At 42.8% G+C, this 246,188-nt stretch overlaps 5 protein-coding genes and 3 long non-coding RNA genes across 20 annotated transcripts; 3 read left to right on the top strand and 5 right to left on the bottom strand.

The window, feature by feature from the left end:
- Nucleotides 1-16,058: 16,058 nt before the first annotated feature.
- Nucleotides 16,059-19,663, bottom strand: LOC132659411 (uncharacterized). The gene is made up of 2 exons (XR_009599842.1): nucleotides 19,445-19,663; nucleotides 16,059-18,543 (listed from the first exon to the last, which is right to left on the bottom strand). It is a non-coding gene; the product is annotated as an uncharacterized LOC132659411 (long non-coding RNA).
- An 18,381-nt stretch (nucleotides 19,664-38,044) lies between these two features.
- LOC132659410 (uncharacterized) lies at nucleotides 38,045-75,181 on the bottom strand. Its single transcript, XR_009599841.1, has 2 exons — nucleotides 74,864-75,181; nucleotides 38,045-38,513 (listed from the first exon to the last, which is right to left on the bottom strand). It is a non-coding gene; the product is annotated as an uncharacterized LOC132659410 (long non-coding RNA).
- A 2,937-nt stretch (nucleotides 75,182-78,118) lies between these two features.
- ATP6V1E2 (ATPase H+ transporting V1 subunit E2) lies at nucleotides 78,119-153,765 on the bottom strand. 8 transcript variants are annotated; one of them, XR_006059205.2, is made up of 5 exons: nucleotides 153,583-153,765; nucleotides 152,397-152,583; nucleotides 87,676-87,766; nucleotides 86,593-86,800; nucleotides 78,119-78,280 (listed from the first exon to the last, which is right to left on the bottom strand). XR_006059205.2 is itself a non-coding variant. In XM_060412208.1 (3 exons), the coding sequence occupies exon 3, from the start codon at nucleotides 130,218-130,220 to the stop codon at nucleotides 129,540-129,542; it is 681 nt and encodes a 226-aa protein (XP_060268191.1). In that variant the 5' UTR covers nucleotides 130,221-142,952; nucleotides 152,397-152,583; nucleotides 153,583-153,765; the 3' UTR covers nucleotides 127,820-129,539. The 8 variants fall into 8 exon arrangements, 5 of the variants coding, with proteins under 5 accessions (XP_060268191.1, XP_042102154.1, XP_042102155.1 ...); XR_009599840.1 differs by lacking the exons at nucleotides 86,593-86,800; nucleotides 87,676-87,766; XM_060412208.1 differs by lacking the exons at nucleotides 78,119-78,280; nucleotides 86,593-86,800; nucleotides 87,676-87,766 and adding an exon at nucleotides 127,820-142,952.
- TMEM247 (transmembrane protein 247) lies at nucleotides 90,991-98,117 on the top strand. Its single transcript, XM_015094402.4, has 3 exons — nucleotides 90,991-91,124; nucleotides 92,027-92,380; nucleotides 95,167-98,117. The coding sequence occupies exons 1-3, from the start codon at nucleotides 91,008-91,010 to the stop codon at nucleotides 95,470-95,472; spliced, it is 777 nt and encodes a 258-aa protein (XP_014949888.3). The 5' UTR covers nucleotides 90,991-91,007; the 3' UTR covers nucleotides 95,473-98,117.
- A 123-nt stretch (nucleotides 153,766-153,888) lies between the features above and the next one.
- RHOQ (ras homolog family member Q) lies at nucleotides 153,889-195,129 on the top strand. 5 transcript variants are annotated; one of them, XM_042246223.2, is made up of 6 exons: nucleotides 153,889-154,347; nucleotides 154,917-154,975; nucleotides 187,311-187,475; nucleotides 187,780-187,875; nucleotides 188,942-189,022; nucleotides 191,836-191,950. In XM_042246223.2, exons 1-5 carry the CDS (start codon nucleotides 154,206-154,208, stop codon nucleotides 189,011-189,013), a joined length of 534 nt encoding a protein of 177 aa, XP_042102157.1. In that variant the 5' UTR covers nucleotides 153,889-154,205; the 3' UTR covers nucleotides 189,014-189,022; nucleotides 191,836-191,950. The 5 variants fall into 5 exon arrangements, with proteins under 5 accessions (XP_042102157.1, XP_014949885.2, XP_027822678.1 ...); XM_042246224.2 differs by lacking the exon at nucleotides 188,942-189,022 and adding an exon at nucleotides 160,093-160,189 and having other exon boundaries at nucleotides 154,171-154,347; nucleotides 191,836-195,129; XM_060412209.1 differs by lacking the exon at nucleotides 188,942-189,022 and adding an exon at nucleotides 160,093-160,189 and having other exon boundaries at nucleotides 154,224-154,347; nucleotides 191,840-195,129.
- Nucleotides 169,611-184,668, bottom strand: LOC121819056 (uncharacterized). The gene is made up of 3 exons (XR_006059207.2): nucleotides 179,263-184,668; nucleotides 176,396-176,481; nucleotides 169,611-176,169 (listed from the first exon to the last, which is right to left on the bottom strand). It is a non-coding gene; the product is annotated as an uncharacterized LOC121819056 (long non-coding RNA).
- PIGF (phosphatidylinositol glycan anchor biosynthesis class F) lies at nucleotides 192,198-222,228 on the bottom strand. 2 transcript variants are annotated; one of them, XM_012159160.4, is made up of 7 exons: nucleotides 222,137-222,228; nucleotides 219,470-219,718; nucleotides 218,248-218,339; nucleotides 216,616-216,732; nucleotides 215,112-215,192; nucleotides 203,460-203,568; nucleotides 192,198-192,505 (listed from the first exon to the last, which is right to left on the bottom strand). In XM_012159160.4, exons 2-7 carry the CDS (start codon nucleotides 219,695-219,697, stop codon nucleotides 192,392-192,394), a joined length of 741 nt encoding a protein of 246 aa, XP_012014550.2. In that variant the 5' UTR covers nucleotides 219,698-219,718; nucleotides 222,137-222,228; the 3' UTR covers nucleotides 192,198-192,391.
- Nucleotides 222,229-222,409: 181 nt separating this feature from the next.
- On the top strand, nucleotides 222,410-236,920 carry CRIPT (CXXC repeat containing interactor of PDZ3 domain). The gene is made up of 5 exons (XM_004005974.6): nucleotides 222,410-222,489; nucleotides 224,730-224,795; nucleotides 228,475-228,529; nucleotides 232,313-232,416; nucleotides 232,746-236,920. The coding sequence occupies exons 1-5, from the start codon at nucleotides 222,474-222,476 to the stop codon at nucleotides 232,808-232,810; spliced, it is 306 nt and encodes a 101-aa protein (XP_004006023.1). The 5' UTR covers nucleotides 222,410-222,473; the 3' UTR covers nucleotides 232,811-236,920.
- The last annotated feature ends 9,268 nt before the right edge of the window (nucleotides 236,921-246,188 follow it).

The raw sequence follows: 246,188 nt of genomic DNA, 5'->3' as shown, positions 1-246,188 counted from the left end.
GTAAAGAGGAACTAAAGAGCCTCTTGATGAAGAAGAAAAAGGAGAGTGAAAAAGCTGGCTAAAACTCAACATTCAGAAATGAAGATCATGGCATCTAGTCCTATCACTTCATGGGAAATAGAATAGGGAAACAATGGAAACAGTGACAGACTATTTTCTTGGGCTCCAAAATTACTGCAGATGGTGACGACAGTCAAAAAATTAAAAGATGCTTGCTCCTTGGGAAAAAAGCTACGACAAACCTAGACAGTATTAAAAAGCAGAGACAGTACTTTGCCAACAAATGTCCATATAGTCAACACTATGGTTTTTCCATTAGTCATCTATGAATGTGAGAGTTGGACCATAAAGAAGGCTGAGTGCCGAAAAACTGATGCTTTTGAACTGTGGTGTTGGAGAAGACTCTTGAGAGTCCATTGGACTGAAAGAAGATCAAACCAATCAATCCTAAAGGAAACCAATCCTGAATATTCATTAGAAGGACTGATGCTGACACTGAAGCTCCAATACTCTGGCCACCTGATATGAATAGCTGGCTCATTGGACAAGATTCTGATGCTGAGAAAGACTGAGGGCAGGAGGAGAAGGGGACGACAGAGGACGAGATGGTTGGATGGCATCACTGATTCAATGGACAGGAGTTTGAGCAAGCGGCTGGGAGATGGTGAAGAACAGGGAAGCCTGGCATGCTGCAGTCCATAGGGTTGCAAAAAAGTCGGACACTACTGAGCGAGTGAACAACAACTGGTGCTCAGTGGTAACGAATCTGCCTGCCAGTGCAGGACACACCAGTTCAGTCCCTGGGGCGGGAAGATCCCACATGCTGCAGAGCAACTAAGCCCATGCTCCACGACTATTGAGTCTGTGCTCTGCAGCCTGGGAGCCAGAACTACTAAGCCCATATGTTTCTATTTAGCTGCTCGATCATGTCCGAATCTTTGTGACCCAATGGCCTGTAGCCTGCCAGGCTCCTCTGTCCATGGAATTCTCCAGGCAAGAGTACTGGAGTGAGTAGCCATTCCCTTCTCCAGGGGATCATCTCAATCCAGGAAGTGAACCCAGATCTCCTGCATTGCAGGGAGATTCTTCGCTGACTGCGCCCAAGCGCCATGACTACTGAAGCCTGCTCACTCTAGAAGCCCCTGCTCTACAACAAGAGCAGTCCCCATGAGGAGAAGCCTGTGCAGTACAACTAGAGAGTGACCTCCACTCCCCACAACTAGAGAAGAGCTCATGCTGCGACTAAGTACCAGCACAGCCCAAATAAATCAACAGATGAATAAAATTATTAAAAAATAAAGAAATAAAAGTTAAGAGGATTAGGAAGAAAAAACAGAAGAAAACCTTATAACTCTTTACCATCTACATGACTGTATAAATAAAAATGCAAACAGATCTTTAGATAAACCATGGTTTATTAGTGAACTCAGCAAGATTATGGAATTCAACAGTATATGTACAAAAATCAACTATTCTTATTTATCAACAAATAACTGGAAAATTATATTTTTAAATGTTAATATGAGCTAAATCAATTAAAAACAAAATGTCCATGAATAGATATAAAAGATGTACATGAGTGCTAAATATAAAACTTCAAAAAATATTGAAAAAAATAAAATAAATAAAGGGTTATCTCATGTTCATAGATTGGAAGAGTCAATATATCTAAGATGTCAATTTTCATCAAATTTAGTTATATATCAAATGCAATCCCAATGAAAATACGAGAATTTAGTTTGTGTGTGTATGTGTTTGTAGTCTAAAAAACATATTTTGAAATTTATGTGGAAATGCTAAGACCAAGAGTACCCAAAAGCAATACTGAGGAACAAAATTGGAAGACTTATACTATCCAATATAAAAATTTATTTTAAAATCACAAAAAATTATGACAGTATGGTATGATGTAAGGACATACAAATAGGCCAATAAAACAGAAAAGACAGTCCAGAAATTGACTCACTCATATCTAGACACTCACTCCATGATGAAAGTTAACACTGCAGAGCAAAGAGGAAATAACAGTCTTTTCAACAAATGGACCAAGTTAATAAGATATCCATAGGGGCACAGGGGAGTTACATTCTTAACTCCTACTTCATACCAAATTTAAAATTTTCATAGAATATAGATTTAAATGTAGAAGATAAAGCTTCTAGAAGGTAATATAGGAGAATATCTTTACGACCTCAAAGTAGGCAAGACATCTTGTCCATGAAAAGGCCATCCACAGGGTGGGAGCCAATATCTGCAATATTTACATCTGACCCGAACACTCATGTCTTGGATACAGAAAGAATTCCTCAGATCAATTTTGCAAACAATAAAAAAGTGAACGAAAGACTTGGATAGATACTTCACAAATGTTTTCATGGCCAATGAAAATATAAAATGGAGCTCAAATTCAGGAAAATGAAATAAAAACCCTAATGAGAAACCACTTACACACCCACCACAATAGCTAAAGTTGAAAAAAGCTGTCAACACTAAGCTCTGGAGAGGACATGAAGCAACATTCTCATACAATACTGGTGTAAGTAAATAAACTGGAGTATAATTTTAAAAAAATAGTATATTTAAATTTCTGTTATGTTTTAAGGCATAAGCTAGGTGCTAACAAGATTAAAAGGTCTGCCTTTACCAGCAATTCCCCCAAATCTCAGCATAACTAAGTTGGAAAGACATACTGCTTTGCCCAGCTGAGCTGAAGCCCCAGATGGCTCTCTTGGCTGACTGTTGGTAAATTGATACAGCCACTTAGGGGAGCTGAATGTAAGTATACTCTTCAACTGTTCTCATAGAATTACCCAGGAGAAATAAGTTCATTTGTCCTGCAAGACAGGTTTAAGAATATACATAGCAGCATGATTTCCCATGGCCCCAGACTAAAATAACCCAAATATCATTCCCAAATATAAGAAAGAGCAAATAAGTTGTAGTAAGGGGCTTCCCTGGTAGCTTAGCTGGTAAAGAATCTCCTGCAATGCAGGAGACTCTGGTTCGATTCCTGGGTCAGGAAGATCCCCTGGAGAAAGGATAGGCTACCCACTTCAGGATTCTTGGGCTTCCCTGGTGGCTAAATCGGTAAAGAAGCTGCCTGCAATGTGGGAGACCTGGGTTTGATCCCTGAGTTGGGAAGATCCCCTGGAGATAAGAATGGCAACCCACTCCAGTATTCTTGCCTGGAGAATCCCATAGAGAGAGGAGCCTGGCGGGCTGCCGTCCATGGGGTCACAAAGAGTCGGACACGACTGAGCAACTAAGCACAATATATTTTAAAGATGGAATATGGTACAGCAATGAAATGAACTACCACCACATGCAGGAACATGGATGAGTTTCACAAATGCTGGGTGTTAGAAACCAGAAGGAACAGATTACAAAGCATATGATTCCAAGCAAAAGTTTGGTAAAGGTAAAACTAACCTATGGTATTGAAAGTTAGATATTGATCACCTTTGGGCAGAAGACTAATGAACCAAAAGGCACAAGAGCAGGGCTTTCTGGGATGCCACTAATGTTCTGTTTCTGACCTTGAAAGCAGTTTCACTTTGGGATAATTAACTATACAGTTATAATTTGTGTGCTTTTCTACATTAACTTTATACCTCAATAAAATTTTATCAGCTGGATATTGGGTAAATATTATTGGCACGGGCATGTGGGAAGATGAGCACTCTGTACTGTAGATGGAAGTTGTAAATATCTTTGAAAGGTAATCTAGTCATATCTATACACAGTGAAATGCCATATTTATCTTTTGAACCAATAATTCTACTTTTAGTGTTTTTACAGTTATAATTCCACTTGTGCACAAAGATAAATGCACAAGGATATTTACTGCAGCAATATTTTCAGACCTACAGATCAGGGGTTGGAAAATGTTTGGATAAATTATGAGGCATCTAAATAGTAGCATTTCAGCATTAGAAACAAATGAATGCCAACCCAACACAGCCCACATCCTCAGGCCTCATTCTAGATTTATGTATGCTGGAATGTCCCTTGAAGACACGTGAAGAACTGGCAGGGGTGGTCACCTCTGTGACCCGGCACGACGAGACAGAACCACGGGGGTGGGAGGAAAACTCCCCTATTGTACCATCTGAATTTTATATCAGGTCAGAATGCAAACTCAATCCAAATGAATGTGGCACAGGCCTCATGATGGCTTCCAGGAGTAACAGCACCATAGCATGCCTCAAAGGGCAGGCTTTCAGAGGCCATCAGGTCCACTTCCATGTCATGCAGATGAGGAGAACAAGACACTCGTGGTCTGCATTCCTTCAGAATGGAAAATACATGCTCCGGGAGGCCACGTCACCCTTCCACCTGTGTGCAGATGAAGCTGTCAGATAGCAGCTAAGGCCTCAGGAAATACATACAGGAAAAGCAGGTTTTCTGGGGCAGGGTGCAAGTGACAAGGCAGGGAGGGAAGGCCATCACCAAGGGTCCTGCGTGGCACCCTAGGCAGAGCAGAGGCAGGGGACACAGGAGAGAACTACTGATAATGTTTTGCTTTGAAATAGGCTTGATATAGAAGAGCTGGTTGTATGCCCAGTCACTTCTTTTAACTGAATCTTAGTTTTCATAGCCATTCATTCAACCATCAGTCCAACAATCAATCTTGTTGCATGCCTACTAGGCACACTGCTCTGGGCTAGGCATGAGGGATACAAGCATAAGCCCAGTTCTGCACTGATTATGAGTTAAGCACACAATAGCCCAGCTCACAGATAAACTGTGATGTTCTATTGAGTTGACCCCTGACAAAGCCTTTTTTTTTTTTTAATATTGTTGTAGTTCAATGAAATGTGAAAGTAGCATTAAAGTATATTTTCCTCCTTTGTGCTCATTTAAGATAATTTTATTGTATCAGTGAAGTGCAATAAACTGCACATATTTAAAGTACACAAGTGAATTGGTTTTGACATACGCCTACAAACCATCACCACAATCAAGACCGTGAAAGTTTCTATCACCCCAAAATTTCCTTGTGCCGTTTATAAGCCCTCCCCTCTTAGGGAGTTTGGGATGGACATGTACACACTGCTATATTTAAAGTGGATAACCAAACGTATACCACATGGAACTCAGCTCAATGTTATGCTGAGTCCCTTCACTGTTCATCTGAAACTATTACAGCATTGTTCACTGGCTATACACAGTACAAAATAAAAAGCTTTTAATATATATATATAATCCCTCCCTTCTTCCATCCCTGTTCCCAGGCAACACCACTGTTGTAGAGAAAGTCCTTCTGGAAATACGAAACACAGTTATTACTCTTCTATGTTCTCAGGCCAGTCCTGTTAGGTCTGGGGTGAAGGAGGATGAATACTAGGAAGTGGGCGTAAGTGCGCAGGTAACACAGGTCAATGGCATTATGAGACCTGAAGGGCAAACAGCTGCAGCAACGTATTGGTATTTAGCCCTCGCAGCAAACTTAAGGGACAGGTGTCATCACTCTCCTTTATGAACGAGGACACAAGCCCCAGTATGGTTGAGGAGCTGGTCCAAGGTCCTCCAGGCAGTAAGGGGCAAAGCTGGGGCTCAGTGGCCTGGGTGCAAAGCCCGCATGGCTCACTGAGTGCTTTCCCTCCAGCTACCACCAGAAATGGCTGAACTTGCCCCGAGGGCCCCACTGGGGCCCCAGGGGTGGCCTGTCTGCCTGTGCACGGAGCCTTCCTCTGTGTCCTCCGGGTTTCTTGGCACCGCTCCCACCCTTCTCATTGTCAGCTAGGGAGCCAGCAGGCCCAGGGGCTGAGAACACTGACTTCCCAGCGAACCCGTGGCCAAGCCTGATCTCTGATCAGGCCCAGCTGTGACCAGAGAGCCCCTCCATCTATAAGGACACCTCCAGGGAAATCTCCAAGGTTCAAGACTCTGGAAGAGAGCCTTGTTAGGGACATTTTAGTAACACCTAAAACCAATACAGCAACATGAACCTAAACTTTTTGCATTTGAAAAAATAGAAAGTAATGTGCAAATGCTCTATTCTCTCCCTGACCCCTTACAGGATCCTCTGAGATCTGAGAGTCAAGCAGGGGCTGAGGGATGCTGAGAAAGTCAGGGAAGGGGTGGGGATCAAGGTACAGGGAGGACAGATGAGGTACAAACAGAGGGAGAGATGACTGAGAGAGGGACATATTATTTGGTAACTTAAAAACAACCAGTGGCTTCACATTTGGACACGGCCATTTGGATGCATCCACAACCTATTGCTCCCCAGCTGGTGCTAGTGGTAAAAAATAAATAACCCACCTGCCAATGCAGGAGAAGTAAGAGACGTGGGTTCGATCCCTGGTCAGGAAGATTCCCCTGGAGGAGGGCAGAGCAACCCACTCCAGTATTCTTGCCTGGAGAATGATATGGACAGAGGAACCTGGCAGGCTACTGTCCATGGGGTTGCAAAGCGTCAGACATGACTGAAGTGACTTAGCACACATGTACAACCAAAATGAGTCTATTTAGGTAGCCAAGAGAGCATTCAAGCCTTCTCTGAGCTTCAGCTTCCACAGGAAGCATGGGGTAGAGGCTGCAGGGAGCATCTGAGAAAAAACAGATGTTTAAGGATGGGAGGCTTCCTGGAGGAAGGGCCGAAGCTCACAGAGCTCATTTCCTCCCAGGAGCTGAGAGACAAAGGGCAAGGTGGGCATTCCACTGACAGAACAAACTGAAGCGATGTGTCTAAAATCTTGAATGATTGGCGTCCAAGCCACCAGATTTCGTGGGTAATGGATACCTGGGGTGGGCAAACCAACTGTTGATTCAGTTTCCGCCTTGCACACAGGGCATGAGTCGGCTCCTAGAGTCTCGGTGAGGATGGCATGGGACTAATTAGTGTGAAGGGTGCCCAGCCCAGTGCCTGGCACACAGGAGGAACTTGTTCAGTCTCAGCGCCATGTTGTCAGCACCCCAGAAACACAGACTCTCAGGCTGACAGAAGCTTCTGGGTGCTGTGGGAACTTTACGTTGGCTTCCAAATGCCTGGCCTGGGCCCTGACGCACAGTTTTGGTTTCAGAATGAATACTTTGCAAGAAAGACATTTCCGTTATTCTGTATATGGATTCCTTGATTACAGCCATGTGGGAGCAGGCTGGCCCCCCTAACTTCTGCGTGGAGTCCTTACTACTCTGTCATTTGAACTGGGGAGAAGGCGGCTGCGGCAGCAGAGGGACGCCCTTACAGGACCCACCGCTGCTCTGCGTCTCCTGCCCCCAGCCCCCATCTCCACTCTGTCCCGCTTCCACGTCCGCCAAGCTGCCTTCTCCCAAAACAGAGAGAACCAGGGCTTCCCGCAAGTCTGCTGGCCCCCTGTGGCCCCTGGGCCATCAGCAGACCTGACTGAGAGCTGAGCACACACACCAGGGCCTTGGACAGGGGAGGGGACACTCTGAGCAAAAGGAGAGAGGGAAAGTGGGTGAGGAGGCAAGTCCCCAACAAGTCTTAGAAAGCAAGGGCCAAACTTGGTGAAAACGAGAAGGCATCTCATCAAAATCCCGAAGGTGGTACTTTACCTATGGCTCTTCAGTGTTTATTTAATAATATGTAGTGGGCACCCACCAAGTGCCCAGGGCGGTGGGCAACGGGGATGTGGAACTGAGCAGAGCATGGTCCTTGCTCTTCAGAGGTTCACAGGAAAGCACTGTGAATGATGCTGTGGCAAAGGAACAGTAGTTGCCTAACCAAGCCCGGAGAGGCCGGCGGGGGTGGGGCTCCCACAGACGGCAGTGCCCTGAGGATCGCCAAGGTGGTACAGCGGTCAGGCCCAGGTTCCAGGGCTGGCTGCATGGGATTACCCCCAGCTTCTCACAGTCACTAGTTCTGTGAGCTCAGGCAATTTATTAACCTCTCTCTGACTCAGTTTCCTCATTCTGGAAATGGCATTTACTTCATAAGGCTGTTGAAAAGATGAAAAGAATTAATACATGTAAAGCATGTTTAGAACAGTACCTACTATTAGGTTCTATAAGTGTATTTATTAATATGATTGTGAAAAAGCAGGCATTCTGCAGATGAGGAAGGGCATGGGGAGCTGCTCCAGGCAGCGGGACCCACAGGAAGAGGCAGAGATGCGGAAGCACGGGCGGGGGTGGCATGCCTGCTACCGGGGCGCATGTGCTGAAATGAAGCCAGGAAGGTGGGACAGGGCCAGAAGCTGCCAGGCTGTGCACACCTTGGAGGGTGGACTTGGCCTTGGAGCTGACAGAGACTGACTGGGGGTTGTGTCACGAGGCCACGAGACTGGAAGAAGTGAGATTGGAGGTAAGAGGCCCAGCTGGCAGCCTAGCAGGAGGAAGGAGAGGTGAAGAGGCCTGAAACCAAGATGGCAGCAGCAGGGACAGAGGGGAGGTGAGTCACCGGGACCTGGAGGTGACTAGGTGCAGGAGGACAGGCTGAGGCAGGGATGCCTTGGGGAACCTGGAGCCAGCCATCAGGACGAGGAAGACAGGAGCAAGGTAGACAGGAGAAACAACAATAAGAGGTGCTAGGAAGTGAACTGGGAGCTGTGGATGGATTACTTCATTTAATCCTCACATGGACACTTTGAGGAAGTACTGTTATCACCTCATTTACAGCTGAGAAAACCGAGGCACAGAGCGACTGAAAACTTGTTTCAGAGCCATGGTGTGTCCCTCAGGGTCTGCAGTCCTACTCCTCGGCTCCGTGCTGACCTTGAGACACTGGCTATATGTCCACTGCTTAGCAGGGAGGCATGGGTTGGGAGCTAGGCATCATCAGAGCTGCTGGGGGACGAGATGGTCTAGAGTGAATGAGAATGAAGGAGAAGAGGGGCATAGGCTGAATGTGGGGAGAGGGGCCTCTGACATGCCAGGGGTCCTGGGGGAATCAGTTGAGCCCAGAAGCTTCTCAGGAGGAGCCAGCAAGCATCCTCCTCTCCCTTCACCCCAGCCCACAGGAAGGGAATCCAGCCCGAGGACTGGGCCTCTTGCCCTGCCATCTTCGCCACAACCCACAGAGAACATGGGCGGGCCTGGCCCTCTCCCGGTGCCTGGAGTGGGTTGCATAACCACCCTGAGCCCGGTGAGGCCAGGACAGCACTACCTTCCTCCCTGAGAGGCACTGGGAGCAGAAAGCTGAAAGGATCAGGCTCCACTTTTAGAGACAAAACTGAGTCTTCTAAGTGGAAGTACGCCAGCCCTCTCTGGGCTTCTGCAAGCAGAAGGGCTGCAGACATGCAGACAAGACTGAGGCTCTGTTGACAAAAGCATCTCAAAATGTTTATATTTAAAAAAAAAATGTTTACCTCAGCCCCAATAGCTGCTGGCCCTGGTCCTGTCTGGGTGTGTATGGACCCAGGTGAGGTCACACACATACACACCCTACTCCCTCCCCAGAAGCCAGTTCCCTGAGTCATCTCAACCCCAGCCAAATTCACCTGAAGCACCTGGCATTTCTCTCCACGGCACAACAGGTTATCTAGCTAAGAGCTGTCCATTAAGAAGAGTCTCGCCTGGTTCAAAAATTCACATAATGAGCTTCTAATATTACCTAGGGGTGCTCCAAGTTCTGATATTCCTGCAGCACTTTCCCCTTGGGGAAAAGGAGACGGTAAGAAAGAAAGAAGAACTATCCCACACCTGTCAGAACGGCTATCATCAAAAAAGACAAGTAACCAACAAATACAGACTGTTGGCAAGCATGCAGAGAAAAGGGAGGCCTGCACACTGTTGGCTGGGAATGTAAACTGGTGCAGCCACTATGGAAAACAGTATGGAGGTTCCTCAAAAAGTTAGTACTAGAACTATCAGAGGACCCAGCAATTTCACTTCTTGGTATTTACCCAAAGAAAAACAAACACACTGATTCAAAGAGACACACACATCCCAATGTTCAGTGCAGCATTATTTACAATAGTTAAAATCTGGAAGCAACATAAGGGTCTAATGATAGATGAATGAATAAAAAATGTGATATTTATACACAATGGAGCACTACCCATAAAAAGTGAAACTTTGCCATTTACAACAGCATGAATGAATATACAGTGTATTATGCTAAGTGAAGTAAGTCAGAGAAAGACAAATACCACACTTCACTTATATATGGAGTCTTAAAAAACAAAATGAAACAGACTCATAGATTCAGAGAGCAAACAGGTGGCTGGGGATGGCAGGTGGGAAGGATGCGAGATAGGTAAATGGAATTAACAGGTACAAACCTCCAGTTATAAAATAAATAAGCCACGGACAAATAATATACAGTCTAAGGACTATCTGGAGGAAGAAATGGCAACCCACTCCAGTACTCTTGCCCAGAATCCCATAGACAGAGGAGCCTGGCGGGCTACAGTCCATAGGGTCACAAAGAGTTGGACACGACTGAAACGACTTAGCACACACACGTAAGGGCTACGGTAAACAATATGGTAACTGTGTATGGGGACAGATGGTTCCTAGACCTATAGTGGTGTCATTTCATGATGTATGCAAATGTCAAACCACTATGTAATATACCTGAAACCAACATAACACTGGACACCAACTATTCAATATATTTCAATGTTTAGAAAAAGAGAGAGGAAAGGAGAAAGAGCGAGAGTCAAAAGGCAATTGCTCCAATTGCCCCCACCCTCCATTGCCACCCTTTCCCTATTTCCACTCACATACAGCACCAATGTGTGGCCCCCAAAGTGGTGACAGCAAAGAGAGAAAAAAACAGAGAAGTGGAGATCACAGCACACAGAATACGTGTCTTCAAAGGGACCTGATACACCATTCGTTCATTCCACCCGCTTGTTTTGCAGATGAGGAAACTATGTGTCCCATGACAAGCTAGGCACAGGAGCCAGGGCCTTCAGTGTCCACTCAGCGTTCTCGTCCCTGCAGCACACAGGCTCCAGACAAGGGCTGGGAGGGGCTTCGACAGCCCTGAGCCTAACCCCACGTCTGCTTCCAGATCTGTCCCAGGTCCACATCCACCCTTCTCCCCTGTTCTCCACGGGCCTCACAGCACTGCCTGTGCCCTTGTTTCCCTCATCTCCAAGTTTTAGGGGTCACGGTCAGCCCCACATGTCATCAGCAGCCACTGACTGTCAGAGAACTGGAAAACTCTGGACCGGCCCAGGTTGCCACAGCTGGCTGGACACTGAAGCTACTGCACTGTCTAGACAGAGTACACGCCTCCCTGTCCCGACGAGCACCTGGACAGCCCCTGAATGTCCTGGGAGCACCTGCTTTGTGACCAGTGCGGCAGACCAAGAGATCATACATTTGGGCAGCTAATTTCTCCAAGTTATTCTTTCTGCCAAGCACACAAATGAATAGCCCAAAATGGGCAGGAAGAAATAAAGCCCAGAGTTCTCATGCTCCTGACTGAAAACATAAAAATAAAACAAATATACCCACTGTGCATATAACAAATAGACCAACCCTTACTCGCCAGCCAAATATTGATATTTCCTTTAAGTTTTTGGCTCAAACAGCCACAACTTGGGTAGGGAGAGACTTGTGGTTATTGGCCAAAAGCTGTTCGAAGTCATATATGGCCATTAAAATTAGGATTTTCAAACAGAAGTTACAAATTTAGAATGACTTTCTGAGCCCAAAAGTTATTTTGACATTTCATAAAATAAATCATCGGACCAACACGTCACCGCATTACGTTGACGACAGTGTCCAAAATAGCTTTACTATCTTTAGTATTTTGTTGTTATTTTTGTTTGATTCGTAACTACGTAATTTATATATAATTCAAAAAATTCAATTATTTATTTATACATATATAAATATTTATATTTTATTAGAATTTTTAATATTTATTTATTAACGGCTGTGCTGGGTCTTCATTGCTACACACGGGCTTTCTCTAGCTGCCACAAGCAGGGGCTACTCTTCATCAAAGTGCCCGGACTTATTGTGGTGGCTTCTCTTGTTGCGGAGCCCAGGCTCTAGGCACATGGGCTTCAGCAGTTGTGGCCTGCAGGCTCAGCAATCACGGCATACAGGCTTACTTGCCCTAAGGCATGTGGAACCTCCCCAGATCAGGGATCGAATCCATGTTCCCTGCACTGGCAGGCAGATTCTCAACCCCTGGACCACCAGGGAAGTTCCTATATTTAGGATTTTTAAACAGCTGGTATAAACAGATAAGAATGGACCAGCTGTAGTCATATAAATGGCAGGCAATACAAATATACTTCTAGAATTCTCTTTTAACTGCATGTTAACAGGATTCATCTCTCAAGAAGCTTAGTCTGAATTGGGTATACTAAGCAAAATAAAAGCTAATATATTTGTCTGCCAATGGACATCTAGGTTACATCCATTGGCAGACAAATGGATAAGAAAGTTGTGCTACATATACACAATGGAATATCACTCAGCTATTAAAAAGAATGCATTTGAGTCAGTTCTAATGAAACTGGAGCCTATTATACAGAGTGAAGTAAATCAGAAAGAAAAATACCAATACAGTATATTAATGCATATATATGGAATTTAGAAAGATGATAATGACGACCCTATATGCAAGACGGCAAAAGAGACACAGATATAAAGAACAGACTTTTGGACTCTGTGGGAGAAGGCGAGGGTTGGATGATTTGAGAGAATAGCATTGAAACATGTGTATTACCTTATGTGAAACAGATGGCTAGTCCAAGTTCAAGGCATGAAACAGGGGCCTCAAAGCCAGTGCACTGGGACAACCCAGAGGGGTGGGTTGGGGAAGGAGGTGGGAGGGGGTTCAGGAGGGGGGGACACATGTACACCCCTGGCTGATTCATGTCAACGTATGGCCAAAACCACCGCAATATTGTAAAGTAATTAGCCTTCAATTAATGTGAATTAATTAAAGAAATTTTTAAGTAAGCAACCAAAAAAGAAAAAAGAAAGCTAATATAGCACAGGCCCAATAGCTTTAAAGTTGCCAGCTCAATAACTCAGACAGATCTTTTTTCAGTCATGGCTAGCAGCTCAGCCCAATCCCGTAACTGATTTCTGTCCAGAATCAAATGCCAACAGTCCCTTTTTTTTTTTTTTTTTTAACACTCTGAACTGACCTCCCCGCAAGGTGTGGTAATCCAGGTCTAAAATGAAAAAGCTATACCTGCCACCTGCCTGCATCTCTTCCGCCTGCCTGCATCTGCTGTAAATGTTGAACAGAGAAGCCCCAGTTTATAATTCATGGCACAAAAAAACTGGCATTTGTTTTAATGCTCAGTCAGCTGGTTTGTATGAGCTGAGGTAGAGAGTTGCAGTTTCCAACACGGACGCAGCAGCACCAGATAGAACTGCCTGCAGAGACATACAGGCAAAGAGAGACTGGAGCAGCCCTGAGATGACTTGTGTAGAGAATTTCCTGGACAGAGAAGCCTGGCAGGCTACAGTCCATGCGGCCGCAAAGAGTAAGACACAACTGAGCAACTAACACACAACACATGATTACATCCACCACTCTCTCACTAGAGTGTAAGCTTCAGGAAGGCGAGAAGTCTCATATGGCTTGCTCACTGCTGTATTCCCAGAGCCTAGAACAGGGCCTGCCTCACAGTAGGCAACAAGTCAACACTGAAGAATCGAAAGACACATTAAGAAGCCCGATTGGGTCTTTCGCACCTACAGTCTTAGAACCAAAGAGAACTGGACTCCCTTGGCAGTCCAGTGGTTAAGACCCCGTGCCTCCACTGCAGGGGGCACGGTGCAATCCCAGATCAGGGAGCTAAGATCCCACGTGCCACGTGGTGGGGCCAGATAAATAAAACAGGCTTTAGCTCAAACTACCGTGTGTCTTTTAGAGTACTGGGCTAAGTTTGGGACAGTTTACTGTAGGAAGTAGAAAGGCAATATCCACTGAGTTCAAAAGAGTGTGGTTAGTGTTTTTGAGGCCTCAAAATCCAGTTGAGCTGTTTCTGGCCAAGATGGAGTAATACAAACTAAATATACTCTCCCAACTTCCACAACAACAATAACAACAAAAAAAAAAAAACTGGGGAAAAACAACAACGACAATTTTTAGACACTGGATACCAGACAGTGCAGGGCAGGGATCCCTGGGAGACGGGAAACAAAGTGAATCCCATTACCGCCTAAAGCACATTTTCAAGCCACAGCGTGGGGTGGGAAACCCAGGCAGAGTCTGGTAGATTTTCTGAGAATCTGAGGAGACAGAGCTGGGAATCTGGGAAGCCTAAGACAGCTAGAGTTCACAAGGCAGAGGAGAGAGCTATATGGAGGCTGGGGAGATAGCTAAAGATCTGCAGAGGGCACCCCCTGAGTCTTCAGCGGGGAACAAATCCATGCATTCATACTGAGGCTAAAGAAAGGACTACTCAAAAAATAGAAGGAAAATAATCACTTGAGCTTGCTGCTGCTGCTGCTGCTGCTAAGTCGCTTCAGTCGTGTCCAACTCTGTGTGACCCCATAGACGGCAGCCCACCAGGCTCCCCCGTCCCTGGGATTCTCCAGGCAAGAACACTGGACTGGGTTGCCATTTCCTTCTCCAATGCATGAAAGTGAAAAGTGAAAGTTAAGTCATTCAGTCGTGTCCGACTCTTCGCGACCCCATAAACTACAGCCCACCAGGCTCCTCGGTCCATGGGATTTTCCAGGCAAGAGTACTGGAGTGTGGTGCCATTGCCTTCTCCCACTTGAGCTTACACAGGGCTAAGAGTATTTTGTATTCCTATCAGCTAGAATAAAAACCTTATAATGTACAATATATAAGGTAGTAGACTCAGAACGGTTTTTGTTTTTTAGTTGCTGTTTAGTTGTTTTTAGTTGTCTGACTCTTTCGCAACCCCATAGACGGTAGCCTACCAGGCTCCTCTGTCCATATGATTTCCCAGGCAAGAATACTGGAGTAGGTTGCCATTTTCTTCTCCAGGGGATCTTCCCAACCAAGGAATCAAACTTAAGTCTCCTGCATTGGCAGGCAAATTCTTTACCACTGAGCCACCAGGGAATCCCCACTCAGAAGGGTATTGCCTCAGTAATGTACATTTAGTTTAGCCTAGACTAAAGATTATGATATTGCCACCTCTCTCAAAGCAAGCTTAAGTGGTATTGAACTCTTTCCAAATAGTTTAATTACATTCTAGAACAATATTCAAGAATACTGGTTGGAATACAAGAATATCCAGCACCCATAAAGCAAAATTCATAATGCCTGAGATCCAATTTTTAAAAAGTAGCAGGTATGCAAAGAAACAGGAAAGTATGACTCATAAAGGGGGAAATATCAGTAAAAACATATGACTATAACAAAAATTAAGGTTAGTAGACAAAAACAGTAACATAGCTAGTATAACTATGTATCATATGTCCAAGAAGGTAGAGGAAAGATTGGGTATGATAAGCAGAGACATGGAAAATGTACAAAAAAAAAATCAAACTTGAAACATGAAAAATTCAAAGTCTGAAATAAAAATAAACACCGGATAGACTTAACAGAATAAACTACACATTGCCAAAGAAAAGATTTGTGAACTTAAAGACAGAGCAACAGAAAGTATCCAAAATGAAACAGAAGAAAAGACTGGGAGAAAACAAAATATAGAGGCTCAGTGAACTGAGTGAAGAGAACACACGTAACTGGAGAGGCAGAGGGAGATGCCATCTGAAAACCAATGGCCAAGGCTCCCCAAACCAACGCAAACCACAGACCCAGAGACTCAGATTCAACGAACCCCGAACAAAAGAAAAATGAGCACTACACCAAGAATATAATAATTAAACTACTGAAAGCCAGCTAAAGAGAACATCTGAAAATCAGGCAGACAAAAAACAGATACACTATATAAACAGTAACAAAGATAGAGGCCACAGAGAAGTTTCATCGGAAACAATGGCAGCTAGCAATCAGTGGAATACTGATGGGAAAAAAAAATATCAACCTAGCAATCTAGACCCAATGAAAATCTTTTAAAAACCAACACACACACACACACACACACATAAGACTTTTTCAGAAATATAACAGCTGAAATAATTATTGAGCACTAAATCTTCATAATGAAAAAAATGTTAAAGGAAGTACTTTAGGCAGAAGAAAAATGACACCAAATAAAGAAATAAAGAAAGGAGTAATATGTAAGTAAACATTTAAAATTTTATTTTCTTAGAGTATTTAAAACATAAATAAAAATTAAAACAAAAATAATAACAATGTCTTATGAGGTTTACAACACACGTAGAATTAAAATGTATAACAATAGTACAAAGGTCAGGAGGAGAGAAATGTAAATGTGGTAAGTTTTTTATACTATCCATAAAGCAGTGTAATATAACTTGAAGGAATACTGCAATACGTATATACACTATAAACCTTAAAACCACAAAATAAACAAAACAAAAAATTATAACTATAATCCAACAAAGAAAACAGAATAAAAAATAGGCAATAAATCTAAAAGATGGTAGAAAAGGAGGAAAAGGAAGACAGAACAAATGGAGCAGAGAGAAACAAATAACAAGAGAGCCAAACTATATTATTGATAACATTAAAAGTAAATAGTCTACATATGATCCAGTAATCCCACTTCTGGGCATATATCCAGCATGCTCAGTGATGTCTGACTCTTTGCGACCCCATGGAGACTGTAGCCTGCAAGACTCCTCTGTCCATGGAATTTTCCAGGCAAGAATACTGGAATGGGTTGCCATTTCCTACTCCAGGGAATCTTCTGGACCCAGAGGATCAAAATCATGTCTCCTGTGTCTCCTGTACTGGCAGGCAGATTCTTTACCACCGAGCCACCTGAGAAACCCATATATCCAGATATATATATACACACACACACACAAAGAGAACCATAAATTGAAAGATATATGCACCCTAATATTCATTGCAGCACTATTTCCAATACCAAAGACATGGAAGCAACCTAAATGTCGATCAACAGAGGAATGGATAAAGAAAATACTGTGCATATTATACAACGGAATGTTACTCAGCCATAAAAAAGGATGAAATAATGCCATTTGCAGCAACACGGATGGGCCCAGAGATTGTCCTACTGAGTGAATGAAGCAAGTCATACAGAGAGAGGAAAACATCATATGATATCACTTTTATGTGGACCCTAAAAAAAAAGGCTGCAAATGAACTTATCTACAAAACAGAAATAGAGTTACAGATGTAAAAAATAAACTTGTGGTTACCATGGGCATAAATGTGGAAGAGGGATAAACTGGAAGATGGATTAACACATATACACTACTATATAAAGATATACATAATAAGGACGTACTGTAAAAAAAAACAGGGAACCCTACTCAATACTCTGTAATGGCCTATATGGGGAAAGAATCTAAAAAAGAGTAAATATAAGTATATGAATATCAGATTCATTTTGCTGTACACCTGAAACTGATACAACATTGTAAATCAACTATAGTCCAATAAAAATTTTTATTTTTTCATACATGCATATTTTATTTTTTATATAATTTATTTTAATTGAAGGTTAATTACTTCACATACTGTATTGGTTCTGCCATACATCAACATGAATCCACCACAGGTATACACGTGTTCCCCATCCTGAAACCCTCTCCCTCCTGCCTACCCGTACCACCCCTCTGGGTCGTCCCAGTGTACCAGCCCCAAGCATCCAGTATCATACATCGAACCTGGTTTTAAAAGTAAATGGTCTAAAATTTCCAATTAAATGACTGAAAATGTCAGACTGGATAAAGAAGCAAGGTCTAACTATATCCAACCTGCAAGAAATTCATTTTATGTATAAAGACAATAATAGGTTTAAAATAAAAGGATATATATACCATGGTAACAATAACCACAGGAAAGAATAATACCAAGGATAAACAGGGACATTTCATAATAAGAAAGGAGTCAGTTTATCAAGAGGACATAATCCTAAATGTATATAGAGCTAATAACAGAGTTGAAATACATAAAGTATAAATTCATAAAAGTATAAGAGTAAATAGAAAAATCCAAATTATAGTCAGAAACATCAACACCCTTTTCTCAATAATTGATAGAACAAGAAGATAGAACAGGGACACAGAATATTTGAAAAACACTTTTAAGAAACTTGACAAAACAGCAACTATAACTGATGTTTACAAAACAGTTCATTCAACAATAGCAGAATAGAAATACTATTTATTCTAAGATGCATATAGAATATTCACTAAGAACATATTCTAGGCTATAAGACCAGTCTGAATATTAAATGGCTTCAAGTAATATAAAGCATGTTTTCTGACTACAGTGGAATTATGTCAGAAAACAACAGAAAAATATTTAGAAAATTCCCCAATATTCAAAACATGGATCAAAGAAGAAATTAAAAAGGAAATGAGGCATTTTTAACTGAAGAAAATGAAAACACACATTTTAAAATTAAAAAAATTAAAAAATAAAATAAGATAAAAAATAAAAAATGCATAAAGAGAAAAAAAAAGAAAATGAAAACACAAAATATCAAGCCACTAATTGGGACATATCAGTGTTTATGAGTACAGTGAACAGTGCTTTAAGAAAAGATCATAGTACTGAAATGTCTTTATTAGAAAACAGGATATGGCTGAACTTGGTGATCACACCTAAAAAAAAAAAGAGAGAGAGAAAATTAAACCAAATTAAGTTAAAAAAAGAAAGAAAGAAAGAAAGAAAGAGCAGAAATCAATGAAATAAGTAAAAGAGAAAACAAAAGAGAAAAACCAATGAAACCAAAAGCAAGTTCTTAGAAGAGCAATAAAATTTGTAAGCTCTTAGCCAAATAAATCAGGAGTAAAAGAGAGAAGATGAGATTGCCAATATCAGGAATGAGAGAGGTGATATCACTACAAATTCTACAGATATGAAGAAGATAATAAGTGAATATTATGAGCAGTTTTATGCCAAGAAGTTCAAAAACTTAGATGAAGTGGACAAATTCCTTGAAAGACAAAATACAGAGCTCACTCAAAGAGAAATAAATAACTGGTACAGCTTCATATATTTCAAAGTAGCTCCCAGCTCCAATAGCTTTATTAATGAATTCTGCCAAACACAAGGATAAATACTATCCATTCTACACAAACTTCTCAACAAGTGAAGACAAGGGACTACTTCCCAAATTATTATTTGAATCCAGCATTATTCTTATACAAAACCTGATAGATACTCAAGTAAACAAAATCATAAATCAGTATCTCAACAGCACCCCACTCTAGTACTCTTGCCTGGCAAATCCCATGGACGGAGGAGCCTGATGGGCTGCAGTCCATGGAGTCGCGAAGAATCAGACCCCACTGAGCGACTTCACTTCCACTTTTCACTTTCATGCACTGGAGAAGGAAATGACAACCCACTCCAGTGTTCTTGCCTGGAGAATCCCAGGGACGGGGGAGCCTGGTGGGCTGCCATCTATGAGATCGCACAGAGTCGGACATGACTGAAGTGACTTAGCAGCAGCAGCAGCAGCTCATAAATAAAGGTACAAACATTCTTTTAAAAACTTACAGCAAACTGAGTCCAATGGTGCATATAAAGGGTAACCCATGATGACCAAAGAATCAGCTGATTTAACACACTGAAAAGAATAACCATAATATAAGTAAGACAGAAAAAGCGTTTGGTAAAATTAAACATACATTCCCAATTTTAAAACTCTAAGCAAACTAGTAGTAGAAGAGATCTTTAAACTGACAAAGGGCATCTACATCTTAAAAAAAGGAAAAAAAAAAAAAACACACAGCTAACATCTTTTTAAAATTGAAGAACAATTGCTTTACAATGTTATTGCTTTACAGTGTTAGTTTCTGCTGTACAACAACATGAATCAGCTATAAGCATGCATGTGTGTATATATATATATCCTCTCCCTCTTGAACCTTCCTCCCACAACCCTCATCCCACCCCTCTGGGTCGTCACATAGCACCAAGCTAAGCTCCCTGTGTTACGCAGTAGCTTCCCAGTAGCTATCAGTTTTATACATGGTCGTGTATATATGTCAATGCTATTTGCTCAATTCGTCCCTTTTCTTTCCCCAGCCATGCCCACAAGTCCATTCTGTGCATCTGTATCTCCATTCCTGCCCTGCAAATAGGTTCACAAGCACCCTTTTTCTAAAGTCTATATATATGCTTTAATATATGATATTTGTTTTTCTCTTTCTCACTTATTTCATTCTGTATAGCAGACTCTAGGTTCAGCCACATCACTACGAATGGCCCAGTTTTGTTCCTTTTCAATGACTGAGTAATATTCCATAGTATATATGTACCACACCTTCTTTATCTGCTCATCTGTTGAGAGACTTAGGTTGCTTTCACGTCCTGGATATTGTCAATAGTGTTGCAATGAACAGTGGTGTACATGTGTCTTTTTGAATTATGGTTCTCTCAGGGTATATCCCTTGTGGTTCAGCTGGTAAAGAATCTGCCTGCAATGAGGGAGACCTGGGTTTGATTCCTGGGTTGGGAAGATTCCCTGGGGAAGGAAAAGGCTACCCACTCCAGTATTCTGGCCTGGAGAATACTAGGGTCACAAAAAGTCAGACATGACTGAGTGACTTTCACTTTCAGGGTATATGCCCAGCAGTGGGATTTCTGGGTCATATGGTAGTTTTATTCCTAGTTTCTTAAGAATTCTCCATACTGTTCTCCATAGTGGCTGTATCAATTTACATTCCCACCAACAGTGCAGTACAATCCTCCTGCAAGAAACAAGAAAAATCTCAAATCAACAACCTAACCTTACACCTAAAGCAATTAGAGGAAGAACAACCACCACCAAAAACACCTCCAAAGTGAGTAGAAGGAAAGAAATCATAAAGAGCAGAGCAGGAATAAATGGAAAAGAAATGAAGAAAACAATAGCAAAAATCAATAAAACTAAAAGCTGGTTCTCTGAGAAGATAACGAAAATTGATAAACATTTAGCCAGACTCAAGAAAAAAAGGGAAAGGACTCAAATCAGTAAAATCAGAAGTGAAAAAGGGGAACTTAAAACTGACACCACAGAAATACAAAGAATCCCAAGATACTACTATCAGAAACTATATGCCAAGAGAGTAGACAACCTGAAAGAAATGGACAAATTCTTGGAAAAGTACAACCTTCCAAGACTGAACCAGGAGGAGATCGAAAATGGTAACAAACCAGTCACAAACACTAAAATCAAAACTGTGATAAAAGATCTTCCAACAAACAAAAGCCCAGGGCCAGATGGTTTCACAGGCAAATTTTATCCAACATTTAGAGAAGAGCTAATGCCTATCCTTCTCAAACTCTTTCAAAAAATTGCAGAGGGAGGAACACTCCCAAATTCATTGTACAAGGCCACCATCTCAAATTCATTGTACAAGGCCACCATCTCAAATTCATTGTACAAGGCCACCATCACCCTGATACCAAAACCAGACAAAGATATCACAAAAAAAGGAAAATTACAGGCCAATACGACTGACATACATAGATACAAAAATTATAGCAAACAGAATCCAACACATTAAAAGGATCATACACCATGATCAAGCGGAGTTTATCCTAGGGATGCAAGGATTCTTCAGTACATGCAAATCAATCATTACAATACACCATATTAACAAACTGAAGGATAAAAACCATATGATAATCTCAATAAATTCAGGAAAAGCTTTCCACAAAATTCAACATACATTTATGATAAAAAACTGTACAGAAAGTGGGCAAAGATGGAACTACCTCAACATAATAAAGGCCATATTTGACAGATCCACGGCAAACATGACTCTCAATGGTGGAAAACTGAAAGCATTTCCTTCAAGATCAGGAATAAGACAAGGTGCCCACTCTCACCACTATCATTCAACATAGTTCTGAAAGTCCTGGCCACAATAATCACAGCTAACATCTTAATAGCAAAACACTGAATACTTTCCCCCTAAGGTCCATCTAGTCAAGGCTATGGTTTTCCCAGTGGTCATGTATGGATGTGAGAGTTGGACTGTGAAGAAAGCTGAGCATCGAAGAATTGATGCTTTTGAACTGTGGTGTTGGAGAAGAGTCTTGAGAGTCCCTTGGACTGCAAGGAGATCCAACCAGTCCATTCTGAAGGAGATCAGCCCTGGGTATTCTTTGGAAGGAATGATGCTAAAGCTGAAACTCCAGTACTTTGGCCACCTCATGCGAAGAGTTGACTCATTGGAAAAGATTCTGATGCTGGGAGGGATTGGGGGCAGGAGGAGAAGGGGACGACAGAGGATGAGATGGCTGGATGGCATCACCGACTTGATGGACGTGAGTTTGAGTGAACTCCGGGAGTTGGTGATAGACGGGGAGGCCTGGCGTGCTGCGATCCATGGGGTTGCAAAGAGTCGGGCACGACTGAGCAACTGAACTGAAGAATATAAGTAATGCAAAAAGCAGTGTTCTCACCACTTCTAATCAATGTTTTACTAGACTTTGAGCCACTGTAATAAGGCAACAACAATCACAACAACAATAGAAAAAAGTTTCCAAAGTGCAAAGGAGGACATAAAACTATCTTTATTCACAGATAACATAATTATCTATGTAGGAAATCCTTCAAAGTCAACCAAAAAGCTAGTAGTACTAGCAAATGAATTTAGCAAGATTGTAGGAAAGAAATCAGTTGTATTATACTTTTATGTATTAAGATATAAATAATTATAAAATTTTTTAAATATTTTAATACATCAAAAATATGAAATACTTAGAAAGATATTTGACAAAAGATGCTTATGACCTATACCCTAAAGACTAAGGAATATGTTGACATGCTGAAAGAAAAATAGAGAAAACCTAAATAAACAGGTATGTTCATAAATAGAAGATTCACTATTGGTTAGATGCCATTTCTCCCAAATTGGTATGTAGAGTCAATGCAATTCCAAAAATCCCAGCTTGCTTTATTTTTTTTTTTATAGAATTTGATTCTAAAAATCAAATGGTGATACAAATGACCTTGAAAACTAGGAACAAAGTTGGAAGAACTACATGAGATGGTTTTAGGACATCATTAAGCTACAGCAGTAAAGAAGTTATAAAAAAAAAGTAATAATAATCAAGATAGTGTAAACATAGAAAAATAGACCAGTGGGACAAAATAAGAGTCCATAAATGGATCCATACAGATATGGTCAGTTGACTTTTGACAAAAATGCAAAGGTAGTTTAGTCGAGAAAGGATAGCTTCAACAAATGGTGCTGTAACAATTGGCTATCCATATGCAGAAAAAGCAAATCTCCACCCAACACATGCACACACAATTTATTAAAGAGTGCATGGTCACTTCTGCCACTTAGGATCTGCTGCTTCGCACCAACACTATGCATAATTTAAACATCCGCTGTCGTGACTAACATCATTCAGGCTCTCAGAGAATTCCTTCCACCCATCAGATGACCAGGAAGACTTATAGGCTTTGCCACTGCCAATATCAAAGATGCATACTCCTTTACAGTGAAAGGAAGATTTAAGTAACAAAGCACTTAGGCTAAAGGAAACACAAATTAATTAACTTGTAAACCCTAACTCTCAGGATGAATTCAATGGATTCTTGCATTAAATTTATTAATATTATCTTCCAGTAGCACTGAGTGTACATCTTCTTGCTTCTTCTATATTCCGACTAGCAGTTCTGGAGGTACTCACAAATTACTTAAGACTTCACAAGAGGTAATCACAATGGCTGAGGAGCATTTTACAATTGTAAGCCATTCATATTATTCTCAAATGTGTATATATGTGGGGCTAGATGCTATATGCACAAAATGTAATTCTGAGTTTTCCTTTGAGCAACTAGATCAACATCACATATTAGAAATGTACATAGCTTAATAAAAATTTAATGTCCTAAACAAACTGTAAAATACTTCAATATGTCAGATGTAAACAATTTTTAAATCATTTAAAATGTAAAATATTGATAGTTCAATTATTCTCTGTATTTTACTTTTTATCTTTAATAAAGAATTTAGCATAGTTCAGAAAAAATAAGTACCTTTTTAAACACATATATGAAAGGTAATTTTAATTTTTAATATTAGCTATAATTTTTGGTGGAATATATTCAATTTTATATATATATGGACACATATTTCATTTAAATGCATTAAATTTTTATGTTTTAAATCTTTGAGAATGTGTAGAAATGGAGATCATGCTAAAAATAGAAACTAGAACTCAGAAAGGAAAAAAAACTGAAAAGAAAAAAGTCATAGGAAAATAGTCAAAGTGATGGTCTGCTTACGGTTCTAAATTACAGAAGCAATGAAACTAAACAAACATCTGTCAAATGTGATCCAAAACAGAATGAGAAAAAGACATTAGAATTTACTTAATGAAGTCTTGCATTTTTTATCAAGATAGTAAAAATGAGCAAGAAAATGATTCTTCTCAAATCTACAATCTAAACACATCAGATGAGCCTTTTGCAACAGAAAAAAGATTTGATTGCTGTTCAAAACAATGACAATGAAAAGCACTGATCAGAATTCACAAACTCAGAAGCAACAAATTAAACTCTAGCCTTACCAACTAAAAGGGAAAAAGTTGCATTCATAAATTTGGGATATTAGCTGTGAAAGAAGAACCCTCTATAGCTTTACTGTACTTACTGGACAATGATTCTAGGAAATGGTACTCATCTTCTCACAGCAACAGAATACTTCTCACAAAGCACAACCTGATATAAACTGAGGTCTACAGTTTCCCACTGGAAAAACATGGTAGAAGATTAACTTTTTAAAAATTATTTTTAAAAAACCAAAATGATTTCAAGTAAACTATAGACAAAAAATTATATAACTACCATTTTACAATCAATATTCAAGGTCAGATTGATTATAAAAGTACTTGTGACTGGAAAGACTTAGGTTCTTGGTTAATAGAAAATAAAATTTATTTTGTACACAAAATGTACAATTACTGCAAATTGCTTAAATTACTCAAATTACTTAAAACTTTTTAAAAGGCTGAATAAACAACAAACTAAGGAAAATTTTTTTAAGTTTAGCATAAACGACTTTGAAACTTGCTACTAGAGTGACTCTTAGAGTAGAGATAGTCCATGGAATTATCCGGGCCAGAATACTGGAGTGGGTAGCTTTTCCCTTCTCCAGGGGATCTTTCCAACCCAGGGATTGAACCCAGGTCTCCAGCATTGTGGACAGATTCTTTACCAGCTGAGCCACAAGGGAAACTCACTGGAGAAGGGAATGGCAAACCACTTCACTATTCTTGCCTTGAGAACCCCATGAACAGCATGAAAAGGCAAAAGATAGGACACTGAAAGATGAACTTCCCAGGTCGGTACATGCCCAATATGCTACTGCTGATCAGTGGAGAAATAACTCCAGAAAGAATGAAGGGATGGAGCCAAAGCAAAAACAGCACCAAGTTGTGGATGGGACTGGTGATAGAAACAAGGTTCGACATTGTACAAAGCAATATTGCAAAGGAAGCTGGAATGTTAGCTCCATGAATCAAGGCAAATTGGAAGTGGTCATACAGGAGATGGCAAGAGTAAACATCAACATTGTAGGAATCAGTGAACTAAGATGGACTGGAATGGGTGAATTGAACTCAGATGACTGTTATATCTACTACTGTGGGCAGGAATCCCTTAGAAGAAATGGAGTAGCCATCATGGTCGACAAGAGAGTCCAGAATGCAATACTTGGATGCAATCTCAAAAACAACAGAATGATCTCTGTTTGTTTACAAGGCAAACCATTCAATATCACAGTAATCCAAGTCTATGCCCCGATCAGTAACACTGAAGAAGCTGAAGTTGAACATTTCCATGAAGACCTACAAGACCTTCTAGAACTAAAACCCAAAAAATATGTCCTTTTCATTATAGGGGACTGGAATACAAAAGTAGGAAGTCAAGAAACACCTGGAGTAACAGGCAAATTTGGCCTTGGAATATGGAATGAAGCAAGGCAAAGGCTAATAGAGTTCTACCAAGAGAACACACTGGTTATAGCAAACACCCTCTTCCAACAACACAAGAGAAGACTCTACACATGGACATCTCCAGATGGTCAACACCAAAATCAGATTGATTATATTCTTTGCAGCCAAAGATGGAGAAGCTTTATACAGTCAACAATAATAAGACTGGGAGATGACTGTAGCTCATATCATGAACTCTTATTGCCAAATTCAGACTGAAATTTAAGAAAGTGGGGAAAACCACTAGACCATTCAGGTATAACCTAAATCAAATGCCATATGACTATACAGTGGAAGTGAGAAATAGATTTAAGGGACTAGATCTGACAGACAGAGTGACTGATGAACTATGGACAGAGGTTCGTGACATTGTACAGGAGACAGGAATCAAGACCATACCCAAGAAAAAGAAATTCAAAAAAGCAAAATGGCTGTCTGAAGGGGCCTTACAAATAGCTGTGAAAAGAAGAGAAGTGAAAAGCAAAGGAGAAAAGGAAAGATATAAGCATCTGAATGCAGAGTTCCAAAGAATAGCAGGGAGAGAGAAGAAAGCCTTCCTCAGTGATCAATGCAAAGAAATAGAGGAAAACAATAGAATGGGAAAGACTAGAGATCTCTTCAAGAAAATTAGAGATACCAAGGCAACTTTTCATGCAAAGATGGGCTCAATAAAGGACAGAAACTATATGGACCTAACAGAGGCAGAAGATATTAAGAAGAGGTAGAAAGAATACACAGAAGAACAAAAAAGATCTTCATGACCCGGATAATCACAATGGTGTGATCACTCACCTAGAGCCAGACATCCTGGAATGTGAAGTCAAGTGGGCCTTAGGAAGCATCACTACGAACAAAGCTAGTGGAGGTGATGGCATTCCAGTTGAGCTATTTCAAATCCTGAAAGATGATGCTGTGAAAGTGTTGCACTCAATATGTCAACAAATTTGGAAAATGCAGCAGTGAACACAGGACTGGAATAGGTCAGCTTTCATTCCAATCCCAAAGAAAGGCAATGCCAAAGAATGCTCAAACTACCACACAACTGCACTCATCTTACACATTAGTAAAGTAATGCTCAAAATTCTCCAAGCCAGGCTTCTGGTAGGCTGCAGTCCATGGAGTCTCTAAGAGTCGGACACAACTGAGCGACTCACTTTCACTTTTCACTTGAATGCATTGGAGAAGGAAATGGCAACCCACTCCAGTATTCTTGCCTGGAGAATCCCAGGGACGGGGGAGCCTGGTGGGCTGCGGTCTATGGGGTCGCACAGAGTCGGACATGACTGAAGCGACTTAGCAGCAGCAGCAGCAGCAGCAGCAGCAGCAGCAGCAGCAGGCTTCAGCAATACGTGAACCATGAATTTCCAGATGTTCAAGATGGTTTTAGAAAATGTAAAGGAACCAGAGATCAAATTGACAACATCCACTGGATCATCGAAAAAGCAAGAGAGTTCCAGAAAAACATCTATTTCTGCTTTATTGACTATGCCAAAGCCTTGATTGTGTGGATCACAATAAACTGTGGAAAATTCTTCAAGAGATGGGCATACCAGACCACCAGACCTGCCTCAAGAAACCTGTATGCAGGTCAGGAAGCAAGAGTCAGAACTGGACATGGAACAACAGACTGGTTCCAAATAGGAAAAGAAGTATGTCAAGGCTGTATATTGTCACTTTGCTTATTTAACTTGTATCCAGAGTACATCATGAGAAACGCTGGGCTGGAGGAAGCACAGCTGGAATCAAGATGGCCAGGAGAAATATCAATCACCTCAGATATGCAGATGACACCACCCTTATGGCAGAAAGTGAAGAACAACTAAAGAGCCACTTGATGAAAGTAAAAAAGGAGAGTGAAAAACTTGGCTTAAAGCTCAACATTCAGAAACGAAGATCATGGCATCTGGTCCCATCACTTCATGGGAAATAGATGGGAAACAGTGGAAACAGTGTCAGACTTTATTTTTGGGGGCTCCAAAATCACTGCAGATGGTGACTGCAGCCATGAAATTAAAAGACGCTTACTCCTTGGAAGGAAAGTTATGACCAACCTAGATAGCATATTTAAAGCAGAGACATTACTTTGCCAACAAAGGTCCATCTAGTCAAGGCTACGTTTTTTCCGGTGGTCATATATGGATGTGAGAGTTGGACAATAAAGAAAGCTGAGCGCCGAAGAATTGATACTTTTGAACTGTGGTGTTGGAGAAGACTCTTGAGAGTGCCTTGGACTGCAAGGAGCTCCAACCAGTCCATTTTGAAAGAGATCAGCCCTGGGTGTTCATTGGTAGGTTTGACTTTGAAGCTGCAGCTCAATACTTTGGCCACCTGATGTGAAGAGCTGACTCATTTGAAAAGACCCTGATGCTGGCAAAGATTGAGGGCAGGAGGAGAAGGGTATGATAAAGGATGAGATGGTTGGATGGCATCACCAACTCAATGGACATGGGTTTGGGTGAACTCCGGGAGTTAGTGATGGACAGGGAGGCCTGGTGTGCTGCGGTTCATAGGGTCACAAAGAGTCGGACATGACTGAGTGACTGAACTGAACTAGAGTGACAGGATATATGAGAGATTTTTAAAAGAAATGATCACTAAGATGAAGAAATCAAAATAAGATGATGATTATGTTAATAAAGTTTTTTATACATAAAAGAAATGCATATAATAAAACTGAGGCTTACTTTACTCAACTAGACTATAACAAAGACAAAAGTTACATTTAACAATCTTTAATTTATATAGTTGAGCTAACAGAAGAAAGAAACCAAAAATGAGTTTTCACCTATCAGGAAAAGTATAGATTTTGCCTCAGGGGAAAGAACTACAGAAATTGCTTTCAATGAAGGAACCGAATTAAAAGAACATTAGAGGCAAGCCAATGACAATGGCACTAGTGTGACTGGTCAATAGAAAGACATATAAGCCAGAATTTTGGTTTAAAACCTAGAAGCGGTCTTTGTGCTAACATAGAGTATATGGTTGGAACTTGTTTCTAGGAGAAACAGGTCCAACTGTGCCAATAAATAATGATACTTTTTGGTAAAATCCAAAGACTATACACAGCATTATACATGGAGAGTCTTGATAAAACACAGATCAAATTTGATGTCGTGGTAACAATAGGACATGTGATGGAAACACAAACTAAACTTTCTTAGAAGGTGCTGTTCTGGGCTTAGTTACTCAGTCATGCCCAACTCTTTGCAACGCTATGGACTGTAGCCCACCAGGCTCCTCTGTCCATGGGGATTCTCCAGGCAAGAATACTAGAGTGGGTTGCCATGCCCTCCTCCAGGGGATCTTCCCAACCCAGGGATCAAATCCAGGTCTCCTGCATTGCAGGCGGATTATTTACTATCTGAGCCACCAAGGAAACCCAAGAATACTGGAGTGGGTAGTCTGTCCCTTCTCCAGGGGATCTTTCCAACTCAGGAATTGAACTGGGGTCTCCTGCATTGCAGGCGGATTCTTTACCAGCTGAGCTACCAGGGAAGCCCGTTCTTAGAATAAATATAGTTAATTTAGACAAGATAATAAATACACTAGGTGAGTTAAGTAAAACAATACAAGACCCTCAAATAAAGAGTACATTGTGGGCTCTGATAGAAGATGATTTTAATTTGCAAATCCACAGTTAGTTGGCATAAACTTTAACTTGCTATTAATACTGTAGGTAAACTTACCAAAAAACCAGGCAGACCAACATTTGCCTGATTTACTTTTAAAAAGAAAGGATTAAAAACTCTTAAAAATTTGTAGTGAAAATGATTTTTCAGTCAAAAGAAACATGAGAATATGCAAAAATGTGATATTCCAATAAGTTATGAGAAATTTAAATAGTTAAACTATTTGCATGAATATGAGGAAAAGCATTCACATACAAATATGCTCCCAAATAATTTTTACAATTTATCTTCTGACAATTACAGCTCAAAATATAATCTTGATTGAAAGAAATTTGAAAAAAATGAGCAACCAATGCTGCTTTCAGGTTTTTTTGGTAATGTCTAACTAAGCATTGAAAAGTGTGAGAAAAGATGAACTTACATACAGTAGGGATTCAGATATTGCTTTAGTTTATAATTATAAGGATTTACTTAATGAAATAAAAATATATCGCTATATTTCTGCAGTAACAAGTTATGTTAAACAACCTCATTACAACGATTATACTTATATGTAAATTTTTATTCATTCCAAATTGAATTAATGCTATACGTAGCTTATTGAAAATTTCAGTTGCTTCTGCCTCAGCAGAGAGAAGTTTCTCCAATTAAAATTAATTTTAAAGATTGAGAACTATAAAGGTTCAAGAAAGGATGTCTAATTTGGCATTACTGTCAAACACAAATTATGTGAAAGCCTTGCCTATAACTCCATAATTACTAATTTTATTTAAAATAAGAAAAATGCTTAATCAAAACATTATTAGAACACCCAGATATATCTAATAAAAACTAAATTCAATTGTCTTTGATCTTTTACCAACTCAAACCCTAAAAGCCACAGCTTTCACATAGTTTTCAATTTTATTGTTGTACCGTTTTACTTGTTAAGGAGCAATATATGGTATTATTTTAAATATATACTGTAAACGTTTGCAATGTAAGCCTTCATTTGTGCTCTTGCCCTAGACTCCACAAATGCTTGGGATGGGTATTTGCAACAGAAAAGATAAATATAACCAAAAGCTGAGTCTTTGAAAATACTAATAAAACTGATAAATCCTGGTGACATTACTGAAGTAAAAAAAGAAATTTCAAACACCTAACATTATGAATAAAAAAGGGGCATTAAAAGGGGGGCATCACCACTGATTCTGTATGCACTCTAAAGATTATAAAAGATACTCGGAACAACTTAAACCAAGAAATTTGAAGATCTGGATGAAATGGACAAATTCCTAGAAAAATAAGAAACTGACAAAACTGATACCAAAACTGACAAAAAAATAGAAAATCTAATGAGTCATTTTACTATTAAAAAACATAATCTATAAACCACCTCACAAGGAGATTATAAGCCTAAATGCTTACAAGTGACTTCTACCAAACATTTAATGAAGATGTACACAAACTCTTTCATAGACCCAAAAGAGAGGGCAAGCTTCAAAACTGATGCTATAAGATCAGCATCACCTTGATACCAAAACCTGACTAGGATGTTTTAAGGAAGGAAAATTATAGGCCAACCTCACTATGAATATAGATGAAAATTTCCTATATAAAATATTAGGAGAGTTCCCTGGTGGTCCAGTGGTGAACAGGCCACCTGCCCAATGCAGGGACCCAATCCCTGGTCCAAAAAGATTCCTCATGCTGCGGGGCAACTAACCCTGTACACCACAACTACTGATCCCGTGTACCAGAACTACTGAAGCCTGTGTACTCTAGAGCCTGTGCTTCACAATAAAGACAAGCCATTGCAATGAGACGCCTGCACTGCAACTAGAAAGTAGGCCCTGCTCGCCACAACTTGAGAAAGCCCACTGGCATCAAAGACCCAGCACAGGCAAAAATACAAATAAACAAAAATTTTAAAAATATGTATTAATAAACTGAATCTAGAATCCAGTGGTATACAAAAAGATAAATTATAAGCAAATTGATTTTGTTTCAGGACTATGAAGTTGATTAATATAAACTGTCACTTTAATAATAGAAAAGGAGAAAAATAATATGACTGTATCAGTAGATACTATCATGAAAAAGCATTTGATAAAAATTTAACATCAATTCCTACATGATTGAAAAAAAAAACACCTTCTAAGTGACCAAGAATAGAAGAGAACTTCTCTAATCTGAGAGAGGTTATCTGAAAAAACTAAAAATAAAAATCTATAGCGAACACTATAATTAATAGGGAAACATTTAAAGCTTTCCCTGTAACATCAGAAATGAGACAAGTTTTCACATTATTGCTACTTCTATCCATTATAGTATTGGAGGCACTAAACAAGTACATAAGCCAGTCAGAACTGGAAAGCAAGAAATACATGTCATTTGCAGATGACACAGGGTTTCCCTGGTGCCTCAGCGGTAAAGAATCCGCCTGGAATACAGGAGACGCAGGTTCAATCCCTGGGTCAGGAAGATCCCCTGGAGGAGGGCACGGCAACCCACTCCAGTGTTCTTGCCTGGAGAATCCCATGGACGGATGAGCCTGGTGGGCTGCAGTCCATGGGGTCGCTAAGAGTCAGGCACGACTGAGCGACTTCATTTTCACTTTTCACTTTCATGCATTGGAGAAGGAAATGGCGACCCACTCCAGTATTCTTGCCTGGAGAATCCCAGGGACAGAGGAGCCTAGTGGGCTCCCATCTGTGGGGTCACACAGAGTCGGATACGACTGAAGCGACTTAGCAACAGCAGCAGCAGTCTAACAGAAGTTCTGCAAGACCTTCACGTAGAATAACATAAAACATTACTGACAAAAAGCAAAGATGAAAACAAATGAAAGACTTTACCATGTTCAGGGATAGGAAGACAATATTTTAAAGATATCACATTTCTCCCAATATTGATCTATAGAGTTAATACAATTCCAATCAAAATCCCAACAGCCTTATAGCAAATACAGACAACTCTTTCTAGAAGTCTGTATAGAGAGATTAAAAAATAGGGTGATAGCTGGGAAAGGCCATGGGATCAAGAAAGGATATTTTTTTAGGATGGGAGAAACTTAAAAATGAGAAATGGTTGGTTGGTGCAAGGGATGAGACCCAAGCCAGGTGGAAAGAATGGCTTTAGAAAGAAAAGCGAGCATCTCATCTATAAAAATGTGTAGACTGAAGGAACAGGTGGGTATAAACATATGTTGGTTTATAGATTTTATATAGGAATCGAAGAGAGTTCCCAAATGACAACATCAATTTTCTTAGCAACATAGGAGATATTGAGAAGTGCAATGGATTTAAATTATCCTTGGAGAATGTGAAAAGAACAGTTGACAAGAGAGACATGGTATAATTGCTGACCAGTCCCAAGTATGCATTTGATATTGGAAAGCATGAACATACAAAGATAGCTGACGGTAAAACTAAGGTGGGATGGGGTTTTAAGATACTAGCAAGAGTGATCCTGAAATGGCAGAAAGTGGTATCTAAGCTGGATAAGGTAGGACAGGAAGAATGGAGGTGGCTAAGGAGCTGGGAGATAGGAAAGGGATTGGTGGAAAGTGCATGTCCCAAGGAAAACCTTCTCTTCATCTTTCTCATCTAATTCTGTACCTTTCTATAGCTTGTCTCACTCAGAGGCAGTGGGGATCTTGAAGTGATGTGATAGACTCACCCAGGGACACCAGTCAGAAGTAGAAATGCCTCAAGAAAGCTGCTCCTATCAATCAGGATATTTTCAGCTCCAAGCAACAGGAACCTTGACGAATAACGCCTTATAATAAGATCCAAACACAGAGCAGACTGCAAGATTGGCATGCTCAGAGGCTTAGCAATTTCTGCTCTCTTGTTCTCAGAGGACCTCTCCTTGTGGCACCAAGTGACCGTGTGTCTTGGTCAACTTTAATTTTACAGTGCCTGATACAAACAAAGCAGGTTCTCTAAGTGTCCTTGCAAAATGAATGAATGGGTTTATTTCCTGGTTTTTCATAAACATACAAGTCCAATCAGCCTGACAATGTAAGGATTTTAATACTGGACTTGACTCATATCCTTGGGAGTATCTGTATGCTAAGATGACCAACTCTGAGAGCTGTCTAAACCTGGACAAACCACTGTTCTGTGGTTCTGGGTCACAATGAAGCTTGGGAGGATGACAAATTAGTTGCTTCAAAGAGTTCTCCATGCCTTACATTCAAGCCTACTAGCTGGGAGTCTACTTCAAGCACCAGCCCCAGCCCCCAGCCCCCCGGGATCTCTCCTCCTCTCATGTTATGAAGCATACATATTGCAACGTCCTGTTCTGTTTTTATGCCTTGTCTACCCACTGATAATGTAGGTCATCTGAACAAAGGGGTTGTGGCTTGTACATCACTTCATATTTTACACACCTTATTAACTTTTGCATTTGAGTGTGGACTCTCCAACTATCTCCCCTGGTCACCTTAAACAAAGTCACTACACACCCCTTCATGGATCATAGCCTTGCCATGGTGGAAGGGCTTGTGTAACTCAATGAAGCTAGGAGCCATGCCAGGCAGGGCCACCCAAGACAGACAGGTCATAGTGAAGAGTTCTGGCAAAACATGGTCCACTGGAGAAAGAAATGGCAACCCACTCCAGTATTTTTGCCTGGAGAACAGTATGAAAAGGCAAAAAGATATGAAGCCTGTAGATGAGACCCACAAGTCAGAAGGTGTCCAACATGCTCCTTGGGGAAAAGCGAAAGGCAATTACTAATAGCTCCAGTAAGAATGAAGCAGCTGAGACAAAGTGGGAACAACACTCAGTTGTAGATGTGTCTGGTAGTGAAAGTAAAGTCTGATGCTGTAAAGAATAATTTTGTATAGGAATCTGGAATGTTAGTTCCACGAATCAGGGTAAACGGCACATAGTTAAGCAGGAGATGGTAACATTGAACATTGACATTTTAGGAATCAGTGAACTAAAATGGACAGGAATGAGAAAATTTAATTCAGATGACCATTATATCTACTACTGTGGGCAAGAATCCCTTAGAAGAAATGGAGTAGCCTTCATAATCAGCAAAAGAGTCTGAAATGCAGTACTTGGGTACAGTTTCAAAAAAAAAAAAAAAAACAGAATAATCTCAGTCTGATTCCAAAGAAAACCATTCAACATCACAGTAATGCAAGTCTATGCTCCAACAACTGGTGCTGAAGAAGCTGAAATTGATTGGCTCCATGAAGACCTACAACACTTTCTAGAACTATCACACAAAAAAAGATGTCCATTCATCATAGGGGATTGGAATGCAAAAGTAGAAAGTCAAGAGATATACCTAGAATAAAAGGTAAGTTTGGCCTTGGAGGACAAAACGAAGCAAGGAGAAGTTTAACAGAATTTTGTCAAGAGAACACACTTGTCATAGAAAACACTCTTTTCCAGCAACACAAGAGATGGTTCTATACATGGACATCACCAGATGGTCAATACCAAAATCAGATTGATAGGTTCTTTGCAGCCAAAAATGGAGAAGCTCTATACAGTCAGCAGAAACAAGACCTGGAGCTGACTGTGGCTCAGATCATGAGCTCCTTATTGCAAAATTCAGGCTTAAATTGAAGAAAGTAGGGAAAACCACTAGACCATTCAGATATGACCTAAATCAAATCCCTTATGATTATACACTGGAAGTGAGAAATAGATTCAGGGATTAAATCTGGTAGACAAAGTGCCTGAAAAACTTGAACAGAGGTTTGTAACATTGTATAGGAGGCAGTGAACAAAACCATCCCAAAGAAAATGAAATGCAAGAAGGCAAAGTGGTTCCTGAGAAAAGGAGAGAAGCAAAAGGCAAGGGATAAAGGGAAAGATATACCCAAATGAATGCAGAGTACCAGAGAGTAGCAAGAAGAGATAAGAAGATTTTCTTAAATGAGCGGTGAGAAGAAATCGAGGGAAAGAATAGAATGGGGAAAACTAGAGATCTCTTCAAAAAAAATTGGAGATTATCAAGTAAAGATTTCATGCAAGGATGGGCTCGATAAAGGATAGACATGGTAGTGATCCAACAGAAGCAGGAGAGATTAAGAACAGGTGGCAAGAACACACAGAAGAACTATACAAGAAAGATCTTAATGACCTGGATAACCACGATGGTGTGGTCACCCATCTAGAGTCAGACATCCTAGAGGGTAAAGCCGAGTGGGCCTTAGGAAGCATCACTACAAACAAAGATAGTGGAGGTGATGGAATTCTACCTAAGCTATTTCAAATCTTAAAAGATGATGCTGTGAAAGTGCTACACTCAATATGTCAGCAAATTTGGAAAACTCAACAGTGGCCACAGGACTGAAAAGATCAGTTTTCATCCCAATCCCTAAGAAGGGCAATGCCAAAGAATGTTCAAAACCACCATACAATTACACTCATTTCACATGCTAGCAAGGTAATGCTCAAAATTCTTCAAGCTAGGTTTTAGTAGTATGTGAACTGAGAATTTCCAGATGTACCAGCTGGGTTTCAAAAAGACAGAAGAACCAGACATCAAATTACCAACATCTGTTGGATCATGGAGAAAGCAAGGAAGTTCCAGGAAAACATCTCCTTCTGCTTCATTGACTACCTAAAGCCCTTAACTGTGTGGATCACAACAAACTGTGGAAAATTCTTAAAGAGATGGGAATACCAGACCACCTTACCTGTCTCTTAAGAAACCTGTATGTCAGAACCAGACATGGAACAACTGACTGGTTCAAAATTGGGAAAGGAGTATGACAAGGCTAAATCATATGAAATGTCAGGCTGGATGAATCAGGAGCTGGAATCAAGACTGCTGGAAGAAATATCAACAACCTCAGATATGCAGATGACACCACTCTAATGGCAGAAAGTGAAGAGAAACCAGAGAGTCTCTTGATGAGGGTAAAAGAGGAGCACGAAAAAGCTGGCTTGAAACTCAACATTAGCAAAACTAAAATCATGGCATCCAGTCCCATCACTTCATGGCAAACAGAATGGGAAAAAGTGGAAACAGGGACAGATTTTACTTTCCTGGGCTCCAAAATCACTGAGGACAGTGACTGCAGCCATGAAACTAAAAGACACTTGCTCCTTGGAAGAAAAGCTATGACCAACCTAGACAGCATGTTAAAAAGCAGAGACATTACCTTGCCGACAAAGGTCCATCTAGTCAAAGCTATGGTTTTTCCAGTATTCATGTATGGATGTGAGAGTTGGACCATAAACAAAGCTGAGCACCAAAGAACTGATGCTTTTGAACTGTAGTGTTAGAGAAGACTCTTGAGAGTGCCTTGGACTGCAAGGAGATCAAACCAGTCAATCCTAAAAGAAATCAACCCTGAATATTCACTGGAAGGACTGTTGCTGAAGCTCCAATACTTTGGCCACCTGATGACAGAGTCGACTCACTGGAAAAGACCCTGATGCTGGAAAAAAAATAAAGATCCAAAGAGAAGGAGGTGGCAAAGAATGAGATGTTTAGCATCACCAACTCAATGGACATGAATTTGAGCAAACTCTGGGAGATAATGGAGGACAGAGAAACTGAGTGTGCTATAGTTCACGGAATCGCAAAGAATTGGACACGACTTAGCAGATGAACAATGACAACAACACACAGCAATTTACAAAATATTCTCTAAGGTTCCATCTGGCTCTCAACAACTCTTTGACTGTTTCTGAAATGTTTTTGTGGCTCTTAGAAAAGATATAATGAAAAAAAATTGTTTTTGCCAAACAGCACAGTTTCAATTGTGGACAGAAAAGATTACAGCAAACTCAAGGAGAAAATAATGATAAACTAATCATTGCAAAAGACTCTGATGCTGGGAGGGACTGGGGGCAGGAGGAGAAGGGGACGACAGAGGATGAAATGGCTGGATGGCATCGCCGATTCAATGGATGTGAGTTTGAGTAATCTCCAGAAGTTGGTGATGGACAGGGAGGCCTGGCGTGCTGCAATTCATGGGGTCGCAAAGAGTAGGACACGATTGAGCAACTGAACTGAACTGAACTGAATGGCAAAGAAGGGAGGGAAAAAAACAGAAGCAGGGAGAGTTCTCAAACCATGGTAATAATGTCATTAACTTGGCAACTCCATGGGATGTTGTCTGCAGAAATGGGAAACAGTGAGGGTCACTAAACATTCCTGGAACAGAAACTCCAAGAATAGGACTACCAAATTGTGTGGGCTAGTGGGGAACACATCACTGCAAAGTGAACTGCCCTTTGTCCAATAGAAATTTAATATGACCCACACACAATTTTAAATTTTCTAATAACCACATTACACAAAATATAAACAGGTGAAATTAATTTTAATGTTTTAGTTCATCCAATATACAAAAATATTATTTAAACATGTAGTAAAATTTTTAAACTACCGATGAATGGATAAATAAGATGTGGTATACATACAAATGTAATATTACTTAGCCATAAAAAAGAATGAAATACTATCATCTTCTGCAATATAGAAGGACCTAGAGATTATCATATAAAGTGAAGCAAGTCAGACAGAAAAAGACAAATACATGATTTGCTTGTATGTGGAATTTTTTTTAAGTACAAATGAATTTATTTCCAAAACAGAAATAGACTCACAGACATAGAAAACAAAGTTAAGAGTTACCAAAGGGGAGGGGGAGAGAGGGATACATTAGGAGTTTGGGATTAAAATATACACACTACTATGTATAAAAAAAGATAACCAACAAAGACCTACTGTATAGCACAGGAAACTATACTCAATGTCTTGTAATAACCTATAACGGAAAAGAATCTGAAAAAGTGTATGTGTGTGTGTGTGTGCTCTGTTACTCAGACATGTCCAACTCTTTGCAGCCCCATGAACTGTAGCTCACTAGGCTCCTCTGTCCATGGAATTTTCCAGGCAAGAATACTGGCGTAGTTCACCACTTCCTGCTCCAGGGGATCTTCCCAGTCTAAGGTTCAAACCCATGTCTCCTGCATCTCTCGCATCGGCAGGTGGATTCTTTACCACTGTCCCACCTGGGAAGCCACCTGGGAAGTAATTCATATATAACTGAATTACTTTGCTGTACACTTGAAACACAACTTCGTAAATTACTTCAATTAAGAAAAATTTAGAAAAATTAAGAAAAATACTATTAAAATGGTATTTTCCATTTATTTTTTTATACTAAATCTTTAAAACATCAGTGTGTATTTTATGCTTACAACGCATCTCAGTTTGGATTAGCCCTATATAAAGTGCTCAACAGCCGTATGAATAACCCAGGTCAAAATGACATGGATACTGGGATCCAAGGGTTCCATTGTACTTTAAATTTCAGAAACTGTTCTCAAAGGTCCCTTTTCTCATGGAATTGACATTCTTTTTTTAATATAAATTTATTTATTTTAATTGGAGGTTAATTACTTTACAATATTGTATTGGTTTTGCCATACATCAACATGAATCCGCCACAGGTATACACATGTTCCCCATCCTAAACCCCCCTCCCTCCTCCCTCCCGGTGGCTTCTTTTAAGTTTCAGATGGTGACAAGTGCTGTGAAAAGAGGAAAATAAGATGACTTTCTAGAAAGCAACTGGGAAGAAAACTGTGGAGACAACTTAAAAAAAAAATGATCAGAGGGTTAGAAGGACTTTCTGAGAAGGTGAAATTTGAGCAGAGATCTGAAACGCAAGGAGGAGCCAATCAAGAGAAGACTCAAGGGTTAGACATTCCAGGTTAAGTGCCCTGGGGTCAGGATGAGCTTCTCTGGGCTTGAGAAACTGAAAGAGGGCCAATGTGGCAAGTGTGGGAATGAAGGGGATAGCGACAAAGAAGAATTCAGAAAGGCAGGCAGCTATGAGACCACATAAAGCAGCAGTTCTCAACTCTGGCTACAAAGATACAATCAGTTCCACAGCGTCTAGAAAATACTCCTGCCCAGGCCTTCATCTTCCCACTCTGCTTCAATTGGTGTGTGGAGAGCTGGGGCATCAGTAGGTTTAAACACACTCCAGGTGATTCAAAAGCTTAAGCAGAGTTGACAGCCACCGAGGTACAGAGCTGCAGACCCCAGTCCACGGTCTGACTTAATTCTAAATGCTGGGGAGGCATTGAAGGGTCTGGGGAAAGGTGCAGCGTGATTCAATTATCTTTTACGGCTGATGTTTTGCGAAACGTGGACTGTGGGGAGGGTGACAGCAGAAAAAAGGGGTGCTGGCAGGGAGCCCACCGGACAACGATGGCACAGGAGAGCAGGATGCACACAGGGAGGAAAATGGCTCATCCTAATAACTTAGCTGGGAGGCAAGTGCTAGAAGGAGGAGCTCCTCAGAAAGGTGGCGCTTACTTTGAACATTCCTAATACATTTGTGAAGTGGGCTTATTTGGCAAACTTTTTATGTTCCCTTGAAATCTAACCTGTGTTTGGGCCCCAGAGTTGGTCTTACCCCAGCATTGTTGGTGCCTCCTGTTCACCACCCCCTGCAGGCTTTTATGGCCCTCTCTCCGCTGCATTTGAATGACTCAGGAGTAAGCGGATGATGGATGTTGGGTCAATAAGGAAACATTGCCACAGAGAAGGAGAGACAGGGAGGCCGCCATGCTCAGGCATCTTGGTGCCATCAACTGCCGCATTCCCTGCACAAAGGGTGAGAGCCCGCCACGGATGCATGGAAAGCAGCACAGGGAAGCCTCCTAGTGGCCTTGCAGTCCCTGTTTCTGGCTGTTTCTAAGGACCAGACATGTGCCTGTCCTTTCTAAAGCTGTGGGAGTGACCCTTTAGGAGGTGACATTCACACAACGTAGAACTAACCACTATAAAGTACGTGTTTTAGTGGCATTATTCACAATGTTGTGTAAACAGAATCATGCAACATGCGACTTTTGTCTCTGGCTTCTTTCACGTAGCATGAAGTCTTCAAGGTTCATCCACATAGTGTGTATCAGAGTCTCTCCTTGTGGTTGAACAACATTCCATTATATGTATATACCACATTTGGTTTGTCCATTCATCCTTTAATGGACATCTGAGTTATTTCCACCTTGCGGCTACTGTGAGTAGTGTTACTATAAACATGTACATACAAGTTTTTGTCTGAGCCTGTTCTCCATTTTAAGGGCCACACACCAAAGAGTCAAATTGCTGGGTCACAGGGCAATTTTTTCCAACTTCAAGGAACTACGAATAGTAGTATTTTCTTTTTGCTTAAGGTTTTACACGTTGGCTGCTGCTGCCGCTGCTAAATCACTTCAGTCGTGTCCGACTCTGTGCGACCCCATAGACGGCAGCCCACCAGGCTCCCCCGTCCCTGGGATTCTCCAGGCAAGAACACTGGAGTGGGTTGCCATTTCCTTCTCCAATGCATGAAAGTGAACAGTGAAAGTGAAGTCGCTCAGTCGTGTCCGACTCTCCATGACCCCATGGACTTTACACATTGGAGGTGGGCACAAATTAGGAGTTTAAGATTAACAGATACATACCACTATATATAAAAATGGGCTCCCCTGGTGGTTCAGTCAGTAAAGAATCTGTCTGCAATGGAGAAGACCCAGGTTTGATCCCTGGGTTGAAAAGATGCCCTGGAGAAGGAAAGGGCAACCCATTCCAGTATTCTAGCCTGGGAAATCCCATGCACAGAGGAGCCTGGTGGGCTACAGTTCATAGCAAGAGTAGGACACTACTTAGCAACTAAACCACATATATAAAATAGATAACATCAAGGACCTCCTGCATAGCACAGGAACTATATTCAATCTCTTATAATGACCCAAAATGGAAAATAACCTAAAAAGTAACTGAATTACTCGATGGATGTGAGTCTGAGTGAACTCCAGGAGTTGGTGATGGACAGGGAGGCCTGGCGTGCTACGATTCATGGGCTCGCAGAGAGTCAGACACGACTGAGCGGCTGAACTGAAGTGCATGTGTGCGTGCTAAGTCGCGTCGGTCGTGTCAGACTCTGTGACCCTGTGGACTGCAGCCTACCAGGCTCCTCTGTCCAGAGAACTTCCCTGGCAAGAATATTGGAGTGGGTTTGCCATGCTCTCCTCCAGGGGAATCTTCCAGACCCAGGGATCGAACCCGCATCTCTTGACGCGTCATGTGTTGGCAGGCAGATTCTGTGCCACTAGTGCCACCCGAGAAGCCACTTTCTTGCACAACTGAAGCACTGAAAATCAACTACACTCCAATTTGGGGAAAAGTTGTACACGTTGTATTTCTGTCGCCTCCATCAGGAATACTGCTGTGGACTTCCCTGGCGGTCCAGTTAGAAATCTGCCTGTCGGTGCTGGGGACACAAGTTCAATCCCTGGTCTGGGAATTAAGATCCCACATGCCGCATGGCAACTACTGAACCCATGTGCTTCAAAGCCATACACCTAGAGCCTGTGCTCCACAAGAAAAGCCACTGCAATGAGAAGCCCACACACGAGTAGTCCTCGCTTGCTGCAACTAGAGAAAGCCCCCATGCATCAGTGAACACCCGGTACAGCCAAAAAATAGGTAACTTTTTAATTATGCAGAGGAACACAGCTTAAAAAATAATAATACTGCTATTATGTGCTCAAATCAGATTTCTGGTCCCTGCAGCCGCCCATCAATGCCTTTACAAATGCTTAGTCCAAACACCCCCAGCAACATCAGGACAGGATGCAGGGCTAGTCCTGTCACCGAGTCCTGACTCTTCCTGTGCTCCACCCTCCCTGCCCTCCTTCAGCCCCTCACTGCTTGCTCCTCAGCACCCTCCTGCTACCCTCAGTGCTGGCTTGGGCTCCTCATTCGTCCTGGCTCCTCCTTGTCCCCATTAACCGACACGCTTATTAACCACAAGCCTCCTTGTCTTCCCCTCTACCTCCAGAGCGCTCACCTGCAGTCATCCTAAGTCCCTATAAAGCTTTCTACCCCTAACTCTATGGGCCCCGGGACTCCCATTCTCCTGGGTACACCCACAGCACCCACAGCCTTTATTATAGGTATCCACCCAGCTCAGCCATCAGTCTTGTCGTTTCTGCCTACCACTCCTATAATTTCAGGTATCAGACAGTAATCTCTGCCACCCCTTTCTCTGACGGCCCCCTCAGCCTCCAGGTGCAGGCACTGGGGAAGCAGATACAGATGGTCAAAATGAAGCAACCACCTCTCTGATGCAATGAACCTCCACCTCTGTGGGAAGCACAGATCTCCTTTGTGATCCCGGTACATTCCTTCCCCTCTCCAGCCTTCATAAAACAAGATTGATACTTTCCAGTAACTACTTCATAGGGAGAGATATTCTGAGCATCCAAGGCGATAATAGACAATGACAGTTAATAGTTTCTTTTGAACATAACAACCCTGCAAGGTATGGATTGTTATACTGATTTTACAAAGAGGCCATCAGGGCCAAGAGATTGAGAAACTCACTGAGGTCAACGTGCAATCAGTGCTAATGTTGGGTTTTGATCCAGACCAGTTTGTCTGCAAATTCTAGATTCCTTTCTTCACGTGAAGCTGAAATTGCATTGAAATTACAACATATTAGACTATGTATTAGCAAGAGGTCAGGGAAACGATCACATTCATTCATTGTACCTCAGAGGGGAGATTGGTGGGATTCTTTAGAAAAGCAACTTGGTAATAAGTTTCAAAGTCCTAAAAGTGTTACCCCCTCCTGACCTTGATGAATTTATTCTCAGGAAAAAATTTTTATAAAATAAGATACAGTATAAAGTATTTATTTCTGCATTATTTGTATCACGAATAAATTGGGAGTAATCTAAATGTCCAAACATAAAAGTTAAGAAAATTACCATTTCGAACTTCCCTGGTGGTCCAGTAGTTAAGAATCTGCCTGCTAATGCAGGGAACGTGGGTTCGATCCCTGGTCCAAGAAGATCCCACATGCCACAGGACAACTAAGCCCACGCTGGACAAGAGAGGTCACCGCAATCAGAAGCCTGAGCAGTGTAACTAGAGAGCAGCCCCCGTTCGGGCTTCCCAGGTAGCTCAGCTGGTAAAGAATCGCCTGCAATGCAGGAGACCCCAGGTCAACTCCTGGGTCAGGGAGATCCCCTGGAGGAGGGCGTGGCAACCCACTCCAGTATTCTTGCCTGGAGAATCCCCATGGACAGAGGAGCCTGGCGTGCTATAGTCCACGGGGTCGCAAAGAGTTGGACATGACTGAGTGAAAAGCACAGCACAGTATAACCCCATAGCTCACAACCTCTCGCTTATCATAACTAGAACAAGCCCACACGCAGCAGCAAAGATCCAGCACAGTCAAAATCAAATTTAAAAAAAATTACAGTGTTAAGTCAAGGAGGCTTACACAGCAATAGATCTCAAGTGGAGACAATTTCGCCCCTGCAAATAACATTTGGCAGTGTCTGAAGACATTTTCTGTTGTCTGAGCTGGGGATGGAGGATGAATTCCATGCGCTCTAATGAGAAGAGGCCAGAGATCCTGCTAAACGTGCTATGACGAATAACACAGGCCCCAAAATGTCAATCGTGCTGAGAAACAGAAACTTAATGTTATGAATATGAAGACCTTACAATTTCATGTTAGGAGCAAAAGCAGAATTCTAAATTTGAGCTACACTATGATTATGACCATGGAAAACTATCCTGCATATTAAAGGAACACTAGGTGAAAACAAAACAGGAAAAATACATTGTTAAAGAGTTTTTGAAGAGAAACCCAGTGTAATATTTTTTTTACACTAAACAAAAATGGGAAAAACTTGAAGGACAACTTGCTTCAGATAATGAGCTACAATTGTTATTTCCAGATCTAACATTGTACCTGGCACATTTTTTCTGCTCAATAAATACTTTTAGAAAGAAAGGAATTTTTTTTAAAAAAAAACAAAAGCTATGTTAACAGATCTGGAGCAGAAGTGGCATTTTTAGAAAATCATCCAAATGTCATATCCACCACAAAGATCAGGACTCCTGACAAAAGGGACAGAAATCAAACTGAAACTACTTATTCCAGAAAAGGAGCATGTTGGGGAAAAAGTGGTGAACCAGGCATTAGGTCAGACGGATTCAAGAGCTCAAACAGTGCTGCCTTCAAGCTGGTATGTACTGTACTCTCTCTGACTCTCAAACTACCACCACACACTCACTCTCTGAAGGTGACCCTTATTCCCTACTGCACACAGCCCCCTCAGGCAGATGGGTGACAGAAAGAGACACCGGTGGCTCCAGACTCAACACCATTTCATGCCAGAAAACTACTACACCTGCAGATGGACGCACATTGTCTTATGTGATGCTCCCAGCAGAACCAAGTACCTAGCAGCAATCGGTGGTAAAAGGTGTCATTGCTTCCAACTCTCAGCTCCCTTTCTTGAAACACGATCACACATCTCACCATTGCCATATGGCTTAAGAGCTTCCCTACAGGTGGGGTTCACATCGCCACCTATGCCAGGGTGTCCTGCGTCACTTTCTTGAGTCAATGGGATGTGAATGGAAATGACAGAAGAAAAGCTTTAGGGATGACAAGGGTTTCTCCCAGTTCCCCTGCTCTTTCTTTCAGCCACAGTTCATCTCAAATGAGGGCTTTGCCTCTGGCTGGGGTCCCCGACGAGGAGGCCAAGGGAGCAGCAGAGCCATAGCTGACCTGGAGCGGTCATGACAGGGAAACAAGTCTGTTTTCTAAGCCACTGAGGTTTGGAGGTTACTTGTTACCACCACAAAACTGATCAAAACAGAGCCCCACAAATGGAAGGAACAGCAGGAGGAACAGGAAGTGTAGAACAGGAGAGAAGGAAGAGAAACTTTTGAGTATCCAGTGGTGCTCAGAATCATGTGAATGTGAGAGATGAAAGACCAAGGCGAGGAGGTCTGGGCCAAGCGTGCTCCAGGCCTAAGGCTGCCGTAATTCCAGGTGTGAAGCGGCAACTGTTAGTGGTGTGGACAGAATGCCAAGGACTCAGGCGAGCCCTGAAGGATGGACAGCACTCGGGGGAGACTGCTATTGGCTGAGAAAAGGGCGCAGAGCACGAGGAGTGAGGGCACATCGAGAGGACAGGCCACAGCTGAGGAAGACATTCTCGGCTCGAGCAGTCCCTGACTTCTCCTAGGGGCCATCCCCGGTACATCCCCAACTCTCATCAAGATGTTACAGAGCTCGCTGGCCCTCCTATCTCTTTGTGGGTGAAACAGAGATCTGTAAATCAGATACAAGCAGGGCCCCAGAGGCACACGGAGCCCCGGAGGCTGCGGCATGCTGTGGGGGGAGGGGAGCGGGTGGTGAGCGGTGTTCGATCAGCTGCTGGTCTTCTAAGAGGTGAGACAGACTGGAAACGTAGGGTCTTGACAAAAGAGGTGTTTGGCTTTGTTTGTGACCACAATCTCCACCCAGTATGACTGCATTTCTGGTCAACGAGCCCCATCTTCCATTTCTGGAACATCTGCCATGATGTCCTAAGAAAACTAAACCTTGCGGCTGGAAGGTATTGCATGTAGCCAGTAAGAGAGGAGAGTTCTGCAGAATTAAGATGCAGAGGCTGACCTTTGTTCTCTAAGGAGAATACCTCCCCTTTGCTTTTTCCTCCGGAATTTTCCACATACCATGCTGACCTTCATCAAGGGAGAGGAGGCTTTTACAAATTTAGACCTGCCCTGATCTGCTTATAAAGGGATTTGTGCCAGTTACATATATCCATATGGTATAACTAGAGTTTTGTTTCAATGAGAAGACTGAATTGAAGAGAACATAAAGCAGACAAATGAGAGAAAAGCAGGGAGTGAGACAGAATGCTTGAGCAAAGTCCAGGAGATAGTGAAAGACAGGGAAACTTGGCATGTTGCAGTCCATGGGGTCGCAAAGAGTCGGGCACGACTTAGCAACTGAACAACAAGGCACAATGCCAAGCAGAGAGACACAAATTTGACAATATGCTTCCCAGGGCAAATACTCAGAGGGTAATACTGGTTACAAGTCTGCTGGTCTCTAAAAGGTAAAACAGGTCCCCAGATGAAGCACAGCTTGCATTGATACTAAAACCAGGGAGTATTTTCTTCGGGCCCCAATGTAGTGCGTTGGAAAGAATTCCACCTGCAACAATGACCCACAGTGAATACAATAGCAGGTTTCAAGGGGCCCTTCTTCAGTACAGACTAATATGTGTGTGCTAAGTCACTTCAGTCGTGTCCAACTCTTTGCAACTCTCTGGAATACAGCCCACCAGGCTCCTCTGTCCATGGGATTCTCCAGGCAAGAATGCTGGAGTAGATTGCCATGCCCTCCTCCAGGGATCTTTCCAACCCAGGGATTGAACCCACGTCTCATTACATTTCTTGTGTTGGCAGGTGGGTTCTTGACCACTAGCGCCACCTGAGAAGCCCACAGACTAACGGCCCAAATGGATGAGTAGACACATTTCAACTCCTCAAAATTACTTGAAAGACCAAGACAACGCAGTCCAAGTCTGCCCCCATCGGAGGATATCCTTTGGCTCTAGGATAATATTTAGAATATAGAGAAACAGATGAATGGCTTATCCTTGAAGTCATCCTCCTTGAACATTATTTCTTTAAAATGAGCTTCTGATAAGAACAGAGCTGCAGTTTGAAGTTATCAGGCAAAAGTCTGAGGTTTAAGATAATCCATTGTTCCCATTAAGGGAAGACTGAATATGCTTTGGCCACAAACCAAGTGGAAGGTGGGGCCAATGTCCTCTTTTGCCAAGTTAAGGAGCCTAATCAAGACTGGAGCCAGCATGAAAATCCACTGAACCTCCACCTAGAAGGGGGCCAAGACGACCAGCGAAGTTTCCCACGGGAGTTAGTTCTACACCTACTCCAACCTGTGGCAAAGTCCCAAGAGCTGTACATCATAGCAATCAGCCATTGGCATGTTAGCCTAGAAAATGTTCAAAGCAGCCATTACCTACTGTCCATTAAGTCTGCAAAATATTTAATAAAATGCCCAGGGTGCTTAGAATCTTAATACCAGTTCACAGCTTAAAAACACTGCACTGACCCAACCAAAATGAGTTACATACTGTTATCTTTACAAGTCACAAAATGAAAGTGTTAGCGTGAGAAAGAGGGACAAGAGTATACCAATGTTAAAAGAGAAAGAAAGAAAAGGTTTGGATATCACTGTGAATTATTGTCTTTGAAAATAGATACTTGTCCCCACAAAGTCTTCTGATGATGTGAAAAGAAAGTTCTAAGGAATTCCAATTTGTTTTACCCACTCCTGCCCACTGTCCACAGCTCACTCAGCTCACACAGTAAACCCTGAGGGTCTGTTTCACTTTTTCCTTCCCACACAAGCATCACACTGACAGTCTGGCCTTTCCAAACCACCACTGAAAATTTCAACTGAATTGATCATATATCAGGCCAGTCTTGATGCCAGAAAACTGTGACATTGTCCCCGCCAGGAATGACAACCCTTATCTGCCAAGCTGGACTTATTGCCTGGGCAAGTGAAGGGACAAAATTTTCACTTCACTCCATCTGGAGCAACAAATTCAGGACACAACTGAAACTAGCCTTAAGCGTCTTAAGAGGGAAGGATTAGTTTATACACTTCATGATACCTAGTATTGTGTACACAGTGGGAGCTCAATAATTGCTCATTCAATGAATACTTAATTTATTCCAGGTGCTGTGCTTGAAGCTTTACATAATTTATTTCAAGCAAACACTTTGTCATTCATTTTAACAATTCTCCTAGAAAGATATCATTGTCCTCATTTTAAAGATGGGGAAACAGAGGCTTTGACAAATCCACTGACTCATCCAAGACAGTACAGTTAATGAGTAGCAGAGTGGACTTTGATCCCAAGACTGCCAAAACCTAAAGCCTAAGATCTTTCCACTCCACCATGAAGCCTGCCTAAAAGCATATCATGAAAGCTACAAGCTTCTCCAATGACTGCTAAGCCCATAGTGGAAGTCAGAGGTAGGCAAAACTTGGGTAAGTATCACATAAACCTAACAGTTACAAAATCCAGCAACAGGATAGGTCATGAGATAGTGAATGCTTCATCACAGAAACAACTTTCTTTCTGAGATAATATAGAGGGAATTGAAACTCTGTTTGAAAAGCTGGACTAGATGATCTCAATATATGGGGGGCGGGGTGGGGAGGAACAAAACAAAACAAAGACTGACAGTGTGATTCTGAGAAATGAGGTCAAAGTTAAATTGCAGGTCCTTTCATAAGTACCTTATAAATGAGACATTCTGTTTCAAGAGAGAGAGATGAAAAAGACAATCCTCAGTATGGAAAAAAGGTTACCATTTGAGCTGGGTATCAGAAGAAAAACTGAATTTCAGAAAATGGGACTGGAGGAAAGTTGAATATTATGCCTAGTTCCAAATGAAGAGAACAGAATGTTCAAACACAAGATGTGAGAAAGTATAGAGCATGTTTTGGGAAATAGAGGGTACGTCAAGAAAGTAGTGGGAGAGAGGCACAGAAAGGTAACACGAGGCCAGATAATAGAAGGCTTCAAATGACTAAGAAATGTGTATTTTAGTTGACTGCACTTGAGAGCCATTGACGCTTTTGAACAAGGGAGTGATTTATTCATGGCTGTGACTTAAACAGTTTAATCTCCCTTGTCCCTTCACTTGCCCAGGCAATGAGTCCAGCTTGGCAGATGAGGGTTGTCATTCCTGGCAGGGACAATGTCACAGTTTTCTGGCATCAAGACTGGCCTGATATATGATCAATTCAGTTGAAGTTTTCAGTGGTGGTTTGGAAAGGCCAGACTGTCAGTGTGATGCTTGTGTGGGAAGGAAAAAGTGAAACAGACCCTCAGGGTTTACTGTGTGAGCTGAGTGAGCTGTGGACAGTGGGCAGGAGTGGGTAAAACAACACTCAACAAAATATGAGCAAATAGAATCCAACAACATATAAAAAAAAAAACAGTATAACCCACAACATCAATAGGCTAAAAAAGAAAAACATACGATCATATTGATTGATTCATAAAAAGCTTTTGACAAAATCTAAGATCCATCCATGGTAAGAACCCTCAGCAAACTAGGAAAAGAAGGGAATTTCATCTGCATGATAAAGAACACCTACAAATAACTACAGCTAACATATTTAATGATGAGAAGTGGGTGGTTTTTTCCCCTAAGATCAGGAACAAGGCAAAGATGTCTACTCTCAACATTCTTCTTCACAAGCATACTGGAAGTCCTAGCTACTGCAGTAAGACAAGAAAAGGAAATAAAATGTATAGTGATGAGAAACGAAGGAATGAAACTCTTTGTTCATACATGGCATCATTACCTATGTAAACAGATTGATCTGGCACCCAGTATAGGAAGGATCCTACTTTGGTGGAATAATTTTGAATCAAGAAAGTAGGACTAATGTCTTTCTTTTTTTTGACTTGGGCAAAATGTTTATTATAACATTCTTTACAAAGGCTAACAGCAAGGGGAGAAATAGCCAACCCTTAAGGGCTGAATCACACAGATGGTATATCAAACAGTGGAATAGGATATAGCCATTTAGAGTCGATAAGGTAAAGACATTTTTCTCTGTCTCCATATTTTTAACTTTTTCTACAACTGAAATGCATTATTTTTTGCAAAACATGTAACACATAAATAATAAAAATTAGGATAAAATAAATTGGGGGTGTTTCAAAAATTAAACTCCTTTAGAAGAAAAGATCTACTGTTTATGTACTGTTCTGTAACAAACAAAATTAGAATTTTAATGCATTTATTTTGCTTCTTTTCACATAGATAACCTTTTCACATAAAGAAGAGCTCTTATTTTTTTATTAATTTTTATTTCATATTGGAATATAGTTGATTTACAATGTTGTACCAGTTCCAGGTTTAAAAAAGTGATTCAGTTATACATATATCCATTTTTTTTTCAGGTTCTTTTCCCATATAGGTCATTACAGAATATTGAGTAGAGTTACATGTGCTACATAGCAGGCCCTTGTTGATAATCTGTCTTATATATCAGTTCAGTTGCTCAGTTGTGTCCAACTCTTTGTGACCCCATGAACTGTAGCACTCCAGGCCTCCCCGTCCATCACCAACTCCCGGAGTTCACTCAGACTCATGTTTATTGAGTCGGTGATGCCATCCAGCCATCTCATCCTCTGTCATCCCCTTCTCCTCCTGTCCCCATCCCTCCCAGCATCAGGGACTTTTCCAATGAGCCAACTCTTAGCATGAGGTGGCCAAAGTACTGGAGTTTCAGCTTTAGCATCAGTCCTTCCAAAGAACACCCAGGACTGATTTCCTTTAGGATGGACTGGTTGGATCTCCTTGCAGTGCAAGGGACCCTCAAGAGTCTTCTCCAACACCACAGTTCAAAAGCATCAATTCTTTGGTGCTCAGCTTTCTTCACAGTCCAGCTCTCACATCCATACATGACCACTGGAAAAACCATAGCCTTGACTAGACAGACCTTTGTTGGCAAAGTAATGCCTCTGCTTTTGAATATGCTGTCTAGCTTGGTCATAACTTTCCTTCCAAGGAGTAAGCGTCTTTGAATTTCATGGCTTCAATCACCATCTGCAATGATTTTGGAGCCCCCTAAAATAAAGTCTGACACTGTTTCCACTGTTTCCCCATCTAGTTCCCATGAAGTGATGGGACCAGATGCCATGATCTTCGTTTTCTGAATGTTGAGCTTTAAGCCAACCTTTTCACTCTCCTCTTTCACTTTCATCAAGAGGCTTTTAGTTCCTCTTCACTTTCTGCCATAAGGGTGTGTCATGTGCATATCTGAGGTTATTGATATTTCTCCCGGAAATCTTGATTCCAGCTTGTGCTTCTTCCAGCCCAGCGTTTCTCATGATGTACTCTGCATAGAAGTTAAATAAGTAGGGTGACAATATACAGCCTTGACATACTCCTTTTCTTATTTGGAACCAGTCTGTTGTTCCATGTCCAGTTCTGACTCTTGCTTCCTGACCTGAATACAGGTTTCTCAAGAGGCAGGTCAGGTGGTCTGGTATTCCCATCTCTTTCAGAATTTTCCACAGTTTATTGTGATCCACACAGTCAAAGGCTTTGGCATAGTCAATAAAGCAGAAATAGATGTTTTCCTGGAACTCTCTTGCTTTATCCATGATCCAGCAGATGTTGGCAATTTGATCTCTGGTTCCTCTGCCTTTTCTAAAACCAGCTTGAACATCTGGAAGTTCACAGTTTACGTATTGCTAAAGCCTGGCTTGGAGAATTTTCAACATTACTTTACTAGCGTGTGAGATGAGTGCAATTGTGCGGTAGTTTGAGCATTCTTTGGCATTGCCTTTCTTTGGGATTGGAATGAAAACTGACCTTTTCCAGTCCTGTGGCCACTGCTGAGTCTTCCAAATTTGCTGGCATATTGAGTGCAGCACTTTCACAGCATCATCTTTCAGGATTTGAAATAGCTCAACTGGAATTCCATCACCTCCACTAGCTTTGTTCGTAGTGATGCTTTCTAAGGCCCACTTGACTTCACATTCCAGGATGTCTGGCTCTAGGTGAGTGATCACACCATCCTGGTTATCTGGGTCATGAAGCTCTTTTTTGTACAGTTCTTCTGTGTATTCTTGCCTCCTCCTCTTAATATCTTCTGCTTCTGTTAGGTCCATACCATTTCTGTCCTTTATCGAGCCCATCTTTGCATGAAATATTCCCTGGGTATCTCTAATTTTCTTGAAGAGATCTCTAGTCTTTCCCATTCTGTTGTTTTCCTCTATTTCTTTGCATTGATTGCTAAGGAAGACTTTCTTATCTCTCCTTGCTATTCTTTGGAACTCTGCATTCAAATGGGAATATGTTTCCTTTTCTCCTTTGCTTTCGCTTCTCTTCTTTTCACAGCTATTTGTAAGGCCTGCTCAGACAGCCATTTTGCTTTTTTGCATTTCTTTTCCACAGGGATGGTCTTGACCCCTGTTTTCTGTACAGTGTCATGAACCTCCATCCATAGTTCATCAGGCACTCTATCAGATCTAGTCCCTTAAATCTATTTCTCACTTCCACTGTATAATCATAAGGGATTTGATTTAGGTCATACCTGAATGGACTAGTGGTTTTCCCTATTTTTTTCAATTTAAGTCTGAATTTGGCAATGAGGAGTTCATGATCTGAGCCACAGTCAGCTCCTGGTCTTGTTTTTGCTGACTGTATAAAGCTTCTCCATCTTTATATATAGTAGTATGTATATGTTAATCCCAAATTCCTAATTCTGCCCCGTCACCTTTCCCCTTTGAAAACCATAAATTTGTTTTTGAAATCTATGAGCCTGTTTGTTTTGTAAATAAGTTCATTTTATCATTTTTTAGATTAGAGTGGAACTAATTTCTTAAACTCATGCTGGAGTAGAGACTTGCCAGAGGCCACATTAAAAACAAGCAAATACCACCAAATTCCCAATTTAAATAGCAAACTTGAACTGCATTAATATTGGTGCTAAGGCACCTAGAAATTTCACTAAATGCCACATGTCAAGTCATCTGTCTGTTTAGGCCAGCTCAGTAGGACTGTCCCTCTCCTCCTTTACCCTGGAAATAAACTTCTTATTCTGGAGGGTAAGGCATGATGCAATAGCTGTATAGTATACTAATAAGCTGCTTTATAAGGGTAGTGTATTAAAATCTATCTCATCTTTTTTCTCCATCTCCTTCCAGGTTCAACCCAAGCAATTAGAATAACATTAGAAACAAAAATGGCCACAATACAATCCAAAATTTCCATATTTCTGTGATGGCTTCCAAGTGACTATGTCTTTCTGTAACTATCAAACTGGACAGAAAACTTGAGAACAATTAAATCAATGAGAATGTCGTTGACAATGTGTACAATTCAATACAGTATAAAAGGAAATTTAAGTATAAAGTGGTGAAAGAGAAAAAGCAGGAGATTCAGAGTCAGATGGGCAAACCAGACTTTTTGAGTTTTGCACTGCTACCACCAGCTGTGTGACAAGCAAGTCTCTTTTTTTAAAAAACTTTTTACTTTATATTGGCATATAGCCAATTACCAACGTTGTGATAGTTCCAGGTAGATGGCAAAGGGACTCAGCCGTACATACACATGTACCCATTCTCCCCCAAACTCCCCCCCCATCCAGGCTGCCACCTGACGCTGAACAGTTCCCTGTGCCATACAGTAGAACCTTCTTGGTTAAAGTTTCTTAATCTGTCTGAGGCCTCAGTTTTCTCCCTTTTGCAATGAGAATGATAATACCAACCTAACGTTATAAGAATGAAACGTGAAAATACACATAAATTTGATTGACAGCAAATGGCTAACCAAATGTTTAAATACATAGCCAAACCAGTTGTTTATCCAACTGGTAAGGCAGAGCCTATCCACTGAGAGCATTGTGTGCAAAGCAGATGATGGGAATAGGCAGTTCCAAGAGCAGTGGGCTAGGATGGACAACAAGGCATCCTGAAGGATGTGTGATTCCGGTTGAATCCTAATGGAATCAGAGAAGAATTCACATAGGTAGGGAGAGCTGCTGGCATAACAGGAGCTCAAAAATAATTATTGAGTGAATGACTGAATGGAAAGTATAGAGAAACAAAAGAACGAGCTGGAATGTCCATGACACATCCTAGAGATAGTGAGAGGCCTGAGGTTAAAAATTAAAGACGGCCCTTGACTCTGCAGAACTTTTCTTTCAAGGAGTTTTCTCTACAAGTGCCCACAAGAACACTATGGAATTTTCTGGAGATGGGCATTACTGTTCCTCTCACCCTAGAGAGGTCACATGTCTATGAAAGCACACTGGGGCTGGTCTGGCCCCTGGGGCCTGGGCTGTCCCTCTGACCTACCTGTGACCTGCATATTCGGGTGAACACACTTCCTGTAGCCTCAGTGGTACAAGACAGCTCTTGTACCTGCTGACATATTTAGACACATACATTATCTCAACGGCCACTGCTCTCTCTTGATAACCGCCACACCACCTAGATCACTGAAGTCAGCTTCCTTCACAAACCACAGCACAAAATATTCTCATGGGAAAAAAAAGTGCCAAGGCATCTTCTGACTCGGGGTTTGAGTTTTCAAAATGAAGCTTTCAGGTAAGAGTAATGGTCAGAGCGACAGAGGTTTCGTGGCCTGAGGGGGGAAGTACAGGGGTTGGGTCTGAAAACATCAGAGGAGAGACAGAGAGGCAGCAGAAATTAATAGAAAGAACCCTAGCGACTCGGTCTCTAGGTTAGGGCCTGTTGTTAAATCTCTCTGTGATCTTGGGCAAGTCCCTTAAGCTCTCTGGGCGTTCGTTTTGTCATATGACAATCAGTTGTTTGATGGAAGTAACCTCCAAGAATCTTGCAACGCTCACATTCTAGGACTGCAAATGAAAGAGACCCTATTTTCTGTCTGGGCAGAGGTAAGTTAGGCCCAACTCTTCTTTTCTGATGCTCCTTTATCCATTCTCCCCCTCACAACACTTACTGACCTGGGAAAGCAACCAGCCACGTTATTTAGCCAGCCAGTGAATAAAGTGAGGTGGAATAGTAGGTCTGCTTTTTTCTGTTTGTTACTCTCACTGTCCCACAGAGAAGAAAAAGTCACTGTGAGGAGGTTTTCCCTCCCCACTGAGGCTTTAAGTAGGATTGCTTGTCAAGCCCTAGTCACCAAAACACCATCACGAGCCTCACTTTTTTCTAGGTATTGACAGACTGACCTTTGCCAGTGGGACACAAAATAGGATGGCAAGGGTCTGGGCACCTTGTCTAATGAACAAGCAGGAATTGAGGGCACTTAGGCTGAACGAGAGCAGACTCGAGAGAAGCACAATGATGACCACAAGCAGTTGAAAGGTAGGTTTGCTTGCTGTCGCTCCACAGGGCAGAATCGACGGCCACCACAGGAAGCTCCGAGGGAGACAGATGACATCGCCATTGGAAGAAGGGCTCGCCCACAGTAAGATCAGCCAAAGGCATCTCACAGGGGTAGTGACTTCCCTGACTCAGGAAATGTTCTTGACCCAAAGGCTTTTGCCCATCTGCCAGAAGACCTCATACACTCAGCAGGGCAAGGGATCAAGGCCGACATTCTGAAGTTCTACCTTAGAACTGACACTGAAGCTCTGCAAATGCTGTTTGCCTTACTTTCTAGCTGTTTCGTGTGTGTGCGTGTGTTTTTAACTTGCCTGAGTTCAAACCACAGTTGAATCTTGTGCTTTGACTGTGCTTATTGCTTTTTCCATCGAGAGGGCAGGGACTTGCAAGCTTTTGCTTTAAAGTTTCCCCTAATTTTCATCTCCTCTCCCAATCAGAAGTCTTTACGGGTAGTTAAAGGTTTTGCAAAGTCAACTATCCTTTTACAAAGTAGAAAAATACCATTGCTAGTTTCTGTTTCTCTGATCAGGCTATTATAGAGAGGGGCCCACCCTTCTTGTGCTGTACAGAGAAGAATAAAATGCAGTCACTGCAAGTACGTAGCAGCTGGGTGGACATCACACAGGGCAGTGGCAGGGGCTCAGAACAAACTCCAGAGCATCCTGGAAGACAGGACAGCTGACTGCAGATGTTCTTACTCTGGTTTCCAGTTTTTGTGCCCAATTACAGAGTCCATGGCTCAGATTTCCTTTCTTAAGTTGTTCTCTAATTTGCACCTAAGACATTCCTCTTCAAGAAATCATTACATTTGACATGGCCATACTGTGTATAAACAGTAACAACCCAGCTCTCCAATCCAAGGGCACTATTAATATCTTGTTAAAGTTTGAACTGTTCATGCATTGCAATGTTATGCAGCCTGAAAAAAGAATTATTTGAAATCCATGAAGAAACGTGTGCTGGAAACTCAGGCTCTCTGGACCCCATCCCTGTCTTCTGGTAACCTCAATTCTTACAAAAGAGCATACAACCAAAGAATTCAAAACAGGACCCTCTCCCCACAGTGTTCCTGAGTTATCACCTAACATTCCCCACAATCTGACAGTTGAAGAGATCTCTCCCACCTTTGAGGAAAGCTGAAGAACTTTTACTGATAACCTCAACGTTGCAGACCAAAGCCAAAGCACCCCCCACTCCCATCTCCCTGCAGAAAACAGTGCCTAGAAATACATGTGCAGGGGCCCTGGACCACTCACATCCCCCCACTGGGCCTGATGCCCACCCCCCATACAGTGATCCTAAGGGGTCTTCCCAGAAGGAGCCACATAGGCATTTCTAGTCCCTTAAATCCTAAACCCCTAGACACTAACTTTTATTCACTTGGTTGATTAATCACATTAATTTCATTGGAGTTGTTGAACATTTCATAACAGGGGAAAGTCATCGTATGGTGGCCAAACGGACCATGGAGCCCAATGTTTGCCCTCTGGTATCCATCCTGCCTCCACTTGGCTTAGGATCCGTCCTTTCCCAAACTCCAGTTAACGCTGGCCCTGCCTCTGCGAGTCATACTCTGCCAATCTTGTCTTTGATCCGGCTCTCATTTGCCCCATTTCCTTCACTGGACAGAAAGCTCCCGCTGGCAGGGCCTGGAACCCAGGCCCAGGGAATCTAGCACAGGCTGGGGACCCATAGTGTGTGCTCCCCAGGGACTTGTGGAATTAAACTCCAAACAGAGGCATTCCCAAACAGCCTAAGTAGCCCTTAATAATCCAATAGGAATGCCATTCATAAGCTTATCTGTAACACACAAATCAAGTAATTTGTCATACAAATCCTTCAAGGTATTAGCTTCTAGAATGTGGCTGGCAGCCATAGCCCCCTTTGCCAGAATCATCTATGAATAACTGAATAAATCCTCTAACCACAGAGGAATGTTAAAGGTTTAAGTAACAGAGGATAACATGCATCACGTGTGTCAGAAAGCACCAAGGCATCACGGGCCCCTCCTCTTCTCTCCCCAGCGCCTGGACACTCATGAACCCAGAGGCACAGCCCTCCTGAAGCCCACTCTGTGTACCCAGCTCACTCCAGCGTATCCAGTCCTGCTTCTCTCACTGAGTCTCCCTCAGTCCCCTTCCTCCAATGGTCCTATTTGGTTTATTTTTTCTGTTTATGCATTTCTCAGACAATAGGGGTGAGCCTTTCCCAGTCACCTAACTTCCAGCCAGTGACCCTCTAAAGAGGAGGCACTACACTTAGTCTGCACTAATTAAAGCGGGACAGTCTAAGATGTCCTAAATTCAGGTTGTCCAGGACTCCAGGGAAAGCACCCCATCTTACACTGGAGCCTCAGCCTCAGCTCTGAAAGCCCGTTCTTGGGGCAGGAGCAAAGCCCCAGGAAACACAGGAGTTCCCAGTCACCCAGCTGACTCAGTGTGCTGACTCTGCCCCTCCCACGTGTCTTGCAGGAGCCCTTCCAACACAAAGCACTTGTGAATTCCCACAGCCGAGAGCCTGCGATAGCGCTCTCTTAATCCCTGCACACACTCAGAAGCTTGGAGTCCAAAACAGGAAGGGAACTCCAGTGGTTTCAAGTTTTATATATCCATACACTCAGTCCTTGGGGAGGATAGACCTTTCCCCTCAAGCACTTGGCATTCATGGAAAGGAAGCTTCCTTTTCATAAAACTTTTAAAATATTTTAATTATAGAAAACATGTGCAAAATTTCTCACAGGCACACACACAGGCACATGAACACAGAAGCGTGCATGCCTGCTTGAAAAACAGGAAAGAAAGTCAGCCTAGTGAAAATCAGTATGTGGTAAAAAACATGATTCTAACCTAGTTAGAGCACATTTAAATTCAGTTTAGTACTTGAATTATTCATTTGAGTCAAAAGAAGATACTTTGTATCTTTCAAAGAATTTTTTCCATTTCATCTAAATTGTCAATTTACTGACATAAAGTGTTTATAATATTTCCTTAGTACTCTTCAAAGTGACATCACCTCTCATTCCCAACATTGGAATCATCTGTACTATTTTTCCTGATAAGCCTGACAAGGGGTTTATCATTTCTCGTGATCTTCTCACAGAACCAGCTTTTGATATTTTTACATTTATGGAGTCTGAGTATATTTACTTTTTCACTGATTTCTTCCTTGGTCTCTACAACTCCCCTTTTCTGCCTACATTTTGGGTTTTATTTGCCCTTCTTATTCTGCTTTCTTAATGTGAAAGTCCTCTGTGCTATCACTGTCGTACATTTTAATTCTACAAGCTACAAAACACATCATTATTTTTGCTTTAAAATTCTACTATCTTTTAAAGATATTTAAATAATAAGGAAAAAAGCCTATACATTTACCCACATAGTTACTACTATCTCTGGTGCTCTTTATTTCTCACATTGATCCAGGATAATGTCTAATATAATCTTCCTTCTACTTAAGAACTTCCTTTAACATTTCTTGTCGTGCAGGTCTGCTGGTAATGAATTTTTTTAGGCTTTTTTAGGTCTGATAAAATATTTCACAGTGAAGGATATATCACTGGGTAAAGAATTCTAGGTCAGTATTTTTTTTTTAATTTCAGAACTTTAAAGATATTGTTCCACTGTCATCTCACTTACATTGTTTCCAGTGAAAATCCTGTTGTCACTCTTACCTTTGTTCCTCTGTCCTTTTCCCCTGGTTGCTCGGGTGGTTTTCTCTTTGCTGTAGGTAGTAAGCAATTTGATTACCATGTGCATTGATTTACTGTTCATGTTTTTTTGCACTATACTAAGTGCATGTATAACTCACTCTTGAAGTTGTCCCACAGTTCACTGATTCTCTCCTTTTCTCCTTTCCAGTCTTTTGGCCCTCTGTTTCATTTTGAAGTTTCCATTATTGTCTCAAGTTCATTCATTTTTTTCATCAACAATTTATAACCTGCCATTAATTCCATCCAGTGTATTTTTCGCCTTAGACATTACAGTTTTTACCTCTAGTAGTTCAATCCAAGTCTTTTCTGATTATTTTCCATGTGTCTACTTAGTATGTTCCACCTTTTATGTAGCTTTTTAACATACTGGATATTGTTACAGTAAATGTTTTAACTTTTGTTCACAAGGTCTATCATCCGTATCATTTTTTGTCAGTTTCAATTGATTGATCTTACCAGTTATGCGCTGTATTTTCACTTGTCTCCTTTGCACACCTAGAAAATTTTGATTGGATGCCAGGCATTGTGAATACTATCTTGCTGGGTACTGAATATTTTGTATTCTTACAAAAATTTTCAAGCTTTGTTCTAAGATGGAGTTACTTGGAAACATTTGTTCATTCAGGCCTTTCTAGTTGGCCACCAGGACTAAGCACTATGCTCGACTACATGTGATGTCTGTGACTATCTGATCCTCTAAACCTTCAGGTGGTTCTTTCCCAGGCCTCAGGGAGTTTCCTCACATGCATGCATTGATCAATACTCAGCATATTTGAGGGGGACCCTCTATAGATCTCTGGAACTGTGTGCAGTTGTCTTCTGGTTACTGTTCCGAAAAGTCTAGCCATCTTGGCCTCCCTAGACTTCAGTTCTATCTCAACTCAAGACTGGCAGTTTCTAGGTTCCCCTTCCATAATCCACAGCCTGAAATTTTTCCCCAGGCAGTAAGCTGAAGAAATTATAGGATTTACTCATTTATCAGTCCTTCAAGGATTACTGTTCTTTGTTGCCTGATATCCAAAGTCTTGAGAGGTATAGTTTCGTGTATTTTGTCTGGGTTTTTTGTTTCTTTGTTTTTTCAGGAATTTCAGTCAGGAGGATCAATCTAGTTCCTGTTATTCCATATTGGGCAGAAGTGGCAGTCAGGACTGTGGGTCATTTTACTCTCTGCTCTAGTGGAAGCCATGCCAGAGTGAAAAATGCAGGGGATAAAAAGGAGGTTTATTGGCTCATAAATCAGATGATAAAATTCAAAGAGGTTATAAAATTATTTTGCAAGGGCATAAAGAGCCAGGAGCAAAATTCATTCAAACATGTCAAGTAAGTCTAAAAATGCAAACTTTAACAGAATGACTGGCAGAGTTTGCTGTAACCTTGGCAAAGTAATAAACTGTCACAAAAATTAGGCAATGTGTAACTTGCTACTAGATGTAGAGGTATGGGCTTACAGTGCCCAGCTGGAAGTCAGGGAACAGAATTGTGTTCCAGGATTATGGGCAAGAATCAAGCCCCGTGGCCTGGCCAGGGTTTTCTCTGATTGATGAGAAACTTGTGTCAGAAGCCCTGAATCACTCAAATTAAAATAATACAACAATAATACTATTGGATAAGTGCCTTTCCAACACTGTGTGTGCTTAGTCACTCAGTCATGTCCAACTCTTTGCAACCCCATGGCCTGTAGCCCTCCAGGCCCCTCTGTATTCAAAAGAATACTGGAGTAAGTTGCCATGCCCTCCTCCAAGGGATCTTCCCAACCCTAACATTAGGAGATTAAAAATTAAGTATAGGGACTTCCCTGATAGTCCTGTGGTTAAGACTCTGCGATTCCACTGCATGGGGCACGGGTTCAATCCCTAGTTGGGGAATTAAGATCCTGCAAGCTGTGAAGCACAGCCAAAAAATAATAATTTTTTTAAATAAATAAATGCACGGTTTTACTGAAATCCTAGCTCATTTCAAATTTATAATAATAGTACTCTTAGAAAGCAGGTAGTGCGTATAACCCCCATTTAGGAATGGAAAACATACAAGAGGTTAAATTACCTTCCTAGGTCACACAAGTCAGAAAAGATCTAGAACAGTCTCTCAGTCCTAGAGGTTTCTGAGAGGTCCTCTGAACCTCCTGTGGAGGCCGGCTTTGCCAGGGACACAGAAGTCAAAGGTGGCCCTCGGGGCATTTACAATCTGTTTGGCAAGACAAAGGGTAAGAAATATGGAAAGCTTGTGGTCATCCCCTAACACTAATTTTGGAGGCAAAGGAATTCAAGTGGGTGAAAGTTTGTCCCTTTCCAAAATAAACACATCCTCTGCCTGGGCCCAGAAGATCTGACTCCAGGAGAATTAAGTGACATCATTCCCCTTGTAACATTTGGATCCATACAGGTGATCCAGAATCTCAAGGCTTGGGTTGATCTGAATGTGGAAAATGGTTCAAATGTGCACAAGTAGATGGCCTGGGAAAGAATCGACTTTCGTGGTCATCTCAGACTCCTTGCTGCCAGGGTGCTCTGGTCACCAGGATTTCTCAAGGTCCAAAGCTGGCCAGCAGCTGCCATGACCACAGCAGCACCATGTGTGCCCAGGTCCCATCATAGGTTCAAACCCTGGCCAGGGAATTAAGATCCCACATGCCGAGTGGCATAGCCAAAAAAAAAAAATTTTAATAATTAAATATGCACTGTGTTTCAGTCAGTTCAATCACTCAGTCATGTACAACTGTTTGAGACCCTATGAATTGTAGCACGCCAGGCCTCCCTGTCCATCACCAACTCCCGGAGTTCACTCAAACTCACTTCCATCGAGTCAGTGATGCCATCCAGCCATCTCATCCTCTGTCGTCCCCTTCTCCTCCTGCCCCCAATCCCTCCCAGCATCAGAGTCTTTTCCAATGAGTCAACTCTTCGCATGAGGTGGCCAAAGTACTGGAGTTTCAGCTTTAGCATCAGTCCTTCCAAAGAACACCCAGGACCAATCTCCTTTAGAATGGACTGGTTGGATCTCCTTGCAGTCCAAGGCACTCTCAAGAGTCTTCTCCAACACCACAGTTCAAAAGCATCAATTCTTCGGTGTTCAGCTTTCTTCACAGTCCAACTCTGACATCCATACATGACCACAGGAAAAACCATAGCCTTGACTAGACGGACCTTTGTTGGCAAAGTAATGTCTCTGCTTTTGAATATGCTATCTAGGTTGGTCATAACTTTCCTTCTAAGGAGTAAAGTTGCACCCAATTCTTTGAGACCCCATGGAGGTCTCACCAGAGGAGAGACCCCACCAGGCTCCTCTGTCCATGGAACTCTCCAGGCAAGAATACTAGAGTGGGTTGCCATGCCCTCCTCCGGGGACCTTCCCAACCCAGGGATGGAACCCAGGTCTCCCACACTGCAGGTGGATTCTTTACCATCTGAGCCCCCTGGGAAGCCCAAAAATATAGGAGTGGGTAGCCTATCCCTTCTCCAGGGGAACTTCCCAACCCAGGAATTGAACCAGGGTCTCTGGCATTGCAGTTGGATTCTTTAAGGTAACATACAAGCCCAAGAATACTGGAGTAGGTAGTCTATCCCTTCTCCAGGGAAATTTCCAACCTAGGAATCAAACTGGGGTACCCTGCATTGCAGGTGGATTCTTTACCAGCTGAGCTACCAGGGAAACTCAAAATTAAGTAAGTATAGAAATAAATAAATCGATACTAAAGGTAAAATGTTACATTGAGAAAAAAGATGTATTAGTCTAAGTCCATATAATGTTTAAGCCCATATATTCAAGTCCATATAATGTTTAAGAGGATTTACATATTACAGTATCTAGCAAATTAGACTTGTGATTCTAATTTATAATGTGTATTACTTTTAGACTAATGATTTTAATTTGAAAATTCTAAAATGCATTAGGTTTATAAAGAATATCAGGAATTTTTTTTAAAATAATATCAGAAATGACCTTATTTATATGTTTAATTTCACATATTTTAAAAATTACAAAATACCTTAGAAGATAGTGTTGATTAGTTGGATAGTTGAAGCACTTAATAGAATTTGAATTTTCAAGGCAGTTTGAATATTTTAGAGGATGTTATATGGGCCCCCTTCAACATGATTCTAAATATCTGCTAGACTAATTATGAAATTTGCAGGTTAAACTTAAAAGCCCAGGGGAAAACTAGTGTTTTCGGTCTAAACTGTAAATGTAAATTTTGAAATGAAAGTAAACCCTGAAGAATCTTGTGTGTTAATGCTCCCTCCTTCCTCCAGAATAACAAAAAACAGATACCACAAACCCCAGCCCTCCTAAAGCACAGTGTGAAAACTCTTGCTGCAAGCTGGGGGCAGACACTGAAGGGTTTTCATAAGGCTAAAGACAACTGACCCTTATTGGACACTAACTCTGTACTAGGTACTGCTCTTTAACTGATCTGCTCACTGAACTGTCACCATAACCCTCTGAAGTAGGGATTATTTTTAGTCCTAGTTTTACCAGTGAGGCAACTAAGGTTCACAGCCAGGAAGTGGTACAGCTGGGGTTCAAATCAGGCCTCTTAATACAGCGACTGTGCCTTCCAGAACTGTGCCAAGTGCAGTAGGATCCCGTTAGGTTTGGTTTTATTTGCCTCTTGTTTTCAAAGAGTATTCCAGCAATAATACAGAGGATGGGCCAGCAGGAAGACAGTCTGGGACACCAGCTGAGAAACGGCTGCCCCCATCCAACTGATGGGTAACAAATACCTGAGTTATGGCTGTATTCCTGGAGTTGGAGAAGAGAGGACAGAATTAAAGCAAAGTTGGGAGAGGTACGCTGAGCTTGAGAAAGAACCAACAGGCTAGGCTACTGCAAGGAGCTGGGCAGGGGAACTGGGGAGGGGAGCAGGAGACAGGGTAGAGAGGAGGAGAGAAGGATTGAATCTAAGTGTCTGTGGAACAGTCAGGAAACTGCTGGGCATGTGGGTCCAAAGGTTGTTAGGACAAAGACAGGGGCTAAAACTTGAGGAGGCCAAACATCCGTTAGTATGCATAGCGATATGAAAAGAATATGGCAAATCTAACTCAACTCATAACTAGTTTTTGGCGAAAGTTATGGTTTTGTTTGCTAATTTAATCAAATGAAATTATTATGCATCATTTTATTGCCCCCTTGAATGGAGTCACTCAACTTGCTTTTCCTGGCGGACATGAAAACCCAAGTCGCTAAGGGCTATCGTGGTGGGAAATAAAACTGCCTTTTACAACCATTCTAAGGAGAAAACTAGGTATCCAACTGCATCAGAAAAACAGCAAAACAGCATTCCCCAAACCGACTATGGCCATTGTCTGTGCCAAGGGTAAAAGGATACTAGAGTATTAAGCATGGGTACCTGCCTTCAGGGGGCAACCAAACTCCTCTGCCCCCAGAATTCAAACACATGCTACCACTAGGGAGCTAAGTGGGTCAGTCCAATACTTAATGCATCTGTAGTATCTTTCACAATTTAGGATCTGGTCTTGCCTTAAAGTTGCCAGGTTCTAGAAACTTTGTTATTTCTTTTATTCACTTGGATCATCAAAGGGGTAAAACACCTAATCATTTTTCCATTGTTTGAGCAGAACCCATTACGGTCGCAGGGAAGTGGTAATCGAGTTTATCAAATGAAATTACCTCCACTCAGCCCACCTCCTCTTCAGCTTGCCTTTCTCAATCAGGAATAACCAACACCACCTTTCACACAGGACACTTGCATATTTGAATGGCTTCCCAGGAGTCTTTGAGTGGCATATAATTACACTTAATTTAATTTTTTTGTCATTAGTCCTAGAGGCTTTGATCCAGTCTGTATTATTCTGATATAAGGAAAATAAAGCCCCACCTTAAATTAAATATTTTCCTTTGAGTAGTTTGCTGTTCATTGTACAGCTGATCTTCTGGTAGAGTTTTCAGTTTCCAGCAGCCACTTCTGGGCTTGGCATCTTTTCCAGTTCCTTGTGTTTCCCCATCAGTTGTCAGGTCACCAGGAGCCTGAGCACACTTGGGTTTCAGAGACACTTCCAGACACAAGGTCCCAGGAGGTGACGCACACGGGAATCTCGTATCTCTTGTATCTTCCACGTGAGGCCAGCCATCCTGACCTTGAGTTTAGGGCATGGGGTTTTTGTGTTGAAAACACACTGATGGACAGAAAATGAAGCATTTTCGGATTTGTTTCAAGTAACACAAACAACACCAGTCACAATCTGGCCAATTTTCCATTTCTAAATGAACATTTAAGTACCTCCAATATGAGAATACATCATACCTTCCCTCAAGGGTCTAACACCATTGAAAAAGAAGAAGACTGAAAAAGGTCAGCAGTAGGAGGCAGCCAAATGAAGTACAGGCTATCACAGAGGTACAAAAAATATACAGAGGACTCTCAGAAAGAGGAGTGAACTTACCAGGCCATTCTCGTTCAGCTTTTGGGAAAAATCTCCCTTCTTTGCGGCTAAGCCAACCGTCTCATTGTCCCCAACTGCCTATTATCATGATTCTCTAGGAGCTGCCTGAATTCTCCCCAACTTAGACTGACTGTGTGGATCACAATAAACTGTGGAAAATTCTGAAAGAGATGGGAATACCAGACCACCTGACCTGCCTCTTGAGAAATCTATATGCAGGTCAGGAAGCAACAGTTAAAACTGGACATGGAACAACAGACTGGTTCCAAATAGGAAAAGGAATACGTCAAGGCTGTATATTGTCACCCTACTTATTTAACTTATATGCAGAGTACATCATGAGAAACGCTGGGCTGGAGGAAGTACAAGCGGGAATCAAGATGGCTGGGAGAAATATCAATAACCTCAGATATGCAGATGACACTACCATTATGGCAGAAAGTGAAGAGGAACTAAAAAGAGGAGACTGAAAAAGTTGGCTTAAAGCTCAACATTCAGAAAACTAAGATCATGACATCTGGTCCCATCACTTCATGGGAAATAGATGGGGAAACAGTGGAAACAGTGGCAGACTTTATTTTTAGGGGCTCCAAAATCACTGCAGATGGTGATTGCAGCCATGAAATTAAAAGACGCTTACTCCTTGGATGGAAAGTTATGACCAACCTAGATAGCATATTGAAGAGCAGAGACATTACTTTGCCAACAAAGGTCCATCTAGTCAAGGCTATGGTTTTTCCAGTGGTCATGTATGGATGTGAGAGTTGGACTGTGAAGAAAGCTGAGCACCAAAGAATTGATGCTTTTGAACTGTGGTGTTGGAGAAGACTCTTGAGAGTGCCTTGGACTGCAAGGAGATCCAACCAGTCCATTCTAAAGGAGATTGGTCCTGGGTGTTCTTTGGAAGGAATGATGCTAAAGCTGAAACTCCAGTACTTTGGCCACCTCATGGGAAGAGTTGACTCATTGGAAAAGACTCTGATGCTGGGAGGGATTGGGGGCAGAAGGAGAAGGGGACGACAGAGGATGAGATGGCTGGATGGCATCACGGACTCGATGGACGTGAGTTTGAGTGAACTGCAGGAAGTGGTGATGGACAGGGAGGCCTGGCGTGCTGCAATTCATGGGGTCGCAAAGAGTCGGACATGACTGAGTGACTGAACTGAGATCGAGAAGTTGCTCATCCAGACCCACTGATCTCCTTTTCACCTTAATTCCTGGCATCATCTTGGGAATTTTGCATCCACGCAAATAGCTAGCAACCCAGTCTCCAGGTCCTTCACATTCTCAGCTCCAGGGACCTTCACCTCCTTTCCATACTGGGCTGCCCATCCCCTTGGTCCCACCTCCTATATTACAACCACCCAAAACCACTTCATCCTTACAGTCTTAACCTTAATAATCCACTCTCACCTCTTTGATTTCTCTAGCTCTCACTCAGGTCCTCCCACTACACCTACTGTCTGACCTCATCTTGACCTCTGAGCTCCTAACTCTACCTGGCTCTCCACTTCTGTCAGCAGCTCCTGACCTCCCTTCCTTCCCCATCTACATAGTTTTGCTTCCATTGTTCTCTCACTCCAGCGCTATCATCTGCTTGTCTTTCTATCACATAAACTCCTAAACCTGGGTTAACCTATATCTCTGCCTTCTTTACCATGGCTACTTTCAGGACTGCTAGAGAGGAGCTCACTGCAATGAAGAACTGTGCTCCACAGATTCCCAGCATCAGCTGCACCCTCACCACTTGCAGCCACTCAACTTCTCCCACTCCCCTCAGGGTTTCTGTGTTTTTCCTCAGCTTCCATCCTCAGTTCCCTTCTCTTTTCAGTTTTTAGTCACTCAGTCGTGTCCGACTCTTTGTGACCCCATGAATCACAGCATGCCAGGCCTCCCTGTCCATCACCAATTCCAGGAGTTCACCCAAACTCATGTCCATTGAGTCAGTGATGCCATTCAGCCATCTCATCCTCTGTCATCCCCTTCTCCTCCTGCATCCAATCCCTCACAGCATCAGAGTCTTTTCCAATGAGTCAACTCTTCCCATGAGGTGGCCAAAGTACTGGAGTTTCAGCTTCAGCATCATTCCCTCCAAAGAAATCCCAGGGCTGATCTCTTTTAGAATGGACTGGTTGGATCTCCTTGCAGTCCAAGGCACTCTCAAGAGTCTTCTCCAACACCACAGTTCAAAAGCATCAATTCTTTGGCGCTCAGCTTTCTTCACAGTCCAACTCTCACATCCATACATGACCAGTGGAAAAACCATAGCCTTGACTAGACAGACCTTTGTTGGCAAAGAAGCCAGGCTTCAGCAATACGTGAACCGTGAACTTCCAGATGTTCCAGCTGGTTTTAGAAAAAGCAGAGGAACCAGAGATCAAATTGCCAGCATCTGCTGGATCATCAAAAAAGCAAGAGAGTTCCAGAAAAACATCTATTTCTGCTTTATTGACTATGCCAAAGCCTTTGACTATGTGGGTCACAATAAACTGTGGAAAATTCTTAAAGAGATGGGAATACAGACCACCTGACCTGCCTTTGAGAAACCTATATGCAGGTCAGGAAGCAACGGTTAGAACTGGACATCAAACAACAGACTGGTTCCAAACAGGAAAAGGAGTACATCAAAGCTGTATATTGTCACCCTGCTTATTTAACTTATATGCAGAATACATCATGAGAAACGCTGGGCTGGAAGAAGCACAAGCTGGAATCAAGATTGCCGGGAGAAATATCAAAAACCTCAGATATGCAGAACCTTCTCTTTTAGTTGACCCTAATTCTTATCTCAGAGAGATATAAATTGAAATCTCTCAACTTTTTGCCCCTCCCCTGCCACTACCCAGAAAACTGTCTAGGTCTACCTTTCACATGGCCCTTCCTCAGAAAACAAGACATTCAGGATGTTCAGATGTATCCATTATCATCGACTTCCTCAAGGACTTGGCTCCATGAGGAACAATTTCCCTTCTGTACTTGGCAGCCTATGAATTCCTTGTTTTTTCTTCTGTAAACTAGCTCATGCTTGTCCTTTGAAAAAAAAAATTCTCCCAATCGATCCCTTCCCTCTCACTTTCACTATGAAGTCTACAGTATACCTTTCTTCCAAGCTTATAGCACAGTCTCCACTTTCTCACTTCCAATCCACTCCTCAGTACGGACAATCTGGAGTCCACCTCTCCCACACCCCTGAAAATATCTAGTCAATATCTACACTCAGGTACCTCGTGGACAGCTCAAACTCAACATGTCCAAAACCAGACTTCTCATATCTGAACCCAAACCTTCTTCACTCACAATCCTCACCAGCTCAGCTGAGGGTAATGCCATCCTTCCAGTTGCTCAAGCTAAGAAACTCAGAACACTCCTCTTCTCCTTTCTCTCATACCCTACATCCCAATCTATCAGGAATTCTGTAGTGTGTTTCTTCAAAACAGATCCAAATCGGATATATTCCAACACAAAATAAAAAGTTTAGAGTCTGAAGGGACTAAAAAGGGGGAAAAAAACATACAGAAAACAAAACACATCCATAATTTGACACTTCTGACAATCTCCACCATCCTAACTCAAGATATCACCTCCTCTTGCCTGGATTACTCCAATAGCAGGTCTTCCTGCAGCTCCCCACCCCCACCTATAGTCGATCTTCAATGCAGTAGCCAGAATAATCTTTATTTTTATAGCATAAGTTATACCATATCATCAGAGAAGGCAATGGCAACCCACTCCAGTATTCTTGCCTGGAAACTTCCATGGATGGAGGAGCCTGGTAGGCTGCAGTCCATGGGGTCGCAAAGAGTCAAACACGACTGAGAGACTTCACTTTCACTTCACTTTCATGCATTGGAGAAGGAAATGGCAACCCACTCCAGTGTTCTGGCCTGGAGAATCCCAGGGACAGCGGAGCCTGGTGGGCTGCCATCTATGGGGTCGCACAGAGTTGGACACGACTGAAGCGACGCAGAAGCAGCAGCAGCAGCAACATACCATATCATTTCTTGCCTCAAAACATTCCATTGCTACCCAGAGTCAAAGTCCTTCCAAGGGTCTGCCAAGCTGTAGAAGGGCTGCCTCCACTCCACCCCTTACCTCCTTGATGTTATCTCCTACTGTTTTCTCTCCTCCACTCACCTCTAGTCATGCTGGCTTCCTTGCTATTCCAGGCAGATTCCACCCTGAGGCCCTGTCACTGGCTATGCTTTTTGCCTGACAAGTTTTTGCTCAGATATTCATGTGGTCCCATCACTGTCAAGTCTTTGCTCACATGTAACCACCAGATTAAAAATCACAACCCCTACCCAACATTCCTGGTTTTCCTCTTAATATGTCTGACTTTTTTATCTATAGCACTTACACACCCTTCTAGCATGCTCTAAAAATACTTGTTCATTCTTTATTAGCTGTCTCCCCTCACTAGAATGGAATTATTTGCTGAAAAATCCCACATTCTAGGAATAGTATAGTAAGTATTCAATATATATTTGTTGACACTGAACTGAATTACCATGTTCACCAGTTGATCTAAAGGAAACATTCCGAGTTCCACCTGTGTAGATACCCCTGTAATTCTAACACTGTGCCCCCATTCATCTCCCCGAACCTCTCTCTCCTCCTTTAATTCTCCTTCTATATCTTCCTCTACTCCTGTTTCCACGTTTCTCTTTCTTTAAGCAGTGATGGTCCTCAATCTTCCTTTCTCCCCAGTCTTCACATTCTCCCTAAACAAGCTCATCTACTTGAGGTTTCAACCACCACTTGAACGTGATCTAAAACTTATCCCTCCAGACAGACCTCTCTCCAGCCTCACATCCATGTAAAGCATCTGGTTACCAGATAATCTGAAACTCAGGAAGTCCAAACCTGCTCCTCTTCCCAAGCTCCCTTTCTCAGTGAGCACCACTCATCCAGGCAACCAAACCAGAGACCCAGGAGTCATCCTAGGTCACTCCCTCTCCCTCTCACCCTCCACCATCCAATACCCTGTTCCCACCCCCAGCACCATCTCTGGTCACCTCTTCCTTGAACTGCCATCATAGGCTGCTCACTCTTTCTGCTTCTAAACTCGCCTCTCCAGCCCTTTCCAGCATCAGTATAATCATTCAGGTTGCTTCCTGCCCCTTGGCCATCTAAAGGAGAAAACAAACTCCCGCAGGCAGGAGTCCCAGTCCCTATCATGTCACAGCCCTCCCACTGTCCACTCAAACCGTCGTAAACTCACGCTTGCATCCTCCTCTGAACATACACATCTGTGCAGGCTTCCAAGCCTGTGCACATGCTTTTCCCTCACCCTGCCTTTCTCTCTTTAGACATCACGTTCTTCACATTTCAGCTGCCGTGTCCTCCTAAAGCCTTGTCCAAATCCTCCAAGCAACCCAGAGCATTCCACTCATTCTGCAGCCACATTATGTACATGACTCCACCATGTCAATTACCCTGTGGGCTTGTATTGATGATTATAATAAACCCTCCCTTTGACCTCCCATGGTACTTGTAAGAGTCAAGTCATAAAAGGAGAAAGGGCTTGGTAAGCTGTAAAACCTCAAACAGCCCTTAGTCATGGAGGGAGGCAGGAGTCAATGGTGAGAGATACATGGAAACAATTACGATACAAATAAAAAGATTATTACTACCAAGGAGCTTCAGATATGAAAGCTGAGGTTCAAAGACCCTTCAGTCTTCAACAGGAAGCAACAAAACTTGACTCTAAGCATCCTGACACCCATGGGACATTAGACAGGGTTCAAGTACAGGAAACAGAAATCACTCTTGCTTGTTAAGGAAACATGTTGTAACACAGGGGATTCAGTGCTTACAGAATGGATCGTGCAAAGAGTGTGAGAAGAGAGCTCTAGGCTAGGCCATCAGAAATAGCGATCAGAACCGGCCCACCAGGGAAGCTACCACCTCTGCCATAATCAGGATGGCAGAGAATTCTCAACACAGAGAATCATTGAAATCAAGAACACACTGCCATGACTCCAGTTTCAAAATCTGGGCGGCACTGCCAGCCCACCAACACCCATGGAGCTAGTGACCTGACATGAGGTCATGACTGCAGGAACACCCACGCCCAGAATCACCCAGGTCACCAGCAAGAGCCAGCGCAGCATGAAAATGACCTCCCTTCACTTCTGCCTCCACATCCTACATTAGGCCATCTAGTGGTGGCAATAAGCGTGACTCTGGACTCCTAGGAGCAGGGGGACCTGGGCAATGGTGTCTCTCACTTTACAGCCTCTCAGGCACAGGAAGACACATACGAGCTTGAGACGGACACCAAGCGGCAACACAGAGCATCTACCACACAGCTCAAAGGAAATCACACATCGTGTTACGGGATACACATCTTACTATGGAAGAGTTCCTCTCAGGAGAGACAGTGTTTGCTCATTGGTCAGCTGTTTGTTTTCCAACAAAGACCCAACGGGCATTTTAGTTCCTAGGAAAAGAAAGTTTTTCCTCATACAGACTGAGGAGGGAAATTTCTCACATGGGAGCATTCCGTGGAGGACACCGCATGAACCAGTGTCTTTGCCAGAAACCTCACAGCAGACACAGAGGCGGCTTTCACGTGCTGGTCCTTAAGTTACCTTTGCTAAAATCAAAGGTATGACATGGACATGGAGTCAGGGGCCTCACTTGTCTGCATAGCTGTCATTGGACTGTCTGACCCTCAGGCTGGTCACTTTCAAACTGTGCTCCAGAGCCTGCAGGTTCACAGAGGAGCCTGAGGACTCTGAGGCCCCTCTCCCAGAATAGCCCAAGTTTTATCTGTCCTATCTCAAGTCCACATAAAATTCCCTTTGAAGAAAAGGGTTTAATTGCTTTTGAAATTTTCTGAAAATTAATCTTTGCTCATCTCTCATAAAAGTTACTTCCTACAACCAGTTTGTGATAGGAGCCAAACTGCAGACGATGTGGAAATCGACACTGGCCCACTCAAGACCAGAACTCTGCTCAGCTGGCCAAGACGGGCTCAAAAGCTTTCGAGAGGCCCACAAGGGCCAGTTCTGAGGGCCTTTTCCAGATGCCAAAGTCTGGGTGTTTTTCTTCACCAGTGCCCGCAGAACCCAGGTCCAGGCTAGGACCGTGACACAAAATAAACTGTAGAATCTCCGGGCACAGAAGGAACTTGGAGGTCCTCCAGCCCAATACCCTCACTTGACAGGTGAGAAAACTGAAGTCTAGAAGGAGGAAGGGGCTGGTGAGCCACAGAGCCGGGTGCTCCCTCCCCTACCCAGCTCCTTTTTGTGGGCACTTACACCTATCTGCTCCTGCCAGTTCTATATTTAATCAATGTCCTGCCTGCATCTGCAACTCCATTAGAATGAAAACGCACACCTCACAATGCTAGCAGTGTTCTCCTGCAGGGCGCTGAGCATTTGCTAGAGATTAGCGATTCTGAGAAAACTGCACAAATAAACATCTCCATCAATCATAGGAGCAGCTGTCTGAATGACTCTGAATTGAGGGATAAAACACCTCCGGCTACTTTTTGCCCTTCCAGAAAAGGATCTACCGCCTTTGTTTCTCTCCCCTCTTCTTAGGCAGAACTCCTAGTCTCTATTCCCAAAACAGAGCCTACCAGATGAGGTTCAGCTGTCAACCTATCCAGCAAAAACAGCTGAATCTGGTTCAGCAGGAAGAGGAACAGCAGCCCCCGGTGAAGCGAAACCCAGGTACAGCCTGGATCTTTCCATTTAGGCCAAGATCTGCCTCCCATTTCTTCAGCTGACTGGTAGCTAGAGGCCAAGTCAGGATGTAGGTACAGGGTGGAACGCACTTTCTGAAAGGCCCAGGAGACCAGAAGAGTGAGGAGAGCCTGCTCGAGAGGTCTCATCAGTTGAGGGCTTTCACGCTCCTTCTCACCGGTTACGGCTTATATTTGGCCAAACGAAATCAGTCACTTTGGATGGAGTGCCTTTGAAGTGGAACTGTTCTCCCCTCACCAGGCTTTCTTCTCTAGCCTTGCTGGTTTCTTCCACAGTCCCAGCAGCCTCCCGTCTCAGAGGCCTAACCTCAGTCAAGTCCTGTTGACCCTTCCTACACTATGGTTTTCATGTATGTCCCCTGGGGTGCATCCTGGTCTCCCACACCATCCTCTCCGGCCTGGAACTTACAGGGGCCTCCAAAATGGGTTCCTCCAGTTGATCTCGTGAACCCTCTCTCACACAAATGGCCACATCCTCTTCCTCACACTCTTCTGCATGTGATCCTTGCTCATCAACTTGCAATGTTGCCCAAGGTAATGAGCTGCGACTTCAAGGCCCCCTGTAACTGGGCTGCCAACCAAATTTCCAGAATCGTGTCCCCGTTATGAGCACACTTGCACGGGTGTGTATATACACACATACACATTCACAGAGCTTTTGATTAAGCCAGAATGACGTCCCCACTGTTCCTAGGAAATGTTCCATGGATTCCTGCCATTGTGCCCACCACTTCCCCAACCTGGCACTCCTTCCCCCATAATGCGAACTAAGTCCCTCTCACCCTTTCCACCTTCCCTCCTCCTTCCACCTTCCAGGTCCGCAGAGAGCGGTGCCGGTCCTGACTGCACACCCCGTTTGTCCTGTGCACCAGCCTGCAAACAACTGGCAAGTTAGAGCATATTTCATTACTGCCGTTTAGCAGGAGCAGAGCCTGCACACGAAGAGCTGAAGGAGCCATCTCCCCAAGTCCGCACAGCAGTGGGCAGTTGCAGCACAGCTCGCCTGGTCTCCAGCCCACTCCAGCCCTCTGCTGGGACCCCTGCAAAGCCAGAGGCAGAGGAGCTGGGGAGAGGAGGAGGAGGTAGGGGGAGGGGAGGACGGACCATGGTTGTGGAGGGTGGGGGAGAAGCAGTGAGTAATGGTCGGCTCCCCCAGTCAGCCAGAAAAAAATAGGGCAAGCTCAGCTTGCGGAAGCACCCAGCACAGCACCCGCCACGTGATTAGCCAGAGGCGGAGACCGCGCAGGGGGCCTTTTCCTATAAACAAGCCCACTGCCTTGTGGTAAAAACACGAGGGGGCAGTGTTTCTGGTTTCCTGGAAGGCAGCCTAGAGGCCACTGCCATTTTTGCATCTTTTCGCGTTATCACATTGACTTGGGGGAGTTGGACACAGTTTGCTGGGCTCTATAGGAAAACACAGTAGCCAAGCCTTCCAAACAGGGCGCTTTTGTCCACAGCTGACACCCTGGCCGGGAGCCCAGCTCAGCCTCAGGGAAGATTTAGGTCAGAAGGAAAATGGGGGCGGGGGTGGCCGCAGCCTTAATATCTGGCCTAGCAAGATAGAGACGGCTCCCACGGTCTCACCTGTGCCCCTCTGGCAGGCTCATGGGGCGGCTGGCCTTTCCTCCGCCAGCCCTGCGGACTCTAGGAGGAGATGTGGGTAGGCCTCATCAGCCCTGCAAGAGCTATTTGGCAAATTCCCATTGTGCTGGAAATTCCCCATTTTGCCATTTCGTTCAGTTGTCACCACTTCCCACTTAGCTCAAGTCAGAAGCTCTTCCCTTACCTGTTTGGAGTGTGCAGACCTGTGAGAAGGAAGGATTGTGACCTAAGAGAAGCTTCCAGTCAGCTGCGGAGGTGGCCAGGGAGCCGGAACCGTTTCCAAAGCAAGTAAGCTTCAAGAGGCAAAAAAGCACGTTGTCCTGAGTCACGGAGACTTTGAGGGCTGTCCCTGCTTTATAGGAAGTTCACGTTCCACAGTGTTTTCCCCACTCAAAGGAGAGTTTTAGAGGACCTGCCCTTTAACCACTTGCTGCCATGTTCCCCCTGAAACACCCTTTCAAGAAGGCTCCTTTTCACGGGGATCAGCCTGAGAACCTATCCCGAAGTTCTTGTCGCCCATGCGCATTTATGGGGTTGGCAAATAGGCTTCAGGTGCCCGCATCTTTTGTTCAAAAAGGGTCACCTGCCCAGGCCTGGCGCCTGGCTGCCTTGCGAAGCTCGCTTGCCGGCCTCGCCCGCCATCTTCTGGACGAAGGTAGAACTGCTGCCAGCGAAAGGCTATTTGGACAGAAGATGCTTCTGTCGATGCTTCAAGCCTCCTAGCGGAGGCTTCCAGGGCAAACTTGAAAACCAACCAAGGAGGGCCCATGAAAAAGAACTACTCTTAAATTCCCAGAAAACTGTCACGGATTTCATTTTCAGCAGCAAAGATTCGTGTAAAGATACATCTCTTTATTTTTTTATAATCATTCCCAGTGTGTCTTGCCTCACTTATCACCAAACAAGCATGCATTTGAACCCCAGCTATGAGCCAGAGGCCACGCTAGGTGCTGGGGGCAGATGAATCACACAGTCCCTGTTTTAAAAGAAAGCCTGGAGTATTTTCATAGGAACCTAAAACTTCTCCTTAAAATTCAATTTAGAAAATAAAAAGTCTGGAGTCTCTTTGGACAAACCAAAAATTTCTCTATAACATTAACTTTTTAAAAAATAATTTAAAAAAACACCTAAAAGTCGAATGGGTAACAACAGAAATGGTGTTGGAACAGTGGGAATCAGCAATGGGAAGCTTTGAGATGTTGTTTTAAGTCTGCCTGAAGTTGGGGACAGTTGAAGATGGTTGGCTGATCAAGATGACATTCAGTAACCCTTCAGAACTAGATGAACTAATGAGTGAAGAAGCATAGAAGGGGTGAAATAAAACTACTTTAGTTGTCTTAAATTAGTGGTGGATAGATATTTAAAAGCAACTTTTAGCAAAGAAACTACTTGTAATAATGTTTCCTGAAAATACCTCTTACCTTTCTAATGACTTCAGATAAACATGGTGCATCTTTTCCACAGCATCCTGTGATTTTTAGGCTAGGCTCCAGTTATAATATTCAGAATTATGTAATTCAAGGATAACATGGTTATCTTAAACCTTATATGACACTGTAACTTGCTATCCTTTGGGTCAAGGTTGTATAGTGTCCAGTGAAGAATATTACTATCTTAATTTTGCAATATACTGTGTTTGCTGGTGCTATTTTTATACAGTGAAGTAACAGCCTTGCACAAGAATAAACAATTTAGGTCCAGAAACCTGTGAGCCAAGGGTAACATTGCAATGTGATCAGTGCCACGAGGGGGTGTCCCACGTGCCATCAGGCCTGGGAAGGAGGAAGTCTGCCTGGGTCAGAAAGGGGAATTGTCCAAGGGGAACAGAGAAGGTGACATTTGACTGGTGGTGAGCAGCCAGTCCATTCTAAAGGAGATCAGCCCTGGGTGTTCTTTGGAAGGAATGATGCTAAAGCTGAAACTCCAGTACTTTGGCCACCTCGTGCGAAGAGTTGACTCATTGGAAAAGACTCTGATGCTGGGAGGGATTGGGAGCAGGAGGAGAAGGGGACGACATGGCTGGAGGATGAGATGGCTGGATGGCATCACGGACTCGATGGACATGAGTTTGAGTGAACTCCAGGAGTTGGTGATGGACAGGGAGGCCTGGCGTGCTGCAATTCATGGGGTCGCAAAGAGTCAGACACGACTGAGCGACTGAACTGAACTGAGCAGCCAAAAAGGGAGGGCAGGGAAGGCTCAAGTTAGTCTCATAGAGTCAGGGCCACTCCTCCCCCTTCCTCCCCTTTCCATAGTGGCCAGCAACATTGTTAGCAGATGGGAACATTGTTAGCAACTGGTCACTGGGAAACTTGGAGGTTGTTGGACTTGGGTGGGAACCTTGGAGTCTAGAGAAGGTGGAGAGGTGAAAGGTTATGGGATCTTTTTGAAGATGATTTGGGGGACTGGGGTGCTGCAGAGCCGCTGGTTCAGCCCACAGGTGTGGGACAGACAGTAAATGCTGTGGCCAAGAGGAAGTAAAACAACAGACTTTGGAGTAAAAGGAAACTGGGTTTGGATCTCAACTTGGCTGCATCACAGCTGTGTGACGTGGACAAACCACTTAACTTCTCTGAGCTGCGGTTTCTTCATGCATAAACAGGAGTGATGATAAGAGTCTGTGCTGAGGGGAGTTAAATGAGGCAATGCCTGTGCAGCCCTAGCCCGAGGCCTATCAGTGACTGGCTATGGAGGCCTCAGGGAATGATACTGAGGACACAGTTTGGGTCTTCTGCAGAGCTGTGTCCACGTGTTCCCAGAGGCACCCACACCTCTCATGCATCTTCCAGACAGGGCTGGCACACCTCACGAGATATACTTATGCTAAAACACGATTACTTGTTTAGCTTTGTTGTCGTTCAGTTGCTAAGATATGCCCATCTCTTTGTGACCCCATGCGCTGCAGCAGCACACCCGGCTCCTCTGTCCTTCACTATCTCCTGGAGTTTGCTCAAACTCATGTCCAGTGAGTCAATGATTTTATTTAACCATCTCATCCTCTGCCACCGCTTTCTCCTCCTGCCCTCAGTCTTTCCCAGCATCAGGGTATTTTCCAATGAGTTGGCTCTTCGCATCAGGTGGCCAAAGTATTGGAGCTTTGCCATCAGTCCCAGCTGGTCCTCCTGTATTTTTAGTGGTTAAATCTGGCAATCCCCCTGGGGGATGACCCAAGGTAGTAGCCAAGATAGATAATGGAAGTAGTTTGACACTGCTATGGAAACCCCTGGAAGCTGCTGGGAACTCAGGTACACCGGAGTCAGAGACTTTCAGACAGCTTCTGCAGGTCGAAGCTCATTCCAGCCCACCCTCTAATAATGAGCCAGCATCCCTAAGGTGGGGTCCCTTGAGTTTTGCAGGCAGTTCTAAGAGCAGGAAACACGGAGCACACAAGGCAGAGTGAGTGCAGAGCAAATAAATTTGCAGGCTAAACAGGTTCCTTCATGGCTAGACCTTTATTATGCTGATGTGAACTGGGAGTTTCTGGAAGGGGAGGGGGAGAAGGTTTGCAGTGCTTCCCAGATCCCATCTGATCCTGGGAACTTGCTCTTCACATGCATCCCTTAGTCTTGGCTTTCCAGGAAATGCTGCTCAAAGATGACACCTGAAAGCAAAAATTACATCAAAAACGCCTGTAAACCACAGGTGAGACACAGGTGCGAGGCAGTCCCTGTCAGAGTGAACCGTTTTTGATCCTGCCAGCAATGCAAGCGGCTGCTCACCAGCAGAGACGCCATAGCCATGGCCCACGTGTGGGTTTTTAGGGAGGCTCCCACTGTGCATGCTGGGATTTTAAGCTGATGGGGTTTTTGTCATCTTGTGGCACAGCGTGGAATTTTCAGGGGCCTTCCCCAAACTCCCAGCCATGTCTTCCATTATTCTGCTTCTGCACCTAAAATTCCACCATCGGCGTGTGGAGGCCTTGACATTAGTTCGAGTGCAGATATGTCTGGGAGATGCTTCTGAGCCTCCGTCAGCCACCACCACAAGGTGTGAGTCAGTAGATGTGACCCCTCTCAAGTGACAGGCGGCACCTTTGTTTTCTGGGCTGGGAAGTTACTCTGAGGCTCAGAGCAGGTATTCAAGCTGGAGGTGCGGGGGCCGGGGGGAGCTGACCTGAGCTGTCAGAGGGGAGCTAGGGCCCTGCTAGGGCCAGCAGAGAAGAAACACAATCTAAGCTCCTTCAGAATTTGCCAGGCCCACAGCTTACCTGCAACCCTGTAAAAATCTAAAAACTGGCATAGAATGATTACATCTCCTCACTCACAGCAAGAGGCCCCTAATCCTTTCCCACAGGTTTGACTCCCCTCTGGAGACTTCTGTCTATCCAGAGGCCTCTAGTCCCTGTGAGATGACATAGCATTTATAGGCACAGGTCACACTCAGGTCCAGGCCTGCTCTAACCTAGCCCCCAGCTCTGGAAACCCAGCCACCTGCTACCCCAGGTCCAAGACCTGAGTGCTTTGGTCCTGCCCCGTCACCTTATTTGGTCCTCTGCCCCGTCAGAAGTTGATTCGCTGCCACATTCACCCCTCCTGGTATCTTAATTTTCTGCCTGTCATTCCACTTTGGGGCCTGCAGCCCTGTGGCCCTTCACCCTCCCAAGGATTGGGGCTTGTACCCCAGGGCCCAGGACAAAGCCAGACGCTGCTATAACAGTTCTCCTATGCCTCCTCCTACTGGATGGCTCCCGACTCCTTCCTGCTAGAGGTCCCCATGAACAAAGACCCACCCCCTCAGTGGCTCCTTCCTTTGCTGGTCTCATTCCCACGGTTCTGTTTATAATCAGTTGATGAGTATTTCTGAGCATGACATGTTCCGCACACCTTACTCTCCCCCCTGGAACACAGACTCCACAGCCAGTTCTGGAGATCCGGGTTGCCATCAGGAGTTCTTTCGAGCTGGATTGCCTCCCAGGGGCCTTGTGGATTTAGCTTTTCTGGGGTGACCTGAGAATTCTGCAAATGACCAGGAGCAAGAACCTCCAGAAAAACTCCTAGGCTGAAAGCGGTCCCATAAGGACAAGCTGGACCACAAGCGGGCAATGTCGGCCAACGGTGCTTCACTGAATTAAGGTCGCCTTCCTCTTGTAGCTTTGAGGGAAGGATGGAACGTTCTTTACGGGAATAAGTTTATGTTAAGTTACATGAAATGAAAAAGGAGTGTCTGATGAAACATTCAAGGCTTTTGGGGGGACTACTTCAGCATTAGCATAGGGGAGACGTTCCATATCTCATTCAGGACATTCTAGAATACCAGCTCAGGGCAAGCGTAATAGCAGCTATACCATCTAGCTCCTAGCTCACCTGTGGTAATGTGGGGACAAGGATAACAGGCCTATAAGAAGCAGGGCAGGTTTCATGGTTCCAGTGCTTATGTGCAGAAACTGCATTCTCGGAGGGTTCCAATAACTTGCCAGGGTCTTGACTTAGTCAATGGCAGAGCTCGACCCAGGACCCCAGGACCTCAATCCCTGGGTCAGAACATTTTCCAGTGCTCCACTGGGCCCTTCCTGCCACCCCAGAGGAGTTATTCAGAAATTGGTTGAATTTTCAGCCTCAGGGCTGAAAGCCCCTGAGGCCCAAGCTGGAGGGTCTCCACACCCCATTTCCAGCTCTGAACAATCCTAGTCCAGAATTTCATCCTTATGCCAACTCTTCATCGGAGTAGGCCTCCCATCAGGAGCTTCCACCTCGTTAGAGCATAAGGGCACCTGTATTCAGGCTTCACCACTGGCTTACTGCTTCAGTAAGCCCAGTATGTAAAGCCGTTGGATTTATAGAAATTAGAGATTGGGAGGGAAGCAGCTTTGTGAAATGATACATATAATTCTTTTAGATAGCAAGGTTCCCACACCCATCACTGTACTTCCCAGGCGTTTAATTTATATCCACTTTTGTGGGGATTCATCTGCTGCTAATTTACTCATACCACAGTAGAGAGATCAAACAAGGAAAGTGGTCAGAAGTAAGGCCTCTGGTTCTGCTTGGAGGCTGTAAGGATGAAAAGGAGAAAATGTAGCTCCTTGACCCTCTGCCACTCTGGCCTACCTACCTCCCACTCACTAGCCAGAAGGGAGCTACAGCTTGATCAGGGCCATCGGCTACACTGACCCTTGACTGCCTCTGCTGTGAGACAGCATGTCCTGCCCTCATCCTGCTCTAGAGGGAAAATGAGACAAGCACCAGGTCACTTAACACAAGACAGCTAGAGATGCACAAAGGACAGTTTCACAGGTGGCAGTAGCTGGGATAGCCCTTGAAGTCTGGAGGGACTTTCCTAGGTAGAGATAAAGGGGAGAGGGGTTTGTAGGCTGAGAAAACTGCCAGCAAAAAGTCAGGAAGGCATGTGAGCTTGAGTGTGCCTAGAGAATGTCGAGAAGCATTGTCCCTCTCCAATCAGATCACATGCTCCACAAAGGTGAGAAGTGCATATGATGAGCCTCGGGATCCAGCACAGGGTCATGAACCTGGAAGGGGCTTGTGAAGTATCGTTCTGGGTGAACTTCTCAAAAGGCAGCACCGTCCCCTGGGGTACTGAGGCAGCTGTGTTGACAGCGAACTGAATTCCTAGCACCTACATGCTATGTCAGTTATCAATTTATTGCCTGTCAACTGTAAATCCACCCTTCATTGCCCAGCTCCTGATCCTGAAGCAAAGCCCTGTAAGCATCTCTCTTGCCAGCTCCTGATATTAAGCTTTGTCAGCAGAGGGCGCTAAAGAGACATTGTACTGTTCATGGGGTTCTCAAGGCAAGAAAACTGAAGTGGTTGGCCATTCCCTTCTCCAGTGGACCACATTTTGCCAGAACTCTCCACCATGACCTGTCCGTCTTGGGTGGCCCTACACGGCATGGCTCAGTTTCCTTGAGTTAGGCAAGGCTGTAGTCCATGTGATCAGATTGGCTTGTTTTCTGTGATTGTGGTTTTCAGTCTGTCTGCCCTCTGATGGAGAAGGATAAGAGGCTTACGGAAGCTTCCTGATGGGAGAGACTGACAGATGGATTATATTCTTTCCAGCCAAAGATGGAGAAGCTGTATACAGTCAGCAAAAACAAGACCAGGAGCTGACTGTGGCTTAGATCATGAACTAAGTGAAGTCGCTCAGTCGTGTCCAACTCTTAGCGACCCCATGGACTGTAGCCTACCATGCTCCTCTGTCCATGGGATTTTCCAGGCAAGAATACTGGAGTGGGCTGCCATTTCCTTCACCATAGGACCTTCTCAACCCAGGGATCGAACCTGGGTCTCCCGCATTGTAGGCAGACGCTTTTACCATCTGAGCCACCAGGGAAGTCCCTATATCAAATCCCTTACAATTATACAGTGGAAGTGAGAGATCGATTTAAGGGACTAGGTCTGATAGACAGAGTGCCTGATGAACTATGGATGGAGATTCATGACACTGTACAGGAGACAGGGATCAAGACAATCTCCAAGAAAAAGAAATGCAAAAAAGCAAAATGGCTGCATGAGGAAGCCTTACAAATAGCTGTGAATAGAAGAGAAGCAAAAAGCAAAGGAGAAAAGGAAAGATATACCCATATGAATGCAGAGTTCCAAAGAATAGCAAGGAGAGATAAGAAAGCCTCCCTCAGTAATCAGTGCAAAAAAATAGAGGAAAACAATGGGATGGGAAAGTTGAGAGATCTTTTCAAGAAAATTAGAGATACCCAGGGGACATTTCATGCAAAGATGGGCACAATAAAGGACAGATGGTACGGACCTAACAGAAGCAGAAGATATTAAGAAGAGGTGGCAAGAATACACAGAACTGTACAAAAAAGATCTTCACGACCCAGATAATCACCATGGTGTGATTACTCACCTAGAGCCAGACATCCTGGAATGTGAAGTCAAGTGGGCCTTAGGAAGCATCACTACAAACAAAGCTAGTGGAGGTGATGGAATTCCAGTTGAGCTATTTCAAATCCTGAAAGATGATGCTGTGAAAGTGCTGCACTCAATATGCCAGCAAATTTGGAAAACTCAGGAGTATTCACAGGACTGGAAAAGTCACTTTTCATTCCAGTCCCTAAGAAAAGCAATGCCAAAGAATGCTCAAACTACCACACAATTGCACTCATCTCACACGCTAGTAAAGTAATGCTCAAAATTCTCCAAACCAGGCTTCAGCAGTACGTGAACCGTAAACTTCCAGGTGTTCAAGCTGATTTTAGAACAGGCAGAGGAACCAGAGATCGAATTGCCAACATCTGCTGGATCATCGAAAAAGCAAGAGAGTTCCAGAAAAAAAAAATCTATTTCTGCTTTATTGACTATGCCAAAGCCTTTGATTGTGTGGATCGCAATAAACTGGAAAATTCTGAAGGAGATGGGAATACCAGATCACCTAACCTGCCTCTTGAGAAACCTGTATGCAGGTCAGGAAGCAACAGTTAGAACTGGACATGGAACAACAGACTTGCTCCAAATAGGAAAAGGAGTACATCAAGGCTGTATCTTGAAACCCTGCTTATTTAACTTATCTGCAGAGTACATCACGAGAAACGCTGGGCTGGATGAAGCACAAGCTGGAATCAAGATTGCTGGGAGAAATATCAATAACCTCAGATATGCAGATGATACCACCCTTATGGCAGAAAGTGAAGAACTAAAGAGCTTCTTGATGAAAGTGAAAGAGGAGAGTGAAAAAGTTGGCTTAAAGCTCAACATTCAGAAAACTAAGATCATGGCATCTGGCCCCATCACTTCATGGCAAATAGATGGAGAAACAGTGGAAACAGTGACAGACTTTATTTGGGGGGGGGGGGCTCCAAAATCACTGCAGATGATGATTGCAGCCATGAAATTAAAAGACACTTGTGCCTTGAAGGAAAGTTATGATCAACCGAGACAGCATATTAAAAAGCAGAGACATTACTTTGCTAACAAAGGTCCATCTAGTCAAGGCTATGGTTTTTCCACTGGTCATGTATGGATGTGAGAGTTGGACTGTGAAGAAAGCTGAGTGCCAAAGAATTGATGCTTTTGGAGAAGACTCTAGAGAGTCCCTTGGACTGCAAGGAGATCCAACCAGTCCATTCTGAAGGAGATCAGCCCTGGGATTTCTTTGGAGGGAATGATGCTGAAGCTGAAACTCCAGTACTTTGGCCACCTCATGGGAAGAGTTGACTCCTTGGAAAAGACTCTGATGCTGGGAGGGATTGCGGGCAGGAGGAGAAGGGGACAACAGAGGATGAGATGGCTGGATGGCATCACTGACTCAATGGATGTGAGTCTGAGTGAACTCCGGGAGTTGGTGATGGACAGGGAAGCCTGGCGTGCTGCCATTCATAGGGTCGCAAAGAGTCGGACATGACTGAGCAACTGAACTGAACTGAACTGAACTGATGCTGGGAAAGATTGAAGGCAGGAGGAAAAAGGGAGGACAGAAGATGAGATGGTTGGATGGCATCACTGACTCAATGGACATGGGTTTGGGTAAACTCTGGGAGTTGGTGATAGATAGGGAGTTGTGCTTCAGTCCATGGGATCGCAAAGAGTCGGACACAACTGAGTGACTGAACTGAACTGAACTGAAGAGACATTAGAGGAAGAAAGGGCTCCTCTCCTGGCTCTGGTGCTCTCTGCTTTCTTCTTCCTCTCTCAGTGCTGGGTGTGGTACTCATCTCCAGAGAGTCTCAGGGGCATCTTAGGAGAAGCTTGTCCCAACAGGTTTCCTAGCTAAGGTTCTCCAATGACTTCCTGGAAAGTTTAACACCAGCTTCTAGGCACCTTCCAGGTGAGATTGGTTGGCACCCCATGGTCAGTTTCCAGCTTGACCTTGACCTCAGTGAACAAGGCTCTATGACTCAGCCACATCCTCTCCAGCAAGATCGGAATCTTAGCCTCTGAGAGGCACCGCTCCCAAATTCATTCCTGTATTATTTAGAGTTGTCTTTACTCCTGAGTAGCCAATTTCCTGTCACTAGTTAATAATTCTTTACATTCTGCCTTCCCTGTTAGAATTTCTGTGTGGCTTCTGTCTTCTGATGAGGCCCTGACTGATCAAATGCTCATATGGATGCTGTGGGGCTACACTCCTCAGGCCTGCAAGTCTTGTTATGGCCCAGTCTGCAGGCCAAAGAAAGAGCCTGGAAACAGAGACAGAGCTGTTAATATCAATGGTTTGTTGGGTAGGGGATCTTACACACCTGAAGTGAGGGAGGCTACCATTTATAGGTGGAATTGATGTCAGGTTGGTTCATCAGTTACCAGGGAAATCAGCTGCTGGGGTACAGCCCTCACAGCCCCTTTCATTAACAAGCATCACAAGGGTGGACATTTCCCTGTAATAAACTAGCGGGTGGACCTGTTCTGGACTAAGGATTAGAACAGTCACTAGCTTGGGCAAGGGGCAAACACGTAGGCAGTTAGCGGTGAAGTTCCCTGATTAGGAGGTTTGGATAGTCAGGTAAGGAGGGTGCAGGGAAAGTGGGGACTGGTGGGCAAGGGGACATGCAGAGAGCAAGCCATACGCATGCCTTCATGTACATCCTGGCACACACCCTGGGGGCATGTGTCCTTACGTCAGACACACCCAGCAAATCCTCTGAGCATTTAGGTCTCCTCTTCCCCTTGCATACTCACTGTATATCAGCCAGGGTTCAGTCAGGAAAATAGAAACTGCTCTTTATTTCCACCAGGAAGGGTTTTAATACAGGGACTCTGGTGCTTAAGTCCAGGCCTCACCTGATCCTACCTGCAGGCGACTAAGCCTTTCTGAAACTCAGTTACTACTTCTGTGAAGACAGAGATAATCATAGCACCTAACTCATAGGATTTCTCTGAAAAATTACACAAAATGATCCATGAAAAGTTCCCAGTACCTGGTGGCTGGTTAGCGCCTGATCATTGTAAACTATTGTTGGTGTTACTATTCAGTTCAGTTCAGCTGCTCAGTCGTGTCCGACTCTTTGTGACCGCATGGACTGCAGCATGCCAGGCTTCCCTGTCCATCATCAACTCCTGTAGCTTACTCAAACTCATACAATCCTCTAAATGTAGCACACCCGAGCTGAAATGTCTCAGAATCCCAGCAGTCTGCAGCTGAGGCAGCCAGAAAGGGAAGAGGACATGTTGGCAGTTGAACATCTGTGGCCAGTGGAAGTGAAGGCAACCCCAGATGGGAGAGGGGGCACAGAGGGAGGGGATGGCATGTAGGATGGGCATGACCCAGTGTCTTAAAGATGCCTACCTGTCTTCAACTAGAACAGATTACACAGCCTAAACTTCCTTTCACCCGTATTGAGCAAACCTCTCTCTTCCAGACACTTTTAATTTTTTTAATATAAATTTATTTATTTTAATTGGAGGTTAATTACTTTACAATATTGTATTGGTTTTGCCATACATCAATATGAATCTGCCACAGGTATACATTGTTCCCCATCCTGAACCCCCCTCCCTCCAAAAATTTTAACTGAAAACATGTTATATGCACATTGCTTTTTTTAAAAAAAAAAAAAAGCTTACGAATACAAAACGCTATACAGTTAGGAATATCTCTGTCCTATCCCAAATTCTCAATCCCTCCATCCTCCCACCTCAGGCACAGCCATCAGGAACCAGTTTCTTTTATGGCTTTACAGGCATAGTCTAGGCATATACCAGTATAATACGTTTTCCTATTTTTAATATACAGGAAAAGCACTGCTTTTGCTTTTCCACTGAGTAATATATCTTAGAGAGCATTCCATAATTGTGCTAATGCATCTACTTTATTTGTTATTTTTTTCTTTAGTCTTATTCTTTTAAAAATCTGCATAGTATTCTTGGTATGGATACAGCACTAACCAGATTGCTTCTAGTGGAAATTTAACTTTTTTCCAGTCTTTCGCTATTATAAGCAATGTTGTAATACACATCCGTGTACACCCGTCTTTCTTTTATGTGAAGTAGAAAATCATCTTACCTCTTAGAGTTGGAGCCTGAAAGACCATCCTATGGTCTAGTATAAACACATCAGGGAAGGAGACGGGAAGCCCGCATTCCCGTCGTAGCTCAACCACTAACGTCCTCTGCACTCAGACACTGATCACTTCATCTTTCTGTGTGACTCAGGTTCCTTGCTCATCAGGAAGCAATAATTACACCTGCTTTAAATGGCCTCATCAGGCATTCTGAGAATCAAATGAGATAATGGGCACGGAAGTCTGTGAGTGCCATACTAATATACATACACATCTCTCATTGGGTTAATTTGCCAAAACAATTGACACTTTACTATATGAATCTGTCCATCAACTTTCAACATGGTGCCTGCTGCACCCAAGGGACCTTCTAAGGGAAACTGACCCCCCACACACCCTCAGCTGCTGCTTAGGAGCCACCCAAGGCTCCTGGCCACTGTTCTGTATGGCCCTGCCTCCCCATCCCTCCACTTTTCCACTGCCCGCCCAGCTGGGCTGGACATCTTTCCAATCTACGGCTGCCCAGCAGCTAGAATGAGACGCTCTGCCCACATAGAGACGAAGCAGGTCATTCTGATTCCTGCTTTTGGGAAAGTCAACTAGGAAATCATGATGACTAGGACAGTTAAGACAAACACAACACTGACTGCATAGAGAGAGGCCAGGCAGTCAGGGCTGTGAAGGGTTATGAGAAGCTCAAGTTACAATATGCTGAAATTGAGAGGAAGCAGAAACCTTACATACATTAAAGCTATGAGATAAGGGGAAAAGTGAGAAAGGATGTTGATTAAAGTGAGAGGACACAGAGAAGCAGAAACATCAGAGCCAGCCAAGCAACAATGACAAAGCACGTGAAGGCACACCAGTGCTGGCTGCTGAAGGCAGCACAGTCCCGGGGGGCTCCCATGCGATCCTATCTCCTTGTTCCCTCAAGAGGCTTTACTATAGCCTCCCTTCCCTCCGCTCAGCGGAGGAGGGGAGATTCTTTTCGTGGTGAAGAAGTGCCAAACCAACCCAAAGCTCATGACAGCTATCTCCTCAGCTTCCTATAAAGTCCCCTAAGGACAGGTATGTGCAGTTCTTACCTTGGGACAGGGGAAATGAGAGTACATCTTGCTTGCTTGGAATATACTGCTTTGCTTAATGAATTCATGCAGTTTCTTGGAGGACAACCTCCTAGGGAAAGGGCAAGATGCAGAAGGGCAGAGAGCAGAAATGGAAAGACAAATGGATAATAATTATCAGCCAAGACTTTGCTCATGCTGATCCTCTTGCCCAAATCCTACCTGCCCTTCATGTCACCTCTTCCACCAAACCTTCCCCCAGCTGCTCCAATCAGAGCAGCACCAACCTTCTTGACTACAACAGGAGATTGTTTTATGGGCCCCAACTCTTCTTACTGCCTCATATCGACACTTTTAACACTATGTCTTCACAGTTCTTCCCACTAAAAGGATGGAGTACATTTCCCCATCATCTGACTTTGAGTTTGGTCAAAGCCAAAGCCAATAGCATAAGATAGAAGTAATGGTATGCCAATTCAAAGACCTCTTGTACTTCTCCCATTGCCATGAAAAGAGCATGTCAAGGCCAGCCCACCAGCCCCAAGAAGAGGAAGAAGCTGCCTTGACCAAGCCCCCAGAGGAGCCTAGCCTAGATCAGTCAACTCTCAGATGTCTGAGTTAAATAAATGTTTATTGTTGTTACATCACTGAGATTTTATGGTTGTTTGATATACAATTGATACAACTACACTTACCACTTATTATACACTTGAGTACCCGGTGATTTTTAATAGCAGCTCGTTAGTCATATATAATTGTTTCTCTGGGCAGGTCTCTCCTAGTTAAGACCATCAGATTTAGCAAATGAAAACACAGGATCCCCAGTTACAATAAATTTGAATTTCAGATAAATGACAAAGAATTCTTTAATATAAACATGTCCCATGCAAATTTCAGAACCTATTTATACTAAAAATTATTCATCTAAAATTCAAATTTAACTGGACACCCTTAAATAGATTTATCTGGCAATCCTACTCCTAGTGCTTGACTCAGGGTCAACATCTAACACAATAACTGTGAGATAGTTCCCATGGTCACCATCATAAGGAAAGGCCATGGTTCAGATAAAGATTTGCAACGGGGAGTTCCCTGGTGGCCTAGAGGTTAGTATTTTGAGCTTTCATTGTTGTGGCCTGTGTTCAATCCCTGGTTGGGGAACTAAGATACTGCAAGCTGCCTGGCATGGCCAAAAACCACCTTTCAAGAAGGTAGAAGTTGAACACTTTCTTCTCTCCAGTGACAAACCATCTTGTAATGGAGATGGTGTGGTTATCATTTTCATAGCCCCTGTATAGGAGGTACTGGGCAAAGACAGTAGCTTAGTTTCACATCAATGCTACAGCGCAGCATAGCGCTTGGGCACTCAGTGGTGTCCGTGTCTGACTCTTGCAACCCCATGGACTGAAGCCTACCAGGCTCCTCTCTCCATGGGATTTTTCAGGCAAGAGTACTGGAGTGGGTTGCCATTTCCTCCTCCAGGGGATCTTCCTGACCCAGGAATCGAACCCACGTCTCCTGTGTCTCCTACATATAGGCAGGTTCTCTGCCTGCTGAGTCACTGGGAAAGCCACAAGGCAGGGGAGTGGGCAAATCCTTATCCCTCCACAAATGAGCACACGGAACCCCAGAGATGTGAAATAACTTTCCCTTGGACATCCAGCTAGACACCAGTAGCAAAGCTAGAATTCAAATGCAGCCCTTTCTCTCTCCATACGCAACCCTGCCTCCAACTACCAACAATGTTTTTCATCATCTCCATAAAACTGAAGACAACAAATATTCCCCAGCACCCAATCTCTTTACTGTTCCCACTCAATGTGTTCGAGGAATAATCGAGGCTGTATCAGTTTGCTAAGACTGCCATAGCAAAGCACCTTAGACTGGGTGGCTTAAATGACAGTGGTTTATCTTCTCACAGTTCTGGAAGCTAGATGTCCAAGGTCAAGGTGTCAGCACAGTTGGTTTCAGCTAAAGGTTGTGAGGGAAGGATCTGTCCCAGGCTTTTGATGGCTAATTTTCTGTATCACCTTGACTAGGCCCTGCGAAGAAGGCAATGGCACCCCACTCCAGTACTCTTGCCTGGAAAATCCCATGGTGGGCTGCAGTCCATGAGGTTGCTAAGAGTCGGACACGACTGAGCGACTTCACTTTCAATTTTCACTTTCCACTTTCATGCATTGGAGAAGGAAATGGCAACCCACTCCAGTGTTCTGGCCTGCAGAATCCCAGGGACGGGGGAGCCTGGTGGGCTGCCGTCTATGGGGTCGCACAGAGTTGGACACAACTGAAGTGACTTAGCAGCAGCAGTAGCAGCAGGCCCTGGGATGCCCAATATCTGGTTAGACATTATTTCTGAGTATGTCTGTGAGGATGCTTCTGGAAGAGATCAGTATTTGAATTGGTAGACTGGATAGATTAAGTAGCCTGTTTCAGTGTGGATGGGCATCATCTCATCCTTTGAAGGCCTGAATGGAGAAAAAAGGCAAAGGAAAGCTGAACTGATTCTCTCTGCCTGAGATATCAGTCTTGGACCAGGACTTATATCAGCAGCACTCCTGGTTACTAGGCCTTCAGACTCAGGCTGGAAGTTATACAACAGCTTTCAGGAGTCTCCCACTTTCTGACAGCAGATCGTGCCACTTCTCAGCTTCCATAATCACCTGCTCCCCTTCTTAATAAGTTCTATTTGAACGTATAAGGTGGGGCTCCTGTTGGTTCTCTAGAGAGCTCTAATATGAGACCTCTCTCTTTGGTCTTTAGACGACCATCTTCTCCCTCATCTTCACACCATCTCCTCAGGTGCACATCTGTGTTTACGTTTCCTCAGTCATACTGGATAAGACATCAGTCATACTGGATAAGGACCCACCCTAATGACCTCATTTTAACATAATCACCTCTGTAAAGGCCCTTATCTCTTCATGAAGTCACATTCTAAGGTACTGGGGGCTAGGACTTCAACATATGAGTGTGGGGGGCGGGCGTGAGAGGACAAAATCAGGCCCATAACAAGGTTTGTGGAGCTAATTATGACTCCTCTCAATACAGCCTGCATTTAAAAGAGGAACTTCAAGAGAAGAGACTTCAAATGATGGAATTCTGGATTTCAAGTGGGGGAATTCTAGTTTTTAAAGTGGTCCCTAGGGGTGCTGAAGGCCCACCCTGTAGTTCTTCATAAAAGGCACCTCAAAGTTATCTCTGCCACAGGGGCCCTAGCAACTGGTGGAATGTGGGTTATTATGAGGACAGGCGATTGTGATGGCGGCTGGGCTGTGGAATCTTGTGAGGCCAAATGTTAATGCCTCAAAAAATGTCCTTTGGCCCCAACTGGCAGTGCTGTGGTTTTCTGGATGGCAGCGGAGGATAGGGAAATGATGGAAGGACGAGGGGCAGGAGAAAGTTGCCCAACCTTCCCTAAGATGGCGCCTGATGACCCCATGTCTGAAGGAAAGCCAAGGACGGCGTTGGTAAGGAGGATGCCTCTTCCCACTGCCCCAGCCCATCCCAGTGAGGGGAGGAAGAGCACAATGGGGACACCACAGGCTAGGGGCTGAGAGCTAGAAGATTCCAGAGAGCTGCTAAGAGGGGGTGACATGCACCCTGTCCCCACACTGGCACCTGGCTGCATCCAGGGACCAGGCAGCCTTCACAACATCGTGAAGTCACGTGAAGTTGGCTTTGATCTCCCCCACCTACCTCTTCACTTCCCAGGTGGCTCATCTGGTAAAGAATCCGGCCCCAATGCGGGAGACCTGGGTTCGATCCCTGGGTTGGGAAGATCCCCTGGAGAAGGGAAAGGCTACCCACTCCAGTATTCTGGCCTGGAGAATTCCATGGACTCTATAGTCCATGGGGTCCCAAAGAGTCAGACTCGACTTTCACACACACACACATCTACCTCTCCATGGGTGGGGGGCGAGAGTGGCTTTCTTCCTCCTACAGATGGGGATCGGGGTCCTCGTATACAGAGGTACTCAATGCAAAGCCTAGGTTTCTTCCTCCCTCTGTACCCTCTAGACGACTGGGTATCTAACTGATCTCAAACTAGTTGCGGGGATGGGGTGAGCCACCTGCAAGCAGCGATTTGAAGATCACCAGGAAGACAGACTTCTACTCAATTCCCCCACCACACCCAATTGCAAATTTAGGGCGCCATTCCTCTGTCAGTTTGCCCTCTCCTTCTCAACTCGCAAGGTCCTGATAACTCTGTGTAAGTTTCTCCTAAGAATTCAGTCTAGATGCTTACAGTTAACAACGCACTTTCAAGCATCCCCAGGGCACTGGGCCTGGGGCTGCGGGTGCACAGTAGGTTGGGAGGCGGGGTCGCCCCATACTGACTCCTCCCATCCCCTTATTTCCTTCTCCCCAGCCCCAGGAAGCAGACACCCTGAAGCCAGACTCCTCCTACGACTACCTGGAGGAGACGGAAACTTGTGAGGACAGAGGCTGCCCGGGGCCACCGAAGTCACTGTCCTCCAAGGCCGGCCCCGCTGCCACTAAAGGACAGGCGGGGGATGGACCCGACCCCGCAGAGCTGCCCTCGGTGCCAGCCACGGCGGCGCCGGGGAGCCCAGCGAGCGAGCGCAGCGCCGAGATGGAGCTGGAGAAGGTGCGCATGGAGTTTGAGCTCACGCGGCTCAAGTACCTGCACGAGGAGAACGAGCGCCAGCGGCAGCACGAGCAGGTGATGGAGCAGCTGCAGCAGCAGGCGACGCCCCGCCTGGTAGGTGACAGGCCCCACCCGGAGGCCAAGCGTGCGGGACGCTGGCGGCGAGGGGGGCCGCCGCTGACCTGCACAGGAAGCCTACTGTACCCATTTGGTGGCTGCGTCCCACCCTACCTCCGCTCACAGCTTTAGAGCTTCCACGTTCATTAAACTCAGACCCAACTCTTCAAGGAAGGTTGGCCCCAGAACTACCTTGTCCACGGTTTTCCTCCTCAGGGAAAACTCAACATTTCTTCTCCGGCTGGATTCCCACCTCTCTCCTCTCTTCTCGGCATCTCTTAAACAGGATGCCTGGGCCTAGACTGCAGACACCCCCACCACCCCCCACCCTCCACGCCCCCCACCAGGTCCCCTCCAACGCTCCCCCACCCGCAGCCCTGACCCCCGCCACTGCAGCCCGGCTGGTGGACTTTGATAAAACCATCCCCCGCCCCACCACATACAGACACACACGTCCCCTGATCAGGGCTGCATTTTTTCTATTGGGTCACACTGCCTTGCTGTCAATTAAAACTTAGATATCTTTTGGCAAGAAATGGGCCCCTCTCCCCTAACCTAAACGGGGATAAGAAAGCCTGTGTGTGATTAAATGGGATGTGGCTAACACTGTGGCTGGACCATCATAAGCACTAAATAATGAAAGATGTTATTGTTTAAAGCAGCACTGTCTGAGCTTTAAAATCAGACAGTTCTAGGTTAAAATCCTGGCTCTGAAACATGAATTGCATGACACTGGGCAAATTACTGATCCTCTTTGAACCTTGGTCTGCTCATCTATAATAAGGCAATACCTACTTCATAGGGTTGTGGGGAGGATTAAATGAAAGAATACATGTGAGGCACCCTGAAATAAGCCTGGCACATTGAGTTCATTTTTATGTACTCATGCAATTCACTTCTTGACCCAAATGCAACAACCTACGTTCATCACTTTTTAATTTTATTGGGATGTAATGTATTAGCTATGCTTCCCAGTTCTGAGTTCTGAATCATCCTCAGTTCTGAGAAACGTGCCTTCTGGCTTTATCCAAGTCACTGCTATAATTGTTGAGGAGGATATGACCTAAGTCATACCACTAAATACCACTAAAAGAGCTCCCTACAGGTTAGCAATGTTCCATTAATCAGCACCCTTGAGTTACATTTTCTCCAGCTCACATTTCTCTACCTTGTCCAGAAAACTGTACTGATACACACAGTCAAATGGTTTCCCAGAATTAAGATATTACATGATAGCATTTCCCCAACTGACTGGTCCATGTTCTTTTTAAAGAAAATTAAGTTGGCTTTGCATGATTTGCTCTCAATGAACACACACTGGCTTCTTAACAATTATCTTTTGTTTTTCTTGCTCATGAAATTACTTGCTTTTTAGTTTGAAAATCTTTCTCCTTGCTGGAGGAGATGGAGATCTTTATAATCCTATCTGCTCTCTGTCTTCCACTTAAAAAAAGAGACCATTGGAAGTGTTTTGAAAAGTCTGAAAGGTTCCACAAATGCACAGTTTGTTATCAAAATCACTAATGTCAGTCATTAGCGTGCAGACCACCAACAGTGGCAGAGTCCATGGACACAGAGCCGCACTGGGTCTGCAGAGAAACACAGTATCTGTCCAGCCCTCCACTCCTAGCCCAGAATACCGGGTTTCTTCCTCTGGTCTTCTGCCTTCCTTGCCATTCCTTATAGAAGCAGCTTTACTGGAGTTATTTTCTGCCCTGCTCAGTTTTATTTAGTTGCCTTCACATTTTATGGAGTTGTTTCAACAGGATTGTGTCCAAAACCCCACCTTTAACAATATTTTACAAAAGCGTTTTACTTCCTGTGCATTTCCTTGGAGAGTTGAATTTATTTTTAAATTCCCAACTCTCTTTTTCTGGGTGGGTAGGTGAGTAGGTAGACAGTTGTTATTGTATTGGAAAATACCTCTGAATATGTTTCTAGTGAATTAGAGCATCACCAACCCTGCTTACAAAAAATGTGGCATGCATTGAAAAGATATTTTAAAGAATGAGCCATAGATGCAGTGCCTTCTTAACTACAGATCGTAACAGTTACATCAGCTTTTACTCCACTTCTGTGCTAATGCCTTCTACAGTTTAAATGGGGATCTGTTTACCTTAATCATACAGATCCTGGAAAAGAGCAACACACAGGCAGAATCAGCCAGACAGCTCAAACTGACCCTCCCCCACACCCAAGACCCTGAGGGTTTAGGGAGGCCCCATCCCCTGTCTACTGCCTGTCCACAGGAGAGACACACCCTGGGCTGAAGGACCACAGCCTGTCCCGATGTGACACGCGCCAGCACCCAGAAAATCAGATACAGTCATTTGTGCCCAAGGGATGCTCTCTCATTGGGCCACCATCCAGCAAAAAGGGTGGGGCGTCAGGGGAGACCATCCAGGGAGCTAGCCCAAGACCCAGTGTCCAGATCTGGGGATCTCTGAGTAGGAGAGAGACTGGCCACGCTGTGGGACCCACAGGCTGCATGGAGGTACAGAGCAAGAAGGGCGGCGGCCTGACTCGGGAGGGCTAAGGCCAGGCTCAAGAAGTGAAAGCTGATGAGTCCCCTCTGTGCCAATAGCCTTGCCTGGAGTTTTTCACTCTTGTCTCACTCTTCCTCCTCACCACCTTGTGAGGTGGGCACAATTACCCTCACCTTGGGTGAGGAAGACAGCCTGCCTAAGGTCACATTCGGGAAGGGACAAGAGCAGGAAGGAAGCCCAGGTCTGCCTGGTGCCCAGGCCCCGGCTGGTTGTTTCCACTCTCTTCTTTCCCCACAGTTCTCGGGAGGCCTCCAGGACCTCCTGCTTCCCCAGAACCAGTTCGCCATGTTCCTGTACTGCTTCATCTTCATACACATAATCTATGTCACCAAGGAGATGATCTTCTTTCTCTTCTCCAAGCACTACCTGTTCTGCATTGCGGCCATTTTGCTCTGTTTGATTAAAACTTTATGGTCATACTTCCAAGTGCCTTCGCTCTCTCTCCATCACTGGGCACCTCCTTGCCTCACCAGTGCCCCCCTCCCCCAGTCAGAACTTGCTGGTAGGAAAGGTTTGCTGTCAAACATTTACACCTTAGCGTGAAGAAACGTGTTTAGGCCTTGTACTAAGCCTGAGTTCTCACTGTGGGTGAAGACGCTTTGTTTCCCAAGAGGAGGATTTCAGAAGGTAGTGGGTTAAGGAGGCATCTGCATGGAGAAAGGGTTTAGAAAGCCTTTCCAGAACCACAGAAATTATACTGTGACTGGGCTGACTTGGGATCCACAGAATCTGCTCATTTAGACAGATCTTGTCTGAGGTGTGGGGAGCTGAGGGAGGCTTGGAGGTAGGGCCCCCAAAGAGATCCACATCCCAGTTCCCATATGTTACCTTATGTGATTTAAAAAAAAAAAAAAAAGACTTTGGGATTAAATTAAGGCCTTGAAGTGAAGAAGTGATCCTGGATTATCCAGATAAGCACAGTGTAATCAAAAGGGTTCTTATAAGAGGGACGCAGGAGGGTGGGAGGCAGAGACCATGAGGCCGTGGGAGCAGAGCGGGGAGTGATGTGGGACCATGAGCCAAGAAATGCAGGCAGCCTGTAGAAGTCAGAAAAGGCAGGAGCATGGGCTTTTCCCCAGAGTCACCAGAAAGGATGCAGCCCTGCCAAAGCCATTTTAAATTTCTGACCTCCAGAACTGTAAGAGAATAAATGAGTTGCTTTAAGCCACTACACTTGTAATAATTTATGACAGCAGCAAAACTAACACAGGAAACTAACACAAGAGCCAAAACTCTGTAAGCTCCTTCCAGCTCTGCAGACATGTCAAGATGGCATCGTCACCATGCCATTGGCAACAGTCCATTTAACCCTGGCCTGAGCAGGACTGCACACAGTCCATCACACAGGCTCAGAACCTGCCCTCAGTTCAGTTCAGTTCAGTCACTCAGTCGTGTCTGACTCTGCGACCCCATGAATCACAGCACGCCAGGCCTCCCTGTCCATCACCAACTCCCAGAGTCCACCCAAACTCACGTCCATCGAGTTGGTGATGCCATCCAGCCATCTCATCCTCTGTCGTCCCCTTCTCCTCCTGCCCCCAATCCCTCCCAGCATCAGTCTTTTCCAATGAGTCAACTCTTCCCATGAGGTGGCCAAAGTATTGGAGTTTCAGCTTTAGCATCAGTCCTTCCAATGAACACCCAGGACTGATCTCCTTTAGGATGGACTGGTTGGATCTCCTTGCAGTCCAAGGGACTCTCAAGAGTCTTCTCCAACACCACAGTTCAAAAGCATCAATTCTTCGGTGCTCAGCTTTCTTCACAGTATGAACAGTATGAGCCTGCCCTCAGCAACATGCAATTCAAGAATAGAGATGCTGAAGCTCCAGGGAGCCCCAGGATGGGCCTATCAGGTATCCTAATCATTGAGCAGTGCAGGCCTGGGTGAGGTGCGGGCAAAATCAGGGCATACTTCGAGGGGCCTTGGGGAGGAGGCACTGATGTCTGATTAGAACCACAATAAGTCAGCAATGCTGCTCTTGTGGGAAAGTAGAAGGAGGGGGGACAAAACCAAACAGGCCACACAGCCCAACCCTCAAATCACACACATGCACACACACTGCTAATAGCTGTCTACAATAGACAGGTACACAGATAAGCAGGCAGCAACGACTAAAAGGAACAGACTTTGGGCACTAGAGGGCTCACAGAGGGCACACACACACACATACACACACACACACACACACACACACACACACACACAGAGCAGGTTGTCAGCTACCCAACCCCGCCAGCCCCATCTGAGAATGATGGCCAGTGGAGGAGACTTCAAGAATAATGCAGCAAACTGAATGGACACAGCTGTGCAGTCAAATCTTTTTTTTTTTTTTTTTGACCCCTCCTCTTCCTGGGCATGAGGCTCTGCTTTAAGAGGAATGAAAGAATACATTTCTGTCCTGTTGGGCTCTCTGAGTGATGCTGAGTGAACGTATATGAAAAGAGAAACCACCCTGGGATTCAGTGTCAGGACACATCATCATGCACTTCAGTCCACAGTGACTTCTTGTTTCCACCCAGTTCAATGCGTCCATTCCCATTTGTAGCTGCATGTGGCAGGTATTTACTTGAAGGTAATAAAACTGTCATTTCTCATTCAAGTTTCAATAGAATTTTTTTGCTATGGGTCATTTCTCACAATCTCTTAATTTGATCTGGGTTTCTGGGGGCAAGGATTGAAGCAAAAGAAAGAGAAGATCTTGCTTTATTGACTACACCAAAGCCTTTGACTGTGTGGATCACAATAAACTGTAGAAAATTCTGAAAGAGATGGGAATACCAGACCATGTTACCTGCCTCCTGAGAAATCTGTATGCAGGTCAAGAAGCAACTGTTAGAACCAGACATGGAACAGCAGACTGGTTGCAGATAGGAAAAGGAGTACGTCAAGGCTGTATATTGTCACCCTGCTTATTTAACTTATATGCAGAGTACATCATGAGAAATGCCGGGCTGTATGAAGCACAAGCTGGAATCAAGATTGCTGGGAGAAATCTCAATAACCTCAGATATGCAGATGATACCACCCTTATGACAGAAAACGAAGAACTAAAGAGCCTCTTGATGAAGGTGAAAGAGGAGAGTGAAAAAGCTGGCTTAAAACTCAACATTCAAAAACCTAAGATCATGGCATCCGATCCCATCACTTCATGGCACATAGATGAGGAAACAATGTAAACAGTGACAGACTTTATTTTGGGGGGCTCCAAAATCACTGCAGATGGTGACTGCAGCCATGAAATTCAAAAACACTTGCTCCTTGGAAGAAAAGCTATGACAAACCAAGATAGCATATTAAAAAGCAGAGACATTACTTTGCCAACAAAGGCCCATCTAGTCAAAGCTATGGTTTTTCCAGTAGTCATGTATGGATGTGAGAGTTGGACTACAAGACAGCTGAGCACCAAAGAACTGATGCTTTTGAACTGTGATGTTGAAGACTCTTGAGAGTCCCTTGGACTGTCAATCCTAAAGGGAATCAGTCCTGTATATTCATTGGAAGGACTGATGTTGAAGCTGAAACTCCAATACTTTGGCCAGCTGATGTGAAGAACTGACTCACTGAAAAGACCCTTATGCTGAGAAAGATTGAAGGCAGGAGGAAAAGGGGATGACAGAGGATGGGATGGTTGGATGGCATCATTGACTCAAGGGACATGAGTTTGAGCAAGCTTGGGGAGATGGTGAAGGACAGAGAAGCCTGGTGTGCTGCGGTCCATGGGGTCACAAAGAGTAGGACATGACTGAGTGACTGAACTGAACTGAAGGAGGAGATCAGGATATCAAAAAGATCAAGGTCCAGATGTTTAATCTGCTAGAGCAAATAGAATTGAGAGTTTGAAAAAAAACAAGTGCTATAATACCATTTATTTAATCAGCCTGTTGCCAGAAAAACTAGATTAAATGCACCCATTTTCCTTTTAAACCTTTTAAGAAAAACTGAATAAACTTTCAGCTGTTAGCATCTCTTCTCACCCCCTTAGCAATGGGCATGAAATCTCCCTTCTGTCCCTCCTCCTAGTCTGATAGAAGACTGGAGCCAGTAAGAGAAGATGTGCCCTGAGTAAAAATGAGAGAAACTCATGGTCACTCCCCAAACTTGGTATAGGCCTCCCAGTTCAATTGCAAAGCAGGAAACCAGAAGGAAAGGAGAGAGAAAAACAAAGAGAGATGCAAAGGATAGGAAGAAGGCACAGCCTAGAGTTATCAAGCAGGCAACAAGTCAACGCACAAGCCCTTCCAGAGCATCTCCAATGTGCCTGGTACTTGGTTTCATGCTTTATGGAGACCTGGGAGGTAGACATGTATATCATCCCCCACTTCACAGACAAGGATACTGAGGCTCAGAGAGGTTAAGTGATGCACCCAAAACCATCTTAGATCTCAAGTGTGACTCCAACACACATGATCTTTATACACTTACACATTCCTAAAATCCTGCCTCAGAGGATTGCACAGCCTTGCTGGGGAGATGCAGCTGATACACACTAAAGTGTAAAGAAACTAGCAGGCGCATAGACCTCAGTGATGAAGGAGAGTAAACGAGAGGGCCCCGGAGCACAGGGTGATCAGAAGTCTCAAAAGAGCAGCTCACAGGGGCCGGTAAGCCTGGGACAGGGAGAAAAGAGCAGGGAGAACTCACCTGAATTCAGACCAGTGTGGGATCTTAATTCAAAGAGAGGAGTAGGCTCATCCTCGCTCTGGTGAATAGTAACAGACCTGGAAAGTGATTTGGAACCAAACTTTATAGTGTTAAATGTTGGTCTGAGGAACGTGAACTTAATCTCTTAGGAAATAAGGAATGTTCAAACTACTGTGCTATCACACTTATTTCAAGTGCTCAAAATCCTTCAATCCAGGCTTCGGCAGTACACGAATCGAAGACTTCCAGATGTGCAAGCTGGATTTGGAAAGGCAGAGAAACTGGAGGTCAAATTGCCAACATTCACTGGATCATGGGGAAAGCGAGGGAATTCTAGAAAAACATTTACTTCTTCACTGACTATGTTAAAGCCTTTGACTGTGTGGATCACAATGAACTGTGGAAAATTCTTAAAGAAACGGGAGTACCATACCACCTTACCTGTCTCCTGAGAAATCTGTATGCCGGTCAAGAAGTAAAAGTTAGAACCAGACATGGAACGATAGACTGTTTCAAAATTGGGAAAGGCTGTATATTATCACCCTGCTTATTTAACTTATATGCAGAATACATCATGTGACATGCCGGGCAGGATGAATCACAAGCTGGAATCAAGTTTGCTGGGAGAAATATCAACACCCTCAGATATGCAGATAATAGCACTCTAAAGGCAGAAAGTGAAGAACCAAAGAGCGTCTTGATGAGGGTGAAAGAGGAGAGTGAAAAAAGCTGGCTTGAAACTCAGCACTAAAAAAGTGAGATCATGGCATTTGGTCCCATCACTTCATGGCAAATAGAAGGGCAAAAAGTTGAAGCAGTGACAGATTTTATTTTCTTGGGCTCCAAAACCACTGTGGACAATGACTGCAGCCATGAAATTAAAAGATGCTTGCTCCTTGGAAGTAAGCTATGACAAACCTAGACAGTGTATTGAAAAGCAGAGACTTCACTTTGCCAACAAAGATCTGTATAGTCAAAGTTATGATTTATCCAATAGTCATGTACGGATGTAAGAGTTGGACTATAAGGAAGGCTGAGCGCTGAAGAATTGATGCTTTCAAATTGTAGTGCTGGAGAAGATTCTTAAGAGTCCCTTGGACTGTAAAGAGATCAAATCAATCAATCCTAAAGGAAATCAACCCTGAATATTCATTGGAAGGACTGCCACTGAAGCTCCAATACTTTGGCCACCTGATGAGAAGAATCACCTCAGTGGAAAAGACTGATGCTGTGAAAGATTGAAGGCAAAAGGAGAAGTGGGTGGCCGAGGATGAGATGGTTAGATAGCATCACTGACTCAATGGACATGAATTTGAGTAAACTCCAGGAGATAGTAGAGGGTAGAGGAGCTTGGCATGCTACAGTCCATGGGATCACAAAGAGTCAGATACAAACTAGTGGTTGAATAACAACAATAGTGACCCTTCCCAAAAAGGGGGAAATTCTTCACCCATCCTCTCTCCTGGGGACCATGTTCTTGCCTTGACCCTCTCTTTCCATTTCCAGTCTAGGAACATTCGTTCTAACGTCCCCGTGTGAAGATTGCATTTAGCTGTAAAAGGAACCCAGTCACAGTGGCTTAACAAAGTAGGAGTTTACATGTCTCACACACTAAGAAATCCCTGGTAAGGCAGTCCGTGATGGTGAAATTTCTCAGGAAGTCCTAGAGAGCCCAGTCGTAAAGGACCCTTCTCTTCGCTCCTCCATCCTTAGCATATGGCTTTTATCCTGCTCACTTCATGGCTTTTAGCCTCGTAATCTCAATATGGCTGCCGTGGCTCCAGGCATCAACTCCTGGTCAGCAAAGGAGGAAAAGAAATGACGCCACCTCTTAAATCCTTTCCAGAAAGATCCACTTAGAGACTTCTGCTTGCATCTCATGGTTCAGACTGGTCATGTTGCTGCTCCTAGCTTCAGGACATCTTTAGTATAGTAAGTTTTTTGCCTGGACACTGTTGCAGCCTTGAACAAAATTAAGATTCTGATAGTATGGGGAGGAGGGGAAAGAGAGAGGTGGGTATTGAATAAGCAAATAACTGTGTCTACAGTACCTTGCTGCTTTCTTAAGCCCAGCTCCCACTCCCTGCCTCAGTGCTGAGCCAGCATCACAGTCCTGTCCAGGTTGAGACAATTGGGTGGAGCACAGCTGTGGCCAAGCTTGGTCTGGTCAACGACTGCACCCTCACTCACATACCACAGCAAGAAGGTCACAGTTTTCTCTCAATAAAGGACTGGAACAGCTCTGCCTTCATCCTCTTGACCTCTGCCTGAGGTCCCAGGATCTTACACAACAAGGGCCTCCGCCTTGCCTAGGGGCACACCCCTCGGTGCTAGGTTGCAGGAGGAGGCCCTTCTGCCCCTAGAGTCCCTCCCCTTGCTGAGTCCCAGATCCCGCAGAACAGAGCCCAGTGCCCCCAAAGTCTGTCCTGTCATCCCACTCACACGGTGTTGCTGAAGACTAAGAGCATAACAGATCCTACACAGTACACTCCACTATAGCCCAAGCAGCTAAGCACTAATAGTAAAGTTTCAAGTGGTCTTAGGAAGACAAAGATAGAAGAATCTTGCCTGCTGTCCCAGTGGAATCACATAGGTTACAACCCTGAGCCCAGGGACAGGCTAGGATCCTGGAAATGCTCAGATCTGCAAGGAGGGAAGGAGGAGCAGGCTTGGCTTCCAACTTCCCTGCCATCTCCGTTTCTAATCCCACTTCAACATGCGATGGCAAGCAAGTTGGTTAAGCTTTCTAGGCTTCATTTGGGTGATCTACCAATTACCTAGGCTCTCAGTTTTTTTTAAAAAAAAAGAAAATAAAAAGGTGGGGGTGGAGAGAATGGGACCAAAGAGCCTTGGGTCTGATTTCAGAAATTCCAATTTAATTGATCTGAGATTGTGTCCAGAGAGTTTGGTAACTTGAACACTGCCCCAGTTGATTGTAACATTTTCAGCTTCATTACAAACTAAATCCTTGTGACTCAACACATGATCTGAGGACCAGCAGCCCCAGGTATCTTAGAAATGCAGCATCCCAGGCCCCACTCTGGACCCACTGACCATCTGCATTTTTGACAATATTCTCAATGACTCTTGTACACGTGGACGTCACAAAAGCGCTGCTCTAGGTGAAGTGATTCAACCTTTGTTCAGTTGCAAAGATAGTGCTCTTGGCCTGGAGGGTCTTGGGCTGGGGGCGGGGGGAGAGTTGGGGGAGCGGCAGTGTGGAGGCAAGACAGTAAGGAGAGAGAGAGGATAACTGAGCGTGCAGCCCCTAGGAGGGCTATGGGTGCCCCCCTCACAGCTGGCAGGCACAGACTGAGTGGCCGTACTTTCACCCTTCCCCTCCACGCTCTTCAGCAGTCCTTGCTCTGGGCTTCTGAGCAACCAAATAATTGCTCCCAGCACTCCGCAATTCACCAGAAACTTCCGGAATCCCCCCAGGCCTGTCTCTGCCTCTGTCCCTTTTGTGATCTGGCTCTGTTGTAGCTTGGGGAAAAATCTTGCTAATATACATTCATTCATTATTTAAAGGTTGCCACTGTTCTTTCAGGGAGGTTAAGCATGATTAAAAGACGGGATTTTTTTTTTCCACAGGGCACAGCAGAAAAGCTAGGACTCCCGCATTTTTAAGCTGTTTTGGCCGAGCCTTGTTGCATAATTTAAAGTCCGGGACTCATTTAGATTTAATTAGCCAAAGGAGCAGCAGCTGCAGGTTCATTAGTTGGTATTTATTAAGCACCCTCAGAGGGCTAGGTCTTCTGCTCTTTAAGAGCTTCGGACTTGCAAATTTCCTATACTTTAAGAAAGAGAGGATCACAGAGAGGGTTAGGAGTCAAGCATTTTGGTTCCTCAAGAACAAAGGGGTGGCATCAAAGCGCCTGGGGTCAGGAGATAAATCCCCTAAAAGCCTCTGCCAAGAGTCAGTGATTTAGGGACTCAAGGTGACAATGTGATAACAGGGTGCAGGCTCAGCTCTACAAATGAGGTGTTAGTAAGAGAAAGGCAGACAATGTAGGGGTCAGAGACCTGACTTTAAGAACCGGGAGAAGTGAAGCGATCAGAACTCAGCTCCAGGATCTTCAGGGCCCAATGCAGAAGGACACTGAGGGTCCCTTGTTCAAGAACCACTGAGGATTTCAAGGTGGGGACAGAGGATCCTGGAACCAACTGTGGGGTCTGGCTAAGTGCAGGCCATCTCCCCCACCAAGCATAGAGCCCGGGGGCAGTGCTGTGGTGGTCCACCCATGAGGCTGGCCCAGTGAGTGTGGGAGACCTCCTGGGATAGGGGGCTTTTGTGGATCCTCTGAAATCCCCCTCTGGTCCCTGACACCCCATCAGCCAGAGGAAGGGGAACAAGTGCTATGCATTTTGAAAGGGGGTAGGGACGACGGGAGCAGGCCCAACTGCTGAGGATGCTGAGTCTGGTGGTCTAGGGGGAGGAAAGGTCCCCATGCAGGCAATGTCGGGGGGCGGGGCTCATACCCGCACCAGCTCTGGAAGTAGAGTCTGGCTGAGTGGGAGACACCTCTTGGTGTGCAGGTCACGCCCCGGGCTTGCAGCTGCTAATCTCAGGGCTAACACAAGCACTGAGTTCCCCAGTTCTTGGCATTTCCTCTCCCTCCTGGCTTCCTCCCCAGCCCCATTCAGCAGCTAGCTTTTCTCTGGGCTAGAAAAGCCCCAAATAAGAGAATAAAGCTACACTTCTTACCCTCATGAGCCTCATTTGTATTAAATGACACAGTCACTTTCCCTCAAACTTTGCATCAAAGGAGCCTTTGTAGGGTCCTGGGGCAGAAAGCAGGTCTTGGAAGAAAGCCACCGGAAAGCCAGGCAGAAAGTGCTGAGCAAGGCAACCCTTGGTTGAGAAGATGGGGGTCAGCGGGAGCGAGGTGGGGGGTGTCCTTGGGAGCTTCCCCCTCCCCTAGGTAGGGCATATGCCAGGCATTCTCTACCACGGAGCCACTCTCCTCCCAGCTGGAGCGGCTCATCGTGTGCTGCAGAGACCACCCTACTGCCGGGGCCTCAGCCAATGCTTGAGGACCAAATGGATGAACAAGTCGATGAACAAAAGGGTGCAGGAGACAGCCTGAGGGAAGACTCTGAGCTCAAGCCTTCTGTGGAGATGGCCTGGAGAGGAGGGAAGGGCTCACGCCCTTACCCAGTAGCTACTGTATATTTTGCCCCGTCCAACACACTTCATGTCAACTCATCTCGTCCCACGGCCAGCACTATAACCATCCTCACCCTGCCAATGAGAATGAGACTCAGACAGGTTCAGGAGTTGCCTGAGCTTCCTGAGCTGGAAGCCTGGCAGGGACCAAGTATAGCACAGAGTTGAAAGTTGCTTTAAAGAATGTTGAGAAATCTATCTCGTCTGTTTGGATGTCAATGAGATTCAGAGCTGCTTTGATAATAAATGTGAAGAGTGGTGTTACTGTATTTCAAATGCTATTGTGAGGTCCCCTGTATCTCTCTATATTGTGCACACCTAGGGGTAGAGGCTTCAAAGGTACTCGACTGAAAAATCTTCCCTTTTATTCCGCCCATTCTCTCCCTTCCTCCCACTAAAGGTTGTGGAGGGAAATATCTCTGAGAGGGGACAAGCATGTCAGTCCTCACTCACTGGCTCTGGTGGGGCAGGTGAAAGAGGGGAGCTGGCCAGCTGGAGCTAACAAGAAAGGAAGAATCAGTGCAAAAGAGGCAGCCCCCCCACTCCCACCCTCCTGCCCATTTTCACCCTGTGTCTAGTTCAAGGGCAGCCAGGAATCCAGTCTTTTTAAGTGATACCTGCTGATTTTTAACTGTTGATTCTATCTTTTTAGGCACTCTATGGACCTAACAAAAGTCTGCAGGCCCACAAACTCGCAACCTTTGAACTTGAGATGTGATTTCCCTTATGATACAGTCTTCTGTTTCACTCAGAGATGTGCTGGGGGAATTCTTTAAACAGAAAATACTCCTAGTTACAAAAATAGAATGTGATTCACTCTAGCCCTGCATTAAGCAGAGAAGCAGCAGTAAAGGATGTTTCTTCCCTTCACAAATTGCCTCACCTTGAGGTGTTTCAAGAGACAGATCTCTTTGTGCATTTCAAATCAAGTTAGAATGGGAAAAATCTAATTTTCATACAACTTGAAGGAAAATGGGAATTTGACTCAAGCCTGGATCAGGATTAAAGAAGGGGCAAGGCAGGAGCCTGGGGTGGAGAAATGAGGCAAGAGAGTGCATTGCAGGCAGAGGGCAAAGCTGGGTGCCCTCACTTAGGGATGTGGAGAGAGACTAGCAACAGCCCTGTGAGAGTGGTGAGACAGAGAGATGGAGCCGGGGGACCGGATTCAGAGAGGGAAAGAGGATGAGGGCACATCATCAGTTGCCATGGCAACAAAGGAATAAGGAAAAGGGAGGGGAGAAAAGGAGGGAGGGGGGAATCTCAGAGAAGAGCTATATTGTGCTGCTACAGCCAGGTCTCTCCTCTCCATCCAGGCACCTGTCTATAGCTCCCAGGCCCTCTACCACCTTCCCCACCTGACTCCACTCAACCTTGGCGTGGATAAAATACTATGAAATGAAAATACTATGAACTGATGTCAAAGACATTCAGATCCTATATGTGTAACTATAGGATATGTAACTACTTACTTCGCATCAGTCTCTAGAAGACCTCTCTTTAAAAAAAATTTTTTTAATTTAATTTTTTAAAATTTTACTTTACAATACTGTACTGGTTTTGCCATACATCAACATGAATCGGCCACGGGTGTACACGTGTTCCCAATCCTGAACCCCCTTCCCACCTCCCTCCCCACCTCTTTTTAAAAATTTAAAAATATATATTTATTTGGCTGCACTAGGTCTTAGTTGCAACATGTGGTGTCTTTAGTCGTGGCATGAGAACTCTTAATTGCAGCATGTGGGATCTAATTCCCTTACCAGGAATTGACCCAGGCCCGACATTGGGAGCATGGCGTCTGAGCCACTGGACCAACAGAGAGGTCCCTCCAAAAGGCCTCTTGAATTAAAAAATATTTTCTCCACTGTCTTGCTATGAAAGCCTGTAATTCAACTATCAGGGCCAAAATTCTTGGACTAAGGATTTGTTCATATTCAGTTACAAACCCTCCTTAAGAACAGTAATACCTTGGATAGTAACTTCTAGAATCTCATAAATTAATTTATCGCATGTAGCAGGGGTCTTGGCTTCAGTCTACTACTAGGATTCAGGCATATCTAAACATGTATGATAAGTTAACAGGCTAGATCCCAGGCAGATCAGTTTATAGCATGATTCCAGTGACATTTGCTATGTGTACCCAGTGTTCATTCCCCATTGATTTTCTTTTGGGGAGCTCCCTGTTCATCAGTCTTTGTAAATTTCCAGTGGGCTGGCTTCCAATTGAGGGTGGGCCCCAGACCCAGACCTGGCCAATCAGAGCATTCCATCTTTTGGCCAAATGGTAGGTTCTGGTGTGGACACATGACCCAAGCCTGACCAATGAGTCTCAGACTTAGGACTTTTACTGGAACTCCTGGGAAAGATAAACTCTCCTTTGGGTACTAATTAGGCAGAATAAATATCCAGAGCGATTGGTGGCTGTCTTGTTCCACTTGGGAAAGCCTAACCTGAGCATACAGCTTACAGGGAGAAAAGCAGAGCCAAGAAGGGATGAGAAGACTCAGGGAAAGAGAGGGAGGGAGGAGAAGGAGAGAGAGTGAGACCTTGTTGGCATGATTTGAGCTCCTGGATCCACCTGAAATAAGAGACATCCCTAAGCGTTTCAGTTGCTGTTAACTTTTATTTAAATTGGGTTTCTGTCAGTTGGAACCAAGAGTTCTGAAGCATGCAAGGGCTTTCCCATTTGGCTAAGGCGAAGAGAATTACATGAGTTGGAACATGAGCTCAGCGATAGCTAGTGGAGGAAACTTGGCATCTGTTTCCAGCCTGTCTTATAGCGAAAGTCACGCAGATGAACCTAAACAAGGGAGTTTGACAGACACGGGGAGAAGTGGCACTCTTAGGGGACACACACGAGAACTCATGTGGGAAGGGAGTCATTACTCCACTTCTGGAGGGAAAACAGCCCTGCTCTGGCACCATGAGGGACTGAGGTATTGATGTGTCTGCCAATGGAAATGGTGGCAGGGCATCGCTAAGAGGGGAACCATAGACAAGCATAGTCTGTACAATCACAAAGACTCCATGATAAGGCCATGAACAGTCTGGAAGCAACCCAAGTGTCCATCAACTGATGTGTTGATAATCACCATGTGGGATAGCCATGCCATGGATTATTATTTGGCAGTAAAAAAGGATAAAGCATTGATCCATGCTACCTCATGGTTGAACCTTGAAAACATCATGCTAAGTGAAAGAAGCCAAACATAAAAGACTACAAATGCTATAATTCCATTTGCATAAAATGTCCAGAATGTGCAAATCTCTAGAGAGACAAAGTAGACTAGTAGTTGCTTAGGACCAGGGGAACAGAGGGACTAGGAGATGAGAGCTATGGGTACAGTTTCCTTCAGGGTGATGAAATGTTCTAAAATTAACTGCGGGGATGGTTGCAAAACCTGAAATGCTAAAAGTCATCTAATTGCACACTTTAACTGGGAAACTGTACAGTATATGAATTATATCTCAATAAAGTTCTTATCCTCCAAAATGGCTCTTAAGTGCTGAGTCTGCGTGTCAGGGGGATAAAGGTGAAAGGTTAGCCTCCAGGAGACTCCAGGTGACTCAGGGCACTTGATGAAGCTGCTGCGACTTTGGGAGGGACTCTGCCCTTAGATCTGACAAGAGAGACCTCGCTCTGGGCCAGCACTGTAAGAAGGCTCCCCGCTGACTCTTATCTGGTCTCACCCCTCCCCACAGGGTAGAAAGTCTGTAGGGCCAAGTAGATGTGCCCACCACACTCCACCTCCTGAGAACATATCATAGGCATACAGGACCCAGGAACTCCTTGCCCAAAAGGTCCCAAACCTGTTTCTCGAGCCTGCAGTCCTCTTCCCCAGGTTCGTCCTCCACAGGGTAGACTGAATTTGGGGGGTGGCACATACAAGAGATGTGACCGGAACTTGGATATGCAAGCTGGTTGCCCACACCAGGCCCGTCGAAGAATGAGGCAAAGCTGGGGGGTGAAGGATAAAGGGACAGGCCATGGGCCATGAGTGCAGGGCAGGGAGGTGGGGGGCGGCGGGAGGCGGTGCCTGGGGCCCACTCTCCCCACAGTCACCAAGTATTCCAGCAAGTGATCAGAGAAATATGAACATTCTCAATTCAAACTTGACCTTCCAGGTCATCGTGAAGATGTCTTTTTCAAGACAGAAAGCGGGAACATTTAACAATTTGTTAGCCTGCTTTCTAGCTGTAAGATACGTAAACGCATGGCTTGTGGACCTCCATTTGTCTTCATGCTCTGGATCCCCGCAAACACAAGAGATCTGATGCTGAGAGATGCTCCACTTGAGAGAAATCTATCAGAGCTCTTCTTTCTACAGAATCCTGCTAAGGGATTTCCCAGGCTGTGTTTAAGGATTTAGGAAACAGTTCATGGATTCTTTGCTCCAGGCTATAGAGAAAGCTGATATATAGCTGCCCACAACCTGAAGTTTAATGATTTCTGTCAATGTCTTATCAGCTGAGCCCACAGCTTAGGCACATAGTGGGGTGCAGGCTGGAGACTCAGTGGTTCTCAGAGCCCTACTAAGGACTCGGTGCCTGTCGCTCCCTTGCCTTTTGGTTTTGCTGTTGTTGCTTTTAAGGTATCATGTAGTAAGAGTCCAGCTGGCAAAGAATCCTAGCAGAAGCTCATGGGAAATGTCTGAGAGCAGGACTGAGGCAGGCCAGGGAGTACCCAGGCATCCTTCCTCTACATCTTCCTGTCGGCCCAAAACTCAGGAATCGCGTGCTGGTGCCCTTGCAGGAGGGACCTTCACGACACATGGTCTCTGTCCTCCAAGAACTTATCATCTGGCTGCAAAGTAACACTGATGCGGATCATTAAAACACAATGATCCTTGGTGGTCCAGTGGTTAAAAATCACCTTCCAGTGTAGGGGACCCTGATTCCATCCCTGGCCAGGGAACTAAGATCTCACATGATGAGGCAACTAAGTCCAAGCCTCAACTAGAGAGCCTGTTTGCTCTAGAGCCCAGATGCTACAGCTAAAGAGAAGCCAGCACACCAAACACAGCCAAACAAATAAAAATAAATATTAAAAAAAGAAAGAAAAGATGATCAACATTTAAAAAAAAAACACACAATATAAAACCCCCACGATATAACAGAGTGTGACATAAAGGATTTTCAAGACTAGAGATTATCTCATCCAGAGTTTCTCCTAGGCACAGCTGCCCCTTTGGACAACATTACCCTTTGCTTGGGCTTCCCTGATAGTTCAGTTGGTAAAGAATCCACCTGCAATGCAGGAAACCCTGGTTCAATTCCTGGATCAGGAAGATCCCCTGGAGAGGGGACAGGCTACCCACTCCAGTATTCTTGGGCTTTCCTGGTGGCTCAGCTGGTAAAGAATCCACCTGCAATGCGGGAGACCTGGGTTCAATCCCTGGGTTGGGAAGATCCCCTGGAGAAGGGAAAGGGTACCCACTTCAATATTGTGGCCTGGAGAATTCTGTGGATTGTATAGTCCATGGGGTCTCAAAGATTTGGACACAGTGACTCTCACCACCACTGCCCTTTGCTTGGAAAGAGGGGGAGCTGTCCTGTGCATTGCAGGATGTTAACAGCATCCCTGCCCTCTAACCCACTAGATGCCAGTAACAGGCTCCCTGCCCCAGTTGTAAGAACAAAAAGTATCTCCAGACACTGCCAAATGTCCCATGGGGGTGAAAACTGCCCCTAGCTGAGAACTGTTGCCCTAGTATAAACACCTCCCCATCATTTCCAGTATAATTAATGTTTATAGACAGATAATTACAGGAAGCCAGGTGAGGGGGTCAGTTTTCATTATGATCCCAATGAAAAGGCAATGCCAAAGAATGTTCAAAGTGAAAATGAAAGTTGCTCTTTGCGACCCCATGGACTATAAAGTCCATGGAATTCTCCAGGCCAGAATACTGGAGTGGGTAGCCTTTCCTTCTCCAGGGGATCTTCCCAACCCAGGGATCGAACCCAAGTCTCCCGCACTGCAGGTGGTTTCTTTACCAGCTGAGCCACCAGGGGAGAATGTTTAAACTACCGCACAATTGCACTCATTTTACATGCTGGCAAGGTAATGCTCAAAATCCTCCAAGGTAGGCTTCAACAGAACATGAACCAAGAACTTCCACATGTTCAAGCTGACTTTAGTAAAGGCAGAGGAACCAGAGATCAAATTGCCAACATCCACTGGATCATAGAAAAAGCAAGGGAATTCCAGAAAAACATCTACTTCTGCTTCATTGACTATGCCAAAGCCTTTGACTGTGTGGATCACAACAAACTGTGGAAAATTCTCAAAGAGATGGGAATACCAGACCACACTACCTTCCTTCTGAGAAACCTTTATGCAGGTCAAGAAGCAACAGTTAGAACTGGACATGGAACAACAGACTGGTTCCAAATTGGGAAAGGAATACGTCAAGACTGTATATTGTCACCTTGCTTAGTTAACTTATATGGAGAGTACATCATGAGAAATGCCAGGCTGGATGAAGATCAAGCTGGAATCAAGACTGCCAGGAGAAATATCAATAACCTCAGATATGCAGAGGACACCACCTTAATGGCAGAAAGTGAAGAGGAACTAAAGAGCCTCTTGATGAAGTTGAAAGAAGAGAGTGAAAAAGCTGGCTTAAAACTCAACATTCAAAAAACTAAGATCATGGCATCCGATCCCATCACGTCATGGTAAATAGATGGGGAAACAATGGAAACTGTAACAGATTTTATTTTCTTGTGCTCCAAAATCACTGTGGATGGTGAGTGCAGCCAAAAAATCGCTTGCTCCTTGGAAGAAAAGCTATGACAAACAAAGAGAGTGTACCACAAAGCAGAGACATCACTTTGCTGGCAAAGGTCCGTCTAGTCAAAGCTATGGTTTTTCCAGTAGTCATGTATGGATGTGAGGGTTGGACCATAGTGAAGGCTGAGCGCTGAAGAATTGCTGCTTTTGAACTGGTGCTGGAGAAGACTCTTTGAGAGTCCCTTGGACAGTGAGGAGACCAAACCAATCAATCCTAAATGAAATCAACCTTGAATAATCATTGGAAGGACTGATGCTGAAGCTGAAGCTCCAATACTTTGGCCACCTGATGAGAAGAGCCGATTCATTGGAAAAGAACTTGACACTCAGAAAGATTGAAGGTAGGAGGAGAAGGGGATGACAGAGGATGAGATGGTTGGATGGCATCACTGATTCAATGGACATGAGTTTGAGCAAACTCTGGGAGATCGTGAAAGACAGGAAAGCCTGGCATGCTGCTGTCCATGGGGTCACAAAGAGTCAGACATGACTGAGCGACTGAACAACAGCAGACGAGGGGGAGATGATTGTGGGTGGGAAGAGCTGGTTCTTGAAGGAAGTGGCACCAGAACTGGGCCTCAAAGGCTGAGTAGGACCTGATGAATCTGGCTGGAAGGACAGCCCCGCAAGATGGGGGAGGGTGTGCTCAGAACAAGCAGCATGACCCACGTGCTTTATGAGGTTGTGCAATGTCAAAAGGTGCCCAGCCGAGGGGACAGGCATGACTGAAACACAGCTTCCCCTCTCCTGGCCAAGCCATGCCTCTTGGCACTGGGCTGTGTCAGTCTGGAGGAGAGACTGCTGTTCATACAAAGGTGTCTTGTGCTCCCCACCTCATATGCTCATGGTGCTGTATCTGCCCAAAGAAGGCCATTTCCTAGCGACAAAGGCCCCAAGGGCCAGCCAGGAATGAGCATGCCCTGGGATGGAGAGGAGAGAGCCAGCCCTCCATCAGGGTCCGATGGGGACTGCAGCACCTCAAGCCTCTTGTTGGCCCTGCTAAGCTCCTCTCTTCTCTGACTGGTCTGTGGGGACACCTTCACTCCTCCCGCAGAGGCCCTTCATGGAAGAATGAGAAGGAAGGTCTTTCAAGAGTTCAAGGTAGATTGAACCAAAAGGAGAAGGAAAGCTCTAAGAAAAGAGTCTGGATCTGAGACACACAGCAGCCAGTGCGCCTGGACTCAAGTTATTGTTGCTTCTGTCCCTTCCTCAGAGAGACCCTACAGAGAGGTAGTCACCCGTCAGGGATGTCTCCTATGCCCAGAGCATCTTTCCTCCTACGAAGAAACCTTAAGACCCTGAAGGGACCCCTCATCCCATCACCTTCCCTTTCTTTGCTCATCCATCCAGCAATCACTTCAGTTCAGTTCAGTCACTCAATCGTGTCCAACTCTTTGCGACCCCATGAATCCCAGCACGCCAGGCCTCCCTGTCCATCACCAACTCCGGGAGTTCACCCAAACCCATGTCCATCGAGTTAGTGATGCCATCCAACCATCTCATCCTCTGTCATCCCCTTCTCCTCCTGCCCAATCCTTCCCAGCATCAGGGTCTTTTTCAATGATGGACCAGCAAAAACTAAGGTACTGGTGCTCCTGGGCATACACGAAGAATCTCCCAAGGGCATTTTGGCATGGGCCATTTTAAGAGCCTCACATGACAAGTCCTCACCTTTCACAAGCACTGTGTTAAACAGCTGTCCCATCTGAGTACACATGTGAGGGAGGCAGCTGGTTCTCCCTCCTGCTTCCCTTACACCCCAAAGAGCAGCATGCTTCTTACCCATCCCGAATCTTCCCACAGTGCACTGGCCTGAGGGAACATGTATGGCAAAACGAAGTGAGAGTCTCAATTCCTGTATCCATGTGGAGAAGAATCGTGGCTAAATGACTGGGCAAATCAACTAGCTTCCGGTTCTCTGCTTTCATTCAAAGTGAAGGAGAATCTATTCTAGTTATCTGTCAATTGAGAGGTTTTTAATGATTACCCATATGATTTTTGACATATAACTCAAAAAGTTTATAAAACTGAGTGACACTGCTATAACAAAACTCCTTACATTCTTTAGTATTTACGTATGTGAAAAGGTTTCTGAGCTCAGCTCTTGCATCTATTTTTTAAAATACAAATAATACTGAAACTTGACCCCTCCTAGCAATGAGTAATATTCCTCTATGGATATATGATCTAATTGGGGTGGGGAAAAAAGCACTTCATCCTCATTAAGAGATACATTTTCAATTAAGCTTTATTTTTTATGCTTCCTTAAGTAGCTATTACTGTGATATTGAATGGTTTGCCTTGGAAACGAACAGAGATCATTCTGTCGTTTTTGAGATTGCATCTAAGTACTGCATTTCGGACTCTTCTGTTGACCATGATGACTACTCCATTTCTTCTAAGGGATTCCTGCCCACAGTAGTAGATATGATGGTCATCTGAGTTAAATTCACCCATTCCAGTCCATTTTAGTTCACTGATTCCTAGAATGTCGATGTTCACTCTTGCCATCTCTTGTTTGACCACTTCCAATTTGCCTTGATTCATGGACCTGACATTCCAGGTTCCTATGCAATATTGCTCTTTATAGCATCGGACCTTGCTTCTATCTCCAGTCCCATCCACAACTGGGCATTGCTTTTGCTTTGGCTCCATCCCTTCATTCTTTCTGGAGTTATTTCTGCATTGATCTCCAGTAGCATACTGGGCACCTACCAACATGGGGAGTTCCTCTTTCAGTATCTTATCATTTTGTCTTTTCATACTGTTCATGGGGTTCTCAAGGCAATACTGAAGTGGTTTGCCATTCCCTTCTCCAGTGGACCACATTCTGTCAGACCTCTCCACCATGACCTGCCAGTCTTGGGGGTCCCCACACGGCATGGCTTAATTTCATTGAGTTAGACAAGGCTGTGGTCCATGTGATCAGATTGACTAGTTTTCTGTGATTTCTGTGTTTCAGTGTGTCTGCCCTCCGATGCCCTCTTGCAACACCTACCGTCTTACTTGGGTTTCTCTTACCTTGGACGTGGGGTATCTCTTCAAGGCTGCTCCAGCAAAGTGCAGCTGCTGCTCCTTACCTTGCATGAGGGGTATCTCCTCACTGCTGCCTCTCCTGACTTTGAACGTGGAGTAGCTCCTCTCGGCCCTCCTGCACCCACGCAGCCACCGCTCCTTGGACGTGGGGTAGCTCCTCTCGGCTGCCACCAAAGAATGCTCAAACTACCACACAACTGCACTCATCTCACATGCTAGTAAAGTAATGCTCAAAATTCTCTAAGCCAGGATTCAAAAATACATGAACCGTGAACTTCCAGACGTTCAAGCTGGTTTTAGAAAAGGCAGAGGAACCAGAGATCAAATTGCCAACATCCGCTGGATCATCGAAAAAGCAAGAGAGTTCCAGAAAATCATCTATTTCTGCTTTATTGACTATGCCAAAGCCTTTGACTGTGTGGATCATAATAAACTGTGGAAAATTCTGAAAGAGATGGGAATACCAGACCACCTGACCTGCCTCTTGAGAAACCTATATGCAGGTCAAAAAGCAACAGTTAGAACCGTCCATGGAACAACAGACTGGTTCCAAATAGGAAAAGGAGTGTGTCAAGGCTGTATATTGTCACCCTGCTTATTTAACTTCTATGCAGAGTACATCATGAGAAACGCTGGGCTGGAAGAAGCACAAGCTGGAATCAAGATTGCCAGGAGAAATATCAGTAACCTCAGATATGCAGATGACACCAACCATATGGCAGATAGTGAAGAGGAACTAAAAAGCCTCTTGATGAAAGTGAAAGAGAAGAGTGAAAAAGTTGGCTTAAAACTCAACATTCAGAAAAAGATCGTGGCATTTGGTCCCATCCCTTCATGGCATATAGATGGGGAAACTGTGGAAACAGTGGCAGACTCTATTTTTTGGACTCCAAAATCACTGCAGATGGTGATTGCAGCCATGAAATTCAAAAACGCTTACTCCTTGGAAGGAAAGTTATGACCAACCTAGACAGCATATTGAGAAGCAGAGACATTACTTTGCTAACAAAGGCCCGTCTAGTCAAGGCTATGGTTTTCCAGTGGTCATGTATAGATGTGAGAGTTGGACTGTGAAGAAAGCTGAGCGCCAAAGAATTGATGGCTTTGAACTGTGGTGTTGGAGAAGACTCTTGAGAGTCCCTTGGACTGCAAGGAGATCCAACCAGTCCATCCTAAAGGAGATCAGTCCTGGGTATTCTTTGAAAGGAATGATGCTAAAGCTGAAACTCCAATACTTTGGCCACCTCATGGGAGGAGTTGACTCATTGGAAAAGACTCTGATGCTGGGAGGGATTGGGGGCAGGAGGAGAAGGGGACGACAGAGGATGAGATGGCTGGATGGCATCACCAACTCAATGGACATGAGTTTGAGTAAACTCCGGGAGTTGGTGATAGACAGGGAGGCCTGGTGTGCTGCGATTCATGGGGTTGCTAAGAGTCGGACACGACTGAGCGACTGAACTGAACTGAACTGAAGTAGCTGTTAAATATTCTAATAGCATTTGTTTTGATTAATTGTGATTAGTTGTCATGGTACAAGTCCAGACAAAATATTCTGTAATATTTAGAATCTATGGTCACAGGAACATTTTAAAATCAATTCATTTTTATATACATAGCTTTGTTGGAGAGAAGTATGATTGGGTGAATAAAAGATATTCAATCATAAAAATGTATCAGGGTAAAATTCTGTTGGGGAAGTAGAAGGAAACAAATTCAAGGAGAAAAAAAAGAGATGAAATTTATCCAACTGTTAAGGGAGAACTTCATGTATTTTTAAAAAGGATTATGCTGAGTATCCAATCACTATACTATTTCATTTAGAAACATTTTTCAGAGTACTGTAACAGTTTTATCTTTAAATGTCAATATTTGCATACACCAGAAAGTATACCCTATGTAACTATTTAAACTATGGAAAATTTTTGAACATTTGCTCCTAAAATGTGGAAAGGGGTACACAGATTTTCCGGGAAAAAAAAAAAAAAGAAGTCCACAAGAAAAACGTTTAGAGCATGAGGGTCACAGAGCCTAGCTCTTGCTGCAAGAGGATGGCCTTCAGTGAATGCAAAATCAGCACCTCTAAGGATTTCCTAAGTCTCCAGGGACCTGGGGGCACCCTTAAAGTGCTGGGCTGAGGGTGGGGCCTTCTCACTGGTGCAAAAGTGGGCCGAGGCGCCCCCCCTTCATCCTATTAACACTTTCCTCCGTCTTTATTCTCTAGCTTGTTTTATTTTCAGCTTTTCTCCCAAATCCCATTCTCTCCACTACAGACGGCCTGTCCGGTCAGTGTGAGATCTCTTCGACTTGTTTGTATCCCGCCTCACCGTTCCTTTCTTCCAGGAGCTTTCAGTGGGGCAGTGCCCCCACCTGCTCTCCCTAGATTCGCTGACCGCCGTCTAACACCTCTTGTATGCGTGCGGCACCCACTGCTTCCTCCAGTTTTCTCTTGCTCTGGGCGAGTCCTCACTCCCCAGCTAAGCCATTCGTTTTCTCATCTCTGTCTCGACGACTCTCTTTTTAGCAGTAAGAGGCCGATATAAACAATTCAGAGAGATGAAATTCGCACTGGCACGGAGCCCGGCCTGCAGCCAGAACTGGGTACCCAGCTGCGCTCAGCAAATACTTGCTAATCGCGCAGTAGAATTTTCCCTCTGGCCAGTGATTACAGAAATCGGGGCTTCCTAGAGTCCTCCTTGTCCGCCCAGGGAACCAAAGAGAGTTTTCAAACCCCAGGTCTCCTTTCGACAGCTTGCAAAGTAAGAGTGATGGAAAGGCTCTCCCCCTCCCGCCACCGCTGCCGCCGCCGAGTTCGCTCTGGGTGCCGGAGGCCGAACCATGTACGTGAAGAGTGGGTGGGGGTAGCTGGGAACTATGAGGTCATGCCCGGGTCACGTGACCGCTCCCGCATCTGTCAACTGTGATACAATTACTAAGCCGGTCTGGGCGTGCGACATTCAAACCAGTTCTCTCTCTCTCTCCCTCTCTCGCAGGCTCTGGTCCCTTTCACAATAAGGGACCGTCTCAAAAGTGTAGGATCCTGAAGGATTTGGCTCCAAATGTTACAATTTAAAGGGCTGGGCTAGAAAGAAAGGAGGGGAGAGAGGAAAAAAAGTCCAAGGTAGCGCTTACTGCTGCTGCAGTTTGAAAATTATGCTTAAGGTTCCTTAAAATCTTTTCTGTCAAAGCAACTTGGCATATGTGTTAAACGGTCTTTTAAAAATCTTCATATGGCCTCTTAATTCCATTTCTAGTGTGCTTGTATGGGAAGTAATTCAAACTGGGGCAAAGGTTTAGGTATATGAAAGTCACTTTGTTATTGAAATTAACCAACCATATAAGGAAAGTGAATAGATTAGAGTATTAAAAATATATATAATATTGTTCAGTTGTTTAAAATGATTTCCAAGAACCTTTCATGACATGGAAAAATGTATGAAACAATGACCACAGGGAGTATTTGCTGAGCACTTCCTATGTGCCAGATGTTCTGCTAAATGCTTTCTGTGGATTGATACTTAAACCCTTAGGAGACAGATACCATTATTATCCCTCTTCTAAAAACTGTGGTCTAGAGAGGGAACCTGCCTAAGGCTGACTAGCTAATAAAGTGGGAAAATTGAGGCTTAGCAGTTACCCAAGGGGCTTACCTAGATAAATGACAGAGGCAGGATTAGAACCCACAAAATCTGAGGCTAGAGTCCAGCCTTTTAACCCCCATGCTCTTAACTGCCTGTCACAGTAATAACTGGCAAGAAATCAGAATGGATACTGCACACACACACCATCAGGTCAGTCGTGTGTGCACACACACAGTGTATGAACAGCAAAAGAATGGAAGGACAGACGGCCGCATTCTCACAGTGGCATCCTTCAGTGGTACAATCACCAGTGATTTAAGCTCTCTCTATACTATTCCGAATCTTTTAATGCAGTGTGTACATATTATAAATTAATGCAGTGTGTAGGTATTAATTTAACAAGTACACAAAATGTTATATACAGATTGATTTCACTAAAAAGTCATGTTTTGATTATGGTATTATTTATTAATATAATGAAAACTTCAAAGTAGTTAATGACAATTACTCTTTGAATAGTTAAATGAACTTTAAAACACATTAGGTGCAATAATTTGCAGGCACTGAAAATGAAAGGTACGGAGATCAAGTGATACCATTATGTGAAAAATCAAGGTACAAAATGGTAGGCGTACTATACACAATTATTTGAAAATATTGTTGTAAAATCTGAAAGAAAAAACAATATCAAAAGATAACTATCAGGATGGTAAAATTACGTGTGATTTTTAAAACTTGTTTGAGTATCTTCTGTTTCTTCTATACTAATAAAAATATTTTTATTATTTTAATATCTTATTTTATTATTTTATAAACACTTATAATACAATATTTTATTGTGTTAAGATTCCGTATCAAAATTAGCACAGAGCACATGGGAATCTTTTTTACCTTTCCAGAATGCTTTCTGTTCTATCTCACTTCATTGCCAGAACACCCCAATGAGACTAGGCTCTTTCTCATTTTACCCATGGAAAAGTTAAGGCATTAAGATGGCAAATGAGTTACTTGGAGTTAACTAGTAAATGCACGGCAACCCTGGGACCGGAGCCTATAACCCCAGAGCTCTGGCCTATAAACCACACCAATTTCCTGATGCAAAGGCTGATGGTGCTGCCTGGAGAATAAAAACAATGATTAAGACCCCCAACTCTGAGATCTAAGTGTAGATTCTCTCCAGTGAGCAAGAGCCTGGGGGCAAGGAACAGGCTCTATTTCTCCTCTCTGTCTTCAGAATGGGAATGTCTAAGGCCTAAGGCTTTCCCCCAACACTCCAAACTCCTCCACCCCCAACACACACAGCCAGCCATGTCCCCCAAAACAGGCTCCCTGGGAACATGCCTTGGTCTTGGATGGAGAGAGAGGCCAATAGACGTGTAGTTTACCCTCCCCCACACCGTCTGGAGTACAGTCTCACCAAGAGTCCCCAGAGGAGGAGGATCAGGGGCCCCATAGGCCAGCATTTGTCCAAGGTTAGTTGCAAACTAGACAGGCACCAGACAAGCAAGCCTGGAAAGAGCATCAGGACATGCAGGTTGCCAACAGGCACAGTAAAGGACACTCAACATCGCTAATTATTAGAGAAACGCAAATCAAAACTATAATGAGGTACCCCCTCACTGGTCAAAATGGCCATTATTAAAATGTATGGCAAAACCAATACAGGATTATAAAGTAAAAAAAAAAAAAGTCTGCAAATAACAAATGCTGGAGCAGGTGTGGAAAAAGGGGAACCCTCCCGTACTGTTGGTGGGAATGTAAATTGGAGCAGCCACTATGGAAAACAGCATGGAGGTTCCTTCAGGCTAAAAATAGAGCTACCATAGGATCTAGCAATCCCACTGCTGGGCATATATATGGAAGACCAAAAACTCTAATTCAAAAAGATATATACCCAGTGTTCAGAGCAGCACTCTTCACATTAGCCAAGACGTGAAAGCAACCTAAATGTCCATCAACAGAAGAATGGATGAAGAAAATACAGCATATATATATAACATATACAATTGAATATTACTCAGCCATAAAGAAGAATGAAATAAGTCCACGTGCAGCAACATGGATGAACCTAGAGATGATCATACTGAGGCAAAGTAAGTCAGACAAAGACAAATATCATATGATATCGTTTATATGTGGAACCTAAAAAAAAAGATACAAATGAACTTATTTGCAAAACAGAAATAGACTCACAGACATAGAAAACAAACTTATGTTACCAAATGGGAAACAGGTGGGGAAGGGGGGGAGGGACAAATTATGAGTTTGGGATTAGCAGATACAAAAACTATACATAAAATAGATAAACAAGAACCTACTATATAGCACTGGGAATTATATTCAATATCTTATAACTAGCCTATAAATGGAAAAGAATGTGAAAAAGAAAAATACATATACAGATATATATTTTTTCTTTTATATATAAATAAATAAATAAAATCACTTTACTATATATCTGAAACTAACATTGTAAATCAACTATACTTCAATCAAAAAAAAAGAGAGAGAGATCAGAAGAGGTCAAGTCTCAGAGACACCAGGCCAAGCCAGCAGTAGGGAACTGGAGGGGCTGAGGAACCCCAGGGAATCAGGTCCTGGTCCCTCATGTAACAGAAGGAGATGTGACTTGCCAGGGTCACAGCCAGACTGAGCAGGAGTAAGCCCAATCCAAAGCACAAAGGAATTAGTCAGAGACCAGGCCACAACTCCACAGAGCCAGGCTTCATTAATTCATTCAAGATATATCCAGTGCCATTCCCACTGATCAGATCTTCCTGTCGTCATGGATCCAGAGCCAGTACCCTGTCCGCAGTCCCCTCTCCTTTGGGGATCAGGTGACCCTTATGACTCAAGGTAAGGAAAATGTGGATGTCACAGGCAAGGCAGCAATTACTCCTCCAGAGAAACAAATTCAAACTCCACAGCACAGAAAACAAACCAATGGGCTGAGTCCAGGGGCGTGACAAGTCCAGGGCCCAGTGGGGAAAGCTTCCAGAAGGCAGGAGGAGTCAGACAGACATACGACTCAAGAGGTCCAGCAGGGTGCATGTGCTCTAAAGAGCTAAAAGAAAACCAAAGGATTTCCATGGGCAAGGTAATGGCACAAAAAGTTAAGAGGGGGATGAAAGTCTAGATTTATCAATCGTGATGTCGGGGGAGGGTCCTAGTCAGAAGAACGGGAGGCGGTAGTGCTTGGATAGGGTGATTTCCGTAAACAGTACATTTAAGCATTTGTCCCCAAACTGGAACAGAAGGCATGGAACACCTGAATGTGAGCAGTTCCTGCTACTGAAGACAAAGGGTAAGGTAATGATACTTTCTGTAAAGAAAAGGGAAACGACTGGCCCCAAGTGCTATTTACAAAGAGGCTTTGAGGGGAAAAAAATCTTGCCTATAGAGAGACCTGTCCATTGGTCTGAGCTGATGATAACTGGGTGTTTGTTTTCCTATTTCCATGGGGTCTGTGGGATTTCTTTTGAGTAAAGAGGTGCAAATGCTGTGCTGGGGATCTAACAGAGAAGCAGGGAGTTACTAAAATGAAATGTCCATTCCATGCTTGCAAACCCTCAGTGGCTTCCCACTGTATTTAGAATAAATTCAGATTCTGTAAGTGTCACATGGGATCTGGCCCTGTCCCTTCTCTCTCACCTTCACTCACTCAGTGAAGCCCCACTGACCTCCTCTCTGCTCCTCAACCCAGCAGAGCTGTCTCTGCCTGGTGCCTTACACTGTGGGTCCCTCTGCTCAGAACATCCATCCTTTCTGTCCCCTTCCCCTCACCCTGCTGGATGCACAGCTGCCTCCTCCTGTTTCCCTCTGCTCCCTACCTAAGCATAAACTTTTACTTCTCCATAGTACTTAGATCAACCCAAGTCACCAGTTGTCTGCCTGCTCAGCGTAGCCAGTATCCCCACCACCCCAGCCCTGACCCCTTCCACTTGTGCCCCACCCTCCTCCACAGCAGGTTCCTCTGTAAAACCTGGGGCTTAACTGCCCTGCTCACTAAACGGGATGTGGTGCCTGGCAGAGCGCCTGACATTGGGAACCAGCCAATACATATTTGTGGAATGAATGAACGAAAAAGAGATCTGCTGCTCAGAATGTAACTGAGTGAACACTCAGAGCTCAAATTCCAAAGGAGAAAAGATGAGAATCTTCACACGCTCCCTATTGCTTCCCTCCTTTCAACTGAGCCCAATGCAGCTTGCTTCCACTTTCTCCTCTTCTCCCTCCCACCCTCGCTTCTTTCTTTTACAGAGGTTCATGAGCACCTATTCTGGCTAGGTGCTGTGTGATAAGCCCACCTTCCCACCCACTCTGCTCCCCAACATGTCCCCAGTGCCCTGACCTCACCCAGGGCCCCAGTCTAACCCTAGGCCCCCTCAAGTCACATCCCTTATACATTCACCCCCTCCCTTGGTACATCTCCTCTGTGGACCTTCATTGGACCTCTGTGTTCTGAGGACAGACACCCTGGGAGAGAGAAACGAAGGATTCTCCAAGGAACCAGCTATAGGTGTGTATTTGCTAACATATTTGTCTTCTTGGGAGTCAAAGTTTTGGAGTTCCTATACACTAAGTTTTTCATGAAAATGAATGACAACAACCTGGTCTTATCAGGTTTTTGGCTTGTAGTCCCAAGAGTCTTATTAGCTGACTATGACCCAGGACTACTTTCTTGCTTCCTTTGAGCCTCAGATTCAAATGAACACTTGGTTTTTGAGATCCCTTCAAGTTCTAGATCTTGTGTCATCTTTGGCACATGAATCCACTCAGGCTTGGTAGCAGCCAGGATGAGTCAAACATCACCCTCTATGGGCTCATTTCCCAGTGGGGGAAAAAAAAAATATGTGCTCCATTCCATCACTCCAAGAGTATACAGGAGTGGGTGGTGAGCTGGGCCAAGGTCTGCCAAGACTCTCTCTGAACTGGGGATCCATTTTGCTGCATCTGCAAAGAGAATGCAGTAGCTTGCCTTATAGTGAAAGGGGTCCCATACTGCAGGAAAAGACCACGAGGTGAGCTGTGAGGTTGTGCAGGAAAGCTAGGGTGCTGTGACAAAGTGAGGGTTTATCATGCTTTAGAACAGCGCTTAAGGGGTGTGGGAAGAGCAGAGCTTAGGAGGGTAGGAGTGGCAGGAGAGATTCAGTCCTTCCTAGTGCTGTCAATGGGCTTCTAGGGGCGCTAGTAGTAAAGAACCCACCTGCCAATGCAGGAGACATAAGAGATGGGGGTTTGATCCCTGGGTCGGGAAGATCCCCTGGAGGAAGGCATAGCAACCCACTCCAGTATTCTTGCCTAGAGAATCCCATGGACAGAGGAGCCTGCTGGGCTACAGTCCACGGGGGCGCAAAGAGTCGGACATGAATAAAGTGACTGAGCATGCACAGTGTTGTCCATGAACAGGCATCATGTCAGAGTAATGGGCCGGGAAGGAATGGACAGGATGCAGAGAAGAGAGGAAGGGGGTAAGACTTGAGCATCTCCCTGGGGAGTCCAATGAAGGGCTGCACTGGCTCTCCAGACGCGTGGGGGTTAGGGTTGGCCCAGTATAGGTCTGCTGATCCCTTCAGGGGTTCCTGGAACCCTAGAGACAGAGAGGAAGCCCTGCACAACTTTCCGAAATACTAGCATGTGTGCAAAGCTCCCTCTCCATTTCCGGCTCTCCAGGCAGCTCAGGCTCCAAACGAAATCCACACTCTCCATCCACCAAGTTATCCTGGCCTTCCTGGGGCAGCAGGCCTCAGTGAGGGGCAGGGCCTGGCTACCTGATGTTCAGCTCCCCCCAGTTCTCCCAGAGCAGGGAGTGAGCCTGCAGAACAGCCTCGGCTGGAGCACAGCCTGGGACTGCGTCAGCAGCAAACAGCTTCCCTTGCACCTCGGCAGGAAGTGTTAATGAGGAGAGCAGTGAGGAAGGGCTGTGCCTGCCTGCGGTTGTAACAGTTTGCTCCTTCTGGCTCACAGGCACTGAGGAACTTGTACGTGGAACACGCCTTCTTGAGGGTAAGATGGTTAACAATAATAACGTGTAGCAGGTATCGAACAAAGTGCCCAGTGCAAACATTTCTAAAGCAAAGATCTGGACAGCAGTGCAGCTGCTGGAAAGGACAGGATGTTGATCAGCAACCTACCCCCGCAGGTCGAGGGTAGGCCTGGGGGCTACAGAAAGGTGCCCCTTCATGGCGGTGGACTTAGCTCATCCACAGCCCCATACCTCCACACCCAGGTCCAAAGCAAGCCCCTCCCCCTGTTTGTTTCCCAGGGAGGGAAGGAACGCAATAAAACCCAGATTTGTCCAGGAGGAACCAACTCTGACTGAATTGAGTCTTGATTGAGTTCACACTCCACGCATCTGCAGCCTTCCCCGCCAGGAGCGGGAGAGAGGGATTTTCTTATCAAACACCATCCCTGTGTTACAGGGTGGGCATCCTTTGCCTGGCCCTCACCTCATCTAAGCATCCCTTTCTATGGCACAATCCATTGTTGAAGAGGAGACAGATGCTGGAAGCCCCCATCCAGAAACCAGCACCAGGCCAGGGCAGAAGACTGTAACAAGCATAAATGTTTGTTCAGACCCTACAACGTGTACCCCCAGTATCAGCATTAAAACAATAGGGCAGCAGGGACCAGAGAAGGATGAAGACACATTTCTGCCCACAAAGAGCTGTGTTGGAAAAGATGGTGGGCCAAGCAGACAAAGCTGCTGACCGGAAATAAAGGCAATGAGGGGGAAGGGCTCATCAACCAGGGCTGTGGTTCCTGGCAACCAGGGGCTGGGAGGGCAGGCTTGGTCCACCACCAGTTTTTGTTTTGTGGAGGGGACATTATGACGGTGTAGACTGGAACACGCAGGTTGAGAGGCTGAGAAGGAGGCTGGGGAGAGAGAGATACTATCAGGCAGTTCTGGAAGAGACATTTCAGGAAACAGAGACATTGAAGTGGGACTGGGAGAAATTTTGTAAAGCTCTCAACTTTCCCCCAAACCTTTCATTACAATGAATTTGCAGAGGAGATGAATTCATGTCAATCTGGGGGACATGGATGATCATTGGGGCCCCAATAATGGATTGAGACCAACTCAGAGGGTCAGAACTGGGGTTGGCCAGGGGATCAGATACTCCTGGGTTATAGAGCTTGAAGTGGGGTTAGAGTCTCCAGAAGGGGAGGCGGCAGGGGGCTCAGGTAGCTGGGAACAGAATGCTTTCTTTGCTGGGCCAGGAATGATGGCTGGGAGAAAAGGGGGTGGGCTGGGGAGTTGTCCAATGGGACTTGTCAGATGGTGTGAAACTGTGATGGAAAGTCTCAAGCCCTGGACAAGTGAAAGGATTTATTGGGAGGGAAGGAAGGGAGCTGACAGTGGGTAGGACACAGGTCACTGACGCTGACCTCTTCCAGCCTGTGTATCAAAGAATTTAACCTACCTCACCAAAAAGATGGGGAGATTATTTGTCATCTCTCACCTGGGCTGATGAACAGTTTCTGACGGGGCCCCTGCCTGCGGTCTCTCCCTTTCTCCAAAGTGTCCTCCACATACTGTGGCGCTAGAAGAATCTTTTGAAAGTCCAGCTCTCTGGGATTTCCCTGGTGGACCAGTGGTTAAGACCCTTCCAATGCAGGGGGTGTGGATTTGATGCCTGGTGAGGGAACTAAGACCCCGCATGCCACGCAGTTTGGTCAAATATTTAAAATAAATAAAGTCCTTCAATGACCTCTCATTACCTACACCCTGCCTCCCCTACCTGAATTCATCTAATTGCTGAGCAGGGCACACAGCACCATGTAATCAGGCCCCGTCCATCTTTTCAGCCTCATCCATGTCACTTCCTGTCACTCCCACACTCCATCACACTGAACTACACACAGGTCCTCAAACACAACTTGCTTTTACACATCTCAGGGACTTTCCAAATGCTCTCCCCACCCCCCACTCCCACCTTTACCTGAAGTTTTTCCCCAGTTCAACCGCCAACACCCCAGAGCCTCCTGTGACCCTTTCCTCCCACCTACTACTGTATTTCTACAGCATGCTGTATACAGCACTTCTGCATTGCTCCATCACCAAGTTATCATTTGTGAATATGTCTGTAACTAGTGAAAGAACAGGGCCAGATGGTATTCTTTGCAGCCGAGCAGCACAGTGCCTAGCTCATTCCTGGTATTCAGAAAATTTTCAATGAATGACTGAGCTTGCAATTCAAAAGGGCCCACAAAGATGACATCTTTTAAGGAGTCTGTCCAGCTAACAAAGACACCCTTTTCTCATAGAACTGACCCCAGACACCAACTGGACTGGAGATGGACATCTGATTTGAGCTGGGCCAAATGGACTCCTTCTCAGAAAAGAGGAACTGACTCTAAGAAAAGCAAATTTGCTTCTGAAACTACATGTAGTGCATTCATGCTTACTTGCTCAGTCGTGTCTGACTTTTTGTGACCCCATGGATCCCTCCAGGCTCCTCTGTCCATGGAGGTGCTGCAGGCAAGAATACTGGAGCGGGTTGCCATGCCCTTCTGCAGGGGATCTTCCTGACTCAGAGATCAAGCCTGCATCTCCTGCATTGCAGGCAGATTCTTTACCACTGAGCCCCCAGGGAAGCCCACAGCACGTAGACTCTGGGATATAAAGTGTATGGGGAATGCAAACTCTACCATCTAAAATGGACAGTAAAACGTCATTCTTTAAAAAGGAGAATGAAGTAACCACCTAGAGGACTTCATAAAGCTTTCTGATACTCAGTTCTAGCCCTCCCCTGAGACTATGACAGATGCCTGTCCCAAGCTTCTGTGAGGTGACCCTCTTTATGGATAGCCTGCCTCCTATTCTGGTTGTGAGCTTCATGGGATTTCTGTTACTTATAAATTCCTGACCACACAAGCCAAGCTTTGCCCTTGGTAGAATTTCTTGAGGGTTCTTTTCTTCAAAACACTTCTATTTTAATACAAAAATCATACTCAGGCATAAATTAGACTTTAAGTCACCATACACAGGCAGAACCCAGCTGCATAATTTATGGGGCCTAATGTAAAATGAAACTGTGGTATCCTTTGTTCAAAAGTATAGTTAGGGCTTCCCTGGTGGTCCAGTGGTAGAATCCACCTTGCAATGCAGGAGACATGGGTTCGATCCCTGGTCTGGGAAGATCTCACATGCCATGGGGCAACTAAGCCCCCATGCTACAGCCACTGAGCCTGTGTGCTTGAGCCTGTGCCCTTCAACTACTGAAGCCCGCGTACCTCAATTAGGAAGCAGCCCTCAAATGCAGCAACAAAGATATACCACAGACAAAAAATAAATTAAAAACACTTTTTAAAATTTTAAATTACAGTTGAGTGAGTGAAAGTCGCTCAGTTGCGTCTGACTCTTGGCAACTCCATGGACTATATATAGTCTATGGAATTCTCCATGCCAGAATACTGGAGTGGGTAGCCTTTCCCTTCTCCAGGGGATCTTCCCAATCCAGGGATCAAACCCAGGTCTCCCGCATTGCCAGCGGATTCTTTACCAGCTGAACCACAAGGGAAGCCCAAGAATACTGGAGTGGGTAGCCTATCCATTCTCCAGCGGATCTTCCCAATACAGAAATTGAACTAGGGTCTCCTGCATTGCAGGCGGATTTTTTACCAACTGAACTATCAGAGAAGCCCAAAGTACAGTTAAAGGCACAGAAATACTTATAAAGCTTTTTATTTATTTCTCCAGTCTCTCTTTCAGCTTGTCATGGTGTTTATTTGCTATTTAATGTCTGGGTAAACAAAAATTACAATATAAAATCCTTAGCATGAATCATTTATCTTTATACTGTGCAATGCCCATATGGAGAATCACCAAAATGACTGTATTTCTTGGCTTCTCCCAGAAGATGCATCCAAGTGGCAACAAGAGATGAGCCCAAGCTCCCCCGTGCACTGATTTGTCTAATGGAGGACTCCATCAGGCACAGGGCACTTTACAAGGCAAGAACAGATCCTCATAAGCTTCTGGAAGTCCCACCCTGAGACTCAGGCCCAGCAACCCTAACAAATGTTATGCCCTCCTTCCCACCAGTCCCCAGATCTATGTGTTCTGCCAAGTGTCAGGGAAGTCAAGCCACGCATCTCCCATCCCAATAAGCTGGCTGATCCAATTCACAGTAGGCAGGTGAATCCCAGGGTCATTACTTCCACACTGAGATGTGCTCAGTATCTGGTGGGTAAGAAACCCATGCTCACCAAGTTCCCTGCTGGATGTGCCATGAAGCTGCCAACCTGGGGCAGAGATGGCCACCATTATGTCCAGCCCTAAGCTCCTATGAAGGATACAGACCTTCCCTGCATACACTGGGCCCTAACCAGGGGCAGAGGGCATTAGTGTTCACTGGTTTAGGGAGAGGAAGGCAGGATCTCAGAGTACCAGCGAGCTGAGAAGTGGGTGGTCAAGAACCCACTACGCATCCCAGAAAGATGCGTAGACTTCAAGAATTAGTACTTGCACACGTGAGCCAAGGCCCAAGCCCCCAGCACGTGCACCGAAGTCCTACTGGACTTCACTCATAAAGCACACATTCAAAGATAAAAGTAAGAACTTCAAGACGGCTAGCTACCAAGCAGTAGACCCCAATTCAGTTCAGTTCAGTCACTCAGTCATGTCTGACCCTTTGTGACACCATGGACTGCCAGGATTCCCTGTCCATCACCAACTCCTGGAGCTTACTCAAACTCATGTTCATCGAGTCGGTGATGCCATCCAACCATCTCACCCTCTGTTGTAGACCCCAACTGCTGGGCAATTCTGAGCATGGAGCTCTGTGTGACTGCACTCATCATATGCCCATGAAGTTGACCCCTGACACAAGAAAAACAGTTCTGTGCAGGCATGCATGCTAAGTCGCTTCAGTCGTGTCCCCCTCTTTGCGACCCTATGGACTGTAGCCCACCAAGCTCCTCTGTCCAGGGGATTCTCCAGTCAGGAATATTGGAGTGGGTTGCCAGGCCCTCCTTGAAAAAGAGGTCTAAAACTTATTAAGTAAAATAAGAACAAGAAGCTGAAACAAAAGAAGAAAAACACACTTCAACTACGTATTAAATTTAGGACACCCAGACGCATACATCAAGATTACCATTCACTCTCAGCTGAAAGATGAGCTAACGAGCAGATGTCTCTATTTCTTTCAGCCCAGACTGTAGAATTGACCAGGAGCTCTAGAATGTATAGAGAAAATGGAATTAGATTTATAAGCATTAAGTCAGGCTTTATTCCAAAGTATAATGCCTTTAGCTAGTCAGAGTATTTCATAAAGTTAGACTAATCCCAGGGCAAAACAGAGGAGGAGATATTACCAGTTTGCTTTGCCCTAATAAGTTATACTTCTACAGCTTAGAAGTTCAACAGGAGCTTCACTTTCCAGAGGCTTATACAAAAAACTTCCTGTTGGCATTGGCTCCAAACAAGGCCTTTCGTATTTCTGGCATCTTTTGTTGAGATAAGAGATCCAGTCGACTTTCCAGAGTATTAGAAACCATTATTCTCTGATCGCTACTGTAGACCTCCACACCTCCAGTTGTGTCTGCAGCCAGTTGCACCTCTTTGTCAACTTGAACTTCCACACATCTGTGGGAGACTGAGGTGTACTGGGGGATGGCTCTTTGCACTGCAGCCTCCACCAGGAGGTGGTCCTGTGGCCTGCAGCGTACAATCACCACAGGCTCCAGCAGTCGTAGCAGACCCTGGAGCACTAGTTTATCCAGCAGCCCCTGGTAAAATTTTGGGTCTGTCACAATCCGGCTGAGTCTCAGCTTTGCATCATTCAGCAACTCTGAGATGAGGTCGTTTCGGGCTCTCAGGACTTTCAGCCTTGCCTGATTCCTCATGGTAGACATCTGGATTTTCTTCTGCTGCTCTATCTGCTTCTCTTTCTTCTCATAATACTCCATAATCTTCAGTCGCTGGGTTTGCACAAGGCGTCCTTTCTCAATGTTGAACTCTTCCTCAGCCTTGGCATCTATTTCTTCGGCCTTCTCATTAGCTTCCTGCTCAATGAAAGCCATCATGTGCTTAATCTGCTTTTGCACATCGACATCACTCAGGGCCATGGCTGCTCCTGGAAAGAGAGGTAGAGGAAGAACTGGTGGACCCTCTGGTTCCTCTGACTTAGGGCAGAATTTCAGGTATGTTTCTGGAACTCCACTTTCTGAGCTGTGGAGTGTAGGGAAGGAAGGATAGAGTTAGGGTCCAAAGGGAACGATCACAGAGACCACTTATTCACGACTCATTTCACAGATGAGGAAACTGAAGCCCAGACAGGGAAAGCAACTTGTCCAAGGTCATACCCTGGTAGAATCAGACTCAAACTTGGGTTCCCAGAGTTCCGTTTCTACTACACTCACCACCTTTTTGTCATCAAATACTATGAGATGATCAAGACAAAAGATTTCTAGCCAGCAATGGCTCAATCACAGATAACAAGTGGAGAGAATGGAAAGGCCAAATTAATACAAAAATGGAAAGTGTAGGCGCATTTCAGGTTGGAGAGGGCTGGGGGAATCATAAGAAACTTGTGGTTAAACAGGATTCAATCCAGGAAGATTGCCTAGAAAAAGAAAGATCTTTAGTGCTTCCAATGATACAAAGAGACACAATACTCGTGGACAGATGGTGGCATCCTGGAGAGAACTGGAGGTGGGAGAGGGTGATGGTAATCCTTTAACTGGAAGTGGTTTCCAAACCTAGATGTATGTATAAATCACCTGTGGACCTTTCAGGAATACAGCTTTCCAGGCCCCACTCCAGAATACTGAATTAGAATCTTTGCCTGTAGGGTCTGGGTGGGAATTCATATCTTTAAGTCTCTCTGGGCCCTCCTACACTGTTAGTGGGACTGTAAATTAGTGTAGTCACTATGGAGAACAGTATGGAGGTTCTTCAAAAAACTAAAGTTGCCAGATGATCCAGCAATCCCACTCCTGGGCACACATCCAGACAAAACTATAATGTGAAAAGATCCCTGCACCTCTAAGTTCATTTCAGCATTATTCACAAAAGCCAAGACATGGAAACAATCTAAATGCCCATAAACAGATGCATGGAAAAAAGATGTGGTATATATATATTCACACACACATATATACAATGGAATATTAGTTAGTCATAAAAAAGAATGAAATAATGCCATTTGCAGCTATATGGATGGACTTAGAGATTATCAAGCTAAGCAAAGTAAGTCAGAAAGAGAAAGACAAATATCATATATATAACTTATCTGTGGAATCTAAAATACGACCCAAATGAACTTATCTACAAAAAAGAAAGAAACTCGCAGACATAGAGAACATACTTGCGGCTGCTAAGGTGGATGGGACGCAGGGGAGGGCTGGATTGGGAGTTTGGGACTAGCAGAGGCAAACTATTATATATAGCATGGTTAAACAACAAGGTCCTGTTGTGTAGCATAGGCAACTATATTCAATATTCTGTAATAAACCATAATGGAAAAGAAAAAAAAAAAGACTCTCTGGGATGCTTAATGAGCCCCGGCAAATGATAAATGAAATTTTTAAAATGACATATGAAAAAATAAGGCTAGCAATAAAGAGGCAAAAAATATTAAAAAGAAACTAACAAAATTTGAAGCGAAAGAATATAATAGCTGAATTGAAAAATTCACTAGAGGTGTTCAACAACAGACTTGATTATGGAGAAGAAATAATCAGCAAACTCAAAGATAGGCCATTTGAAATTATCCATTATTGTTGGAGAAGCAAAATTTTTTTTTTAAGTGAAGAAAGTCTAGGGACATATGGAACACCATCAAGTGGATTAATATATGCAGTAGGGAAGTCCCAGAAGGTGAGGAGAAAGAAAGAAAGGAGCAGAAAGCTTATTTGAAGAAATAATGACTCCAAACTCCCCAAATCTGAGGAAGGCAATGGACATCCAGATTCACAAGCAAAACTGAAAAGCCAACCAAATCACGTCTCTAAAACGAATCAGTGAAAGATGGAGACAGCGAGAGGGACAAAAAATGCGAGAAGACAGGCAGGAAACAGTGAAAAAACCGGCAACAGCGCAAGGAATTATTTAAGACATAAACAGATTAAACTGCACAATCAAAAGCTGTAGAGGGGCTAAACGAAATTAAAAGCAAAACAAGATCCAGTCATATGCTGTCTACAGGAGACTCACTTTAAGAACACACATAGACTGTGAAACACATATCCTTTTACTTTCAAGTGAAAAGGCAGAGAAAGAGAGTCTGTGCAAACGGTAACCAAAAGAGAGCAGGAATGGCCGTACTTGAGTTATGTGAAATATACTTCATGCAAAAAACTGTCATAAGAGTAAAAGAAAGACACTTCATAATAATAAAGGTCAATTCAACAAGAAGATATAATGACTATAAATAGATATGTACCCAACAGCAGACTACCCAAATATATGAAGTAAACACTGACAGGACGGAAGAGTAATAGACAGGAACACAATAATAGTGAGAGAGTTCAATATCCCATTTTCAATAATGAATAAAATGTCCAGAGAGAAGATCAATAAGGAAACAGAGGACTTTAACAATGATATAGATCAAACAGACCTAACAGAAAATATTCCATAAACAGCAGCAAAATACACATTTTTCTCAAGCACAATTTTCACATTCTCCAGCACAGATTACATGTTAGGTCACAAACCAAGTCTTAACAAACTGAAAAAGACTGAAATCACACCAAGTATCTTTTCTGACCACAATGGAATGAAACTAGAAATCAGTAGCAGAAGGAAAAATGGAAATTTCACAAATATGTGGAAATTAAAATGCTCTTGAACAACCAATAGCTCAAAGAATACATCAAGAGGGAAATTAGAAAATATCTTGAGACAAACAAAAATGAAATACAACATACCAAAACTTGGGATGTAGCAAAAGCAGTGTTAAGAAATAAGTTTATAGCATTAAAAGCCTACAATTAAAAAGAAGAAAGGACTGCCCTAGTGGTCCAGTGATTAAGAAACTGCCTGTCAATGCAGGACACACAGGTTTAATCCCTGGTTCAGGAAGATTCCACATGCCTCATGATGACTTAAGCCGGTGCACCACAGCTACTGAGGTCTGCACTCTCTAGAGCCTGCGCTCCACAGCCAGAGAAGCCGACACAATGAGAAGCCTGCACACTGCAACTAGAGGAAGCCTGCTCACAGCAACAAAGACCCAGCACAGCCAAAAATAAAATGCATATTTTTTTAAAAAAGAAGAAAATTTTCAAATGAGCAGTCTAATTTTACACATTTAAGGACCTAGGAAAACTAAGCCCAAAATTAGCAGAAGGAAACAATAAAAATTAGGGCAAAAATAAGTGAAATAGAAAAATGGGGGGGGGGATCAATAAAACTAAGAGCTTTTGAAATGATAAAACTGACAACCTTTAGTTAGACTAAGAAAAAAAGAGAAGACTCAAATAAAATTAAAAATGAAAGAGAAGACATTACTAATGGTGCCACAGAAATAAAAAGGATTATAAGAGATTACTATGAACAACCATATACCAACAAATTGGAAAACCTAAAGAAAATGGATAAATTCCGAGATACATACAACCTACCAAGACAAAATATAAATAGAAAATCTGAACATAGCTATAACAAGTAAGGAGATTGAATCAGTAATCAAAACCTCCCAATGAAAAAACCCCAGGACCAGAAAACTTCAAAGGAGAACCCTACCAAAAAAAAATTAAAAAATCAATGTCAACTCCTTACAAACTCATCCAGAAAATGGAAGAGGAGGGAGCACCTCCAAATTCACTTTAAGAGGTCAGCATTTTTTCTTGGGCTCCAAAATCACTGCACACAGTGACTGCAACCATGAAATTAAAAGATGCTTGCTCCTTGGAAGAAAAGCTATGACAAACCTAGACAGCATATTAAAAAGCACTTTGCCAACAAAGGTCTATATAGTCAAAGCTACGGTTTTTCCAGTAGTCATGTATGGATGTGAGAGCTGGACCATAAAGAAAGCTGAGCACGAAAGAATTGATGCTTTTGAACTGTGGTGCTGGAGAAGACTCTTGAGAGTCCCTTGGACTGCAAAGAGATCAAACCAGTCAATCCTAAAGGAAATCAACCCTGAATATTCACTGGAAGGACAGATACTGAAGCTGAAGCTCCAATATTTTGGCCACCTGATGAGAAGAACTAACTCACTGGAAAAGACCCTGAAGGTGGGAAAGATTGAAGGTAGGAGGAGAAGAGGGGATGACAGAGGATGAGTCGGTTGGATGGCATCATCGACTCAAGGAACATGAGTTTGAGCAAGCCTGGGGAGATGGTCAAGGACAGAGAAGCCTGGTGTGCTGCAGTCCATGGGGTCACAAAGTGTTGGACGTGACTGAGCAACTGAACAACAATAATTACCCTGATAACAAAGCCAAAGACACTAAAGAAAAGAAAACTGAAGCCCCATATCCTTGATGAACACAGATGTAAAAATCCTCAACAAAATATTAGCAAACTAAATTCAAGAGCACGTTAGAAGAATTATACACCATGACCAAGAGGGATTTATCTCTAGAATGCAAGGATGGTTCAACATATAAAAATCAAGGATCAGACAGATGATCATTCAACATGCAAAAATCAATCAGTGCAATATACCACATTAATAGAATGAGAGATAAAATCACATGATCATTTCAATAGATGCAGAAAAGGCATTTGAGAAAGTTAGACACACTTTCATGATTTTAAAAAAAAAACAACAACCAACAAAGTAGGAATAGAATGAAATCACCTCAATATAATGCAGGTCATATATGAAAAGTACACAACTAACATCATTCACCTGGCTTCCCAGGTGGCGCTAGAGGTAAAGAACCTACCTATAATGGAGGAGACATAAGGGACATGAGTTCAATCCCTGGGTCGGGAAAATCCCCTGGAGAAGGAAATGGCAACCCACTCCAATATTCTTGCCTGGAGAAACCCATGGACAGAGAAGCCTGGAGGGCTATGGTTCATGGAGTCACAAAGAGTCGGACACGACTGAATTGACTTAGCACACATCATCATTCATACTCAACAGTGAAAAAATGAAAGCTATTTTTCTAACATCAGGAATAAGGCAAGGATGCCCACTCGTGCCACTTTTATTCAACATAGAATTGAAAGTCCTAGTCACAGCAATTAAACAAGAGAAAGACACCAAAATTGGAAACATACAAGATCAACATACAAAAATCAATTGTTCCTATAATATTAAAATGAATAATCTAAAAAGACAATTAAGAAAACAATTCCAATTATAATATCATCAAAAAGAACAAAATACTGTGACTAAATTTAACCAAGGAAGCTAAATACTTGAACACTTAAAACTACAAATTACTGTTGGAAGAATTTAATGACAAAAATAAATGGAAAGATAACCTATGTTCATTAGAGGACTTAATACTGTTCATGCTACTCAAATCGATCTACAAATTCAATACAATCTCTATCAAATGCCCAATGGCATTTTTTTAAGAAATAGAAAAAACAACCCTAAAATTAATATGAAACCACAAGGAATCCTTCACAGCAAAAACAGTCTTGAAAGAGAACAAAACTGGAGGCATCACACTCCTAACTTCAAAATATATTACAAACCTATAGTAATCGAAACAGTATAGTGCTGGTAGAGAGATCAATATAACAGGATACAGATCCTAGAAATAAACCCACACAAACACAATAAAATGATCTTCAACAAGGGTGCCATGACTACACAATGGGGAAAGGACAATCTCTTTAACAAATGATACTAGGAAAACTAAACATCCTCAGGCAAAAGAATTAAATTGGGCCCTTATCTTACACAGAAATCAACAAAAATTGGATTAAAGAATCCCATATAATCCAACAATTTCACCTCTGGAGATTTACCCAAAAGAATTGAAAATGGGATCTCAAAAGAGATATTTGCATTCCCATGTTCACTGGAGCTCTACTCACAATAACCAAGAGGTAGAAGCAACTTAAATGTCAATTAATGATTGAATGGATAAAGGAAATGTTGTATATACATTCAATGAAACATTATTTTGCCTTAATATGACAAGGAAATTCTGTCATATGCTATATCATAGATGAACCTTGAGGACACTATTATGCAATGTGAAACAGGTCAGTCACAGGAAAAATACTACCTGATTACACTTAAATGAGGTATCTTAAGAATCAACTTCATAGAAGCAGAAAGTATAATGATGGTTTCCAGGGGCTGAATGGTGGGGAATCAGGAAGTTGCTGTTTAATTGGTATAGAGTTTCAATCATGCATGATGAAAAAGTCCTAGAAATTGGCTATACAACAATGCGTATATAGCTAGTACTGTACTGTACACTTAAATTTTTTGTTAGGAGGGTAGACTTTATGTTACCTGTTTTTTTTTTAACTGGAAAAAAAAAAAAGAATGCTGTTCCTGAAAGATGTACCACTCACCAAGCTTGTTGGAAAAACACACCCATGTTCATGACAAAGACCAAGACTTTGGGTTCAACTTTGCAAACTGTCATCAGAAGTTAAAAAGAAAATAATTTAGCCCATCCATTCTCCATTATTTTAGGATGCAATTTTCCTTAAACTTCGCTTTTGTAAACAGAGCAAAACATTCTCTGTTCCTAAATAAGACAAGTCCATTAATTTTTTTTTTAAGGCTCTCTGGGTAACCCTGCTGATCACCAGCTTTGAGAGCCACTGTAAATGAAAGACAGAGAGGGGGAGATGCAGGAAGTTGCAGGTTAAGTGTGTAGAGGAAAAAAATGTACCAGACAAATCCTTACCAGCCCCCCGCCAAGGGCCAGCCTTTGCTCTGGCGCCGGGTGTCTGCAGGCGGAATGTGGAACTTGGAACACCTACTGGAACCTGGCACTGTTGCTTCCTTCTTCTGCAGACGACCCTCTCAGTCTGACCTGGCAGCTCAAATTGAAAGAGCCAGGCTGTCACTGGGGAAGGCGAGCCAAGCCCGCCAAAAGGAGGCCAAGAGGAATTTCCTTGGCACACAGGCCTGGGCTGGGGGCTGTGCTTGCAGACCCAGAATCTCAATTAAGTTGGCATACGGTGGGCTTCAACTCTGGGGTGGGCTCACCTTAACCAAACCATCAGAAACAGATATGTATGTGAACCCAGGCAGCCAGTTTATTAATTTACTAATGAAAAATACAGCCGTCAAGCTGGCAGGTCATGGCCCTCTTTCTCTGTATGTGAGTCACATGGGAAGCCAAATGCAAAAGTTGTCTAGTGAGAAACCAGGGCAAACAAAATGTGCCAGATGGTCTCTAAGAATGGCACGCTGGCCACAGGCGCTGGCACACTCTGGTCCATAAGCGAGGACACCCTCTCCAAGTCCAGACAGGGCTTAAAGGGGGCATCACTGGCTTCCACAGTGTAAGTAATCTTCTGGAGTAAGATTGCTTGAATTGAGATCCTCGTTCTACACTTAACATTTGTATGACTTTGGGGAATCAGCTCATGCCTTGAAGGCTCCGTTTCCTCATCTGTATAATGGAAATAATATAGCATGCACATCATAGGATTATTGTGAGGCTAAAATGAAAGAACTGAGTGTTTAGCATAATGCTAAGCACATAGTTAATCGTCATGCTTGGTAGTTACCATCATCATCAGCGTCATTACTACTACTGCTACTACTTTATAACTGGCTCTTCTCCTCTGCTTTAAGCCTCATCATCGTCCCTCTGTGTATGTACAGAGTACTTATGACTGCTTTGATTTCCATTCTCAAAAGTAAGTAGAAACACATCCTAGTCTTGCTTCCTTGTATTAAACTTAGTAGCCTTGCAAGAAGCTCGAGAACCTCCCAGGGCTTCACGGCATATTCACTCGTGGTCTCAGGTGGCCAGCCATATCCTTGGTGATGGGAGGTGAAGTCCTAGAATTTCAGGGCTCTTGGGCTGGGGGTGAGGTGGAGTCATCTCACAGCCTGTAACAACAGTCCCTGAAACTGCAGTCCCGAGTTCTCATACCTCCTCTGGGACTCCCACTTCTAATCAGTCTCTCGGTGCTGGGACTTGGAAGCAGCTGCAGGGTGGGGTAGGGCTAAAAGTCAGGAATTGAGCAAGTGTCTCCGCAGGAACACGGCTGCCCGTATAATGCATCTGGCTGATGTAACTTCCAGTCTGTCTGGAATGGGGATTATGAACTCACATGAGCCTGTGGCTCAACCAAAACAGTGAAAAGGAGCTACGAAATATGAAACATACATGTCTGCTCTTGCACGAGGGCACAGGACTCTCCCGTCCCACAAGGCAGGCTTGCACTGTAAGTGGCATCTGTCCTGCCCATGCTTGGTAGGGGACAGCACTAGAGGTCTCAAGACAGTCTTACTCCCATAAACTATTCAATACCAAGGTCTCTTCACTGCCCCCCGGACACAGCAGGCTCAGCCCTACCTAAGTCACGTAGCTTGTGATCACACAGTTCCCTCAGCTAAACAGCCTTCCTCTGCTTCTCTCCACTTAACTAAATCACATCTACATCTTCAGCCCAGTGTGAGTCCCACTACCTCCTTGACCTCTGGACTCCTCCTCAAAATGACAGCATGGCCTATTTTCCAGATATAATTCACAGTCTTTTGATGCTCCAGTTACCTTGCTTCCTCCAGGAAATTCCTTGAGGACAAAAATCTCCTTCTCTAGCAGGGGTTGGATGCAGACAGGCACTTGTTAAACATGAATTGATTGGATTAAAGGCTTGAGGCTGGGGTGGGGGGAGTACATTTTTTTAATCGTGAATTATAACACACATTCAGAAAAGTATATAGCTTAATGAATTATTAGGAGGCAAACATGCAGTAACCAGCACCAGGTCAAGCACAAGGACATTACCAGCACCCCCAGAAACCCCTCCTTATGACCTTGGGGTGAAGACATTTTAAAACTGATGATTTTATATTCATAGGCATGAGAGGTGTTCTTAGAGGAAGTGTGGGCTTGGAAATCTCTCTTCACCAGTCCTCACCTACAGGAGCCTGTGTGCACCTTGGAGAATCCTCACCACGAGAGGGAGGAGGGAAGGCAGGCATGCTTGAGGAGCCAAATGTGTCCGTCAGCCTGGAGCCCTGTCCAGACCCTGATGCTACTGTTCCTCATTCCAGCTGGGATTTGTAAGTCTGAGGGGTCATGTGTCCAGGTCTGGGCTCCCTGTTTTAAAGACAAACAGCACCAAACCGGGGCCTCCAGACACTTAGAGATGACAGAGTGAGCAAGGGAAGGGTGCACGGGGCAACTTGCAGGGCCCAGGAAGTGGGTGAGGAAATTTGGAAAAATAAGGACTTCTTTGTGGGGTTTAAAATACTCAATATGTGGAAAGGGGGTGTCTCCTTTTCTGTCTCTGGACAAATATTTGCTGAACATCCACTACATGCCAGGCACTATGTAGGCACTAGAGATAAAGAACAAGCAAACACCAGCCCTGCCTCCCAAGCCCATGATGTCATGGGGGGACCAACAGGTCAACAGGAAGTCACACTACAGGGTGGCCTGTTAGCAATCAGCAGCTCCAAGACAGCTAGGTGAGGACTTCGCTGGTGGTCCACCAGCTAAGACGCCAAGCTCCCAATGCAGGGGGCCAGTGTTCGATCCCAGATCAGGGAACTAGATCCCAGATCAGGGAACTAGATCCCATACACTGCAATTAAAGATCCCACATGCCAAAACTAAGACCTGACATGGCCAAATAAATATATAGCAAAAAAAAAAGGGGGGGCTAAGCAAATGAAGGGATCCAATGCCTAAAACCCCCCTCCCAAGTTCACCATGGGCTCTTTTATAATAAATTGCTCTGCAACCGTTAAACTATGTAGTGGGCGGTTTGAAACACACCATTAGTGACAACAAATGCTTTAGATGCAGGTCACTTCCCTGGTAGCTCAATTGATAAAGAATCCACTTGCAATGTAAGAGACCCAGGTTCTATCCCTGGATCAGGAAGATCCCCTGGAGAAGGAAATGGCAACCCATTCCAGGATTCTTGCCTGGAGAACTCCATGGACAGAGAAGCATGGCGGGCTACAATCCACGGGGTCTCAAGAGTCAGACACGACTTAGTGACTAAACCATCACCACCACTTGGAAAAGGTAGCAAGTTGGTATATTCATGAAGGAGAGTTTTCCAAATAGATAAGAATCAGTCAAGCTGTTAGGGATACCTGACTTGAAGCAATGCCTTGGGGTTTCCAGAAGGTCTCTGGCTCAGAAATGTAGAAGGTACCAGGACCCAACGTAGGAAGGAAAAAGAGCAAGCAGAGGACACAGTGGCTGCAGACTGCAGTAGGAGTGGTCTTCTGGGCAAAGGGTCAACCTAGGAGGGAGAAGCACAGACGGGCATTGAAGGACAGACACTTTTGAGACGCAGGAAGAGAAAATCAGAGTCTTTAGACAGGGAGAACGCTGTGGGCAGAGGCACTGTGCTAGGAATGTGTAGGAGGTCTGAGCGCAGAGAACAGATTGGATCAGCAGCAGCAGACAGGCCTCCAGTGGCGGTGGGAGTGAGCGATGTCTAGAAAGTCGGAGCTCAATTGGGGAAGATTTGAAATGTCAGACTGAGGGCTAGGACATGAGGCTAAGGAGACCCATTAAAGGTTTTGAGTAGGGATGTAACTTGGCCAAACCCGAGTTAAGAAAGATTAGCCTCGTGGTGGTGAAAGCTGGTGAGTCTGGCTTTAAGTAAATGCCAGGTCAAAGAGACCGCATGGATGAGGGCTTGGACAAGAACGTGAGAACAGGTGGAAGGAGATGTGGTACAAGAGCTGGCAGGTTTGAAGCCTCAGGGTCTGGCCCCGGCAGCACCTGCCGAAGCTCCACCCACAAGGTTGAGCTGCTCAACTCAATGTGATGTGGGAAAGCAGGTGAGAAGCACACGGCTCCTTCCAGAGCCAGCTGGGGTAGAGAGAGCAACAGCCATAGTTCATTTGGTTTGGAATTAAAGGAGAGGAATTAAAAGACCCGTCCTCCCAAAGAGGAAATTCGAAGTGTTCACAAAGCTTTATCTCTGCTTCAGTTGCTAACTAAGGGGACACATACAGTTTTAATCTAATAACTCCATCCCAGTGGCAAAGCAGGCTGTGATTGGGACTGGAGAAAGCTAATGCCCAAAAGAAGCAGGCAGGTAATATAAAGGAGAGAATCAGGTAGGGTCAAAGACATTTCTTCCCCAAATAATGTACATTAAGAATTTACAGCTTAGTTTTTCCTTTTCACACATCTGCAGGAAGGTTGCTTCAAAGGAGTCCAGTTCTCCCCAAGAGCAATATGCTACAAAGTTGCATGGCTAAAGGCTTTCAGTGGTGGCTCCCCCCACCTCCAAAACAAACACCTCCGTTTCATCCCTGCCTAAAGGGCCTGAGTCTTTTGGAAATGGGGACTTGGGGGCACAGGTTCTCATATTTTAGAGAAGCTGGAAATCCCATTTGAAAAGTAAAATCCTTTTATCTTTTTTCTTTGTCTTATTGTGGTAAAATATACATAACAAATTTTTGTCATTTTAACCACTAAGTAATGTTCAGTGGCATTAAATACATTCACAACAGACATCACCAATCACCTCCAGAATGCTGTACCATCAAACATTAACTCCTCATTCCTTCCTCCCACATTTCCTGGCAACCACTGCACTACTTTGGGTTTCTATGCATTTGACCACCCTCAGTTCAGTCCAGTTCATTCGCTTAGGCATGTCTGACTCTTAGCAACCCCGTGGACTGCAGCATGCCAGGCCTCCTTGTCCATCACCAACTCCCGGAGCATGCTCAAACTCACTTCCATCGAATCGGTGATGCCATCCAACCATCTCATCCTCTGTCGTCCCCTTCTCCTCTTGCCTTCAATCTTTCCTAGCATCAGGATCTTTTCCAACAAGTCAGTTCTTCACATCAGGTGGCCACAGTATTGGAGTTTCAGCTTCAGCATCAGTCATTCCAATGAATATTCAGGACTGATTTCCTTTAAGAATGACTGGTTTGATCTCCTTGCAGTCAAAGGGACTCTCAAGAGTCTGCTCCAACATCACAGTTCGAAAGCATCAATTCTTTGATGCTCATTTTTCTAGAGTTGACCACTCTTGAAACCTCTTGTGAGTGGAATTATTTGTCCTTTGTGACTGACTTATTTCACTTAGCAAAATGTATTCAAGGTTCATCCCCGTTGTAGCACTTGTCAGAATTTCCTTCCTTTGTAAGGCTGAATAACATCCCATTGTATGTACCTGTCACATTTTGCGCAGCCGTCAGTGGCATTTGGGTTGCTTCTACCTTTTTGCTAATATGAATAACATTCCTCTGTGTGGGTGTACAAATATCTGTTCCAGTCATTGCCTTCAATTATTATAGGTATTTACCTAGAAAGGGAATTGCTAGATCGCGTGGCAATGCTCTGCTTTTTTGAGGAAACTGTGCCATTTTCCACAGTGGCTCCACCATTTTATATTCCCACCAGCAATGCAACAAGCATTTCAATTTCCCCATATCTTCATCAATATTTGTTATTTTCTGTGTTTTTGACAAAAGTCTTCCTAATGGGTGTGAGGTGGTACTCGTTATAGTTTTGATTTGCATTTTCCTAATGATTAGTGATGTCGAACATCTTTTCATGTGCTTATTGGGCATTTGTGTATTTTCTTTGGAGAAATGTCTGTTCAGGCCCATTTTAAAAACCAGGTTGCTTTTGTTGTTTAGTTGTAGGAGTTTTCATCACTTTGTGGTCCTGAGCTCTCCAGCTGCCATTCAGGTAGCCAGCCAGTCAGCAAACAAAGCTCCTAGATAGGGTTTTTCAAAGTGTGGGCTGTGAAACCAAAAGGAATAGAAAATCCAAAATTCATTACAGGTAGTGAGCTTAAGTGTTGCTTGTCAAATTCTTGTCATATACGTGATGCATACGTACATACACATTCTGGTGCCCAGTGGAAATGTATTTAACTGTGATTTAACATATAAAACCAAAGAATTGATACTTTTGAACTGTGGTGCTGGAGAAGACTCTTGTGAGTCCCTTGGACTGCAAGGAGATCCAACCAATCCATCCCAAAGGAGACCAGTCCTGGGATTTCTTTGGAAGGAATGATGCTAAAGCTGAAACTCCAATACTTTGGCCACCTCATGGGAAGAGTTGACTCCTTGGAAAAGACCTTGATGCTGGGAGGGATTGGGGGCAGGAGGAGAAGGGGACAACAGAAGATGAGATGGCTGGATGGCATCACCAACTCGATCCACATGAGTTTGGGTGAATTCCGGGAGTTGGTGATGGACAGGGAGGCCTGGCGTGCTGTGATTCATGGGGTCGCAAAGAGTTGGACACGACTGAGCAACTGAACTGAATATACAAAACATTTGAACAACAGTGACCTCCGGATGTTCATGATGGTCTAGTGGCTAAAACTCTGTGCTCCCAACGCAGGGGACTTGGGTTTGATTCCTGGTCAGGGAACTAGATCCCACATACTGCAACTAAGACCCAGTGCAGCCAAATAAATAGTACTTTTAAAAACAAAACAACAACAAAAAACTTTGACCTCAAGTTAATTGAATCCAACCTCCTTAGAAGGCAACCGGTATTACTCAAGCAGACCCTGGAAATTCTCCCTCAATCGATTTATGAAAGTATTCATCCCCAAAACACACCTCTTCTAGGTGGGGATGGGGATGGGTAGAAGTGGTCTGAGATTCTGGCTACATGATGTATGAAGAGCATGGTCAAGCAGGCATATCCAACTTTTTGTCAGCCCACGTACTGTAGCCTGCCAGGCTCCTCTGTCCATTGAATTTTCCAGGCAAGAATGCTGGAGTGGGCTGCCATTTCTTCCTCCAGGGAATCTTCCTGACTCAAGGGTTGAACCTGTGTCTCCTATGTCTTCCTGCATTGGCAGGCAGAGTCTTTATCACTGAGCCACCTGGGAAGCATGAGCAACTTACATGGCTAAAATCTACTGAGCATGCCCCCAGGGGCTGGGCAGTCACAGGACATCATGGGATGGTAACTGAAGTTAGGAACCAGGCTGCCCCTGAAGTAAGAGGCCTCTCTCTGCCCTGGATGCCCCCATGGACCATAACTGGTGTCATGAGAAGTGCAATGGATGGAGCATCAGAGGTAAAGGGTTCAATCCTGATGTCACTCACAGGCTGGGTGATCTGGATAAGGGCTCACAATCTGTTTGAACTCCCTCTGGATAAAGACACAAAGCCTCATCTGTTTACAGAGAGGGTGTTAAGGAGGAATTCTGTGAAAGCCAAATGCAGTGAGGAGTTACAAAGCTGTGTTAAATGCTAGGTGAACCACAGGTATCCTCATTCACAAAACACCACCCCAATCATCCTGCCCTTCCCAGAACCTCAAGCTGCTTTGAGGTAGGAGCAGGCCAGTAGTCAGAGCCCTAGAAAGCCTCCAGGCAAGTGGAGGGTGGGCTTGAGGTCATCCAGGAGCCCCAGGACACAAGCTTTTCCGAGGCAGCTGGCTGGCCAAGTCTCCAGCTGGTGGGCCACGGTCAGGGACAGCCTAGAAAGAGCAGATGCTCTGCTTGTTCAGGAACATCAGGAGCAATGTTTGCTACCAGTTCCCAGTTCAGGGGATGCATTCAGATGCCAAATGCTCCTCTAGTATTGACTTAATGCTCGCTGCTATAGGTCCTGACTAGCTTCACCTCTGCTAAGAGACACAGCTCAAGCCCAGAAGCAGGGAAGCTACTGGCTTGCAAGGAAGAGAGTGTATCCACTCAACTGTGTCCCTCACGGTGCACAGGGACTTCCATATGACATAGTTGGGAAAAGTGCTCTTTCTGACCCCCTCTGCGCTCATCTTAACACTTTGCCCAGAGATCAAACCAGTCAATCCTAAAGGGAATCAACCCTGAAGATTCACTGGAAGGACTGATGCTGATGCTGAAGCTGAAGCTCCAAGCCACCTGATGCAAAGAGCTGACTCACTGGAAAAGACCCTGATGCTAGGAAAGATAGAGGGCAGGAGGAGAAGGAGGCAACAGAGGATGAGATGGTTGGATGGCATCAGTGACTCAATGAACATGAGTTTAACCAAACTCTAGGAGATAGTGAAGGAAAGCCTGGTGTGCTGCAGTTCATGTGGTCGCAAAGTATCGGACACAACTTAGCGACTGAACAACAGAGTCCAATACATAGCATTTAAGCATTATCTGTTGGACTCATAGATAAATGGATGGATAGTGAGGAAAGAGCCTTCTGTATAGACTGTCACAATCGGAGGGATCTGCAACTCTTTTTCAGATAGAGGAGAGAGGAATGTGAAGAGGTGCTGCAGTGGTTGTCCCAGGGAGATACCTCTTCCTATTCTACCCACAAACTTGGAACATAGAGCTCAATAAGAATTTAACTCCCTGTGGCGTTTCACTTTGTGCCTGCACATGAGTGGAAACAGTGACAGATTTTATGTTCATGGGCTCCAAAGTCACTGCAGACACATGACTGCAGCCATGAAATTAAAAGACACTTGCTCCTTGGAAGGAAAGTGATGACAAACCTAGATAGCATATTAAAAGGCAGAGATATCACTCGGCTGACAAAGGCCCATATAGTCAAAGCTACGCTATTTCCAATAGCCATGTGAGAGTTGGACCATAAAGAAGGCTGAGCGCCGAAGAATTGATGCTTTCAAACTGTGGTGCTGGAGAAGACTCTTGAGAGTCCTCTGGACAACAAGGAGATCAAACCAGTCAATCCTAAAGCAAACCAACCCTGAATATTCATTGGAAGGACTGATGCTGAAGCTGAAGGTCCAATACTTTGACCATCTGATGCAAAGAGCTGACTTGCTGGAAAAAGACCCTGATGCTGGGAAAGATTGAAGACAGGAGGAGAAGGGAGGACAGGAGAAGGGAGCAACAGACGATGCAATCGTTGGATGATATCACCGACTCAATGGACAAGAGTTTGGGCAAACTCTGGGAGACAGTGAAGGCCAGGGAAGCCTGGCATGCTGCAGTTCATGTGTTCACACACAGTCGGACACCACTTAGCAACTGAACAATGAGCAACTTAGCATAAGCAACAGACTCAAGAGACTACTTCCTCCTCTCTGGTACTCAGTCTTGAAAAGTCTCCTCAACTCAGCAAGACCACTAAGGTCAACTTTGGCTCAACTGTGCACTGCGATTCAGAAAGTACTTCCAGCAGAAAGGGTAATAGAGTTTGCCTCGTTTGTTCCTTTCTTTCAGAAATCACAGTCCTGAGCTACATTCAATGTCTAAAAAGAGGGATTTAGGTATGGTAGAAGTTGGAATCTCTGCTCGCACTGCGTGAAGCACATTGAATCAAGCAATCCAGTCCTCCAATATCTTCTCAGGAGGCTGGAGTTGTGAGCAACAGAAGCTGGAAGTGGTGAACAGAACAGAAGAGGAAATTTTAAGGATCATGCTTGGCTCACAGGATGGTGGCAGGCTAGAGAAGCTGCTCGGGACTGTCATTACAGGAACCACGCCCAACATATGCCTCAGGACCTGCTCCCATGAGAAAACCACTTCTGGTATTGTTGCTGCCAACAAATTCTAGATAGTCAGTGTATACAGTAGTCACTTCTGCACCAGGAACTCAATTACACCACAACCAACACCACCACCCACCCTACGTGCTACTTCCTGTATTCAGCACTGAGTTGTGGGCCCAGCACCAAAGCTGCAAGAGTGTGCTCTGTATTTAACTGTAGTCACTCCAGCTCTTGAGTCTGACAAGGAAAGCAGGAGGCTGTAACAGCTTCCACAAGAGTGATCTTTTTCTTCCCACCAAGACTTACAAAGTGGAAGATTCCCCAAATTCAAAATGTGCTTATAACACTCAGTGACCACAGGATCCACTATGGAAAAATAATCATCAACAAACCTTGGATGGTTTTCTGGTACTGTTAGAACTGAAGCCTGGAATAAAATCATTAATTTCCTTTCTGGAAGATGGATCTATGATCTGGCCTCCTTTGAACCTTACAGGAGGTGGCCACTCCCAGATCATAGATGTATTCTGTACCAGCAGCCTCTAAGAAGTGTCCTTTTCTATGATTCAGCAATGGTGGCAATGCCACCTGTTATAATGACTGGTCTCCTGACCTAGGCTGCAGCAAAAGATGGTTAGAAATGAAGATGGGAAAACATTATTAAGGGTGCTTGAGCTAAAATTCTCAGCGGCTTGGATTTACTTCTGAGTTTCTGGTATGTAATGAGCTGGAAAAAAGGAGATCTAGATGTATTCTAGAAACATAACTAGAAGTGAAATCAAGTGAGCCAGATGTATTGGATTTTTTAAATCATCCTGATCATCAGGAACCACTGATCTTTAAGAAACTGCTGCAGTGTTTAAACCATTAACATCTCAGCTAAAAAATAGTGTAATACATTACATCTGACCCCTTAGAGAAAAGGATGCAGATGGGAGGTTTTAGTGGTAGGGAGAAAAAGAGGAATAGGCATGGCACACAGTGTGATGCTACAGATGTGGGCCAGGTGGAGTCTGGGAAGCAGGAGAGCCCTGGGGAGTGAAGAGGCTGCAGTCTGAAAAGACTGGGCAAGCATGGAGGAAAGAAGCATAATTGACGAGCAGAGGAGGGACTTTCTTGGTGGTCCAGTGGCTAAGACTCTGGGCCTCCAATGCAGGGGGCCTGGGCTTCAATCCCTGGTCGGGGAACTAGATCCCACATACTGCCAACTAAAGATCCTGACGGCTGCGACAAAGATCAAAGATCCAGTGGGCTGCAACTAAGACCAAGTGCAGCCAAATGAATAAGAGCAGAAGGAACCAGGTAAAAGAATAATTACCATTTTACCTCCTTGCCAACAACTCCAAGAAAGAAGTTTGAAGGGGGAAAGGAGTAACTACTGTCAGCCAAGAATTAGGGACTCACACCAAGCTTGGATTCACGTAGTGACAAATCAACTGACTGAAATTTAGAACGAATCACAGATTTGACTTGGATCCTTCTCACCTCCTTCTTCCCTTGAAATCTGCTTTTTCTTTATTTCTAGTATAGCTTGGGGAGACCTTGAATCTTTGACTGTTGGCAACAATCCAGGGATAATAGGTATTTTTGGTTGCCTCCCCAGCATATATTACCCACCATGCCTACTGTCCACTGTACAGGAAACACAGAATTTGAGGGGGAATAAATCTCTGGCCTTGGGGTGGGCCCTGACAGGCCTAATAAGGATAGTTCCAAGCCCCTGTCCCAGCAAAGGTTGCTGGGACAGCCAGTAGCCCAGGCCTAAGGCAATGAGCATCTGACATTCTGCTGGCCACCGTGATGAACTCAGCTAATCTGATGAGAGGAAGTCCAAGAATTTTGTGTATTAAGTGAATCAAGAGAAGCTCTCTCTCCTCCTGGGCAGTGTGGTATATGGGTGGTAATGCCTGGACCTGGTATAACCATTTTGTTTTCAAGAGAGAAAGCAACATAAGTAGGACGCTGACCCAGAGAGAAGAGAAAAACTGAGAGAAGTGCAGGGAAAAAAAGTTGATTCAGGGTTTTGATCAAGCCATACTTGAAGCCTGAGCTACTTCTGGTTATTTTCAATCAAAGAAGTCCATACATTCCCTTTGCTGTTGAAACCATTTGGGGCTGGCTTTCCTTTTACTTGGAACCCAAAGCGTCATGACACCAAATGATCTACTGGAATCCAGTTGTCCATTTCTGGAGTAAATGGGAAGGGGACACAAACAACATGACTGAAAGCAAATTTACATTTTAGAAACTTAGTGTCCTTCTGGAGTTCTACTCTCAGCTTGGTTTAGGCAGTTGGCCACATGTTTAATCATCAAGAGGAGACCAGTAAGTTTTGAAAAGTTAGGAAGAAACCTAAAGAAGTAAAGAGGATAAAACAGAGAAGATTTAAAAGGAAGAGAGAGAAGGGATATGTCAATGGAATCATAACATAGACACCTCAGAGTATCCCAGCCCTTCTCTGCGTTACCAAGCCCTGTGAACTTGGTCATCTAAACTTCCTGCTTCCTCTTCATGTTCACAGCCATGCCTGATCCAGACCTTCTTGACCTCTCTCCTCCTCACTTTCTCTGCCTTCACTCTGGTCCCTTCTAAATCCATGTTATATACCACTCCCAGAGTGATCATCTCAAAAGATAGCTCCAAACTTGTCATTTCCAATGGAAAACTTTTAATGCCTCCTTCCTGTAGAACACGGGAAACAGCATGAACTCAGATCAATTATTTTGAAAGCTGGCTCTGCCACTTAGCAGCTACATGACTTTGAGTAAATGTCTTAATTTCTCTGCACATCATCTATCTTGACTGTAGTGATAATACTATCATAGACAAGATTGCTTACCAGTGACAGAAAATCAATCTACACCATCTAGGCAAAAAGGAAGGGAGGACTTATTAAATGACCAACTGAAGTCTGCTAGTATACAACAGAGTTTCAGGGATACCCAGAATCAGGAACTCACAGATATCCTGTGTCATGCCTGCCACTTTTAAGGGGGATGGGTGGAGAGCATCTCTCTCCATTTTTGTTTCTCTGTGCATTGTTGCTTCATTCCCTTGAGTTGACTATTTTGTAAATGTCTGAAACATGAAGCAGGAATGACCTACTGCCTTTAGGCTCTTATCTTCCAGTTTAGTTAGTACCAGTTTTAAATCCCAAATTCAAACTTCTCAAGAAGGGTTCTGGTCATCCCATCTGGCGTCAAGTGCCCAGGGCTAATTAATGGAGGTCAAGGACAGGATGTGTAAGAAGAGGGCATCTACCATTTAACCATATGATCAGAACTTCCCTGGTGGTCCAGGGGTTAAGGCTCCATGTTCCCAATGCAGGGAGCCTGGGTTTGATTGCATGCCACAACTAAAAGATCCTGCATGCTGCAACTAAGACCTGGAGCAGCCAAATAAATCAACAGGTAAATGTTTTTTTAAAGAGAAAATAAACCACACGATCACAGAAAGAACGTGTAACACAAGCAAAGGGTGTTGTTTTGGATAGAGAAGCCAATAGGTATTCTCTATGAATTTTATTTTGCGTGGCTATTTTGGGGGTGTAATAGGATGACCCATGAAATGAGCAGCAAATACCCAGGACAGTGCCTGGGCACAGTACACAGCGATAGCACACAGCAAATCCTCCTTTCCTCCCTTCCTCACAGCCTTACTCCCAGAGCCACTGTTTACCTAGCTAGTGCCTTTGTCTGGATAGCAAGGAGATCAAACCAGTCCACTCCTAAAGGAAATCAACCCTGAATATTCATTGGGAGGACTGATGCTGAAGCTGAAGCTCCAATACTTTGGCCATCTGATGCGAAGAAATAACTCACTGGAAAAAGACCCTGAGCAGCCTCACTGAAAGCAGGAGGAGAAGGGGATGACAGAGGATGAGACAGTTGGATGGCATCACTGACTCAATGGACATGAGTTTAGGTAAACTCTGGGAGACAGTGAAGGACAGGGAAGCCTGGCGTGCTGCAGTCCACAGGGTCGCAAAGAGTCTGACATGACTTAGTGAATAAACAACAAAAACAAATTAAAAAGGTGTCTCTCTTTGGGTGGATGCCACCCCACAGGCACAGGTCTCATAAGCAGAAGTTGCCTCTGTGATAAAAACTTGCCCCTTCTTCCCACGTACACAGCCTTAGGCCAGGGTCATGGCTTTGCAGGTATCACGTGGGCCTTCCTGGGTATCCTATTTCTCCCTCTGCCTTTGTGCAGTGCATAGACTGCCCAGCCCAGGTTGGCCCTGCATGCCCTGAATGTGGCATCCAGAGGCCCACGGCCTGGTGGCATCACACAGTTCTCAATTAAATACAAATCAGTTCTTTCACATCACTAATCCTGCATTCTGTCCACCCGACATGGCTCACCATTCCCAAGAAGTCGTGTGCTGTTCCTTCTTTCTGTCTTTCCCAGGCATTCTTATCTTATTTTAGTCCTATTAAACCCCAGGCCAATGACACCCTTCTGCACACCCAGAACTAGGTCCTAACAGCCTCCCTGCACTTCCCAAAGACTGTTCTCCATCCCCTACCACAGCACTGAACACATTATATAGTACTTATCTGTTGAGATCTGTTTGGTCCTTCTAGCTAATCTATCAGTGAGCTGACCTGGGCATCTGAGATAATACTCCCCTCTGCCTCCTACTCCATATACAACTGGTGGAATCAACCCAGAGCTCGAAGTACTCCTGGCAGTCTGTTTTGGCTTTTCTACGGGCCAAAGGGATGAGGTCACCATCATCAATGAAGTCACCATTGCATGATTCATCTGACATCAGTTCCCCACTTGGAATGTCCTGATATTCCCAGAACTTCTCCCAAAGGATTCAAAACCTAGAGACCCTTCCATCTGTCAAGGTTCTGGAGCTAATCATCCAGCTCTCTGGATCCCCAGTAAATATCTACCCTTCTGAAAAGCAGCAAAAGAACTGAGAGGCTGGAGTCTTGAATGGAGGAAGCCTCCATCCTCCCAGTCCTGGAACAGACCTCATTATCCCTCATAAAAGCCTTCCCCATGTCTCTAGCAACTGGCCCAAAACCTTTACCAGGATCTTTCAGAGCACATTGTGAAGAGCTCTAGAGTTGTCAAAGGTCAGCCTTGATCACACCCTATGGACAAGCTCACATTTAAACCTGAGGCCCCGAGAAGAGGGGTGGCATGCTCAAGGTCACACTGCCAACTACTGTCAGTTCAATTGCTCAGTCATGTCTGACTCATTGCAACCCCATGGACTGCAGCATGCCAGGCTTCCCTGTTCGTCACCAACTCCCGGAGCTTACTCAGACTCATGCCCATTGAGTCCAATCATCTCATCCTCTGCTGTCGCCTTCTCCTCCTGCCTTCAGTCTTTCTCAGCATCAGGGTCTTTTCCAATGAGTCAGTTCTTGGCATCAGGTGGCCAAAGTATGAGAGTTTCAGCTTCAGCATCAGTCATTCCAATGAATATTCAGGATTGATTTCCTTTAGGATTGACTACTGTCAGAGTTGGAACCAAATGTCTTCTCTCGGCTGAGAGTATGCAGTAGCTCCTTAACCTCTCTTAATAGACTCCTTTCAGAATTCTAGTCCCAGCAAATGCTGCCTGAAGAAGTGGTCCTGCAGGCAAAGGAGGCAAGACCTCCTTTCTTCCCCTGTAGAAGGAAATGGCAGAGATTGGCCTTGAACTGAGATCTGACTTCAAGACACTGAACTGCCTTCCTTAACTGGGCATTCAGTACATATAAAGTGTCTTTCAGATTGCCTGCATAATCTAAAGCAGCTGGCAATGTAAATACTCACACTCAAACATGATGGAGGGGTCTGGTGAGACATCCAGTGGGACTCCACAAGGAACTTCTGAAAAGCCAGGATGTCTTTCAGGACAATGGAAATCAGATTTGGGATTTGAGAGTTGAGGCCTCGGAAGCATGGCGTGAGTACATAACTAACTGAGCATTTCCCACGGTGTGTTCCCAGAACCTGAATTCTGGAAAGAGGTGGAGACCTTTGGGTTAACCACTTCACCTGTCTGCGTCTCAATTTGTTTACCTACAATCTGAGAGAGATCTCAGGGAGACCGTATGGTTGACCTCTGCGGTGCCTCTCAACACAGCGTTTTCAGATCCTGTGAACTGATGACAGGAAGCGATTTATCTCGCATCAGCAAGGGGAGGGAGGGTGTGGTGTCACCGTGGAGTGTATCATCCCCGCCTTCCCTGTCCTCCAAGGCCTAAACTTAGAAGCAGCACTTTTGGCCAGTGAACAGATGGGTGTTTCCAAGCTTCGTCCAGGCGAGAGGGCAGGGGTTGTCGCCTGGCTCACTGGCCGCGTCTTTGAGCTCTGGGGTGTATCACTCCTCAGGGATCCCAACCTAACACCTTCGAGGGATACTGGGACTGTAAAGGGGCCTCAGAGAATGTCGCCTCTAGGGGGAGCACAGGTACATCCGCAGCATCCAGAGTCGCCCAGTCTACCTTTTCTGGCAAGGGGGACGGGGGGTGGAGAGTGCGTCAGTGGTTCAAGATGCTGTAACTCCCTTAGTCACCAGTTTCATAGCAAATGATGTGGACAGCATGGGTTGGGTTGGTGGAGGGGAAGGAGTGGAAACCAAGCCTCAGTTCAGGAGTTCCTACTTTCCAGCTCAGGGACTACCGCCACCCCTCCCCTGTCACCCTCGTGCGCCTGAAAAAAAATTTTTTTTTTCCCCAAACTCTCTTGGCCTTTCTTCCTTCCCGATTTCTAGTTCTATTGTGCATTTAGAGGCTAATAGAATGGATCCTGCCTTCCGGGTGGAGTTTAAATATATATGAATAATTTTGCACGACTATTGCGTCATCATAAAAGTCGTCGTGGACCCCCAAGAGGGCTCCACGTCTTCTCCCAGCTTCGGGGCCTTGGGACGCTTCTGGGCGCTGCGGGCACTTTCGCGAGGAGCCCTCGGCTCCGCCCGAGCGCGGGTCTCTCGGCCCCCCTCCCCCAGTCTCACCTTCCTCCCAGCTACGCGGCTCCTCGGCTCCTCCTCCACGCCCCCTCCCCGCAGCCCCCGCGCGGAGCCAAGCTAGGGTGAGCCGGCAGGGCAGAGCGGCGGCTGCGGGCGGGGCGCGGGGCTCTGGAGCCGGCGGGCGGGCGGGGGCGCGAGGCTGGCTGCCCGCAATCGGGGGAGGCGCCTGGGCCCGCCCTCCTCCGGGGCCCAGCGGGGAGGGGGCCCCGGCCCGGCGCGGGGCGGGGTGAGCCGCCTGGCCCCTCCCCTCCGCTGCCCTCCCCAAAGTTGCCGTCTCCCCCGGGGCCGGCCAGTCTTATGATCCAGTGGATCCTCCTGGGGAGGCCGGGCCGGGGAGAGGGCGCGGGCGCCGAACGGCGGGGGCAGCGGGCGGGCGCAGCGACCGGGGCCTGGGCGGGGATCCGGGCAGCGACCGAGGCGGCGGCAGCGCCCCGGGCCCGTCGCCCCCTCCCCTTGGGCGGGGGGAGCCGCTGCATGGGGCCGGGGGGTCGGCCCTGCTGCGCTGAGCGGCGGCGGCGGCGGCGGACCCCCCAGGCGGGCTGGGGCTAAGCCCGGGGCCGGGGCGGGGGCTCCGGGGAGACCATGCCCGGAGGCCGGCCGGCCGCAGCATGGCTCACGGGCCCGGCGCGCTGATGCTCAAGTGCGTGGTGGTCGGTGACGGGGCGGTGGGCAAGACGTGCCTACTCATGAGCTATGCCAACGACGCCTTCCCGGAGGAGTACGTGCCCACCGTCTTCGACCACTACGCAGGTAAGCTTCGGAAGTGCTGACTAAGGGGCAGCTCCCCAGGCCGGGAACTTTGGAGCAACTTTGGATGAGCCCCCTCGCCGCCTCCCCTGCGTGCGCTCCCCACCCCTCCCCCGCCGCGCCCTCCACTGGGCGCCCGGCCCCACCCCCAGGCTATCCCTCGGGCAGCCCCCTTGCCAGCTAGACCTACTCCTCTTCCCACCCCGCCCACCCAATCCTGGAGCCCAGTGCCGCGTCCCGCGTCCCGCGTCCCGGCGCCCGGCATTTCCCAACCCCCTCGGTGCTCCGGGCCGACCTCCTTGACCTTCCTACAGTCGCCTTCCCAACAGTCTCAAACCCCTAGGGGGAAACGTGGCTATGGGACTTGGGAGAAGGGAGTGGGCAGCTGGGGGCCACTACATCCCAACCTCACCCCCCGCTTCACTGTGAGCCTGGGAAAAGGGGTGGCATCTCCCTGGGAGCTCCCGCCTGCGAGCGCTGGTTTGGGAGGCGAGGGTCCTGGTGGGGAACAGAATTGCCCCAGAGTCTAGGTAATTGAGCTTCTCTCCCCGCCCCCACTTCTGCCCTTGCAGTCAGCGTCACCGTGGGGGGCAAGCAGTACCTCCTGGGACTCTATGACACAGCGGGACAGGTGAGTGTCTTGGCCCCGGCCAACACCCCGCTCCCTTTCCCCAATTTAGGATGATCGCGAAGAGCCTTTAGAAACTGAGGTGTCTAGGAGCGAGGGTGTGTCTGCGAGGGTCCCTCTGGATCAAGTATTTCTTTGAGTCAGCACATGGGGAAAAAGATAAAACCTCAGCAACAAAGGCAGACCAGCCCACCCCATGTGAACCCCTGGGCTGAAAGTTTTTGCCTGTGTGTGCCTTCGGTGTGGTGCCTGGTGTGTGGGTCCCAACTCCTGTTGCAAAGTGGCAGCAGCCAATCCTGAAGCGCCCTTATTTTTAGTTGCAGATGACCAGGTCTCCCCTCACAGCCTTTGTCTGGTCCCTCATTGGTGAGTGGTCTGCCTGCCCGAGGAGCCTGATTGGTGGGAAATGGCATCATCTAATATGATGGGAAGGCATTTGGTCCTGGTTATGTTTATTACAACATCATTGCACTCTGGGACTCAAGTCCCTGGAAACGTAATTTGTGGTGTTACTGAGGACCACAGGGAAAAAAAAGAAAAGAAACAACAACCATCCAGCCACTCCCTGGGGCAGGGAGAGGAAGGAAGGGTTAGGAGTTCAGCCTGAACCTTGGAGGAAGAGCTTTTGTTGTTGTCATTCCCTAGGAAGGCCAGGTGACTTTGTCTGGGTTTTCTTTGGTAGAAATCACTGTGCAGAAAGGAAATGCACCCTCCTCCTGTCAGCCTCTAACCATTACTGGCAAATTAGAGGTGGCTTCTGAAGGACTGAAGTCTCCTTTCTGACTCTGTCCCAGCTCCACCCTTTTCCCAAACCCACTTTTGCTGTGGGCCTAAGATGTGTGATGAAGTTTTGCAAAATCCAGCCGTGTGATTAGACCTGAAAATTCAGATGGAAGTTTCTACGTGTCATCCTGACTTGAGTTCTTCAGGACATGTGGGCAGTTGAGGGCCTTAGAGATTGTCTGTAGGGAGTGCCCAACAGTGCAGTTTCCTTATGCGTAAGATGCGTAAAAAATTCAGACCATTCCCCTGGGCATATATTATATGCTAGATGCCTAGCGTTGAGTCTGGCACAGACTTGGTAGGTCAGTAAAGAGGAGGTTTTCTTTGTAACTCATCTAGATCTGGGTTTCAGAATTGTAGTGTCAGGTTAGATTCTGGAAAATGTCTTTTCAGGGGGCACCTCAATGTGACCTCTGGTTTCTGTACTGTGAAGTTAGCGGAGCCTCTGAGAGAGACTGTTAGAATAGACTCTATAGAGTAGTCTCAAAAGAGAGACTGTTGGCAGAGAGAGGTGCCTAAGGCCACCCCCTCTCACCAAACTGACCCAGGTCAGTATAACCGGTTCCTTTTAGATTTTTTTTTTTATGTGGATGATTTTTGAAGTCTTTATAGAATTTGTTACAGTATTGCTCTGTTTTATATTTTGGTTTTTTGCCCGGAGGCGTATGAGGTCTTAGCTCCTGATCAGAGATAGAACCTCCACTCCCTGCATTGGAAGGCAAAGTCTTAACCTCTGGACCACTGGGGAAGTCCCAGTATAACCAGTTCTTAGCTTTCCAGGACCGCTTTTCATTACCTGCCTTGTAGCTACTCCTGTCATGGATGGCAATAGGCAGAACCCATTCAATCAAACAAGACCAATGTTTAAGCAGTACAGCTGGTAAACAACAGGTTGAAATTATTGGTTGAAAGGAGAGAGGTTTTTTAAGAATTGTCTCTAATTTTAACTTCTCTCACTAGTGCCTCTTCCCTTTTCTTTGTTACTTGTCACCGTGACTGTTTTTTGACCACGAGCCCTGTTCAACAGGACGTGTATATGTCAGAGCTGTTGTGTGCACATTCAAATCTGACTAATATTTGCTGACTTTCTTCTTTGTACATATCAGGCCAGGGTCATCCACATGCAAATATTATATCATCTTCTCCACTAAACAACCCCATGAGATAGGTGATCCACTTTCTTTGCAGATGAGGAAAGCGGCTTAAAGGAGCTGGGTCGTGATCTAAGGTCACGCAGCCACTGAAGGGCGTTGCTGGGGTTAGGTCATGGGTCTGAATCTACCCTAGTTAGAGGTGGTTATATACACAGGAAGCCATGGGAGGTGCTGACATACCACCTGGGTTGATTGGGTTGCTTGTATGTCTCTAGACATGGTCCCTGGAATCTTCACAGCTACTCTCTGTGTGGGGGTTATATGCCAGTCCTGCAGAGGAAATAACTCAGGTCCGAAGAGTCAACTGCTCTGTCCAGTGGAGATTGTAAGCTGTATACCTAGTGGGATCAACCTATTAGTGATTAAAGTTTACTCTTTTTACCCAGTGGTGGATCACCTATTCTGTTGACCAAGAGGTGGACTAGGCCCCCTTGGTGTTTCTCCCAGTGTCTAAGACTTTTCTTAGCAATAATTCATCTTTCAGCATCCAAGCATTTATTATTAATAAGCAATCTTAGCGACATAATCCTCAATGAGATTAAATGAGTGCCTATTTTGTACCTGTGTGTGTCTGTGGTCAGTCTCTTCAGTCATATCTGGCTCTTTGCAGCTCTGTGGTACCAAGCCCTGCACTAAGCACCTGGGGGCTACAAAGAATAAATTTAAGATAGGGATCTGCCATGGCCAATGACAGCATAGGTGAAAGTGTTTGAATTAGATACCATGTGTGTTATATAGGAGGTACTTGTGTTATACTTGGGCATTAAGGCATCATGCCTTTATGAATTGATATCAGATTAATCTTACAATAATACTAGTGATCAAGAAACACATATACATGTAGAAAGAAATTTTAAAGTCTAATGGGCACCGGAAAAAAAGCCCATGAGCTTTGGAACCAAATGAGCTTGGGCCCGGATCTCTACTTGGCTGAACTGTTCTTGTGATTCTTACCACATTATTAACCTTCTTTGTGATCTAGTAAAAATGTAGATAACTAAAATCTGCCCTGCACTGTTGTAGGCCAACTTAAATCGTTTAATGTGTAGAAAGCAGCTGACACTATTCTTCATTCATAGTAGTAGATGTGTAATAAATATTTGGAGAAATTACTGTGCTCCACTGTGGGCAGTTTTGTGGGGTGAAGGGGTCGCAGGTGGAAGAGGGCAGCGTGTTATACTTGGAGTTGATAGAAATTCCACTAGGATGCCAGATCCTAGAGCCTTTTGAGTGGAGCCGTGGTGCCAACTTTGTCCTTCAGAATTCCCACAGTCCCCATCACACGTACCCCATGGGTACATGGACACAGTTGAATGCTCCCTTCTCTAAATGCCCTGTTGTGTCAGACGATTTTCCTTTCTCAATCAGAACCTACATCCCCAGTGACAGAACTCTTAGCAAAATGAAGAGCTCAGTGTAGAATCTGAGGACCGAGTGGGATATGTAGGTTTCAGTGGATGCTGCTTTGGGAGGTAGGTTGGGATGGGGAAGGAACTCATTCAGATGTTCACTTCTGGGTACTTCCCTGGTGGTTCAATGCTTTGGATTCTGCACTTCCAATGCAGGGGGCACAGTTCCAGACTTAGTTCCTGGTTGAGGAACTAAGATCCTACCTGAGGCCAGAAAAAAATATAAAAAGTTTTTAAAAATAAAGTATAATGTTCACTTGTGTACTTGGGTGCTCTCTATATTTGAGTCATTGCAACAGCACCTTCCTCGGGTTGGTTGGGAGTTCTAGTCTGGTCACCTACTCTTGGGTTCCCTCTTAAAAAAAATCATTAATTTTTATTTTTTAGCTGCCCTGTTTGGCATGTGGGATCTTGGTTCTCCAACCAGGGATCAAACCTGAACCCTCTGCTTTGGCAGCATGGGGTCCTAACCACTGGACCACCAGGGAAGTCCCATTGGGTCCCCTCTTTGACCCCTGTCGAGTTCAAAGCCATGTAACAATGGCCCAATTTATGTATTAAAGAGCATATTAGAACAATTCAAGAGGTGGCTGTAGCAGATGACCTCTTGCCTTCCAGAGCAGGCCGTTTCCCCCTTCACCTCTGCTGGTGGCGGAGAGAGAGAGAACGTGAGTGTGACGGGCACTGTTAGTCCGGTCACGTGCTCTGCCTGGACGCATCCCTCAACACCACCAGATTAGGCCAAAGGGAAGCCCCCCTCTCTTGGCCAAGACCCTGGGTGGCCCAGGAGCAGACCCAATATTTTACTGCCAAGCCTTTCAGAGTGGAAGTTGAGGACACTCCCTCCTCTTCCCTGGGGCCTGTTGAGGGTCTGGCTTCCGGCCTGGGCCTCTGCAGTGCTTCTCCTTTCTTGCCCAGCTTTCAGGGTTCTGAGGTCGGCTCTGCAGCCCTTCTGTCTGCTCACAGAGGGGCTAGAGGGTGAGATTTTTCCCTCCTGCCTCTGTACAGGGAGCTTGGGGGAAGTGGAAAGGGCTCTGGCAGATAGAGCTGGTGGGAGCTGCCTGGCAAGCTGCTCTCCAGCACCCGGCTGATCTCTTAATCCTTGGCAGGAAGGCAGAACTTGATACCTTGAAGAGGGAAGGACAGACGCCCAGTTTATCCCAGGTCCCGGAATACCCGCATTCAAGAGGGTGTGTGTTGGGGCTGAGTTTGGGTTCCCGAGAGTTCCAGATTTAGTCACTGCCTCAGTGTGTACACATCCATGTGTGCTTTGGGGTGTACTGTTGCTATATGTGTTAACTTGAACACACACAAGTTCAAGGATGTATACAGGAGAGCTATAAATACCTTAGCTCAGGTGTCCCCAGGGTTGGTGCAGGGACAGGCGAGGTCTGTTTCTTACTTGTCGTAACCCAGCAGCTGTGGCTCCCTTGCAAGCCCTCTGGGTGCCCAGGAAAGCACTTCCCTTCCAGAAGGGAATCTCCAGGGCCGGCAGCCTGGGAATGCCCCGCCTTCAGTGTTTCCTTGGGCAGCACCCAAGGGCCCAGGGTCATGGGAAGAGGGAGGGGAAAGCCCAGGGAATTGCCATTCATGGAACGCCTCCTGCCTTCAGGCCAGCATCCTCATGAAACCTTCTGAGGTGGACTCTTCCCTGCTGAGGGAGTTAAGGGAGTGGGCTTGTGAAAACCAGACCCAGAGAAAGGTTTTTCCTTAGTTTGGAGGGGTCTGTAGGGAAGATCAGTGGGACTCAGGAAGTGCCTACTCTCGTCACCAGGCCTCCAGGTCCCTGTACCCCCTCACTCGTCCTGAGGGGCCAGGGAGCAGAGTTTGAGAGGAGCTGCAGTGTCCCTTTCAGACACCAGCCGCAACAGGTGAGATGCTGGCACTGAGCACCCTGGTTTCCCTTAGTAACCTACTGTAGCTTTGTCATCTCTGCGTTTTGCTAACCTTTTTAGAAGCTATTTATATCTCTAGCCTGCACTGCATCATAGGGAATGCTGGTTTCCTCCCCCGCCTGGGGAAGGTGGATGGCCTTTTTTTGCTCCAAAGCCTTTGCAGTGGCCAAAGGTCCTGTATCCCCCGTCTTGGGACTCTGATGCGGGTTTGGGATGTGGTCCTCTGATCCATCTGGCTTCACTTCTGTTATGATTCTCTCTAAGTTTGGTGACATTTACGCTCTGGGAACCAAAGCTTCACAGCAGGTGTATCAGGAACGGTGTCACAGGTGTGCCCAGACACCATCCGCTCGGCTCTGCGGGGATGGGGCAGTGTGCAGCCTCCAGGGAGCTGAGCACATGCGATCCTTTCTATGTGTGCCAGGATGTGAAAAAGGTGGGAAGCACTGCTTTAAAGCTCATGGGTCAGAGGCCTTATGGGGCGCTGGGTGTTTGTGGTTTTGTTGTGGAATTTGGGGTTTCAAGAGATGAGCCCTAATGGTATTAAAACAACACAAAGCAGAGCTACTCTCCCTGGGGCTATCAGTTTCTAGCAATGACACATGTGTTGGCAGCAGCTGGTACTACTGAGAGGCCTCAGACACAGAATAGCAGTATACAAGGAGGAGGAAAGAGAGGCTGTTACAAAGAAATTAAGCCCAAGACCACACATGTCTTTAAAATTTGTGTGCTTCAGCTGAATTTGTTTGCAGTCAGAGGGCTTGGTTTTGCCCTAATTTGGCGTGCTTGGGTCAAGGAGCAGTTTCCTTGCCCTCAGCAGTTTGCTGTTCCTCTTTTAGTTCCTGGCAGACAGCTGCTTTGCACGAGGAAGCGAGGGGAGACCCAGCCAGGGCGGCTGCGCACGGTGGCAGGCTGGCCGCGGCAGGCTGGCCGCGGCGAGCCTTCAGAGCCCTTCCCCGGGTCTCCCAGCCCTCCTGAGTTCAGTCCTTCCAGATCTGCTGCCTGCCTCCAGGTCTGGCTCCATTCCCTCTAAGCTCTGTGAGGACAGGCAACTGTATTTCTTTTTCTCCATCATGTTTCCAGCTCGTAGCCCAGTGTCTGGTGCGTGGTAAGCCTACAATGAATATTTCTTAAATTGAGTTGATTCCCATTTGGCTGCCAACCCATTTCTGCTAAAAGGTTAACCAAAGACTAGGGTTATTGCTCTTAAATAAGAGCTTCTGGCGCACCCCCTTTCTTGGGAAAAAAAGCTTTGTAAATTTAGTAGGAGTTTCTTAAGTTTCAAAGAAGTGACAGGCATGTAGGTAAGCAGCAGGCCAACAGTGTTATCCCCTCTTTCAGACCCTGGGGGCCTTTAGTATCACCTGTGGGCCCGTCCCCCAGTGCCGTCTCAAGCATCTTTCCTGAGGCTTCTCAGTCTCAAATCCCCTGGGGAGGAGGCAACTTGGCAGTAAATGTATGGGTGTTGGATTGTCTGGAACATCTTTGAATCTCGCTTCTCGTCTCTGTGTGAGAGCGTCAGGCAGCCCAGCTTCTTCCCTCCCTATAAAGTGGGGAGATAATGGCCACCTTGCAGGGTTCCATCAGGGTTAGAGATGGTCCCAAACGGCCTGGCACTCAATCTGTGACAATGGTCCAGGTCAACTTTGGGGGTTTCACCAGTTCAGTTCAGCTGGTGTTGATTCAGGGCTGGCTCTGTGTGTCAGTCTCCTGGGGGAGGAGAAAAGAGGGATTAGATGGCATAAAGGTCCTCCTATGCAACAGGGAATACTCACCCGCACGTGTGAAACCGAGAGCCACATGGTCCCGCTGAGAGGAGGTGGTCCAGACAAGCTTTTGGAAGTTGTTGGCTTGCAGGAAGAGATAGAAGGCAGCACAGTAGGCTGGTTACAATGGTGGGCCCCCACATTGGACTGCCAGGATCCACTTCTCAACAAGGGTCTTGACCTCTCAAAACCTCAGTTGCCTTATCTGTAAAATGGGGATTATTAAATCAGAGCTTTCCATCTCCCAAGTAAGGGATTTTTCTCAGCCTCAAGGCAGCTGGGTGGGGCCTAGGATGGACAGCCCTGGGCTCAGGTTGTCCCTTCCAGCTCAATCAGCCTGACCTCAGTCACTTACCCCAGGGTCCCTCTACCCTACCCACTGTGTGCTGAACACATATCTCTTTTCTCTCCTGTGGAGTGAAAGCTTGAGAAGCAATGGGCTAAATGAGGTCACACAGGCAGAGGCGCATGGAGAACTGATATTCTGGGTAGAGAGAAAGAGCATGGGGAGTGCAGGCATGGAGTGTCCCAAATGTGTCTTTTCATGGTACCCAGATCCCTGCTATCAGTGTCAACATGTGGAGTAGGGATGAGTACTAAATTATGGAGTTTTTCACCTGGTGACAGCTTAGTAATTAGAGAGATATTAATCTGGTGCTGCGTTACTTGTTGATTTTAATAGAAGAGCAGGACATGGGGGAAGGAGCTGCTGTTTCATTTAAAGTGACTGAGTAGAGGCTTAGCCACCACTTGTCCCCATCCCCACACAAGCCAGCCCTTTCCAGACAGAGGGTGGACTCTGGGCTTCAATAATGACACCCTCATCATTGAATGGTATTCTTTCAGGGTACAAAGCACGTTTCATGTCATGCCTCCATGAGGCCTCTCACCTGCTCTGTGAGTAAGGAAAGCGGGTTGCCATTGTCTCCTGTGCAGGTTCAGGGAAGTTAAGTAACTTCTTTATACCACAACAGCTGATAAAAGGCAAAATGAAGGTTGCAGGCCAGACTGCCCAACTGCAAGGCCTGGGTTCTTTATGTTAAATCGCTCACATGAATCAGCTCGATGGTGTTATATGTCTCCTTTGTATCATGTACACTCCATTGGTATTTCATTTAACAGTGTATTCCAGGCCTGTTGCTTCTCTGGATGGAAGAGTGGGTGGGATGGGGCACCCACTCTTGGGACACCAGGGGCTGCTCCTGAAATGGCTGTTAAAGAGACCCCCACCGCACCCCCTCCCTGGGAGATTAAGGGCGTTTCCATGTGTTCATTAACTTCCATTCTTGCTGAAAGAGGCCGTCCCCTGCGTGGCACTGGAGGCGGCACTGCCACTGAGGCCGTGGAAGAAGCTTCGTGCTGGTGCCTGTGTTGCCTCTTCCCAGGAAGGAGGACCGGGCTGTGCTTGGTGCCCCTTCGTGTTGCCAGCCCTGCTTGCCTGCCAGCCCTGACTTGACTGGAGTATGTGTGCGGCAGCAGCTGGGAAGGGCCGTGACAGCCAGCAAACGGCAGCTGTCTTTCCCATCCCATAGGGCTGCCCCAGGCTTTTCTTTTCTCCCTTTAGGAGTTTTCTTATTTAGGTAAAAATTGCTGTTTTCAACCTGTTTGTCCCTCTTCCATCGGGTATGCCCTGCATATGCACCCAGAGGCTCCCTCTGCCACCCGCGCCTCATTTTGCCTGCCTTCCTGAGTATCCCGTTGACACCACCTCAGCTCCCACATCCCACAGCCTGGGCTGCATCCTGCCACTGAGGCTGCCAGGACTGGATGAAAACGTTCGTTCACTCAGTCAGCAAACATTCCTTGAGCACCAGTCTGGGCCACCGGTACCTGTGCCAGGGGCGGGGCTTACAGGACAGGTCAGGCCCTGCGGCCGGAAGCTCACAGTTCGGCAGAAGGGGCAAGGGAGTAGGTGCCTGTTCATCAGGGGACGCAGAGGGGGCTGGGTTCTGTCCTTCCCAAGCAATGACCTGCTCCTAAGAGCTAAGCTACCTAGGATTCTCCAGGTCGATTTTAGGTGAAGAAAGTGCCAGGTTGGATTCTTACATGTACTCAATGCTCAGCAAGGGTTTGAATTACTACGTGTGTGCATGCCGAGTTGCTTCAGTTGTGTCCGACTCTTTGCAACCCTAGGGACTATAGCTGCCAGGCTCCTCTGTTCATGGGATTCTCCAGGCAAGAATACTGGAGTGGGTTGCCATGCTCTCCTCCTGGGGATCTTTCTGACCCAGGGATCAAACCCGAATCTCTTATGTCTCCTCTGTTGGTAGGTGGGTTCTTAACCATTAGCACTACTTGGGAAGCCCTTGAATTAAACTACACTGATTCTCAAATGTGGTCCTCAAGCCAACATGTGTCTCCTGGGAATTTGTTAGACATCCAGACTCTTAGGCTTCACCCCAGCCCTCCTGAATCAGAAAATCTGGGACAACTCTGGTATAACAGGCCCTCCAGGTGATTCTGATACAACTGAAATATCAGAGCCACCATTAACGAATAACTGAACCTCATGTATCTCCTCATAGCAAGGCACCTCCTCTCCCCCAACACGTGTGTATACACACACGTACACACACACGTGCTGTATACCTGCTCTACTTACACACTGTCTCCAGAGTGCAGTACATAACTTATTCATCTTTTAACCCCTATCCATCCAAACACGCCTACACACACCTTGTCTCTAGTTCTTTACATGCGGTTGGGACGCTCTGTATGTTGGAATGAATTGAATCATTCAGCCAGTGGTGCCGCCTTCCTCACTCGTCTGGTGGAGATGGGGCCGAGGCAGTATCAGCAGCAGAAAACGGAAGCAGAACTTCTTAAGCTGCCCTTGGCTCCAGTGGTATGCTGTCTGGGCCAGGGTGTGCACACAGTAGGCTCCATGAGTATACTTTGATGAAACCCAAGTGTCAAGCCATGTTCTCCCCTGTACTGTAAGCAGCCAGACACATTTGAGGCTTAGGCCCTGCTGTGTTCACTGTAGCTGAGGTTAGCACTCTGGGAGGTGACAGGCCCGCCCCTGAGGACAATGCTGCTTCGGTTTGTGCTAAATTAGTTACAGAGCAACAGGTGGGCATGACATCCTTTTGTATTGAAACTCCCCAGGCAGGTCACTGGGACAGGCCATTACTCAGACACTCTTCTCAGCTGTAATTACTTTTCAGGCTGACCATGGCTGTCTGTGTAAGTGTCCTCCTCCAGTCCCCTTCCCTTCCCCCACTTTTGAATTCCTCCTTCATTCCTTTCTTTCCTCCTCCTTTTTTTCTCTCTTGCTCTTTCTTCTGTTCAAAACTTGTTCCAGTGTAGAAAGACCATCCTCTTTCAAATGAGCTAATGGTTGGGATTATAAATGAGTTGGCTCAAGTGTGCCCTCTGTAAGAGCTGCCACTGAGGGAAAGCATTTAATTCTTATTGTCCAGCTTGATTAAAATTCCATTTACCCCAGCTTAATTTTCAAAGAGCTGTCCTTCCCAGTTAGCTGATTAAGGATTCCTAATTAAGGTGGTTCTTGTGGCCTCCCTGGCCCTGGAGGAATGGGGAAGGGCTGGAGGTGAGAGGGTTTCTTGCAGTCTTCAGACAGGGGCCTTGTCTGGCAGGAGGGAGTTTCTGGTCTTTATCCAGTCTGCAGAAAGTGAGAAGGTCCTTCTGAGTCCCAGGCATCCCATGAGCTCCTCCTCTGAGGCTCCAGCCCTCTTAAGGATTGAACTCCTTTGAATTTCAGCTGAGAAAATCATCTATAGGCTCTAGTCTAGCACTTCACTTTATTCTTGTGTAAATCTTTACTCAGCCCCGGATTGTAAGCCCTGGGAGTGGGGAGGAGGGGGCTGCAAGTGGCATGTGCACTCAGCACAGCTCACAACCAGGTGTGTGTTGGATTTAGGGGACTCTGTCAGAAAGATAATCATGGAAAGTACTTTCCCCGTGACTTTACATCTTCTCCATCAGCTCATTTTAAAGGGGATTCTGACCTGTCTGGATGTTATTGAAGTTCTTTAAAATCAGGTTATAGGTGGTCATTATAAGGTGTTGTCCACTGAAGCATAGTAAAACTCATTTCTTAACTCAAGGATGCCATTAGCAGAAAGGCTTCCAGGCCTATTTGGATAAAATACTGGACAGGATGTGTGCTGTTCTCCAGCAAGTCTGGATCTCTAGGATCCCTTCAGTGTGTTTTATGTTAGGTGTCTCTCTGTTAAAAGCAGGGGGTTGGTGGGGAGCCTGGACATCCTGCTGCTGGGTCAGGCATTGTGGAAGCATCAGTCTAGGCAAGCTGGTATTATGAACAAAGCGATTCCTCAGAAGTTTCTCATGGGCCAGACTGCTTGATGTATAAGTTTACTCCTCTTTCCTTTGTAAAAGTTGAGGTATTATTCATATTCAGCACGTTTTACATATTCACAAAGTTGTATAGCCATCACCACTGTTTAATTCCAGAACACATTCTCATCATTCCCCAAAGAAACCCTGTACCTACTAATACTCTCCACTCCCCTCTCCCCCTAGCTTTTAGCAACCACTAATCTACTTTTTGTCCCTGTGGATTTGCCAGTTCTGGCCATCTCATACAAATGGAGTCACGCAATAAGTGACCCTTGTGTCTGGTTTCTTTCCCTTAGCATCATGTTCTTAGAGTTCCCTCGTGCTGTAGAGTATACCCGTACTTCATTTCTTTTTGTGGCCGAATAGTCCTTGCCTGTCCTTTTTATTCCTTTGTGTCAGTCTTCATCACATGAACGTCCTGCCTGGACCCCGGAAGCCGCTTTCTGAAGTTCTGCCGGTCGTGTCTTCTGCTGCGGTCTTCATCGTGGCCTGCAGAAGGGGTCAGGGCTGGCCTCCCTCTGCTCTTTCAGTGTTCCAGTTCTGCTGCCTGTGTTCATAATCCTCCCCACCTCCCGCCATCCACACCCTTAAGTACATGAGTATCTGTTAAATATAGGTGACATGAGGAGCATAAAGATCCGTCAGATAGGATTCTTCCTCTGTAGGAGCTTAGAGTCTATTGCAAAGAGAAGATATAGACTGTGAAAGTGAAAGTCGCTCAGTCGTGTCCCACTCTTTGTGACCCCATGGACTATACAGTCCATGGAATTCTCCAGCCTGGAGTGGGTAGCTGTTCCCTTCTCCAGGAGATCTTCCCAACCAAGGGATGGAACCCAAGTCTCCCAAATTGCAGGTGGATTCCTTACCACCTGAGCCACCAGGAAAGTCCATATGACCAAATGAAAGCAGAAAATGGGATGTGCCAAGAAAAGGTAGGAGTGTGAGGAGCGTCATAGAGGTGCCTGACTGCCGTGCTGCTTGCCTGGAGCCTCCCAGAGAGCTCAGCCCTCAGTGGGGCCATTGAGACTTAGAAACCTGATTTCACTGAGGCATTCACACATCATCAGGTCCATGGGTCTGATTTGTGTTAATTCATACAGATCCAGATACAAACAAGGCTGTGGAGGGATTAACTTTCCATGTGGTCTCATTGGAAAAATGGACACAAGCCATAAACCAGCAGCTCACAAGGAAGAAAAGCCAATAGCCAAAGAACACACAAAATGCAGAGATATGAAAATAAAACCTTTTTTTCACTTATCAAATTGAACATGAGAAAAACTGATATTCAGAAGTCAGGGAAGAGGATGCTTTATGTACAGTTCAGTAAAAACTGATACAGTCCATTTGGAAGTTAATTTGGCAAAGATAGTTACATTTTCAATGATCTATTTCTATGAATTTATGCCAGGGAAACATTCAGTGTACACAAAGATTTACATAAAATAATGTTATTCAAAGTGATGCTTATAACAGTGATAAATATAAACAGATTAATGCCTAGTAAAAAGGGATTTGTTAAACGATAGCATGATGTGTATTAGAGTAATCACAGCCATTAAAAACTGCTTTCAACGGATATGTAAAGATATATGAAAAGGCTGGTGGTATGTTAAGTGTGAAAAAGCAGAAATCAAAACTGTAGCATGATTACAACTTTGAAAAAGATGCATAATGTGTAAGAAAAAAATTGGTACAAAATTGTCAAAATGTTAATCTGTTGGCTGTAGGTGGTGATGGTGAATATTTTTAGAAATTTACTTCTTTATCCTGTTTTCCTTCAATTTATAAAAAAAAGGTTGCTTTGTTTTATTGAATTTATATATACAAATGGCTTAAGTTTTAAAGAGTCAACAGTTCTATAAGATCCTGTTACGGAAAAACAAGAGATTCCTCTCCACTTCTCTGTAGAAAAGTCCTTCCACTCCCCCAAGGCAAGTACTTTCAATTCTTAGCAGTTTATTTTGGTAAAAGAAATCCTCTGTTGCCTTCACACTGTGAATGATGAGGCTTTAGCTCTCTTTCAGAGTATCTTCCACTTCCCATCCACCCATCCCCAGGAGCAATATGGTCATTTTCGTTTGATTATTGACCCATCGTTATATCCTTACTTCTGCATTGGCACAGCTGAGCCATGTAATGTACTCTAATTACTTTTCCTTCTTTGTGCTACTTTTTGTTTCCCTGGAATTACTACTTATTTTGCTTCTTCCTTTGCTAAGTTTTCATTGTATGTCTGTTTCATCCTGAACTTGCCTTTCCAGGCATTCCAGTGTATCAAGTCTTCTGTCCGCCTCTTCTTGGAGACTTTTGCCATGAGCCTGCTGTTCTGCTTCAGACTGGGCTAGTTGCCTCTAGCTGCTACACAGCTGTCATCCTGGGATTTTCCCTCATCATTATTGGGATTCCCTTTGGCTCTATCTTATGTATTACATCCTTATTTTTATTTTTCTTATCTGCATAGTCTAGTTCCTCATTTTGGTAGAGCGTCTATTTTATTAGCTTGCTGAGAAAAGGTGCGTTGTAGGCAAATTTTTTGATGCCTGTGTGTTTGAACGTGTTTTTATTTCCATCATACTTGACTGACATTTTGAAAATGGATTAGAAATCATTTTTTTCTTCAGAACTTTAAAGGCATTGCTCCATTGTCTTCCACTTTCAGTTTCTGCTGTCAGAAAGTCTGATCCCAATCTGGATCTGGATTCATTGTCAAGAACCCTGTTTACCTCTCTGGAATTTCACACTCATGGTCTTTGGGTTAGGGTCCAGCGAACTGTTGTGAGACCTTTCACTCTAGAGGTTCATGTCCTTCTGTTCTGAGAAATTTTCCTGGTTTATTTCTTTGACTTCTTCACTTCCAGTTAATCTCTTCTGTTACACTAGAACTTCCACGTTTTGGATATTGGAGCTTTGGGGTGGTTCTCTGAAAGTCACTCAGTCGTGTCTGACTCTTTGCAACCCCATGGACTATACATTCCATGGAATTCTCCAGGCCAAAATACTGGAGTGGGTACCCTTTCCCTTCTCCAGGGGATCTTCCCAACCCAGGGATTGAACCCAAGTTTCCCGCATTGCAAGTGGATTCTTTACCAGCTAAGCCACAATTGTCTTATATTTGCCCTTTCTGTCTTTTTGCTCTATTTTGGGAGAGTTCCTCAATTTTGTCATCTACCATTACCCTTTGTTTAATGTCATTCTAGCAGAACCTTTTCCTGTTCGTTGGATGTTCCTTTCTCTTTTTCTTTAGCATCTTCTAAGTTTGGCTTGGCTTACTTTTGGTTTGAGTATCTTCTCTAATTTCTCTGAAGTTTTTTTTTTTTTGTCTTTTTAAAAAATTTTATTTATTTTAAATAAAGATGAATATTTTTAATGATAAAAGGTACAATTCACAAAGAAGATAGACAGCATAAACCATTAGACACCTTAACAACAAAGAGATAAGTTACATAAAGCGAACATCAGAAGTCTCTGCGGGTATTAATGATAGATTTTTGAAATTTTTGTTTTCCCACAGTCTTTTGCTTCAGTCTCTGCCTTTTGCGGCAATTTCTCGAGTGTCTAATTATATTTATGAGAGTGACACTGGAGAATGTGGAAAGTGCTGTGTATACACGCAGCTGGATGACTCTGGTCCTTACTGAAGGTCTGGGTTTCTCACCCTAGCACCATTGTATTTTGAGCTGGACAGCTTGTCGTGCGTGTTGTCATGTGAACTGTAGGATGCTTCACGCATCCCTATTGTCTTTCCCACCCCAGTCATGATGATCAAGAATGTCCCAGACATTGCTAAGTGTTCCCTTGGGGCAACATCACCCCTTACTTCCTGTCCCCGTTTGAGAACCACTGCTGTAGGGTGAGCTGTCTGGGCCTTTTCCCTGGGGAACCTGGTCCTTCCTCCTGTATTAGTCATGTTCCCCAGAAAAGAATCTTCTTCTCTGCTGCCTGAGATGGTCCTGCTAGGCTCCACTGTTCTGGCCTGTGTGTTAGGTATGTTCAACTGGGCCCTGTGTCTTCCCACCCAGGGAACCCTCTGTTCTACACTTTCCTGGGAATAAATATCTCTGCCTTTTGTCAGGGTTGGGGAGAACATTTATCATGATAGAGAACGGTATCTGGGGTGTAACTGCTTTACAAGCAGACTATCAACCCACCCCTTGTTTGTGGCTCCACTTTCAACCCACTTTCAGAACACACTGTGTGAGCTCCCACACCTTTAAACAGTTCTGTTGAGCAGAATAAGGTGCTTTATAACTTCCCCTTGTTGTTGGCCCAGGATCTGGGATTTGGCTCCCAGGGTCTGCATATCAGTTCTTACTTGTTCTTTGGCTTTCTACCTTCTAAAATTATGTGGCTGCTTAATTTGTCCTGTGGCTTTATGCCTTTTTTTTTAAATTACTATATATGTCAGAGGATTTGGGAAAGATCAAAGATAGATGCACGTGTTCAGTTGGCTAAGATTTAACTGAATTCTTCTCCAATTTGTTTTAAGAGTCAGAAAACATACATATGAAGAGCAAAGCTATAGTGATAGATACCTGTTCAGTGCCTGTTATCCAGTGTACCTTCCCTTAGCATTAAGGTACCAGCGAAAATTAATTCATTAGAAGCTTTCTTGGGATTCAGGCTTTGGAACAAAAGGTGGTAGAGGCTATATGAATTTCATCTGGATCCTGGAACCATATGGTTAACTGTCCCTTCCACGTGAGAGCTTGGCTTTCTAGTGTCCAGGATCTGTTTGTCCACCAAGTCCAACATCTTACTGTTGGGCAAAGCTGGATGGGCATGAATATTTCTGATTATTCAGTTTCTCCCTTGCTAGACTCTACTTAGGGTTGGGAAGATCCCCTGGAGAAGGAAATGGCAACCCACTTGAGTATTCTTGCCTGGGAAATCCCATGGACAGAGGAGTCTGGCTGGCTACAGTCCATGGGGTTGCAAAAGAGGCAGATATGACTTAGCAAATAAACAACAAGAGTCTACTTAGAATCTCTATGGTGAAGGTGAAGTCGCTCAGTCGTGCCCAGCTCTTTGCGACCCCATGGACTGTAGCCTACCAGGCTCCTCCGTCCGTGGGATTCTCCAGGCAAGAATATTGGAGTGGGTTGCCATTTCCTTCTCCAAGGGATCTTCCCAACCCAGGGATCGAACCCAGGTCTCCGGCATTGGAGGCAGACGCTTTAACCTCTGAGCCACCAGGGAAGCCTGTAGAATCTCTATAAATAATGATTTTTAAGTCAACATTTTTCAGACAGGCTAAAACATACTCTATCAGGTTACAGCTTCCTTTAGTTACATTTTATTCACCTTGATTAGATTTGGGTGTTTTCAAGCATGTCAGTGATTTCTTAGTAATGTGATCTCTTAGTAATGACCCATATTGCAGATAACTAGTGACAATTATGGTTTCATTTTCATGACTTTAGTTCTTAACATGTAGCTTTATGTCAAACTGTTAGGGTGTCCTACTATAGTTCCGCTATATTTATTAACTGCATCCCCAGATACTGACATTGGGAAGCAGGAAGGAGCAATTCCACTTTGAGGATGGGGACAGGGAAGGTCAGGACAGTTTTCTTAGGTGAGGAGGTGATGGGAGTATGTGCGTTTGAGGTTAAGAGGGAATATGGGTAGGACAAGGTATTCCATGCAGCCTTCTCTAGTCCTCAGGCGGTAGACATAGCATATGAATTCCTGTGGCACTTAGCGTATGTGTCTCTTTGTGCCTATATCAGGGGGCCTTCTTTGGACCTGTGTATCCCATTTGATCATAACAACAACCTCTGAAGTAGGTGATATTATCTCCCCCTCCTCCTGCCTTTGCTTAAATGGATGAGAAAACAGACACACTGAAATGACTTGTGTAAGTTACACGTGCAGCCCAGGAGAGCAATGCTGGACCTCAGAGCAGGCCCACAGGCTCCAGATCTGTAAGTCATTATTCTAATTAGTGACTTCCCTTGCTGCCAGGGTCTTACTAGATTGCTTAACTGAGCTAGTGGCTCTCTGAAAGGAGATGTACACTGTTTGATTTTCCAGGAAGCACATAACACAGACTCCATAAAAGGGTAGACATGTCAGCTTGGACGGGACTCAGCTTAGTGGGTGACTTAGGGCGGTGCTGAAAGCTGGAACCTCACAGATTCCCGGCGATTTGACCAGACTCTGGGGTCCACAGTTCTCCAGTTGAAAACTGCCTCCACCCTGACGCTAACAGGCCCGACTGCTCCAGCCACGGCCTCACAGCACTTCACCCGCTGCCCTGGGTTTGGCTGCTGCTCTCTGCCCTAGTTGAGGGGCAGCCCCTGTCCCAGTGCTGCCTTCGAGTCTTTCAGAGGATCTAGGAAAGAGAATGCACATTCGAAACCACTGGAAATGACTGAGGTTTTTCTTGAAAATGTTGTTGTCTCCTCGTCTGCTGCTTTTTGATTTTGTTGCTCTGGCTCTTGGTGTTTTGTCCAGCGTCACATCTTCTTCTAGCCAGATTCTCTGTGGTGGGCAATCCAGCTCCTGGACTGGCTGAGTTTCTGGGAGCACAGATGCTGATGCACCTGTGGGTCCAATGAACCTTTCACAGGCAGCAGCTGAAAACTGCCTGTGCTGAGGGCAGGACCCGGCGGCCACATCAAAGTCCGCACACATCTTGACTTTTTCACTTCTCAAGTCTTGTTAACCATTGTTTTAAAACAATACTTTTGGGGTCTATTGATTTGGCTATCTTCAGTTATTTTAGTAAAACCTCGAATTTCAGTTCTTGCCTGCCGTGGTAAACATGCACTTAGTAAGCAGCCAAATTCCTCAGTGTGTTTTTCACAAAGTCGATTTTCAGGCCTCCTTTTCCTCCAATTTATTCCTTTGCATCAAATCTCCTGAAACTGAACAGAGAATGTGTGCCATCGGGTGGGGTAATAAGTTTGCAGCCACCAGACAGGCTCAGTGTCTGTCGTTTAATCTTCCAACAGTTGAGTCCATTTTATAGAAGAAGGAAATGGAAACAGTAAGTAACTTGCCTGAGGCCACATAGCCAGTAAGACTATGATTCAGAGATTTAAAAGGTCTATGTCTTAAATCTACTGCTTGCTTAGAACAAAGAGGCCATGAGGGTCCTAAACTAGGGGATAGGAGAAACTGCCTTCCTGCCTCACTTCTGCCCAACTCAACTGTGACTTTGGACAAGTGATGAGTTTCTCTGAGCCACAGTTTCCTCATCAGTGTATTGGGAGCCGAAGGTTTGGTGGGCTGGTTGGACTAGTGTGGTAGTGGAAGCAAGGCTGTGCTTTCTCTGCTGTGAAGTGAAATAAGGCTAAGGTAGCGTGGTGCAGCCACTCCATAATAAGCCTGGCAAAGAGCTCTGCTGGCAGCCTCCTGCAGAACAAGGGGGCCAGAAATGGAGGGAGAAGATGATGCAGGTTATGCAGCACTGGCAGGGTAGGGGGTGTGAGACGTGCCTGAAGGAGGGTAAGTCGTGCTCCACAACGTGGAAGCGTGTCATGGTGATGACCGCACCACCTGAGGAGTGGATGTCTTGGGAGTTTCTGCCAGGGACTCTGTGGGGGAAGAGTATTTCTGCCATGCGCAGGCACCTCTCTGAATTTTATAGAAATCTGTGTGTGTGTGTGTGTGTGTGTGTGTGTGTGTGTGTACACACATGTGTGAGGGTGCCCACAAGGACCTGGCTTTGCACACTTGTGAACCCATGTATTTTCCTTAAATTAAGGTGAAATTCATACAGTGTAACATTAATCATTTTTAAGTGTACAGTTTAGTGGCACGTAGTACATTTATGGGCTTCCCTGGTGGCTCAGATGGTAAAGAATTTGCCTGCAATGCAGGAGACTCCCATTCGGTCCCTAGGCTGGCCATCCTCTGGAGAAGGGAATGGCCATCCACTCCAGTATTCTTGCCTGGAGAATTCCATAGACAGAGAAGCCTGGCAGGCTACAGTCCGCAGGGTCCCCACAGAGTCAGACATTACTAACACTTTCACTTCACTTCTTTCCAGTACATTTACAATGTTGCACAACTGCCACCTCCGTCAAGAACCAACGGAAATTGTGTGTACTTCCTAAAGGGTCTGTTCTGTGACAGTATTTGTGAATGACATTAGGTGATCCTAATTTTGCCTACCTGCCCGGAAGCCTCCTTCCCCCATCTGCCTGTACTGTGTGTTTGGCCAGGGAGTGTAGTTCAAGTATTCAGATTCCAGATATGTTTGCTAGTTATGATTTAACTCCTCTGTGTAGCGTGGCTGCCTCAGGTGGGCATGGAGAAAACCAGCGTTTCAGGCTTAATCAGAGGGTAGTTCCTGAGTCTTCTCTTGCTGTTTGTCCCTAGTGTATTAGAAATTTGTGTGTAAAGGTGTCTTCCAATTAGAGACTTTAGTCATCATCAGCCTCTTTCTCTGGAGAAGGTAATGGCACCCCACTCCAGTACTCTTGCCTGGAAAATCCCATGGATGGAGGAGCCTGGTGGGCTGCAGTCCATGGGGTTGCAAAGAGTCAGACACGACTGAGCGACTTCACTTTCACTTTTCACTTTCATGCATTGGAGAAGGAAATGGCAACCCACTCCAGTGTTCTTGCCTGGAGAATCCCAGGGACGGTGGAGCCTGGTGGGCTGCGGTCTATGGGGTTGCACAGAGTCGGACATGACTGACCAACTTAATAGCAGCAGCCTCTTTCTCAGCTTCAAAGGCAAAGAATGTAGGCCTTAGTCCACAGTCAAGAAACATGGTGTTTCCTCTGGATTTGGCCCATCCATAACTCCTAGTTCTATGTTGGCGCCTTTGCCCACGGGAAGCCTACGTGACCTGCATCCACAGTGCCCAAGGGTCCTCTGAAGTTCAGGTGTTGGAAGGGTAGGAGGGCTGCTCCCCTGGAAGTGTCAGGCCTGCATTGAAAGTATCCATGCCTGCATTGAAATAGCTAGCCCTGGGCAAAAACTAGTCCGCTTTGATACAGGGACCACAGCATTGGGCAGAGTCGCTGAACAGTCTTCAGGGGCTGCAGGGATGGGGCCAGTTCAGTTCAGTTGCACAGTCATGTCTGACTCTTTGTGACCTCATGGACTGCAGCACGCCTGGCTTCCCTGTCCATCACCAACTCCTGGAGCTTGCTCAAATTCATGTCCATCCAGTCAGTGATGCCATCCATCCATCTCATCCTCTGTCATCCCCTTCTCCTCCCACCTTCAATCTTTCCTAGTATCAGGGTCTTTTCCAATGAGTCAGTTCTTCACTTCACGTGGCCAAAGTATTGGAGATGGGGCCAGTGAGTGGTAAATCCTTCCATACTTACTTTGGCCAGGGGGTAAGGAATGAAACTCCATGATTGGCTTAAATCCAACCAAGACTTACTTTAAGCTAACAATGGGGTCATGTGTCTGGATAGAGGAGAGATAGGTCCTGAACTAAACTAGTTTTGGAAAGAAGGAACAAGCAGGAAAAGGATGCTGGGTAGACAGTCAATGATCTCCTCCATCCAGGGTAGAATAAGTGTCAAGACAATGGAAAAAACGTGGCAGTGAGAAACAGTAGCAGGAAGTAAAATACTGGAAGAATCGCTCAGTCTGAGGCTTTGCTCCTTCGAGCTCACCTTATTATTTAGGAAGATGGGTTGACAGGCAGTTGGATTCTTGGCTGAAAGTAGTAACAGCAACTTGAAAATTTCACCTGTTAGTGGAGAATTCAAATGCTTTATCCACTGTCTCCAGCTTTGTAGCTGGTGAAGGAGATGCAGGCCTCTGTGATCTGGCTGCAATTGGCTCTTCTGACTTCACCTCCCACGTGCTATCCTCGTTCATTCAGCAAGACTTTAAAAGCAGCTACTATAAACCAGACTTTGAAGAGTCGTCCTCTGCCCTCAGGGAGTCCTGCAAAGGATACAGATTTACAAAAAAAAGAAAAGAGGCAGTCTATTACAATGTAAGAAATGGGATGACATTGTGTTACAGATGGACCTTAATCAGAATTGCGGGTTTGAAGAAAGTTTGTTGAACCAAGAGATTTTTAGACCAAAGTTTGAAAGGTGAGTTGAAGTACTCAGGTGAGGAATGTGGAGAGGGGTCAACAGACTGGCTGGGCAAGTGATTGACTTACTTTGTGTTTGATGTTGATACTGAGGCCTTCCAGGGCTCTGGTTTGATCCTGATTGAGTTGTGATATCTTTTCATGAGATGGTGAACCTAGGAGGATTTAAAAATTTGAGAAAGAAGAAATGACTTCATTTTAGAAATGTGAGATTTCAGATGTGTCCGATTCAGCCAAAAGGAGACTTCCAGAGCTGAGTCCAGAACTCAATCAGAGAGCTTCTCCAGATGCACTTTCCATTGTCAACGTCGCGAACTTAATGGGCCCAAAACTGGCCCCTTTCTCTAGTTGTGGACCAAGCTGTCCACCCTCAGTCTTCCTCATCGCTGTAAAAGGCATTACCCATCCAGCTGCACACACTGAACCCTGGATTATTCCAGAAGCCTCGCCAACCTAAAGGCCTAAACCTCCACATCCATCACCCAAACTTGACTCTAATTGCAGAGTATATCTAGAATCCACCATTTCTCTAACTATCAGCTGCTTCCACTTAATCTAAGCCACCATCTTCTCTCACCTGAATTACTATTATACTGTCTCTCCTTGTACTCCTGCCCACCGCATTCATTCACCACAAAGCAGGCTGAATTGCCTTTAAAAAAAAAAAAACAAATTCCATGACACTCATTCCATAACTTTCCGTTGTAGTAAGCTCTAACGGTCCAGGCGGGCTCCCCCTCCTGTCTCACCTTGTCATGCTGGCCTTTCCTGCATTAGCGTCTGTCAGGGCTTTCCTGCCTTGGGCCTTTTGCCCCTACAGTCTTATAGTGGCTCCTCAGCGCATCCCTCAGATCTCAGGTTAGACATCACTCCCTCCAAGAGGTCTTTTCACACCGACCAGGCTGAAGCTGGTCATCCTGGTTGCCCTCTCTCCTGGCTCTTTTCCTTCTCAGCATATCCCAGTTTGCATTCATAATCATTTTCGTCCCAATTTGTTAAATACCTGACTCAGTTTCTCTCATATGTATATATATATATATATATATATATATATATATATATATATATATATTTAATTTGGCTGCTTTGGGTCTTAGCTGCAGCATACAGGATCTTTCACTGCGGTGAATGGACGCTTTAATTGTGGCACAAGCTCAGTAGTTGCAGTGTGTGGGCTTAGTGCTTGGCCGCATGTGGGATCTTAGTTCCCTGACCAGGGATCAGACCTGTATCCCCTGCATTGCAAGGTGGATTCTTAAGCACTGGACTGCCAGTCCAGGGGTTATTTATTAATTTTTTGGCTGCACTGGGTCTTCCTTGTGGTGCACAGTCTTTCTCTAGCTGTGGGTAGCCAGCTTAGTTGCCCCAAAGCATGTAGGATCTTAGTTCTCCAACCAGGGATCGGACCCATATCCACTGCATTGAAAGGCAGATTCCTAACCACTGGACCACCGGGGAAGTCCTTGGTATTGATACATTGGATCTACACCACTTGCTTTTATTTATTTAGATGGCTCTGCCATGTCTTAATTGAAGCACTCAGAATCTTTGATCTTCATTGCAGCATGCAGGAACTTGAGTTGTGGCATATGGAATGTAGTTCCCTGACCAGGGATCAAACCTGGGCCCCCTGCATTGGGTATTGGGCCACCAGGGAAATCTCTTTCTCCCCTTTTGATAACAGTTTTTAAAATAGCGTTCTCCTATACTTATCTTCAAATGAATAGGTAATATAACCTCTCCGTATACATAAATTTTAAATCAGTGTTACATCCTGGCAGTAGTAAGAAGGAGAAATAAAAGGAAAGTAATTCATAATAAAAGCATTTATTTCAGTATTAAATTCCTAAGCTCTCAGGGCTGAGTGCTTCAGAAATCATAATGAAGTCATCAGGTGAACAACTGTAGCAATAACTCCAAAAGTTCACTAACAGGGTTGTGTTTTAGTTTTAGCAGTTAGGGTACTAGAAGTAGTATTGCCAGTGGTGTACAATTTTTGGTAGTGGTAAACAAGTCCTGTAATGTTTGAGCAACACCAGGTAAATCTACCTTTGTCTCATATGCAGCAGAGATAGGTCCTAGAGTCACTCAGCGCCTAGCAAGATACACTCATCAATCATGTGGGATCCAGGACCAGTTTTCATTACACAGGTCAAGTAGCACCCTGGCTCCCAGTCCCCAAATGCTGGTAGGGTTCCCACGTTCATGTTGACAATCAGCAATAACTCCTGCATTTTCCCGGTGTCCCCTGAACCTGGAGGAGTCCTGCCCCAGTGGGGAAGCACTTGCCTCTGCTGTGCATTGAACTCCGCGAGGGCCGGGTACACAACTGTTTCTCGTTGGAGCACACAGGGTTTAGCACCTAGTGGGTAGTATTTGTTGGAATACATGGACGCATGACTATTCCATCCATGTGAAATTTGTACCGAAAAAAGTTAGAAAAGGAACACACTGCACAGAGTGTGACCTGACGTTGACCATCCTTCTGCCTGCCTTAGGCCAGCTGACCTCTGTTTCAGTGAAAGAGACTTGCAATTATAGCTCCAGACAATGTAGAATTGCAGCTCTAAATCCTTTACAATGAAGGAAGTCATCTCACCACACACAAAAGAAATTGCACTGGCTCTGAAGCTGTGGTTTGTCTTTTTTTGGAAAGTCAGGCTTGTCTTGTTGAAGAGCTCAAAACACTTGACCAGCTCTCTCATTTATCTTAACATGTGTATGCTATATTTATTCTCCCCTCACAGATGGGGAAATGAAGCTTGCCGAAGGGCCATATTTAGCTAAGTCTTGATCCCCTGCCTTGGGGGGTCAGCTTAGATAAAACAGTACCCTAAAACTCAATTTTTATTCGGTAGTTTAAACCTCCACCCACATTAAATCTGTTACTAGGGCTGCTCACAAGGGTAAAAAGTGTTAGTTTGAGTGTGTCTCACCATGTGACGTGGCAATCTAGTTCAGTCCTCTGCTTCCAGAGATGAGGAAGTGCAGGTTCATGAGACACGGTTAGATAACGGCACAGTCAGTGCTCCAGCTGGTTGTCTTTCTGCTACCACACATTTACATTTCTCTCTTTTCTCCTCCAGCTAACCTAAACAGGAGTTACAACCACTCAGACAGCCAAAAGCAAGATAATAATGGAAAAGAAGCCAAAGATCTAGTTCACTAGCTCCTAGATAATTAGTAAATTAACTGGGAAATGGATTTATTCTAATTGAAATATATAAAGATGACAGTTGCTTAAAGTTAGAAGCTGAGCCTTCAATTTCAAGAACTCTCGCCAGGAACTAATCAGGCTTATGATAAGTAAACACCCATTTCACAACTGAACAGAAGATGTTTTTTTTAAAAAAGGGAAGGAGGGAGGTAGGGAGGGTGGAAGAAAAGAAGAAAGAAAGGAAAAATGATGTTAAGAAAGTAAAAAAAAATTTTTTTAAGTTTTTGAAAAACAGTGACCTTTTAGGAATTTCTAGCACTTAAAAAAAAATTCTCCCTAAATTTTATTTAGTCCAATAAACGCATCGTCAATGCATTTTGAAGCAAACTTACCAAAATACTCCTCCAAAGAACCCAACCCAGCTTCCTTGAAAAGTTATTTTTAAGGGGCTGAAAAATGATATTTCACAAAGTGAAATACAAAACGAACATAAAAACGACAAAAGAACTACACAAAGAAGATGAGGTTTCATAGACCGCTATTGCCAAGAATTATTATAGAAATGTTGATCATTTCTGACAAAATGCTTTTGGTCTTCAGAAGCCAGCCGCCGTCCATGTGCCTCTTGGCTTTAGAGTAGCACCCTTTAGGGGTTGGAGTGGTTCGGGAGCCATGCCCGATACCTATTTTGGGCTTCTCAGCAGAAACAGATGTTTCAGATGGAGATGACTACTCCTTCGTTTACCACAAGCCACCAGCTGTCAGGGACATCCTTACTCAGTTGCCTTACATTCTATATATCTTGAAGTAGTAGTAGTCTGGGACTTGACTGTTAAAAGAATTATTCAATTGTGGTCCCACTTCTTATTCTAGGTTGTTAAAGAGGAAAACTCTTACAGGTTTTGATAAATATTTTCTAAAGTAACATCCTGGATTATTCGGAAGCATAATATATTCTTACAGCACTTTATAGTTTTCAAAGCACTTGTCATTGATAGTCTCCTATTTCACAGACTGATAAACAAAAGCTCTAAGAAATAAGTGGTTTGACACAGGGCACATGCTAGCTCGTCACATGTGTTCCAGTCCTCTCCCTCCTGTAAGGGCCAGCTTAAATGCCACCTCTTCTAAGAAGTCTTTTCTTAGCACCTCCTAATTACTGCCCTTGGTTTCCACCACATTCTGACTTGTAATATAATGTCCGCATAGGTTTGTTTCCCTTGCTGTGAACTCCCTAAGAGCAAAAACCGTTATAAACGTTTTTGTCTCTCCTCTATCAGTTCTTCCTCCTCAGTGCCAACCTTAGCATGTTCTCTCAGCAGCTCCGTTTCTTCTGTTCTAGGCTATGGCTTTGAGGTATGCAAAGTTGTAGTGAGGTACCCAGGCACACCATGGGTGTTGCTGCTCTTGCTGCTCATTCAAGCTCGTTGCCACATTTTCAACGTGCAGATGTCTTAAGAGCATTTATAAAGCGAGTTAAAAGTGAGAAATGACTGCATCTTGTCCTTCATTTCCCTGATGGTTGCACATTCTGGACACATGGCAGTTGCTTACTAGTGTCTTTTTGATTAAGCATTTATATGTTCACCTGCTGCAGTTTACACTTTTCTTTCTCCCATTGCTGTATCTATCTTTTCCTGTATTCATGTCTTGAATTCCCAATGAAATATGAGCTTCAGAGGGGATGTTTATTTCTTTTATTTGTGTGTACATGTCCTTGGAACCTCTTTGCTAATTTTCAGTGACCGGTATGTGATCAGTTCAGTTCAGTTGCTCAGTCATGTCCGACTCTTTGCGACCCCATGAATCGCAGCACGCCAGGCCTCCCTGTCCATCACCAACTCTCGGAGTTCACTCAGACTCACGTCCATCGAGTCAGTGATGCCATCCAGCCATCTCATCCTCTGTCATCCCCTTCTTCTCCTGCCCACGATCCCTCCCAGCATCAGAGTCTTTTCCAATGAGTCAACTCTTTGCATCAGGTGGCCAAAGTACTGGAGTTTCAGCTTTAGCATCATTCCTTCCAAAGAACACCCAGGACTATTCTCCTTCAGAATGGACTGGTTGGATCTCCTTGCAGTCCAAGGCACTCTCAAGAGTCTTCTCCAACACCACAGTTCAAAACCATCAATTCTTTGGCGCTCAGCTTTCTTCACAGTCCAACTCTCACATCCATACCTGACCACTGGAAAAACCGTAGCCTTGACTAGACGGGCCTTTGTTGGCAAAGTAATGTCTCTGCTTTTTAATATGCTGTCTAGGTTGGTCATAACTTTCCTTCCAAGGAGTAAGCGTCTTTTAATTACATGGCTACAATCACCATCTGCAGTGATTTTGGAGCCCCCCAAAACTGTTTCCACTGTTTCCCCATCTATTTGCCATGAAGTGATGGGGCCAGATGCCACGATCTTAGTTTTCTGAATGTTGAGCTCTAAGCCAACTTTTTCACTGTCCTCTTTCACTTTCATCAAGAGGCTTTTGAGTTCCTCTTCACTTTCTGCCATAAGGGTGGTGTCATCTGCATATCTGAGGTTATTGATATTTCTCCCGGCAATCTTGATTCCAGCTTGTGCGTCTTCTAGCCCATAATGTGACAGAATACCACAAAAAGCATGGCAGAGGCTACACTACCCAATGTGAGTGGTTTGCTTAAAGTACACATTTTGGATATGTAGTTTAAGTAGGCGTACACATTCTAAAAATGCATATTTTAAACAGAACTCACTAAAGTGGGAGGGAGTACCCAGGTCCACAACGAAGGGAACAAAGGTCGTGCAAAAGTGGGCACCCTGAAGAGCTCTGCTGGCTGAACTGGGCGTTAAAAGGGGTCTTCTGACTGATGGCCATTTGCTCCAGTTCTCTGTTGCACCTGAAGGTGTTTTGTTTCCTCTCAGAGCACGTTTCACTGGTCTCATTGTCTGTGGACTCTTGTCAGATCGTCAACTGTGATACTGTTGAAGGGTGAAGCCGGTCATCCTTACAGGTCAAGCACTCTTGATGAGCACGGAGAGTCTAATCAGTCACTGAGCTACCAGAACCCACTGTAAGAAAATGGATCCCACTGGTACTCAGCCAGTTGCTAAGAAACTAAAGCTTTTACTAAGCAGTTCAGCAATCCTGGTGACCAAGTTCACCACTGTTTCTCAGCTTTTAACGTAAGACAGTTGTCTTTAATACACTGAGAATATTTCAGTTACCAGGCTGAAATGTTTAAACATCTACCTTTAAAAAAATTTTTTGGACTAAAATATAATCAATTTGTGAATTAGGAGAACATGAGAATTGACTTTGAGGAATTAGGACTTTTAAAAGAAAGGGCAGTTCCACATTTAACTTTCTTTGTGTTGTCAAATTTTAAATATATAGCTAGGGAGGAAAGGGTTACATGCTTCAGTTTATTTATCCCCAAATCTAAAATTGCACATTGTGTTCTCTCAAGATACTGCGCAGTAGATGTAAACAATTTTATATGATGCATGGTACAGTATGCACAGGGAATCATTTTTTTTTAATTTGTTATCTATTATTAGACTTCTAATTACTTAGGCTAGATGGAAGCAGAAAGGTTTCATTCTGATAATCACTGCCAATGGTTTCGCTGGAGATTATAGGCAGAAGAGTTCATATTAGATAGTTCAGACTTAAGTAATATTTCTTTCCAAGGAATTCTAAATCACTAGTCTTTTTTTTTTCAACCTTAGTTCTTCATATTTTAACTTTTGCAACAAAAATCTACAATTTAGCAGATCTAGAAATGATTCGGCACCCCATTCCAGTACTCTTGCCTGGAAAATCCCATGGACAGAGGAGCCTGGTAGGCTACAGTCCATGGGGTCGCTAAGAGTCGGAAACGACTGAGTGACTTCCCTGTCACTTTTCACTTTCATGCATTGGAGAAGGAAATGGCAACCCACTCCAGTATTCTTGCCTGGAGAATCCCAGGGATGGCGGAGCCTGGTGGGCTGTCGTCTACGGGGTCGCACAGAGTCGGACACGACTGAAGCGACTTAGCAGCAGCATCAGCAGAAATGATTAGTCTAGGTTCCTTCCTTTGTGTCCACATGTCTTTCATTGAGGTTATGAAAAGAATGCTTACAGTAGACTTATGTTCCATAGAATATTTGGATGAATGTTAAGCATTTCTAGAGAACTTTCCATTCAGTTACTTTTTATGTCTTCCCTCATAGCTCAGTTGGTAAAGAATCCGCCTGCAATGCGGGAGACCTGGGTTCGATCCCTGGATTGGGAAGATCGTCTGGAGAAGGGAAAGGCTACCCACTCCAGTATTCTGGCCTGGAGAATTCAGTCCATGGGGTCGCAAAGAGTCGGACATGACTGAGCGACTTTCACTTTCAATACCCTCCTTGAGAAAGAATGCATGTTCTGTTTCCCTGATGAGATAAATTTTTCATTTAAAACATCTAATTTGATTTTCTTGAAAAATATATAATTCTTTTTTGGGGGGTTACATTGTAAATAGTCTTAAGGCTCTTGAGTCTCCAAATGATTAATTAGTACAGTAATAATATATCATTCTTTTATAGTAATCTGAAAATTATACTGTCCTCAAGGGACCTTAGTTTCATTTGTGTGTTTTGATGCCAGGGTAGAAAATTTGTGTTTCTCACTAGAAGAGTTTCTTCTCTGTGGTTGGAGAGAGAGAGATGCAGAGCCAGGACTGATATGGGATTGATGGGACCCTGTGTGGATGGCAGAAAATAGGAGAACCAGTTTCCCGTGAGATTGAAGAATTTATGTTAAAGCAGTGAAAGAGATTTTTATGTGTCTGGCACTCTGCTGAGTGCTTTAGTTGCGTTATCTCATTTATTCCTCATAATCCTATGGGATAGTATCCTCATTTACTAATTCTGTGAAAACTAGATCTCGAAATATGGTGGAAGAGGAATTTGTAGCAAGAACCCTACCCTCCTTCCCTGACCATGCTGTGTGCAAATTTGCTCAGGAACGGACAGCTGCTAGGTAAAATGCTAAGATCAGATGCTGTCCCTTTAATTCTCCTTCTTAGCATGCAGTTTGAAATTGGAGTAGAGTACAGAAAGTATACTTAATGCAACAAATTGTACTATTTAACACTCAAACTGATGTTTGTTTGTTTGTTGCTTATTTAGTTTTTTTATTTTTATTGGGGTAGAGTTGTTTTACAATGTTGTGTTTCTGCTGTACAACAAAGTGAATCAGCTGTGTGTATACATACAGCCCTTCCCTCTTGGACCTCCCATCCCACCCTTCTAGGTCATCACAGGGCCCTGAGCTGAGCTCCTAGCCCTCTACAGCAGCTTCCCACTAGCTGTCCATTCTATGTGAATGGACTCAAACTGATTCTAAAACATGTTTTTTTATAATAGTCCTTTTGTAACTGGGGTGCCAACATAGTTTACACCCATTCTATTTGGCTGCTGCTGCTAAGTCGCTTCAGTCGTGTTCGACTCTGTGCGACCCCAGAGATGGCAGCCCACCAGGCTCCCCTGTCCCTGGAATTCTCCAGGCAAGAACACTGGAGTGGGTTACCATTTCCTTCTCCACTTGAGCTCATCATTAATAATTTCTTAACACTATAGCTCTGCTTTCAAAACCAGTTAGAAGCCTCCACGTTTAAAACAAATGTTCAAGAAGACTGGGGGTGGCATTTCCCATCTTGTCCCAAGCCAACACCTGAGAAATCTTTCAATACCCTTGGCCCCAGACTGCACGTGTACCCTTAGAAAGCATTGCAAAAAACCAGAAGGGTTAACTCCAAAGTCAAGAGTTTGAGATAATAATATGCTTGAGTGTAACACTGTAGTAAGAAAAATGTCAGAAGATGACATGAAAGGAAAATCGTCCCATGAGAGAAATACTACCACTGAAATTCCAAGTGGAAGATATTTTTAATACGCCTTTAGTTCCACATTCATGCCGTTCTAGTAGTGAAGGGTCATTTAAGAGGGGTGGCAGCTTAGGCCAAAAATAAAATTTCCTTGAAACCAGATGAGAGGCTAGCCCTGACAAAAATGGAATCCTAATTCTGCTCACTCCCTGGAATGTAAGCAAGCAGAATTTTGTGTCCCAGGAAATAATCTAAGCAAACAGGATATTCACTGCCTTTTGTGATCGAGACATGTTAAAACAGCCATTGATGGTGCAGCTCTTCTGTGGACTATGAAGCAGCACTTTAAAATTGTATGTCTGTCAAAAGATTGAAGGCAAAAGGAGAAGGTAGCAGCAGAGACTGAGATGGTTAGATAGTATCACTGACTCGACGGACATAACTTTGAGCAAACTCCAGGAAATAGTGCTTCCCAGGTGGCACTAGTGGTAAAGAACCCACCTACCAATGCAGGAGATAAAAGAGATGCGGGTTCAGTCCCTAGGTTAGGAAGATCCCCTGGAGGAGGGCATGGCAACCCACTCCAGTATTCTTGCCTGGGGAATCCCGTGGACAGAGGAGCCTGGTGGGCTACAGTCCATGGGGTCACAAAGAGTTGGACGCGACTGAAGGGACTTAGCATACTCACATACGAGGAGCCAGTGGAGGCCAGAGGAGCCTGGCATGCTGCAGTTCATGGGGTTGCCAAGGGTTGGACATGACTTAGCAACCGAACAGCAACAACATATACTGTAATAACCTACGAGGGAGAAGAATCTGAAAAAGAATAAATTATATATGTGTGTCAGGAAGATCCCCTGGAGGAGGGCATGGCAGCCCACTCCAGTATTCTTGCCTGGAGAATCTCCATGGACAGAAGAGTCTGGTGGGCTATAGTCCATAGGGTCTCAAAGAGTCAGACACCACTGAAGTGACTTAGCACACACATGCACATATATATATAAAATCACACATATATATTCATCATATCTATATGTCACTTTGTTATACACCTGAAACTAATGCGACATTGTAAATCAGCTACCCTTAGTTTAAAATCATGGCAGTCTAACGTGTTCTGGTGTGGCACCAGCTCCAAGACACGCGGAAAGGTGCAGAACAACATGGGTTGCACCGTCTCTTCTAGGTACAGATGTTTAAATACATAGAGCTCTAGGCATATACACGCACAAAAAACAACAGGAAAGACACATCTGAAAAATCTGCCGTTCAGGAGAGAAATGGAAACTGGGGAATAAGAAGGAACTGTAGATTTACTCCATGTGTTTCCATCTTTAATTCTTCACACAAACATGCACGTGTAACACATATACACAATGAAGAAAACTGTATAAACAGGGAAAACAAAGATTTAAGGTCTCAGTGAAGCTGTATAGTGGTTAACGCATGGACTCTAGAGTGAAGCTGCCCGTGTTTGAATCCTGTCTCCTTTACTTGCTCATTATGCTTCCTTACACAAGTCATTTAACTTGGGCACCTCGGTTTACACGAATGCAACACAGAGAGTGGTTCTTATGTCATATAGTAGTTACAAGGATTAAATAAGTAACATGAGAGAGCATATTGGTATGTTTACATAGTAACATTCAGTATATAATATTAGTTATTATACATGACTGTACCTATTTAGCCACAATCAATTCTGTGTGCAAACTTTCCAGTTAAAGATGATTCCAGTGAGAACTGTGGTCATCACAATGTATTTTCTCAAAGTTTCCTTGTAGTTGTTAATGATATCATTATGTCTTTACCCCCCTGGTGTTCAGAACTTCCAAAAGAAGAGCAGCAAAAATGAATGGAATGATGTTGATGGATGTAGAATGCCACGCGTTTCACTTGTGGAATAGTCCCGACCATGCTTTTTGACCATCTAATCTAAATGCATATTTATTAGTAAACTCACAGTGCTGGAAATAATGAGGTTCTGCTTTCTTCCTTAGGAAGACTATGATCGTCTAAGGCCTTTATCTTACCCAATGACTGATGTCTTCCTTATATGCTTCTCTGTGGTGAATCCAGCCTCATTTCAAAACGTGAAAGAGGAGTGGGTGCCAGAACTTAAAGAATACGCACCAAATGTACCCTTTTTATTAATAGGAACTCAGGTACGTATGCTTTGATTTTACCCGTTCAAGAAAAGCCTTTCTGCCCTGCCTCGTGACGTTGCTCTTAAATGATGGCCCCAAGATTTAGCAAATGAGATACGTGTTTAATCTCAGTTGTTTGTTATAATAAATTCTGTCACACTTTTGGAAAAGGTAATGTCAAAGCAAATGCTATATTAGTCTGTTTTAAAAATCAAGTTCCTTTGTAATCTTTTCTTTTTATATGTGGGGGTTAAATGGTACTACATGTTTTATCTTTAAAGACTGATGCTATGATGGGATATTATCAACTTTTCTTAACTAGATTGATCTCCGAGATGACCCCAAAACTTTAGCAAGACTGAATGATATGAAGGAAAAACCTATATGTGTGGAGCAAGGACAGAAACTAGCAAAAGAGGTAATGCAACCTTCACAGAATTTAAAAATAAATGTAAACGAAGCTGAGGTAGTGATAGAAGCAGAGATTTATCGTGCATTCACCGTATGCCAGGCACTGTGCCGAGTGTTCTACATGCATTCGATCACTTCATCCTTGCATCAGCTCGGTGAGGTCGATGGACCAGTTGCTCTGGAGGAGAAACCAGAGGCAGGGCAATGTCAGATAACTTGTCAGGTAGCTTGTAAGGTCCTGCAGGTAATAAATGGCAGAGCTGACTTCAGTAAAGACCTGACTCCAGCCTTTAAACCTGTGCTACACTGCCAACAATATTTTCCTAATAAGCCATGTATAGAAAGAAGTGTCATAAAAAGGGGCTTCTTAATCAGGCCCTGTCTTCAGTGAAGACCCATGGAGCAGGCAGTGGAGTGCAATTGGAGGGCAATTTAAATCTGCAGTTAAAAAACAAAAAAGTTATAGCTAAGTAGGAGAGGAAATGTGTTGCAATCTTTTTATGAAAGGTGGAAAATATTATCATTCTAAAAATACAACTCTGATGCACAAAATGCCTCTTAACTTATAGTCTTCCTCTCCCCAAAGAAAGGCATACTTTTTTCTCCATTTGGTCCTAACGTTATTGGATTCTATTTTTAGATGTTATGACTTTAATAGGACTTTTGTGGAAATGAAATCTAATAAGGTCTTTTTAAAAACACTATCAAGAGGCAGAAAAAAGCAAGAAAACTTTTTGGAAAATAGTGTTTCCTAAAGCAAAAGAGAAATAGTTTCACTAACAAGTCACTTTACAAATTCCAAGTACTAAATTCTGTCATCTTGGGAGAGAAGGAATTTCTAAATGTCATAAAGGTAAAAGTCATAAATGAAAACATTGATGATTTAATTACATAAAAATTTAATACATCAAAATGCCAGAAATAAAATTAAAAGTCATACAACAAACGACATTTATGGCAGAAAAATGGATTAATATCCTTAGTGTACAGGAGCCCCATTGCATATGGATTAATCAGAAAAAGACAGGTATACATATGCTGGGAATTATATATATATTCATACACTCCAATAGGAAAAGGGACTCAAGATTCTTCAAAAAATGTGGATTGCCATAGAAGATAAGAAATACATTCATACTCCTTAGTGGTCAACTGTAAGTTCAATTTCCATCTATAAAATTGGCAAAAACACTGTCCCAGCAGGGCAAAGGCTTCCCTGGTGGCTCAGACGGTAAAGAATCTGCCTGCAATGAGGGAGACCTGGGCTCAATTCCTGGGTTGGGAAGATCCCCTGGAGAAAGAAATGGCAACCCACTCCAGTATTCTTGCCTAGAGAATTCCATGGACAGGAGCCTGGTGGGCTACAGTCCATGGGGTCACACAGAGTCGGACATGACTGAACGACTAACACAATGGGGCAAGGAAGCGGGTACTCTGTTGTTCTATTGGTCAGTGAGTAAAAGCAGCCTCAACAGCATGCAAAAGCCTTAAGGGCATGAACGCATTTGATCAAGCAATTCCATAGGTAGGAGTATATCCTAAAAAAATTATATAGGATGTGCTTAAAGAGATGGCATAAAGTTGCTGCATTGTTTATCACAGCAAAAAACAAAAAATCCTGCACCTATTAAAATTTTATACTAATATACCTATTACAGGGTTCAGGCTTATTATATAGTTTAAGGGGAAAAAATGGTTGCAAAATACTATGATCCCATTTTTAGATCTGTCAGCAGCATTTGGCACAAATTGGTCCCTTCTTGAAACACTTTCACTTGGCTTCCTTGAATGCCCTCTCTTGGGCTTTCTCCTCTCTCGTTGGCCTCTTCTCCTTCTCCTTGTCTCCCTCTCTCTGAATGTTGGAGAGTCCAGGGATCAGCCCTCAGCTTGTTGGATGTCTTTCCTTCTATTTCCACACTCAGTCCTTAGGCCTGTTGAGCTTTTATCAGTTGGTGGTTTGAACAATCTACTACTGAGCTCCCCAAATTCCCATCTGCAGCCTGGACTTCTAGACTTGGTAGTCCAACTTTTCACCCAACAAGTCCATCCTTGTGGTAAGCATCTCAAAATTAACACGTCCAATACAGAATTCCCAATTTTATCGTCCAGGCTTATCTTCCCAGTTACTCAGGTTAAAAACCTTGAAGTCACACTTGACCTTGTTCTTCCTCTCATACCATACAGTGAACCCTTCAGCAAAACCTGTGTTTTTTGCTTTCGAATATATCCAGCATATGTATGTTCCTCACTGTCCCCTCCTTTGGCAGCCTGGACCAGGCTCCTTCCCTCTCTGCCTGGATTAACTGGAACAGCTTCTCACTCACCTTTCTGCTTCTGTGTCTGTTAACCTGTTCTCCACACATCAGCCATTGAGTCTTTAAAAATAGAAACTCCATTAGCTGACTGCTCTGTGCAGAATCCTTCAGTGGCTCCCCAGCTGACTTTGAATAAATGAAACGCCCACTGTGGCATCCAGGCCCAGCCACCTCTGCCTCACTCACTGTGCTCCAGGCATACGGCCTCCATGCTGTTTCCCGTTTTCTGCCTCCCGGCCTTTGCCCTTCCACTGCTTCCTCTGCCTGGGAGTCTTCCTGATGTAGACACTGTTCATCCTTTCCTTTTAGATATCTGATCCAATATCACTCTCTCAATGAGATCTTGCCTGACCTGTCCCCACTCCCTATCCCAGGGAATTCTCCAGGCCACAGTACTGGAGTGGGTAGCCTATCCCTTTCTCCAGGGGATCTTCCCAACCCAGGGATCAAACCCAAGTCTCCCACATTGCAGGTGGATTCTTTACCAGCTGAGCCACCAGGGAAGCCCAAGAATACTGGAGTGGGTAGCCTAGCCCTTCTCTAGCGGATCTTCCCAACCCAGGAATCGAACTGGGGTTTCCTGTATTGCAGGCGGCGTCTTTACCAGCTGAGCTACTAGGAAAGCACTCCCTTGTAGATCTCTGCTCCAATATCACTCTCTCAGTGAGATCTTGCCTGACCTGTCCCCACTCCCTAGCTCCTTCCCCATTTTTCTCCAAACCACTTCTACCTCTATATTAGTCCATGGTCTTCTTCCTCTAAAATACTTTTCATTGAGAGTTGCATAGGGACTTAATTTTGTTCCTTGTAGGAAGGAACAAATTCCTTCCTCTGATTTGGCTAATTAGTGCTCTGTAAGTTTTCAATGAATAGACGGAGGATGGATGGAAGGATGGATGAATGGATGGATGGAGGGAGGGATGGATGGATGGAAGGATGGAAGGATGGAAGGATGGATGGATGGATGGATGGATGGATGGGTGGGGCCCCTCTCAGAGTAGAAGTCAAAGTCCTTACTCGAGGACTATCTTGAGGCTACCTCACTGACCTCATCTCTTGCCACTACCCCTGCTCACCCTGTCCCCTGCCACTCTGGCTTCTGTCCTGCCCCCTGAATGTTCCAAGCACGTTCCTGCATCAGGGATCGTTACGTCTGTGGCTGTGTATGCCTGGAAACCCTGCCAGTAGGTATCCCTCGCTGCTCAGACTTCACCTTGCTGAGCAGCTTTCACTGACCATCACCACCGCTCATCTGCACCCTCTCCCTCCAAGTTTTAACCCGCAGCATGTGCCACCATCTCTATATTCCTTCATGTGTCCCTCCCCCAGTAGAACTTAGGCAAATATAAGCATCACACAGCAGAGGTTTTGCTCTTTTGCTCAGTTCATAGACATGATTCCCAGCACCTAGAAACAGTGCCAGGCATGTAATAGGTATCCAGTAAACATTTGATGATTGAAAAGAATTTTTTCAGAGAAAGTTTGAAAGGATTTACACTAATATTTTAACAGTTAGCTATCTCTAGGGAATCAGAAATATGATTTCATTCTTTTTGCATTTTATGATTTTCCTTATAATGGTATGTTTGTGTGGTACCAGTTGTGTAAAAAAGTTTTTATATATTTGTGATTTTTTTTTTTCTCCCTCCCAGATAGGTGCGTGCTGCTATGTGGAATGTTCAGCTTTAACACAGAAGGGATTGAAGACTGTTTTTGATGAGGCTATCATAGCCATTTTAACTCCAAAGAAACACACAGTAAAAAAAAGAATAGGATCAAGATGTATAAACTGTTGTTTGATTACGTGAGAAACATCTTCAGTGGCCAAGGAAACTGTACATTTCTCTCAGAAAGCATATGAAATGCTACAGCTGTACCCAGACCTCTTATAATGAAGCAGTTTAAAACTTGAAAGGAAAAAAAAAAACCAACCCTGTCCTCAGAATTCTATAAAAGTTCATTAAGAATGTTTCTTAAAGGTCCAAGAAGCAGCAAACAGCATCTGAAGCCACAATCTATTATAAATACTTTATTTCAACTAGAAGGTACAATCTCTCAGGGGTTTCATAGTTTAAAAAGCTACAATCACATCATGTAACTACATAAAAAACAGTGCTGTTAAGTGGGACTGCCTGGCCTAGACCATATACATTTCTGCACAGTCTTTATGGAATCTGCACAAAGAAATCTCTTCTCCCTTTGCTCCGATTAATTGTTCTTGTATGTGAGTTTCTTTCTATTCCAGTATATCCAGAGTGGTGAAATAACAAGGCCAGCCACGTAGCCAAAGGTTGCTCCAAGCGTGCAGGAGATGGGCCATTCCTGAGGAGAGAATGTATGAGATCAAAAAGAACAAATGTTTTACTATTACTTGAGCACAAGTGTAACCTAAATATTTCTATATTAAAGCTTAATGTGCTTTCTTAAAGAATGCCAAAAGTGTAATAAGGTCATAACTGCATTTATCATGAACACTAAAAATGTACACACTTTAGTTACTGTGCGTTCAACTGTAACAAGGCTTCTGGCGACTGTAGATTTAGTTTGATGCTCCCCAGACTGCATGAGATACACGCTGAGATTACAGACTAAAAACTCTGGGTCAGACTTTGTCATAATCCTGGACTCAACTTAGCTCTCTGCACTAGTTGGTAGTTTTTGTTTTTAATTTCCACATTGGCTTGTATATCAAATGAGACAAAAAGTGTGTATGCTGACCAAACCACAAGACACTTTAAATCATGTAAAGACAAATGACCTAGAATTCAAGCATGTTACATGGAATTTATAACAAAGCAGCTGCTTTCATAATAAAACTGATGTCACCTTTCAGACATAGATATTGAAACACAGTAGGAGTTACAGAACTACAGCTTAACGTGCACATCTAGAGTATAAGTTAAATGACGTGCTGGCTTCCAAATACCCGTTTTTCTCCAGTCATGTTACATTTCACAATATTACCTCTAGCCAGAAGTAAGTAACATTGATTTATCGACCATCCATGAGCAGTGTGGTGGTCCCAAGGTAAAAGGTCCTGCTTTAAAAAAAATTGTTTTTCATGTTTATCTGTGAAGCTCATTTGGTATACTGGAGCCATTTCTAATTTTTCTCTAGGGAAACAGGCCGTATAACTGTGTTAGAGGTGAACCATCTTAATGATAGTTCTGTTACCTAATTAAGCTTCCTTGTTTGGTCTGCTGTTGATGTACCTTAGTCCAAATGCCATGCGACGGACAGTGTGTTAGACAAAGATTCAGTGTGAACCACTGCTGCAGTTCAGAGAAGCATAATCTAATACATAATTTTTTCCCCATCTTTTCCTACATTTAAACTTGCTGTTGCCTAAATTATGATTTCTTTCTGTCTTTGGTGAGGTTCTGTTAATTTCCATGATTCGAGCTTACAGCTATGTCTATTGCACAGATTGGGTAATGGAACACTAAACTTTTATACTTGAAAATGACAGCCTTAAATGCTCATAGCAGTCACAAATCTAGGATGTATTGTCTTGTATGTGAGCTTTGTAGAGGTTTTTTTTAAAAATATAAGCATCATCTTCCCCATTGAAGAGTGGAGAATCTACTGGATAACTGGTCAGGAGCTTTCTCTCCTGAACTGGACAGTAGATATCTTCTTTCTCCCAAGAAGTGGTGATTTGTGTTGAGTATCATGGCCTTATGTATGCTCAAATGGAATCTGATGTAACTTTCTCATTTAATACTGGTCTGCTATTTTTAGATCGAACTGAAAGAATTGTATAACTCAATTAGTATATTAGCCAAGTTGTCCAACACATGATATAAAGGAATTAAGACAGTAAAGTATTATATATTTATTTCCAGCTTGCCTTTGGGGATTTGATGGGAATTTTTTTCTTCCTCAGTTCACATATCTGAAACTCTTCACACTTGGTTTCCTAGCCAGTAAAGTTAAAATCTAGAATTTGCCCTGCCCTAAGAGAAATGGACTAGGAATCTAGAAACACAAACCCTAGTGTCATCTGTTTCTTGATTGGGCCTCATTTTTCTCATCTTTTAAATATGGATTCTAATATCTCTTCCTATCAACTGCTATGATTTTCTTCTTTCTTACAGTAATCACTGTTGGACATTACCTTTTTGGCTTCATGTTCTTAATTAAGATGGTAAAAATCCTGTATATAGATTACTAGAACTCTAAGCAAAGATGATTGTATCATCTGAACCTGAGGTGCCTTAGGTACTCTACTGACCTTGATGGGGTTTGGAGTTTCCCATTGCTTATGAAGAGCCTTTTCATTGCTTTGGTTCTTTAGTATCTCTCTCTCTCTCTCTTTTTTTTTTTTTTTTGCAAAACCCTTTCAGCCACTTTAACTAAAACCAAAGATTTCTTTTGTTCTGTTTATAAACAAGATTATAGAAAAGTTGCCTTATTTTCAGAAGCATGTCTTCATTTAAAACTTAGGTTTCCACAGAAATTCAGGCTAATCACTGGAACAACATAGTGAAATATCTGGAAAATAAAATACTTCAAAAATATCTCACTGACATGAATTTTGCTAGTGAATGAAAATACAGTGCTTCAAATAAGATCATGTATGAATGAATTCAAACTTAGTTTTTTTGCATGTAAGTCATCAGTTTTAAGTCCTTAAACATAGTTTTAGGGACTTCCTGACATCTTATTTAATAGTTTGCTTATATCCTTATTCGATCTCTAAAAGTACATTTTAGGTTAGCCTATGTTGAATTATCATATTTCCAATAAGTAGAGCCTGAACTAATGGTTTTTATTGTGAATTATCTTAAGTTACTTTAGGCATTGCTTCCATTTGATTTTAATTATTCAGTTTACGTACCAAATTGAATACTCGTTTGTTGGTTGTTGCTTTTTAAGTGATTGTTACTTTAATAGTGTCCCATCTCAACACATGGGGTTACAAATAAAATAATATGCATAGTTTACTACCTATGTAAAGTATTGAACTTCTTACCTTAGTAGTTTTTATTTAACACTCTATGTAAACATTTGGACTAACACTCGATTTTCCTCTGTTTCACATTGCTCTGAGTTTATGCATCATCGGCCAATTGTGAGCGCCTGCACTTTGGTAAAGAGCACATTGTCCAAGTGTAGGGAGAATCATAATCCCTCATGAATCCAGCCAGACTCCAGTTTGGGTTACTAAATTCTATTTTAATCACTTTGTAATTTCAGTGTGGCTCTTTGTTTTCAAACACAAAGATACATTTACACACGCATTCTTCAAATAGCTGCCATACCTCACCTCCAGTGGAATGCCAGCAATGAAGTAAATATTAAAAAGTTTAAAGGTTTCGCCTAACGAGGGGTTAAGGTTTGAAACACTTGCTATTCAACATCTCAAGGAATCCATGCCATCAACAAATCAGAATGCTGGACTAGCTGTAGACACTGTTTGCTAGTGACAAGTCACACTCTCCTGCTTGATTTTCCTTAAAGTAAGTAATCCGTATCTGTAACACAGTCATTTTTAACAAGAGATTTTCTTTACATAAGGGCAAACTTTCCTGATTTCTGTAAGCCAAGATAGGGAACGGCACAGAGGCTACTGGAGGGAGTTGGCGTTGGGGAGGGGCGGGAGGCTGCCAACAAACCAGCTTTCCTCAAACAGTTTGTTACTAACCTTCTTGTAACTGCTTTAAAACAATTTAAAAACTATCCTGTGGCAACAGATCATACTGAATTGTCAAACAATCCTAGATTTGTCACGTATTTTCATAGATTTTGAAGTTTTCCATTTAAATGTATCATCTCGCATACGGAGATGTTTCTATTTATGGTTCCTCATACTACAGATAGGATTAAGAACACACACACGATATTGAACAGACAATTCAACTTCGTTGCTATAAACATGTCTCCAAATGATGGCCATCTGAGATGGAGCTATATAATTATCTTGTTTTGTTTAAGGAAAACAGAAAACTCAAAGACATTCATGTAAAAGTCACATGTGTTTATCACCAAAAGACCATCTTTTTATCCAATTTTTTATAAATGTAAAATTTTTTTAAAAATCACTAAATAAAAGAAAATTTTCTGTGCATATCTTTTGCATAACAAAAGATAATATAGTGAAATTGGGTAAAATTACTATAGTTACTGTCAAAAAAAACTTTACAAAAATGAGTAGCTACATCATGTGAAGAAAGTACCCTGCTTTACAGTACTACTATTATCCTTGCTCTAAATCAAATAATTCCTTATTTGTCTCAGCACTTGAAAAAAGTCAGTGTTCGCTTAAAATAATCAGCATTAACAAAGGCCTGATACATAGGATCTTAGTACATGGTACTAGCAATAGGTTATTTTTCTCTTAGAAATAAAATAATTTCACCCTAATAAGCTTTAAAAAAACTTTTAAAATAATACAGATATGTGTTTTTCTGTTAGAAAAATCATTATTATTGCTGCTTGAAAGACACTTCAAAATTATATAAGCTTATTTCTACCTGAAGACCACACTACATTCTTCTGATCAGGCACTGCTATAAAACTCTTGCTTTATATTTTAGGAAAGTAAAATGTACTAATATACAGAGTTTGAAAGCATGTTCTAAGTAGTAGAGAATAGTATTCTCTATATATGTATGTATATGTATATATATATATATATATATATATATATATATACTGAATCACTTTGCTTACACCTGGAAGTAACACAACATTGTAAATCAAGTATACTTCAAAAAAAAAAAAAGTCAACAAAAATATGACCCTAGGCAAGTGGCCTAACCTTTCTGTGCCTTGGTTTCTTATTTGCAAAATGAGGATCACTGTAAAACTCACCTCACAGGGTTACTGTAATGACCAAATGAGGTAATGTCCTGGCACATAGGACAAGTGACCAATCAATGAGTTACAATGGATAATCTTTCAGTTCATATTTTTAAATAGATACATATGAAATAAGTTGTAATTATAATCTACAACACTATCATTCCTCAAATACACCATCTCTAAAGCTATTTTTTAAAGTATTTCTAAAAAACTACACCTACCTATTTATAGTAGACAGAAATTTCTATCATTTTTAAGAGTCTCTATTTGAATGGCTCTATTCATTCAAAACTATGTATTGAGAGCCTCTACCATAAACCAAGAATTAAGGGGCAAACTAAGATTTTTGGGGGATAAATTTTAATAACACAAACTTTAAAAAATGTGTTGCAATATAATTTTTGGAGAGGTATGTGATGTGAGAGATCTCAAGAGAAAACTGACTTATCTGCAGATCAGAAAACCTAGAAACACTTAGAACAATCCACCACCATTAGGATTACTGACTCTTTCAGATAAAAAACGAAGATAAAACCCAGGCAATTCTAAATTTCACACAAACTACTTTTTAATATGTTTTGTTTATCACCCTTACCATAGATTTACATTTGCATGACTGATAGAATTCATCTTTCAAAACTTACTTACTTTCAAACTTCAGACTGGTTTTAAATGACCATTTACATTTTCCTCTGAATTCGGATTTACTGATGTGCCTTCCAGATGTGCTTAAAGCAGATGCTGCTTGCTGTCTGGTGTAAGAATAAATGAGCAGATGAACCTACTCATCTGGATGCACTTCTCTGGTTGGTTGCAACTCAGAGCTGGTTGGTTCAGAGCTGGTTGGAACTCTGCCCTGAGCCACAAATTCTCTGCCACTCTCCTGTGACTAAGAACACAGATTTAGGAAGAGCTATTTGTGGAGAGGTCCACAGTCTCCAGGCTGGAACTTCTTGTCAAAGTGACGATATAAGGTGCCTGCCAGGACCATGCACATGAGTTTTCCCTCAGCCAGCACTCTCCTCTATCACATGAAAGTCCTACTAGCATATCATTTTCAGTATCACTGCCCTACATGAACCCACCTTTTAAATCCCAAACCACTTTCTATCAGTTAAGTATTAGTATTTTTCCCATGCTTGAAGTATGTAACTCACATTCATAGAAATTAATATTTTGTTTTGGTTTGTCTAAAACACTGTGTAAGAACTTTAGTAACAGAAACACCAATTAACCTAAAAATATGCACTCTTTCAATAATTAAATCCATAATCTTGGCTTCATCCCTTTCTCTACCATTATTTGCTGTGCTTCATTTAATTTTCCTAATGATCTCCAGCATCAATTTATTAAAGTATTATCTGTCACACCTGTGACTTTTAATAATGAATATATGTCTCACAGATATTAATTTTTAAACCTGATAAAACCAGAGAAAACAACAAATTTCTAAATACAACAATATCTCATTTATCTAGTATCTGATGGGAATAAGTACAAATATTTAACAACTTTAAATTGTTTTAAAGATAATCTCCATCCATTTTGCTTTTAAACTTTATAAGAAACAAATACTCTCAGAAGAGATTTGATTATGTGTTCAATTCCATTTTGGAGATAGTAGCACTGGAAGTCCAGAGTTTAAAGGTATTTGTTGGTATTCTAGGTACAAAATCCTCATGTATTAGCTTCAAATACTCTCCTACAAATATATTAAATTTTTCGGTATAACATACACTACCAACTGAGTGGTTGTGGCATTTAAATGAGATTCTCATGTGGGGAAAGAAATACAATATAATAACTACTCGACCTTTTTCAAAAAAATCTAAGCCATGGCCATTGTTAGAGAAGAATAGGGATAAAGAGAATCATGGTGTCCTGGAGCACTGGATTCCGAGTCTTCCTCTAATCAGTCAAGAAACGCTGACCAAGATGCATACTCCTCTCCTCACACAGTGGCTCTCTTATGTGTAGAAATCAGGATGAAACCCACCTTGCACTATGGTTACCAGGATTAAGTTACTTGTGCGACAGTGCCAAGCCTCGTGCCTGGTACATAAACAAAGTGATACTGTGTCTTCCTTCTATTACCATCTGAAATGTCAGATAGGGTTGAAAATTAAGTGAAATCCAAATACCCTAAATGCCCAAATACCAGAGAAACAAAAAGATGAGTTAAAAATCCACTCCACCAATTTAAGGACCATTGTGCAGAATGAATAAAACAAGCTGAGGTAATGCACATTCTCCGGAGAATTCAAATAATGAATTGGCAGTTTTGGGGGAATGCTTAGAAAAGACAGTCATAAACCTAAATGCCTATAACATCAGTTAAGCAGTTAACTGTTGGGTTCTGAACTAAGTAATTTAGAATTATATTATTTAATCCTCACTAGCAAGTGTCAGAGCCAGAGTTTGAACCCAGTAATTTGATGTCTCAGCTCTTAAAAATCCTGTTATCTGTCTACCTATTAATAAAATGTGGGTTTAAAAACTTCATGTAAATTTCCTTTGTTTAGAATGACTAACAACAATTCTTTGTACTAATTTTTTTAATAACGTGAAGTGCTGATTTTTGATAAGTAAAGAATTAAGACATTTTTCAGAAGAAAAGCTGATAACCATATATTCTGAAAACATTTAAAGCATATTAAATCTGAATCAGAATCTAACTCACAATCTGGATCTAAATTATCATTACCAAACAATTAAATTCCAGTCCTGGTAATATTTCTGTTATAACTTATACAGAATATGTACTTTGTACACGCTGAGTAAGAACTCAACAAATACTTACTGATTAGCTACTTTTATGGCAGATGGAAGCATCAAATTATAATGTAAATAGATTTTCCATAGTCAAAAATTTTGTCAGTTACTGCAGCTATAAATTTTCTCTAGGGGTGAAGAAGGCAGTCTGGGTTATGGACAATTCAATGTTTATAATGTAATAATTAAGGCAGGGAAGAGAAGCAAGATGACTTTGAATGACTTTCAAAGAAAACAATAAAGATGACCAACAACATAGTGGGCAGCCATCAACCACATTCTCTTTCACCGAATTCTCTTGCTGCCTCCTAGAAATGGAAGGCTTCCTCCAATTATAGAGATACCTGGTATCTTTTGTCATCTTTTGTCATTACTTAAAATTATTTAAAATTCCTATTAGTAAGTGAAAAAATCTTTTCATTAAGGTTATATATTTCCAATGGGCCTTTCCAGTCACTAAATTTTGAAACAACTTAAAAACTGTAAGTATTCTTGAACTTGTTCAATACAGAACTCACATCATTATATAATCTTATGCTTGGCCTCTGGGCACTGAATACACAGTCCGGTTGAGTACAAAGTGGAAAAATGGAACTAAAATATGTGAAAGTTTTTGTGAGGTGGTTTGTGTGTATGTGTTTTTAAAGAAAGTGTAATTGCATAACCAGATACTCTTGCTTCTCCAAGTTTACTTATTTTTATTAAACATAAGTAAAATCAGATCACAAACCAGAAAAGCTTGCTTTACCACAAACATATCAAATCTTTACTGGGCTACAAGGAATACAGAACTAAAATCTCTTCCTAATACTATAATATTCAAGTTTAAATGATAAAGTATAGACAGAAGTTTTCTTCTTCCGAAATTCTACTTTAGAAAAATCTCCATTCTGAAGTAATGCCATAATCTTTTATCTGGTTTATTGTTTCTCTGGCAGATTCTGTCAGGATCATGAGCCACACTGAGTGCTTACTGTGTAGTTAGGTTTACAAAGGAAAAAACAAACAGAACAGAAAACTCTGATGCAAATAAAAAGTGAAAAAAAAAAGACATCATCTCTCTAGTTTATAATTGCTAAGTTAGTAAATAATCACTAAACTGGGGAGGGGCAGGTAATTATTATGTGAATAAAAGATTAATTATACATCACTTCTAACATATCTATCATAATTTTAAAAGATGATAGTGAATACATATCTATCATAATTTTGAAAGATGATAGTAAATAAGTGGCTCATTAACTTGGAATACTCTTAAAATAACCCAATAGTAAAGATTATTAAATAACCAGTAATATTCCAGTCAAATGAAACATTCCTAATGAAGACCAACATTTGTTACATGCTAAATTAGCTAGCTAGAATTTTTTTTAAAGTCAATAATTCAAATAGAAAATTTATATTAATTTTAAAAGTCTGATACCATTAATTTGGATGCAGTTCACCTCTTACTGTAAATAAGAATTGAGGTAGAAAAATGGGAGTCACTAGCTAGAAGCCTAAACAATCAAAAATGGATAATTGGATTGTAAATAATTGAAATATATATTTTCTACACAAACCTAAACCCAGATTTTAGAAAGATGCATCTGCTCCCCATAATTCAACATCTACTCTGCACAGTCTTTTTTGCCTGTCGTTCCCCCCACCTTTGGCTGTACCACACAGTATGTGGTATCTTAGTTTCCTAATCAGGGATCAAACCCATGCCCCCTGCACCAGATGGCAAAGTCTTAACCACTGGACCACCGTCCCTGACGATTTATACAGGAGTAAGATGCAAAGCGTCAACTCATTGGAAAAGACTCTGATGCTGAGAAAGATTGAGGGCAGGAGGAGAGGGGGCAACAGAGGATGAGATGGTTGGATGGCATCACCGATTCGATGGACATGAGTTTAGCAAACTCCAGGAGATAGTGAAGGACAAGAAAGCCTGGTGTGCTGTAGTCTACGGGATGGCAAAGACTTGGACACGACTTAGCAACTGAACAACAGCAACAAGATATCAAACTTTTACACTCCAAAATATTCCATCTATATGCAAACTAACAAGCTAATTACACGTTACCTTACTAACTCATAAGCTGATGGCCCATGGTGTGTTATATATTGATACTGTGTATTAGATTTAATTTCATATATCTGAAATAAGGGACTAAGACACAATTTCCCATGTACACTTTTCAGTGATTTTGATTGTCCCCCAATTTAGAAATTGTGACACTACTGAGTGAAATTAAGTTTCATAAGATGGTAACTTGAGTACAAGTGAATCTCTATTTCCCAGCAATCACTGAGATGGCCAAGAGAATATAAAAGAAAACTTTATTAATACTATAACCTTGGGAATGGTATCAGTGACACACACATGCCAAACCTCCAGGGACTTCTATAACATATAAGTAGGTGAAGAACTATTACAGGGAAGGGCAAACCTACCAGACTTACTGAATGTAAAACAACAACTCATTTGTTAGGGAGACACAACATCTAATAGATACCACAAAGAATGGACTTAAAAAGTAGGCAGTTAAGTGCAAGACATACAATCTAGCTCCCTCAATGGCCTTTGGAAAGTGAGACACATATCAGAGATTCACTACCTAGGAATTTATTTTAAAGAGAAAACTGGACAAACTAAGAAAAATTTAAGGAGAAAACTGGACAAAACTGCAAGGATGTATGTTTTATGATAATTATGATAATTAATAATAGTGAAAATGAAATAATTTAAATATCCATTCATAAGAAATTAATATATGATTTTACACAAATAATACAGTATTACACCCATGCAACTTGTCGCTGACATGGAACGAGTTCCACAATATACTGTTGAAGGGGAAAGAAACAGATTAAAAATAATATGTGTACTGTGAATAGTTATACAAAGAGCTGCAGAGATTGTCACCAAAACACAAATGGGAGCTGCCTCTGGGTGGCTGGATATTTGATAATTTTTACTTATTTTTTATAATTATTAGTACTGCTGAAGTTTTCTAAATAAATGTATACTGTCTTTGTAATCAAGAAAAAAATTCTCATTTTGGAAAAGTATATTTATTTTTTAATACTAAACTTGATTTAGGAGAAATTATCTTAATAATTGGAAACATCCATTAAGATATAGATTAAAAGATCTTTATCATAACATTGTTTATAACAGTAAAATAGTAAATTATTAGCAATAACTTAAATGATCAATAGTGAATTTGTTAAATTTTAGAATAACTATATAATGATTTACTACAAAGCCATTAAAAATTATAACAAAGAGGTATTCAGCACTAGCTCAGTGACCTTGGAAATATCACATGTCCTCTAGGTATCAGTTTTCTCAAATGTAAAATGCGGCTAAAAAGAATACTTACGGTGCTTCACCTAGCTTAATAGCTATACTCTATTGTGATAGAAAATGAAAAATCTGATGTTTATAAGTTTCTTCTAATTTCACAAACACTTATTTCAAAATCAACTTTGCTATATGTTAAAACAGTGCTGGAAGACAGAAACAGGCTAATCTGGATACCTGTAGCACTGAGGCCCCAATAAGTCACCCAGATTACAGCGACAGAGGGAACCAACACACCTACTTAACTGAACAATGAAACAATTTATATATACACTTGTTGGCGTCATCGGTTTTACCCTCACTGTACAAACATTTACTTTGCTGCTTTAAGGAGTTGAAACCAACCTGCCATGGTCTTCCCCAATCCAGTGGAATAGGAAAGGCTCCAAGCCATATTCCTACAAAACTAGAAATTGTAGTGATCTGAAGACTATTCTCCCAAACGGACGTAACTCTGTAAAACACAAATACATAAATCACTGGTGGGATAGATCTCAACTGCTGGGAAATCAAACGAATAGCACACATTAACACCATGCATATGTACGTGTTCTGTCCATTTCAAATAAGCGTCTCAAACTGACACATAAATATTTGCCATGAACCATTAACAATTAATTGGCAAGAAGACATAAGTGGTTTTCAGCTGGAAAAGTAACATATACACATACTGAAAGTCAAACAATACAAAAGAGTATTTGCAATGAATGCTAAGTCCTCCTCTCACCCTTATTATCAACTTTGGTTCATTTTCCCATAAACGACTATTATCAACTTAGTACATATCCTTCCAGAAATATTTTATACACACAAAACCACACAATTTTGTTTAGAATGATATATGCACATCTGCTTATATGCACACATGTATGTATAAACCCTTCAAAACAAAGCTCAAATGTACCACGTCATAAACATGGTTTTGCTGTGCATCTTCCCATTAACAGTTTTACTAGTATCCCATTGTCCCAAGGAAGCATCATTTATTCAACTAGTCCCTTAGGCACATTTCATTTAAGAAAATCAACTCTATTTGGTGGGGAAGGAGTAGAGAATGAGAATAAAATATTACAAAAGATCCAATGCTTTGGCCTACCATTCTTATTTATTAAGTGCACATCTTACAGTGTAAAGGTGGAAAGACATAATTCTGCCTGTCTCTTAGTAAGTCTTGGCTTCAGTCTGCCCCTAATGTGATCACTTAACTGGGTGGAATAAGAATCTCATTACAGCAGAGTAAACCACTCCCCAAAAATGCAGTAACTGGAGTCCAAATATTCAATTGTTTCAAATGCAATGTTTAGCTATTCTGAAGTTTATGAAAAGCAGTTTCTTCCGTTAGTGTGGTAAAGGGGGGAAACATTTGCTTTGTTAGATGACTGCTTTAGAAATAGGCTAATTACTATACACAAAATGTACACTGAATTAAAACCATCCAGAATGACAAATCAGTCCATAAACCAACTCACCTATCCATCTCATTACTACCTTTCCCTCACCTACACAAGTTAAGAGCTTCAGCCTGTTTCTATTGACAACTGGGGCTGGAAGAAGATTGGAGGCAAGCCCCATACATCCAAATCTGTGTTATTTTGGGGGCTTAATTGTTCTTCTCTATTTTGTGTAACACTTAAAAATAAAAGTCAATATCTTCAACTAACATTCAACAGAACAGAGAACTATTCCAGTCCTAAGAGGTGAAAAAACTGATGAGGTGAATGTAAAGAGAGAATTGTATGATTCAGGCAATTTAAAGGTTTGTCTAAGGTAATTTTTTACTTTATGTTGCTGAGAAATGTTGACTACCTTTCACCAAAACACACACTTCTTGGTATTGCAATGTGTAAAGTGATTTGCCGAGAGATACAAAACTTGAGAGCAGAGTTTACTTTCTGCTAAGAAGAGGTTTACTTTTTTTCTCTTTTTCATGAAAGAGGAAGTTCAGCTGAATTTGGAAGAAGGAACAGTATTTGGTCTTGAAGAAATAGAGAAAGAGATATACTATAGGTTAAAAGAATGTAAGTAAAATTGGTTGAGCCCAAGTGGAAGAATGGGTAACAACATTGGAAAAGTAGGTTAGAGTAGGATTTTTTAAAAAAAATAATGGCTTTATTGAGTACAGTTAAAAAAAAAATGCTACAGAAAAACCTTTTCCAGCCATACGATTCACTTAAAGTACACAACTCAGGGTTTTTAGTATATTAACAGAACTGCACAATCATCACCCACAAAACAAAACCCTTTACATTAGCAGTCACTCCCAATTTCCCCTTCCCTCTAGATCACTAATCCACTTTCTGTCTCTATGGATTTGCCTATTCTGAACATGTCATGCAAATGAAATCAATGTGTGGTCTTCTGTGACTGGATTATTTCACTTAGCACAGTTTCCAAGGTTCATCAATTTTGTAGCACGTAAAAATGTCATTCTCTTTTATTGCCAAATAATATTTTGTTATACAGATATATCACATTTTATTTTTTACACACATTAGTTGATGGACACCTAGGTTGTTTTGACTTTTTGGCGATTACATCTAAATGCTACTATAAACATTCATGTGTAAGTTTTGTGTGGACATACGTTTTTCTTGGAGATATACTAAGGAATAGACTTGCTGATAACTCTGTGCTTAACCTTTTGAGGAACTGCCAGACTATCGTCCAAAGCAGCAGCTGCTGCTGCTCCTGCTGCTGCTGCTAAGTCGCTTCAGTCGTGTCCGACTCTGTGTGACCCCACAAACAGCAGCCCGCCGGGCTCCCCCGTCCCTGGGATTCTCCAGGCAAGAACACTGGAGTGGGTTGCCATTTCCTTCTCCAATGCATGAGAGTGAAAAGTGAAAGTGAAGTCGCTCAGTCGTGTCCGACTCTTAGCGACCCCATGGACTGCAGCCTTCCAGGATCCCATCAGCAGTGTATGTGGATTCCAATTTCCAGATCCTTGCTAACATTTGCTACGTAGCCATCTTAGTAGTGGTGGAGTGGTATCTCATTGCGGTAGATTTAGGGTTAGGATTCTATAAAAGCCTTAAAAGTCAAATGTTTTAAGTCAAAAGAAGTCTCTGAAGGCTTTAAATCCAGTCAGCAATATGAGGTAAGTCTAATAAGATCTATGTACATGTCTAACCTAAACTCCAAGTTCCTTGGGCCAAGGGGCAAGATCCATGTCGTCACACTTTTTTTTTTCATTGTTATAAGCACACTTGTGGTCATCTTATATTTGTTAAAATAAGGGCAAATATCCAAGAGGTTGTCCTCTATTTTGTTTGTTTGATGTATGAAGAGTGTTTACAATCTTACGTACAACAAACGCAGAAAAACATGGAACCAAGACCTAATTTACAAATTAGAAGAAATCTGTAGCCTACCTTTTTAAAATTAAAAAGCCTGAGGCACAACTATGTTCCTGCGAGTGCCCTACACCATCTCGTGAATTCCCTTCGCCTCTCTCTGTGCTCCTGGGTCTCCATTTTCCTGAATTTCAAGACTTCTTCCTTCTATCTCCCCCTTTTTTAAAGTACATCCTTTAACATATTCCTGAGAAGATGTAGGGGGAAAACAGATTTTAGAGATGTTTAAAGTCTGACAGTGACTTTACTATAACTGTTGGCAATCATTTTGTCTCAGAATGTTGAAGGCATTGCTCCAGTGTTTTCTGATTCCTGCTTGAGAAGTTCAGGGCCATCTGGCTCCCAGCTCTCTGTAAGTAGCATGTTCTCTATGCCCCACCTTCCCACCATCCTCTCTGGGAGCCTCTAGAATCATCTCTTTATTTCTTGTTATCTAAAATTTCACATTAATATGTCTTTTCATTCATTATGCCAGAAATACACATGGGCTTTCTTAATTTAGACTCTCAGGTTTGTAGTTCTTGAAATTTTCATTTGAAGACTTGCCTTTTGATGCCCAGGTCCCTTAAGAATTTTGTTTTTCTTACTCTTTTGCTGGGGATACTATCATTATGAATTAATTCTCTAATCTTCTTACTTTTTAACTCATTTCCCATATCTTTGCCCTTTTGTTTGACTAAAGGATCTTTTCAACTTTGTCCCTACTTCTGTTGAATTTTTTAATTCCCAAGAAGCCTTCTTCTCTGAATATTCCTTTTGATTACCTCCTGTTCATGTTTATGGATATAAAAATATGTTTTTTTTTTTCTGGTTTTCTTCTGGTTCTTACACTGCTTTTATTTCCACTGAGTTTCTTTTTTGTTGTTTGCATTTCTGGTTTTCAGCTTAGAAGTCTTCTTCAAATGTCTAGTGTTTCTTCAGTTACCATTCTACTTAAATGAAAAACACTATATATGAAATGTCCAGAAAACGCAAATTTATAGAGACAGAAAGTACTTTAGTGTTTGCCTGGGATGGAGAATAAGGGGGTGGGTTGGAGAGAAGGGTGGGAATGAAGAACAACTGTTAACAGGTATTTCTTTTGGGGTGATGAAATGTTCTTAGACTGTGCTGATGGTTATAAAACAGCACCTGTACAAAAAAACTATCGAGTTATACATTATATTGCTTTATTTTTTGGCTGTTATGTGGGATCTTAGTTACCCAACCAGGTACTGAACTTCTGTCCTCTGCAGTGGAAGCGCGGAGTCTTAACCACCGGACCACCAGGGAAATCCCCTTGAACTGTACGCTTTAAATGGGTGAGTTTCATGGCTTGAAGTTATATCTCAATAATGTGCTTTTTCAAAAGACAACAAAAAAGTGAAACTCTAATCAGCCGGCTGGATGCTCACTGTACACGAGTAGCAAGATTCAACTGATGGGCCTCACTGTCCCAGGAACTGGCTAGGAGCCCTGCCTGTTAAGAGAAATCTACAATGTCAGTATCTATAGGTGTTTTGGTACCAGTTTTCTCAGAGAGAAATCATTTCAGTATTCTGTCTAGATGGTATAAGCCTGGCTGTTAGTGTTCTGGGCCCAGAAGATAAAAAGGACTAGGCATAAGACTCATTGCTTAGTATGCAGAATTTTGTTTAAGCCTTCCTGAAGAGGTTGTAGCAACTAGGCTCAGGATCTGGGGGCAGCCAGAGTGGTTGGAGGTGCATCTTTCTCCATCTTCCCTTCACCCACTGTGTAACTTCCATTACTATCATATTTATACAGTATTTATATTCTGTTCTGAACTCCAATTCATTCAATTATTTTCTTGATATAGTAACTCCCTTATATATGCACTCAGTAATTCCTTCATCTGGGGAAACTATCTTCTATCATATCTTTGAATTATTTTTTGCTTTGTATTTTAGGGCTACTAACTTTTCTTAAGTTGATCTCCTTTGTATGTTCTCTGTATTTATCATTTCTTCTCTAATTGCTTCATTTTGATTAGCTCAAACCCTTCTTGCTGCTACAACTTGATTTTCTAATTTATCTATGTTTCTAATTTATGATCTAATAGTATGATCTGGATTCTCAATTTATTTCATTAATTTTTCAATTTCCTTCTCCACCTCATTTTCTTTAATTATCTCATATTTGAGCTCTTATTTTATTGCATTAATATCCTTAATAACATTTTTTTCTGTGGTAAACTGTGGGGAGCTTTTTTGTTTTTGTTCCTTGGGTAGTATTTTCTTCCAGGCTGAATTCCTTATCTTCTACATGCCTTTTTCTTCTTCTGTAGTTTGTTTTTAGCCATTGTCAGACCATTTCTTTTCAACTTGCCTATACTTCATATGGTCAGGCTGCCCAAACTACCCATTTGCTTGGATAAAATGAATGCATTATTTGAAGCTGCCTTCCCATCTTAACCAACATCAATTTTTCATGTCTTGAAGTTGCATTTTGAGGACTGGATGTTCTTTTCTATCAAATTTTGGGTGACATGAGGCAGAAGGAAAGAATGGAGGCAGAGAGCCAAGGCAAGGGAAATGGTGTCTTTGCAATATAATCAGAAACATTCAGCTGAAATTTAATGAATGGCGGTTCTACAAATTAAAAAAATTTTTTGACCAGGGCTTATGCATCCCATTAGGAATCAGATGAAACTATAGTAGAACAGTCTGCTTCCTAGGTAAAACCCAGTAGGCAGCAGCCCTGGGAGACTGATAAAGAATATAAACAGCACTGATGGGGATTCAGGAAAACTGGCACTCTGTTGAGGTAGATGTACGTTTGTGTGTGTGTGAGTTTTGATGATGATGTGTGTGCTCAGTTGTGTGATGTGAAGTCAGATGTGCTCAGATGACGTGCTACAACTCTTTTGTGACCCCATGGACTGTAGCCTGCCAGCCTCCACTGTCTATGGAATTTTCCAGACAAGAATACTGGAGTGGGTTGCCACTTCCTACTCCAGGGGGTCTTCCCAACCCAGGTATTGAACCTGGGTCTCCTGCATTGGCAGGCAATTCTTTACTATTGAGCCACCTGGGAAGCTATATATATATATATATATATTTATATATATATATATATAATAATAAAGTATATACGTGTGTGTGTATAGATTTCAAGTTAGAATTTTAATTTGGTGGTGACTATCAACTTCTTTTGACCTAGGAATTCTACTCCAGAAATCTGGTATACAGAAATCAGTGTACAAGTATACAAAATTATATGGTACAAAGATGTTCATAACAACATTATTTATACCATGAAAATTTGATAATAATCCTTAATAGGAAATTAGTTAAATCATGGTACATGGAATACTTATAATGATGATTAGTTGCCAACATTCATCTCATCTCTGATGATTAGGCTAATTAAATCATGGTGATCCCATTCTTTCCCAATGATTAGTTTAGGAAGATTTAAGGAGAGAAAAGAAGTTGCTGCCATTTCCCTACCAGCTCAATAAGTGAAAAGCAAAGCATATTATAAAGCAGTGACTAGTATAACCAGTTTTGTTTTTAAATTACATATATTTTTGCATAGATAAAATCTGGAACGTAAAATCTGTTAGTAACAGCTATTCTTTATGTAGCATTCTAAGATCTTTAACTTTTGATATTTTTCTATTATTTGAATTTTTGTAATATTCTTTTGTAAAAAACAAAAAGCATAAATTTATTTCTAGTCACTGATTTATAGCAGCACTGACATTGATTTATTTTCATTTTATAAATTTCCATAATAAAGCCATTGGAATTCAATGCTTAATGGCTAATTTCTTCATAGTTAAGTTTTATATATATATATATATATGATTGAGAATAGAATACACAGTACACTATTCTGCAAACAAACTTAAAAGTGACTAAATATTACAGATCAGTCTTCATGACAGTGAGTTCTAAGTAAATGTCCACACTATTTGACTCCACTGAAATTCATTTAATCAAATCTTAATTGAAATAAACCATTTCAAATGCCTACTATCTATATTCCAGATACTGTATCAGTTATCTCAGATAGTTAACAATAAATACTATGGCTCAGACAGGCTGTCATCAAAACAGTGCTTGTTTAGATGGAGTTGATCTTTTTAACTGTTGATCTCTATCTAAAAAAAAAAGAGGCACTAAACAACTCCTCCTAGTGGCTTAAGATATTTACAGACGTCTTATAAACTTTCCCCTTCCCCCACTGAATAAAGATTAAAACCAATGCCTCTTTGCTACTAAGTTTTTGTACCCACATTAAGACTAAATTACCTAATTTTAATATATATAAAAACTGGTGATTCACCATCCTTTCGCTTTTAATGTCCACAGTGGTTTTTTCGATATAAAGTCCATTTCAACACAAAGATGGCAAAAAGAGGCCTATTGTTTTCACTACAAAAATAGGGCTTATAGGCTGTCTTTACCTTGGCAAGATAATCATAGATTCAGGAACGTATTCAGAAATTAAATTTTTTCATTTCATGAAAAGTGATCAGATTCTGAAACATTCAAATAAAAGCATAAAATAAACTGATAAAAGAAAAAGCAAACTTGAATGAGAAATATAGGATGAAGATAGTCAAATTATTATTTTCCTTTATAAGGAAGTCAACAAATGGAAAAAAAAAAGGCCCCACAATAATTACAACACCAAAGCAACAAACTGAAGTAAACTAGTACAAATTGAGTATATTCAGTAATAAAGTATACCAAAAAGAAGTTGCTAGAATTTTTTAGGAAACCAAATGACTTTTCTATCTTCAAGCCTCTTTAAAATAGCATTCTTAAAAAAAAAAAAAAAAAACTTACAATAACTTTACATGACTCTAAGAAAAAGTCTTGTTAAAACAGTGTCAGTTAATTACATATTCAATCTGAACAGTGTCAGAACTTGCCCTTTACTCTTGGGATGCATCTCTTACATAGTTCTCAAATTCAGAGCTTTAGTGTCTTCAGTCTTTATTTGATTATCATCTACTTAGTGTTAAACATGCAAAAAAATACACTAAAAATTAGGATATAATGACATTTCACTTCAAATAGTACAAAATATTGACTCAATACTGAACAAGATGTCAGCCCAATTCAAAACTGAGCTATTCATACTGAACACCTGAATTAGTTATATTTCAAAAATAATACAAGGGCCAACTTTAAATAAGCAAAAAAAAAAGGAAAAACACTCTACTATTCTACTAATGTTTTGTATACAAAACACAGGATGAATGATAAAAACTTAAAGTTCTAAAATCTTCAATCAGTCCTTTAAGGTATTTTAAATACTTTCAGTGAATTAGAACTATAGCATAAGTACTTCAAATCAGAACTTTAATTTCTGTTGAAAAGGATTACTGGATAGGAAGAAATGTATTATTCATATGTTCTACATAACCTCTTTAAATTATAATAACATTATTTTAAATTAAAGTTGTGACTCAATATAAAAATGTTAATATATTCAAATAATTTCAAAATAACACACAAGTCATTGTTTTTCTTAGGTATTTCACACTACCATTGCAGAATCACCAGATCTTTGAATTTTTAAAAATTTTGCATAAAAGTGAACATTTAAGGCTAACTCTAACATTAAACAAGTTACTGTATCAGATTATTTCCTACCTCATTCAAAATTGGACATGTGACATATTTATACTAAATCCTTGAAGTGTGATAAAAGTGATAGGGAAGTGATAGGAGGAAACTGAAATATCACTAATGTATGGTAGAGACATGAAGACTTAAGCTCCCCACGACAAAGTTCAAATCAACTTCACATTAAACATACTGTAAAAACCCTTCCTCCTTCCCTGTGGTTGTCTATGCTCAGCACTCCTTGGTCTGTTACCTAAACCAAGAAAAGTCCCAAGACAAACAGCAGTCAGGACTGGGAGTATGAAGTATAAAAATGTCTCCTGACAATTGTTAATCCAGGTGACAAACATTTCTTGAGCACTTACTATTTCATAATCTCACTCAATTCTCAGGGTGGGAGGGGCAATACAGGGGCAGGGAACTAAGAGGTATAAACTATCATGTACAAAATAAGCTACAAGGATATATTGTACAACACGGGGAATACAACCAATATTTTATAATAACTGCAAATGGAGTATAACCTTTAAAAATTGTGAATCACTATACTGTACACTTGTAACATGTAACATATAATACAACTATACTTCAAAAAAATTAATTATCAAAAGAAAGAGGCTCAGAAAATGTCTATATAATAAGTTCATGATAAATTACTATGAGAAACTAAGAATGGTTACTCTGTTTCCCTTCAGTTTTAAAGTTTGACTTTTTCCAATTTTAAAATATTAGGAATTTATATATATTTGGTCAGTTCTGCTATAATGCTTGCTTTGAAAATTTGAATTTATTCCAATTTGATTGATATATTAAAGAACAATAGGAGTGATTCTGTCTGTGAGAAACACTGAGTGAACACAAAAACTGCACCCAGTTGAACTGAGCAGCGTATGAATACAAAAAACATGCACACCCCTCAAATATCCAGCAGCTAACCAAGACAGTGTTGTCCTGGCATCAGGGTATACATTAACGCAGTAAGAGCTCAAAGTCCAGAAATGGAATCATGCGCTTATGGTCAACTGATTTTCAACAGAGGTGCCAAGATCACTCAGAGGGATAAATGGCTTTTCAACAAATGATGCTAGGATGACTGGGAAGCCACGTGCAAAGAATAAAGTGGGAGACCCTTACTTCACACCATACATAAAAACTAACACAAAATGGATCAAAGACCCAAATTTAAGAATCAAAATTAGAAAGCTCTTAGAAGGAAACACAGGAGAAAATCGTCAACACCTTGGATTTGGCCATGGATTCTTAGATATGACTCTAAAAGTACAAGCAACCAAAGAAAAAAATAAATTAGATTTCATCAAAATTAAAATCTTTGTGTTTCAAAGAACACTATCATGGAAGTGAAAAAACAACAGACAGAGAGTAAATAATATTTGCAAATCATATATCTGATAAAGGACTTGTATCCAGAATATATAAAGAACTCTTACAACTTAATAATAAAAACATAAAAAACTCAATTGAAAAATGAGCAAAGGATCTAAGATATTTCTTCAAGGAAAACATTTAACAGCCAATAGGAACAGGAAAAGATGCTTGACTTCACTAGTCAAAAGGGAAATACAAATAAAAAACACAAACAGATAATACTTCACACCCATAAGGATAATTAAAAAGTCAAATACTAACAACTGTTGGTGAGGATGTAGGGGGATTGGAGCCCTCACACACTACTATGGACATATAAAATGGAACAGCCACATTGAAAAAGTCTGGCAGTTGTTCAAATGATTAAATCTGGAGTTACCATATGACCCAACAACTCCACTCCTCGGCATATACTCAAGTAAAATAAAAACATTTATCCATATGTGTTACTTATCTTGATCTTGGAATCACTCTGCAATGTATATCAAATCACTTTAAATATGTATAATTTTATATCATCAATTATTCCTCGGTAAAGTTTAAAAACATAAAATAAACTGTTTCATATTTAAAAATAGACCCACACAAAAACCTGCACACAGACTCCTTCAGCAACTTTTTCAGAATAGCAAAAAGTGAAAACTCAGATGTCTATCAGCTGATGAATGGATAAACAAAATGTGGTACATATGCATCCTTATTATTCAACCATAGAAAGGAATAGAGTACTAACACACGCTACAGCTGGCCTCCCAGGAGGTTCAGTGGTAAAGAATCGCCAGCCAAGCAGGAGACAGGGTTCGAACATGGGTAGGGAAAATCCCCTGGAGGAGGATACGGCAACCTGCTCCAGAATTCTTGTCTGGGAAATCCCCTGGACAGAGCAGCCTGGCAGGCTAGAGTCCATGGGGTTGCAAAGGAGTCAGACATGACTTAACAACATGTTACAACGTGGATAAACCTCAGAAACATCATGATACATGAAAAAGCCAATCACAAAAGATCACATATTATATGATTCCATTGTTATGAAATGTCCAAAACAGGCAAATCTACAGACAGTAAATAGATTAGTGGTTGCTCAGGGCTTATTCAGTTGCTAAGTCTCTGCAACCCATGCTGTATTCCACCAGGCTCCTCTGTCCATGGAATTTCCCAGGCAAGAATACTGGAGTGGGTTGCCATTTCCTTCTCCAGGGTGCTTACGGCTAGGGGAGAGGAATAAGGGAATTATAGCCAAAGGAAACAGTTTCTTTTTTAGGTGATGAAAATATTCAAAACTGACATATCTGTTGCACACATCTGTGAATAACCACTGAATTGGACACTATATAGGTGACATATATGGTGTCTGAATTATATCTCCATACTGTTTAAAAAAACCCCGTCTCCCAGCTGTCTCAGTTCCCCTCAGGTATCTGAGCCACACCTTCCACCATCTGCCTTAATTTTTTAACAACCCTCCTTACAAGAGGCAACTCCTCCCACATCTACTTGAGACATGGGTTCAACCCCAGGACTGGGAAGATCCCCTGGAGGAGGATATGGCAACCCACTCCAGTATTCTTGCCTGGAGAATCCCCATGGACAGAGGAGCCTGGTGGGCTGCAGTCCACAGCGTCACAAAGAGTCGGGCACAACTGAACACGCGTGCACATGCTCTTCTGAATACTGAATACCTTTTATGATGTGTTACTGACGAAGTTTCTGAGTGCTGCGCCTCAGTCCCATTTTCTTCACAAGCTCTGTGTTTCTTCCTGCTTAGTTTTGTATAAGGCAAGGATTTTTAGCTATGCATATGCCATAATATAGTAGAACTGACTGTACAATCAGATAACAATATCACCCTACATGCAACATCAGTGCTATCATCAGAAACCGAAATCAAAGCTGAATAAATCATCAATCCAAACCAAGAAGATTTCAACTGATTTTCACTGTTTAAAAATTTCAAACTAAAATGCTACAAGAAATCAATGCTATTTGGAATAATATGGTAATGATGTGGGAAAAGGTATTCAATGGTGATACAGTTTTGTTTTCTAGAGACTTTATGAACACTAGAAGATGGTCCTGAAGGGAAACAAATAGTATGCATTTCAAAAGGAAAAAGTCAGTAATGTATGGAGTCTAGCTACATGGCAAGTATCTGCTCTACTTGGGCTGTTCTCTTCCAAATCACACAAAAATACCACGTTCATTTCAGTTTCTATGATTTCACTCATTCCTCTAGCACGGAGTGTCTCCCCTTTCCTCTTAGTCTCACCAAATCTCTTACTCCTGATCCAAGTCTTTCATAGATCATCCCCAGTTCAGCTCACTCTTCAGGGATCTCCCCTGCTACCGAGTTCCTAAAACTTTACTGTTTACACAAATTTAGTCTTATGGTTTTGCTCATCTCATCCCTGGCGCTTGAATATCCAAGCCCCTCAGGGAGAGAATCAGCTGATTCAGACTCCGCAAACTCTGTACAAACTCTAAACAGAGTTAAAGGCTCAAGAAGTTTTTGCTGCTGGATGATAAATAGGACAAAATCATGGGTGCTAACTAACTTCTAGTTTCCTTAGCTATGACTCAACCATTTCTGATATAAGTAATTTCAATGCTTTTTAAGAAGCTAAAATTTTAACTTAGTGATGCTAAAAATACATACAGCTACTAAGGGAATAAAATCCTGTAAAACCTGCACTTTGATGTCTCACTACAAAAGAGGGTGAACAAGAAACTATGGTTGTTAACACTAAACATTTTTTGCTAATGAACGCCAATTCTACATAATAAGATGTATGGAAGCAATTTTATCTGTAGCAATTTTATCACAGTGACAAAGTGTCCCCAAGCAGTGTTTCCAAAGTTTTCTTTCGGTAACAGTTTCCTTTTTCACACAAAAGACTAAGTGAAATTCTACCATACAGGGGAAAAAAAAAAAAAAAAGCAGAGCTGCTCATGCTGAAGTGGAGGGAGAGGCCTATGGTTCTGCCTGCTCAGGTGCCCCTCAAGTGCACACAACCCTCCCCAGGTCCCAGTCCCCAGCGGCAGTGGGCCCGGAAGGCATCTCTGGGAACCATCCAGGGCTGAGAAACAGTTGCCCTGAATAGAAAAGGACCTCATTAGTTTTTTAATACTAACTAGTTAGTTTTTTTAATAGTTCAAACATCTCTAGAATATAAAATTAAAACTTACCCATTCCTACTGAAAATTCTTAGCCAGGCTTTGAAGTTTGGTCCTAACAAACATAAACAAGGCACGGTAGTGAAAGTGGACAAAATAACCGCAAGTGAAAATGTCTCCAATACCAACCTAGAAAAAAGAAAACCTTCACTAACTTTTTAAGAAGTGTTAAACGTGTGTGGATACATTTTGCGTCATTTTTATTAAAACAGATTTCATAATATAAACTTATTGTCTTATGAAAATGATGACTATAAAAAATGTTACTAATGAAATGCAAACTATAAAAAACAATCTACCAGATATGTGGCTCGAACTATAGAGTTCAGAAGTGTTAAATGCCCTGTGACACTGAAACTGTCCATTTCAAGAAAACCCACTTCTAGATCATTAACTTTTTCCTCAATAGTCTCAGGAACTTTCTATGCAACCAGTGGTTCAATTTAGCTTATACTGGAACCATACGAAGAACTAGTAAACTAGTTTCTGACTAAGGCCTGAGAATTTGCATTTTGATAGAATGCTGACGTTGTTGGTTTTAGAACCACACTTGGAGAACCACTGCTCCAGACATCCACTCTACTCTAAATGGACTAAACAGAAAACTACCGTTTCCTGTTACAAAGGTCTTCTCCCCCTCTAGAAAATAACTGCCTATTAATTTATTGTGTACATATAACCAGATACACACACACAAATATATACACACACAGCTATGTGTGTGTATGTGTATTACATCACTCATTTCACTATGATCATTTATCACTGCTAAGCTGAACTTTCTTCAACTACCGTGTGCGTAAGACATATTCATGAATCTGCCTTTCCCTAATTAAAAATTTTTCGGTTTAGAAAAGGTATTCAGTCAAATTTTACCTTTCAACTATAAACACTAGCTTATTATGTAATTAAAGACAGCAAGCTGCTGCTGCTGCTGCTGCTGCTGCTGCTGCTGCTGCTAAATCGCTTCAGTCGTGTCTGACTCTGTGCAACCCCATAGATGGCAGCCCACCAGGCTCCCCTGTCCCTGGGATTCTCCAGGCAAGAACACTGGAGTGGGTTGCCATTGCCTTCTCCAATGCATGAAAGTGAAGTCACTCAGTCATGTTTGACTCTTAGCGACCCCATGGACTGCAGCCTACCAGCCTCCTCCATTCATGGGATTTTCCAGGCAAGAGTACTGGAGCGGGGTGCCACTGCCTTCTCCAATACAGCAATCTACTGACTTTTAAGAAGACAAAGTTTTTGAGCAGTTTAGACTCACGTTTACTAGGAACTGATACGCTGTTTATAACTAATTTATATGTATCATTATAATCAGTTTCCTTAGAAGTTCTAAGGAATTATGATTACCAGTATCATACACTTACTGGTATACGACAATTTCTCGTGTACCTCCCTCCTCAGGCAACTGGGTAACAGAAGGCTAGGTAATAGGAGCATTTAGTAAATTAAGTTATTTCACTGTCTTTAAAAAATAAATAAATAACCCTGTCAAGGAAGGGCAATGATGTCAGTATCCTTCCGTGATCCATTAACTGAACACACCATTCTATTTCTCTAATCACCAACAGAATCAGCATTTGGTTTTACCAATGACTGTTTTAAAACATAATTGGCTTAAGGTACACATTTCAGACTTACTCTATTAGCGGTGCTCCATACAGAACAAAAATTACGTGAAAGAAGAAACAAGATGTAAGAAAGTAGAGACAGCATTTCAAAAATCTGGTTACCTAAAAAAAGAAATGAACAACTTAAAGAATCAAGAGTGCCTGAAGGACAGCAGATACTTTGAATTTTATCTACAAATACAACTTGGTCCCACATTGAGTGGTACAGGGGACTCTTCTTTGGATTTGCTCCTGAAGTCAGATCACATATGCTTTGCACAACACTTTTAAAAAGCTTAAAAGACAAGAATCGACCTCCATATTCCACACACCTAACCAAAAGCAGAGTCAGAAAACATTTTTGTTCCTCTGCTATGTACTGAATTATGCTGTTAAGCAGTATTTATGAAATATTTACCAATAAGAGTGCTAGGATACACAAAAAACAGTCCTTATTGTGTGATAATGTTACACGTGAAATATGTACAGAAAATAACAACTATAATAAATCTTTTTCATTTTAAAACAAAATTCCTAGAAAAACTGGACAAAAAATTACAATATTAAATAATTCCCCAAATCATATTTATGTTACTATAAAAAAGACCTGCATGTTTGAAAATCAGTGTGTGGGACCTACTTGACTTCAAGAAGATCTAACGGTAAAACACACACTGAGCTTCTTATATCAAAAGGCAGTAAACATGTGTTAAATTACCTAATAGCACACATATAGTACTGAATAATGTTCAATGAGGACTTTCCAAATAATAGTCGTGTTACACTATAATAAATATTTCAGAAAATAGATTCCAATATCTGAAACTTCAACTACTATTTAGTCAAGGAAGGCCACGTTTGAAACAAGAGCAACCAAGGTGGTTTATTTTAGAATGGCTAAGAAACTCATTGTGTCTTTCAGAAATGCAAAAGATGCACGAAAATAAACTGAAATGTCTTATAAGGTTTAAAGGTGCAATTGCTACATGTTTTTATCTTCATCATGTTTTATGATGACATAAAACATGACTATATAGGTTCACAATGTTATGATATCCAATGAACTCATGGCAAGAATCTATCAAACATTATGGACAATCTTTCAGCAAGCAATACACTACTGACTTGGGGGAAAATATCAGCTTCTTTATTCACTGTAAATAGACTAATAAGTGCTTGACTAATACTTTATTCTTCCAGTAAAAGAGAAATTACCTACATGTAAAAATCATTTATCAAGAAATAAGCCTTACCTTGTATGATAATGAACTTCTTTTAGAAGACACATTTGGTTTCACTACTAAATACAATACTAAATTGACGGCAGTTGCAGAAACAGAACAGATGTATAACCATGTCAAGTGTGTCTCCAATATTGAGAAGTTCTCCAAGAAGAATGATGGAATGAAGACGCTTAGGATAATTGAAAATATGCATAAAAGATGGGTATACAGTAGTTTCTTGATGTCAGTATCTTTCATGGTGTTTTCTTGAGTGGCTATCTAATGAAAAACAAATTAAGAAAAGAACATAGACAATAATGACTTTTTGCATTGTCCTAAATGCTTCGACATCTAAAAATAAGCCATGAACCAAAGTCAGTTTTCTATGGGTAAAAATGTCTAAGTGCTAGAGTACAATGGCATCCCACTCCAGCACTGCTGCCTGGAAAACCCCATGGACGGAGGAGCCTGGTGGGCCGCAGTCCATGGGGTCGCTACGAGTCAGACACGACTGAGTGACTTCACTTTCACTTTTCACTTTCATGCACTGGAGAAGGAAACAGCAATCCACTCCAATGTTCTTGCCTGGAGAATCCCAGGGACGGGGGAGCCTGGTGGGCTGCCGTCTATGGGGTCGCACAGAGTCGGGCACGACTGCAGCGACTCAGCGGCAGCAGCAGCAGCTAGAGAACAGGGAGATGCACACGTGGAAACATACATGTGGACTAACATGGTTCAGACTGTTCTCACAGCCTAAAAAAGGACACATTAACCAATTTCTTACATATTTGTGTTTAGTTTCTACAACATGGTCATGTGCTAGGACTATTTAAGCAATCCATTGTATTTTTCCTTTCCCAAAATCAGAGGTGAAAACAAAGGACATAGGTTAATAACTTGCCCTTTTGGAATTATAAGCTATGTATTCTAGGAACCCCATAATACACTTTGGGTGGACTGCTGGCATTTTTTACGATTATGGACCTTTGTCTAACATCACAGTAGTTCACATTTTCTAGCAAATGCCAAGTAACACCAGGTACACACTGGAATACTCAAATGGTGGCCAGTGTTATCAAGAGCCTTCAAAGAACATTATGCTAAACTAAGGAATCCCAGTGCTGCAAAAATACCAAAATGGCAATGTCCGTTACAGATGCCAGATTCCAACCAAAAGCAGGGTATGAATGAAAGGAAGAAAAATATTTACTTTCTTTCTATAAAACAGATATTTGATGTATGTACATATTTACAAATTACCTAACAGAGAGCTTATACATGGTATGGACTGATGTTAAGAAAGGAGTTAATTATTAAAGTAATAGTCCACAGGTTACACTGTGGTGAACAGTCCAGAAAAACATATATATACATACATATAGATATGGACAATGTGCTCATTCACACAGTCGTGTCCCATTCTTTGCGACCCCCACAGACTGTAGCCTGCCAGGCTCCTCTGTCCAAGGGATTGTTCCAGTCAGAATTGAACTCAGGTCTCCTGAGTTTCCTGCTTTGCAGGCACTGTGGAGGAGGAAATGGTAACCCACTCCAGTATTCTTGCCCATAAAATCCCATGGATAGAAGAGCATGGCGGGCTATAGTCCACAGGTTTGCAGAGAGTCAAACAGGACTGAGTGACTGAGCACTCTACCTACTGCTGAGCCACCAAGGAAGCCTATATATATAAACACACACACACATATATATGCATATGTATACATTTTATAGACACACACACAGGGCACCCACTAGGGCAAAAGGGCGAATCCACACCTTATCCCAACATTCTCATTAATTCACACTATACTTTTCAAAGGCAAATATTAATACTCTACTGATAAGGAAACAGGCTAAAAGAGATTAAGAAATACTCCGAGGTCTCAAGCTCTCAAGTGCTAAAGCCATTTCAAAACCTAGCCTCGCTGATATATACACGCCAAGGGGTCGAGAAGAGAATGAATGGCAAGAAAGGAAACGTTTCTCAAGGGTGCTATGCTCAGCTGAGGGCCGGGGAGGGAAATCTAGAATATATTCTCTCAGTAGACAACCCTTCAGATATTTTTCTGGGCCACCCTCAGAATCCCAACTGACCAAGCAGATCTGGACCTAAGACAGTGAGCAGTACCCAAACTCAGATGGCTGGCGGAATGAGTGAATGAACAAAGAGTTGGTCCAGTGCTGCCCTTCTGAGAAACCAGCCCTGTGTCAGGTCCTGGCCAGCCAAGGACGACTCTGGTCAGGTGCCGTCTCAGGTGGCCAGGAACCCAGCATCCGCAGTCAGACCTGACCCGGGCCCTCAAGCCTTGCAGAGGTAGAGAAGGCCCTTCTGAGCGACTCCTAGAGGAGCCTTGGCGGGACATTAACCTGCAGTTTCATCCCAAATTGTATCGCTCTGGACTCTGCCTAAGCCTGCCTCAACCGACCGGAGTGTGGGCAGCAAGGGACAAGCTGAGAAGCATAATCAAAGAATACAGACGTGGAGACCAACAGAAACGGAGGTACAGACACAGAAAGACGTATCTGAAAGAGGCCAGTCCATCAGGGAAACCCTTGGGTAACGCCGGAAGGGCGGCGCTCGAGGGGCAAGCAGGCGCCAATTGGCCGGGGACAGAGATTTCCGGCCAGATGGGCAGTTGGCGAAAGTGGCTTGCAGCCTCGGGAGGCTCGCATGCGGGGCCGTTCGGCTGGGCTTACCTATCTCTCCCGCCCGCCAAACGGAAGCGAGGGTTACTACCTCCCACCATCAGTTGCCACTCACTGCCCTGAGCCTCGCGCAGGCGCAGCCTGTGGGGCGGTGACCCAAGGCCTCACAGCCAATCGCAGAAGTGGAGGGGCGGACCAAGAAGACAGCCCCGCCTTCTCGCTCGCGTTCATTCCTCCCGCTGCTTTCCAGGTGCAGGATAGGCGGGGCGAAGGGCGGTGGGGCCGGAAGTGGGTTTTAGTAACCCGGAAGGGGAGTTCTTTCTTGGCTGTAGTGTTGATATCTTCCAGCTGCTGCTTGTTCTGCGGCTGAGGGTATCATCGCGAAAGGATGGTGTGCGAAAAATGTGAGTTAAGGAGACTTTTCTCCGGGAAAAAGAGGCTGGGAGACCCTAATTCGAACTCCCTGGGAACTTTGCCTTTCTCTGTTTTACTTTCGGCCACAGGCCTCCGATTCTTGTCTCTGTCCTTCTGTCTTGCTATTTGACCGTTCCGGCCCCTCCCCAATGACCTACAGTCCTGTATCTGTTGGATTCGGGGTGGTCTCAGTTTTGCCCCGTTTTGTCTATTTCGGTTGCTTCCGCTCGACCCCGGCTATCATCCTGTACTGCTTCTTGACAGGCTCCCTCGCTTCACAGACCCTCAGGGTTGGAATGGATCTTAAAAATCACTTCCACAACATCTGGAGTTGCTGGATTTAGCAAATAAAAGTACCCGACGCCCAGTTAAATTTGAATTTCAGGTAAACAACGAATAACTTTTAGTGTGAATATGTCCTATGCAGTATTTGAGACTTGGCCTTGTTTGCTTCTCCTTACTACTATTAAGTACTTTGTCCCAAAGCACGCACTTTTATGACATTTTTTACTGAAAAAGTATTCTTTGTTTATCTGAAATTTAAATCTCACTGGGTGTCCTGTGCTTTATCTAACAAGCCTAAATGAGGATCCCACCCAATGACTTAAGTGCTCTTTGCATGAATGCCTAGAGTACTGAGGCACGGGGCTAGGAGAATCTTACCATCTTCAAAGAAGTCCCTGTAGTTTTCACTGGCTTTTAGAGAAGTCTTTCCTCCTTATGGACTTCCCTGATGGCTCAGAATCTATAGAATCTGCCTGCAGTGCAGGTAGACCCGGGTTCCGTCCCGCGGTCCGGAAGATCACCTGGAGAAGGAATGGCAACCCACTCCGGTATTCTTCACTGGAGAATTCCATGAACAGAGCAGCCTGGCAGGTTACAGTCCGAGGTCGCAAAGAGTCAGACAGGACTGAGCGACTAACACTTTCCTCCTTATAGTTGCCATTTGGTGACTCTAATGCTAACCCTTGAGAGTTCTAGAAAATATGATTTTTTGACTTCACAAACTGGTTATAGGTTTAAAAAGAGCTGTCATATCCTCAAATACCTTTTTCCTACCGTTAGGTATGTCTGACTCTTCTGTAAAAAAGATTCAAGTTCTCATATCCTGATAATTAACATGATCCGTTTTGTTTCTGTCCCCACAGTGTATAAAACTTTGAACACAGACGCCCGTGAGTTTGAATCACAGTTTTTATATTAAGTGAAAGAATGACCATGGATGGTTTCTTTATTAAATTCTGAGTACAGAAAATAATTTGATGTTTTTATATTTGGAGCCTGGCATTCGGGAGGACCTCCCCCCCCCCACAATAAAGCCTCAGCTTACGTTTTAAACTTCATTTTTGCTAACCCTTATTTTCTTCGCTTCAGCCAAACCAAACTGTTTTGTATGCCTGGATGTACATAACCCTGAGTTTTCCATGCCTTTCCCCAGGATATGTCATTTTTCCAGGTTACCTTCATCCTCTTTTCTCCTCTTACCAATGCCATTGCCACTAACCCTCTCTATTGCCTTTCCCACAAAGGTTTCCTGGATTTCCCTGATCAACGTTATTTTTTTCTTCCATGGGATTTCTCCTAATACTACAATTCTGAATTGTTATACCTGTTATTTTCCAGCTTATATTTTAGTTGAATAGTTCTTAACTTTTGGGGGTGGTTCTCTCAGCCCTCTGAGAATGTGATGAAAACTATGGACTTAGTATAGTCTCCTTAAAAATGAATATACAAAAAGTTTGTGTACGGTTTTATCTTATTCCTATATCGTCTGTGGCCCACCTGTGAGAATCAGACTATGAACTACTGTTAGGGAAATCAGTGTGCTATAAACTCCTTAAAATCTAGACCTTTATCTAATTCATTTTACTTTTCTCTGTACTTTGTACAATGGCTTATACATCAGAGATGCTTAGTAAATATTTATGGATTGAATAGGTTTATCAGATTTGTTTATACATGTGCAGTTCAGTTCAGTTGCTCAGTCATGTCTGACTCTTTGCAGAGGAAGCCTATTATAAGCCATCCTGTTATCCACAAATTTGACTTGAGAGTCAGTTATCCATTGCCACAGTTATCTTAAGTCTCAGTTCAGTGGCCCTGACCCCAACATTAACAGGCTTGTACATATTATGACTGGTGATACCATTATGAACTTTAGGCACAATGTAGTGTATTTATTAGAGAGTAAACACTAATCCCCCTTGTTTTTACTATCTTTTTATAACAGGTGAAAAGAAACTTGGTACTGTTATCACTCCAGATACATGGAAAGATGGTGCAAGGAATACCACAGGTATTTTTCCTTTTAGAACATAGATATTGAATCAGATTCTTCCTGTGAATAATGTTTTCATTTTCACATTATTTGTAAGATGAAATATTGTTATATGTACAGCATACTTCATTTATTAAACATTATAAGAATACTAGATCTCCCAACAGTTTAATATATTCTTCTCTTTTGCTCTTTCAGTGATGTGTTAGGGTTCCTGATTTGGTAGAAAGGAAATAGCAAAATAATTAAATGAATTTTAAGCAACAAGTGCATCATAGTATTAATAGTTGATTTGATTAAGCTTAATTAGGGTTAGTATTGAAAGCCCCTTTTCCTCACCTGATTTCTATATTCTTGAACAAATTATGTAAATATTTTCACCGTCATAATCATTAAATACAGTGAGGATTTTTTCAAAGGGAACAAAAAGAAATATTTTCATTATTCAATGTCACTGGCAGTAAAGTAGTACTGTCTGGATTTTACATTAGATAGAGTAAATATAGACCCATTCCCAAAGTCCTACATTGAGTCTGAGGAATAAGGTGATTGCTTTTTTCCCACCACCACACCCTGCCCCCCATCCCTAACCATGCTGTGAAGCATGCAGGATCATAGTTCCCTGATTAGGGATCGAATCCACCCCCTTGGCAATGAAAGCGTGAAGTCTTAACCATGGACTGCCAGGGAATTCCTATAATGATTGCCTTTTATCCAAATTTTATTCTCCTAGTAAAAAATTGTTTTATTTTTAAGTAGTGTCTTTAAAACTTGGCTTTTAAATGAAGATTTTTGAAAATGTTGATATAGGCTAGTCTACCTGGAATGTTAGGTCCATGAATCAAGGCAAACTGGAAGTGGTCAAACAGGAGATGGCAAGAGTGAACATCAACATTTTATGAATCAGTGAACTAAAGTGGACTGGAATGGGTGAATTTAACTCAGATGACCATCATATCTACTTCTGTGGGCAAAAATCCCTTACAAGAAATGGAGTAGCCATCATAGTCAACAAAAGAGTCCAAAATGCAGTACTTGGATGCAATCTCAAAAACAACAGAATGATCTCTGTTCGTTTCCAAGGCAAACCGTTCAGTATCCCAGTAACCCAGGTCTGTGCCCCAACCAGTAATGCTGAAGAAGCTGAAGTTGAACAGTTCTATGAAGACCTACAAGACCTTCTAGAACCAACACTCAAAGAAGATGTCCTTTTCATTATAGGGGACTGGAATGCAAAAGTAGGAAGTCAAGGAATACCTTCAGTAACAGGCAGATTTGGCCTTGAGGTACAAAATGAAGCAGGTCAAAGGTTAACAGTTTTGCCAAGAGAACTCACTGGTCATAGCAAACACCCTCTTCCAACAATACAAGAGAAGACTGTAAACATGAACGTCACCAGATGGTCAATACCGAAATCAGATTGATTATATTCTTTGCAGCCAAAGATGGAGAATCTCTATACAGTCAGCAAAAACAAGACCGGGAGCTGACTGTGGCTCAGATCATGAACTCCTTATTGCCAAATTCAGACTTAAATTGAAGAAAATAGGGAAAACCACTAGACCATTCAGGTATGACCTAACTCAAAACTGTTACGATTATACAGTGGAAGTGACAAATAGATTCAAGGGATTAGATCTGATAGAGAGAGTGCCTGAAGAACTCTGGGCAGAGGTTCATGATATTGCACAGGAGGTAGTGATCAAGACCATCCCCAAGAAAAAGGCAAAATGGCTGTCTGAGGCGGCCTTACAAATAGCTGAGAAAAGAAGAGAAGCTAAAGGCAAAGGAGAAAAGGAAAGATATACCCATTTGAATGCAGAGTTCCAAAGAATAGCAAGGAGAGATAAGAAAGCCTTCCTCAGCGATCAATGCAAAGAAATAGAGGAAAACAACAGAATGGGAAAGACTAGAGATCTCTTCAAGAAAATTAGAGATACCAAGGGAACATTTCAAGCAAAGATGGGCACAATAAAGGACAGAAATGGTATGGACCTAACAGAAGCAGTAGATATTAAGAGGTGGAAGAACTATACAAAAAAGATATTCATGACCCAGATAACCACAATGGTGTGATCACTCACTTAGAGCCAGACATCCTGGAATGCAAAGTCATGTGGGCCTTAGAAAGCATCACTACGAACAAAGCTAGTGGAGGTGATGGAATTCCAGTTGAGCTATTTCAAATCCTAAAAGATAATGCTGTGAAAGTGCTGCACTCAGATTGCCAGCAAATTTGGAAAACTCAGCAGTGGCCACAGGACTGGAAAAGATCAGTTTTCATTCCAATGCCAAAGAATGTCACACTACTGCACAATTGCACTCATCTCACATGCTAGCAAAGTAATGCCCCAAATCCTCCAAGCCAGGCTTCAATAGTATGTGAACCATGAACTTCCAGATGTTCAAGCTGGTTTTAGAAAAGGCAGAGGAACCAGAGATCAAATTACCAACATCTGTTGGATCATTGAAAAGGCAAGAGAGTTCCAGAAAAACATCTATTTCTGCTTTATTAACTATACCAAAGCCTTTGACTGTGTGGATCACAACAAACTGGAAAATTCTTCAAGACATGGGAATACCAGACCACCTGACCTGCCTCTTGAGAAATCTGTATGCAGATCAAGAAGCAACAGCTAGAACTGGACATGGAACAACATACTGGTTCCAAATCAGGAAAGGAGTATGTCAAGACTGTATATTGTCACCCTATTTTTTAACTCATATGCAGAGTACATCATGAGAAACGCTGGGCTGGCTGAAGCACAAGGTGGAATCAAGATTTCTGGGAGAAATATCAATAACCTCAGATATGCAGTTGATAACCACCCTTATGGCAAAAACTGAAGAACTAGAGAGCCTCTTGATGAAAGTAAAAGAGGAGAGTGAAAAAGTAGGTTTAAAACTCAACATTCAGAAATCTAAGATCATGGCGTCTGGTCCCATCACTTCATGGCAAATAGATGGGGAAACAATGGAAACAGTGAGAGACTTTATTTTGGGGGGCTCCAAAATCACTGCAGATGGTGATTTCAGCCATGAAATTAAAAGACACTTCTTGGAAGAAAAATTTTGACCAACCTAGACAGCATATTAAAAAGCAGAGATATTATTTTGCCAACAAAGGTCCATCTAGTCAAGGCTATGGTTTTTCCAGTAGTCATGTATGGATGTGAGAGTTGGACTATAAAGAAAGCTGAGCAGTGAAGAATAGGTGCTTTTGAACTCTGGTGTTGGAGAAGACTCTTGAGAGTCCCCTGAACTGCGAGGAGATCCAACCAGTCCATCCTAAAGGAAATCAGTCCTGAATATTCACTGGAAGGACTGATACTAAAGCTGAATCTCCAGTACTTTGGCCACCTGGTGCAAAGAACTGAGTCATTTCCAAAGACCCTGCTGCTGGGAAAGATTGAAGGCAGGAGGAGAAGGGGACAATGAGAAGGAGGATGAGAAGATTGGATGGCATCACCAACTTGATGGACATGAGTTTGAGTAGGCTTTGGGAGTTGGTGATGGACAAGGAGGCCTGGCATGCTGCAGTACATGGGGTCACAAAGAGTCGGACATGATTGAGCAACTGAACTGATTGGTTAGAAGTCAAAAAATGAACTTTCTGATTGTTAAATGTTGCATGGTTATGTTATTATGTGAAATGTAGAGAAATAACCCACTAAAGTGTGTGTATATTTCTATGCAGAAAGTGGTGGAAGAAAGCTGAACGAAAATAAGGCTTTGACCTCAAAAAAAGCAAGGTAGGTAAAAGAGTATCTGTAAAGCTGTCATAAATTTCTACTCTTTTTACTATTAAGTGTATTGGAATGAATTTGTTTTGCCTCATTCTGTTGTAAGAAAGCATAGACTTAGGTACTTCCCAGGGTGTATAACCAAGCTATCTGTTACATCCTATTGGTTTCACCCTGTTCTTTTCACTGTATCAATATATGAAGATATTATATGTTATTTTTATAATTTGACCAGAAAATAGTACTTATTTTTACTAGTTCTTAGTTTTTCTGTGAATCACAGGCAGCAGACAAATGTGGACAGATCATGAGCTCTAAAGTCAGACATAAATTTGAATGTAGACTTTGTTACTGTCTAGTTGTATAACTTTAAGCAAGTCAAAACAGTTCCTTAACTTTCCTGAACATTGCTTTTTTACCGAGGAATGGGGATAAAAATGTCTCCCACCATAAAAACAATTTTTGACACCATGCTCTACTATATTCAGTTTTTAAAGCCCCATAAATTCTTCCAGCTGCCATCCATTTTCTTGCTTCCTTTTATAGCAGAAGTTTTCAAAAGCTGTATCTAGAGAGTACTTGCCCAGTGTCCTTAAGTTCTGTTTACTCCTTCAGCCTCTGTAGTCAGGCCTCCATCTCTACCACACTTATAAACCTACTCTTGTCAAGATCACACATGATCTTTGAAACTGTTGGCTGCTTCTCAGTTATTACCTTTCTTAACCTTTAACAGCGTGCTGTCTCTCTCTCTCCTTTTTTTGCAACCATTTATTCTCTTGGCTTTGAGATACCACATTCTCCTTTCCTCTCAACTCACTAACTGTTCCTTCCAGTGCTGTTCTCAATCCAGTGCTTCTAGACTCAATCCTAGACATTTTTTTCCCCATTTATAAATTTGCTATCTCTCTTCAAGTGACTTTAGTCCAGCACCTTTGAATTCAAGCTGTATGTTAATGACTTCCACATGTATATCTCATCATGACTCCTCTGAACTCCAGCCATATATCCAGTTGCCTCCTTGACTTTTCTAATTTGATGTTTGACAGGCATCCTCTTTGTCCTTCAGTCTAATCATAGTCTTCTCATCATGGCTCTGGGGTTCAATCTACTTGTACAAACCAAAATTCCTTACTGATTTCTTCATTTCATTTGCTTCCCATATCCATTAGCAAGTTCTATGGCTCTGCTACCAAAAAGTAACCTGAATCCACCTTCTGTTCATCTCGCTGCTAGTACCCTCTTGTAAACCATCATTATTATTTCTTATTGAATACTGTAATAACTTCTGTCTCCCTGTTTCCTCTCTGATTCCCTATACTTCATTCTCATAATAATATCATGGTTCCTTAAAGGATAAGTAACTCCTTTGCTTGGGTTTCTTTTTACATTGAATAAAATCCAGGCCCTGTGCCATGGTCTCATGGGGTCCTGTATGGTCTGGCCCCTCCTACCTCTGTGACTTCCCATGGAGCCAACTCTTGATTCAGATTTGCCAAGCATACTCTCACTGGAAGAGGTTTTGCTTACTGTGCCCTCTTCCTGGAACTCGTCCCTAAGAGCTCACATAGCTGGCTCCTGGTTACTTGAGTCGCAGCTGAAATGTCATTTCTCCAGAGACAGTCCCTAGTTCAGTTCAGTTCAGTTGCTCAGTCGTGTCCGACTCTGCGACTCCATGAATTGCAGCATGCCAGGCCTCCCTGTCCATCATCAACTCCCGGAGTTCACTCAAACTCAGGTCCATTGAGTCAGAGATGCCATCCAGCCATCTCATCCTCTGTCATCTCCTTCTCCTCCTGCCCCCGATCCCTCCCAGCATCAGAGTCTTTTCCAATGAGTCAACTCTTTGCATCAGGTGGCTAAAGTATTGGAATTTCAGCTTTAGCATCAGTCCTTCCAAAGAACACCCAGGGCTGATCTCCTTTAGAATGGACTGGCTGGGTCTCCTTGCAGTTCAAGGGACTCTCAAGAGTCTTCTCCAACACCACAGTCCAAAAGCATCAATTCTTTGGCACTCAGCTTTCTTCACACTCCAACTCTCACATCCATACATGACTACTGGAAAAACCATGACCTTGACTAGATGGAACTTTGTTGGCAAAGTAATGTCTCTGCTTTTGAGTATGCTATCTAGGTTGGTCATAGCTTTTCTTCCAAGGAGTAAGCGTCTTTGAATTTCATGGCTGCAGTCACCATCTACAGTGATTTTGGAGCCCCCCAAAATAAAGTCTGACACTTTCCACTGTTTCCCCATCTATTTCCCTAACCAGCATCTAAACTAATGTCTTCCTTCCTTCCTTCCCCTCCTGTCCACCACAATATCCTCTGAATTTTCTCTACAACAGGTATTACTATCTTAAAAGTGTGGTTGTCTCCTTACTTACTGTCTGTCTCCTCTCACAAATGTCAACTGGTTGAGGACAGAAGCTTTGTCAAGTTCATCTTTGGCTTTTAATAATAAAGCTTCTAATACATAAAGTACCTTACACATAAAGGTGTTTATTAAATAATGAGTATAAATTAGCATAATAGACTTAAACTTCAGTGCATTGTCTCATTGGGTATTGTTGACTGACCTGTTGATGTCTTCTGAGATCATTCAGTTATTATTGACCAAGTTGTTCTTTAACAGAGCATACAGTTTTAGGTCCTAGTTCCTTTATGCTCCCAAACTTACTTCAGTGTCATTAATAAGTAGCTATTACTTTTGGGTATTTTAAATGTCTCACTTTGGGAAGTGTACATAATATTTCTGAGATATTAAAATGTACATTTTGGAAAAATATATAGTTCTAAGAAAAAGTAATCTCTAGACTTGTACATGCAAACAAATTGAGCTTGTTATTCAAAGGAAGAGTCAGGTTCACGCTTAACTTCCCTTGTGGGAAGTAAAGTGACATTCTTTTGGATTTAGAAAAATTAACCTTTGAAAATGAGCTATTGTATTGTACCCAAGAGAAGAAACCAGGTCTGGACAGTATTGGTGTTCAGTATATGAGTTCAGTTACAAAAAGTTACTGCCAATTTGATGGGAAGTATTTCCTCTAAAATTATCTTGCACACCAGTTACAGTAAGGTGACATTTTCATTTAATAGAAACTTTTTATCCAAAAAAGTTTACATCAGTTAATTGAAAATATCAGCTAAACTAGGCAGTCATGAAGAGATACACATACCTTATTTTAAGTCAAAGCGCATAACTATACATATATTTCATCAATCATTTTACATTGAGACAAGGCTTTTTGAATATGAATCTACTTTTATCATTTGCCTTATATAAATCATAACCAGAATATATATTTTCAGCATCTTTAAAGTAGCTCAAGAACTGACACTTCAAGTGCCAAGCCCTTCCATTTTGAATTTTTTCTCAATTTGAGTTTTCTTACCCATGACTAATGCTGTAGCAGTTTTCATGATACACTCTTTTCTGGTCGTCAAAGCATTCACTTAGTTTTTAGTAGAATCGGTTACTTTTTTTGTACTCTTCATTTCATGAGTTTCCATAATGTTTAATGGTAACACTTGAATAGATTGACAAATACAACTCTGATAAACAGGTTTGGGATTAAGTACAGATGACTCTTTATAAGCATACAGCTTATGTGGAAGGGGCAGAAACGTGCAGGTATGTTAAGAGAGTAGCCAGTTAGAAGAGTGCTATGCTATCAATTGGAGAGTTTTATAGAGGGACCAGAAAGCATAGATTAATCACATTTGTTGCTTAAGTGAGGTTATTTAAGAGTATTTCTATCATACTGTACATTTTTCTTTCTTTAAAAAAAACTCTAGGTTTGATCCGTATGGAAAGAATAAGTTCTCCACTTGCAGAATTTGTAAAAGTTCTGTACACCAACCGGGTTCTCATTATTGCCAGGGCTGTGCCTACAAAAAGGGTGAGTTTCTCTCAATACCACGTTTATATTCATATCAAATGTACTTCTTTTGATACTGATTTGGATAACACAGTATAAGAGTAGCCCTTCATAAAACTTATTTGTCAGATAAATGCTCTTTTTTCTAAGGCAAAGTATACAGAACTTGTCATAGTTGAAAGTATATTCGTTTTCTCTTTTCTGATGCTGTTTAATTTTTTTTTTTTTTTTTACCTTCACCAGTGACTTAAATAAACCAAATCATTGATATTAGTTAAATATTTGATTGGTATAATTAGTTGTTGTTAACACTTGATTGCTTACATGAGTTTTCTGTTTGTTTGTTTTAGGCATCTGCGCTATGTGTGGAAAAAAGGTTTTGGATACCAAAAACTACAAGCAAACGTCTGTTTAGATGTATTGACATTTCAGGTTTTCCGTATGACTTTACTTTTTGCTTTGAATTTTCAAGGCATAAGTTAGATGTTCAAGTTACAAGATAACAAGTCTTAAGACAAATAAACCAGGGAAGTAGACTGGTATTCTTTCTTTTGCTGTCAAGAAGTTCAGCAGCAATGTAACTAGTTTTCTGCCTTAAGCTTTTCTTTACAAACATCTTATTTACTGGAGTAAGTAACAAATCTAACAAAAATATTTTCCTAGTTCTGTATGCACTTTTTAATTTATCATATAATTTTTATTCTTTTTCCCTCTACGTTATAGATATTGCAAAAGTAAGAAGGAAGTTATTGATATATGGCTTTGAATTTGGCATTCAGACTTGTGATCCTTCCCTCGTTCCCTTTTGGTTGTGTAGTTTCAGGATCAGCAGTTCCTTAATTAATCACAGCATCATAGGGCATTCAAATATCTGAGCCCATTATTGTTAAATAGTTCCTTAAATAAATTAGCCCAGACCCAAATTAAATAAAAGTTTTTTTTATGTTATTTTTTATTCATTTGTGAAGCCAAAGTGTCAATACCTTTCATATGAGAATAGGAACTCAAGGGACAACCCACATATGTTCAAAAAAAATACAAAGGATTTCAGAAAAACACATATCACCTTGAATTCAGACCATCATGAAAGCCAGAACATTGTGCATCCATAATGATGTATAGTGAACGAATCACCATTCTTTGGGAAAATGCTTTGAAGCAGACACCAAACATTTTTTTAACCTCCTCTTCTAAAAATAAATACACAAAGCAAACATTTTGACTCTTTTTAAAATATATATATATAATATAGACTGCTAAAAGACTACTTTGAGATTTCTTTTTTTTTAATTATACAGTTGTTGATTTACAATGTTGTGTTAATTTCTGCTGTGTACAACAGAATGATTCAGTTATATGTATATATACATTGTTTTTAAAATTCTTTGCCATTATAGTATATCACAAGATATTGAATACAGTTCCCTGTACTCTGCAGTGAGAGATATTGAATACAGTTCCCTGTACTCTGCAGTGAGACCCTGTTGTTCATCCATTCTGTGTGTCTGCTAACCCCAAACTCCCAATCCATCTCCCCACCACACAGCCCCCTTGGCAGTCACAAGGTTGTTCTCTTTGTGAGTCTGTTTCTGTTTCTTAGATAGGTTCGTTTGTGTCATATTTTAGATTCTGCCTTTAAGTGACATCATATGGTATCTGTCTTTCTGACCTCACTTACTGCAGTGATCTCTAAGGCCGTCATGTTAATTGGACATTATTTCGTTCTTTTAGTGGCTGAGTAATATTCCATTGTATGTGTGCCAGTCTTTTGAGTTGAAGTTTTGTCTGAATATATGCCCAGTAGTTGGATTGCTGGATCATATGTTAGTTCAATTTTTAGTTTTTTGAGGAACCTTCATACTGTTTTCCATAGTGACTGTACCAACTCATATTCCTACAAACAGTGTAGGCGAGTTCCCTTTTCTCCACACCCTCTCCAGCGTTTGTTGTTGGTAGATTTTTTAATAATAGCCTTTCTGACTGGTGTAAGGTGGTACTTCATTGTAGTTTTGATTTGCTTTTCTCCAATAATTAGTGACGTTGAGCATCTTGTCATGTGTCTGTTGGCCATCTATACGTTGTCTTTGGAGAAGTGTCTAGGCCTGTTTTTTGATTGGGTTGTTCAGGTTTTGTGTTGAATTATATGAAGTGTTTGTGTATTTTGGAAATTAAGCACTTGTCAGTCACATCATTTGTAAATATTTTCTCCCAGTCTGTAGGTTGTTCTTTTCATTTTGTATATGATTTCCTTTGTTATACAAAAGCTTATAAGTTTGATTAGGTCCGATCGGTTTAATTTTGCTTTTGTTTCTATTGCTTTGGTAGACTGACCTCAGAAACGTTGGTACGATTTATTTCAGAGAATGTTTTGCCTGCATTCTCTTTTAGGAGTTTTATGGTATCAGTGTCACATCTTACACTTAAGTGTTTAGGCCATTTTGAGTTTATTTTTGTGTATGGTGAGAGGCTGTGTTCTGTGTGTTCTAACTTCATTGATTCACATGCAGCTGTCCAACTTTCCCTTAACACTACTTGCTGAAGAGATTGTCTTTTTTCCATTGTATATTTTTGCCTCCTTTGTTGAAGATCAATTGACCATAGGTGTGTGGGTTTATTTCTGGGCTGTCTGTTCACTTTCAGGTTTCAGACAAAGCCTTTTCTTTTGCTGCCTTTAGAAGTACAGGACTTCTGCTTTTGAAACAAGCTAACTGTGGGAGGCCAAAAAAAGTATTCCCCATTGCCAAGTGCAGTATAAATATGTATCACTATAAAATGGTAGACTAGATACAATGGTGATACACATGGTATAGATACCACATTTTTATTTGTTTTAAAATTACTGTGGAAAGTATTTAAAGTTTTAACTTTAATTTTATCTATAAGGTTTTTTCCCCCTAGGATACGTTCTTATTCTTACCCAGAAAGATCACAGCGATAATGCAAAATATAATAACAATAGCTCTGAGGGCAAAAAGTATCTTCTCATGCTTTAATTTGGGATTTTAAACTAAAATCAACACAAGGGACACATAATAGGACCTGGTTAAGAGAGTGACCCAGATCCATTAAGAGCTGCATTGGTCAACTTTGGGAAAGTACATTTTTCAGGTATCAACTGGGATGTGGATTTCCACAACTCATATTTCCTATTCATGCCCGACTAGCCTTCTACTGTAAATGATCCAATGGCCAGACTCAGGTTGTTCTATGAAGATATTTGTCAGTGTTATACCTCAGAGTAGTATAAGTGTTATAAACCTTCATATTGTTGAAATAACAATGTGACTGCCGTAAGTTGAATAGAAGAAAGTCCCAAAATAAAACATAAAGTATTTTTTAAAAGAAATTAAAAAATAGAAAATATAACATTAACATGACAGGATTAAGATCATATTTAGCTTTTATCAAGTTAAATAACATTTTTTTAAAACTCTCATTGTTTTTAATGTATGTATGTCAGAAACAAATACCAACAGAACACTTCTTAAGTGCTTTCACTCATTAAAATATGCAGCCATCAAAATAATACAAGATTTATGTACTTGTGCAGAAGTTTATGTATATAAATAGAAAACATCTGAAAGCCACTGATACGGTTTTTCTCTGTGGAGTAGAACTAAGGGTTGAGAAAAGAGACTTAACCCTTTACAGCCTCATGCCAACTACTTAGTACTTTTTAGCTTATAATTCCTTTACCTGGGGGAGCAGGAGAGTACTAATAATTTTAGTATCCTAGAAATAAGTATTTACGTGCACAGATACGTATTTATTTTCTGAGAATTTCAAGCAGAAGAAATATATGCATTGTTCTGCCCTTCAGATTGTTAATGTTCCTCCTGTTCCCTTTACCATTTTCTGTCTCCTTACACATTTTTTTGACCACATGGTGAATACATTGCAGACATCATAGCCTTTAATACTACATATGTGCTTCATGTGAACAAGCATGTGAAGTATGGTTATCAAATTCAGGAATTTAACATTAATATTTTCATCTAATCTATAGTCCTTGTTCCAGTTCCATTTGTTGTCCCATTGGTAAATTTTTTTACAGCTGCAGGATCTAACCCAGGGTCATATGTTAGATTATCATGACTCTAATCTGGACCAGTTCTTCAGCCTTTCTTTGTCTTTTATAGTATTTGTTTGGAGAATACAGGACAGTTAAAGTATAGGTTGTGCTTCAGTTTGGGTTTTTCTGATTCTTCCTTATGGTTAGATTTGGATTATGCAGTATGGGCGGAAACCCTGTGAATGGTGTGTCCTCTCAGTGTCGTACCCCGGCTCTCAGAAAGTCCCCTCGCCTCTTATTGGTGATGTTAATTTTGTCACTTGAGTAAGATGTTGTCTAGTTTCTCCACTGTATCGTTAGTTCCTGTTTTAACTTTTGCAATTAGTAGATAATTTGTGAGGAGAAACTTTGAGGTTGATTGATGTTCTATTCCTTGTGAAACCTTCCCCTCCTAGATTTAGCATCTCTTGATGATTCTTGTCTGAATAAATTTTTACTGTGATGTTTACAAAATTGTGATTTTTCTACCTACATTATTTCTATATTAATTAGTTGTCATACTACTCTAAAGAAAAGGTTTTGCTTTATCTATTTATCATACGTGTAGAATAAATGCTTTATTTCTGATCACTTGAATATTACTTACAGGTGATTCCTTTTACCCCAAGTAACTTAAATGTGTATTCTCTAAGAATAAGGATATTTTCTTATATAACCACAGCATAATTATCAAAATCAGAAAATTAGCATTAATATAATATCTAATATTTTCCACATTTCACTGGTTGTTCCAGTAATGGCCGGGAAGAGGGGCAGAGGTGAATTGGTCCAGGATTCAATCCAGAATAACACATTCCATTTAGTTGTCAAGCCTCTAGTCTCCTTCAGTCGGGAGCAGCTCTTCAGTCTGTCTCTCAGAAATGTCAAGGGCGTGAAAAACATAGACTGCTTATGTATATGAAGTGTCCCTTAATTTGAGATTTTCCGATGTTTGTTTATGATTAAATTGAGCTTATGTCTTTTTGGCAAGAATATCATAGAAGTGACACTGTTCTTTTCAGTGCCTCGAATCATGGTACTGGTTGTTCCATCACAAGCTGTTCATTTTGATCACTTATTTTTGGTGGTATCTGCTAGATTTTTCCACTGTAAAGTTTCTAATTTTTTTCAAGTTAGCAAGCATTTTGTGGGGAGATACTTTGAGACTGTAAATATTCTGTTTCTCAGCAAACTTTCATACACTAAGTTTAGCATCCAGTGATGCTTCTTGGCTGAATTGTTACTCTGATGGCTGCCAAATGATGGTTTTCCAGTCCTATCATTCCCCCACATTTATTAGTTGGCATTCCAGTATAAAGAAAAGATTCCTTTTCTCACTTCTTTTAGTATGAACTCATAAATTCCTATTTTATTATGTCAAATTGTTCCATATTTGGTCAGTGGGAGACCTGGCTTCTGAGTCTTTTTGACATGTTTTTATCATTCTTTGAGAAATTTCTTACTCTCCAGCCCAAAATGTTCCAAGTTTATCATGTTGTTTTCCCTTCACCCATCTCTGGAATCAACCATTTCTCCAAAGACCTTTAGTTTCTTTTAGTGGACAATGGTGTTTAGAAACTAAGATCTAGACCTGCTGGCTTGTCATTGCTTACAGGACCCTTCAACAGAAAGAACCAAGAAACGTTTATTAGAAATCACCACTTTCTCTAATACCTTCAATTCCAAACCATCCCCACAGGGTTCTTTCTTGCCTTTACCCATTTGATATTTGTGTCTTCTTCCACAATGAGAACCTGGGTCTCCAGCATCATTATTGCAGAACTCTGAATTGTTTAATATTGCTCATGTATTTTGCAATTTAAAATAGTTTTAAGTTTCTTAAAAATGTAAGTAAGCCAACAGAATGATACATGTGAATGTCATTCATCAGCCTGTTAGTGCAGGAAGAGAGCTTGGGAACTTTTGTGCTTATGCTGCCTCCCAGATGAATTTGGTAAATGAATAACTGATACTAAATACTTGTTTCGGTTCAGCTAACATTTATTGAATCTATACTATGTTCTCATCCCTAATCAGACTACTTTTATTGGCTCCAAGTTTTTTGCTCATAACCATCAGCAAGAATGTGATAAACCATCAATTAATGTAGTATTATTAAAGTAACATACAGAGAAAATATATTGAAAGAATAGTAACTAAAGAGAGAGACTGTTTCAAAAACAGCAATTCTAACAAAAAAAAAAACACCAAAAACCTAGACCAAGGTGATACTCAGAGAATGGAAATGAAGGGACACATTCGAATGACCTGTTAAAAGATTTGACTGCCTTGTTGACTAAATGAGGAAATGAGAAGTTGAGTTATAGTGGGTCTCCTTTATATGGTCTCATAGTAACTTCCTCCACCAGAGGGCAATGGTGTTCTTTCTTGGTTTTTAATTTTCCATCATGCTAAAAGATTTGCAGTTTTAGATGTACAGATCAAATAGATGGACTTATGTCTCCAACAACATTGTGAAAAGATAGCCAGAGAAACTTAGTCATACAATAAAAATCCTGGACAATATTTATTTACATGTAACAAAGTGAAGTTGCTCAGTCGTGTCCCACTCTTAGCGACCCCATGGACTGCAGCCTACCAGGCTCCTCTGTCCATGGGATTTTCCAGGCAAGAGTACTGGAGTGGGGTGCCATTTACATGTATACATATTCATATAAGTGTATAAAATTTCTGTGTATGTATCAACTGGCAGGAAATAATGATTCTTAGAGCCCAGAAATGAAGGAAAGTCCAAAATGTACATTAGTACCAAAGCCTTGAAAGAATTATCTTCCAATCTGTCAGTGTCTAAAACCTACTTAAAGCATCATATGCATAGAAGACAAAGCCTTGGACTTGAGTAAGGTGGGAAGGTTAGATCAGACATAGGTGCATAAAGTACGAATCCCTACAAAGCATTGTTTTCAGTGGATTTACTATAAAACCCCACTTACACACAAAAAGGCAGCGGAAGTATGTTTTTATCTGAGCCTTAGCCTTGGGAAGACATGGGGTAGAAAATTAAAATCTCTCCTTAATAGGAACAAGAATGAGATAGACATTTTTAGGCAAGCAGGTGAGTTTAAACCAACCAAATCCTCAGTAAAGGACATTCCAAAAGGCATATTTCAGGAAGAAGAAAATGAGCTCAAAAATTAATGAAATACAAGAAAGAATGGTCAGTTCCAGAAAATGATAAATATTCAGGTAAGTATAGACAAACATTGATTATGAAACATGTTAACATGTAGTTTGTGGAGTTAATAACTAAAATACTGGAAAATAATAAAATAGTTGATCAGATTAAGTACTCAAGAAGAAAAAGATATTACAAATTTTCAACTTGGTTAAGTTCAAAAATACATTTTAAAGCAGTATATGTTAAAATTTCTTAACAAAGAATAAAATAAAGTGTATTTTCCAAACCAAGGTATATGGAGTAAGGGAGAATATATCAATCCAAAAGAAGTCAAAAAAGGAGAGTGCAGGGAAAAGACATTTAGAGAACAGAAGAGACAAAGTAATATGGAAGATATAAATTCAAATGTATCTCTAACACAAATGATGTGAATATATTAAATTTTCCAGTTAAAGGAAACATTCTGTCACATTCTTTTAAAGTTCCAGCCATTTGCTGAATGTGCATTTATAGTAAAAGGATGGGAAAGTATACCAGGCAAATACTAATTAAAAGAAAACTGATGTGGCTATATTAACATAGAGAAAGTAAGTCTTAAGGTCAGGAGCATTGCTAGAGGAAAAAAAGACCACTACATACTGATGAAAGGTTCAAGTTTCCAAGAAGACAAAAACAAGTCTTGGTTATATACTAATATAAGCTAATATACTAACTATAACTAGTATAAGCTAATAGCTTCAAAATAACATAAAGGAAAAATTGATGAAACTGTTTTAGTGAAAGATTTTACATACTTCTTGCACTAATTGATCAAACAGACAAAATATAAAACATTCAGTAGGATTTGAACAATACAGTTAATAACTTGATCTAATGGACACAGAAAAGATCATGTCAGTAACTGAATAATATGCATTGTTAAGCATACAACAGTTACCAAAAAACCATGTACTAAGCCATAAGACAGATGTCAACAATTTTCAGAAATTTGATATCAGAAAGACCAACCTCTAATGATAATGCAGGTTAGAAATCAACAACAGAAAGATAGTTTTTTTTAGAGTCTGTATAGTCAGCCCTCTATCCTTGGGTTCTGCATCCACAAATTCAACCAACCACAGATTGAAAATATTCCCCCCAAAATTTCCAGAAAGGTCTGAAAAGCAAAACTTGATTTGCCATGTGCTGGCAACTATTTAGACAGCATTTACACTGTATTTACAACTATTTACATAGTATTATAGGCATTATAAGTAGAGGTGATTCAAAGTATATGGTAGGAAAGGTATACATAGTTTTTTTTAATATAAATTTATTTAATTGGAGGCTAATTACTTTACAATATTGTATTGGTTTTGCTATACATTGACATGAATCCGCCACAGGTGTACATGTGTTCCCCATTCTGAATACCCCACCCTCACTTCCCTCCCATACCGTCCCTCTGGGTCATCCAGTGCACCAGCCCCAAGCATCCTGTATCATGCATCAAACCTGGACTGGCGATTCATTTCACATATGATAATATACATGTTTCAATGCCATTCTCCCAAATCATTCTGACTGGTGTGAAATGGTACCTCATTGTGGCTTTGACTTGCATTTCTCTGATAATGAGTGATGTTGAGCATCTTTTCATGTGTTCGTTAGCCATCTGTATGTCTTCTTTGGAGAAATGTCTGTTTAGTTCTTTGGCCCATTTTTTTAATTGGGTCATTTATTTTTCTGGAATTGAGCTGCAAGAGTTGCTTTTTTATTTTTGAGATTAATTCTTTGTCAGTTGCTTCACTTGCTATTATTTTCTCCCATTCTGAAAGCTATTTTTTCACCTTGCTTATAGTTTCCTTTGTTGTGCGGAAGCTTTTAATTTTAATTAGGTCCGATTTGTTTGTTTTTGCTCTTATTTCCAATATTCTGGAGGTGGATCATAGAGGATCCTTCTGTGACTTATGCCGGAGAGTGTTTTGCCTATGTTCTCCTCTAGGAGTTTTATAGTTTCTGGTCTTACGTTTAGATCTTTAATCCATTTTGAGTTTATTTTTGTGTACGGTGTTAGAAAGTGTTCTAGTTTCATTCTTTTACAAGTAGTTGACCAGTTTTCCCAGCACCACTTGTTAAAAAGATTGTCTTTTCTCCATTGTATATTCTTGCCTCCTTTGTCAAAGATAAGGTGTCCATAGGTGCGTGGATTTATCTCTGGGCTTTCTATTTTGTTCCATTGATCTATATTTCTGTCTTTGTGCCAGTACCATACTGTCTTGATGACTGTGGCTTTGTAGGAGAGCCTGAAGTCAGGCAGGTTGATTCCTCCAGTTCCATTCTTCTTTCTCAAGATCGCTTTGGCTATTCGAGATTTTTTGTATTTCCATACAAATTGTGAAATTATTTTTTCTAGCTCTGTGAAAAATACCATTGGTAGCTTGATAGGGATTGCATTGAATCTATAGATTACTTTGGGTAGTATACTCATTTTCACTATATTGATTCTTCCAATCCATGAACATGATATATTTCTCCATCTATTAGTATCCTCTTTGATTTCTTTCACCAGTGTTTTATAGTTTTCCATATATAGGTCTTTTGTTTCTTTAGGTAGATAATAAGTATTTTATTCTTTTCGTTGCAATGCTGAATGGAATTGTTTCCTTAATTTCTCTATTTTCTCATTATTAGTGTATAGGAATACAAGGGATTTCTGTATTCTGCAACTTTATATATTCATTGATTAGCTCTAGTAATTTTCTGGTGGAGTCTTTAGGGTTTTCTATGTAGAGGATCATGTCATCTGCAAACAGTGAGAGATTTACTTCTTCTTTTCCAATTTGGATTCCTTTTATTTCTTTTTCTGTTCTGATTGCTGTGGCCAAAACTTCCAAAACTATGTTGAATAGTAGTGGTGAGAGTGGGCACCCTTGTCTTGTTGTACATAGTTTATATGGAACTACTACATCACTTGATATAAGGGACTTGAACATCTGCAAATTGTGCTGTATGGGGGGTGGTGCTGAAAACGGTCCCCTGCAGATACAGAGGGACAACTGTATTTGGATAAAACATGCTTCTAAATAACTGAGTCCAAACAATCACAGTTGAATTAGAATTTACTTAAGATCAAATAGTGAAATAATTTATTAAAGCTTGTGGGATACAACTAAAGTGGAATTCAGAGGGTTGTGTATAGCTTTAAATGCTTATCTAGGAAGAAAAGAAAGTCTGACAGTGAGCTAAGAATTGAACTGAAGTTAGAAAACAAATCCAAAAACAGTAAGGGGAAGGAATTAATAAAAATAAGATTATAAATGAATCACATGTAAAACTAAGGTACAATAGGAAATGAATAGAGCTCAAAAAGTTTATTCTTTGTAAAGACTAGTACTTTAAAGCCTATAGCAAGACTGATTTTTTAAAAATCAGAAATAGACAATTTTAATATATATTAGAGCTTAATTCTAGATACAGCAAAGAAAAAGGATACTGAGGACAAATGTCAGTATATTTGAAAAATAGATGAAATGGATATTTTCCTATAAAAATAATAATGATTGAAATTGACAATAATAAATTTAAAAACCTGAAAGATCCTATAATCACTAAAGAAATTTTATCAAGAATCAAAGATAAGAATGAGATAATTTTGCAGGTGAATATACCAAAATTCTAATAAGTGATTCCAGACTTAAACCTTTTCAAACAAGAAAAAGTGGGACTACTCAACTCACTTTATAAGGCTAGTATAACCTTGTTACCCAAATCAGGCAAGTACTGTAAAGAAAAGAAAATTACAGAGCATTATCAGTCATGATCAAAGATGGAAAATATTAGAAAACTAATTGCTCAGTTCTTAACAGTTGATAATATTTTGTGACCAATGCAGGTTTATCCCAGAAATGCAAGATTGGCCAACATTTTTTTAAAAATCTATTAATTACTCATATTAACAAATAAATGAAAAAAAAAATACTATATGATCATTTTTGGTAAAATCCAACAAACAATGAAAACTAGAGTGGAAATTCTTAACCTCCTAAAAGGTAACATCAAAGTCCACAGCAAACATCATGTCAAGTGTTAAATGTATCACCCTTAAAACTAGTAACAAGACAAGAATGCCTACTCTTACCACTTCTTTTTAAACATATTTATTTTTATTTGGGTTTCCCTGGTGGCTCAGACAGTAAAGAATCTGCCTTTTTATTTACTTGGCTGTTTTGGGTCTTAGTTGCACCACATGTGATCTAGTTCCCTGACCAAGGATCAAACCCAGGCCCCCTGCGTTGTGAGTGCAGCCTTTAGCACTGAGCCAGCAAGGAAGCCCCTCGCCATCTCTGCTCACATTGTACCAGAGACTCTAGCCAGTGCAGTAAAAGAAGACAAAGAGGAAAAAAGTACAGAGGTCAGAAGGAAAAACCAAAACTAATTGTGTGCAGTATTTCAGTGTGTTATGGCTCCCCAAAGAATCCCCAATGAATTATTACACTGAATAAAGAGTTTGTGCAATTTATTGCTAAGGAGATCAGTATACAAAAGCAGAATGCATTTAAGCATACCAGCAAAAACTAAATGTAATCTGAAACTATATATAATACAAACTAAAAATAAATATAACAAAAGGTGTCCAAGTCTTTCTTTTGGAGAAAGTTATAAAATTTACTAACAAGACAGAACTCAGCAAGCTGATCATAAAGTTTATATGGAAGAGCAAAGGGCCAAAAGACACTTTTAATGATTAATAAGTTGGAGGGACTTGATGTACCAAATATCAAAGTTTATTATAAAATTGAATTATTAGGACAGTGTTATACCAGCACAAAGACAGAAACAGAGCAACTAAGAGTAGATGAATACATGTGTGGAAAGGTGGCATTATAAAGTGCAGGGAAATTCTTGAGGAAATTAAAACTGGATCCTTGTAAACAAAAGCCAAATCCAGGACTTAGATGTGAAAGGCAGTCCTGTTGTCCAGTATCAGAAAGCAGTTTTCTAGACTTGTCTGGATTCCTAATTGTTTGGTCCCTGTAGTCCATCATGGTCATAAGTGAGAGGCAAGTATAGTTTTGTAGTGTTTTTTCTTCCTGCAGTCTCTGTTTCCTCCATGTCGCTTTTATCTGTTTGTTTAGATCTCTGTTCTTGTTTTCCTCAAGTGTCTGGTCTTTTTTTCTTTCTTGGGGAAACCACTGGAAACTCTGCTCATGTTGGTAGAAGTTGACCATGAGTTTCATATAAGGCAGAGGTTATCAGCAGTAACACTACTGATATTTTAGATTGGGTAATCGTTTGTTGTGAGAGGCTTTCCTTGTGCATTGTAGGATATTTTAGCAGCATCCCTAACGTCTACTCTTTAGATGCTAGAAACTCCCACCCCACCAAGTTTTGTGAAAATAGAAAATGTCTCTAGACTTTGCCATATGCGTCTTAAGTTTACAATCACCGATTTGGGGTGATCTATCTAAGGTATTTGCAAAGGGACTCCTAAAGTCAGTATATTTAGATACTTCTTTTTGAGATAGTCATATTCTGCACAGATTAATCGTCCACTTTCTCTTGGCTGAAGGATAAAGTGGCAGAAGAAGCAGGAAGTCTTAGTATTCAATATACATGCATCCACTTATTTTTTTTTTGTTTTAAGTACCACCCACCCTCAACCATGACTGGTTTTCCTCCAACCAGAATCCATTTGTTTTCCCACCTTTGAAGCCTAAACCTCTAGACTTTGGCCAGAGTGTGGGAGGGGTGATCAACCAGTGATGAGGAGTATGGGAAGAGGAGAAATCCAGGAAGCTACCTGGTCCTCAAACAACCTTAATTCAACCAGTCTTCCTTATTTCAACACCCCGTTTAATCCCTCTTCTGAAGATGCCATCAATCCTTGAGTTTTTTCAGAATTCTAGAGTCCAGTAGCCATGTATGGATATGAGAGTTGGACCATAAAGAAAGCTGAGTGCCAAAGATTTAATGCTTTTGAACTGTGGTGTGGGAGAAGACTCTCGAGAGTCCCTTGGACAGCAAGGAGATCAAACCAGTCAATCCTAAAGGAAATCAGTCCTGAATATTCACTGGAAGGACTGATGCTGAAGCTCCAGTACTTTGGCCACCTGATGCGAAGAACTGACTCAATAGAAAAGACCCTGGTGCTGGGAAAGATTGAAGGTGAGAGGAGAAGGGGACAACAGAGGATGAGATGGTTGGATGGTATCACTAACTCAATGGACACAAGTCTGAGCAAGCTCCAGGAATTGGTGAAGGACAGAGAAGCCTGGTGTGCTGCAGTCTATGAGGTCTCAAAGAGTCGGACACGACTGAGCAACTGAACTGAACTGAGAGTGCTTATACAATTTGTCTTCACTTAATGTCAGCTTACTAACTTGTGGTCTCACAAAGTCTGCCAAGTTCATTACTATTTGTCTGCTTTCTACTCTCCAAAATTTGGTTCTTTTGGTATCCTCTTTCACTCTCTTTATCCTTAGGATTTATGCCACCCCTTTACTGTATTTTTATGTGGGGAGATTGAGGATGAAAACTAGATATGTTTCATTCCACTGTCTTTATCCAAAAGCTTCAATTTCATGTACTTTTAATACTTGTCATGTTTCTAATTGTATTCAG

Source organism: Ovis aries, chromosome 3 (assembly GCF_016772045.2).
Source record: "Ovis aries strain OAR_USU_Benz2616 breed Rambouillet chromosome 3, ARS-UI_Ramb_v3.0, whole genome shotgun sequence".
NCBI lineage: Eukaryota > Metazoa > Chordata > Mammalia > Artiodactyla > Bovidae > Ovis > Ovis aries.
The sequence above is the reverse complement of the archived record's forward strand: the minus strand, read 5'-3'. Positions and strand labels throughout refer to the sequence as shown.

Coding starts and splice junctions, on each gene's coding strand:
- TMEM247 (XM_015094402.4), top strand. CDS start 91,008: ATGGCAGCGGAGGATAGGGAAATGATGGAAGGACGAGGGGCAGGAGAA. Junction 91,125..92,026: donor GAAAGCCAAGGACGGCGTTG/GTAAGGAGGATG, acceptor CCTTCTCCCCAG/CCCCAGGAAGCAGACACCCT. Junction 92,381..95,166: donor AGCAGGCGACGCCCCGCCTG/GTAGGTGACAGG, acceptor CTTTCCCCACAG/TTCTCGGGAGGCCTCCAGGA.
- ATP6V1E2 (XM_060412208.1), bottom strand. CDS start 130,220: ATGGCCCTGAGTGATGTCGATGTGCAAAAGCAGATTAAGCACATGATG.
- RHOQ (XM_042246224.2), top strand. CDS start 154,291: ATGCCAACGACGCCTTCCCGGAGGAGTACGTGCCCACCGTCTTCGACC. Junction 187,476..187,779: donor TTTTATTAATAGGAACTCAG/GTACGTATGCTT, acceptor TTTCTTAACTAG/ATTGATCTCCGAGATGACCC. Junction 187,876..191,835: donor GACAGAAACTAGCAAAAGAG/GTAATGCAACCT, acceptor TCTCCCTCCCAG/ATAGGTGCGTGCTGCTATGT.
- PIGF (XM_012159160.4), bottom strand. CDS start 219,697: ATGAAAGATACTGACATCAAGAAACTACTGTATACCCATCTTTTATGC. Junction 215,193..216,615: donor AGAATTTTCAGTAGGAATGG/GTAAGTTTTAAT, acceptor TACAAAACTAAG/CAGGAAGAAACACAGAGCTT. Junction 192,506..203,459: donor ATTGGGGAAGACCATGGCAG/GTTGGTTTCAAC, acceptor TTCTCTCCTCAG/GAATGGCCCATCTCCTGCAC.
- CRIPT (XM_004005974.6), top strand. Junction 224,796..228,474: donor TGGTGCAAGGAATACCACAG/GTATTTTTCCTT, acceptor ATTTCTATGCAG/AAAGTGGTGGAAGAAAGCTG. Junction 228,530..232,312: donor TTGACCTCAAAAAAAGCAAG/GTAGGTAAAAGA, acceptor AAAAAACTCTAG/GTTTGATCCGTATGGAAAGA.